Genomic DNA, 234,511 nt, shown 5'->3' with positions numbered 1-234,511 from the left:
CTGTGGATAAATTATTTCACTTTTCACAAAGACAAGATGCTTTGATATATATTTGGCCTGATTTTCTAAAGTGCTGGATGCTCAGCACTTTGGTAATTTAGTTATGTATTTAACCTGTAAGAGATATTCTACTGATATCTTGTTTATTTACCTGCCTAAATAAGAATTTGGAATTCTAACTTTAGGCTCCTGCTTCTGAAAATGTTAACCTAAGATTTTTAATTTAACTGTATCCCTTTAATACTTCTAAAGCCACATGTATGTATACTGGCAGTTTGGGATGAATAAATGCATGTAAAATTAATCAGTGAACCTCTCTCTCTCTCTCTATCTCTCTGTGTAAATGAGACTGTATTTCAGAGAGTGGGTGTGAGAAGGAAAGTGGTTAAACAGACTGAGTGCGTCTGGGGTATCTATGATGTAAGGCAGCCAAAATATAGTGTGTGTCTGTATATATATATATAAATAAAGGAAGAAAAGTTTGGGCATCAGAGGAGGAAAAGAAGGAAAGCAAAAGGGAAAACTGGGTAACATAAAAGGTATGGGAGAGGGGAGAAAACAGGTTCCTGAGCCCATGTAATCATCTTATCGCTTGCAACATTCAACATGATCAGCATTTCAGATGCTCCATGTTTGGACCTCCCACTTAAATCATTACTGTTCAGAATAGGTTTGGAAAAATATTTAAAATTACAACATTATCAATCCAGAGATAATATAAAATAGTAAATAGTAAATAAATCTACTGTTTGTTCTAAACTAGAGTGTGTGTATGAAGTGCTGCTGTGTCCTGCCGCATACTTTAAGCAGGCACTGATGGTACAAGCAGTGAAGTGAGCCCTGTGTATGTACCTGAGCTATGAGATAATTGTGTTTTTAAAGGGCTGTGAGCGGGACCAAAAGCAGCTCTCTATACCATCATCATCATTATTCTCACAGAGAATCTGAAAGGCACCGTCAGTTCATTCCCTGAAGTAGGGAGGGTCCTGTCCTCTTCTAGAGAGCCTTCTGAGTGGTGAGATCACAACACAGAGACAGGGTTACCACCCACGGCAAGGCCCCAGACCGGAAGTGGAGCAGAACAGTGGACTACGTTTCCCAGAATGCCTCGGGGCGAGGGCACGCAGAAGGCTGAATTGAGACCCGCTGCTGGGAGACATTACAAGAGGGCCTGAGCCCTGGGCAGAGGTAGGTGCCCATGGAGTGTGTGTGACAAACTGCGCGCGCTCTCAATTTGCTACGGGGGCTTCGCGGTGGGGGGAGGGGGAGCAGGACCAGGACCAGCTGCCACTGCCTTGGCTACCGTGTTTGCTCTTAACAGCTGGGGAAAAGGACGACTTGTTATTGTGGGCCTTGTCAACTACCGGGTTGTGCCTAGTGCGGGGGCGAGCTCCGAGGGGCAGTGAGGGGGGGTTCGTTTCGGGGCGGGGGACGAGCTCCGAGGGGCAGTGAGGGGGGGGGTTCGTTTCGGGGCGGGGGACGAGCTCCGAGGGGCAATGAGGGGGGGGGTCGTTTCGGGGCGGGGGACGAGCTCCGAGGGGCAGTGAGGGGGGGGGGGTTCGTTTCGGGGCGGGGGACGAGCTCCGAGGGGCAGTGGGGGGGGTTCGTTTCGGAGCGGGGGCGAGCTCCGAGGGGCAGTGGGGGGGTTCGTTTCGGGGCGGGGGCGAGCTCCGAGGGGCAGTGGGGGGGGGTTCGTTTCGGGGCGGGGGGCGAGCTCCGAGGGGCAGTGAGGGGGTGGCGCGTTTCGGGGCGGGGGACGAGCTCCGAGGGGCAGTGGGGGTGGCGCGTTTCGGGGCGGGGGGCGAGCTCCGAGGGGCAGTGAGGGGTGGCGCGTTTCGGGGCGGGGGGCGAGCTCCGAGGGGCAGTGAGGGGGTTCGTTTCGGGGCGGGGGGCGAGCTCTGAGGGGCAGTGAGGGGGGGCGGGGGGCGAGCTCCGAGGGGCAGTGGGGGGGGGTTCGTTTCGGGGCGGGGGGCGAGCTCCGAGGGGCAGTGGGGGGGTTCGTTTCGGGGCGGGGGGCGAGCTCCGAGGGGCAGTGGGGGGGTTCGTTTCGGGGCGGGGGGCGAGCTCCGAGGGGCAGTGAGGGGAGGCGCGTTTCGGGGCGGGGGGCGAGCTCCGAGGGGCAGTGAGGGGGGGCGGGGGGCGAGCTCCGAGGGGCAGTGGGGGGGTTCGTTTCGGGGCGGGGGGCGAGCTCCGAGGGGCAGTGGACAGGTGGGAGGTCACAGGGAGTTGCGGTGGAGGGGGCAATGGGCAGTGTTGGTTGGGTTGCGGATGGGGAGGGGTGGTGGGAATGAGGGGCTGAGATGTGGGGGGAGTGTTGGACCTTTGCCCCAGTCACTCTCTCCCGAGCGGGGCTGCTCCTGCCGTGGGCGGCGGCACAGGAGCAGTCGCCCATTCCGCTCCCCCTCTCTCCTGTCAGTTGGATGCAGGCGCCTCGGGGAGGGGAAGCTGCTGCTGCGCGGTTCCAGCTGACACATCTCGGGCCCGGCTGCGGCTGAGGAGAAGGCGGGGGCCATGGCGGAGACGGGCTCGGTGCATGAGACCAGGTTTGAGGCGGCCGTGAAGGTGATTCAGAGCTTGCCCAAAAATGGTAAGTGAGTGGGGCTAGAAGGCTTGTGTCAGTGCAAGGCCTGTGGGGCAGCAGCCAGCTGGAGGAGAGGAAACCTGCGGACCCAGACGCTCACCTGCTCCCTTGCCGTCCGGAGCGCGGGCCGATTACAGCATTGCTACTTTCCCAGGAGAGCAGTCACTGACTGTTACTTCGCACCTCCTCTCCCCTCCAGGACGAGATAAACCTGATCCCCCTCACTGCAGCTCTGCCAGGGTAGCCTTGTCCTCCTCCCCATTGTCCCCTCTAGAGCTCTAAACGAAGGTATCTGGCAAGCAGCTGGAATGCAAGGGAGTACCCACCCAGTGGGGCTAGGGAATTATTGACAGATGATGAGGGAACTGTCTGAGTGACACCAGCCATTAAAATGGTGACAGAGCTGTCCCTTACACTGGCCTTCAAGGCCCAAAAGCTTATTCATAACTTATTTGTTCAGCCACTTAAAAACATGGTATCATCTACAATTTTCTGATATTTGCGATTAGTGATTCAATAAATACTGTACTGTAAGGGTTTGCAGGGGCCCAGCAGATCAATTTTAAAATTTGCTTTTAATATTTTTTCCCAATCAGTTCAAAATTTGTTTAATCATTCCTGATGCCATGGAACACATCTCTTTGTCCCTCCAGAGCATGTTAAGCATGCATTTTGTTCATGTAGGAGGTGGTTTGTTGATGTAAACAATGTAGCTTTTACTATCCTACTCATTCCCACTCCACCTTCCTTGCAAAAGTAGGAGAAAGTACTTGCCTTCTTGAAATCCCTAATATGATTTATGACTTCACAGCTATCATTGTGAATTTGTTAGTCTGAAGAGTAAAGAAAGTTATTAAATGTTTGAAGAATTGCGAAAATTGAGGACAAGCCTTCTCTCCCCCCCCCCCCCCCCCCCCGAGTTTTTCTTTGTTGCTATTATCAAATAGATGCTGCTTATCTTACATTAACAGAGAGGCCAAAACCTCAGTTTAAACTAAATTGATTTTGGGAGGGCAAAAATTAAAGGATTACTATCAGCTTTTTTTTTTTAAAAAACTAAATAGATTTCAACTTAAAAGTTGTTTCAGGAGAAATGCCTGAGCGTGAATTCCCTCTGCCAGATAGTCAGTCAGATTTTCCTGTCTGTACAAGTGTTTTCTGTTTTTGAGAAAACCATGACTATACAGAAAGTGTTGTCAAATGCCTAAAGTAAACAAACTGAAGAAATAGTGAAACATTTTGATCTCAAATCTGTCAATTGTTATTTGTTCTAAGTAAAAATAGTTTTTCAAAATCCAGACAAATGTGGTGAAGTTGATTGTGTCCCTTTAAAGTGGTCAGGGTGACTTATTTAGTAGACCCTCTTCTGAACGTGGAGCTTAAAAGTCCAAAGTCATTGATCATGCAGTCCCTTAAACTAGGTCTGAAATTTTCCGTCGATCAGTAAATTTTCGCTCTGGGCCTAATCCAGAAATGTATTAACCCACACCATTTCCATTGACTTCGGAAGGAATTGTGCCTTTGAGGATCTGACCCTTTATCATACTGTGAGTTATAAGAAGTGCAGGTTAATTTCCCACAGAAATATTAAAAATGCGTAAAAAGAGACTAAATGTCTTTAATATCAATTTCCACTGATTTTTAAAATATGTTTTCATTAGGTTCATTCCAGCCATCGAATGAAATGATGCTCAAGTTCTATAGCTTTTATAAGCAAGCAACCCAAGGACCCTGTAACAGTCCAAGACCTGGATTCTGGGATCCTATTGGTAGATATAAATGGTAATTGTGTATGAGAGATTGTTTAGTTATTTGTACTGAAACTTTGTCTAAGAGCATCTTCTCTCTTTTTAAAGACTTCAGTTAACAAAATGTATGTGTGTGTGTGTGTGTGTGTTTCAGAAAGTCCCTTCCCTTGATAATGAAATTGGTATGTATATTGTGGATTTTCCCCCTGTGTTCCAGCTGTTACATTTAAATGATGTATGGTATCTCAGAATTAGGGGAGAGGACATTCCCTTTGCTTCTCAAATTGAGGAGGATGCTGTTTACTGCAGAGGTACTACAATGAGATATGTCCATTTCCTCAACTTCCCAGAATTTAGGGGAGCCCAAATCGGTTTGCAGCTGTAGGGAGGCAGTGCTCTTAGGCTGTGGCAACAAGTTCCTTCCCATCTGACTGCCTATCCTGAGACGGCTCCATTATAGAACAGACAATCTGGGCTCTTACTACAAGTTGGATGGAGAATTTAATAATAGGAAAGACAGGATCAAATGAACTAAGTACAGAACAGAGAGTAAGGGAATCTTGTGTTCTAATCCCAGTTCTGACATAGATTCCCTCTGTGGCTTTTGTCAGATAACTCTGTTTGTACCTTACAGTTTTCCCGTATATAAAATAAAGGTAATACTACTTGCCTAGTTCACAGGCAGTCATGATGATGATTAATGTTAGTAAAGCGCTTTACAAATCCTAAAGTTAATCAATGTGCACACCAAGCTCTTTGGCATTTAGAGAGAGGGAAACTATGGTCTCCAGACCTACGTTGATACAATCATCCCTTGAAAGGCTTTTTAAAAATATAAAAATAGACCTGTACATAATTCTGGTTGTATTTATACATCAGCAGCAATATGTATATGGCTAATATAAAAATACCTTTTTGAAGGTCCCATCTCTTTAAAAACTGATCTTGTCCAGTGCCAAACAGTTGATCAGTGTTAGAATCTGGAATAGAACTTGTCTCCTGACTCAACAGTCCAGTTCTCTGTCTCTGAGTAGATGCCCAATTACCTGATTATGCTCCCAAATCAGCAAGTTTAAATTTTTTATTTTTTATTTTTATTTTTTTTACCACTGCAGACACAATAAAAGACTTTACTTAATGCTGAACTGAAAAACATAGGCAGACCGTGAGTGTTCTGAAGATGTCCATGGTTTTCATTCCTAGGGATGCTTGGAGTGCTTTGGGGGATATGCCCAAAGAAGAAGCCATGATAGCATATGTAGAAGAAATGAAAAAGGTAAGAGTAATTCAAATCTATGAGTCTTCTAAAGTAACTTTATTTCCAGAACATTAGAAAAATAAGGAAAATATTTCACTAGCTGCTACCAAAACTGCAGATTGGATTTCATTCCTGTTGTGAGTTTGCTGAGTTAACTTAACCCTAAACTGTCTGGTGGTGATAGTTTTGAAGTTTAAGAGCTCTAGGGAACCTATTGACATAATGTTTTAAATGACAGGCCCAAATACAATGCAGTTCTGGTAAGTGAGCTGTAGTGAAACACTGGAACTGAAACTGCAGGTGATTCAAACAAACTAGGGAAGGGGAGAGAGAGAGACACTCCAAAGGAAAAAAGCCAAATTTGCAGGAAATATTGCATCTGAATTCTGGTTTGAGATCTGGTTGGACCCTTACACGGAAGAGTCTTGAAGTACTGTATATACTCATTCATAAGCTGAATATTTTTGGTAAAAAAGCAACGCATCAAAGAGCAGGGGTTGGCTTATAAAAGAGTCTACACCAAAATTTGATGATTTTAAACTCTATGGAATCACTGAATTGAATATCTAATACATTGTCGTTTTGTTTACCTGGAGTATCTGCAGGCATAGAGCCCCTCAGCTCTCAGTGGCCACAGTTCGCTGTTCCCAGCCAATGTGCCACTTCCTGCAGCTCCCATTGGCTTGGAATGGCAAACAGCAGCCACTGAGAGCTGAGGGACTCTGTGTCAGTGAATGCTCCAGGTAAACAAAACATCCCAACCCGCCAGCGGCTTACCCTGATGGGCCAGGAGCCAAAGTTTGCCAACCCCTGAAATAGAGGGTCAGCTTATGAAAGGGTCATACAGTTTTTGCTGTTTTTACCTAACCATCTTGGGAGGTCAGCTTATAAACGAACGGGCTAGTGAACAAGTATATACAGTAGTTAATTAACAAAATGGGCTGAACCAAAACTCTGGATCTGAACATCTTTGAACTTTGGAGGCCATTGAGTTAGAACCTAGATTTGAAACTGCCTCTATTTATAGTGTATTTAATATCAGGAGTCTGATCTAGACCCACACAAATGTTTCTGCTCTATTCCCAACAATAGACATTTAAAATTTTTTTAAAACTGTTCCTAGTTATCTTAATGAGCATAATATAAATTCTTAAATAAAGTAGCTGGACAAATTCAGAGTTAAGACTGCCGCTCTGTCCTTAGCTCATCCTGTCTTTTGACTGCAGCCCTTTTGGGAGGTCTCTGAAATGGTTAATGATCTTACATACTTTGAGCTGCAGCATGGAGAAGTGTGTAATTTAATGTAAGTATAGCCAAGTTAGTATTAAGGACAGAGTGCGCAGTTTTCATTCAGAGTATGCTAGCTTTTTTTTCTTAAGTCAGGCTATTAACCTTCTTTAAAGCGCTTTATAACATTTTATGTCTGTTCTACCAACCACCATGTTTTTCCTGCTCTTTAATGACAACTTTTTTTTTTATTTAAGGATAGTCGGCCAAATTCTGTAGTCTTTACTCAAGCAAAACTCTCATTGATTTTAGTGGGAGTTTTAACTGAGTGAGTAATGCAGAATTTGGCCATTCATTACTCCGGAATCTTGTCAATACACTGTCAAAAGACCCACTGAAATAACTAATAGAAGTAGCCTGTTCTCTTCAAAATAACTATCAACGAACAGTACTGTAAATAGTAAAATTAAATGAAATTACTGCCCTTTTGAAGTTTGTCATAAGATAAACTGATAGATGAAATCTCCTCTACCCACATAAAGCCCAAGAATTCTGGCCAGGCATCCTGCTGGGCATGGGGGTTTGCGGGGCTATAGCCACCTCAATATTTGCCAGTCTCCATTTCTTTGGGAAGCTGATTCATGGCTGGCAGGGTGCTAGGGGAGCTCACTTGCTGCTAGAGGTGGCTGTGGCCTAGTGGGAGTCTGCTGAACTGGGGTAGGGGTACAAAGAGCCTATCAGTGCTGGTTCCTTTGGGTCAGGAATGGGAGTTATGGCTGCTGCTGAACAAACATTCATGCTCCTGGGTGCTTGGCTGAAAGAGAGAATGTGCTGACACACACTCTGGCGCACACAGTTTCACATACACTCTCCCTCCAACAGAGCGTCTCACACACCATCTCACTCTCCCGCCTCCGCATGCTCTCTCGCTTGTAATATTATCATTGTTTTTTGTAATCTCTTTGTACTTCCTACTAAAATATACATTCTCTGTAATTTTATTCTTTTCAAAGTTAGATTTAATTTTTTGAGTAGTAATTTCTAAAATGTCTAACCCAGTCCTGGCTGGAGCAATTATCATTATTACTTTTATTGCCATATTGTGCTTTGTCATTCATTATTTAAAGTGATACAGTCCAATAATAGCATCCTTCTAGAATGTAAATTTAGCTTGTATTCACCTTAGCAATGCCAGTTTTTAAAAAAGAAAAAAATTATCTAAACACATAACTTTAGACACTATATAATAACTTAAAATTTTTGCCAAAATAAATGCGGTTACAAGTCTGACACTAATAGTAACGATGGAGTTAAATATTAGAGAGTCACATACATAATTGTGATTGTCAAAAATAAATGCCAAAATAAGTAGAAAAATAAATTCCCTTCTTAATAAAAGAGAGAAACTTTAATTGTGTATGTGAAAATTAAAATAGTTTTTTAGTGGAATGAAAAACAGTTGACTAAAGTAGAGGTGATAATGACAGTAATACAGTGTATCTGTTAGAGAAAGGAATCAGATTTTATTTATTTTTATTTAGCTCTACTAAAAAAGAGTAGTGTAAATAGTGTCAAAAGTATCAAACTTTTCTTTCTGATATCTGTGTTAAGGCTCCAAAACTGATATCCCAAGGCTTACGATTGGGAATATTTAGCTGTATTATCTCCTGATTGTTCTAAATTTACATATAAACTTAAAATATGGCTTTAACTGGTGTTTGTGTATATATATTTTTTCTTTCATTAGGTAGGAATTAGATACAGTGCTCTTGTCAGCTAATTTCTAAGTTATCTGCAAAAACCCTAGACTTTTCAGGTGCCTTACTAGCCTGAGGAATCACAGTTAGAGTAGACATGGGCAGCAGGTATAATGGGGGTGGGGGGAGTGAGGAGTGATGTGGGGGTGGGTGGGGGGTGTCTCATGGGGGTGGGAGGGGAAGGGGCGAGGGGTTTTGCAGGGGAAGGGGAGTGGACTTTGAGGGAGGGGTGGGGACCTGTGGCGGAGCGGGGGTGGAGTGTGATTGGGGGCCACAGCAGAAGAGGCAGGACAGGAAGTTAGCCTCCCCTAGGGGAAGCTTCATTGCCGCCCATTCAATAGACTAAACACCCATCTCCCTTCCTGCCCACTGCCTCCTCCAGCTGCTGCTAAGGATGGAAGACAGAGCCAAAGTAGGGTTGCCAGGAATCCTTTTTGGCTGGGCGATCCAGTCGAAAATTGGGACCCTGGTGGCTCTGGTCAGCACCACCAACTGGGCCGTTAAAAGTCCGGTCAGTGGTGAAGCGGGGCCAAGGCGTGGCTCCCAGAAGTGACTGGCATGTCCCTGCAGCCTCTAGGTGCAGGGGTGGCCAAGAAGGCTCCACGCACTGCCCCTGCCCTGAGCATTGGCCCTACAGCACCCATTGGCTGGGAACTTCAGCCAATGAGAACTGTGGGCGAGGCAGCGCATGAAGCCTCCCTGGCTTCCCCTGCACCTAGGGGCCACAGGGATATGCCAGCCACTTCCGGGAGCCACCTGAGGTAAGTGCTACCCAGAGCCCACACCACCTTCTGCACCCCAGCCCTGAGTTCCTTCTCACACCCAAACTCTCTCCTAGAACCTGCACCCTCTCCCACACTCCAAAACCCTCAGCCCCAGCCTGGGGCCCCCTCGTGCACTCCAAACCTCTCATCCCCAGCCTCACCCCAGAGCCTACAGCCCTGGCTTGAGCTCTCCCACACCCCAAAACCCTGCCCCAGCCTGGTGAAAGTGAGTGAGGGTGGGGAAGAGCGAGTGACAGAGGGAGGGGGGATGGAGTGAGCAGGGGCTGGGTCTCAGAGAAGGGATGGGGCCTTGGGGCAGAGCAAGGGTGTTTTGATTTTCTGCAGTCAGAAAGTTAGCAACCCTAAGGCAAAGATATCCCAGTAATGCCTCCGACAGTACCTGTACTCTAGGGGTGGGCAACCTATGGCACGCGTGCCAAAGACAGCACGCAAGCCGATTTTTAATGGCACGCTGCTGCCTGCCGGAGCAGTGTGCCATTAAAAATCCTGCCCAGTCCGGCCTGCTCTTCTCCCACCCACCCCCCACGGGGGCAGAAGCACAGGCGTGCAGGGGTGGGCAAATGGCCCCACTCTCCAAGCACGGTAAGCCGCAGGGTCCGTGCTCTTGGGCCAGAGCGTCCGACCGAGTGCAGCAAGCTGACGGCTTCTCTCCCGCCTTCCCCTGTTCCCTGGAGCCATGCCGCCGCGTGTGCTGTGCTCAGGGAGCCAGGGCTGCTTGCTTCCGTGGGGCAGTGTTTGGCTCCACAGGGAGGCAGACATGCTCCCACCTCCTCTGAAGCCATGCCGCCACGCGCGCAGTGCTCTGAGGGGTGGGGCTGCCCGCTCCTGTGGGGCAGCGTGTCTGACTCTGCACGGATCAGAACATGCTGCAAGGAGCCTCATGCTAAGGGATCTGGGGCCGGGAGGGTTGGATAAGGGGTGGGGGCAGTCGGGACAAGGAGCAGTGTGGGTTGGATAGGGGTTGGGATCCTGGGCGGGGTGATTAGGCGTGGGGGGGGGTCTCTGGAGAGGGCAGTCAAGGAGCAAGTGGGGTTGGATGGGGCCTGGGAGTCCCAGGGTCTGGAGAGAAGAAGCGGGGGTCCCGGCTGCAGGCCCTACTCAGCCTGCTGCCGGCCTAGGTGAACAGAACTCCGGACCAGCAGTGGGCTGAGCGGGCCGGCAACGTAAGATCAACATTTAAATTTTAAATGAAGCTTCTTAAACATTTTGAAAACCTTGTTTATTTTACAGTATGAAACTAGTTTAGTTATATAATATATAGACTTACAGAGAGAGACCTTCTGAAAAACATTAAAATGTGTTACCGGCACGTGAAACCTTAAATTAAGGTGAATAAATGAAGACTTGGCATACTACTTCTGAAAGGTTGCCGACCCCTATTGTACTCATTTAACCCTCTCTAGCACCGAGGCCCTCTGCTCCAGAATGACTGCAGTGTGAGTTGTTTTATTATGGCTCTGAATCTCCAAATCTTCCAAATATCCAGCTTTGCTGTGTGCAAAAGGGTATTTTAAAAATAACAGTATGTTCTCCAATTTAAAGTAATTAGCTATTACTATTATTTAATCAGTAATTTTTTCCCAGAACTTTGCATTTGTTGGTGATGGTTATTAGTTTATTTATTGGCTTAGTTTTGTTCCTATTGACTTTCTGTGAATAAATGTTGCACTAGTAAGCTGCCATAGCTGAAGTTTAAAATGGATCTGTCTGTATATATTTTTATTCTCCCTTTTGAGGATAACCTGATAAAACACACACACACGTGTGCCCACAAGATGTATAGGGCAGCCCACCTCAGCCCCCCCCACCAGGAAGAGCCTTTGATTCTGGCTCTGTGCAGAAAAGGTATGGAGTGGCTGAGCAGGTGAAATTCACCCACCTTACCCAAACACAAGATTAGTGATTAGGTTTACTTTGCAGCTTCCCTACTGCCAAGGCTGAAGTAAGACTGAGACAAGAGCCACAGTCCTTCCACCCCAATAGTGCTCACCTGTATAAATACATTTTCAAAAGGACTTCCACCACACAACTCCTATTCAAATTTGTCATGGCTAAAGCCCAATGTGATTCTGAGAACTGTCCAGATTACGTGGGTGGTTTTTGCGAGATGTGTGGAGGAGCAGCAGTGACATTTATATTTAAGTTTGATGCAATTTTTTCAATTGAGTTGAAAGCACAGAATGTAGATGTAAATGCACTGCAAACCAAGGTAGGCTGTGACAAAGTTTTAATTTTCTACAGCTGTATAAAAGAAAAGGTGGTACAAGGTATCTGATCTCTCTTGCTAATTTCCAGCAGTGTATCTGAACAGTTTACATGTTTCCCCCTTCAGAATATAGAGTAATGTGTTTTGTTTATGCACAAAATGGATTGGAAACTCACTGAAGCTACTCTTTAATGGGAGTGTTGCTTTTTTGATAACTTGTGATTGGTTTGCAAAACTAGTTTTGATTGCTATTGTTGCCACTTGCCAGTCAGCCTGGAGTTTTGCATGTCAAGAGTTGGCAATGGCTGCTGTTTCCTGCTGATCTGTATGGTGCTTTTGCTTGTAGATGGTTTAGTATAGCTTCTTTTGCCGCTACTTGCGACCTTGCCTGGTGCCTTGTCTGAGGTGGGCTTACCATAGCTACTGCTGCTGTTTTATAGGAAGAGGGTTTGCTGCTACTGTTGCCTGCATCTTTTCCTGGAATTATTACTGTGACGGGTTGGATCACAGAAACCCCCTTGGGAGCTGCCAACTGATGTGCCAAGACTACTTCTGCTCATGCTTTCCCTGCCAGCTTGGGACCCCAGCACACTGTCTTGTTGAGCCAGACACGCCAGTCTGCTCCAGCACAGACCCAGGGTCTGAATTGCTTGCCCCAAAGCTGCAGACTTAACTGAAAGCAACTTACAGAAGTGCTCCTGTCTTTAACACTCAGATGTCCAGCTTCCAATGGGACCCAGCCCCAAATAAATGTGTTTTACCCTGTATAAAGGTTATACAGAGTAGACTCATACATTGTTTGCCCTCTGTAACACTGAGAGAGAGATATGCACAGCTGTTTGCACCCCCCCCCCCAGGTATTAATACATACTCTGGGTTAATTAATAAGTAAAAAGTGATTGTATTAAATACAGAAAGTAGGATTTAAGTGGTTCCAAGTAGTAATAGACAAAACAGTGCTTTATCTTGCAAAATAAAACAAAACACTCAAATCTAAGCCTAATACAGCAATACAATTGAGTACAGATAAAATCTCACCCTGAAAGATGTTTCAGTAAGTCACTTTCACAGACTGGATGCCTTCCTAGTCTGGGCACAATCCTTTCCCCTGGTACAGCCCTTGTTCCAGCTCAGGTGGTAGCTAGGGGTTTCCTCATGATGGCTCCTCACTTTGTTCTGTTCCATCCACTCATATATCTTTTGCATAAGGTGGGAATCCTTTGTCCCTCTGGATTCTTCCCCCCCGCCGTGGAAAGGCACCTGGTTAAAGATGGATTCTAGTTCAGGTGACATGATCACGTGTCACTGTAAGACTTCATTATCCGCTTGCCAGCACACATGTATACAGGAAGACTTACAGGTGAAAGACAGCCATCTGCAGTCAATTGTCCTGGTTAATGGGAGTGATCAAGATTCCAAACCACCATTAATGGCCCACACTTTGCATAATTACAATAGGCCCTCAGAGTTATATTTCATATTTCTAGTTTCAGATACAAGAGTGGTACATTTATACAAATAGGATGATCACGCTCAGTAGATTATAAACTTACAAGAGACCTTTTGCATGAAGCATATTCCAGTTACATTATGACAGGTTCAGAGTAGCAGCCATGTTAGTCTGTAACTGGAAAAAGAACAGGAGTACTTGTGGCACCTTAGAGACTAACAAATGTATTTGAGCATAAGCTTTCGTGGGCTACAGACATTAGACAGAACAGAGATGGCAGAGAAGATACTGAAACTGGCAACACAAAGTAATAAGCCTGCCAAATCTTAACACTGACTTTCAATTTTATAATCCATTTGGGTGGCTTTTGCTGACTCCCCCTTTTAAGCAATTGCGACGTTGCACTCTATATGATTTCTTTGAAAGTGGGCTGTAGCCCACGAAAGCTTATGCTCAAATACATTTGTTAGTCTCTAAGGTGCCACAAGTACTCCTGTTCTTTTTCCAGTTACATTAGTGTATTTTCATAAAATCATATAGAGTGCAACGTCGCAATTGCTTAAAAGGGGGAGTCAGCAAAAGCCACCCAAATGGATTATAAAATTGAAAGTCAGTGTTAAGATTTGGCAGGCTTATTACTTTGTGTTGCCAGTTTCAGTATCTTCTCTGCCATCTCTGTTCTGTCTAATGTCTGTTTGACTGCACATCTTGCTGTGACATGAATGCCTGTTCTGGTGCTAGGGTGTGTTGGATTAGTAAACTGAAAACCTGGTCCAGCTCCTACTGGCTTCAAGGGAGCAGTGTTGGACCCTAATTTTCTGTCTCGATCATGTGATTTTTGGACTGTCCTTACTTTGATTCTGTCCCTCTAATTTGGGGGGCTTTTTGTTATGGACAGTGACTTTACTTTTTTCTTTATATATGCGGCTGGTAAATTAGAAGGGCACAATGGGCACCTCATAACATGGTGCCTGCACCCAGCCAAAGAGGATGGGATATGTCGAATGAAAAGAACATTCTGTTTGGAAGGAGCTCCCTCAGTTTCATTTTCCCCAAAGAAAAACTGATTAAAAAGCACGTTGCACATGATCACGCCCACCTGTCTCAAACTTCTGCCTGATTTAGTTTGAAATTGTTGAGATAATAAACACTGGAATTTGTAATTGATGTGCTGCTGGAGTCCCTTAACTACAATAAACAGTGCTTTTTAAAAATCCTGAAGTTGTTTTGCTTTTAGTTGAGATTATGGTCTATTACTTGGTGAATGGGGTTGCTATATAATGCTAAAATGCAGAGTTGCACAGAGTGTTATAAAATTTATTTTGTTACATGTTATTGCTCTATGAGTATTGCAGTGAACATAAGGAAATTTGGCACCAAGTTAAATAAAATGAATCATTAATATATTGTTTCACAAGACATTTTGTATTTTGGACTTGTACAGATTCTTGAGAGTATGCCAATGACGGAGAAAGTTGAAGAATTACTACAAGTGATAGGCCCATTCTATGAAATAGTAGAGGATAAAAAGAACAGAGGATCTGGCCTAACATCAGGTTTGAATAAATACCTCCTCCTTATTTTGTACTGCAAATAGTAATATAAAAATCAGACTCTCTTAACTAACTTATTTTTCATTCTCAGTTTAATTTCTATAAATAGTTATTTAAAGCTAAATGTTGCATCTTTCTGTTTCATTCCTTTATCATATGCCAGTCCGACTGGAGAAAGTTTCTAAATATTTAGAAGATAGGAATGATAAATTCTGTGTAAATCCATCTGTTTCATTGTTTTATGTGCTGTAATTCCCTGCAACACCTGAGACTTCTGGGTTTGTCACCATTAATTTTTATTTAAAAATAAAAACACTACAGGAAGATCCAATAGCATGTTTGGGAATTTAACCAAATGTTTTCAGAGCTGGAGAGGAAAACTTCACTGCAGAGCCTCTGTTTGCTGAGAGAGAATTAAAAAAAAAAAATCCAGTTTCTGCTTCTCTGTTTATAAGAACAGCCTTTTAAATTCCGCCTTTCTTCTGCATCCCACATGTGGATACGTGCAGGCAAGCTGTGTGGTGTAGTTGGCAGTCTGTTTATTCTGTCATCCAACTTGAGGAACTTTTTTTTTTTCTCTCCTGCAATTTTAAAAAAGGTTATTTATACCTCAGTACAAGTCTGCATGGGATTTCATAGACAAATAATAAAGGACCTGTAATCTCCTCCCCTGTACTTGCAGTTTGCATTGTCCAATGATCGAGTTCAAGGGAGAACGGACTAGTCTAACAGTCTGTGAATATCTGACAGGTGGCAAACCTAGTAATTTCATAGTTATGTAAAAAGACACTGTGGCAACTATTTTACAACATTGTTGTAGTTCATAGTTGATTCTATTAAAATGTTTTCATAATTAGACTGTTTAAACATTACAGGGAAGCTTGTCTGTCTACATCTTGCTTTAAGAGTTTAAAACCTGGCTAAAGCTTCAAGATAAAGTTATATGTAGCCTATGTTTGGAAAAAAAAATAAAAAATTAATCTGTTCTACAGTTTAATTTTTATATATTTTTTAAATAACTTGACAAACTGGTTTTAAGCGCTTTTTGCATTTTTACAACTCAAAATTGGCTTTGCTTAATTGCCAAGGTTTAAGCCAATCAATTATATGTTTAAATAGTTTTTTCATATTTTAGAGAAAAAAATAATGGCTGAATTTTTAAATGGCCACTTTAAACGCAGGGTCACTTTTTTCAACTAAAACTGCATATGCTTCAGGTCTGGTATTTAATGAGCTTGCCTGGCAGCTGGATTGACAGGCAAGATTGTAACAGAGTATCTGCAGATTCAGGTCAGTGATATGCATAATAAGGATTGACTCACTTGGAATCTATGGTACAGAGTGCCAAAAGCCACTTTTTAAAAAGTAGCTAAATCTAAACTAACAGAGAATCGTAGAAACTAAAGACAGAAAAGACCAAGTAGATCACCTGGATCGAAGTACAATGGATCCTAAATTTGTTACTCCAACAAGTGTGTGGTGTTAACATCAGAAAATTTACCTTCATTTAAATAACATTATTGATGCAAACTAACCATATCAAGAAAATTCAAAATTGAAGTTCAAGTTTTAGACTTATCTGGCTCTATCAATATTGTAACAGATGTGGTACATAGCATGTACAAATCGGAAGCTCTGTAACATGAAACTTTAGTATAGGTTTAGATAGTGAATTTCTTTTCAATTTTGTCAAAAAATTATTACATTGGGGATGTGAAGAGATCCTTCCCTGACTCCCTCCCCAGTCCACGAAGAAATTAATATTTTAGTAATAAGCTATAAATACCAATTAGTACTTACAATATTATTCTTTTAATAATCTGAGTCCAGTGTCTTAGCCTTCGGTCTGCTCTGCCTTCGTTGAGTCCCTCCTCCCCATTTTTCTTCCATATTAATTTTTTTACTGTTCCACTTTGAGGAAAACTCAGGAAGCTTGATAACAGCAAAGGTAAGGTTTATGCTCCTCACTCTTTCACCAAGCTCACAATCTTTCTGTTTTTCCATTTCCTTCCACTTCTCCCATGTATCCTGGGAATTGTAGTTCCTAGACTCAAGGTTATAGGACTCACATAGGAACAAAACTTAACAAACACAATCTGGGGTAGCTATGTGCACCTAGATAGCTACAACACACAGTCCCCTTTAAAATAATAATTGTAAAACTTTTAATAGTCGCTTCCAAACCATCACTTAAGTCCAGTAACAAAGTCTTCCAATCTTTTCGGAAGTCTCCTTTGTCCAACACTGCTAATACCCAGAGAGGCAGGAATGAGACTAGGTGAGGGAGCAGTTCCTACTAGTATAAATTGTTCATCACTGTCGGTTTCATTGATGTTCTCTAGTCCAAGGTGGAAATTGTGATTCTCTTCAGTGGCAAGCTGATGAACTGTGGATAGTCTTGAAATATTCTATTTCTTTCCATTTATGAATACAGCAGAATCTTCTCAGATTTGTTATCTGTAGATGACATGAGTATCTAGAATACCATTTTTTGACTCTCCATGGGAGCTTCACATGAACAAAATTTTCAGTTTAAAACTTGTGAGGTTTAGCACCTTTCTTATGATCTACATATTGTCTGTATTTCCTTTTTATTCTTAACACATCCATGAATAGTTTCACCTGAAGGTTCGGTTGAAAAAGGAGACTGTATAAACATTTGACAGATAGTAAGTCACATATTGGCCTTACATCCTCTAACAGTTTGAAGGATGATGCTCTTCGCCATTGTAGTGGTCCTGTAAGCAAACAGTGTTTCACATAAAGCTTTTTTTCCATGATCTCATTTGCAAACTGGTAAATTCCAGACTTTCTTTCACCAGTCTATTCATTCTCTCAACTACACCATTAACTCTCGGCTGGTATAAAAAAACTTTTGTGCTTGATACTGTTGCTACTGAAGTATTGTTGCATTTCAGCAGAGGTTAATTGCATTCTATTGTCAATTATCAATTCCTTGGGAAATCCTTCTCGGCCAAAGACTGATCACATGAACTTAATCACTGTTTCAGCAGTAACCATTCTAGTGAATGTAGCTTCCAGCTGCTTTGAATGATTGGAACTGTTAATCTTAATGGCAATTTGGTCTCTGATTATTTCAGCTGTAAAACTGGCAAATTCACAGGTTGTATTCAGCTTATGTAATGCAGTTGCATAGTGGTTAATGGGCTCGTGAAACATCTATGCAGGAATAGAACTTGAACTGTTCAACATTTAGTAGAAGATTAAAATGATCATCCAGGGCTCAGAGAGCAGCATCATATGGAGTCTCATCTTGCAGTATGTCAGTAAGAGGAGAGAGATGCCTGAAGATTCGTTGCCCATCAGGACTAAGGCAATAAAGCAGTAAGCCTTTCCACTTTTCTGGTACGTAAGCAGAAGTTTCTATAGCAAGTGTATAGTTGCTGAAGTAAGACTTCCATTGTTTCCATGGGAGCAACTCTTTTGGGATAGGCATAAAGAACGGCGGAGGTAAAACTTGCGTGATGGTAATAAGTTTGGTGGAAGCAAATTGGAGACATCAAGTGAACTGAGCAAGAAACTTGGAGAAGAATCAGCTGGTAAGAAATGCTGGTCACGGAAATGGCTGACTGGACCTGTATTTGTTCTTTGTGCAGCTGGGGGTATTCAGAACTGCAGAGGAATGCTTCAGCGTGAAAAATGAGGACTGTGGAAAAAATACACTGCCCCTTTAAATACAGTAACTCCCTACTTAATGTCCTCTCGCTTAATGTTATTTTGATCTTACATCCCTGCTCAATTATAGAACATGCTCCATTTAAAGTTGTGCAATTCTTCTCTATAACCTTGTTTGGCTGCTTGCTTTGTCCACAGCTGGCTGCCCCCCATCAGCTCCCCTACAAACCCCCTACAATGCCTCCTGCCCTCTGGCAAACCCTACAGATCAGCACCTTCCCCCTCCTGCCCACAGCAATCAGCTGGATTGTGGTCTTAAGGGGAGAAGAGCAAGGATGCGGCACACCTGCCCCCTCCCTCCCTTGCCACCTGCACACAGCAATCAGCTGGCTTGCGGTTTTCAGGAGGCAGGGGAGGAGCGAGGATGTGGTGTGCGGAGTAAAGCGGGGGGAGAAGAGGCGGGTTGGGGTGGGGGATTGGGGGAAGGGGTGGTGTGGGCAGGCTGAGGGTTGAGCTCCCAGCCCCTGGTGCTTGCAGAGTAGGGAAAGCTGCTGCTGCACAATGTGCTTCTTCAAGCCTACAGCACTTTCAGCCTCCTTGCCTGTTTCATTGTCTCCAGTGCCTGCGTGGGGTAAGACGGGGGCATCTCCCAACTACAGTACTATACTGTATGGCAAAAAAATAATTCCCTGGAACCTAACCCTCTTTACATTCATTCTTATGGGGAAATTGGATTTGCTTAACATCATTTCACTTAGTCGCATTTTTCAGGAACATAACTACAACGTTAAGTGAGGAGTTACTGTCTTTTCAGCAAGTTGCAGTTGCAGACAGCAGCAGGCTACAGGCAAGTGGAGTTTCATTGAGAGCAGCAATAGTAAGTCAGAGCAGCAGGGAATCATGAGTTCTGGTTCTGTGATTCTATGCTCATCGCCAGATTCTTGTGTACCTGAACATCTTTGAGGAAAACTCAGGAAGCTTGATACATAATTGGTTAAACAACTGCAAACAAAGAGTAACTATTAATGAAATGATGTCAGATTAGGGATCTGTTCTGGGCCCAGTGTTGTTTAACATCTTTATTAATGACCTGAATGTAGGAATACAGAGCATACTGATCAAATCTGCAGATGAGACAAAGCTAAGGGGGGTTTTCCAACACTTTGAACAATAGAGCTAAAATTCAGAGGGATCTTGATAAATTGGAGAACAGGGCTATAGTCAACAAAATGAAATTCAGTAAAGACATATATAAGTTCTACACTCATGGAGGAAAAAACAAATGCACAAATACAAAATGATTTGGCAGCAGCACTGCTGAGAAGGATCTGGGAATTGTGGTAGATCACAACCTCAACACGAAACAGCAATGTGATGCTGTTGCAAAAAAAATCAAATGCAATTTTAGGCATTAACAAGGAATAGCGTGCAAGTCATGGGATGCAATAGTACCGCTCTACTTGGCACTGGTTAGGCCTCAGCTGGAGTAATGTGTCCAGTTTTGGGCACCATTGTATAGAAAGGATGTGGAGAAATGAAAGGAGCCAGAGGCTAGCGACAAATTGATCAAAGGGATGGAATGCAGGCCATATGAGCAAAGGCTGAAGGAACTGGGTATGTTTTGTTCAGAAAAGAGATTGAGGGGGGACATGATAGCATTCTTCACATGCTTCACTACAGGAAAAAAGATGATGGGGGAAAAAGTTGTTCTCTCTTGCCACAGGGCAGGACAAGAGGCAATGGGTTCAAACTACAGCATCACAGTTTTAGATTAAATCTCAGGAAAAACTTTCTAACTGTAAGAACAATGGAACAGATTGCTTAAGAAGGTTGTGAAGCTCCTTTGCTGGAGGTTTTCAAAAGGAAGCTGGATAGCCATCTGTCTTCAATGGTTTAGACTCAACAAATCCAGCATCTTGGCAGGGAGTTGGCCTAGAAGACCCTTGTGGTCCTTTCTAACCTTGTGGTTCTATGCTGACAGCAAAGGTAAGGTGTATTCCCCTCACTCTTTCACAGGGCTCACACTCTTTCCTTCTTTTTCTCCTTTTTGTTTCTCCCTGTCCCCGATGCTTCCTGGGAATTATAGTTCCTGGACTCAAAGCTACAGGAACTACCTAGAAATAAACTTTAGAAATACAAACCGGGGTAGCTGTCTTCACCTAGCTAGATACAACATTTAATCTCAGTACTTTGCCTAAAAACTGGACACGTCTCCCTTAAAGGCACATCAGTGTAACTCTTGAATTAGTGAAAGATGGCAGCAGAATCATGGTTCACAACTTTGGCTTGCCAAGGTGTTTCCTGTAGCTCATTGATGGCCTCGATTACTGTGGAGTTTAAGCTTTTGACTTTTTTTTCCATTGACGTTTCTGCTCCTTGTGCTTGCAAAGGAAACCTTCCAAATGTGAACTGCTGCAGTACTGTCACTGAGTGTACAGAGGATTCTGAACTGTGTGAACTCCCTCATGTCATCTAACTGAAGAGTTAGCCAGTTTCACGCTTCAGAGTTATTTCTGTTTAAATGACCAGTAGTAATATAGCTAATCAACATTTATCTAATATGTTTAGACAGACAGCACAGAAGACAGCCTATTAGGTCTGTGGAATACAATCCTCAGCCTTGGGCTAGTAACCTTTACCTCTGGAGAAGTAGAATACCAGCCAGCGTGGGTAGTGGGAGGAGAGTAGACAACCCCACTCTCTACCTGGAAGGTAGATAGTCTGAATAGATCAAGGAGTCTTAGCAACATTTATCCTGGGAAGTTTGTTTATGTTGAAGGCTCATTCTGCTGCTAACTCTGCAGGGCTCTGAGTATTCCTTCCTCTGCAAGTATTAAGTCACTTCTTGATTATCGACAGTGCACCAAAATATTTTCAGTTATATAAAAATGCTCAACTTCAGAGAAGAATGTGAACCCTTTGCTTGCAGCTGTTATGGTTTTAAAAGGGAATGAGCAACTTGGTTTGCAGCTGCTGTAGCAGCAGAGGGCAGAACATTGGTGAAGGACGTCTTTGTTTTTAGCTGCAATATTACTACTTCCAATAGATGACGTTTTCCATTTTCTCACTTCCTAACAAATGCTCAAAAAATGTGACAGTCAGTCCTATGCTGACTAGATCAGGAAGTTTCTATAAAATCATGCATGGTGTGGACAAAGTGAATAAGGAAGTACCCCTTCACATAACACAAGAACAAGGGGTCACCTAATGAAATTAATAGGCAGCAGGCTTATAACAAAAAGAAGCACTTCTTCATACAATGCACTGTCAACTTGTGGAACTCGTTGCCAGGGGGTGTTATGAAGGCCAAAAGTATAACTGAGTGCAAAGAAGAATTAGGTAAGTTCATGGAGGGGTAGGTCCATCAATGGCTATTGGCCAAGATGATCAGGAATGCAGTCCCATGCTCTGGGTGTCCCTAAGCCTCTGACTGCTAAATGCTGGGACTGGATGACGGGCTGGATCATGTGATGATTGGCCTGTTATGTTAGTTCCCTCTGATGCATCTGGCATTGGCCACTGTCGGAAGGACTATTGATTGTGACCCAATATGGACATTCTTATGTTCTAGTGTTAAAATAACATTGATCCAATGGTTCAGAGACTTTCAGCAGCACAAAAGAGTTCAAGTTTTTTGAACATTCACTGCCAGCTGAGCCTGAAGAACTGAAGTCAAATATTAGCTAGAATTGATTCTATTACAGTTATCTGATCCAGGTTTCATGGAAGAATTTTTTTTTTTTTTGATTTTTCTGTAAATGCTGGGCAAGTGACAGATGTTCAGAGTTACAAAGCTGGCTCATTTCTATAACCTTCTTTGACTCTACTTATTTGTGAACAAGACTTCTTATTGTGAATCTGAATAAATCTAAACAGCAGTCACCTAATCAGCTCCATTTCATAATGTTCATAGCCACCTCTAAGTTTTAGCCAGACCTGCAAGAAATTAGCTTCAGTGAAGCAGTCTCCTAATTGATAGAATTTTCCCTGTACGCTAAAACACAGTCTGTTTAAAATGCTATTTTTGTACACTTACAGTGCTTTATAAATTAAAAATAACTGTGTGCCTTTACATTAATTAAAACTCCATATAAACCTATATGAAAATTAGGTGTGGACTTCATTGCTGGTAGAGGTTGTGCACCGCATGGCTGTATAACATCATGAAGCGCACTCACCTTTACACTCCCCTTAGAAGCAGAGCATGGTACCACTGTAGTACTGTTAGGCCCTGTCATCCTAAAGAGTACTTGTCTTTGCAGGAATTTGTCCAGATTCCAACCATTGACATAGCTGCCCCAGTACAAGCTCCTCCTGTAGGTAAGGGGAGTCATGATTTGCACTGTTACAATATAGCCAAGTTTCTGGGAACACTGGTGTAAATCACAGCTTCCCTTGCCTGTACTAGAAATTTGCATTGATGCAACTACAGTGGTGGCTGTAAGGCTATTTTCTCAGCTGTCTTCCTATATTTCATTCAGGATTTAGGCTTTAAAGATCCTAGGTGCTGTAGTAATAATCGTATTCACTGAAGTCCTGGGTATGCTTGGAGAGCATATCTCAGGCTGGAAGACAGTTGTTGGTGCAGAAATGTGTGTGTAGGCAAGCCTGGAAGAGAAATCCCACTTGAAAAAAGTGATTCTGTTCTCATAACATGTATTTATTTTTTTTTCTAACGAAACTTGCTTTCAGAAGGTAGTAATAATGATTAAGTTTTGGCTTTTAAATGGTTGCGTTTTTCAGAAAGTCTTTCATGTCAGTTGCACCAGTCTTTATTTGTGGTGGTGCTTTCAGTGTCGCACTCTCCCTGCTTTCTTCATTGTGAAACATCCTCCACATCTTCTTTGTTTTTATGTTTGATTTATTTCTGCAGTGTTTGTCATCAAACATGCTTGTTTATAATTGTTTTCTTAGCATAGCCATAGGGTTATCATAAAAATCCTATGTAACCCAAGTATTTATATAGCTCAAAAGCAGGCCTGCACAACTCGTAAAGCAGCGAGGGCCACATTACTCGAAAGAAAACAGCTGAGGGCTGAAACCTCTCGGCCCCACATAAACACCTCGCCCCAGGGCCGCCCAGCCCTGTGGAAACAAACCCTCCTTCCCCAGCGCTGCCCCACCAAAACAGCTGTGGGCCAAAAAGAAAGGTTTGGGATGGGGAGGTGATACTTTATTTTAAATCAACCAGGGGCTCCTAGCTGAAGAGGTGGCTGGTAGCCCTCAGGGTCTGGTGGCTGGGGAAACCCAGCAGGGCCGGCTCTAGGTTTTTTTTTTTTGTTTTTTTTGTTTTTTTTTTTTTTTTTGCTGCCCCAAGCAAAAAAAAAATTTGGCTGCCCCCCATCTCAGCCCTGGGCTCCCCTCTGTACCCCCCTGCTGCCCCAGTCCTGGGCTCTTCCCCCACCCACCTACACACAGCTCCTGCCTCCCCAGTGCTGGGCTTCCCCCTTTCCTCCCCACCAGTGCCCTCCCCTCACTCTGCTGCTGCCCCAGCCTTGGGCTTCCCCCCACCAGTGCCCCCCCCGCCCCCACATCTCCTGCCACCCCAGCCCTGGGTCACTGGTAACTCACTCCCAGGGCGGGTCATTCAGCAGGAAATTTGGATGCGCACAAAACACAGACAGGATTGGTTCCCATATGGTTACAGAGCTGCAGTAAAGTGGAACAATTTTCAGCTTGTGTGATTGGAGGATATCTGGATGCATATGATAAGCCTGTCCTCCATAAATGAGGAAAAGTTGAGGTGCCTTTATTATTCTTTTGTTCCACTCTTTCCTTCTATAGGGAATTTGCCAATGCAATATCACTGTCTTCCTTTTGAACAAACAAAAAGGCAATGGCTGTTGAAAATAGCAATTCCAGTCCTAATAAGCATTTCTTGCTCAATTTTATCTTACGTTTTCTACAGCAAGTTACAATGGATCAGTATATTTGATTTGGGAGAAATGAAGTAACAGCTGCCCAAACTGAGCTTGAGCACTCCTGAATGAGGTGTTCAAATCTGGAAGGCAGGTGCTTGGGGGGGTGGGGGGAGCTGTGGGCTCCACGGGAAAGCATGGCAGCAGCGTGTCTGGAGCTGCTCGGAGCCAAACACGCTGGTCTGAGTGGCACGGTAAGGGGGCTGAGGGTTGGTGAAGGAGTAGGGGAGCAGTCAAGGGACAGGGAGCAGGGAGGGTTGCATGGGGTGGAGGTTCAGGGGGGCAGTCAGGGGACAGGCAGCATTTGGATAGGCATGGGAGTCCCAGGGGTTTATCAGGGGACAGGTAGGTAGTGGGGTCCTGGGGGGGAAGCTGGGGAAGGTCTCAGGAGGGGGCAGTTGGGGACAAATAGAAGGGAGGCTTAGATAGGGATTGGGGTCCCAAGGGGCAGTTAGGGGCAGGGGTCTCAGGAGGGGGCAATCGGGGACAAAGAGCAGCGGCATTTAGATAGGGGGTGGGGGTCCTGGGGGGCAGTTGGGGCAGGGATCCGGGGAGGTGGCAATCCGCGGCCGGGATTCAAAGGGCTCTGGGGTGCCCACAGCCGTGGGGAGCTCTGAGCCCTCTAAATCCCAGCCGCGGTCAGGATTCAAAGGGCTCTGGGCCGCCGGTGGCTGCGGGGAGCACTGAGCCCTTTAAATCCCAGCTACGGCTGGAAATTTCTGCGAGCAGCCCAGGGCCCTTTGACTCTCAGCCGTGGCTGGAATTTAAAGGGCTCTGGGCTCCCCGCAACTGCTGACAACCCAGAGCCCACTGACTCCTGGCCACGGCTGGGATTTAAAGAGCTCAGGGAGCTGCTGGCAGCCCAGAGCCCTCTGACTCCCGGCCGCGATTGAGATTTAAAGGGCTCTGGGCTTCCCACTGCTGCGGGCAGCCTAGAGCCGTTTGATTCCCAGCCGTGGCTGAGATTTAAAGGGCTCTGGGCTCCGCACGGCTGCGGGCAACCCAGAGTCCTTTGATTCCTTGCTGCTGTCGGGATTCAAAGGGCTCTGGGCTGCCTGCAGAGCGCCATGTGCGGGGGATTTAGAATCCCCCCCCCCAATGGACCGCACAGTGAGGCTCCGCGGGCTGCATGTTGTGCAGGCCTGTTCTAAAGCTTTGCCAGAAGATGAGAAATTGCAACCTGTGTTACCAGGGAGTTTATAGATGCTTTAACAGTGAGTTGGATGGGAGGCTGCACCACAGCAGAGTAACACATTCAGAAGGGGAATAAAAATTTAGGATTGGTGTGTGAGGGATGTCTTTAAACCTCTGTTTCCTCTTACAGTTTAGACTTGTATTCAGTATGTTTTGTCACTGTAGGAAGGCAGTTAGCATTTAATATGTGAATTAAAACCTTCCAGTATTGTGCTGTTGTTCTGTGCAGGATGAGCTTATTGCAAAACAAAGGATTAAAGGCAAGATTAGTGGAACTCAGAACGATATATTCCAGTTTCAGGCACCAGTTGTGCAAATCTCAACTTGGCTTGTCTGCATTAGGAGTTTGCATTGATGTAGCTTCAAGGGTGACCAACCAGCAATGGCTCCAGTGTAGTGAGGCCTGAGAAACTGAGCCTCCCACCCTCTCTCACACACTCCAATTCTCTTGTGCAATATTAGAGAATATTTCACTGCTCACACTATGGTGCTATAACAATGTTAAAATATAAAAAAGCTGCTTTGGAGAAAGTGCAAAGAGGAAAATTTCATTCCTTCTCCTTTCTCTAGCCTTGTTTAAAAGAAAAATCTAATGTTTTCCTCTTTTTTTGCCTCAGTTGCCTGGCTGTTTTTTGCTTCAGGGTGTGCTGAGTCAACAATTAGTGTCATTGTTAATAATCCATCACTGGCCCAAGATTCTCTGTCTAGAACCAGCTGTTCAACCCACTACCAGAAAGGCTGATAGTCAAAAGCCCCTTAATCTAACATTAATAAAGGAGGTTTAGTGAACCTGTGCATATGCTGTATAATGTATGTGCAGGGCATTATAGTTTACAGATCAGGTTTGTACTTAATTAGCTCCGGTAGCATGATGTGAAAGCATAGGTTTCTCTAAAGGCTGTGCTTATGAAGGACAGCAACAAAGACAAAATAGTAAAATAGTCTATGTATAGTAGGCAGTGGAAAAGAACAGATGTAGGTAGTTCTGTCTTTGATTGGTGTTAGAAATGTATCCAACCAGCATGGGGTAAAGTGCTTCAAGCACATAAGCCTTATTGTAGAAGCAAAAACATGACTCTAATCGGGGCCTCAAATATATATGGAAAAGAAATCATCCGTGTAACCCATGAGGCTGTCAGATTAATCTGGGCATTGTAAAAAGCCCTTTAGCTAGTAAGCCTGGGATAGTCATGTACAAACATGTAATTTAACTGTTTCCCCCTTTGTTCACCTAGTGCAGAGGGAACAACTTTTGATACAGGCTACTCAGTCATTACAGATTGAAGTGCCTGGGGTGTAGGTTACCCAGGGATCCAGTTTTCTGTTGCTTTAAAATGGACTTTACACACTTTCTCCTCCCGCCCCCATATTCCTTAGTTTTTCTGGTGCAAAACAAGGAGTGCAATTGTGCCCCTCGCCCTGCCTATCTGAGTGCAGTGGACCCTCCAGACATGATCACATCTTTCCCACCCAGAAGGGATTTTAGGTACCTACTTGATGCTAGGCTGCCCTCCATAGGAGAGGGGGACATTTCTGAAAGTCTAAGGCTCTTTCTATGAGAGGGAATGGCGCAAGTAAGGGAGGAGTGGGTGTCCCTATTCTTTGCACTTGGTGAGACTAAAAGCAGAAAGGTGATACAGGCTCAGCTGTCTTCTCTGAATCGCTTTGTTGTGTATCAGTACAGGTATTTGTATAACAAACAGCCATTCCTACAGCATTCATACCAACAAAAAGCTATTTGTGAATGCTCAAAAACTGAATAAAAAGACATGAATGTGATTGACCAAACAGCTGTTTGGAATTCAAATAAGTCCCCCTCCCTTGTTTTTTTGTGTATAAGAACAGCTCTGGATGTGCCTCAGGTGCAGGAGGAGTGTGGACAGGATCAGTCTCCAAAGATTTCACGGGTATAAACACCAAGGAGGGAGAGTGATTATTTACTATATTATAAGGCAGTGGTTTTCCAACTTGTTTTTTCTGGTGACCAAGTTGAAGAAAATTGTTGATGCCCGTGACACAGTGGAGCGGGGGATGAGGAGTTTAGGGTGTGGAGGGGCTTAGGACTGGGGTAGAGGGTTGGGGTGCAGAAGGAGGTCAGGGCTCTGGGCTGGGGGTGCAGGCTCTGAGGTGGGGCTGGGGATGAGGGATTTGGGGTGCAGGAAGGGATACTGAGTTTAGGGGGGATTGGGGCATGGAGTTACCTCGGGCAGCTCCTAGTCAGTGGGGGTGCAGAGGCAGGCTTCCTGCCTGTCCTGGCACTACGGGCTACGCTACACCCCAAAAATTGCCAGCAGCAGGTCTGGCTCCTAAGCGGAGGTGCGTGTGCTACTCTCGCCTGCAGGCACCATCTCCTCCCTCCACCAGCTGCTATTGGTCAGGAACTGACCAATGAGAGTGCAGAGCCAGTGGTCGGGGCGGGGGCAGCACGCAGAGCCCCATGAACCCCGCCCCCAGGAGTCAAACATGCTGCTGGCCTCTTCCAGGGCGCAGCGCAGTGTCAGAACAGGTAGGGACTAGCCTGCCTTAGCTGGCTATCACCGCCGATGGGACTTCTAACCATCTAACCAGTGACCAGAGCCACTGTGACCCAGAGCCTTACATTCCGTGACCCAGTACTGGGTTGTGACTCGCAGTTTGAAAACCACTTTATAAGGTATAAGTAAGATTAGGAAGAATAAATTAGAAAAGGGAAAAATTAGGGTGAATATTGGGAAAATTTTACTGTCAAGAAGATCCAGCAGCCTTTGGGATAATTTTTTCATAGGAAGTGTTGAAGGCACTTCTGGTTAATATAAAGCCACATCTAAAACTGGAGTGGATAAAACTCTGGTAAATGTAAAGATAGAGCTCAAAATGTTTTGTTCCATCTCTGTTTGATAGAATCCTCTCTTGTCTCTCATTTATTTGTGGTGACAATTGCAATACGTAGAGCAGATGTTTGCACAGCCAGCTGCTATACTGTGCACGTGTTGGGCAGAGAGCACAACCACGAAAACTTTCTTTGCAGCAGTAAGTTGCACATTGTATTAGGAGACCTTGAGTTGCACACTGACAACATGATTATGTACCACGTTGACACATCATCTATTATGTCAAATTTTCAGTTGTTCCTGTTGTCATAAACAGATAGCTAAGGGTTAATGTCTCTTTCACCTGAAGCACCTGACCAGAGGACCAATCAGGAAACCGGATTTTTTCAACTTTGGGTGGAGGGAATTTTGTGTCCGAGGTCTTTGTTTTCTGCCTGCCTGCTTTCTCTGAGCTTTGGAGAAGTAGTTTCTACTTTCTAGTCTTCTGTTTCTAAGTGTAAGGACAAAGAGATCAGCTAGTAAGTTATATGGTTTCTTTTCTTTGGTATTTGCATGAATATAAGTGCTGGAGTGCTTTGATTTGTATCCTTTTTGAATAAGGCTGTTTATTCAATATTCTTTTAAGCAATCGACCCTGTGTTGTCACCTTAATACAGAGAGAACATTTGTATGTATTTTTTCTTTCTTTTTTATATAAAGCTTTCTTTTAAGACCTGTTGGAGTTTTTCTTTACTTCAGGGAAATTGAGTCTGTACTCACCAGGGAATTGGTGGGAGGAAGAAATCAGGGGAGATCTGTGTGTGTTGAATTGGCTAGCCTGATTTTGCATTCCCTCTGGGGGAATAGGAAAGTTCTTTTGTTTCCAGGATTGGGAACAGAGAGGGGGAGTCACTCTGTGTAGTTTCACAGAGCTTGTGTCTGTGTATCTCTCCAGGAGCACCTGGAGGGGGGAAGGGAAAAAGGATTATTTCCCTTTGTTGTGAGACTCAAGGGATTTGGGTCTTGGGGTCCCCAGGGAAGGTTTTTCAGGGGGACCAGAGTGCCCCAAAACACTCTAATTTTTTGGGTGGTGGCAGCAAGTACCAGGTCCAAGCTGGTAGCTAAGCTTGGAGGTTTTCATGCTAACCCCCATATTTTGGACGCTAAGGTCCAAATCTGGGACTAAAGTTATGACATGAGTGGCAGTGGGTGGGATATAGACAGAATCCAGAAGCCAGTAGGAATATTATATTTTTCTTTTCTCTGCTAAGGGCTTTTTAGCAGAGAGAAACAGTTTGGTTTTAAAAGGGAACCAGAGAGAATTTTTTTTTCTGCTCTCTCTGGCAGTTTGTGGCTTGCATGTTAAGCAAGAAGTCGTTAAGGTGCTATCACAAGTCTTTTGTCACACAATAGCACTCCCATTGAGAGTCATTACCAGCACTATATAAATGCAAATAAAGTGGTTTTTCAGGTTTACTTAACATTGAAGATTAGCTAAAGCACTGTTGCTAGGCAGACTTCAGGAGGCAACAGAGAGCCTGCAGTTCAGAAGAGAAACACCGGAGGGCACCCCAACACGAGAAAACAGGAACCATGTCTACCAAGGCAAAAATTGAGGCCGAAGACCAATTCAAAGAAGCTGAACACCGGCGACAACTGGAGCTAAAAGAAAAGGAAGAAAGCATCAAACTGGCAGCCTACCAAAGAGAACAGGCAGCCTTAGAGGCAGCACACAAAAGAAAACTAGAAGAAGAAGAGGTGGCCTACCGAAGGAAACAAGCAGAAGAGTTGGCCCACCGCCGAGAAATGGAAAAACAACAAAAAGAAATGGAAAAACAACAAAAAGAGAATGAAGAGAAGGAAAAACAGAGAAAACATGAACTGGACTTGGCAAAAGCTGGGCTGCATGTGCCAGCCGACCCTAACAACCCGGCGCCAATTATTGCTCCACAGCACAGGAAATTTCCCACCTACAAGGCAGGTGATGACACCGAGGCCTTTTTGGAAAATTTTGAAAGAGCCTGTCTTGGGTACAGCATCCCCGAAGACCAGTACATGGTAGAATTAAGGCCACAACTCAGTGGACCTTTAGCAGAGGTGGCAGCTGAAATGCCACCATGTCATAACTTTAGTCCCAGATTTGGACCTTAGCGTCCAAAATATGGGGGTTAGCATGAAAACCTCCAAGCTTAGCTACCAGCTTGGACCTGGTACTTGCTGCCACCACCCAAAAAATTAGAGTGTTTTGGGGCACTCTGGTCCCCCTGAAAAACCTTCCCTGGGGACCCCAAGACCCAAATCCCTTGAGTCTCACAACAAAGGGAAATAATCCTTTTTCCCTTCCCCCTCCAGGTGCTCCTGGAGAGATACACAGACACAAGCTCTGTGAAACTACACAGAGTGACTCCCCCTCTCTGTTCCCAATCCTGGAAACAAAAGAACTTTCCTATTCCCCCAGAGGGAATGCAAAATCAGGCTAGCCAATTCAACACACACAAATCTCCCCTGATTTCTTCCTCCCACCAATTCCCTGGTGAGTACAGACTCAATTTCCCTGAAGTAAAGAAAAACTCCAACAGGTCTTAAAAGAAAGCTTTATATAAAAAAGAAAGAAAAAATACATACAAATGTTCTCTCTGTATTAAGGTGACACAACACAGGGTCGATTGCTTAAAAGAATATTGAATAAACAGCCTTATTCAAAAAGGATACAAATCAAAGCACTCCAGCACTTATATTCATGCAAATACCAAAGAAAAGAAACCATATAACTTACTAGCTGATCTCTTTGTCCTTACACTTAGAAACAGAAGACTAGAAAGTAGAAACTACTTCTCCAAAGCTCAGAGAAAGCAGGCAGGCAGAAAACAAAGACCTCGGACACAAAATTCCCTCCACCCAAAGTTGAAAAAATCCGGTTTCCTGATTGGTCCTCTGGTCAGGTGCTTCAGGTGAAAGAGACATTAACCCTTAGCTATCTGTTTATGACACCTGTCCCATGGACTGCACAAATAATACTACCTTTACCTTTTTATATGCTTTTCATCCAAAGATCAATGGACCTTACAAAGATTAGCTAAGCCTCGCAACATCTCATGAGAAGTGATAGACAGTGTAATCATACCACCCTTCACTGAAAGACAGTAGAAGGATGCAGTTCAGGAAAGGAAGCAAACAATTCTGTAGGCAATGCAGAGAGAATTTAAGTTGGCAAAATGTAATTGTGTAGCTTGGAAGTGAACCAGGACACTACCATTAAGCATTCATTTTCACAAGCAAAGTGCTATGTGATCTGTAATGATTGCAAAAGGTCGGAAAAAAATACTCAATTACCAAGATCACATCCTACAGCATTTGGGTGTTTCTTTGAAGTCTGCCATCTAAGAACTGAGTTGGCTTGAACCTGCTTAGCTTAGGAGAGCTGAGGGGTCACTTCATAAGGTGGTATGATTACAGGCCACATAACTTAGCATATCAAAGATTATTTAACATCCCGGTGCTATAGTATGAGAAAGCAGAAGATATTTTATGGCCTGTCTAAAGGGAATGAAAAAACCCACTGTTGTCTAAGGTGTGGGGCCTACACAGCCAGTTGTTAGTGAAGGTAGTGATAATCAGATGATGATAATGAGCATATGCAGTATTACACAAACTGCCATTGTTGGGTTTCCAACAACCTTTATGACTGTTATAGTGTCATGAGAGAAAAATTTACTAATCTAGAAGACAAAAGATTTTGCTTAAGCTTTTTGAAATGATGCATGGAAAAATCCAGGGGATGGGACGTGAATAGAGGTATACCCTTTCCTCTTGATAAAAGGACACTGCCCGTGCTAAGCCAGAATCCTGGTTTGTGTCACCATCCCAAAACAGCAGTATAATGGGGTTCCCATTAGGAATGTGCCTTCTGTATTACTCTTCCAAAATTGCTTTAGTGATTTGTATAGCTGACAGAAGAATGTATAGGGCTGAGGAAGTTTGGCAAGACATTGTGCCTTTTTCTTGTATTCATGTACCTTTTCCCCTTTCTTCCCTCTGTTACAGTCCTGCTCCCTACTTAAATACTCCCTCCCAATTGTTCTATGCCACTGCCCCTCCTGTAGTTCTTCATGCTGCTACTGCACTGCTGGTTCACATCTTACTTGACTGATTCTCCTCCCCCAACTAAGCACCGCGAGAAGAGGAAAATAAATCAGGAGGAGTTTTGTGTCACCCAAGCCAGGGGCATTGGAGCAGCATGAAGGGCTACTAACAGTCTGACTGCGGTAATGAGAATGGAAAAGTGGGAGGGGGGAAATTCAAAATTATCACAAAGTGACCTACAGGTTTAAAAAGCTTTCTGCCACTTCCCTCTCTACTATAAAAGCAGATTCTTCAAGAGGTAGCCAGGACCCTCTTATGGCATGTGAGCCCTGGATACTGTCCAGTAGCTCTGGCTAGTGGTACTGAATAGCATTTATTCTTCAGCTTATCATGTACAAAGTTAGTATTGTTACATTGGTGCTAGTACAGGATAAGGAGAAGGATGCCAGCAGCCATACTACTTTGGGTTCTGATCTTGTGAGATATATTAAGTTAAATAGTGTTGGATCTGGTCAGGACTTTGGTGGGACACCTCTGATGAAAAACATGCAAAGCAAGGGTACTAAAGAAGTATTGGTGATGACCAGCTATCATGTGATTCAGCATTGAACTGATGCCTCAGCATGATCTTGGGGAGCACTATGCTGCTGGACGTGACCTTTTGGGTGAGAAGTATACAAAGGTCCTGATCATTCAGATATTCCATAACATTTTTCATAAGAGTATAGCTATTACCTGGGTGTCCTTCCCTAATTCCAGCTTTGATAACATACTGCCCAAATTAGGACCATCCCAAATGGTTAAGGTCTCCTTAGTATTTGTTCTGGCTGGGGTTAGAGTTCATTGAAGAGAGAGTATGCTTAATTACTGCAAGCCTCTACAGTACAAAAAGAAAAGAGTAAATACCATAGAATGCACCTATGGTGAGGCTGTGATTTAACAGCAATCTTGGTATAGGTCAAAGGTTCCAGATTTTAGTTCTCCCTCTCCTGATCTCAGCAAAAACATGATGCATGGAGCCATCTCCTACCCTTGTATTCCCTGTTTAGATCCTACATGACTGGGCAGGGTACTTGGTTGCATCTTTTTACTTCACGGGGAAAGGTGGTAGCAGGAAAGCTTCCCTACCTTTTGCTCCTGTTCGTGTTGCAGGGGACCTGAGAAATGTCATCATTAGCCTCCCCATCTCCCCTGCCCCAATATAAAATATTCTCAGTTGTATTTCACTGTAAATGAGGCACAATTCATCAGTAATAAATTGGGAAAATGCTGGGACTTTCCATTTTGCAAAACAGGTTTCCTTACAAGCAAGTTTTGTTGAATAGGAATATGAGGAGCAAGAGATCATATGTTCACTCATACTCTTGACAGTGATCAAATTAGGCCATAGTTTCCTGAAACTAGAGGAGTGCGGCTAGCCTGCCTGCCTCCCTCTGTCCCCACCTGAAGGTTAGTTTATGTAGAAAACTCTGAACGCTAAATTACATTGCAGCAAGGAAAATATTAGAGCAGGGTTAATATGTCTAATGTAAATGTATATTATGCAATTCAAAGAGTTAATCCTTCATGGTTCTGACAAAGTTAATGAAAAAACTATGCTAATACAGTGAGAAGGCTGACAATTAAAACAGACAAGAATTCAGCCTTGATGTTAAGTTCAAAAGCTTAAGGGTCCCACTGTAACTCTGTCCCCTTATTTTGTACTTTTATTGCCTGACATCAGTGTATGTCTTAATATATGTCTAGTGTGTTAGAATTGAGAGAATATTCTCAATTAACTTTCCTGTTGTTTTTAAAAGAGAATACCCAGTTGATATCACTGATGTCTAAGTTTATTGTATAGTACAGTATACAGTACAGTATACAATACAGTATGAGTGAAGTAGTAAAGATAAGCCATTTGTGTTAGAATGCCAAAATAAATTTGAAAAACTGTATCCTCTTCACATTTATACTGCTCACAGGAGTGAATGGGGTTTTACTAAACTTTTTTCCAAAATTCACTTTTTGGCTGAGAGAAAACTTGAGACATTTAAACCCAATGGGAACTTTTAGAGAAATATAGAAGCATAAGCTTAGAACAGAATGGCCATCTCAGTCTTCCCTATAGTGTTACTGCTGTAGTGCTATACACGGGGTAATATTTTCCACCTCTTTGATGTTAGCAGCATAGCAAGAATAGTGTTTTTTTTGCCAGTTAGTTCCTAGACTATTTTTGATCTGATTCAGAGGACGCAATTCATCTGCAGTTACACACAGATGTTGTGTGGTGAGTGACAGTAAGGAGGATGATAATTTAAAAAATGAAATAAGATAGGGTGGAATTAATTTGAGCATATTGGAGCATATTGAAGAAATGTTCTAGTCTGAAAATTCTATAAATAGCTATTAAATAACACTGTTCTAAACTGTGGCTTTAAAATAAACACTAAAATTCTTGTCTTTTAAAATTTGTCTTTAGACCTTGGTAATGTTATGACTTCCACACCAAATTCAAAGGCCGTGAATGGTAAAGCTGAGAGCAATGACAGTGGAGCAGAATCGGAAGAGGAACAGGGTCATGAAGAAGAAGAGGAAAAAGAAATACAACAGAGTGAAAAAGGTGTTGTTTCTAGTCCTGAACTATTATACCTTTTCCAACACAAAGGGCTGTATCTTGAATGTCATGTGTGAGATACATCAGTAGGTTTATTTTGTTTTATACGAAGTGCACAGAAGAATACATATGAAGAATGGGATCACCTTTCAATCTGAACTACAAGGTGAAGGACTAAGGACAACAACCCTAAAACAGGCATATATATATATATAGACAGCCTCATTAATTTCATTAGGGGTGTGTCGGCGCATAACAGCTTACAAGATGAGGGCATAAATTGTGCTGTGTATGGTTATTCTGTTTTATGTTTAGGACCAGTTTATCTTGTGGGTAGCTGTGAGTGCATGTAGGTGCATGGGATACAACTACAGAATTAAAAATCCTATTTCTTCCTCTTCTTCAATGAAAGATAAAAGGAAAGTTTTTCAGTGAGGACTTTTTGTGTATGTGTTTGTGGGGATTTTGGGAAAATACAGGTCTCATATGAAAACCAAGAGAAACTATGCATTTAGAATTTAGCCGTTAATATTTTTTTCTATGAGAGAAAACTAATAATCCTCTTAGTTTTACTAACTGATGAGGGCTACAGTGGATTTGCTACTTTTATATTTAAAAATACCTGTTTTGCTTGCTATGTAGAATGAAAGTTCAGGATTTTTTTGCATTTAAGCTTATTTTTTTTTAAAGGCGCAGAACTAACCCTGTGAACCTAACTCCAAGTGAAAACGTAATCTAAATCTGATTCAGACCATACAAGATATACGCAGCAGATCAGAAAGTCAACTATCTGGAAAAATGTGTTTTGTACCATAAGTCATGTGGCTTTTTATTTGCAAGGTTTCCTTGTTCTTTCACAGACTATAAGAATGTAAAGCAGGACTCAACAGCATCTAAGGATTTGGAAAGTATTGTCACTAATGGCTGTTATCAGGACAACTTTGTTACAGAAATGCAGAATGGCATCCAGACTAAATCTGCCCTGAATGGCTTAAATGTGGAGGAAGAAATAACGAAAGTGGAGCAAAGCCTAGCACTAATGGGAAAAACTAATAACAGTGGTCACCAAGGTATTGTCCTCACATGAATACATTGTCATTTGCATATTCTCTGATCAAAGCTTATTTCAGGGATTTGGAGAGCTGCAGTGGTGCTCTTAAAGGTTCTGTGGTTAAAGAAAGAAAATTAAAGTGATTAAAATTAGAGTCCAGGTTTATATACACTTTTCCAGGGTGCAGGGGCTTGCCCCCATCTGCGTGCCCACATGGTGGTGCTGCCGGGGAGTGGGGTTAAGGTGCAGGGGCTTGCTCCCCTCCATCTGAATGCCTGGCACTCCGGTTGGGGAGTGGGGTCAGGAGGCAGTAGCTTGTCCCCCTTTGCCCACCTGGCACCCAGGAAGCCCCCACACCCCGACCCCGCTCTGCGGCAGGAGTGCCGGGCATGCGGGGTGGGACAAGCCCCCCGTGCCCCAATACCATTTCCCTTGCAAGAGGGTGGAACGGACTGCTGGCAGAAGGGGTGGGGAGGGGCTCCCACTTGCTCTGGCCCAGGACCCCATAAAAGCTTAATGTGCTTCTCAATATAAATCTGCATCACACCTTGGAGAATCACAGTTACAGTTTCTTTAAGTAGATGCACATTTTTCATGTTTCTTCTTCTTTGAGTAGATGCAACCGCATATCCCACTTAAGTGACACACAAGCAGTACGCACACCCCCTCTTCCTACCCCCCTAATCCCCAAGAGGCAGGGCACAGAGTCTACTTGAACAAGGATTTTAGGACCACCCTGCTGAAGGTTGCATCCACCCTGGAAGAATCAGTAATGGCATAACGGTTCATAAATGGATGGATGGATGACCAGGTAGCAGCCCTACAAATGTCCAATATGGAAAAGTCACTGAGGAATGCTATTGACATTGCTTGTGCTCTCATTGAATGAGCTTGTGCCTGCTGAGGGGGAGAAGTTGAAGCTGTTTCATATGCAGTCTTGATACAGAATGTTATCCATCTAGAGTTTGTCTGTGAAGAGACAACTTGACACTTCATATGATCTGCATATGCCACAAACAGGCGAGACAAAGCATAAAATAGTTTAGTTCTGTCCAGATAAAAAGCTAGACATCACCTGATGTCTAATGTATGGACATGCTGCTCCTCCAGAGGTAAATGCGGCTTAGGAAAGAATGAAGGTAATTATACCACCTGGTTCAAATGAAATTGAGAAACTACGTTAGACAAAAAATTTGGATGTGTCATAAAGTCACCTTGACTTTGGAGAATTGTGTGTAAGGAGGCCCTGCCATCGAACCTGCAACTTTCACACTTCCCTTGTGAATGTTATTTCTACCAGGAACTCAGCTTTTTGACACAATAGTGGAGAGGGACAAGATGCTAGGGGCTCAAATGGAGGTCCCTCAGTGCCGCTAGGACCATGTTAAGGTCCCACAGAGGAACTGGCTCTTGGACCGGAGAATACAGGCAAAGAAGCCCCATTAAAAATTTTACTGCCATGGGACTGGAGCAGACTGATCTTCTCTGAATAGGGGGATAAAATGCAGATATTACTGCCAGATGCACTTTCAATGAACGAAGCACAAGTCCTGACAACTGAGGGCGCAGCAGGTACTCCAAGATGTCTTGGATGGAAACCAGCTTCAGTTGAATTCTGCGTGTCAATGACCACATGGAAAACTGTTTCTATTTTGCCGAATAGACCAGCCCTGGTAGAGGGCTTCCTACTGTTGAGTAGAACCTACTGAACACTTGCTGAACAGTGCACTTTATCCTCATTCAGCCATGCAGCAGCCGGGATGTGAGATGCAGGGAGTTGAGCATGGGGTGCAGCATGGGCTGTGATTCTGAGTCAGTGGTTGGGATAGAGAGGAAGGGATGGGAGGTTGAACTGACAGTACAAGAAAGTTGGAGAACCAGCACTACCTTGGACATGCCAGGGCAATGAGGATGAGCTTAGTCCAGTCCACTTTCAGCTTTAGGATGACCTGTGGGATGATTGCGATCAAGGGAAAGGCTTAGAAGGGAGCCACTTGCCAGCTGAGATGGAAGGCATAGGACAGGGAGTTTGACTGAGGCCTCCTCAAGAGCAGAACAGGTGACATTTCCTGTTATCCCTTTTAGCATACAAGTTGATCGCCAGAATGCCCCTGGTTACGAAGATAGTCTGGAGGATGCTTGTCTCAGGGAAAGACACGTGTCTTAGGGAAAAATTCCTGCTGAGATGGTCTGCGAGATGATTCTGAACCCCGGGCAAGTGGTTGGCTATCAGCATGATACTCTCCTTGATGCACAACTGCCACATCTTGACTGTGTAAACTGTGCCAGAGCCGATCCTGCTCTAGGACTGAGCCTGGGTGGGATGACTCTCGAGGCTCCTTGAGGGGAAGGTTCACCAGTGCCTGAATCTGTGGCAGATCACCAGTCACAACTACAGACCTGGCCAGTGATCTTGGCTTTCAGCAAGATAAGGAGTAGAACCTCTGTGGATTTCATGAAGAAGTGACTGTTATGGATAAGGCATTGGTAACCTGTAGCTGCCAGGCCAGGGCCTGTGTCCCAACCACGAGAGGAGAACCAGTCCTGGTGCCCATAGTGTTCCGTGAATGGCCCTCACTCAGGCGATGGAGAGTGGGAAGAGTAAGAGCCCGACTCAGATGACAAGGAATCTCAGCATTCAGCGGATTGTGGTAGGGCCAGCCCTAAGGGTGCGAGTAGCCAGTCTGACTTTTCCGTAGCCCAGAACAATGAGGGGACTGGTGCTGATGGTGGAAACAGTAATGCTGGCACTGAGTATGCCTTCGTTGTTTCTAGTGCTGGGAGCGATGTTGACCCCGAAGTCAGCATCAGTACCCAAGTAACTGATGGTGCCAAAGTGGAGGGCGGTGACTGCTGCCACAGCAACATTGGCAGTGCCAGCCATGGGGGTACTGAAGAAGTACCCTGGTGCTGAGGAGCTCCCTTGGCCCCATTTCCATTGAGTGTGTTGCCAACATGGGGTGCGTTGCCAACAGACGCATAGGTTCAGCAGCCTGCCCTGCCAACAGGGCTGTAAAGGACACAGCCCTGAAAAAGTTCTGGACCAAGAGAAAAGTTGGGACAGAAAGGCAGAGGACACCCACTTCTGCCTGATATGCCACCGCCAGGAAAGCAGCTGGTGCTGGCATCACCTTCGTCAGTACTGGGGCCAGAACTGGAGTGAAGGTACAGGATCTCTGATCTCCCTGCATGGTGCTGGGGAGTTGTTGATGCTCCATCCCATGCACCACCTTTCAGCCTCTACCGATCCATGCTCCTTCTGGAGGAGGGAGACTAGTCCCCATGGGACCTGGAGTGGACTTGGACGGTCTTATGTGACTTTCCCCATCGAGTTTGCCAAGGACAATGACTCCTCTGTCTCTTCAGAGAGGCACCAGCTCCAGGATGCAAAGTGGCAGCATTCTCCGAACCAGAGGGCAACCTGTGATCTGACGAGGGACTCAGTGCCAAAGCAGACTGCATGGCCTGTTTTGAGCAGGAGCTGCTTCAGATGAAGATTCCTTGCCACTTGAATCTGCTTCGTGGACAATCTGCAAATTAAACACCACTCCTTGATGTGGGTTTCACCTAGACACAGCAGGCACCGCTTGCTCATTATTGGGGATTCCCCACACACCCGTGACAGACCATGTTAAAACCCTGGTGAGGGTATCATGAGGGAACACTGGAACTACAAGTAACGCTAAGTCTAACTAATCCTATACTAGGATCACTAATGAACTATATACTGCTAGGAAAAGAAGTCACTGAACAGAGGATTGTGAGGTTGAAAACCTCACAGCCTTGGCTCCAGCCACGGGCACTAAGAAAGAACTGAGGGGGTGGGGTCAGGGCAGAGCCACCTCATCTAGTCAGGGGAGGGGCTATGGCCATGAGAAGCCAGCACCACCCCTCTATTGGTACTGCTGTGTAAAATTCTCCAGCCTTGGTGTGCACACACCTAAGTGAAATACACAGCTGCATCTACTCAAAGAAGCAGCATCCAGGTATTGAACTTATTTTTTTCCTCCTCAATAAAAGTAGTTTTATAACGTGTAACTATGTAACTGCTATTCTTAATCTTTACTTCTATGATGCAAGATTACCACATTCAAAATGGAGTCAAGTGTATTTCACTTGACTATTGAGTCATTTCCTTATTCTTTGTCAGAATTGGCCTTATTGTATTATTGTTTGGGGTATTTATTGTTTGGGCGTGTATCAATTATATATAGGTTCAAATGAAGACAGTGTTGAAGAGGTCTCAGGAATTCAGCACTTGACAAGTGATTCAGACAGTGAAGTTTTTTGTGATTCTATGGAACAATTTGGACAAGAAGAGGTAAACCCCTCCTCTCCCCCTGAAGTTTCACACTAATGGGTAAATTTTTAAAATGGAATGTATTGAGTTTCATAACTCCTGTTTATATAAACAGAAACAACAGAAGATGTGCATGGATTATTTAATGCTCTCTGCAGTGGTCCTCAACGCGGTGCCCGCGTCCTGGCCCCCGGGAGAGCACCCGCCGGCATTTTGGCAGGGACGCCTCTCGCTGATGCTGCTTGCCGTTGACAAGAGGCGTCGCTCCCGAATTTTGGTGGGGACACCTCTCGACGTCACTTGTTAACGGCAAGCGGCGTCATCGAGAGGCATCGCCACTGAAATGCTGCTGAAATTCCGCGGCATTTCGGCGGGTGCTCCACTGCTGCAGTGGTCCTTCGGCTGGCGCCCGCCAGCCAAAAAAGTTGGGGACCACTGCTCTACTGTGAAAATGTGTGAGCTTCCTTTTTGATTTCAAATGAATAATTAATTAAATGTTCTAGTCTCTCCTTATCTAAATTAAATGATCCTCATTGACCATACTGTCTGAGTGCCTCACAATACCCTATGAGGTAGGAAAGTAACGTTGGCCATGGGATAAATGGCATCCTGAGTTCAGTTCTGAAGATGGACCAGTTTTAAAAAAAATTCCAGCCAATTTTTTGGGGTAATATCACACTGCATTAGCCTTTTTGTTTGGCTCGTGTGCTTCTGTAGGTCAAAGGACTCGACTACAGATCAGTAAAACATTCCCCTCAAACTGGACAGGATATGTTAGATGTCTAAAGAGGTATCAGTACAAACTGCCGTGTGAACTTGAGAATGAGTTTGTATCTGCTATCCATTTCTCTGGCCTTTATCAGCATGGCTTGCCTTTCAGCAGGTGTACATGTGTATAGTCTAAATGCTATAGTATTGCAAATTTGGAAAGGATAGTTGATTAAAGGATATTAGCAACGATTGTTTTGTGAAAGGTGTAAGCTGATAGCTAAATACTCCTAAACAGAATGACAGTGCATGTCCTGATATACCTGCAATTTAATTGCTGCCTATTCAAGCTGGCTCATGTGATTTGCATTCTGACAAGATGGCCGGCCAACTGAAGTCGGGGCACATTTTCATATCAGAATTCCCTAGTCTTAGAAGGAGAAATTGAATAGTGTCCAGTTTGTTTTTTGAAGCTTAGCTTTTAGTAATTACAAAGATATAATATTTAATAATTTAATATCTAAAAATAACCTCCCTTGCAATTTACAGCTTGAACAGTGTTTTGAAGATAACTGTTACAATATTCATAAATTTCTAATAACTAATCCTAACTAAAAGAAGGCACATAAGTTTTATTGTTATTTCCAAATGGAATGATTTGGAATTTAAATAATTCTTATAATTTAATTAAAATGCTTTAAGTATTTAAAGCTTTTTACAAATTACAAACACTGAACCTCAATACCTCTGAGATGGTAGATAAACAAGCTATCCCCATTTTACCGACAGGTATATTAAGGTAAATCTTCTCTTCCCTCTAAAGTAGTCTTTCTAACCTGAAAAGGACATCTAGAAAATACTAAAAACTTCCTGTAGGGTGATGATTGCTTCTATTGAAAGCAAAACCTTAACAATGGGGAAGCTCTTTTTTTAAAAGGTAGATAGAGGACACGTCATCTTTTATTTGATAATGGTCAGATTTTACAGAACGCACATTTTAAGATTAATTAGATGCTACTGTTAATTTGTAGCCCTTGGAAATGATTACATCAGCCAAAGGACCTTTACAGCATTCATCCCATTTCTTGGAAGTAGATCACAGTCATCTATTGGAAAATGCTGGTTTTCCTGAGCATGCTTACCTGCCCTCTGAAAATTTTAGAGTTGAGGATATAACAGAGGCAGCAGTTGAAGGAAAAGGTGAAGTCAAGTGTGGGGGAGAAGATGGCAAAAGCAGCAATGGGGGCCCTCACAAAGAGAAGAAAGGCGGAGAAAAGGTGGATTTCCATGGAGTCAGAAGAGGGAGAGGTACTGTGTGTGCATCATTTGTATTTATCTCACTATACTTCTGCATATAGAGCAGCTGAGTCATTTGTCAAGATTGAACAATAAGGCAGCAATGCTGTATAATGTTTTCATCCCACCTTCTTCCATAACTGGATAAATAAATATTGCACCCCTAAATTCCAGTGGTAACAATTAACCTTTGCATTTAGAGTACTTTTTATTTTATTTTATTCATAATAAGAGTCAGAAAAGTGTGTTCTTGTACTGGAGAGTGCTTCAGTCAGCCTCATGAGCTTAATAGTGGACTGTTCTGATTTGGCTTACCTTGAATTCCAAGTATCACTCAGCGTACCCTTCTGTTTTACTAGTGTAATCTTTCACTTCATCTTCAACCAGATTTATAAATGTAGAGAAAGGAGAGTTTCTCTGCAAGTTACAAGGTACATTTTAAGCATTAAAGTATTTTTACTTTTACTGTATCAGAATGGAGCACTTCATTAAAATATTCATTTTTGGTATTGTATTTAATTTGGTCAGTCTTTGGCCATAGCTGTTTGCCTTATACTAATATAATGCCTAAATAACTAAGATATGAGGCAGTCATTTAGTAGCCAAAATCTTCAATACATGAGGGACGTCCCCCAACCTCTTACTACCTGTGTTGATTTTTAGCAATATTGAGAATTATGATATGGAAGCAGCACTCTTTTCCTCTTTAAAAACTTGCATTTCTACACTATCAGATATCTGCCATTGGTTTAAATGTGGCCAATGTTAAAGCCAGTTTGTTCATCGGAAACTTTGAAGAAATGTGTATGAATGATAATTACAGGTTTTTAGAAAACACTGTGAAATGAGCAAATGATGCGATATGTGAAAATTCCTTGCTGAGGTTTGCTGCTCGTATAATAGTCATGTGGTTTTTTTTGTTTTTCTAAATAAATCACAACAGCTGGTCCTCTTCTTTTTTCCCAACTGGCATTACAGACTCTCATTAGCAGAGATTTTTAAGAATCCTTAAACTATCTCTAGATTGAAAAACTAGAATGGACATGGTATGTGATTATTTATCCTACCTCCTTTCTTGATTTCTACTTCCTAGCAGAACCTCAATAGACTAAGCTCAAAATATTTAAAGAGAAAATTAAGCTTGATGCAAATGTCTCTTTTTTTGCCCCCTTTCTGCCTTCCTCACTGTCCCAAAGTGTCCTCTACATTCCATTTGGATATATGAAAGACCTCCCTAGTTTTTCCTCACCTACCCTTGATGACAGGACGGGCCTCACTGTCTCTGTTCAACTGGGCAGAAGGATCACTGCTTAGCTTAGGGAACTTTGCTGAAATCTGCATGAAGTTTTCATACCCAGCATTGTACTGTATGGTTTCTTTATACACTAGGCTGCAATTCATGTAAGCATGAATATCAAGTCATCAGGATGAATGTAAATGTGTATCTGTGTCTCACTCCATCTCCAGATTTGTTAAACTTAGTATTGGAAGCAGTAAAGGGCTGTAGCACTGAGTGATTAAACTAGAGGAGTCATCTTATGTGGGAGGACAGTGAATAACCCTAGATTTGCAGATGATATTGACCAAGGAGAATTTTTCAAGAATAACTGACAAGGTAAACAGGGAAAGCAGAAAATTCAAATTGAAGATAAGCATGGAGAAAACAAAAACTATGGCAACTGGAAGATAAGAAGAGGTAAAGATCAAAATCAGAGACCAAGAACTAGAACCAAGTGGAAACATTTTTGTATCTTGGAGGACTAATATCAGAGAATGGAAATCACAAAGATGCCATGAAAAGAAGAATCAGACTAGCCACTACTGCATTTAGAAAATTCTGCAAGATTTGGAAGGCAAAAGACGTTTAGATAAAAATATGACAGCATATATGTGGCAGCTGTCATGCTGATACTATTATATTGGTCAGAATGTTGGAGTATGAGGAAAGCCGACGAACATAATGAACTGGCTGAGAGGAATACTGTGTGTGTCAAGAGTGCAGAATAAGAAAAATGAAGTGATAAGAAAATGGCTCAGGCAAGAAATAACTCTGTTATGGAAGATTCAAGAAAGACCACTGTGGTCTTAGATGTGTCATGAATGGACCTGGAAAGGATAGCAGATGTGGCGATACATACCTGAATGCAAGAAATTAGAAATAGAAGTCGCCTAAGGAGGCATTGGATAGACAAAGTGAAGAATGACATAGAATAAAAAGGTTTAAAGATAAACAAAGCCATGACGCTGGTAAAAGACAGAAAATGGTTGAAAGATTTCATCTGGTCTCATCATCACTGTTGAGCTGACTGATGGGACTCAAAGAAGAAGATCCTGCAAATGACGTTTATAGTTATAGACCCTTTACGATAGCATCACAAATACTGCTGTAATAACATCCTGGTTCTTTTGTACAAGAACTTAGAGTTAAATAGGGGATACAAGTGTTACACTTGGTTGGGGAAGTGGGAAATGATAAAGCAGTATAACCAAACATTTGCAGTAGAGGCAATAGCTTCTCTCTGTTCTGTTTTGTTTTTTTCCTCAAAAACTTAGGGCATAGGATGCAGCCTCTGGGTGATGGTGCTCAAGGTGGACAGATGGGCAGTGGAGGAGATGGAGAACGCTGGGGGTCAGACAGAGCACCAAGGGGCAACCTCAATGAACAAATTGCAGTAGTGCTCATGAGGTTACAAGAAGACATGCAGAACGTCCTTCAGAGACTGCATACGCTGGAGGCACTAACAGCCTCCCAGGTAAAACTTTTTCCAGATTATCTATTTTTTCCTGGGAAGTTATATTTAAAGAAAAATCAACCCATGTTGCTTAACTGGCTATGCCTTGAAAAGTTCTCTCTCAAGGATATATTTTGGATAGTTTCTATGCTTTTTAAGATAAAGTAAGAATTAGGTCTATAATCTAAGTTATTAAAGAAATTTTCAAATCTTTTATTTTGAACTGTGAAGTGTAGTTGTATCTAGTCTCCATCATAATAGAGTTTGTATCGCTTCTACACATTAAGTTAACTATATTAGTTGGTCCTTCTGTTGCAAGTCAATGCCTTCCTATAGAAATTTGTATTAATTTCCATCTGAGGTCAGAGAGTACCATTTTGATAGTTAACTAGCCTTGGTTTGTATTTAAAGGCAAGATCCGTGACGCTACAGTCAAATTTACAACCTGCCTCATCTGTTAAGGTAAGATTTTTTTCCATATTTGTAAAAGGCAATGTTTGGAACAAGATAAAATGGCTTTAGATTTCTTACATGCTTTAAATTTTGCCTTTCCCTTGAACTAGAAGGAGTAAAATAGAGCTCTTGTAATCTAGTCTCTGAAGAAATGATTCAATAAAGCAGTTTTAAAATTAAGTGTAAACTATTTCCTTCTGCTATGCAAGTTTCTAATTTTTTGCACTTTGAGCCAGTAGTATTTAAAGTGTGTTATGTACTAGCATCTAATGTACTAGTACAAATTGGTGACTACAATTTGTGTTTTGTTTTTGCTTAGAGACCATCGTGGTGGCCCTTTGATATTTCTCCTGGCACTTTAGGCTTTGCTGTTGTATGGCCCTTCGTTGCCCAGTGGTTGGTGCATGTATACTTTCAAAGAAGGCGAAGGTGAAGATTTATTTGTATACTTTTACTCAGCAGAGCATGTGCTTGTATATTCAAGTTTTAATTTTTTAGACAGTACACTACTCTACACATAGGGATGAGCACAAACGAAGATTTTGCATTCATAAACAATGATGAACATATTCTTACATTGCACAAGGCTTGTATAACATGAATAGAGGACATGGGCAGTGTCAAAATATTTAGTAGATTTATAGCTAGTGCCCCTAAATAATCCTACATTTTCATGAGCTTTCACTATCCAGGATGTAACCTGCTGAAAGTTCTACTCTAAGTACCAGTGAAACTCCCAGTGCTAAGGATGGGGTGCTCAATCTAACCGTGTACCAGAGCCTTTGGAAGAGACTGGAGTGGGAAGATATGTGATTTTGCTCCCAAAGAGGAACAGAATGGATGTTCAGCAAGAAATTCAAAATTAGCTACCATAAGCCTTGTGCAAAACGAAACAACATACCAATTCCAGTGAGTACCCTTATATATCTGAGGGTACGTCTACACTACGGGATAAATTCGATTTAACATAAACCGGTTTTATAAAACAGATAGTATAAAGTCGATTGCGCGCGGTCACACTAGGTACATTAATTCGGCGGTTTGCGTCCATGGTCCGAGGCTAGCGTCGATTTCTGGAGCGTTGCACTGTGGGTAGCTATCCCGTAGCTATCCCATAGTTCCCACAGTCTCCCCCGCCCCTTGGAATTTTGGTTTGAGAGCCCAGTGCCTGATGGGCAAAAATCATTATCGCGGGTGGTTCTTGGTACAGCCTCACCCCCCCCTAAGTGAAAGCAGCAGACAACCGTTTCGCACCTTTTTTCCTGGGTGAACTGTGCAGACGCCATAGCACTGCAAGCATGGACCCTGCTCAGATCAACACCGCGATCGTGAACGTTGTAAACACCTCATGCATTCTCGTGCAGTCTGTGGTGAACAATGAACTGCAAAGCCAGGCGAGGAGGGGGAGGCGGCTACGGCAGCGTGGCGACGAGAGTGATTAGGACATGGAAACTGAATTCTCCTTAACCGCGGGCCCCTGCGCTTTGGAGCTCCTGCTAGTAATGGGGCAGGTTCTAGCCATTGAACGCCGATTTTGGGCCCGAGAAACAAGCACAGACTGGTGGGACCGCATAGTTTTGCAGGTGTGGGACGATTTGCAGTGGCTGCGAAACTTTCGCATGCGTAAGAGCACTTTCATGGAATTTTGTGACTTGCTTTCCCCTGCCCTGAAATGCCATAATACCAAGATGAGAGCAGCCCTCACAGTGGAGAAGCGAGTGGCAATAGCCCTGTGGAAGCTTGCAACGCCAGACAGCTACCGGTCAGTCGGGAATCAATTTGGAATGGGCAAACCTACTGTGGGGGCTGCTGTGATGCAAGTAGCCAAAGCAATCACTAAGCTGCTGCTACAAAAGGTTGTGACTCTAGGAAACGTGCAGGCCATAGTGGATGGTTTTGCTGCAATGGGATTCCCTAACTGTGGGGGGGCGATAGACGGAACCCATATCCCTATCTTGGCACCGGAGCACCAGGCCACCCAGTACGTAAACTGCAAGGCGTACTTTTCAATGGTGCTGCAAGCAGTGGTGGATCACAAGGGACGTTTGACCAACATCCACGTGGGATGGCCAGGAAGGGTTCGTGACGCTCGCGTCTTCAGAAGCACTGCTCTGTTTAAACTGCTGCAGCAAGGGAATTACTTCCCAGACCAGAAAATAACAGTTGGGGATGTTGAAATGCCTGTAGTTATCCTGGGGGACCCAGCCTACCCCTTGATGCCATGGCTCATGAAGCCATACACAGGCAGCCTGGACAGTGGTCAGGAGCTGTTCAACTACAGGCTGAGCAACAGAATGGTGGTAGAATGTGCATTTGGCTGTTTAAAGGCGCGCTGGCGAATGTTACTCACTCGCTCAGACCTCAGCCAAACCAGTGTCCCCTTTGTTATTGCTGCTTGCTGTGTACTCCACAATCTCTGTGAGAGTAAGGGGGAGACCTTTATGGTGGGGTGGGAGGCTGAGGCAAATCACCTGGCCACTGATTACACGCAGCCAGACACCAGGGCGATTAGAAGAGAACACCGGGAAGTGGTGCGCATCAGAGCTTTGAAAACGAGTTTCATAACGGGCCAGGGTACGGTGTGACTGCTGTGTTTGTTTCCCCTTGATGAATCCCCTCCTCTTGATTGATTCATTCCCTGTAAGCAACCCACCCTCCCCCTTCGATTACAGCTTGCTTAAGAAAATAATCACTATCGTTTAAAAATCATGTATTCTTTATTAAAAAGCTCATTATAAAAAGAGGGAGAGAACTGGCAAGTTAGCCCGAGTGCGGTTTGGGAGGAGGATAGGAGGGAAGGAAAACGCCACTGAAATCATTTCAATGTAATGACAGCCTTTTGGTTGGGCTGTCCACGGGACTGGAGTGGGTGGGTGAACAAAGCCTTCCCCCACGCGTTCTTACACGTCTGGGTGAGGAAGATATGGAACATGGTGAGTACTGAGGGTGGTGACACAGGGGTGCAGCGGCACTCTGTGACCTCGCTGCTCTTCCTGAAGCTCCACCAGACGTCGGAGGATGTCAGTTTGATCACGCAGCAGCCCCAGCGTTTCATTCCACCACTGCTGATCTTCCTGCCTACACCTCTGATCTTCCTGCTGCCACCTCCCATCTCGAGCGTCTCTCCTGTCCTCACGTTCACTGGCATCTTTCCTGTAATTTGATACCACGTCCTTCCACTGATTCAGATGAGCTCTTTCATTGCGGGTTACTTCCATGATTTCAGAGAACATTTCGTCTTGCATCCTCTTCTTCCTCCGCCTTATCTGAGCTAGCCTTCGGGATGGAGTAGGGAGGCTTGAAAAATGTGCAGCTGCATGAGGGAGGGAAAAAAGGGAGAGAAGTATTTAAAAAGATACATTTTACAGAACAGTGGTTATACTCTTTCACAGTGAACATTCACCTTACACAGCACATGTGATTTCATTACAAGGTCGCATTTTGCATCTTAACTTTGAGTGCCGGGGCTCTGGTGTTACAGATCTCACAGACGCAGGTCCGGGCATCAGAATTCAGCTTGCATGCGGCCATGGTAAGCCATTGTCTTTCGGCTTCAGCAGCCTTCACTTCCATTCACAGAAGCCACCCCCACCCCCCTCCAATTCTCTAGGATGATCGCTTTACCCCCACCGCATGGCTGGTATCATGGAAGATCACTGCTAATCACCCCCCTTCCCCCCCCACCGCGTGGCTGGTAGCTGGGAAGATTCTTGCTAGCCAAACGTGAGAAAGCTCAGCGCTATCCTTCCTCTCCTCCCCCTGTTTGGCTACATGCAAGGAAGGATTTCTTGTAAGCAACAGGCAAACACCCCTGTAGGAAAAAGGCCATCTCCGTCCCCTTAATTAAATTCCTGAATTTCAACCAGGTTACCATGAATGATATCACTTTGCTGAGGATAACAGAGCGAGATAAAGAACGGATGTTTCTTGAATGTCTGCAATCACCGGGACCATACGCAACTATGCTTTGTCATGCAGTGATACCCGATTACTTGCTACATGCATGGCGTGGTAAAGTGTCCTACCATGGGTGACGGAACAAGGCTGCCTTGCCCAGAAACCTTCTGCAAAGGCTTTTGGAGTACCTCCAGGAGCGCTTCATTCAGATGTCCCTGGAGGATTTCCGCTCCATCGCCAGACATGTTAACAAACTTTTCCAGTAACTTTACTGCCCGCGAATGCATCCCAAGCCCTCAGGGCAAATCAATCATTAAAAAAAGCTTGCTTTTAAACCATGTTTTATATTTACAAAGGTACACTCACCAAAGGTACACTCACCTGAGGTCGCTTCCATGGCTTCACTGTCTGGGCTAGTGGCTTGGGAGGGCTGGGATGGTAATTCCGTCTGGGTCAGAAAAAGCTCCTGGCTGTTGGGGCTAACAGAGTGCTGTGTGCTCTCTTCAAGCTCGTCGTCCTCTTCCTCCTCCTCACCTTCCCCGTCCGCATAATCCTCAGGCATGGCTGAGATTACCACCCCCACCACGGAATCCAAGGACGGGGTGGGGGGGTAGTGGTAGTGCAGCCCCCTAAAATTGCATGCAGCTCAGCGTAGAAGCAGCATGTTTTCAGCCCTGCCCTAGACCTTCCGTTTGCCGCTTTGGTTTTCTGGTAGGCTTGTCTGAGCTCCTTCACTTTCACTCTGCACTGCACTGAGTCCCTGGTGTGGCCTCTCTCCTTCATGGTCTTGGATATTTTTTCAAAAGTTTTTTCATTTCGTCTTTTTGAACAGAGTTCTGTTAGCACAGAATCCTCTCCCCATACAGCGATCAGATCCAGTACCTCCCGTGTGGTCCATGCTAGAGCTTTTTCTATTCTCAGGAGACTGCATTGTTATCTGTGCTGATGAGCTCTACGTGGTCACCTGTGCTGGTGAGCTCTCCACGCTGGCCAAACAGGAAATGAAATTCAAAAGTTCACGGGTCTTTTCCTGTCTACCTGGCCAGTGCATCCGAGTTCAGATAGCTGTCCAGAGCAGTCAGTGGTGCACCGTGGGATGTGGCCCGGAGGCCAATACCATCGATTTGCGGCCACACTAACCCTAATCCGATATAATAATACTGATTTTAGTGCTACTCCTCTCGTTGAGGAGGAGTACAGAAACCGATTTAAAGAGCCCTTTATATCGATTTAAAGGGCATCATAGTGTGGATGAGTGCGGCATTAAATCGGTTTAACGCTGCTAAAATCGGTATAAACACATAGTGTAGACCAGGCCTGAGGATGGCTGGCTCCCATCTGCTTGACATCCTTAGGCTGTGGCCCATGATATCCTCCTGAACCACCTCCATTGTTATGCAGGAGTCTCTGGTATCCTCCTGTTGTTCTTTTCTTGCCTAGCAAACAGATGTCTCCCTGTAAATGGAGATGGTTCCTTTACGGAATTCCAGTGCGTTCAATGTTCAGTTTCCTATTCTAGCTACTTTCTCTCACTTTCATCTCATCTGCACCTGGATTACTACTTTTATACTGATAACCAATGTTTTGAATACCTTCCTGTCTGTTCTGATCAAGTGATCTTGGGCTTCTCTTCTGCTTCCTTTAGCTAAATGATAGTAGCGCTGCTTTAATTAAGAGTACCCTTCAAACCCTACTTAATCTCCTCTATTTCCCTTCTCTAGCTAAGCATGGAAAGCTCAAGTTAGTGTTTTCTAAACACTAGATCCAGACTCAGACCTCACTGCTGACTTCATTGTCGTAGGATGGTGTTATCCTTTATCCTAAACTCTTTTTAATCCACATCTTTCTGCAGATCTCTCACTAGATTTGTGTTAAATTATTCTTTGATCAAACTACATCTGTACTTTGAAAAATGACCACTGCTCACACATTTTAGCATAAACTTGAAATGGACACTGCCACTTCAAAGGTTCTCTTATCCCATTTCCTCAAATATAAGTATAGTACGTGGGCATTACACTCCCCTAACATCATTGGCAACAGGCTTTGTTCTATTATTTTTATACTAATTTAAAAAACAAAAGCAAACAAATGAAGTAAAGTGGACAGCCTGTCTGTTTAGTATAAGAGCAGTGCACTGCCATGTGGAAGATCTGTGCTGAGGATCTTAGCTATAGTGTGGTGAGGGGATGGACATGTTGCACAAGGGTAGCATTTTTATACTCCAAAGGATTTGGAATTCAGAAGTTGAATCTCGTAATCTGCCAGGTATGCTGCAAAGCTGATCTGTTTTGGGAGTACAGAGGTGGCTGGGATTTTGGAAGGGATTTTTTTTTTTACTTTTGGTTGGTGGAAATGTGAGTGGGGTGTGTGTATGTGTGCGCACATACACATGCTTACTGTTGAGTTATGTGGTAATAGAGGAGAAAATGTGCTGCTATTGTGCCTCGTTATTTTTGTATTTTGTTTTAATTTAATTGAGAGATCTCCTACAGTGTCAGATTCTTTTAAGGTATAGTTACAGCCAAATATAATAACTGTGTGGATTATGATTAAAAAAACCCAAAACCTGCTTACAGTTTTTGTGGGTTGTTTTTTTTTTAAAAGCACCCAGGCTGATCACTGGTAAACTAAGAAACTTTTGATCTAATCACGTTGAAAAACAATTGATCCTTAGCACCCGTGCACCATTCTTAAATCTGATCATCTTTTTCTGTTTAATATACAAATGTGTACTGTGAAGAAATGTATAGTGTATGTAAAGGGAGGACGTTATATCTAATTTCAAGTAATTGTGGTGTTTAATATGTAATTAGTTTCATAATGTTAATTGCTTGTATTCACATCATGTCTGTTTTAAGTGAAAAGTCCTTACATAAGTAAGCCACTTAAAAACTTTACCACTAATTTTTGTTTCAAAAGCTAAGGAAGTGGGGTTAAGCTAATTACATGTTTGGTTCCTTTTAGAAAATGAACTGAGAACTTAATTTTTTATTTTGCTTAAAGACTACTGGGACTGGGACAGCCTGGAGAGAGAAGGAATTCAGAATTCACATGAGAACCTCAGGATCTGTGATGGCTCAATCTTCCTTCGGTTGTAGTAATTTAATTTTTTGCACTACCTGGGAGCTAACTACTTAAGGACTAACATTACTGATACTTGAATGATCCACTGCTCCTAGATTACAAGTAAAATAAATAATTATCCCATCCTCAAACCATATGAACATTAAATTATTAATCTTTTGAAATGGATTTCTGGCTGGGTATTCTGTAGAGATGAGTGATTTTTTTTATGGCAATTAATGATGAGGGGGATGTCAGCTTTGTAAAAAGAAAAAAATCCTGTATATATGGAATAGAAAATTGTAAAACTGTCACTTTAACATTAGGATGATTTTGCAATTGCAGTAATTCAGATTTCTTTCATGTTATGTACTGTGCGATAGAAGCAGTGACTAGGAAGACAGTATAAGTCCTGTGCGTACATTATAAGGTGGCTGAAAGGCTGCATGTAATGTTGTAGCTGTGAAGGGCTCAACTGGTCTGTTTTGCTGCTAGACAGATGTGGGGTACATTTCTTTGTACATCAGCCATAGGTGGAATCAAATATTTGACTGAATAATCCTGCCATTCATTGCATTATATGTAAACCAAAACCACTTTAGCATCTTGCGTGTTAGAGAGACCGTAGTAACATGGGGATTGTTGATTATAACGTTGAGAGCAGTGTATGGTGTAAAGGAGCCATAGAGAGAAGCTGCACTAACTAATACTTTTCATTCATATATCTTTCTCTACTGCTAACTGGTTTCATTTTAACCGAGACATGAAGTTTATGCACATAGTGCTTTAAAATACAAGATGAAAACTAGCTACACCCAATATTTTGTAAGATTTTACAAAGTTTAGTCCCGTGTAAGCTATTATTTTATGTAGTAGTTATTTAAAGGATAGATGAATTATTCTAGCCCCAACATCTATGTGGCCTTTTCCCACCCCAAAACCTACTCGTGAGAAAACGTGTTTCCATATTTTCCTTGTATCCTTCCTACTGCATTCAAATATTTTCCAAAATGTATATGCTAATTTTGGTGCTGATTATCCTTTCCAGTGGTATTTATTCATACATAGAAATTTTATCAGTATAAACATGAATATATTACAATCTTGTGAAGTTTGCTTGGTCAAAGTATGCTTTGCAGTTTGATTTTAAAAAAATGTATCTAAGTTACATAGTCTAGATCTATGAGAAGGTGAGCAGTATATTAAGATATTTTCTGCACAAAGTAAGAAATCAGACCTAGATAGTAAAATGGTTGCTTTGCATCTGCAATGAAGAGAAGAAAAATTCCATTATGCCATAACCTACATTTAAAATATGAATCTTAAACACTTTTTGCTGTCTCATTCTTTAGTCAGGGTGATACATTACAAATAATTCATGGAAAATGTCTCTTGGGATAAGACATGCTTTCTGCCCTGTAAGGTCTCTTATTTTATAGTTTTGGAAAGCACTTTTCATACAAGTTACACTGTATAAAATAGATATAATTACAGGATTTAATGTTTCTGCCATGTTTAACAGAACATGATTTTAATCTTGTCTTTAAATACTTAAAAATTTTTTTCTTCCTCTTGATCTTTGATGTAAAACTGAGTTACTAAATAAAGTGACAAGAGAACATCTCTGATATCATGTCTTCACAAGCAGTTGTTTTGGTGTAACATATAAACAAACGTAGCATGACTGGACATGCTGAAAACTTAAATCTGAATTAAACCTATCCTACAATGGAAATTTTGCTATGGTTGAGATTCTAGGCCTCCATGAAGCTAGTCTGCTTGTATTGTAAATAGTTGATTGTTGTATTATAGACAGTGAAAGAATTAAGATTGATTACTGAGCAAGAAGAGGCTAATTACTCTATCGTGTTTTTTTCAAAAATGTGTGACTGCACCCTCAGTTACAGCAAATAGTGGTGCAGATGACCACACCCATTGTACCCTGCCTGTCTCTCTCTGGCTATTAGTGCCTTCACAAAGTAACTCAGTTCATCTTTTTAACAAATGTAGAAACATTCCTCACACAGAATATCTGCTTTACTACTGCATCATTTTGTATTCAATACATAAGTGTCTACCAAGCCTCCCACCATACCATTTCATGGAAAGAAGCAAGCTCCTGTAAGTTTTAATACAAAGTGAAACCATAATTCCACTAATGCTGCTTCCCTGTGCTCTTGCAGCACTAACAGTGTAGGTAGATATCCTACACTAGACATGGCTGTAGACCTCATTGAGGGTCTAATTGACTGGATTAAAGTGGGAGTCTGAGACTAGACCTCCCCCCCCAGCAAGCAGCTATAATGAGGAACCACAAGGCCCACCATAGATCATTTTCTTGCCTCTTTCCAACTCATCTGCAGTGTTTTTCTTTTCCTGTAATAGACTCCTTTCTGCCACTCCACAGGGCCAGAGATACTGGTTTACGAGACAAATGACAGAAGGGCATCATAGCTTTAAATGAATCAGAGTGGTTGGAGGAATTGAGTATGCTACTCCAACTGGTGCTGTCCAAATGTTAGCTGCCAGCAGCCACAATTGGGTTTGTGGATAGTGAAGGTTGTTTTCCATTTTACTTAGATCTCATCAAAGTAACTACACTGTCATGTAGAGGTGTGGTACTTCCAGCGCAGAGTGCCTAGTAGGGGCCAAATCAAGAGATGGCTCTGTGCCATGGTTCCCATAGATACATAGGAACAGTGGCAGCTTGCATACTGATGTCAGGGAAGGAGACTATTGCAGGGGAAAGAGTTTAGCAGCAGATGATTAGAAATACAAACAAGCAACCCTTGGACTGAAGGTGAATACCAAATCTAGCTCCTGTGACCAGATTAGCCTGCTATATGAGAAAGGCACAAGAAAATCACAGAAGGCAAAAGACTTAAGGACCCTGTAATCAAGGCAGAAGCAGTAATGCTGCTCTCCCCTGTCCACAGCAGATGATGAATGAAAGCCTAGGCATTACTAGCTGTATAGAATAGGCTCATAGGGGCAGGGGGTGCCACATGATTGGCCAATGGCCCAGTGCCTACACATGAAGAGGACAGAAAAATATTAGTAAACTAGTACTGCACAGGGGCAGAGTAATTTATAAAAGCATTTGAAGAATGTCTTATCACTTAGATAAAACATTGCAAATTGATTCTTCCACAATGACATTACTGACCCTCTCTGTTCTAAGTAGTTATTTAAATTTAGTGCATGGGGGTGAGAGGTTGGAGGCAAAAGCAAAACGTGCAGTAACAAACTTCTTTCTCTCAACCACATACACTATATAAAATGTTCAGACTGGTCCTTCACTTGAACCTCAGCATGATACTTACTAGCACACATAAAGGGTGCTTCTGCTGAGAGCTTTAAAAAGGTTATTTTTATTATACAGGTTTCAAAAAAGTTTAAGGGAGAAGTGTCAAAATGAAATCTAAGGCTGTAGGTAGAAGAAGTGAAATAGCATCAAGCTACTGTGAAACAAACTGGTAAGAAAGAGTAGTGCTAGCTGGCTGGTCACAGTTTCATAAAGGACAGTTCCAGTGTTTGACAGAAAACAGAGTAAAATGTTTTATTTTACCAAATCAGTTAAATTTAGCCCATGAGCAGTCAGAGTTTGAACAAACATCAGCTGCTTAAAAGATTCCACTGAGCTCATTTGTAAATAATGGTAAGTGAGTTCCAGAACTGACTAGAGGCGAAGGGGTTAGGTTCTCCCAGGTATGGGAGTGGTTCTAATAGTTGAGTCTGGGGTTTCAGGGTTACTAAAGCCTGGGCTCAGTCAGAAAAAGGTACAGTCAACATTCCAAGGCTTCTTGACCCCAGCTGTCTGTGCCATAATAGATGAAAAGTTTCTCAGAGTCTGATTAATAGTGATGTTGGCTACAGAGCTAAGTGCCTCAAAGCCATGTCTCTTTAACTACAGCGATTTCAGTGGACTTGACATTTCTTGAGCTTAACTATGTGTCCAGTTGACATGAACTGAGCTGACTTTGAGGTCAGCTTGAAGCTTTGGAATTGTGTATAGATTAAGGAACAAATATGGAGTGCATAGAAACCAAGGGGCCTCAAAAGAAACTGGCTTATCAAATGCACAACAAACCAGAGGCAGCATTCCACAGCTTCCAGGGACCAAAAGCCTCTTCTAACGCCTGTTTTATGATTGAGATTACAGGAAGATTAAATTTATCCAAGGCCTCCAAACCTCAGTTTATGCTTCTGTCATGGGAAAATGAGAGGTGTTAAATGGGTAACAATGAATCTTTGAAACAATACATGATAAAAGGATAAAGTAAAACAGTTTTGAAGAAAGTATTTGCTGGATCGATTTGTTTAGTCAACATGCAGTCTTAATTCCATTGTCTGCATAGTAACAAAAAATCAAGATATTTAATAGAATTAGATTGAGAATTCACATTATGCAGCTGTACAGACCAAGGAAAATATGACCCTGTGCAAAAATGTTTTATAATGAATGCATACCATTAATATTAATACCGGCTCTCTGATTTATCTACAAAACTTACATGACTTGCAAGGCTTTATTCTGGTAAAATATATAAACATTTAAATTGGGTTCCTTGAGAGAGTTTTTGAAACAGAATGGATAGATATTAGGGTTCTTGTTTATACATGTTTTACAGTGGTTTGATTTCTAGTTTTATATTAATGCATTAGACTATGTAAAAAGATGATTAAACACTTCAAATAGTTCTGTAGTTCACAATGCACATTGTAATTCATTTGAAAGGTCTTTAAATAAAAGCTCATAAATTTGTGATTCTTTATAAATTAGACAATCTTGGTATTTGTTAAATATTTTCTTGATGCATATAAGCTAGTGCATTCAACAGAACATCCTAACAAAACCAAAACCCTCACTAGCAGCATGAACTAATTATGATAGACAGTTACATCCTATTTCAGTTTCTATTAATAACTGAACACTAAAAAATTTGTTTTGGTGTTCAGCTTGAACAGTTTGCTAATAGACTTATGGAGAGATGACAGTGCACCATAAAGCTGTATTTCTCATTAAAACAGACTAGTTTTCTCACACCTAACTTCTGAAAAACCAGACTAATCTCATGACATTTTCAGATGCTGTACTACATCTCAGGTTAAGGTTTTTTTGTTTTTTTTTGTTTTTTTTTGAGAGTTTGAGGTATTTGGCTACAAATACTACATTTCTCTTACAAAAAAGGACCTGTTATGATCTGCAGCTTCTTTATCTAACTGATAGAAATAGTCCTCCGTTAATCATGTGAAGTAATAAATACCTATTATAGTCAACATTTAGAAAACTGTCACCATTTAAATTGCTGCAACATGCACAAACTAGATTCAGTGATCTGCAAATATGCAGAAATTGGGGGACATTTCAATCAATGCGACAAGAACTATAGTGTGGCTTCTGACATCCCAGCATTCCAATGTGTTCATCATACCATGTTTTCACAGGTCCTCAGTAAATTACAATGCAAACATGTCTTGACAATTGTAATTTTGTGACATTTTGCAACTGTCCGATCTCTTGTGTGGCTTCTGGGACAACACATAGGGCGATTCTTCTCTCTCACACCCTTCTTGGCTATTTGGAACAGGAAGTCTGGCAACTCTAGATTAGTTCATGCTGCATTCACTAGCCTTGTGTGCCAGGAAGCATGGGAAATGAATGGTCATCAATCCACTTGGTTTGTCTGAAATGTCAATTCCATGCAATGCCCTGAAAAGCCACACGATGATTGCTAGCATAGTGATCAGTTTTGGGATACTATAGCTGGATTACACCATAGTACAACATGAATCTTCCGCCCCACCCCCACCACAGCAGACATTGAAGCAGGAAACTAAAAACCTTGTAATGAATTGAATGAAATTTTAAGCACTAAAAGAAAGAAATTTTAATAGTGATTTCCATCTAATATAAAGGAAAACAGTTTAACAGACAAAAATCAGGCATTATGAGAAACGTAACAATCTCCACAATGCAGTAGATAATCTGTGTATTTTCCCAATATATTAAAATACAGATTAGATCCTTCATTAAAAGGCTTAATACTGAAAGTCCTAATTTTAACTCAAGTTTTATTGAAATTGAATTTATGATGTTCTCAAATTAATCAATTTGCAACACATTATATAGACTAATATACATAATTCATGTTTTCATTAGCAAAGATTTTTTTTAACATCTAGCAGAAACAGAAAAGAAGTCATATATATATACACACACACAGATCTTGTAAATTTAAAATAAATACTGTTCAGTCTATCATCGCATAACACATTCAAAGTCCTTTCAATATGACAATTTACACAAAAAGTCTGTTTTTTTTAACTTGCTATAAGCTTCCTTAACTCTGTGCATTTGCCAGGGGAAAAATGTTAGCAGCAAAAATACAGTTAAGTTTTACAACCAGCAGCCGAGCAGGCAGTGTATGTGACCTAGGGATGCCAAAAACATCTCTTTTCTCTTCCCACTAAGGAGTAATTCAGAGGCATAAGATGTTTTCTAGGTCTCACAGCAGTGTAAAAACTTCCATTTTCCCTATGGATGCAGCTCCAAATTGGTCTGAAAGTTCCTATCCCAAATGTGACTATGAACATATTGAACCCCAGACAGATAAATAATGCATTTTATGTCCCCACTCAGTTAATTGCAAAATAGCCCCAACAAATTGGAAGTACTCCACAGCAGCAAGAGAAATATTTTGCCAAGTGTGAAAGTGACATTACTAACTTTACAAATACATACTCAGGCTCTCAATAAGGTGCAGAAAGTAGGCTAAATGAAAAACAAGAAGCCATTTGGAATTAATGAACATTTTGTATAGTGGTTTTGTTTTAGACAAAGGATATACAAATTAAAAGCAGACTGATCAACTGTTTTAAAAACTATGTTTGGTAAGAAAACCAAGACCAAACTAGTGTTAAAGGGTAGTTTACAAATGTGCAAAACCATGGACAAAGATCCATTTTCTCAATTCTATAAGCTAAATCCAGACACAGTCAGATGCTGAGCATTATTTCTAGCTTCAAAGTAGGAGGTATCTGTTTCATCAACCGGCTGAGGTACGAAAGGCATAGTTTGATTCTGAAGATTATCCCAGTCAACACCATGAAAGAGGAGATGATGTTTCAGCTCTAAAACAAAAAAGTTTGCACAAAACATTAAGACTGTTCTCTGAACAACCAGTTTACTCACCTCACTGACATGATGCCAGTTAGCTGTTTGGATGTGTTTTACCTTTCTGGACATTCAAAAGCCTGTGACAGATCAAATGGTGTTTAGTGAAGGAGACATATTTGCACACAGATTAGCATGACTGACAAAGATGATGGTGAAACATAGTCACTTCACTTTTAAGACTGACTGAAAGTGGTGGTTTACTTGATATTCCTGTGAGGAAAGTCAACCAACAACCCCCAGTGGGATCAGATCAGACTACTCCCACGCAAACTAATCTTTTCCTCAGTTATAGAGAGCAATTTTACATTTGGCACAGATGCTGGATCAAAAGAAGTATGAAATGTGATATAATAGCCATCATACAAGAAATGGAAAAATCACTTCTCAAGATAGGGCAGCTGCAGAGACAAATTTTAATTCCACTTACTTGAAAACCTACTCTAGTTTGATCAAGAAACTACAGACCATGGAGTTCCCCCTCCATAGCTGCTGGAGGCAGGATAATCAGAAAATCCTGTAATCTGATTGATGATTCACTAGCAAGCCTCCCTCCTCAAATTTGATTCCTCTGAACATCTATTAGCCTAATCCAGGAGTCAGTAACCTATGGTACGTGTGCCAAAGGTGGCGTGTGAGCCGATTTTGCCTGACATGTGGCTGCCAGCCAGGGTCCCGGCCGCTGGCCCCGCTCAGCCTGCTGCCAGCTGAGTGAACGGAACCCCAGGCTGGCAGGAGGCTGAGTGTGGCTGGGACCCCAGACCGGCAGCAGGCACGCTCCCTGGCTCCCTCCTCACCACGCTCGGGTTCTGGGGCTCTCCCGTCCTTTTTTGATTGTTGAATATGGAAACCCTAGGCGAGGGGGGAGCTGGGGGCGCATGGGGGCTACTGCCTGCATGCATCTGCTGCAGCCTGCGGGGGGGATGCACGGCTGCTCCTCGATGGTGGTGCCTTTGCAGGGCTGCTGCCCCCCTGCATTCCACCGGCTCCTCCATGGCCGGGGCTCGCTGCCACTGCAAGCGGGATGCTCTGGCTCTTTAGTATCTCTGGAAGGCGGATTCTCCCTGCTGTGCTGCTGCAGCAGCCCAAGCCCAGCAAAACCAGTGAGTGGACTTGGGACGGGGGCCACCAGAGTGGGGTGGGGAGGGCTTCCAGGGGTGCTGTGCACCCTCCAGGGGATTTCGGGGGGGGGAGGGGGAAAGAAACCTGCTCTGGGGAGCAGCCCTTGGGCACAGCTGGCCTCTGAGGTCTATAAATGCTCATTGGTATTTGCCCCGAGAGAGAGAGAGAGAGAGAGAGAGAGAGATTCGCCTAGGGTGCAAAATATCCTTGCAGCGGCCCTGCCCCAGGGGAAGACTCAGCACACCAATTCTGAAAGGTTGCCAACCCCTGGCCTACTCTATCTCCGTTATGTGAGATGTCTCAAGTCATCCCAGAAAAAAAAACTTTTGAACTCTTCCTCTACACACATATTGTCAAGTACTAGCCAGGTTACCAAATGTATAACAAAATACAGTGTGTGAAATGTGGGCAAGCTGATTTCAGAGAAATAGAACTGTTATATGTCAAAAATTTGAGGACTCTGCTTTAAAGCTAAAAGGCTGGGAGAATCCCTGGGCCCTTAAAGGATTGTTAATGTCTCCCTTAAAAAGGAGAGGTACTGGCAATAAGCTGCAGTCCAATCCTTTATCAAGGAACAAACTTTGGACACTAGTGTTCTTGAAACCAATACCTTTTCTTTAACTTCTCAGCTGAAAATATCACTGAAATGACTGTAGCAGGCCACCAGCACCAAATGATGCAGCCAAGTTCCTTGGATTCCTCACCTTGTCAGGCTTCTGACTGTGTTATGACAGGGAATGTGTTATTAATGGCAATGGTAGCTACAACTAAAGGTCTCCATAGAGTTTAAGGCCAAAAAGGACCATTAGATCTTTTAAGTCTACCTTCCTGTATATCACAGGCCATTATATTTCATCCAGCTATCCATGTATTTAATCCAATAATTTGTGTTCGGCTAAAACTTATTTTCCAGAGAGGCATCCAGTCCTAATTTAAAGACATCAAGAGATGGAAAATCCACCACTTCCTATGGTAATTTCTTCTACTGTTAAATCACTGTGTAAACACTTATTTCTAATTTGAATTTGTCTGCCTTCAGCTTCCAGCCATTGGTTCTTGTTATGGATCATCACTTTAATGTGACTCTATTTAATCCTTCCAGAGGTCTCAAAAGCAATTGTTCCTCTCCAAGGATTTCTCCCACTTTTCCCAAGATCTATGTAAAGCAATTGGATTATACTGCCAGACAATACGCTAACAGGAGCTCAACAATCTTTTGTTGGGAGGATAGACAAATTGGACACTAAATATCTGTTTTCAGTAAGAGCTGGACAGATTGCACTATGCAAAGTCACACAAACAATGTTAAACATTAATTGCAAGCAGCGTGAATATATAAACAAAGTAAAAGTCATTATTTGCTTTCCTTACTCAGCAGCATAAAACCTTTTATCAGCACAAAGTCTACACCAATAGCATAGTTGATACCATAATTTGTAACATATTCTAGCACTCAAGATCAGTGCTAAAGCAGGGACTGACATTTTGAAATATCCAATTTATTACAAAGGTAAAATGAAAAAAGTTTAATAAAGTACTGACCCTTCAGTCCAGCTCTCTTTGTAGTGTCAATGGTTAAAAGAATATCTATTGCATTTTGGGCATTACTGGACAACGTTTCTTCACCCTCAGGCCAAGGAATATCTACAAATAGAATCACACAGACTTGTCAGCAGTTCAAATAGCACAGCAAACTTTGAATTCATCAGTTTTGATGAGAAAATAAATTACCTCTTTTCAAAATATTTTGGAAGACTTGTTGTGGTGTTTCATCATTAAAGGGTGGAATTCCAGTTAAAAACTCAAACAAGCAAACTCCGAGAGCCCACCAATCTACTGCAGGACCTGAATAAGTGAGAAAGCCAGGCAGTTAGCACAAGAAGGAAGTTGCTGAATAAGCTGTACTGTGATCTATGCATGAAGGATCAACAACACTTGCAAACAAAGTCATTTAAAGCTTAATAGCGGCAGAATTTTGAAAAAAATCTAAATCCCGAAAAGCTTTTTGGGAAGGAAGTTTATGATGAAATACTGAGAAACAGACAAAACACAAGTTGTACTCTGATAATTGTGGCATGAGATTTAAAATTGTTTACTATAAGAGGATTTTTATTTTAAAAAGTCACTATGTTCATGTTCATGTTAATATTCAGAGTAACATATATTGAGAGCAGAAGAACGTAGGAATAGCGTTAACTGCAAACTCCTGTACAAGTTAGTCTGACAGTGTCTATAGCCTCTCTCATATAAAGTGCTCTCTTGTGGTAGGAGACAGTCATCGGTAATTTCTCAGCTCCTCTGGAATGCAAGGCTGAGTGAACCTTGTAATTCCACGTATTACCTTATCACTTCAGTTGCTTGATGCAACTCCACAGGCACAAAATACATTTTTCCCCCAATAACCTAAACCTATTTTTCTGCCAATATTTGAGCACAGCCTGCAGAGATGAGCCAGCATGCAGGAAAATGGATTAATGTTCTACTGTGCTAAAGTTCATTACAGCAATGCAAAGTTACTTCTTTGCTCTTGTGTTTCTAAACTGTTTTTTTCTGGGAAGTGTACAGCCTTTGCCGAATATATGCAGTCAACCCACTTAAACAAGCAGGCAAAGCAGTTCAGACACCACTAGTCACAGAGCTGCATGCATTCTGCTTTCTGCACCTTTAAGCCATGCCCAGTCCACCTTATAAAGAATACAGGATTCACTTGGTGCAAAAATTGGTTTGCACAGAAATCCAGGCTTGTAAAAAAGTATTTTTTTTTAAAAATCACCTCCATGGTAAAAAGAAAATGCTTTTGATAATTTTAACTCTCCTATGTTTCTAACCTATTGTAGTCTTACTAAGCTAGATAGGTCAGTTATAAATTTCCCTGCTGCACACAGCATCAGAGCACCTCTCCCAGCTCAGCACGCTAAAGCAATGAGATCCCATCCACTACAACCAGTATACTTGGATGTTTGGGAAAAATTATAAAACATAAGTCAAAGTCTAATAAGATCACAACTCTGGACAAAATACTAAGGAAAATGTTTCATGGTCTAGAGACATACAAATTAGTTTAATATTCTTATCACGACCCTTCTAAGTAGAAATTAATTCCCATCATCTATTTTTGTGGCAAGAAACCAAATGCAGTTATTGCACATCTATCTTTTTAACCACATAAACGAACAGACATTATAAGCTGTCCCAGAAAGGCTGAGAATTTTAACCCCTCATCCTGAATGATAATTTTTCACCATCATCTCCTCCAATTTTATATAACTTTTATGGCTTACTTCCGGATAGTGAGAAGGTGTTTAGAAGTGGTGTGCACTGACTTTCATCTGAAAGGTGTAAGCATAGCCTCCAGCGGCCCGCAACAAGAAGACTCAAGTCCCTCTATAATTTGAATCTCTTGTAGTATCATGTATCATTATGTGGCTCTCTTGTTGCTATATAGAGTTACATGTGCAATTTCTTTAGCCACATAACTTTTACTTGAAAAATGTGATCTAGTTATACTTTGACTGTTCATAGTTTAGTTGAACACTCCTTTATATTCAAACTCACCAGACATCAGAATCCCTGCATGTAAAAAACAATTAGTTAATCATAGTAAGATTGTAAACAATGATAAATAATTTATTGCAATATTCATTTAAATATTGTCAATTATGTTTGACAATGGAGAAGTATTTTATTTCTTGCTCATTGCTTTAATAGACTGTACTTTTCTGAGTCACTAACTACAAACACTGTTTTTAAAAAAAAGTTAACCGAAACATGCTTTAGGAAATTTGGAGAGGAGCAAAAAAAATGGTTACCTACCTTCTCATAACTGTTGTTCTTTGAGATGTGTTGCTCACGTCCATTCCAAGTGTGTGTGTGTGTGCGCTGCATGCACAGTCGTTGGAAGGTTTCTTCCCCTAGAGATACCTGTTGGATCGGCTGTGGAGCCCCCTGGAATCATGCATTCATGGTGGTGTATATAGGTCCCTGATGACCCACCGCCTCTTCGGTTCCTTCTAGCTGGTCTATTCCGACAGAGGGGTAGGCAGGTGGGTCTTGGAATGGACATGAGCAACACAATTTGAAGAACAACAGTTAGAAGAAGGTAGGTAATCATTTTTCTTTGAGTGCTTGCTCATGTTGATTTCAAATATGTGACTCCCAAGCATCTTCTAGGAGGAGGAGTCAGAGAGATGCAGACTGCAGCACCGCTCTGCCAAATGCAGCATCGTCTCTAGCCTGCTGTGTAATGGAGTAATGCAACATAAAGGTGTGGACTGACGACCACGTCACTGCCCTGCAGATGTCTTTAATGGGAACCTGTGCTAGGAACGCTGCCAAGGATGCTTGTGTCCTTGTGGAGTGTGCTGTCAGTGCGGAGGCAGGTATCTTTGCTGGGTCGTGGCACGCCCTGATACAGACCATGATCCACGAGGAAATTCTTTGAGGCAACACTGGAAGTCCCTTAATCTGTTCTGCAATTGCAACGAAGAGTTGTGTTGATTTTCAAAATGTCTTTACTCTCAATATAAAAGGCTAGTGCTTGGCTGATATCCAGGGCATGAAACATTCACTCCTGGTTGCTGGAATGCGCTTTTGGGGAAAAAAACTGAGAGAAATGTGTCCTGCTTTGCATGGAATTGGGAAACCACCTTCGAGAGAAAAAAGTAATGTGGGGCCACAACTGCACCTTGTCCTTATAGAAGACAGTATATGGAGGCTCGTAAGTCAGGGTCTTAAGCTCAGACACTCTCCTGGCTAATGTTATAGCCACCAGAAATGCTACTTTCCAGGAAAAGTAAAGGAGTGAGCATGTTGCTAGGGGCTCAAAGGGAGGCCGAATCAGTCTTGAGAGCACTAGGTTGAGATCCCACACAAGGATCGATTGCCTTACTTGAGGGTACAGTCTATCCAGTCCTTTGAGGAAGCAGCCGGTTAGGGGATTAAAAACTGATCAGCCGGCTGAACCCAGATGGAAAGTCAAAATTGCGGCCAGGTGCACCTTTATAGACTACACCAACAGGCCCTGTTTCAGGTGCAGTAAATAGTACAGGATTAAGGGAATCTATAACTGCAAAGGTGGAGTGTTCTTTTGTAATCATCAAATACAGAATCTCTTCCACTTAGCAAATAAGTGGCTCTAGTGGATGGTTTCCTGCTACCAAGAAAGACCTCTAACAGGGTCTGAGCATGCCAGCTCCAAGGGGTTTAAACCATGGAGTTTCCATGCCATGAGGTGGAGACACTCTAGATTGGGATGCTGGAGGTGGCAGTCATCATTGGGATGTCCACTGATAGGTCTAGAAGTGTGGTTAATCAGTGCTGGCTGGGCCATGCTGATGCTATTAATATAATCGATGCTCCCTCTTTCTGACTTCTAGCAGGGCCCTGTGCACAAGTAGGAATGCATATAGCAGGTGGTCCTTCAAAGGGAGGAGAAAAGCCTCCACAAGCAAGCCCTGGCTCTGATTCAGGAAGGAGCAGAACTGCTGACACTTCCTGTTGCGCCTGGCTATGAACAAGTCTATCTGGGGAACTTCCCACCGTTGGAAGATATTGACAACATCTGGGTGGAGGGACCACTTGTGGTTCTGAAAGTACCTGCTAAGATGATCGTCCAGTTTGTTCCAAGAGCCTGGAAGGTACGATGCCTCTAGATGTATTGAGTAAGTGATGCAGAAGTCCCAGAGTTTGAGAGCTTCCTGGCATAGAGGAGAGGAGTGAGCACCACCCTGTCTGTTTATACAGAACATCGCTGTTGTATTGCCGGTCAGTACTGACACATCTGCCCTCCAAATGGGTTTGGAACGTCTAGCGAGCAAGGCGAACTGCTCTTAGCTCCCTGATGTTGATGTGCAGCAAAACTGCTTAGGAGCAGAGAGGCCTTGAGTCCTCAGTCTCCCTAGGCGTGCCCCCCCATTCCATTGCTGATGCATCCGTGACTAGAGACAGCAAGTGTTACGGCCTGGAAAAGGGTACTCCTATGCACACTACTTGTGAGTTGAGCCACCATAGGAGGGACTCAATAACTAGTGGAGGAAATGTGATTATCTTTTCTAGCTAGTCTCCGTTTGGTCTGTACAGTAAGGCCTGCAAGGCCTGAAGAGGTCAGAGCTGTAGTCTCGCATGCTGTACTACATACATACAAGCGGCCATATGACAGCAGCTTCAGGCAATTTTGCACTGTGGTAGTGGGATATCATCTTAAATCCTCTATGATGGCGCCTACTGCTAGAAAATGCGATTCTGGGAGGAATGCGTTGGCTTGACCGGAGTCTAGAAGAGCTCGCATGAACTCTATCCTCGGAGTGAGGGTTAGAGTTGACTTTGTCACATTCAGTATTAGGCCGAGCCTATCAAAAGTCAACTTTATTAGGCTCATGTGCTCCTCCACCTGACTCCTGGTACGGCCTTTGATTAGCCTGTTGTCTAGATACAGAATACTTGTACTGTCACCTCCCCAGGAAGGCAGCTACAACCAACATGCACTTGGTGAACATGTGAGGGGCCACTGATAGGCCAAAGGGGAGAACGGTAAACTGATGATGAGTGTTGTTGATCACAAACTGGAGGAACCGCCTGTGGAACGGGACTATGGACACGTGAAAGTATGCATCCTTCAAACTGAGGGATGAGTACTAATCCCCCAGATGCAGGGAAGGGATAATGGAAGTCAGGTAGACCATGCAGAACTTCAGCTTCTTCATGAATCTGAGGTTTTGCAGGTCTAAAATAGGCCGGAGCCCACCCTAGGCTTTTGGGATTAGGAAATACCATGAATAAAACACCTTACCTATGAACTGCTGAGAAACCTCCTCTACTACTCCGGTTTCTGGGAGTATTTGTGCCTCTCATATGAGAAGATGCTTGTGAGAAGGGTCCCTGAAGAGGGACGGAGAAGGGGGGTTGGGAGGGAAGAAGGGATCAGAATTGAAGAGAATATCCAATTCTACCATGTGCAAGACCCATTGGTCTGAGGTGATCTGGGCCCAGGGATGGTAGAAATGGGATAGACCGTTCACAAAATGGGGGGGGAAGGATCCGGGATCTGGTCTGGTGCACCTTTAAAAGTTTTGTTTGGGGGCCAAAGACTGCATTACCAAGTCCTGGTCTTGGTTAGAAGAGGGCTGAGGTGGCTGTTGCCTATTATTCCTGCTACACTTCCTGCTGTAATCCTGCCTACGATGAGAGCAAGGTAGAAGTGTAGCGGAGGCTGCTGTCTGAAACATTTCCTTTGTGGGTGTATGAAGCCACAAAGATTTTAGTCGCTCACAAGTCTTTGAGATTGTGGAGGTTAGAGTTCATTTGCTCCGAGAACAACCTGATCCTTTGAAGGGAAAGTCCTGAATTGTTTGTTGGACCTTGTGCAGGAGGCCCGAAGCCTGCAATCAACACAGTACAAGTTACTGAGTCCACTGAGTCTAGAGAGGCTTGCAAGAAGGTTCTTGCTATGACCTTGCCCTCGTCGAGGATGCCCCTGAACTCTGACCTGGATTCAGTTGAAAGCAACTCTTTAAACTTTATCAGAGCGTTCCAAAAATTAAAATTGTAGCATATTCGCAATGCGAAGCTGGAGCCCTTCAGTAGAGTAGACCTTATGGATGAAGAAATTCGGCTTCTTTGCATCTTTACATTTGGGTGTTGGTCCCTACTGCCCTGGCCTCTTTTTTTCATTTGCAGCTGCCACAACTAATGTGCCCAGCTGAAGGGGAGTAAATAGGTATTCGTACCCCTTAGACAGTACAAAGTACTTTCTTTCCACCTCTTTGGCTGGGAGGGGGTGGGAGGAGCGGCAGGTGTCTGCCATAGAGTCTTGGTGGTGTTTTGGGTGGTCTTAATTAGGAGTAAGGCCACCCCAGAAGGACTTTCAGGTATCAGGATGTGCACCATAGGGTCAGTCTCCTTCGCCACCACCTCCGCCTGGAGGCTCAAGTTCTGAGCCACTCTTCTGAGTAGTTCCTGGTGGGCTCGGTTGTCCATAGATGGCAACGTGGCAGATGAGCCCACCACTGCCTCGTCATGGAAGGATGAGGAAGATGCTCTTGACAGCACCTGGTCCTCTTGTCCCTGCAGTTCGCGGAGATCATCTTACGCGGATGTCTCTTGCACACTGCCTGTCTTCCTTCTGGACTATTCTTGAATTATCATGTTTGAGCAAAAAATATAGTTGTTACTCTATGGTACTATCATTTTAGATGCAGTTGTGATAAAAAGTAAATGGCTGAAGTAGGCAGATCTTCCTTTTACAATTTCATCTTTAAAGTAGTACTGAGTGTCAGTGAATGCAATGAGTAATGCTAAATGAGCAGTATGGTAACAATAATTAAGTAACTGCATTGGACTTTTTTTTTTTTTTTTTAGGAGAATCTACCCTCAACATACAGGATTCTGACAACTATCCACCTTCAAGATCACCGTCATTTTCTATAGTTTCAGAGTTATCTGCCAATGATAGTGTTTCAGTCACATCATGTATATCGCAAAGCCACAGTATATTAACAGTAGCAAAAAGAAAAAAAAAAATCTCCATCATCCAGAAACAACCATAGATACATTTGTGATAAGAACCAGCAGATTACAAAAAGAGGTAATTGATGAAAAAATTGCCCGGTTTGTTTATGCAACAAACTCTCCTTTCTGTATGATTGAGAACCCAGACTTGCATTAACATGGTTCAGTCATTAAGACCAGGATACAGTCCACCCAAAGGAGCAGATGTCACAGGCAAATTGCTGGATAAAGTGTATAAAAGAGAAATTGAGCAGTGTGCAAAAGGTCTAGAGGGTGAAATTATTAACCTGAGTCTTGATGAGTGGAGCAATGTCCACGTATGTGCTTGTGTGACAACAGATGGGAATGTCTTCCTTACAGAAACAATTGATACATCAGGAAATGCACACACAGCAGAATACTTACAAGAAGTAGCAGTAAAAGCTATAACAAACTGTGAAAAAAAATTAAAATGTCTAGTACGCAGCTTGGTCACAGACAATGCTGCAAATGTATCCAAGATAAGAAATTTAGGAGAGAGAGTCAAGACAGTCCCAAGCTAATAACGTGGTTGCAGTGCTCTTTTGATGTACCTCTTAGCCGAAGACTTCAGTGTTCCAGAAATAAAGGCTAATGTTGTTGAAATTGCAAAATACTTCCGTAACAACCACTTTGCATCAGCTGCTCTGAAAAAAGTGGAAGGAACCAAGCGAACTCTCCCACAAGACGTGTGATGGAACTCAGTAGTAGATTGTTTTGAGCACTGTCTCAAGAACTGGCCTAATCTGATGATAGTTTGTGAACAAAATCGTGACAGAATAGATGGCACTGTCACAGCCAAAGTTCTCAACGTTGGTTTTAAAAGAAATTTGTGTCCGGAAGCCTATTTCTGTAGTCTTGAACAAAATGCAGGGAAACAGCTGTTTTATTGCTGATGCTGTTGAAATTTGGAAGGAACTGAATGAGATCTTAAAAAGAGAAATATACAATGACAGAGTTAAATTACAAGCTTTAAAAAAAAGAATGGGACAAGCACTATCTCCAGCTCATTTTCTTGCAAACAAACATTCTCAATACTCAGTACCAGGGTCAAACCTTAACTGCGGAAGAGAGGAATTGGCTATGACATGGACATCGAGCAATCATCCCTCCATAATGCCAACTGTAATAAACTTCAGAGCTAAGATTGAACCATTCAAGAAATACGTTCCTTTAAAACATCATCAGCAAAGTCACACCAGTGAACTGGTGGAAGTCACTTAGGCACTTGGATTCAGAGACTTTTAAAGTGATAATCTCACTTTCTACACCAGCAGAAGAAGTACTGCTGTTAAAAGAATATTTTCTTCCTTTGGACTAATTCATTCTAAACTGAGAAATCACTGGGGACCTGAAAAAGCAGAAAGGCTTGTTTTTCTTTTCCAGATTATGAACAAACAGGAAAATGAAGGTAGAGATGACAGTTAGCTGCAGAAGCCAATATTTTAAGTTTCTCATGTTGACCTGGCTGACATAGTCAATTAAATTTTTTTTTAAATATTTAATTTAACTATTTTAGTTATCAGTTTTAACAAAAACAAATCAGATTTTAAGAAACTTGAATGTTTAAATTAAAAAATTCATATGCTTGTTTTGTTAAAATATTGTATGTTTGCTGTTGAAGAAAAAAATCCAGAATACATAACGTTGGTTTAGTTCAGTAAAACAATTTAAATGTCTGTCTGATGATGTTCTCCTCCCAATAGAGCATAGCAAAAAAAATCTTCCAAATATTAATGATTAACCTGTTGAATTGGAGATAGTGCACCTCCCAATGACTTCATAAATACCTCCTTCAATTACCTTTGCTAAAATGAAATAACTAAATCATTCATTTTCTTATAGCTGTAAAACTAATCTGAAAAGTTTCCAAAAATAAAATCACTTAAAAAATGTACAGTATGTTACTTCTAAAAATGAAACCTATATCTCTGAGTTGTGAAGAATATGTATTAAGGTTATAACAACCAACAAGAATGCATTTTTATGTAGAAATCCATGATTAAATCGAGTCTTCCTGACTAGTGATTTAAATCAAATCTACCCTGACTATTGACAATGCTGGAGGAGCCCACCTTTCCCAGGTGACTGACAGAGAACTTAAGCCCAGCCCCTGGGCTTGGTGGCAGGACATTGTAGGGGACTGCTGCCCCTCCTCCTGTCGCGATTGATGCTGGCTCTGTTTCAACATGTACGATTCCGCCTCTGAATCAGAAGATGACTGTTCCAGGTGACCATGGCAGTGCCAAATGAGGCAGTGGCCGAGAGTGGTGCTGCGGGGAAGGTGATTGTTGATGCATCATGGCTAGTTTGCCCTCGGAAGGCACAGTACTTCTTTGTGGTGCCAGGGACTGTGAAAGCTGCCATAGCTCTGAGGCCCGGGGCTCCCTTGAACGTGTCCAGGGTGGAACAAAGATCCAACGCCTCCACCTGGCTCTCCCGTGCAGGGGAGTCCACCAGAACCAGATGTCAAGTATCAGAGGGTAGCCGTGTTAGTCTGGATCTGTAAAAGCAGCAAAGAATCCTGTGGCACCTTATAGACTAACAGACGTTTTGGAGCATGAGCTTTCGTGGGTGAATACCCACTTCCTCAGATGCATGCATCTGAGGAAGTGGGTATTCACCCACGAAAGCTCATGCTCCAAAACGTCTGTTAGTCTATAAGGTGCCACAGGATTCTTTGCCACCAGAACCAGAGTTGACGGACCTCTCTGCAAGGCCAGAATTGACAGTGCCAGTTTAACCTGAGCAGGGGCTGAGTGTCCCAGCTTGGGATGCACTCCGCTAACCGCTTTCGCGCTCCACTGCTCTGGTTGTGGGCAAATGCCCTATATCAGATTTCTTCTGCTTCTTCTGTGTCACCAGCAAACATGAGTGGTGCTGAGTAATCACACTGGAGGTCTTCAGTGCCGAGGGTCTCTAGACCCCAAGTCCCTTACAGTACTGCAGGCTCTCTCACAGATGCCAGTGCGCACCGCACCGAAGCGCTAGGTTTCAGGTCTGACACAGGCTGGCTGGGGATGGAGGAGCAATTTTAATCTAAAGTCCAGCTCCTTTTTGGTTCCTGGGTGGAAATCTTTGCAGATTTTGCACCTGTCAGTCTGGTGGGTTTCTCCCAAGCACTTTAAACATGAGTTGTGGGGTTGCCTCTAGGCATAGGCTTCTGAAAGGACCAGCATGGCTTGAGCCCTTGAGACCAAGGCATGCCTTGGTCCCCGGGAGGGTAAGAACATGGTGGTGGGGGACCCAAACAGGAACTTATCTAACTTACTATAATACTATTTTTACAACACTAATTATTTACAGGATACAAAGAGAAAATTGCTTGCCATAGCAAGAGAGAAGCAGCTCCAGTGAGCATCACAAGCATTCAGAAGGAACTTGTGAGGTGGTGGGTCGGCAGGGACAGATATATGCTGCCATGAAGGCGTGACTCCAGGTGGCTCCACAGCTGACGCAACAGATACTGCTAGGGGAAAAACCTTCTGATGACTGGGCACGCGGCACACATACATTAACTTGGAATCGACATAAGCAAGCACTCAAAGAATATATCTTTCTTAGTTGCTGCTTGTTAACTCATTTCACCCTCTAACTTGGAGAACTCCACAAATATAAGTAGCAGAAGCCAGACAGAATTTTATTGGGTCTCCAAGGATATGGGATAAAATTAAACAAGTAAGGTGCCTCATTGATACTATGTATGGAAAGCTAATCTTTAAATTTTTCAGCAAACACAATTTTATAGGTCAGAACCTTAAAAAAAATGCCAGTGTAAAATATACTCTGATTACAAAAAGTAAATCACACTAAGTGTTTCAAGTAAAAAGAATAACTGAACAGGAAGCTTATCCTTCTTGTCAATGTTAATATGTAAAGTTGGGCTGAAATTTTGCTTTACCACTAGAAAGTAGTGGAAATCAAGACTGCTTCAAATTGCAAGGCAAGTTGTATAAATTAACAGTTGATTCAACAGCTAATTTAACCAAACCTAAATATAGTTAGAGGAAGGATGGTATATTTAGCTAAAGCACTAGAGAGTCAAGAGTTCTGGGTTGAAGATCTGGCTCCACTGAAGTCAATGGGGCCTGGATTTCACCACTGGTTCCTATTCCTAGGTCTGCACTGATTTCCTGCATGGTCTTCAGTAAATCATTCTGAAAAAATGGTTACTAACTTTTTGTAACCATGCTAGGTGTGTGCATGCCACATGCACAGTTGCCAGAGATCTTTCCCTTAGTGGTATCCACAGGACCAGCTCTAGAGCTCTCTGGAGCCGCACACATATGCTCTGGTATAAGGGATACCGCCGGTTCCTTACTTTCACAGTTCCTTCATATTGGTAACTCCAACGGCAGGGTAGGAGGGTGGGCCATGGAACGGATATGAGCAGCACTAACCTCTCATAACTACTGTTCTTCAAGTTGCAACTTTTTTTCTTCGAGAGTTTGCTCAGGCACATTCCATGCTAGGTGATTCACAAGCAGTACCCCTGGAGGTGAGCCTGGAGGGCATGGACATGCTCATTGCAACACTGCTCTCCTGAAACTGGCATGGTCATGGGCCTATTGTGGGATGACGTAGTTGGATGCAAAGGTATGAACTGACGACCATGCTGCAGTTCTGCAGATGTCCTGGATTGGTACCTGTATGAGGAACGCTGCTGACGAAGCCTGAGCTCTCGTGGAATGAGTGGTCACGATGGCCACAGGCAGGACCTTTGCCTGCTTGTAGCAAGCTCACATACAGGCGGTTAGCCAGGACAAGATTCTTTGGGATTATGCAGGTAACCCTCTCATCCTTTCCGCTATTGCTACAAAGAGTTGTATAGACTTGCAGAAGGGCTTAGTTCTCCCAATATAAAAGGCCAGGGCCCACCTAACCTCTAATATATGGAGAAGACATTCCTCAGTGGTCTTGTGAGGTTTTGAAAAGAAGACAGGCAGAAAAATGTCCTGGTTGCTATGGAATTACACCACCACTTTCGGAAGGAAAGGCCAGATGGGGGTGCAGCTGGACCTTGTCCTTGAAGAACACCAGATAAGGTAGTGATTCTCAAACTTTTGTACTGGTGACCCCTTTCACATAGCAAGCCTCTGAGAGCGACCCCACCTTATAAATTGAAAATACTTTTATATATTTAACATCATTATAAATGCTGGAGGCAAAGCAGGGTTTGGGATGGAGGCTGACAACTCGTGAGCCCCCATGTAATAACCTTGCGACCCCCTGAGGGGTCCCGACCCCCAGGTATAAGGGCTTCTGATGTCAGTGCTTTGATTTCAGAGACCCTTCTGGTCGAGGTGATCAGCACCAGGAAGGCGACCTTCCAAGAGAGAAACAGTAAAGAATAAGATGCCAATGACTCAAAGGGCAGGGGCGGGGGGAGTGCGTGTGAAGCTTCAACATAGAATATCAGGGTTGGAAGGTACCTCAGGAGGTCATCTACTCCAACCCCCTGCTTAAAGCAGGACCAATTCTCAACTAAATCATCCCAGCCAGGGCTTTGTCAAGCCTGACCTTAAAAACCTCTAAGGAAGGAGATTCCACCACCTTCCCAGGTAACCCATTCTAGTGCTTCAGCACCCTCTTTGTGAAAAAGTTTTTCACAATATCCAACCTAAAACTCCCTCACTGCAACTTGAGACCATTACTCCTTGTTCTGTCATCAGGTACCACTGACAACAGTCTAGATCCATCCTCTTTGGAACACTCTTTCAGGTAGTTGAAAGCAGCTATCAAATCCCCCCTCATTCTTCTCTTCTGCAGACTGAACAATCCCAGTTCCCTCAGCCTCTCTCATAAGTCATGTGCTCCAGCCCCCTAATCATTTTTGTTGGCCTCAGCTGGACTCTTTCCAATTTTTCCACATCCTTTCTGTAGTGTGGGGCCCAAAACTGGACACAGTACTCTAGATGAGGCCTCACCAATGTCGAATAGCAGGGAATGATCACATCCCTTGAGCTGCTGGCAATGCCTCTACTTATACAGCCCAAAATGCCATTAGCCTTCTTGGCAACAAGGGCACACTGTTGACTCATATCCAGCTTCTCATCCACTGTAACCCCTAGACGAACAGCAGAGGCTAACAGAGTTTAAGTCCCCTGGGGAAATTGGGTCACAAACCTGAGGGTAGAGTCTTTCCAAGCGCTTGAGAAACCTGACCATCATCTCATGGGAGAACACTGATCTGCCCTGCACTGGAGGGTGGAAGGCTGAGATGGCTGCCAAGTGAACCTTAATAGATGAGAGAACCAGACCTTGATGTTTTAGATGGAGTGGATAATCCAAAATAGACTGCAGAGAAGACCAGGATGGTGTAAGATTCTGTTCAGAGGCCCAAGTGAAATATTTCCACTTAGCTAAATAGGTAGCTCTGGCGGAAGGCTTTCTGCTACCTAGCAGGACTTGCTGAACCTGTATTGAGCAGGCCTGCTCTTCAGGGTTCAGCCATGCCAGCCAGGTGCAGGGAGGCGAGGTTGGGGTGAAGCAACAGGCCGTGGTCTTGTGAAATCAAGTTGGGATGGTGTGGGAGCATGAGTGGAGCTGCCACTGAGAGGTCCAGAAGCATGCCAAACCAATACTGGCATGGCCACACCAGAGCTATCAAGATAACCTTCACCTTGTCCCTCTTGTTCGTTAAGAGGACCTTGTACGTCAAGGGGATCTTTGGGAAGGCACATAATAGGCAATCTTCCCCCAAAAGCAGGAAGGCATCAGAGAAGGAGCCCCTGGTGAGACCATGCAGCGAACAGAACTGATGGCATTTCCTGTTCTGTTTGGTGGTGAATAGATCCTCCACCTGGGGAGGCCCCCACTTCCTGAAGATGAGACACTGGTGACCTCTGGGTGCAGCGCCCACTCATGGTGAGAGGAAAAGCATCTGCTGAGGTGACCCGCCAGTGCATTCCAGGCTCCCAGGAAATGTGACACTTGAGATAACTGGCATGCTTTTCACAGAAGTCCCAGACCTTGGGGAACTCTTGACAAAGGGCTGAAGAGCGAGTTTCCCTCTGCTTGTTAATGTAAAACACTGAGGCTGTGTTATCCCTCAAGACCTCCACCACCCTGCCTAAGATCTGGGGAAGGAACCTGGCAAGCCAAGCATATTACCCTGAGGTCTCTGATATTTACATACAGGAAGAAACAGACTATCAGGGTTGGAAGGGACCTCAGGAAGTTATCTAGTTCAACCCTCTGCTCAAAGCAGGACCAATCCCCAGATAGATTTTTACCCCTGTTCCCTAAATGGCCCCCTCAGGGATTGAACTCACAACCCTGGGTTTAGAAAGCCAATGCCCAAACCACTGAGCTATCCCTCCAGTTCTTCCTTAGACCAGAGGCCCTGAAATTGTTGAGGTGGGCTCCCCACCTTAAGTCTGACATGTCCGAAACCAAGGTTACTAACAGATACAGGGCGGCAAAGGGTACCTCCTTCATTTTAGAATATGAGTCTCTCCACTAAGTCAGTGAAGCTAGGATGGGCAGTGGAATTGTGAGTACCAAGTCCAGTTGGTGTCTGCCCGGGGAGTAGACTGACTCCAGCCACATCTGTAAGGGTCTGAATCACAGCTGATTGTACTGTGCCACATAGGTACATGCCATCATGTAACTCAACAGTTTGAGGCAGACCTGACCAGTTGTAAAAGGATGGGCTGCGACCTGGGTGATCAGGTCTGACATAGTTCGGAATCTGGCTTTTGGTAAATAGGCCATGGCCGGGTGGAGTTGAGCATTGCCCTGATGAACTCTATTCTCTGAACCAGGACCAAAGTTGACTTCTGCTTGTTTATTAACAGACCCAGTTCCTGAAAGGTGACTCATACTATGTCAATGCTGTGCTGAACCTGGACCTGTGAGAGGCCTTTGATCACCCAGTCTCCAAAGTAAAGGTAAACTTGTGCTCCTTGATGTCTGAAGAAGGCGGCAACTACTGTCATGCACTTTGTGAAAACTTGTGGGGCTGCCAACAGGCCAAAGGGAAGAGTTGTGCATTGGTAGTGGTGCTGGTCCACCACAAACCTGAGGAATCTCCCATTCCCAGAGAAAATGGAAATGTGGAAATAAGCGTACTTCAAATCGAGGGCAGAGTACCAGTCTCCTGGATCCTGGGAGGAATGATGGAGATCAGGGATACCACATGGAACTTCAGTTTCTTGAGATATTTGTTGAGGCTACACAGGTCCAGGATGGGCTGTAGACCCCCTTGGCTTTGAGGTTTTGGAAATATTGGGAGTAAAACCCCTTCCTTCTCAAGTCTTTAGGATCCTTGTCTACAGCTCCCACACGTAAGAGGGCTGGCACCTCCTAGACGATAAGCTGTTTGTGAGAAGGGTGCCTGATGAGGGACGGGGGTGGGAGGGCGGGGTGGATGAAAACTGGAGGGTGTAACCGACTGTTATAGTGCTGATCACTCCGCAGTCTGATGTTACGTAAGGCCATACTGGGCAGAAGGGGGAATAAATTTGGAGCTTAGTCTGGTATACTATCCTCGAGGAAAGGCCTGCCTGGCCCTGCCGGGATATCTATGTGAGTCCGACTGAGAAGCTGAGGCAGAAGGTAGGGGCTGATGATGTTATAGCCCTTTGCCTTTCTTTTGTAGGGCTCCTGCCTGGGAAGTGCCAGAAACCTAGGAGGCTGCTGAGGTCTGAAATGATTCCTTGAGGCTGGGGGTGTATAAAGGCCCAAGGAACAAAGCATGGCTCTCAAGTCTTTGAGGTCATGAAAGTTGGAGTACGGAAGGTATCCTCAAAGGAGAGGTCTTAGATGGACTGCTGCACTTCATGAGGTCAAATGATTGGAGCCACCAGTAGCGCCTCGTGGTGACAGCTCACAATTGTTCTGACTGCTGAGTCAGCCGTATTCTGAGCTGCTTGGAGGGAGGTCCTGGCCACCATTTTGCCTTCTTCCAGGATGGCCATGAACTCCTGCCTTGACTCCTGTGGTAGGGAGTCGCTGAACTTGGCCATCAAGTCCCACAGGTTAAAATTGTACCTCCCCAACAATGCCTGCTGATTAGAGATATGTAGCTGGAGGCTGCCAGTCGAAGAAACCTTGCATCCGAACAGGTCCAATTTTTTGAGGTAGGCTCAACGGCCCTATCTGTCCCGCTTGTTTGTGGCCAACGCCATCAGGGACACTGGGGGGGGGGGAGGGGGGCGATGGGAGCAAGTACAGGGACTTGAACTGGCTCGCTGGCACATAGTACTTCTCTGCCCTTTTTGAGGTAGGGGGCAGAGATGAAGAGGTCTGCCATAGCTCCCCGACAGGTTTCAATGCCACCTCATTAACTGGTAGGGCCACTCAGGCTGGCTGCAGCGGCTCCCTCCAATCACTTAAGCTGTGCACAGACTCCTTCAGATCCTCAGCTTCCAGTCCCAAGTTTGTGGCGACCCATTTCAGGAGCTCTTGATGAGTCCTGAAGTCATTTGGTGGAAGCAGGTTACTAGGGCTGAGATCACCACATATGGAGATGACTAGGTAGAGGCTAGCCCTGGAGGAGGGGCTGCTTCTTCCTCCTCCACCTGCGTCACTTCCATTGGGGCCACTTCTGGGCCCTTGGTAGTCAGGGTTCAGTGCCAGGCAGGACGAAACAGTGGTTCACCTCTTGGACACCACTGAGTATGACTGATGGGAAGGGGCCCTGGTACCAGGGAAACCCCTACGGGTTCCAATAATGCCACTGCATCAGTCAGTGGCCTGGTGGCCAAGCGCTAGCTGGGGGGTCGCTAATAAAGTCTGACACGTAGATTGGGTACAGGTAGTTCTTCAGCAGGGTGAAGGATTCCCCCTCAGACTCTGAAGAGGATTCTTCTCTCAGAGACAATGCCATAACTGCTTCCGCCTTCAGGTGGTGCTGGGGAACTGGTGACAGACGATGGGTGGGAGACCGCTGCAGCAGGATCATGAAGGGTTTTCCTATGGACACTGCTGTGATGGCTGGTGTGCCAATGGAATGCACCGACTCTTGATTCCTTCTATCCCCAGTAGCCCTGGCTGGCAGGGGGCTTTGAGGATGGGCAGGATTGTGAGGGACATCAAATCCTTTGCTGCCTGGAAAGCCACCAGAGTTGAAGGGGCCTGTAAGCTCAAAATGCCATGACGGCTCCCAGGAGGAGTTAAGAGGTGGGACCCAGACCGGATATGGTGCTCTAGGCAGAGTTGCTGAAGCAGACTATGACTCTGGGGAGGATGAGCAGACCAGCATGGTCTCACTGTGTCAGCCACTCCCGCTTGTCCCTCTTCAACATCGGAGAGCACTCTTTCTTGGTTTGCTGTATCTTATGCTTCTTCTTTGGAACCAGGGGTGGAGAACAGTGCTGGGAAGAGCATGGTGCTGGTGGAGCACTTCACATGGAAACCAAAGTGCTCATCACCAATTCAGAGCGACTTGGCTCCAAGGCTGGTCTGAGGGCTGCCTACATGAGTGCATGATCTCAAGCCTCCGCAAATCTGGCACGTCTCTTTAATGTAAGTTTCTCCGAGGCACTTTAGACAGTGAAAGTGCAGGTCACTGACTGGCTTGGGCTTGCCGCAGGGCATACACAGCTTGAAGCCTGGAGAGCGGGGCATGCCCAGCCCTTGGGACAAGAGTCCCTCAGGGACCATTATATACACTAATACTAACTAATAATTATATACTACTATACAATAGACTATAAAGTCCAAACTACTGAGAAAGCACTGCAAGAGCACGTGGGATCATTCCAAGCAACCATCACGGGTGGTAAGAAGGAACTCAGGGGGTGTGGAGCCAGCGGCATCCCTTAGACAGGTGCATACACATGCGGCTCCAGGGGAACTACAGTCGGTCCTATGGATATCCCTAAGGGAAAAATTTCCAGCAATTGTGCATGTGGCATGCGCAGACATCTATCATGGAATGGACATGAGCAAGCACTAGAAGAAGAATCTCAGTTTCCCCTTCATTAAATACGTAGATCAGTGGTCCCCAACACGGGGCCCACGGCGCCTGCCAGGGCATTTATGTGCGCCCATCTAGTGTCCAGCAGGGAAGAGAAGCCATCTGCCCGAGACAGAGAACTCCGGAGCTGCAGGCTGTGGGCACCAGTGTTCTCGGTCCCTGGCAGGCTTGGGGCCGCGGCTTAAGCCGGAGACAAGCCGCGGCCCCGCACCTGCCAGGGACAGAAAACTCCGGGGATGCTTGGGGCAACAAAAAGCCAGGAGCCAGCCCTGGCCAGAGCCCTGCTGCTGGAGAGCCAGAGCACTGTCCCCTGGAGCCAAGCCTGGGCTGCGGCAGTGAGAGGGGCTCCTGGAGTGTGTGAGGAGCCGTGGAGGGAGGGGTACGGGGCCCGGATGCAGGGAGGGGTCCTGCTGCCACCACTGCTACCACCACTGCTGCTGCTCTGAGTCTCCCCAGGGTGACGCAGCCTTTCCCCGCCCAAGAGGGCTGGGCTGGGCAGGGGGCATGGATCCTGGCTCACGTGCTGATGGAGCGAGTGGCTGGGCAGCCCGAGCTGTCAGGGAGCTGCCCCCAGACCCAGTCCGCTGCACACGTCCCCCACCTCAGCCCCCCACAGTGCCAGGGGCAGAGAGAGGCAGAGCCCAGCTCCAAGTGGGGGATACTGCCCCACTGGGGGGATACTGCCCCACTGGGGGATCCCCACGGCTTGGGCACCGTAGGGTCAGTGTCCATCCTCTCAGCTCTGCCTGCATGGGGCTGGGGAAGCAGCTGTCAGTGCCTGCCCCTCTCAGCCCTTGCACCCCCCATCCCGCTTGCAGCCTCTTCATTTGTACCTCCCCCCATCGCTCCTTTGCTGAACCCCTTCCCCTTTGTTCTCTCCCCTTCACCCACACCTCTCCCCTTATACCCTCCCCCAGCCCTCTCCTCCCACACCTCCCTCTTCCCCTGCACCTCTTCTCCCGCAACCCTCCTGATACCCCCTCTCCTCCTCCACCAATACATCACACCCTGCTTCTCTGCCAATGTAGAGCCCCCAAGCACCACCACACCCGCTCCTCTGCCTGAACCCTTTTTACTAGATCTCCATTCCTTTGGGTACAAGGTTTGAGGGTTAGTTCCTAAGCCTTCCATGCGCATTTGGGTGCGTGAGGGGGAGGGGGAAAGCCCAGGGCTGGGGTGAGGGGCAGCCAAAATTTTTTTTGCTTGGGGTGGCAAAAAACCTAGAGCTAGCCCTGCCCCGGCAGGCACGGGGCCTGCTTAGTGCCCAGCAGGGGAGAAAAGACGGGGTCCCACGCCTGCGGATACAGAGTACTCTGGAGCTGTGGGCGCCGGTGTTCTCTGTCCTTGCGGCTTCTCTCCAGCTTCTCTCTGGATTCATATATTACAAAATATTAAATATGATGTTTTTCGTATTATTTAATGTACAAATACAAAATAAGCCTTGAAAAATTGTTGGCGCCCACCACACTCTTCTGAAAACATGAATGTGCTACTGGTCACAAAAAGGTTGGGGACCACTGGTGTAGATTATGCCACATAATAGGGATGTTGAGATTTAATGTTTGTAAGGTGTTTTGAGATCCTGGGATGGGACACAGTGTCAAAGTAGAAGTGCAAAGTATTACATCATTAAGGAAATATTTGTTTAACTATTTAAATTTAATGTTAAAAGAATAACTAGTATTTTAATTGTATTGAAACAATGTAGATTAGTTGTATAGTAGAACTTCACTGTCATTTATGTATGAACGGGTGATTCACAAATTAATGGTCTCCTTGTTTCTCAATGCAGATTTAATAGCAGAGTTCCATGTGAGGTCTGAAATCACTAATAATTCATTATGTTTACAAAATATAATACAGAAAATCTACTCGCATACTATTCAGTAACAAATAAAAGTACAATCATAAAATGAATTCAACGCATTTTGTGATGCATTAGCCTTGTTTTTTGTTTTTAACTGTGCTTGTTTGCTTCCTTGCTAATTTGCAAGATTAATTTGCAACTTGTCTCTGAGGCAGTCTTTCCATTGACTTGGATCAGATCCCAATTATTAGTGCAGATTAGTAAAGTGATATTTTGTTTTAAGACGTCTTCAAATCTGTTACCATTTTCCACTCAAAATAAAAGGTGGCTACACAATCAGCCTGCCTGAATATTCAATGGAAATATTGCACTGAATCAATGTGCATTTTTATGGTTTTCATTAAATACACAAGTTGGCTCTCTGATATAAATGGAATGAAACTTATTTTATTAGAAAATATGATTGCAAAAACCACTTTTCAACATCCCTCTAATTCTGGACTAGATTTTGAAAATAACCAAATGCCTAATCCAAAATTAAGGAGCAAGGGCCAGGTTTTCAAAGGTATTTATGCATGTAAAGATGCATATAAGTGTGCACCTAGATATATTTTCAAGAGCTCCTGGCATCTAATTCCCTTTGAAATCAATGGGAATTAGGCATTTTTGAAAATCCACCTAAATACCTATCTGCATCTCTAGGCACCTAAATATCTTTACAAATCCAGCCCTAAGTGTCTACAAAATGTGTTTTAAACATCAGTCACATTCTTGGATTTATAAAAAAATATTCTTACCATGAGGTTTTGCTAATAGCAACTCAGGTGCCAGGTAGTCTGGGGTTCCTAAAATGCGTTCACCTTCCACTGGGGCAGCCCCTCTTCTTACACTCTTTGGAGTCCTATATGGTGTGTCAGCATTTCCCTGATTAGGTGTCTTATGCCAAAGAACAGAGAAAAGATTTCAAATACAAATGTCATACAAAGAGCCAACAGTCTATTTCTTCTCTCAGTAAAAATACTGGCTAGGACTGCAATTAATTTAAGATTTATATAACTCATATGAATCAAAGATACATCTTACAACTTGTACATTAATAGTATTTTATTTCCAAGTTCCAAAAAGCGTGCTTATTGCCCAGTCTTCACACAACAAATTGCAGTCAGAACTGCAACAGGTTTTGCATCTTTTTTTTTTGCTGAATGAATTTCAGCTACCTCAAAGCATAAGAATGAGTGAGTCCCATTCCTTCACTATAAATGAGAATTCTTCCTGAACAATTGCTCTAGTATCATAGAACCATAGAAAGCAATTACTCTTAAAGAAATGAAAGAATATCAGTCTTCTTACAGACTGCCATTAGAATGACTCCTCCCACTATGAATCTCAACGGTAGTTTATACAGGGGATTGTACAGATAGCCTCAGCTTTTAGCAGTGTGCGCTCAATAACCAGGCTAAAGTAGATATATATAAATATGTATTCAATATATCTTAAATTGTAACGCTCATCTAAAAACTAGAATATGGCATCATGGGATTCCACAGCTATTACATCCCAGATTTACTCTGTTTATATGTATATGGCTTTTGTTGTTTTTAAGTTGTCCGCCCGGTTGACAGCCTGGGATCTGGAAGTCAAGCTGGGTTCTTTGAGCTATATATTCATCTCCAGTAAAAGATTTTGCAGGTGAAATTCTGCCCAGTGTTAAACCTGTGTGAGTCTTACTTTCAGTGGGGTTGCACAGTGCATCATTTGAAGACAATGGGATGTCAACTAATTGCCCTAAAATGGTACTTCCATTAACAATTGTTGACATATGAGCTTGAAGATAATCCAAATACGTTCTCCATAGCTATACCGGCACTTAACGATTGACAGAGTAAAATCTTCTTGTTTTAGTGGAAAAAAGTAAGATGCTACTGAATAAACACAGTGTATGTTACATAATCACTTTTCAGAACAGAGACTTCCCTAAGTCCCAAACATGGAGCCCTCACTTGATCCCTAACTTTATCTTTGATACAATAGTCCAATGCACACTATGCTTACTGTCATATTAACAACAGACCCTGCCCATCAGAAGGCACACAGGTCCCATTTTAATACTAGGTTGACTTAACAAAATTCAGTTTTACTACATAAAATTCGATACCTAAATGTACAGCCTAAAATTATTAAAAAAAAAATCTGTAAGACCATCTTGTACAGAAGATAAAGCAGTTGCTGCCCTAACTGTGCAGGCTGAACTCTATTCTACAGCTAAGTTTCATGGCTGATGTGATTTCACAGTAAAGCAGGAGCTAGCAATCCAAAAAAGGCCAGATATTTACAGGAAAGAAAAAGTAGGTTTTTTAAAGCTAACACATTCAAGTTAGTCTCCTTCAGTCTGCCAGGGGCATTTGGCACATACTGCTAATACCCTCTCTCCTAGGTCAGCTTTAAACCTCCCCCTTCCTAGCAACAGTTACAGTTACTATTACTAGGTTAAGCTTTCATAACAGCCACTAACACCACAATAGCAGGCACTGGGGACTGAAACATGCACTCTTACCTTTCCTTCTTCCCATGGGCTACTTAAGATAATGGCGATTTCTCTGAAGTCCAGATAGCAGGGCTATACATATTTCAGTAACAGTAAACGTATGTATTTATATCGTTGTGAATATAATTAAAATTACTGCAGTTAAAATGAAAACTTCACACCCTGCATACAGAAGCTTTTCTTTGCCTCAGTCATAGTGACACGCTCTTAAATTGAAACTGACAGAACGCATCACAGCATCAACTGCACAGGGAGACAAAACATGAAGCAGAACAGCAACTGCCAAACACTCAACAGCATTCATATACTGCGCTAGGAAAAGAAGAGTCAAGAAAGAAACACAGCCTAACAGAAAACCTAAAGATCCCCACAATAAGTGGCCCAAAGGAAATGTCTCACTGCTCCAAGAGTGTGTGTAGTGAGACAAAACTAAAAGGAGTATATCCCTTTTTAATCGTCCTTGCTTAATTCTGAACAAAGGATCTTCCCTTGCAAAAGGGCAGACCAAGACAGCATTTTTCAGAGGCCAGTTTGTGGGTGATAACAGAGTATTGCTATGCTCTTACTGAAAGGCAATAATTTTGGCAATGCATGTGCATCCACTCACAGTCTGACCTTTTCAAAAGTTACCTCTGCTTGCCTTTGTTCGACTCTTTCATACTATAATATAATTAAATCAATGATCACATGTACATACTAGTTACCACAACACTTGGACACATACCTGATAAACCCTATAAGATCTTCCCTTTTGTGCTGGGGTAATAGCCATGGGGTAAGAGCCACTACAAGCAGGAGAGAGATCCATTACATCTAAAGAAGCCATGCTAATTCTTGATGGCTCTGATGCATTGGACACATTAATTGGACTGTTATAACTTCGAAAAGCTACAACATTTTTTTTAAGGAGGTTCAATGTTTTCATCATCTCCTCTGAGGGAGAAGAGATTACGTCATTATGAGTTTCAACCAAACATTTCAGGATCTTATCCTGTTCATGGCACAAAGGCTTGCTGTCCTGGACAATATTCTCTTCCTCACCTCTTGGTGAGGCATCTTGACAACAGGACAACATTACTGACATGTCCTCAGTTTTTGACTCCTCAAAGGAAAGTTCTTTAATACTCTTATCCAGGTCTGAAAGCTGCTTTTCTAAATGGCTCTCTGTAACAGAAATCTCAGGGAAGGATAAATCAGAGTCTGCACTCAAGATTCCAAGAGGTTTTTCATCATCAATGCATAAGAAACTAGAGTTAATATACTCCTTTTTACTGTCTTTTTCACAATCTGCATTTAGCTCATGCATAAGATTCTTAGCTATTATTGGAGTGGCTGACTTTTCTGATGTTTGTAGTCTATAGATGGAATCCTTAGCTTTTTCTTCATTTTTATGGGTTTCCTGTAGACCTCTATCACCAGAAAGCATCAAACACTGGATTTCCGTTGTTAAACCTGTGCTTTGGTTTGCCTGAAATCCTGAGATTTGACAGCCACGTTTATACTCTGCATTGCTTTTTTTAACATAGTTAAGTTCTTGAAAAGGACTGGTGTCAACTAGTTCAAAGCTTCTTTTTACACCTGGCTTTTCAAGAATGTCATCCTCTTTGATGCATTTGGCAGGATCAACCAATGATGAGCATGGCTGCTGGCAATTGGAAGACTTTCCTGTCTCATTAGCCACACCAGTTCTTTCCACGAGTTTTTCTTCCCAAGCCTTATTTTCAGAAAGACATTTTCTGACTAGATCTTTCACATCTGATGCAGTCACAGGAGTGTCCCCTACATCAAAATGCTCAATTTTTGCATCATGCCTGCAGCCAGAGTCATTGCTACCAATGGGAGAGATGGCAAACTCAAGTTCCTTCTTTTTTAAGGCTGTACTGTCTTTTGCATTCAGTAATTGCGTATTAGAAAGCTTTTCCTTTGCCTTGCCTGTTCCAGAACACAATATATTGTCAGTTTCCTGGAAATAAGCACACAATTCTTTTTAAATACTAAGAATTACAGAAATACAGCATTACAGAAATATGCCCTTTCATGATCTAGGTTGAAAATACTTTATTCCCACCTTAACAGAAAACTGCAGTTTAACATGAAACATTTCTTATGACATCTGCTTACAAAAAGTCACTACAAATATATTCTAAAAACAAGTAACTGAAAAATCAAACAAGAATCAGCCATTGTGACAGTCTGATTTTGTTTAGAAAACAAGAAATGAAGCTTGCCCACTATGCTGGCCATCTATTCCCCCCAGAACTGCTAGCTTCATTGATTACAAAGCTGAGCAAGGATCAGGCTAAGGTCTCCTCTCAGCAGGCTTTCTTCCATTTCCATTGCTGCAGGCCAGTAGGGAGGTGGAGGCTAATTTCCCTTCCCACAATGCTGCATCAGATGGGCATTTGGTTGAAAAAGTGAACAGGGGCAGAACTACTCAAAGTGCATCTAACCCATTCTATCTAAACCCTGCTTTTGGAGTAACTGTGGGGAGGGAGAAGGAGAGGGGAGTGCTTTGAAAAGCTGTATGGTCAATGTATGGGAACTCTTACATTTGTATGAGTATACTATGCAAGTTATCTTGGAGAAATAAAGTAGTCCTGACCTGTACATCTTTCTCCCACCTGGGGCTGCTACAGCATTCTGATTCCATACTGGACATGTGCGTACGTGAGTGGCTACTGGCACTGGAGGTACCAAATCTCTTCCTAGATTGAAGGAGAGTTGGAGTTAAACTCTTCACTGGCATCCCGGGATTTAAGGCAGCAACATCAAGACCTTTGAAAGGAAAAAGAATGAATAAGTTCTAATTCTGACTGAAAGATGTAGTGTACATTAGCCAGCTTCATACCACATCTGAGCACTACTCTGAAGATAATCTACCATAACTTGAAGCAATGTAAGAGTCCTACCGCCCGGAGCCCGAGCTGAGCCGCAAGGACACGGGCTGCAACCTGCAGCACATCAGCGACCGGGAGAACATAGACGGTAAGAGAGGTGTGGGGGCTGCTGGGGTGGGGAGCTCCCCGCAGCTAGGGCAGCCGGGGAAATCCCCCCACGGTCCTCCTGGGTTGGGAAAATCCCTTCTCTCTCCAGCCACAGGGGCAGCCCCCAGGGAAATGCATCCCCCACAAGCACCGGAAGAGCCAAAGCAACAAAGAATCCTATGGCACCTTATAGACTAACAGACGTTTTGGAGCATGAGCTTTCGTGGGTGAATACCCACTTCTTCAGATGCAGGAATTGTTCTCAGCACCTCTCCTGTACAATGGCTTCATCATTTTTGAAGAGGCATGATTTACCAAATGAATCAATACTAGCACTGCAATGACCATCTTTTGCATTTCAGTTTAGGAAAATCAAGATACCAGAGTAAGACAATTCAAATTTTAAGGCACCCAGAGCAACATTAACTTAGTTGCACAGCAAATGCGACATGTAACATCTGTGGATTAGTGTTTGTTTCTTGATTTAAATGTGTCATTTGACTTCATTGGCTTGTACATTCAGATTCAAAACTTGGCATTAGTGATCCAGTAGGAAGAACACTTCAGTTGGAGTCAGCACTGGACAACCCAAACTAGTTATTCCTGGGGGAATTCTGTGCCACTGTGCACATGCAGAATTCATGTCTGTTGCAGATTTCTTTGCTTCCCTGCAGAAAAATGACTTTCTGATGGGGAGACAAAAGGAAGTTGCAAGAGCGGTCATGCGCCTCCTCCACAGCAGCACAGGCACACAGTTTCAGGACCCCAGACCAGCCAGAGAAGTATATCACCGTGTGTGATGTGAGGTGAAGGAAACGTATGGGTCAGACCCCTCCCCCATGCATCCAAATCCCTCCGCCCCCAAACAACTCCCACTTATGAACCTCCCCTGCCATTAGGGATGTCCCGGCTGGTGACTCCTACCCTGCACTGGGCTCAGCTGCTAGTCCCAGCTGGGATGGGGGTAGGTGAAGAGCATATCTCCCCTGCAAAAATCAGCCGTGGCCAGGTCAGATCCACCCCAAGAAACTTTCACCGGCTCCACATCCCCTCCCCTCGCTTCCTGCCCCCATCACTCCTCAGCCATGGGGTGAGGGCTCTCTGTACAGGAAGCTGTTCCCCCATCTGCCCAATCCCTGTGCATTCGAACCTCCTAACAAGTCTCAACCCCCCAAGCCTCCACTCAAACCATCACCCCGCTAAGCCTCCCACACACAGCCAGCTCTACCTCTCCTGCATCCAGACCCCCTTCCAAGCCCCTCCCCATTGCATCCAGACCTCTATCCCTGCACCCAGACTACACCTCCTGCTGAAGCTCCTGCACTCAAACTCCCCATCATGAGCCCCACTCCCTATGCACCTGGACCACCCTGATGAGCCCCCCACACCAGTGAGCCCCAACCAACTGCACTCAGACCCCCTGTCGAACCCCACACCCAGACCCCTCCTGCTGAGCCCCTTCACCCCACACCCAGATTCCCCCCTGCTGAGCCCCAACCACCTTCACCTGGACCCCGCTACAGGGTCCCATTTTCCCTGCACCCAGACTCCTCCCCCCAACAAGCCCCTGTGCATTCAGATCCCCCCAGCACCCAGACCCGTCCACTGAGCTGCCTGCACTCAGGTTGCCCCACACAGAACCCTCTCATCCCACACCTGGATCCCCCCATATGAAACCCATCCACATACTTGGATACACCCAGCTGAGTCTGTCTACCCACAGCTGGTGCCCCTGTGGAGGGACAGGGCCCCGGGGTGTTTCTGGCACAGGTCTGGCCCTTGCACTGTTGCCAGGGTCAAGTGCAGCCTCACCACAGAGCCTGTGTCCCTTGGTGTGTGTGTAGGCTTGCAGTGTGATCTCTCATCTCAGTGCAACTAGTGGCCTGGACTCCCCACTGCCATGCTGGAGCCTCCACATTATTTGACCAATAAAATATGCAGAATTTTAAAATATTGTGCACAGAATGTTTTTTGTTTGGCACAGAATTCTCTCAGGAGTAACACGTGTTAAAGGGCATCATGTTGTTGAAGACATTGTACTTTGGAAGAGATGCAAAACCCATGACTGGACCCATTCAAGTAGTTGGTTAAGTTAAAAACCCGCAAGTTGACAGTGTTGCTTATTACATGACTTGTTATACTTACATATTTTCAGTACTTACATGATTTCAATAGTTTATTCGAAACAGGAGTATAATCCTTTTGACCAACAGACATGGGAGAAACCAATTCTCGAGAAAGTTGTAAAGCATCAGACGACATGGGACTTGAACTAGGTCCTTGTATTTTCCCACCAATTGGAGTGTACTATCAAAATGATAGAAACTTTCTTAAACAATAAATGGATTAAAGTTTGTACAGAACATCTGCAGCTGAAAACGTAGTCTTAAATTTACTCAAAGTTAAATTATAATTGGAGCTCAGCTGAAATCACAACCCAAATCTGGCAATTCACTTATCTGCAGTAAGGACAAAAGTAGCCTCTGGAACACTCAAGTCAAAGGCACAAGCAGTCCAATCACAAAACATGCTACCGGCTGTGGTCAGCTGAGGTATGGAAAAGCCTCATTACTCCAACTTAAGTTCTTCTCATTACCTTAAATGCAAGCAGTTTGAAGAAAACTAACAAACAAATAACTAGATTACTTACAAAACCCAGAGAGCTGATGAGAGACAAAACTTGTCCTGGAGTGCGTGAATAATCTTGTTTAGGCTTAGCCATTGATGGTGTAGTAAGGATATCCATCATATTTATCTCTAAAATTTAGAAGTTAATGCAGCGTGTTAGGTTTTTTATCGGATTAATCAATAATTGAAAAGTTTCAGTCATTAACAGTATTTAAATTCAGTGAAAAAAAAGCTCGTGTTTCAATTTGGTTTACATGGCTATCTCACTTAATTCTGAATTTTACACAAGTTATTTCTTTACCAATATCATTCATCACATTTATTTTATTAAATCCAAAAGATTTTTCGAAGTCCAATTAGATTTCACTATGTTGTTTATGTTTTGCATTTCTCACCATAAAAATCACTGAAGTCAGTTTCATTTTCAGGTTTTCAATGCCATATTGCAAAGGTTCAAAAGGAAGGCAAATGTAAGAAATTTCCACTGTTTTTTTTCAAAATGATGAAATAAGAGACCCCCGTGTGATTAATTTGAACAAGAGTGTTGTCAAGCTTAAAAAAACAGTATTAGGCCTAAAACTTCCGGAAGCTTCACAAAGCGAGCCTTGTAGAATTAGTTTTAAGGAGCAAGCTTTGCAAGAGGAAACAGACTTGTGGTCAAAATGCTCTGCTACTAGTTACCACATTAGGCTAACTCCTATAAAGTGAGATAAGTTGTACATCCCTCCCCTCCGGGCACAGCTTGTCTAGCCCACATTGACCATATTTGGAACATTTGGCTATTAAACAAACCACAGTCAAGACAATGGGCTATATGGGCATAAATTATCTCCTTGTGCATAACTTATAAAACTAAAACAACAATTGGCTACAAGAAAATAAGTAAGCATGAATTATGCAGCCAACTCTAATCACATTAAAGATTTGGCCTAACCTGATTGGTTGACCTGCTTCAAAACAGTGGGCAGATAGGAATAAATGTATAGAGCCTCAGGTGGGCGTGTGTGTGTGTCTTGGTGTAAGAAGTTATTCTCTTTGATCGGTCTGACCCACACCCCCTGAACCGAAGAAACCTGAATCACACTGACTATCTGTACCTGGCCAGTGCAAAGAGCGGTCGACTAAAAGGTAACATATTCTTGGTAGGGTAAGGTTTTAAAGTAAAATAGTCTGGTTGCATGCAGTATAGGTTTATGGAGTAAAGAAGTCTGGGTCACTCGAGCGGTTTTAATCTCAAGTTGTACTGATACTATAGTATTAAGAATGGTAGTGTCGGGATAATTTGATCTCAGGTTATATCAATGCTGCAGTATTAAAAATAGTAGTAAGTACCGATGTATAGTATTACTTGTAGTTGTGCTCATCTTCCTTATTCAATGCTGGTCTTTAACTTTTCTTTTCCTAGTCTGTCTGTGTTGCATTTATAGCCATAAGTCATTAAAACCCTTTCTTGAGGAATAATCAGTAGTTTTAATTTCTTTATGTGGACACCACTTAACCTCATTATATCTGTGTTGGGTGGTGGGAAGTAGTGATCACTCAAAACACCTTTGGGGCCCTGGTGCATGCCTCCTCCTTCCATTAATCTCCACACCCAGGAATTTTGAGGTAAGGTGGTACTGAGTGTACCTTCTGGGGCATAGTCAGTTCTCTCTAATTAATGTATAGAGCTAAGATGCACTGTGATAGACACCTGCTATAGTAATTTTAACATGGCAAAACTATGATCTGTTTTTGTGGTAGGATGGGGGGAGATGGGCTTAAGAAATCAATCTGGTATACGTGCAGTACATTTTTAATAAGATTTTCTCACTAAGCTTATGAAGTGCGCATCTATAAAAGGGAAGGCTATAAACTTTTTTATTTATTCATTCATTCAATTTTAGAAAAGGCAGTCTGGAAAGTAAGGTAGGAATTTCCATATATTAAGAGAATATTAGAGTTGTACAGTTAACATAATTGCTATAATAACTAGTCACATACTATTTCAGAGATATACATATTTTTTCCTACAACCTTAGCTACATATAGCTTCTTAATATTTTTTCATTCCTGTAGATTTATACTAATTTCACTTTTGTTTGCAGGGTTATAACTGTACTGGTCCAGGATACAAGACTCAAAGAAGAGTTCTGTGGAGCTCAAAAGCTTGTCTTCAGTCAGTCCAATCAAATGTATTGCCTCATCCAGCTTGTCTCACTAATTTTGCTGCCATTATGGTTCAGCAATATATAATTTTAACAGACTGTCCTGTCAGTGCTCTTCTCTCTAAATCACATATTTTAGTCATTTAGTCTGCATCCATATATGGCACATTTCTCTTTTCAAAAAGCGATAGATTCTGCAATTCAGGGAATGACACTATTAACTATTAAGTTAAATTAACTATCAACATGGTGATGAGGCTATTAACTATTAAGTAAAAATAGCTACCAACAGAGGTGATCTGTATATATCGGCAAGTTTATACTATTGTGCTATGTTGCATATAGAATATAACATGATGTGTAACAGTTTACTGTGAAGTTTCAAAAATACACAACTCTCTGGCATATACAGTATATTACACAGTATCTAAGATTGTAGAATGGTATATATTCTGTTTGAGAAATAGTATAGGATCATGTACTACAGGACAAATTATAATGCATACATTATGAGTGAGGCTACATTTTAGACAAGGGTATTTTTAGTAAAAGTCATGGCCAGGAAAAAAAAATTCATGGCCCATGACCTGGCCATGACTTTTACTATATACTCCCTCCTCCAAAAGCTTACTATTTACTTAAATATGATTTTATAACAGTAACATTAGTCAAGGAACTGCACCAGTCATGTGTGGTACCAGTACAGTAAAACCTCAGAGTTATGAACACCTCAGGAATGGAGGTTGTTTGCAACTCTGAAATGGTCATAACTCTGAACAAAACATTATGGTTGTTCTTTCAAAAGTTTACAACTGAACATTGACAATACAGATTTGAAACATTACAATGAAGAAGAAAAATGTTGCTTTCCTTTTATTTTTTTAAAATAGTTTACATTTAACAGTACTATAATGGATTTGCTTTTATTTATTTTTTTAATCTCTGCTATTGCCTGATTGCGTACTTCTGGTTCCAAATGAGGTGTGAGAGTTGACTGGTCACTTCATAACTCTGGTGTTCATAACTCTGAGGTTTCACTGTACTGGTCATTGATTAGAAATATCTGTTATGTATATTTGTACAGTGCCTGGCTCAGGGGACCCTGATTCTGATTGAGGCCACTACATGCCACTGGAATGTAAAATACCAAGAATATTAAAACACAATATTTAGAAACCACTGAGGAACCACAGACTCATTGATCCACATCTCACCTCTGTTCAGAGTAACTCTGGAGAGCCCGAAGTCTGTCAATTTAACATGGCCCTCATTAGAAATTAGCATGTTATCTGGCTTCAGGTCCCTGCAGAAATAAAGGTAGTGAAATAAGATTGGCGTACAGACAATTTAGCATAAGAAAGAAGGAAGGAGAAAGCATTAAGTAGAAAGAAGTTACTCAACCAACAATGGGGGCATTTATAGTTCTCCAGGATCAATATTAGGGCCCGTTTCCCATTAGGAAACCATTTTTAAGTACAGATGCTAGAGATGTATTTTAGCATTAAAAATGCAAACATGGTGTAGCCTGAAATATATGCCACAAGATTTGTATACCTCATAATTTTAATCTCTTGGGGAGCATGTCAAACTGTCTCACTGAGGACTACCAAATTATTAGTACTTACTAGCATTTGACATTTAGCATTACTAGCCATTGGCTATAGATTTCAAAATGCATTCCTTGACGTGCAGTAGTAATATAAATTGAAGAGAATATTTCATCACAGGGGGAGAAGAGCAGTCCCTACTGTCTTCTCCCCAATCCTCCCACAGACTTGGTAGCATTCAGGGGGCACTGGGGACAGAGTAGCCAAGTTCCTCCTCTTATTTCCTTTGAGGGACAAATTAAAAGAAGACTAAAAGTTGCTTCTCCCTTCAGAAACTAGGCTAGGGATGGATATTCACAAATAGACACTCAATATTCAGAGGCTGATGACATGAGAGCTGGACTCCACAAGGATTACATGCTCATACCATAAAATGAGCTTTAACAACAAACAATGTGTTAGTTTGCAGTCATAAAACTACATATTAGATTTTTACCTGTGGATTATCCCATGCCTGTGAAGGTAATCAAGAGCCAGTGCTGCTTCAGAAATATACTTCACTGCCATTTCTTCATCAAAATAGCCATATATGTGGAGAAGAGATTTGACATCTCCACCAATAAGATATTCCATCATCTGCCATTGAAAGATTTCATTTTTAAAATGAATCTTTATTTTTGGTTGAGATATTTAAGATTACATAATTATGAACTACCTTTTTCCTTTTCAAAAGAGGAGCATTTCACATGGGGTAAAAGTAGATAAAAGAATTCTTGTGGTAGTTTAACTCATTTCTCAGGTAAGTCACTGAAGCAATGTTTAATTATATTTATTTCTGTTTAGAAGACTTAATCCAGATGATATGGCTAATAAAACATTCCTCTGATGGACATAGAAGCTTTTTATTGCTTCTTTTTGTAACCCTGGTCAGCTTTTCAATAGGTTAAATTGATTAGAAATAGCACTTCCCATGATAGGAAGTATAATTTGATTAAGCAAAATTCAGTATCAGTCAAGGATAATTGAACCCAAATTTCACAAAATACCTGTCTTATCAACATTAAAGTATCTTAATGATTGTATTTTGAAAGTGTAAATATATAATACAAAATCCAGGCCCAAATTTTCAGAGATGAGTAATTCCCAAGATTATGTACACGACTAGAGTAATTGTGCATTCAAGACACTAGAAAGTCTGTAATTATGAGCATGCTTAAAGGCCCAAATGTAAAAAATTGAGCTCTGTTTTTCTTTAACATAATCGGGGCAATAACAAATGGTCTGAATACGATCCTGCATTAAATGTATTTTAAAAAGTTAACTTTCTAAATTGTAATTTATTTGGGCTGTCCAAACCAATATTAATACTATTTCAGTGTCTAAAGACCAATACATCTTTATTAAATTTAAATGTAAAATTAAATGCTATACTACAGACATTAAGAGAATAGCATGTTTCACAAAAGCAAGATTTCTCAAATCCATTCATCAACAGTAAGTAGGAAGCTTTTTGTATCAAGCAAGTGTCTTTTTCATCCCTTCTGGCAGAATCTAGGCTTTCATTTAAAAAAATATGGGTCCTAATCCCTTCTGCATAGCTGAGGCATCTCTTGTATGAACCCTGCTCAAATCCTACTCAAGACTTAGGGAGGGAGTTTAAATTGCTGGTTCTATCACAGAGAGCCTACCACAGAAGAAGGCTTGGCCTATATTTATCTCAAAGGTGTGTCAGAAGCCTGTGTTAGTCTTTATTTTATCCTTCAATTATCCCGTTCCCACCTACCCCAATTAACTCTGCACTTTAAGTACTGGCAGCAAGAGCATACATTGTACTGTTAGTGATCTACTGGATATTTTCAAGGCACACACACAAGCACTCTGACCCCATAGTCTTCTTAAATACGTGGCTCATTTTTATTTTGGACCCAAAAGTGTGCTAGGCATTCTTGACCAGGTTAGCTACGTGGAAGGACTCTTCTGTTAGAAAGGAGGGGTTAAAAAGAGTCAGGGAGAAGGAAGATATTAATCCCACATAACTGCTCTAGTTAAGACCTCATACTGGATGAGAAGTGATATGAAATGACCCAAATACCCAATCCTCATTATTGCAAGAGCATATTTTCAAACATTACAATTCTTCTAATGAACTTCATTCTCTATTATGTTTTCAAAGATGTCTTAAAGCACTGTAATCCACTTACTCACCAAGTAGACATTGTTAGCTGACTGAAGTGAGTAGTATAAGTGTACAATGAAAGGACTTTTGCTGAGAGCCAATGCATCTCTCTCTGCCTGGACCTGGTGAACCATGTTTTTATTTATCAAGTCCGCTTTTTTGACCACCTGTAAAACAATTCATGTAGAAATGAATTCACAGCAATAATTTGCCATACTCTTTTATTTTCAAGATTAGTCAGTTTCCTAGATAAACTTTCCTTCACTGAGTTCCATGTCTCAATGGCACAGCTAGAATGACATTTTACATACTGCCTTTGTATTGTGCTTCTATGGTTTTGTACATGGACACCTACTTTGAAGAATTCTCCTGCAACATCTGAAGAAAATTATTCACACTATTTGCATTTCAGGTTATTAAAAAAAGGCTACTCTCATCTGAATGTCTGACTAGCATCTAATGTGTTTGAGTCCCTCTAACTCAGAGGGTACCAACAACTTTCCATGCAATTACAGCTTCTTGAAAACTAGTTTATAAGCTATATTTGAAGAAATTAGGTTGTAATTAAATAGTTAAGAATTATATTTGACATAATAGTTACATAGCTTATGTGTAGGGCGCTACCAAATTCACAGTCAATTTTGGTCAATTTCACCGTCATAGGATTTTTTAAATGGTCAATTTCACTGTTTCAGATGTTTACATCTGAAACATCACCGTTATAACTCTGGGGGTCCTCATGGTTGCAAAGCTATGAAGGCAGCACAGCCACAGAGCTTCCAGCAGCCAGGGGAGGTTCCCAGAGTTGAGTCTGACCCCGCCCAGGAGTGGCCCCTGCAAGGGAAGAGGAAATCCCGTCCCTTGTCTCTCCCTGGCCCAGTCAGGATTAGCAGCTGTACCCTGATACATGGTAGAACCCCCTGAGCTGGGGTGTTCCAGCCCTGCCTCTCCACTACAATAGCCAGATACCATGAGGGTGATCAGTTCACCTATAAATTTGGTAGGGCCCTACTTATGAGGTACAGACAAATTTGAGGACTCTGTGTGAAGTGTAGAGCTATTCTGTTGACTCACACTGGTAGCCTGAGGTCAGCTGACTCTATGGCACTCCAAACCTTTGCAGAGTAGTGTGAAGTAAAGATAAGGAGTTCCATAAGGTCCCAGTGGCCAAGGTGGACAAAAATCAATTAAAAAAAAACAAACTTATTTTTTTATTTAAATCTGATTTGTTTGATAAAATGCTTTGTGAGGAAAAAACCTATCTAAAGGTAGTTTTAATTAAGATACATTATACCTCAAAGATATCTCATCATGGAATCAGGTTTCAGAGTGGCAGCTGTGTTAGTCTGTATCAGCAAAAAGAACAAGGAGTACTTGTGCACCTTAGAGACTAACAAATTTATGTGAGCATAAGTTTTCGTAGGCTAAAACCCACTTCAACATCCCAATCTTTCTATCTACCCAATGGGATTCAGTGCTCAGTCTAAAAGATACCATCAGAGAAGCTCAGTTTTGCAGATCTCAAACTGTGGATTTGTATCTCCAAAGGTAACATGCTTATTAACAGCAAAAATGTTTTTAAACAACCAAGTAATATAGAGAGGTGAGAAATAACATAACTCAACTATTGTCCCTCTGCAAATTTGTGTACACAGAGTGGACCTCTTACCTCTCTCTAAAAGTGCAAAGTTTCAGAAAGTACAATGAATAGAAGATTGTTGGGGGCGGAATAGATCTGGACAAGGAGAAGAAGTCTGGAGATAAATGTGAGAAGCGAGGGACATATGCGGGCGGAATAGATCTGGACAAGGAGAAGAAGTCTGGAGATAAATGTGAGAAGCGAGGGACATATGCTTGTTTTGTCAAAATATTATGTTTGCTGTTGAAGAAAGAAATCCAGAATACTTAACGTTGTTGTTTTAGTTAAATAAAACAATTTCAATGTCTGTCTGGTGATGTTCTCCTCCTAATACAGCATGGCAAGAAAATCCTCCAAATATTAATGATTAACTTGTTGAAATGGAGATAGATCACCTCCCAAAGACTTCATAAATATCTGCTTCAATTACCTTTGGTAAACGAAATAACTGAACTATCATTCATTTTTTCATATAGCTGTAAAACTAATCTGAAAAGTTTTCAGAATAAATCACTGTTTAAAAATGTACAGTAACTCCCCACTTAATGTCCTCTCACTTAACATTGTTTCAATCAGTTGATCCCTGCTCAATTACAGAATGTGCGCCATTTAAAGTTGTGCAATGCTTTGCTATAACGTCGTTTGGCTGCCTGCTTTGTCCACAGCTAGCAGCCCCCCTCAGCTCCCCTACACCCCTTCCCGCCCCCCAACACCTCCCACCTGCCGGTAGACCTCATGGATCAGCGCCTTCCTCCTCCTGCCTGCAGCAATCAGCTGGCTTGCAGCTTTCACGAGGGAGGGGGGAGGAGTGAGGATTCGGCATGCAGGCTCCCCTTTCCTCCCAAATGCCGCAGGCTAGCTGATTGCTGCGGGCAGGAGGTGGGGGAAGGAGGGAGAGCCTGTGCACCGAGTCCTCGCTCCTCTCCCCTCCCTCATGCCCCCTGAACCTCATAAGCCAGCTGATTGCCATGGGCAGGAGGCAAGGGAGGAAGGGGGGAGGACGCGGCGTGCAGAGTAAAGGGGGAGGGGAAGAAGAGGCATGTTAAGGGTGGAGGGTTACGGAAGGTGTGGCGTGGGCAGGCCCAGGGTTGAGCCCCTACCCCGGTGCTTGCAGAGTAGGGGAAGCTGCCGCTGCGCAACATGCTTCTCCTAGCCTACAGCACCTTCAGCCTCCTTGCCTGTTTCATTGTCTCCCATGTCAGTGGGCTGTGCCTGTGTGGCGTAAGACGGGGGCACCTCCCAACTACAGTACTGCATTGTATGGCAAAAAGAAATTTCCCTGGAACCTAACCCTATTTACATTCATTCTTATGGGGAATTTGGATTCACTTAACATTCTTTCACTTAAAGTCGCATTTTTCAGGAACGTAACTACAACGTTAAGTGAGGAGTTACTGCATAGTGTGTACCTTCTAAAAATGAAACCTACATCTACCTCTGAGTTGTGAAGAATATGTATTATGGTTATAACAATAAAAAAGAATGCACTTTTATGTAGAAAACCATAATTAAATCAAGTCTTCCTGACTAGTGATATAAATCAATTCGATTTAAATCAAATCCACCCTGCCCTTGGCTACCTCTACATTTTAGGGAGAACCAAGAGAGGGAGCCAGTGAACCTGCAGAGAGTTATGCCAGGTCTATGCTACAAAGTTTTGTTGGCATAGTTATATCGGTCAGAGGTATGAGGAAAAAAACAAACCACAATCCCAGCCAACATCGCAGCTATGTCAACCGAAGAATGCTTCTGTCGGCATAATTAGTGTCATTTGGGGAAGCAGGCATTAAGCTACATCTACACTAGAGGACTCTGCCAGTATAGCTATACCTGCAAAGCATTTGTAATATAAATAAGGCTTTACTAGGCTTATTGAGGTTTTAGGTCTAGGGGTGGATTAGAGCGGACTTTATAGAGCTCCTAAGCAAAGCATTAGTCTTCATATTTTTAGAAAAAGGAAATTAAAATATACACAATTTAACTAGTAACTGGAATTTAAAAGTAACAATAGGCTTAAATATTTGTTGAATATGTACCAAGGACTATTACAGACAAAAGTATGCACTTAAAAATACGGAAATAATAATTAAAGGAAGAAGAAACCTCAGATACACTCAATTCATATCACTCACAGTTCATATCACTTCAAAGGAAAATGTGTAAAATATTACATTGCACATTCCAGAACAACCTTAAATCTGCCCACCAATATCCTCCCACCATTTAATAGGAACAAGTTTATCACAAATACAAATAATGGATGTTTTAAATAACACACTAGTCTGGTATAATGAACAGGATGTTCTCAGCTGTGTAGCCTAGATGTGAGGTGTATCTGACAGCTGTGCTTTGCTCATGTTGGAAGGATGCATAGGGAAAGAATGGTAACATTTTTGTATAAGAAAGCTGGAGGAGGAATGAGCTTTCTGCTCCATTAACACACTAGTCAGGGAAGGACTCATTGCCTTTAAATGGACGATGAGGGGCAATATAAATATCCCATCTCTTACACATAACAAGCCAGTGAACTACAAGACAGCAACTGAGCAGCAATGGTTAGTGAGGACCTGTAGCCCAAAGTGTACCGTACAATCTCATAGTTAAACACCTCAGGAATGGAGGTTACTCGTAACTCCAAAATGTTTGCAACTCTAAACAAAACATTACGGTTGTTCTCTCAAAAGTTTATAATTGAGTATTGACTTAATACAGTTTTGAAATTTTACTAAGCAGAAGAAAAATGATGCTTTTAACCATATTCATTTAAATGAAACAAGCACAGAAACAGTTTCCTTATCTTTGTCAAATCTCTCTTTTTTTAAATCTTCCCTTTTTTTCAGTAATTTATATTTAACACAGTACTGTATTTGCTTTTTTGGGGTGAGGGAAGGAAGAGGAGGTCTCTGCTCCTGTCTGACTGCAAATTCCAAATGAGGTGTGTGGTTGACTGGTCAATTCATAACTCTGGTGTTCATAACTCTGAGTTCTACTATATATCATTTACATTGGGTGGGCTTAACACAGTTTCTAATCAATATGTTGAAGTTGGACAAAGATACAAGGTGGTTAAGGTTGATTTTAAAATGTGATATTTAATGCGTATATTACTTAAGGGACTATATGAACCGTGATGATTTGAATATTTATCTTCTTTCTATATTTCCCAGTGTTTAAATGCGTAGGCCATGGATTCTTAACCTGGGACTCATGATCACCCTGACTTATTTATAATGGGAGAAGTTTCCATATTAGGAAAAGGGGATCCCAATAGGAAAAATGTTGAGAACCACTTAGTGTATTCGTTGTATATACACATTTCAACTTTAATGTTAACTCAGAATCTTGGCCTGCTAATTTACTAAGCTGAAGCTTCTATCTGTACATCATAGATTCTAGAGACATACTCAAATCTGCTTAATATATGGTGACATGGGGCATTTAGATGGCTAAAAAGGGCAGATACTAAAATTAATTTTTCATTATTTAAAGTCTCCTCTAAAAGCATTGTGAATTGGAAAATTTAACTGTTGACAGCAAGCATTAAATTTACTTTTAACCAATAAAAGATACTATCTCACCTAGTTTAGAAGATTTAAATTCTTGCAGGATGCGTCCTCCATTTACGTGGACACTGCTTTCCTTCCCTAGCTGCCAGTAATAAGCTAACTCCTGATTTTAAGTTTTATGTGAAATTAATGCTTAGTTTCAAACTAGTATGTGCAACCGTTGGTAAAATATATAACCTATAATTAGAAATTCAATGTATAATACTTATTGATAAAGCCCTACTTAAATTGTGGGATGATTGTAAAAAAAGTCAATTATTACTTTTCCGTGATTTTCTGCTGTCAGCCGCCTGGGGCTGAGAGCAGCCACCCTTGCTCTCAGCCCTGGGACAGCCAGGGTTTCCACTGTTAGCCCCGTGCAGAGTGGGACTCCCACTGTCAAAATTGTGATGGAAGTCTAAAATATTTGCATGGACAACTTTTTTCAAAGGAGGTAATATCAGTAGTGAAACTACCCCTTTCTTACCACTTATGGCAAAATTTAGTTAGAATTATGACTGGGTCTTCTAAAGAAAAATATTTTAAATGCAGAAATCTTGCCTCTGCAATTAAGCAATACTGCTATCCTCTATGGAAAGAAGTTACGTGCAGTGAAAAGAGCACATTTGTGATAAGTAAAATGTATGTCATTAAAATTCCCACCCTTAACTGGCTAATTTTGTAAGCGGGGGGGGGGGGGGGGGAGATCTACTTTATGCATAAATCAGAAAAATGTAATGTCAATTTCATAATCAAAAGTAATAAAATATTGGTCTCCTCAGGAGAAAGCCTCAGCAAACACAAGCAATTAATGATGACAAATAACTGTCTTTGTTAACTGTGAGACAACGTGGGCTGAGGTACCTTAAGAGCACTGTGAGGCTCAAAAGTTTGTCTCTCTCATGAACAGATGTTGGGCCAATAAAAGATACTATCTCACCCATCTTGCCTAATATCTGGGACCAACGTGGCTATAACTACACTGCATACAACCGTTGTTAACTGTGACCTTCAGCAACAATACCATATTACATCAAACATATCCTCTGCCTGTGCCATCTACTGCTTGCTCTGGGAGAATTGTGCACCACTGTGCATGCGCACAATTCATATCCAATGCAGATTCCGCCGTTCCTGCTCGGAAAATATGTTCTGCTTGAGAAATCCTGCAGCCCCGCCTTCCATCCACCAGAGGTCACTGTGGCACTAGAATAGCCAGAAGCCAACTGCATTCATCACATCACCCTGCTCGCGGACCCAGTAAGGACAGACAGTGAGGGCATACGGGACTTCTTGGAGGGGATCACAGACTGGGCTTCAGGAGGGCTAGTGGTGGGGGACAGACTGGAGCATGGGCTCAGGAGCTAGTGGGGTGATAGCACTGAGCCAGGGGCTGAATGGGAAGGGTGCTGCAAGGCCACATGGGGATGGGGGTAGGAGGGTGCAAGGACACACAGGGAGAGGAGCAGATGTGCCTGACTGAATGGGAGAGGCTTGGGGTCAGCCAGGGTTTGCATGGGGGAGGCTTCCCAATGATCCTTCACCTCTCCCTGAAAAACCCTGTTCCATCCTTCTCCCACCTACACCCAACAACCCTCCAGATTCACTCTCAGGCTCCCTCCCTCTCCTTCAGCTCCTCCATTACCCCTGACGTCCCCAAGCCTTTGCACTTCTTCTGAAGGATGAGTGTAATACATTTCTATATTGCAGTTTAAATGAATTACTCAAAGTTCGATATTAATATGCCTAGTAAGGAATCTGTCACAACAACACTACCTGAATCTTTTTTTTTTTTTTTTGGTCTATATTGTTAGAGACATACTTGCTGGAAGGTATATTTCAAAACTTGAAATAAATTACCAAAATAATTGAAACTGGCACGATTATATTGTGTTATTTTGACAAATAAAATATGTAGAATTTTAAAATATCGTGAGCAGAATTTTTAATTTTTTGGCAGAGAACTCCCCCAGGAGTAACTTATCTAAAGAACAAATTCAAGCAGGTATAAAATATACACTGGAGATCACCATCGACCAGGAGATTAATTCCCTGTTCATTCCCTGTAAAGCATCTGGTATTGGCCACTGTCGAAGACGGGAGACTGGGCTAGATGGACCATTGATATGCCCAATATGCCCATTCTTATTTTAGGAGAAGACAACCATTAAGGCTGTCATGGTATAATTCCCTACTCTGAACCTTAGCGTCCAAAAGATGGGGTACCAGCATGAATTCCTCTAAGCTCAATTACCAGCTTAGTACTTGTAGTGCTGCCACCAACCAGGAATTCCAGTGCCTGGTACACTCTGGTCCCCTCAAAACCTTGCCTGGGGACCCCCAAAACCCAGTCCCTCTGGATCTTATCACAAGGAAAGTAAACCCTTTCCCTCACCGTTGCCTCTCCCAGGCTTCCCCTCCCTGGGTTACCCTGGAAGAACACTGTGATTCAAACTCCTTGAATCTTAAAACAGAGAGGAAAATTTACCTTCCCCACTCCTTCTCAATCCCCCTCCCAGACTCTCCCTGAGAGAGAAAGTAACCCTTAACACAGAGAGAAATTAACCTCTCTTTCCTCCTTCCCTCCTTTCTCCCCACCAATTCCCTGGTGGATCCAGACCCAGTCCCCTGGGGTCTCATCAGTATAAAAAAAAACAATCAGGCTCTTAAACAAGAAAAGCTTTTAATTAAAGAAAGAAAAAACAGTAAAAATTATCTTTGTAAATTTGAGATGGAATATGTTACAGGGTCTTTCAGCTATAGACACTGGGAATACCCTCCCAGCCTAAGTATACAAGTACAAATTAAAATCCTTTCAGTAAAATACAAATTTGAACTCCTTTCAGCCAAATACACATTTGCAAATAAAGAAAACAAACATAACCTAACTCGCCTTATATACCTGTACTCACTACTCTGAACTTATAAGAGCCTGTATCAGAGAGATTGGAGAGAAACCTGGTTGCACGTCTGGTCCCTCTAAGCCCCCTGAGTAAACAACAACCAAAAACTAACAGCACACACAAAACTTCGCTCCCTCAAGATTTGAAAGTATCCTGTCCCCTGATTGGTCCTCTGGTCAAGTGACAGCCAGGCTCACTGATTTTGTTAACCCTTTACAGGCAAAAGAGACATGAAGTACTTCTGTTCTATTAACTCTTACTTATCTGTTTATGACAAAGGCATTATTAAATGCTCTCAAAATACATTACAACAGTTTAGCATCGATTCTGCAAACACTTAATCATATGCTCAACTTTGCTACTGTGAGTAGAAATGTCTTGTAAACACACAAGTATAAAAATTTTATTCAAGTTAATGTTTAAAATCAAATTTGCACAAGTTAAGAGGGAAGGTATTGTACACCTGGGGTCAGGCTTGAGTTATGAGAGATTACAAGTATCAATTATAAGGTTTACAAGAAACATACATAGTATACAACCAGCATAGACCTATGGTTGGGGTGCGGGAGTTTTTAAAATGTCAGTGGATAAGTGGGCTCGGGTAGGCCACCCATAGAATGAATTTAGAGTCCAAGTCAGTATTGGTGTAGCAAATAAGTACATAGGTGGGGCACATCCCTTGGTTCGTCAGGGAAGGAAGTGGGTTATTTCCCTGACCGGTGGTCTCAATTACTTGACCTGGTACTGACAGTGTTTGGGATTTTTTTTGTTTTTGTTTGATTTTTAAATAAAAAACTTAACATTGTTACCCCCAGGAGCAACCCAAACAAAATGATCATAATGAAAGTTTGTGTGAGCATTCCAGCTGTGCAATATATCAGTTAAGGGTATGTCATCCCCCAAACCATGATTCTAAAAGATTCAGTCTGAGGGTATGGCTACACTTGCACTTTGAAGTTTCGAGTGTGGTCGCAATGCCACCACTGGGAGAGAGCTCTCCCAGCGCTGCACGTACTCCATATCCTCTACAGGTGTAGCTTGCAGCGCTGGGAGCCGTGCTCCCAGCTCTGCGGCACTGTTTACGCTGAAGCTTTACAGCGCTGTATCTTGCAGCGCTCAGGGGAGTGTTTTTTTCACACCCCTGAGCGCGAAATTTGCAGCGCTGTAAAGCGCCAGTGTAGCCATGGCCTCAGACACTAATGTCCCAACACTGCAAATGATCTGCCCCCACAGATCCTGTTGGCTAATGAAAGAAATTCTGTCATTTTGAGATTACTCAATATGAAAAAAGGAATTTAGAAATTTATGGGAGTATACTTGCTCTGTGATGTCAGTCCTGGGAGCAGAGCTGTGCTGACAGCTAACAGGCAAAGTAAGTAACACAGTATCTAGGTAGGCACTGCATTGTCTTAACTTCATCAACCTAAGCACTGTGCCTCTCAGAAATGGAGTTAGGGTATGTCTATACATACACCGCTGCAGCAATGCAGCTGTACAGATATAAATGTGCCGTTGCAGCGCGTCTAGTTTATTTTATTTAGCGTGTGTATAGCCTAGCCAAGTGATGGCATCTCTTCTACGCCACCGCTGAACCTAGTCAGCAGGCATTCATCGACAATGAGCCTCATCGTCTGTGTTGCACCCCAGCTGCACAAAGGGCTGTCACGAATGTCCCAGCGATACTGGTTGGCTGCATAGAGACCCTGCCTGGTCCGGAACCTGTTTAACAGGGACCACTGGCAACGGGACAGGTCAAAACCAGATGGGCAAATTGTGGGGTTGGTGACGAGGGACTGGTTGGGGATTAAAATAGGTATCCATTCCTCTCGCTGGAGTGTTTCTGCCCTAACATCCTGGTGTGGAGGATGAGACCATAATGGGCAACGTGACAGCAAACGGGTAGTGAGTCTGGTGAAGATGCTCTGTGCCAACGGGAGAGAATTGGTATTAAAAAAAATCACCTTAGCGAGCAGCAGAAGCTATGTCAGCAGGAGAAGCTCACCAGTCCACAGCGCTGTCCACACAAGCACTTAGGTGGCTCAGTGAGGTGGAATATTCACACCTCTGAGCAATGTAAGTTTTGACAACATATGCTGTAGTGTAGTCATAGCCTTATTAAATCAATGTAGTGGGCAACTTACACCAACGGGGGCACACTATAGTGCGGACACTTACCACCTAACTGTAGTGTGGACCAGGTCCGAACCACACAGCTGCAGGGAGGGCAAACAGACAACACAAAGTTCCAGGCACAAGCTTGCCGTGAGAACACCGCGAGGCACAACAAACAAGGGGTCGTGGCGCCAGCCAGGGCACCCCTGGAACCGGAGCAGCCTGCACAGGCCCCGCTGCCGCTCACGGACCGCTGGCTCTGGCCCCAGCCTAAGAGTTCATTTTTCCGCTCCGGTTTGCTGAGCGCAGCCCGAATCAGCCCAGCAACCTGCTTCTTGAACCCAGACAGACTCACGGCTCCGGTACCCGCCGAGCGCACCACGGGCCGCGACTCCCCGGCCACCGCCCCCGCAGGCCGGGCCTGGCCCCTAGCAAGACGCAGCGCCAGCGGCCAAACGTTCTCGGCGTGCAACAGGGCGCGTAGAAGCCGGGCCCAACTGAGGTCTAGGTGCGACTGCTCAGCTGCAGACCTCCCAGCCTGGCACATGGCCGGGCTGACTCACCCCCGGCAGCTCCACGCCCCACCCCCGGCTATTCCCAGCGGGGGGGGGGGGGAACACGAGCCAGTGAAGCTGCCACGAGCCCGCGGCTAATTCGGGCCCAAACGGGCGGGCCATCGCCGGGGACTGCTAGCTGCCTGCCGGGCTACCGGGGTCCCGTCTGCAGAGGGCGGCGCTGGGCCCTGTTGAGACCATCGCGCTCCGCGTGTGACTGCGGGAACCGGAGCAGCGATGAACTCCCCCACATCCCCCGCGGGTCGGACTGCAGCCCCGCCGCTCTCACCTTGACAGCGTAGAGCTTCCCCCCCTTGCGGCCCAGGTAGACCTTCCCGAAGGCGCCGCGGCTGATGGGCTTCACGATGGTGAAGTCCTCGATGGAAGGCGGCCGGGGCACCGCGATGCGCTTCACCCGCGCGGGACCCCTCTCCCCAGCCGCGGGTTCCACAGTCCCCATCGCGCGGCTCTGCGCTCTCCGACTGTCCCCTCCACCGTTCCGTACCCCGCGCCAATTCAAAGCTAAGCCCCGCCCCACCCGCGGGTAACGTCATTGGCCAACTGACAGCAGCCGGCACGGGCGTTGGGCAGGATTTCTGAGAGCGATAAGGGGAGGGGTGAAAAGGAACGTGTGCGCATACGCATGCGCAGTGACCAGTCTAGCAAGGGCACTGAGGAACAGGTAATAGCTGGGGAATCAAGCGGTCAGTCCCCAGTACAACGGGCCGCATCGCAACTCTGCCTCTAAACGTAAGTGACCCCCAGGCAGCTCTGTCGCTAATGCCTCAGTGCAACTGACCCCACTGCAACCAATCCCAATACAACTGCTTCCAATATCTTAGTGCCGCTGCCTGTAATATAAACAACACCTAACATCTTGTTACAACTACCTCTAGTACAGCGGTTCTCAAACTTTTGTACTGGTGACCCCTTTCACACAGCAAGCCTCTGAGTGCGACGCCCCCTTATAAATTAAAAACACTTTTTTATATATTTAACACTATTATAAATGCTGGAGGCAAAGCGGGGTGTGGGGTGGAGGCTGTGTATTAAGAACTTTAAGCTGCCTGTAGCCTCTGTTGGAGTGAGAGAAGCTGTTTGATTCAAACTTTACTTAGTCTGTAGAATTTAGACTGCAAATTTGTTTCTTTTTCTTATGTAACCAACTTTGATCTCTATGCCTGATACTTATAATCACTTAAAATCTTTCTGGAGTCAATAAAGATGTTTTATATTTTAATTAAAATAGTGTTGTTGTTGTTGAAGTGCTTGGTGAATCTCTGTTGAAGTGGTGAATTAATGAGCTTGTATTGTCCAAGAGAGTCTGGAGCCATGTAACATGGTATATTTCTGGGATGCGAGGCTGGGGGCTGGGGTGATTGGCTGGTGCCTCTTCTGTATAATTCATGAGTGGCTTGAAGAGCTATTTAGCTGGGTGTGGGTCTCCACATGCTGGTGAGTGATCACAGCTCCTGCAGGGCTTTTCTGTTTGTCACCGGCATAGCTTTGTGAGAGACAGCCCAGGCTGGAGAAAGAAGGGGGCACAGCGGTCCCATAGTTTCAGGATGTACACAAAGGGCCCTGTCACAGTTTGTATAGCAAATTAGGCCTGAATCTTACAAAGACATTGAATTCAATGGGACTACTTGTATTCTTAAAAATTAAGCATGAAATCTTTGCATGATCAAGACCCAAACTTAGACACTGTCAACTTAAAAATCAGCAAAGAATCCTGTGGCACCTTATAGACTAACAGACGTTTTGGAGCATGAGCTTTCGTGGGTGAATACCCACTTCCTCAGATGCATGTAATGGAAATATCCAGGGGCAGGTATATATATGTGTGCTAGCAAGCAAGCTAGAGATAACGAGGTCAGTTCAATCAGGGAGGATGAGGCCCTGTTCTAGCAGTTGAGGTGTGAAAACCAAGAGAGGAGAAACTGGTTCTGTAATTGGCAAGCCATTCACAGTCTTTGTTCAATCCTGAGCTGATGGTGTCAAATTTGCAGATGAACTGAAGCTCAGCAGTTTCTCTTTGAAGTCTGGTCCTGAAGATTTTTTGCTGCAGGATGGCCACCTTAAGGTCTGCTATAGTGTGGCCAGGGAGGTTGAAGTGCTCTCCTACAGGTTTTTGTATATTGCCATTCCTAATGTCTGATTTGTGTCCATTTATCCTTTTCCGTAGAGACTGTCCAGTTTGGCCGATGTACATAGCAGAGGGGCATTGCTGGCATATGATGGCGTATATTACATTGGTGGATGTGCAGGTGAATGAACCAGTGATGGTGTGGCTGATCTGGTTAGGTCCTGTGATGGTGTTGCTGGTGTAGATATGTGGGCAGAGTTGGCATCGAGGTTTGTTGCATGGATTGGTTCCTGAGCTAGAGTTATTATGGTGTGGTGTGCAGTTACTGGTGAGTTATTATGGTGTGGTGTGCAGTTACTGCACACCACACCATAATAACTCTAGCTCAGGAACCAATCCATGCAACAAACCTCGATGCCAACTCTGCCCACATATCTACACCAGCGACACCATCACAGGACCTAACCAGATCAGCCACACCATCACTGGTTCATTCACCTGCACATCCACCAATGTAATATACGCCATCATATGCCAGCAATGCCCCTCTGCTATGTACATCGGCCAAACTGGACAGTCTCTACGGAAAAGGATAAATGGACACAAATCAGACATTAGGAATGGCAATATACAAAAACCTGTAGGAGAGCACTTCAACCTCCCTGGCCACACTATAGCAGACCTTAAGGTGGCCATCCTGCAGCAAAAAATCTTCAGGACCAGACTTCAAAGAGAAACTGCTGAGCTTCAGTTCATCTGCAAATTTGACACCATCAGCTCAGGATTGAACAAAGACTGTGAATGGCTTGCCAATTACAGAACCAGTTTCTCCTCTCTTGGTTTTCACACCTCAACTGCTAGAACAGGGCCTCATCCTCCCTGATTGAACTGACCTCGTTATCTCTAGCTTGCTTGCTAGCACACATATATATACCTGCCCCTGGATATTTCCATTACATGCATCTGAGGAAGTGGGTATTCACCCACGAAAGCTCATGCTCCAAAACGTCTGTTAGTCTATAAGGTGCCACAGGATTCTTTGCTGCTTTTACAGATCCAGACTAACACGGCTACCCTCTGAAACTTAAAAATCATACTTTTGTACTATTTTAACCCATTGTTGGTAAAAATAACTAATATTACCATAACTGAAGACAAATAGAGAGAAGAATATTGTTGTCTGTCTTAAAATCTGATCCTCCACTGAACTTTGTACAGACAGAGAACCTGGAGGTCACAGAGATTACTAAAGTTAATGGAGGGTGGGACAGAATCTTCCTAAGTAAAGGGTTTTCAAGGATAGGGAACTTTGTTTATCTTGTGCATTTGATTGTACTTTGTATAAGCCAAGTTTCATTGTTTCCCTATATAGTCTATTATTTAGAGAGTTTTTTCAGTTTGTTCTGTGAACCTAGAGACATTTAAAATAGAGAAAAATGTGATTCTAAACCACAAAATTTGCCATGTGATTACAGGGACAGGTGTACTATCTGAACATTTGATTAGCTCTTTTGAAAAATAAAATACTGATTAGATTTTAAATTGGCAATGTCCCTTTAAAGGTTGTGTTTAATTTTTCTTCTCAAAATGTCCATTATAAAACTGCTTTATCTTTTCTCTTACAGCAAGAAATTTGATGCCCACATCTCTTTTGTGTTAGTTTAGCCATGTAACTTGCCAGCAATTTTTTTAATTTAAAAAAAAATGTGCCAGCATGATTTTGCCATTGAAAACTTGACTAGTCTGACACAAGTTTTATTTTGTTCATAAAGATGTAATACATTAAGACTCTGATCCTTCACTGAGCTCTAAAAGGCCTGCCCAAGCAGAGTTGATTGCAGGATTAGGGTCTCCCTTGAAAAATCCTTAGATGCAATATAGTGTACTCAATAGAGCCTTGCCTATTCTAGAAAAAGAAATATTGCCTATTGCTGATAATAGGTTTCAGCAATGGGCACCTATTGTCAGCAACAGATAATTTTTTCTAGTATGGACAATGTATGGATCACCAGAGTGTCTTTTCTTGGCCTTGGAATTTGTAGAAAACACATCAGGAAGAAAGGAGAAGACAGGGTGGAAGAAATCAAAGAACCCGCCCTCTCCGCCCCAAAAAAACAGACAGGAGATACCTTATCGGTCTCTAAAAGGAGAAATTATATTAATTGTTCAATGAGAGAAAGAGACACAAGAAGTGAGATCAAACAAAAGAGAGGAAAGGAAACAAAATAGCTAAAAAGGACAGAACAGATGGAGAGGGACATGGAAAGAATGACAAAATGCAGAGAAAAGGATAAATATTATGGCATGAGCCACACAAGACCAGATTCTGCCCTGGTTTACAGCCATGCAACTCCACTGACTTAACTGAGGTTGTACAGGCTATAAACCAGGAGAGAATTGGATTCAGAGTGGTAAGCTACTGAGGTGTAATTTATTTTCTGTAAGTTTCTTTTTACTTTAGTTCCCTAAACACACCACAGCTCGGTTTAATTTCAGGGAAGAATAGTAGAATTTTGTTTCTCTTGAAACATAAGTAAAATTGATGCATGCAACTAAGGTCCCAATCCTGCAAGATTATCAATTCAGGCAGATCGCTCCCAGTGTCCATGCAAAGTCCTATTGACTTTGTGAGCCCATGGACTGTGGTTTGTGAAATGTAAATGGCTTTAAGACAAACATTAGTTTAAAAAATATGACAGCCAAATTTATTTTTTCTACTCCTGATCTCAATTCCTGCAGAATTATCTTTAATGGAGGACTGATATCATTGAGTAACAGTATTAGAATACCAGCAGTCCTATTTTTGACAATTAAAAAAAATAAGTGCACTCCAGAAGTATTGCAGTACTCCTAAAATTGGAGAGAACATGAACTGCAACCTGGAATCAAGACATTCCTAAATTTTGGGAAGGTTTGGATTACAGTGTAGCAACTCAGGCTATTTTCATAATGTATTTGAAGGGAACCCTAGGAACTCTGGAACAGCTAAGAGTTGGATCTGGATTTTACATTTTACAGCTCCAGTCTCTTTGTAATATAAACCTGATAGCCTTCCCATTTCCCACGAGCTGGATTCCTTCAGATCTTACTGACAGCCACGAGGATTTGTTCATTTGTATCATCAGATGATTGAGAGTAGGATGTGGAGTACTGGTTGGAGATACTGAGGGCCAGATTTCGATACCCATATTCACACCATGAGGTACCTTGCTCTGTGAATGAGTAATGCTTCCATGCCTTTTTGTCACTGGGGCGATGATCTGGAACTACTCCATATGCCAGTCAGGACTCTGGGGGAACATGCCTCCTCTCCCTGAGTATACTGTCTCCAGGGCAAGAAGTTTATACAGCTTCGACCTTCCTGGGTCTGACCTTGGCGCATTCAACATCCCCTTCCACACTGTGTGCTTCCTACAGTGAGTCTGCCCAGATGGGGCTCCTGGGGAAGCCGGAGGGCCCTGCACCCCAATTCCACAGGCAGATGTGACTCTCAGCCAACTGGTAAAACAGGTTTATTAGTCAACAGGAACACAGCGTAGAACAGAACATGTTGGCACAGAAATCAGTGACTTTCAGCCAAGTCTATCGTGGAGGGAGGGGAGCCCGGAGCCAGGGCTCTGACTTCCCTCTAGCTGCCTGGCCCCAGCCCTGCCCATTGATCTTCCTCTGGCCTTTTCTCGCTTCCCAGGCCAAGAGTCACCTGGTCGCATCTCCCTGCTGGGTCTCGGGTTACGAAAGGGTGGCCATAGCATTTGTGTAGGCAGGTGGAGTAGCCCCCGCAAAAGTCACACACCCTTATTCCCACCACCTAGACATTGGTGCAATACATAGGGAAACTGAAGCACACACAGCATTCATGCAAAACAGTAAGACTCACTTAGGCTCACATACAACGTAATGATGGAAAATCCCCACAATGTAACACTTGTGCAGGGAGCAAATCTGGGGAGCAGCTCCATCCTATCCCACAAAACTAGAGTGATGTTTTCAAGACTTGGGCAGGGTAGCCTTCTGCTTGATGCTCTAGAGCAGTGGTTCCCAAACTTTAACAACCTGTGAACACCTTTCACTAAAATGTCAAGTCTTGCAAACCCCACTCCTAAAAATGAATATTTCCAGGGATTTTCTCATTTACCTGAGTATAAATTATAAAAGCAGTGAACTTGGAAATATAACATTTGTTCTTATGATATGCTTATTACACACTATTTATTATTATGTCCCTGGCCTCTGTTTGCCAGAAGCTGGGAATGAGCGAAAGGGGATAGATCACTTGATGATTATCTGTTCTGTTCATTCACTGTAGGGCAGCTGGAAGACAAGATACTGGGCTAGATGGACCATTGGTCTGAGCCAGTAGGGCCATTTTTATGTTCTTATTTATCATTATAGTGTTTTTATTACATCATGAAAATGGCAACACTCTTCTTAGCTTGTATCACTTAGGACACTTGTCTTATAATAGGCTTATTCAGTGTTTCATCAAGGAGTATCAGATGTGAAACAGCATGAAGGTATTTAAGAAGCCAACTCAAAGAGTTCCTCCTGCACAAGCATTCAGGTCTTCAGCAGTCCAGGCAAACAATAAAGCTTAACATTGTTCATCATCATAATTTTTAAAACAACACTAGCTGCCTATTTAGTTTTAAAAACAGCAAAAAATATCCACCTCCCTTTCCATTTCTTATAAGGAGTCTTGAAGTTTAAATCTCCTCAGTGTGATAGATATGCTTGCTTTAATCCTGTTAGCTCTTGGAAGTCCAGGGGTTCCAGGCTGCTGGTCCCTTGCTGCCTGGGGTCCTTAGGGACAGCTGTGTCCGCCATTAGGGAGTTTTTTCCCAAGAACCCCCTGTAACATTTCACAAACCCCCCAGGGTTCATGAACCCCAGTTGGGAACCACTGCTCTAGAGTTACAACAAGGCTTGCACATCACCCTGGAAACTTGGCAGCTGCCTTGGCAATCCCTAGTGGCCAGACCAGTGGGATCCAGAAGGGAAACAGTATAGCCGGCTCTGCAATCTCCAGGACCATATTGGCTATGTGGTCCCCTGTAATCTCCCATATTTTAGGTAAAGAAGGCAGTGGTGCTACTGAGCTTGCCACCTTTTTTTCCAGGCCTTCTTGGGGATTTGCATACCCAGAGCCCCATCCTGCAGATGCTTCTGCCTTTTTAAATTTAGGACCATGAGTAGAGTTCCACTGATTTCGATTAAACTACTGATGGGAGTAAAGTACATGCATAGGTAGTTGCAGGATCAGGGCCCAGAATTGTGGGATGTTTGACCTTAAGAGCACCTGCTGGGCCCCTGCTGTGATGGACCAGTGGAGTGATGTGGTGACTGGAGAGATAGGTGGGGTAGGGCTGCATTTTGGTTTTCTCACAGCACGTTAGGTTTTGCAAAAACAGGCTGCTCAAAAGTAGGCCTGTTTTACCCGTTCCCCAGCTCTCTGTTTCCGAAACGACGACCTCCTGCTGCGACCAGCTGGACACAGCAGCTGATGCATGCAACTCACACGTAGCTGAGAAATGGTTCGGTCCTACGCCCTCCCCCGTCAGGCGGAAGGAATGGTTTGCTCCCGCGCGCGAGTGCGTAGTAGGAAGAGACTGGTGTACGCGCGTGAGACACATTGGTTGCTAAGGTGTCCTGTTGCTATGAGGGAGGAAGGGGAGGTGCCCGGGCAGGAAGGACTCGGGAGGGACTATGACCCGGAAGCGGTATGCCGCGCTGTCCGTTTCCGGCATAGTTGTAGTTGGCCTAGTCGTTGCCGGCCGCAGAAGGCGGCCATTTTCCATGGGAGTGGAGCCGCCGAACGCTGCTTCTCCCGGCGGCCGCGGCCAGAGGGAGTGAGAGGCGAAGACCGCCGGGCGTGTAGATCGCCGCTCCCGGCACGAGAGGAGGGGGAGTCGCCGCCGCCCTTATAGAGGGGAGGATGTTTTCCTTCTCTACCACCGTGCAGCCCCAGGTGAGAGGGCTGGCGCGCGGGTGGGACTCGGGATACGGGGGAGCAAGAGGCGCCTCCCCCACCCCAGAGTACTATTGAGAGGGAATGGGTCGGCTGGGCAGCTCCCGCCCGTTGTGTCGGAGCCGCCGCTCTGTGAGACTCCGCCCCAGAAAGTCCCCGGGGGGCGCGAGCGGGTGTGTGTGTTGGGTTGCAACTTGCCATAGAGGCCAGTTTGGGGCAGGGAGCGGGGTGAGGGGGCGATTGTTTCTGCTTCAGGGAGGGATTCTGAGAAACTGGCGTGTTGGCTCCCAAAGGTGAGACCTAGCCACTAGGTTGTCTCCTGAGAGACACCTGCACGGGAGGCGTTAGTGGGAGATACTCCGTTACCCCGACCCGGTCCTGAGTTGAGCGGGTTCCCCATCTTCTCTCTCTCGAGTCCTCTGCCCCCGGGTGGCTCGGCTAGCGAATTTTTCCCTCCCCTTTCTGAGCTGACAAAGGAGGTTGTGACACTTCCTGGTCTCTGTCACTTCATGTGTCAACAGTGGGAGGAATGAGGTGTGTAATATCGTAGACTAGTACAGTGGCTAGAATGCTAGCCTGGGGAACTTCGGATCGAATCCCTGCTTGGTCACAGGCTTTTAAGCAACCTTGAAAAGTCGGTTTATCTGTGCCTGATTTTCCTATTTGCAAAATGGGGGCATTAGTACAGCCCTGCCTCACATTTGTGTGGTATACTAAAGATGGTGGGGTGCTTATATGCCACAGTAAGTGGGGAGACCTAGATAATACACATAGTACCCTTGTTTGGACCTCAGCTTCTGAAAATACCTAAGCTTCTGATAAGTGAAAAGCTTACTGCCTTTTCCATTCCAGGCTCTGGTACAGTATAATACAGTCTATACATGTCTTGTCCTTTAGCATTCCTTATTCCCTTCCTCATTAGGCCCAATTCCCTGCCCTGGTTAGATGCATAGGTGTTAGACTATTTTTTTTTTTCACTTGGGCTACAATATGGCTTACTAAAATCGTTATAACACTTCCCCAGTTTACATAGAGAAGTACTTTTGTAACAAATGATAGTAACCGATAATATTGTCATGATTATTTGTCCTATTCACATAGAACATAAGAGTAGAGATTTTAATATTAAACCAAACAGAAAATGTCAGTTGTGTTAAAAGTACAATGTGTAAGGCTCCCTGAAAACTCTCAGGCTTGGATCTGCCCTCAGCTTTTGTTTGTGTGACCTTTTCAATATCCCTCCCTGGTTGAGTTGAGCTAGTACTAGATAGTACACCAGACTGTCACTTTTCTAGTGGCCTGTTCAGTTTCTTCAGTATTTAAATTTTTTTCTCCCCAAGGGTGTTACTAAGCTGGCTTCAGCTTTTCCCAGGATCTTCTCCCTCATCCTTTCATTTGCTGATCTTAGGTATACTAGTTCTCAGTTTTAGCAAGCCTGGGAGTTACCAAAGCATCACTCGGCTGGTCTCAGCTCTGTGGGAAAACAATTGACTAATAAAATTAGCATAGTGCATTATAAAGAAATAAAACTTTACATTTAAAATATTTCAACTACATCTGTAAAATGTTGAACATGCAGCATTCTTGCCAAATTTTTGGTCCAGGAAAAGAAGCAAATGGGGAGGAAGCGTCATTATATAAATTACCAAATTACAAAATACTTTTTTTTTTAAACCGGTCAGTTGATACACATATACTTTGTATTGCCCAGACTTAGCCCACTTATACGCAAGCTGCCTTAGCAGGATATCCTGGACATCTAAACTCTGAAAGAGAAAATGGAAGATAGAACACCGATGAAATCTAAAACTCTAGTGAAATTTCAGATAAATGCATGTGTTTATTAGGCAAAGTTGAACTCTTTCTCTAAGCAAATTAAATATCTAGATTACCCTTTGGTGACACTCTAGTCTCCTCACTATTTGTGTCCTCCATACAATTCATTAAAAGAGCATTACAGTTTTACCATATAATACATAGTGGGGAAACTGGTTGTGCTGTGGGATTCTGTTTGAGAAATCAGCTTCCTAATCCTGGTTTAGTGGACACCTGCTCTGGCATGATGGAAACCACTCTGATCCTGTTTACAAAAAGAACCAATGAATGCATTGGGGAGCTTGGACAACAACGGCTAAATGAATAAATCTTTTAAATATTTAAATGGACACTTAACTTGAAATGTAGTCTTTTTAAAATAGGTTCATTTATTTCTCTTGCCTATAGATTCCTTTGCTTTTTTTTTTATGGTTCTGTAATCACATTTACTTTTCAAATGTCTTCGCTCTGCTGCATGTGAAAATCTCTCTCAAACATGAGATTGACTGGGGACAGAATGAAATTAACTTTATAAAAAGTGTTGTTTAATGAAACTGAAGAATATTTTTCTCTGATTTTTCAGTTACACTAATCTTAGATGCTGTAATACTTCTGATTTTTTCCCAGTATTATAATTTTTTTAAAACTGGTAGTTGCTTTCTCTTCTAACATCTTACTGTGAACTACTTATTTCCTGGGGCATTGCCACCCAGATGTGGTAGCACTTGTCACATTCTCTCCCAGCTCTCCTGCCTGCCCTCTGCCATCATGCTTACCTATACTTGTGTGAGGGCACAGCATGGATCCGCAGGCAGGGCGGAGCCAATGAATGGCTTAGGCCACTGGGACTAGCATAGTTTAGGAGCAGATTTACCTACGTGCATATTAGTCCCCGTGATGTATGCCAATAATTGGTCACATCCTGCCTAGGTATCTGTGTATGTATACTGGTGGGCTACACACTGATATAGTTACAAGAAACCACATAACAATTTTGAACAACCAAGTTGGTAGTATGGATACTTCAAACATTGAATAAATAAACTATCAAACTTGGCTGAACTCTGTGACCATAAAGCAGTGTGGTGTGATCGTGTAGATTGATCCAAAGTGTTAGTGAAGTTAAGTAATTTAACAACATAGCTTAAACTACACTAGGACTTCAGAGAAACTGATTTGTGCAGTTGGAAACCAAAGAAGCATAGCAATTGCTCTCACTTAATTTTGGGCAGAGTTAGGGAGAATCCTGCAGAAATAGATGTTTAGGAGAGGGCATTGTGTGTTTTGCTAGGAGACTATTTCACTTTCCTATATCATCTTTGTGGTGTTTTCTAAATCCAAGACTTCTAAACATATAAGTGTTTTCTAAATCCACTTTAAAACTAAACACTTATTAATACTTTTTTAGATAGGTTACATTAGCAAAAGTTACACTAGCATGTTTTAACAAATACCTATTATTTCTTCTAAAGAGAGACCTACATTAATTGTAGAAACTTTTCAGGAAGGATAAATTTCAAAATGTAAATAGAGTTGCAAAAATACATCAGAGGTCAACATTTTTCTTGGAAATGCCTCTTTAATGTCTCCTAAGTGCACTTCAATAATACCTAGGCAATTCTCTCCCAGGTGAGGTTGCAATGGCACCTCACACTATACATTGATCACTAATGCAAAAAAAAAATGACAGGATCACACTAAAACTGGCAAAACATTATTCCTTTTGCAACAGCTAATAATTTCTTTATCTGCTATTGTTATTAAGAAATTTATAAAAAGATATGTTTTATGAGAAGAGAATTTTTAGTTAACAGAAGGCTAATGGGTAGCCTAAAAGTTGATCGTTTGTCACCACAACTCTGTGTTTGAGTATCTGACACGTTATCTTGTACATAAGGTGACCTGGGTTCTGTTTCCTACTTTGGTAGACTACCTGTGTGACTTAACCTGGCTTGGTTGCTTACTGTCTGATGATCGCTAACTCTTTGAGTCTCCATCTGTACCTTAGAGGCAAAGTTCAAAAAGCATTCTGAGACATATCTTGGAAGGCACTGTCTAAGATCATTATTTTATACATTATCTGAGATGGGGATGTATTTAGATATATAAACACTGAAGAGAAAATTCGTGTATGGCATTATATTCTGTTACTGTGATTGATTAATTTAATCTTTAATTTCTACCAGGTTACAGTTCCTCTGAGTCACCTCATCAATGCCTTCCATTCACCAAAAACCTCAGCTACTTCTGTCAGCACAGCATCTATTCAGTCTCTACAGAGGGATACAACCCCAGAACATGATGCTCAAACCAGTGAGGTAACAAGAATTTTTGAGAGACTGGGAATTATATTTATGTTTAAATGAGGTTTGAAGATTTTTCATTTTTTAAAAAAATTGTCAGGCTGTTTTTTACTAAGAAATTATTTTTAAATGATATCATATTTTTGTACAATGCACAGATGTGTGCCTTTTTTTTATGTATAGCCAATGCTGTCATGCTTATTACTATTCTACATGGGTACTTTAAATTACAAGCAGACAAATATTTTAATGAGCGATCAGCATTTACAGAAATGTGAAATGGATAAACATTCTTGCCTGGAGCCCCCTTCCTGTTCTTGTCCACTGTGCCTCCTCTCTCCTCGTAATTCATTAAAACAAACCTGTAGCACTCTCTTCTAAGTAAGATTAACAAAATTCGAAATAAAATAATAGAATCAGCAGTATGGACATCACCAAAGGTAAAAATTTCAAAAGCACCTAAATCCCATTTTCATAACATTTACTTCTGGTCCATGTACTATAGTATAAATTCAGGACTATGTACTTCCCACTATGCCCGTCATGGTGTCCACTGATGTCAGTAGGAAGTCTGTAAGGAGAAAATGTAACCTGAATATGGAGTAATTAAACATTGAATTGTTTTGTCATTTGTTCAGTGTGTCATTGTTCTGTCACTCAGAATCTACTCATTTTTAACCCCACTATTTTTGCCTTTTTTTCTCTTCTTTCCCCCTTCTCTGTTTCTTTCCTGCTTTCCCTCTCTTTGAGAGTTTCCTGTGTTCTCTGAATTTCTTTCCCGCAGCAACTCCTAGTTCCCAACACTGTGGGTATCATTCCTACTCCCTTTCCACTTACTAAAATGATCAGTGATTAAATAGTTAACACTGACACTGAAGTGTTATCAATGGACTTTAGATTAGTCTATCCCCAATCAGATTAAAAGGGGAAGAGTTCATGTACTGAGTTGTTTCAGACTGTCTGCAGAATCAGGCAGATGTAATGGAAATGAAAACTTAAATCCTGTTATGTATGGATTAGTATGGATGTTTCACGTGAGCCACATGAGTTCATGTGGGATGTATATTTGATAGCCTTGTTCAAGAATCAAGCTTTGCCAAGTAGAACATCATGGTTTTTGAGCTGATGCTGGTAAGATCTAGGTTCTGCAATTCCAGTTTTGTCATATTAACTGGTTTATGCATAATTAATCAGAAAAGTGAAACATTTTGCTCATACAAAAGGGTAAGTATTTTGATAGGATATTGTCTCTCCTCCCCCCTCCCAAATAGGCACAAATGAGGCAAAGAGCCAAATTCTAGTTTGTAATTTGTACGTTGACTGCCAACACTGGCATCACACCCCGTGCTTGAGCCATGAATACAAAATGCTTTTCCCTTCAGTGTGATTATATAGGGATCAGAGCGTGTTTATCTGGGTTTATACCATAATTTTTTCAAACCACTATGAAATATCCAATATCCACATTTCCTCAATTTCTCACCCACCACTCAAAAAAAAAAAGCCAGCAAAAAAGCCAGAATTGCCGAAGTTTCTACACCTGTCAGTCAGTCTAACTAGTGGCTAGCTGCTGGTGCACATTCTTGGGGGATTTTTTTTTCTTCTCTGACAGAACAGCAACATCTCAAAGATTAGAAAGATGCTGGACGCTGAGAGAGGTAGGAAAATAATGGATCTATCTACTCAAACCAGAACAATGGTAGAAAACATGAATAAAAATGAATATTTTTGTAAAATACATAAAAATCAGATTTTTAACATTTATATTGAATCTATCTTTTTAAAATTGAAATTATGACAATCTACGCCAAGGCCTGAATTTACTATAATATATTCAAATTGATATTATATTAAAAAAAAGTAAGCAGTACAGGTTGCTACCAAAGTTTTAAAGAAAGTCAGGCTACTGAACTGATGGGAAGTCACTGGGTAAGCACTTGGAGCCAGAGTTTGAAGTGCTAAACCAGCTTTTGACAGCAATAGCTTCTTTTGTGAGCGCAAAGAAAATATTTTCTTTTTTGTTTTATTCAAGTACACCCCTACTCCAATATAACATGACCTTTTATTAACACTGGTTAGCGTACAACGCGGTAAAGCAGCGCTCTGGTGGATCAGTGCGTCAGCTCCCAGCTGTGGTGCTCCGCTTCCCACTACTGGTGAGTGCGGGGAGGTTGGGGAAAGGATGCCTCCAGTACTTACCTGCAGTGGGAAATGGAGTGCTGTGGCTGAGAGCTGGCGGAGTGGAGCGGACTGGGGCTGAGTGGCTCCGCCGCTGCTGGTGAGTGCGGGACCTTTTTCCAAATCCGGCCCCCCCAGCAACACGGCTGCGGCCGGGGCAAGGAAAGCGGAGCGGACTGGGGCTGCGGTGCTCCGCCTCTTGCCACAGGTGAGTACGGGGGGTGTTCTTTCCCCAACCTCCCTGCACTCACTGGCAGCAGTGGAAGCGGAGCAGCCTGGCCCCAGCCCGCTCCACTCCACTAGTTTTCAGCCATGGTGCTCCACCTGTAGCGGGAAGCAAGTCCGGGGGGCGTCCTTTCCCCAAACTCCCCACTCGCATCGGCAGTGGTGGAAGCGGAGCAGCCCGGCCCAGCGCAGTCCACTCCATCAACTCCCAGCCGCAGCGCTCTGCTTCCCGCCGCAGGTAAGTACAGGGGGCGTCTTTTCCCCAACTGCCCCGCACTCACCAGCGACAGGAAGTGGAGCACCATAGCTGGGAGCTGGCAAAATGGAGCGGGGTGCGGCCAGGCTGCTCCTCTTCCCGCTGCTGATGGTGAGTGCCTGTCGGGGCAGAGGGGTATGGATAGGGGTCGAGGCAGTCAGGGGACAGGGAGCAGGGGGATTTGGTAGGGAGTGGGGTCCTGGGGGTGATTAGGGATGGGGGGGGTCTCTGGAGGGGGCAGTCAGGGGACAAGGAACAGGGGGGCCAACGCAAGTTCGATATAATGTGGTCTCACCTATAGCGCTTTAAGATTTTTTTGGCTCCGGAGGACCACATTATATTGGGGTGGAGGTGTAGTTCAGTTCAATGACTAGTTCATTGAAAGTTAAGAAAATAATTGAGAGTTGAAAAAGCAGGAAGACTTGTTTTACTCTTCCAATCTATAAATGAAAACTAGGCATGAGAGGATGAGATCTACTAATTGTAAAATCTTGAAGGACATAGTGACCAGAAACAATCAGTTCACTAACTACAGCTAATACTTTGTTTAATAAACCAGTTATTTTTAAATGCAAAACATATTTTGGTAAACTTTTTTCCTATATATTCAGCACATCTAAGGTAGTTGTTTTTAACTAATAAAACAACTTTGAAATGTTGTTTGTGTGCATTTAATTGAATTCCAGTTTCCATCCAAATAGAGCTTGAAACAAATCTCAAGATGACAATCATCCAATGAATTAGAAATGCAGCTTTCACCATTTTTAACATATATAAATTTATTTTCATAACATTATTAATATTTTTATTTATGTTAAACTATGTAAATTGTTTACATAAATGTGTACAGGTGTGTGTCATCCGGGTAGCAAAAAGTACCATCAAATTTAGTATTAAGGCTGTAGCTGGTTGCTGTTTAGTGTGTTTTAATGATTACCAGCTAATAAGAATCAACTTTTCTTCAGGAAAATAAGAAGTACAAATACAAATAAGATTTAAAATTGGCAATTTAAATCAAGGTTTCCTGGCTGTTGACTTAAATCATGACTAAAATTAGTGATTTAATTCACTTTGACTTAAATCAATCTACTCTGCTTTCAGATATGAAGAGAACGTTCTTAACATGGACTAAGCAAACAAATGGCTATATATTACCAAAAAAGCACACCCTCTGTGATTAATACACACAGGATGGCATAGTATAGAAGCTTATTTTATATCAATAATAACTGGTTTTATTTTTCTCTTAGGGTTTAATTAAGTCTTCTTATTTTTCTATGTCTAAAATATGTGTTTTTCACTTTAAAATTCTTCTTTAAAAATCTGATAGTTGAAGCTGTATCAGTAATTCTGTGAAAATATCCCCTTCTTAGCAGACTTTTCTTTTCATGAGGTGACCTGATTTTATTGAATATTTGAATACTTCTCCTATTGCTTTACAGCCTGTACTGAATCTGAGAGACCTGGGATTGTCCGACTTGAAAGTTAGCCAGCTCGATGAACTAATGAACAGGTTGCTTCCTGGCTATTGTACAGAAAACAAAATCTCATCCCAGTGGAATACATCTTATATCTCTGCACAGTCTTTCTTTGAAAATAAACATGGTATGTTCCAGGGTGATATGCCAGAATTATCATTTCAACAAAAATAAAAATGGGACTAGTGAAAGCTGTCACACTTAAATTTTCAAGCTGAAACCATGGTAAATCAAGCCATAGGTCATTGTGTTATGCAGTTGCTTAGATTGTGGTTTAAAACAAATTATTGGAGCTGTCCATAGAAAAAAACCCAGAATACCAGTGTCATTTGCTATACAGATAATTTGTAGAGTTTTTTCCTCTGAGTTCGCTGTATATCTTGTAGTGCATTTCCAGTTATGCTCAGTGTTCTAGTCAGACTGTGACTGTTATTTTACAGTGCAGTTTTTTTCTTCAGTTTGATATTCAGCTCAGCTGTAGTAGCTAATTTTATCAACTTAACATTGATGCAACTGCAACCCTCTTACCTGATGACAGGACTGAGCTGCTAGTTTGTTACCAGTGAGGGCTTGTCTCTCTATAGCTGGGATCAAGCTGTGGCGATCGATCTACCGGGGGTCAATTTAGTGGGTCTAGTGAAGACCCGCTCAATCGACCGCCGATCACACGGATGTCGACTCCAGTACTCCACCAGATTGAGAAGAGTAAGGTGGGTCAGTGGGGGAGCGTCTCCCGTAGACACAGCATAGTGTGGATCCGACGGTAAGTAGATCTAAGCTACGTCGATTTGAGTTTTGCTATTCACATAACTCAAATTGCATAGTTTAGATCGACTTCCCCTTTAGTATAGACAAGGCCTTAAACTCAGTGAATGGAAGGAGAAACTGAGTGTAACTACCAGTGTATCTGTCTCTGAATATGATGTGTCAGTCTAGATAAAGTCCCTCCCTTTTTCTCTGAAGGATTTTTACAGCTTTTAAAATACAGAAATATTGATATGAGTTGAAAAGGAATTCAGATTGGCTTCACTGTTAATGTGTTGCTAACTATTTCATTACAGAAAATAATGGTCAGCGGAGTGAATGCAGGAGTTGAGACTAGATGATCTTTGTGATACCTTCTGGCTCTAAAATCTGATTGTCTAACACCCTGCCCCCCCCCCCCCTCCAATTTTTTTTGATGATGGTCTTATAATTTGATTCTTCTGCCAAATTCAAAAGGAATGTTGCCGCAGAAGCAGAGTCTTGGTAGAAGTGCCCTGATTGTACTAGCAGTGGAAGCAATTAACTGATATCTAAAATGCTGTCTCCACAGCATAGCAGTTGGGAGAGTAGGAAGAAGGAAATCAGCTCGAGGCTAGCCTCGGAACAGAATCACTGAAGGAACTGCAGCCTGAGTGGGTAAAAATGTGAGAAATAGCTAGCACAGACAAGACCCTGGTTGAAAGGGGAGAGTTACTAAGGTTTTTGGGAGTCTTCAGAGCTATGAAAGTCTAGTTCATAAGATTGATCTTTTCACTCAGGGTGATTGAGGCCTGGTCTTACGCTGCAGCATTAGGGTGATTGAGGCCTGGTCTTACGCTGCAGCATTAGGTCGATGTAAGGCAGCTTACATTGACCTAATTATGTCAGTATGGACACTACAGCCTTGCTCCTGTCGATGTAAGTGCCCTAGTACACTGATATGATACCTCCACCTCCACAAGAGGTGTAGAGCTTATGTTGGTGTAGTTAAGGGTAATGCGGTGTCCCTGTAGATGCTGCTTTTCTTACATCTATTGGCAGTCATTGTCAGTTTCAAGGCTCTGCTGGAGCTGTGAAATTGATAAGAAAGCTGGCTCCCAGCTCCTCAGCTGGGCTGCTGCCCAGTCTGCTCCAAGCCAGGTTGCCTCCCAGGCTTCTGGCTCAGGCTGCTGCCCAGGCTCTCCGCAGCGAGCCCTGCTGTCCCTGAGGTCCCGGTTCCCCACTTCCCAGGCTCCCTGCTCAGATCTGGGCTGCCCCTCTGGGCTCTTGACTCTCTGCTCTCCACTGGGAGCTTGACTGCAACCAGCGGGGAGCTCTGTGACTGGAGCACAGTGCAGCTGCCTGGCTCCCAGCAGGGAGCTGAGAAACCCAGGGTGGTTTCCCCATCCCAGCAGGGGTTAGGAGTGAGCTGGGCTCCTGGCAGGGAGCTGCGTGCGGAGCTGAGAGTCCTGGCTTTCACCCCCTCACATTGCCCCTCTTAAGTTAGTGGAAGCACTCCAGGACATGCACCACGGACAGAAGGGCAGTGTGGATGTGAACCACCGCAACTAAGTTTATTTAACATAGGTCAACTTAAGTTTATAGTGTAGACATGCCCTGGGCAGAGCTATTGGTGGGAGAGGAGCCCTGCCACAGGCCAAAGAGCTGCTAAAATTCAAGTGTAGGGGAAAGAAATCTTAGAATAGTAGAAACTGCTTCAGGACTGAAGCAAGCTCATTGTAACAGCTGAAAGCAGAATATATTTTATTTTCTTATAGAAGTTCTGTTTAACAGCATGTCCTCATGTCCACTGAAATAAACCACCAAGATTCAAGATGGAGTATTTTACTACCTTCTGTAGAAGTTTAGTTAGCTTTAGTGATTTATCCTCGCTTATTTCTTAAACTTTAAGGCTAAGATTTGTAAAGTTGCGTAAGGGATTTGGATACCAAAATTGAGAATTAGGTGGAATCAGCCTAAGTATAATGAAACTTTTTCCTGAGTTTTACATGTAATTTCTTTACCAGAGTATGCTTTTAATTTAGCTGTGTTAATGAAGCAGTGCTGACAATGAGCTTTGAAAGTTCTACAATTTAATTGTAGACACTTAAATTGTAAATACTTATGCAGGATGCCAGCTCATACTGCTTTTCATCATTACTCTTACATCTTATTACAACTTCATTTGTACTTTTTGGTATAACTTATACTGTTGGATATTATGGAGGAACATAAGATTGATACCTCAAAAAGATTTAGCAATATATCTTTTTATAAAGATGTGAGAAATGGTTTATTATTTGAAGAATGTGTGCTCATAATTATGGATTGCATAGTAATACATACATACAAGGGTGCACAATTAAGGTTGTAAATTTAACTCTAACTTTCGATTTCCAGGCTTTTGAGCATTTAAAATGTTACCTTAATGTTTCATTAATGTAAGGGTTTTTTGTGTTTTAATATACCCTTTAGTTACATTTAAGAAGATGGCCCAGAATAATCCTTAGATTTAACCAATTTATATAAATACCTTCTTTGAACATGTGCTTACAAATATTTTTTTTGACTACATGATCCCCTGATCATCATTTTGAGGACCATATCCGTGCCACCTTTGAAGCCTGCCTAATGGAGATGTTGAAATCAGTTTCTTAACAGTACAATGCATTTCAATAACACTAAACCAGCGATACTCAGACCTCAGTGGTTCAGAAGCCAAATTAGCAATCAACATTACCCCAAAGAGCCGCAGTAGTGTGAATTCATTATTTCATTTACTATATTTTTTTATTTTTATATATGTACAATCCTCCCAACAAAGTGACTGCCCAAGTATTATTTTATTGGTTAATAACATAGTAAAAGCATCCTGATTGGTTACTAATTAAATCGCAAAGTGTTTTAATATCATGTGCTGCAAAGAGCTGCAGAAAACACATTAGTCACTTGTGGCTCGTGAACCTTGGTCTGAGTATCGCTGTTTTGAACAATGGATATAAGGCATGCTTGTGGTATGCTATGTATTCTCAGTAGCTAACATTTTTGAAATGGTATTTGCTGATGCATTTCCTGCAGTGTTGTCCCTTTTCCACCTCTTGTTGCTCCATACTGTATTACAACTATTAAACAAATCAGATATACCTTAATGTAGTTTTAAAATGTGTTAATGCTTTGTACATTTCTTATTTTTAAATCAATTCATGAAATGAGTCTCAACACAGAAATCCTGAGAGAGTCCAGTTAACTGGGATTTTCCCATGCAGTTGCAGGATCTCAAGTCTTAGCTGGAATATTTGTTTTCACCTGGAAGTTCTAAAATTAAAAGGATTCTTGCATACTGAGAGAGTTTCCAAAATGAAAAAATTCAATAATTCCCACTATATGTTGTTAATGGTTTGTTTGTTGTTCTGTGATGGTACTTCACATGACCAGATATAAGTAAAGTAGACATTTGGATTCAACATAATTAAGAATAACTTAGACTAAGTATAAAGTCTAGTGTGAAATATCATGTATCTAAAATGGAAATCATGCTTATGTTGTTGAATATTTTTTTTCTAGGTTTCATGGATGTATTTAGTACTTTACGCTCATCTTACTTATATAGACAGCATCCTAGTCCCCTCCAGCGTGTGTGTTCAGACCTTCAGCGCTGGCCAGGTATGAAGCAAGAAACTACCTCATGAGATCAGTTAACATGTGCATCGTGTTTTGTTTTTTGCTTTTCTCCCCCCTGGGAAATTCTACTTAGTCTGAGTAACGGTGGCATTCAGCAAATATTGGCAAACTTACTTGAATTTGATACCTTACTTTTTAAATAGTCTTAAGGGCCTTCCATTCTTACGAGGTTTTGGGCTGTTAAATCTGAAGAAATCTTTAGAAACATGGTTTCTTGGTTAAGTCAATAAATATGACATAATTAGTAGACCTTGCTTTAAGGTGTGAAATTCTTAAGTGATGTTAGTAAAGAGAACCTAAACTCCCTCATCTTTTGAGTCAAATAAGTAAATCTGACATCAGTACTAGTGAGCTTTCTTAAGATAATGAGGAGTCCTTGTGGCACCTTAGAGACTAACACATTTATTTGAGCATAAGCTTTTGTGGGCTAGAACCCACTTCATCAGATCTGATGAAGTGGGTTCTAGCCCACGAAAGCTTATGCCCAAATAATTTTGTTAGTCTCTAAGGTGCCAGAAGGACTCTTCGTTGTTTTTGCTGATATAGACTAACATGGTTACCACTCTGAAATCTTTCTTGAGGTGTAACTTGTCACTCTCCTTTGGTTTTGTATTAGGATTGCAGTACATTTCATTAAGTAGGCTGAGGGATTCAGAATGATTTTAGTATTAATTGGGGCACTTGTGTTGCAAGAGCCTTTTTGGAGTGAGTGTAGCCATTCAAAGGCTCAGATAAAACTTTAAAACTAATTGAAATGACTGGTAATTTATTCATGTCACCTAGCACCTTTTTAATATGGTCAATTTGTATATTTTATTGCATAAATAATAAAAACAAGAAATATCATTTGTAAGAGGCTTTGGAGAAATAAGTCAGGAAGAACCTACAAATACGGTGTAACTTTGATTTGTTTGACACACCTTATTCCTTCTCTGCTTAAAAAGGAAGTATGATGTTAAGGGAAAGTGTTTTTGTTTAAGTTTTCATACAGTCTCGGGGTTTTAAGACTTTGAAATCAAGAGCAAGACGTCTTCAGTCGACATCCGAACGATTTGCAGAAATGGAAAACGTATCCCCTTCATTTGTAAAGGCAAGTACAAAGAGCTACATTTTGAGATCATGACTACTGTGAAGAAATTGAAGACTTAAGTCATGACATTTTGTTACTGAATAATCAGTAATGTTCTGATTTATTGAAAGGAAAATCTTCCTAGATCTTATAACTTCAATTAATTGAAAAGATTCCATTTCCCCCTCCTTATCCTGCATCCAGGACTTACTTTACTATTGCTGATATAAGGATCCCTAAATCCATTAATTCTTGTAATGATAACAGGTTGAAAACCTAGAAGAGTAAATTTTTAATTCCAAAATAAAATATTTTGCTTCTGACCTAATTTTTAAAATAAATTACAAAAGAATCTTGGAGACCAATGAAGCACTCCTATGCGCAGAAGTTTCAGTGAGTGGTTTCACTTAGAAATGGGTGCTTTTTTTTTACTATAGCAGTTGTAACTTAGCTACTGCTTTAAGAATAGCTACTTTGATGGCTGATGTCTTTTTAACGTTGTAGCATGCTTACCTAAACAGGTGGTGTCTTCCTGGTTTAAAGTTAACTTGCAGAAATCTAATGCAGTAAACCCAGATCTTGAAGTAACCAGAAAATTTTGTTACTGGAATAGCTACTCTGTCACAGATGCCCCATATAGTAGAACCTCAGATTTACAAACACCAGAGTTATGAACCGACCAGTCAGCCGCACACCTCATTTGGAATCAGAAGTATGCAAACAGAGAGAAGAGACACAAAAAAGAGAACAAAAACAAAAACTCCCAAATACAGTATTGTGTTAAATGTAAACTACTTAAAAAAAGGGGAGAGTTACAAAAAAAAAAATATTGACAAGGTAAGGAAACTCTTTCTGTGCTTGTTTCAAGATGGTTAAAAGCAGTGTTTTTCTTCTGCATAGTAAAGTTTCAAAGCAGTATTAAGTCAATGTTCAGCTGTAAACTTTTGAAAGAAGAACCATAACATTTTTGTTCAAAGTTACAACCTCCATTCCCAAGGTGTTTGTAACTCTGAGGTTCTACTGTAACATTTTGTACACTGAAAACAAATTAATATTGCTAATGTCTGACAGTTCCTCATTGAAAAACTTATCTATGTTAGGAAGCCAATTCACTATCATTTTTGCCCTGCATGAAAACTGTCTCTCTATCAAAATGAATACAAAGTAATATTAGTATGCAATGTATGTTTAGGGACTCCTTTTGAGAGACCGAGGATCTGATGTTGAAAGCTTAGACAAGTTAGTGAAAACAAAAAATGTACCTGAAGCTCATCAAGATGCGTTTAAAACTGGTTTTGCTGAGGGCTTTTTGAAAGCACAGGCACTCACGCAAAGAACAAATGGTAAGCTGCTTTAATGTAATACCATCACATTCTTTGTTTGGAAAGTAGTTTATTTCATCCTATTTACATTTTTTTGTGTTTTCTTTTACAGATTCCTTAAGACGAACACGTCTTTTTCTCCTTGTTTTGTTACTGCTTGGTATTTATGGCTTGTCAAAAACCCCATTTTTATCTGGTAAAGGCTCCTTTTCTGATACTGGTTTGTTAACTTTTCATTCTTTTAATCTTTCACTTTACTCAGTTTTGTTTTGTTCAACCTGTGTATTGTACTTTGTATTGTGTATTGTACTTTGTATTGTGATTATTTTAAAGTAATGTTTCAAAATACAAAAGGAATGTAGGCAATATTTATTGCTTTTGCATTCAGCACTTCAAAAGATAACTACAAATGTGTAAAGTAATTTTTTTTTCTTACTCTGATACTCTGTCAGTTCTTGACTTTCTTGATAAAGCTCTTGCAAATGAGGGGGGAGCAGAATAAGTAATGCGACCCAGAATTTAGGTGATCTGTTCTCATTCATGCCAGTAGTGAGAAAATAACTTTTGCCATTTGGTGGTTCTCATGTGATCTCACTTAGCTTCTAATGACCAGGTGCTTATATTGCCAAAAGCACCATCATAAATTTATGCTTGTTAGCTATCTCATTTGAATGGCCAAAGACTGAATGTATCAATATGGGACTACAGTTCCATACTTAGGAGTGGAACCTCTGGAACAGAGGTGAAATTCATTGTTAAATTGTTGAGGCATTGTGGGGACACTTGTATAGCTACCCATGTATATATTTTTTTGAAGACAGGACTTCATCCTGAGCTATGAAGGAATGATCTCTAAAATGAACCAAAAAGCAGTTGGTTAATCTCTCAAACCACTGAATTCAGTTCATATAGCTATTAAATATATGTGGAAAAAACTAAACCTTAATTGTTCTACAAAATTAAGCTATTAAAATATTTATTCTAGCTGGACACTTGTAAATGGAAACATTGCTTTTAAAAAAAGATATGGATGACATAACACAGCCAGATTAACTGTGCATATCCATTAAAATATTATATATGTAGTCTTGGAATTAAATGGCATCTTGTAAATTGAAACATCCCCCCTTCTGGTTTGCCTGCAGTACGCTTTCGGACAACATCTGGGCTTGATGCAGCAGTCGATCCTATTCAGATGAAAAATGTCACCTTTGAACATGTTAAAGGAGTAAGTTCAAAATTTAGCTTTGCCTGGATCACTTGTGAAACCATGAACCTGAAAAATTATGGGTTTTTGCAGGTATTTTCCTAAAGTGGTAGCCCATGGCTAAAAGTATTGTTTTTACAGGGCTGGTTATAGAATGATAGAATTAGGTTTGCACTGTGGATGAATGATAAACCAAGAAAAGCAAGACCAGCATGGCTTTTCCAAATTGTTCTATAGTTAGTAGAGAGGCAACAAGGTTTTAGAGTCCAGGTAAGTAGCTGCCAACTGATTTTTGTTTGCTGTAGGCAGTATGGGTCGACGGGGAGGTCCATGAAGTATGTTCTATCTTCCTGGTGTCTGGAATAGATTATTTCACAAACTAACATTCACAAAGTGTAGTAGCCAAGCATAAGTATATTTTTGTTGCCCCTGTGGTGAGTGACATGTCTGCATCCACAAGCATCACCAGATGTTGGGAATGAATGTGTAAGGACAGTACAGTCTCTACTAAGTCTGCCACTGAAGAAGGCTACTCTGGGTGCTAAAAAGTCAGAATGCATTTGTTTCTGATTCCCTAATCTACTTAATAGAGAGAAGTTTCAATGGGTAGCTATTCACCTGCGCTCTAAATTCCTGTTGCTTCTCTACTGCAAAAATATTTTTTTATTTATCTGAAATAAATAGTTGTGATAGTCTCATTAGAAAAAACTTTGGCATTAACTTCAGTAATGCTCCGCTTTGTCATGGAATTTGGCTGTTTTTATTTTTTGTATCGTGAGGACAATATAAAATAATATTTTGCTTTCTTTTTTAAGCATTAAGGACTACACTGCATTAATGCATTTTCCCAGCCCGTTGTTTTGCTTCATTTTTGTGTGAACAGTTGCTGCAATCTGAACATATCTGCTCATGTTCCTAGTACAGACGACTTCTACAATTTTTGTCCACAATTATTTGTAACTATATCAAAATAGCTGCAGCGTTTTATAACTACTTTGTCACATTTCCTGGCATATTTTAATGTGTAGGTGGAAGAAGCTAAGCAGGAATTACAGGAAGTTGTAGAATTCTTGAAAAATCCACAGAAATTTACTGTCCTGGGAGGTAAACTACCAAAAGGTAAGAATGTCGTCTGCTAATTTATATAATAAGATTCCTGGAATTTCACTTTGAAACCTTGAATGACTGAGTCAGCATGAAGCAATAGATACAGCTCCCAGAAATACTGAGAACTCTCTGTTCAGAATATTACCAGATTCAATCATCACTGGACTTTGCTGTCTATCATCATCTAGATATTAAGTTGTCAGCCATTTTGACTTTTCAAACTACACCAGTGTGGTATACAGCTACAACGTAGCATGTATCTATTCCATGCCAAGAGTCTTACCCCATTGTGACTTGAGAGGTAACTTTAGGGGGTTATTTTAAGTAGTAAAAACTGGTACTGTGTATGGTGGATGTGTGTTGTCTTTGTCACTTGTAACTGTGTGAACAAAATTTTGATCATATCAAAGGCACTTGTGCTCTTTGAGGGTTAAATTCGTGGCATATTTATAGCTTAAAAACCCACCTAAATTAAAACAAGAATCTTAATATGTTTAAAAAAGAAGCAATGTTTATGCTCTAAACTTAAAAGGGCTCAGCCAGTTTTGCTAAAACTCCGCCAGAATTCTTGTGTTGTCTCAGACCAAATGTGAGAAACATGAATCTTGGGCAAAAAAAATGGAAGACTATATGAGTTTAAAAAAAAAAAAAAAAAAAGTTGAAGAAATTAGTGGCCTAGAATGGAATGGTTCTTTTGATCCTAAAAGTTAGTCTGTTAGGAAATTGAAAAATAGGAAATGGCTTACCTCTCCTCGTTGTCGTGAACTGGTATAGAAAATGGTTTAGACTAGACACAATAGTTACCACCATTTCAGCAAGAATAATTAGTATTTGATGGAACTTGTCTTGAGTTTGACCACCACCAAATCTCAGGGGTGTGAAATGGGCTTGCCCTGCCTTCGCTGCCACCTGAACTGTTTTCAAGAACAGTTTAGGAGGACTTATAACTGAAACCCATTTTCAACAATGATTCAATTGTCTAATATACACTGGGCTTAAGTTTATGGCAGTTGTTTGCTCACTTACACAGAGGAAAAGGGAATTTGTAGCTCTGTTTAGGTCAAATTATTTTCATCTGACTTTTGAAATATGGCTATAATTATGTTTTAAACAGTTATGTTTGTTCTTTAATTCGTATAGACAGGCTTTGAATCTTCTATAAAATTTAAATGAGTCTCATTGACCAACCCTATTTTATAGAGATCATATTGTTGATCATATTCATAATTTAACAAGTCACAGGACCATGACACAACATACATAGTAGACTGTGTTTTTAAACGGGAAAAATTCTCAAGTGTAAGAAAGGGCAGCACTGTTGAGGAAGTATTTTTCCTAAATACAGTTATCAAAAAGTTGACACTGGTAGAATTTCAGTAATGATAGTATCATATATTGTTGTATCTAGATTTCTGATTGTTTGGCAATATGCTTCTTCTTAAATTTTGCTGTTTCCATGCTTCAAATTTGGATCAAAGTATAAATAGATCAACTGTAAATCTAAGTCTTGCTGTGCTGCAACCATGCTGAAATCTTGGTTAAGCAATATTTGAAATTAAATATTAAGATATAATTGAAGCTAGTTGTAAGGTTTTTTTAAAGACTTGGAAGGTATGAGAGAGCTACTGTATAACAGAGTTTGTTTACGATAGTATAAATCTTTCTTCAGGGATTTTGTTAGTCGGACCACCAGGTACAGGCAAGACCCTTCTTGCACGAGCTGTGGCTGGTGAAGCTGATGTTCCATTCTACTATGCATCTGGGTCAGAGTTTGATGAGATGTTCGTTGGTGTTGGAGCCAGTCGTATCCGAAATCTGTTTAGTAAGTTAATTTTTCAATCAAGTTGTTTTCTATTCCTTTAACACTTTAAGTTGGGTGTTTGCTGATGCTGTTTAAAAGTGTCAGTAGTACATATGTTAATTGCATAAAGTTCTGGTTGCTGAAAAGTAGCAATGTCTCATGGCAAAAAATACAAAAAATTCCACTCTGGCCCAGTTTTTCCATTGAAATGAATGAGACTAACCGAACTCATGAGTAGCCATGAACTGCAGAAACCTACTATTTTTAACTTTTCAACATTAATTTAAACTATTTCCAACACATGTAGAAATGTGTCTTGGTAAGTTATTTAATACCTCAGTCTTTCATAGACAGAGACATGTCCACTTTAAAATCATAATTCTTTCTGGAATGTTATTTAGTCACTGTTGGCACAAATAGGTCCCAATATTACTAAATGTAATGAGTAGGGCTTCGTGTCTGTGACGGATGTCAAAGATACTGTGATTTTTTTTTTCCCCGCGACTGCTGTGACTTCTGCAGTGGCCAGTATGACTAACCCCAGGGCCACCGAAGCAGTTGGCCCCCACGGCTCCCCTCCCTGAGCAGCGGCCCCCTGGCTAGTCCCCCACAGCAGTGTCTCCCCCAAAGATTGTCAGGGGGTATTTATACTGTAAGTCATGGACAAGTCTCGGGCCATAAATTTTTGTTTATTGCCCTTGGACCTGTCCATGACATTTACTAAAAATACGTGTGACTAAATCGTAGTCTTAATAATGCCTAAGGAAGATTTTTTTTTTAGTTTTAATATAAATAAAACAAAATATAAACAAAATGTAACTAACAAGATGTCAGTTTTCACCTTGACACTCCTTATGTTTTGTGTTGCCTGCCTGTATCCTTTGTCTGATTTTTTTTTTTTCTTTCTAAAATGTAAGTGCTATGTTGCAGGATATGTCTTCCTCAATGTTTGTTCAGTGCTTAGCACATTGTGGATGCTACCGTGCTATAATAAACAATAATTTGACAAGATTTGTGTAGCCAGTTTCACTCTTTCTACAGTATAGTAATTTTCTCCTTTTTGTGACTTTCATCCAGCAAGAGGAAAAAACATTTTTTAAAAGTGGGGGAATTGGTAAAACTACAAACTGGCAGGCGAATTAGGCACAGGTGTAGTACTTGAAACTCACTTCCTTTACTTTAAACTTTGCCTCTTTAAAAAAGTGAGTACAGTGTGCCTAGTGAAAAGAGCACTAGACTGGGGATCGGGAGAGCTGGTTTCTTTTCCTGGTTCTGTCACAGGCCTGCTGTGTGGCCTTGGGTGAGTCATTTCACCTCTGTGTCCCAGTTTCCCAGTCTGTAAAATTGGGAAAATACCTCCTCCCTTGTAAAGTGCTTTGAGATTTGCTGATGAAAAGTGCTCAGTAAGAGCTAGGTGGTATTACATTTATTAAATTGAGTAGATGTCAAGTTGACTGTGTTCCATTCAGTTCATAGTGTAATTGGGTTTAGCTTTGCTTTTGAGCAGTCGGTTAATTAATACCTGTAATTGTGAAGGTGAAACCTTTGCTGTGAGATAGCTGATAAAGTTGACCTATTGTATTGTACCTTAAGTTCCTCAAACTTGACAATGTCTTCTGTTCTAATGGGTCACAATTTGACATCTACTTATCCTAAAAACCAGTTTTTGTGTGTGTATGATCTAAAATATGAATTTCTTAATATTTGGTCACTTTTTCCCCAATACGTTGATTCACTGACTGATAATTGCAATTCTGGTGATAGTTAGCAAAAAAAGAAAAAATTGAGTCCTAAAATAGTGGAGTAATAGAATAGAAATAATAGAATCCTAAAATAATAGGGAAAATTGGATATAATTTGTATATATGAAATATATTGAATTCAAATGTTCTTAAGCTATTTTCTTTGTTAGGGGAAGCAAAAGCAAATGCTCCTTGTGTTATATTTATTGATGAGTTGGATTCTGTGGGCGGGAAAAGAATTGAGTCTCCAATGCATCCCTACTCAAGACAGACCATCAATCAACTTCTTGCCGAAATGGATGGGTACATATATTTCTGTTCTTTGATATATTGAAATTGATATTTTTAAAACACCTGAATGATATTCCCTCTCTCAAAGCTAAGGTTAAGAATCTCTTCAACATTGAGATTTGATTAAAGGTTATACAATTTAAATAATACCTATAACCAATTTCATCACCACTTTATGCTAGCAAGAACAGTAGAGCCAGGAATTCTGGTGACGGAAAGTATACGAGAAGGCCAGGTTGAAGTGGCAGAGCAGATTGGCGGGGGGGGGGGGGGTGCGCGTGCGCGCGCTAGCTTTAAAAAAAAAAAAGGGGGGGGGTGAAAGATGAAGGGGGGAATGAGAAATATGAGTTGGAGCATTAGCTGGTTTAGTGCCTGTAGAACCCCAGCAGGGATTAAAGCTACCAGTGAAAGGGGAAGTATTGATGGAAATGTTGCTTTCCCTTTGCAGGGTTGAATAATCTCTTCCCCTCTAGCCCCAGGGGGCACTGGCTTAATAAGTGCCAGAAGGGCTATGTGCACCAGCTTTGCTTAACTTTGTTGCTTTCCTCTGATTCAAGTAGATGCATTTGGCAGGTGTTCTCACTGAGATACAGACCTTGAGAACTAGGAACAGTGTTTCTAGGGTTTAAACCAAATAAAATCTAAATTCACCCCCACTGATAGATGTATTAAGCTGAAAAGCGCCTACTACCTGTGTGTTGTCCTCAAGGATAAGCTAAAAAAAACTGTTTCCCTACTTGACCTAGGGAGCGTGGCTGCATCTTGTCACTTTGACAGGCAGTGCGGGTTTAGAATGTTCCTTCATCAATCTTTATGTAATAGTGCTTAACTCTGAGTCTGGACAAAAATGTACCTGATGTTTCACATCAACTCATTCAAGCCATAAACCTAACAAAGCTATTTTTGTTACTGATTAAGCCTAAAATACTTTAATTTTCAAAACAGAGGTTTGATTTTTTTGGAGGTGTGTGTGAAAAATACGCCTTTTCCGTTATTTAGACCAAATTTTAACCCCCATTTTAGGAAATAAAGACACACTGTCCCTATTAATGATGATCTATCAATTGATGGCCTCCAGAGCTGTGTCCTCTGGAATGGATGGGCAGGTAGAGGATACATGTAGACAATCATTGGGTTGATGTGGCTACGTTTGTGGCTTATACCTCGTCGGACTCCACACTCTGGTAGACAAATTGACTGCAGCTGGCCCAGAGAAGACCCAGAAGTTGTAAACTAACTAAAAAGTGGGAAGTCCTTGTTTTGTTTTTGTTTCTTTAAGTGAAATTTTATAATGCTTAATCTAGCTTTGTAAACTAATATCTTTTAAATCTTTCTTGAAGTTTTAAGCCTAATGAAGGAGTTATTATTATTGGTGCAACAAACTTCCCTGAAGCATTAGATAAGTAAGTATGAAGTTTATGTACCAGTCTCACAAATGTGTATTAAATCTCCAATTCTATAGTGATGAGGGTTGTCTATGCAGTTGTGATAATCTTCAGATTTTACAAATGAATTGAGGTTACTTTTCTCTGGAAAGCTGTAGGGACCAGCCAGTTTGTAAAATTTAAGAGCCACCCATTTAGAGGAAATATTACCACGTGTTCTAGTAAGAATTGTAAAACTGTGCTAAGTGTTGGCTGCATGATGCATTGACAACTTGGTAAAGAATCACCCCTTAGTCGCATATACATTTTTGGCAGTAATTCTATACATCAATAATATTACTGTACCTCTTGATAGATTAATAGAAATTGCTTTCTGCTAAAGTTAACCAGCAACAAACACCTACACCCGCTTTTTCCACAGCATGCAGATAAATGGAGAGAGAGAGATGTGTTCCTGGGAGAAAGTTTTCACAAAATGTCTGTTTTATTAAGAAAATTAGATGTTGCTATAACGTTCTGTCACTAACATTGATCTTCAAATGTTAAAGCACGTCTTATTTACTAAGTTTCTTTTTCCTTTCTCTTAGTGCTCTAATACGTCCTGGCCGCTTTGACATGCAAGTTACAGTTCCAAGGCCAGATGTGAAAGGTCGAACAGAAATTCTGAAATGGTACCTTAATAAAATAAAGTATGATCAATGTAAGTATAAATATTTAGCTGCATGGAATGACATCTTTTGCCATGAGACTCTTGGTCCATCTAGTTCAGTGGTTCTCAAACTATGATTCCGCACCCTAGAGTTGGTTTTGACCCTGTTTTAATGCTGGGACCCAGTGCCAAAGGCAAAGGCAAAGCCCAAGCCCGAGCGCTTCAGCACAGGGCGACGGGGCTCAGATTACAGGCCTCCTGCATGGGGCTGAAGCCCTTGGGCTTTGGCTTTGGCCTCCCCAGCCTGGAGAGATGGGGCTTTGGTTCTCCCCTGCCCTCCCCCAGGGTGGTGGTGCTTGGGTGGCTCTCAGGCTTTGGTCCCCACTCCTGGGGTCGTGAAGTAATTTTTGTTGTCAGAAAGGGTCACGATGCACGTTTGAGAACCCCTGATCTAGTTCATTGTCATGTCAGCAATAGTGACTTGAACCAGATGCTTCAGATGAAGGTGCAAGAAACCCTATAATAGACAGTTATGGGACAACCTACTCTGAGCAGAGCTTCTTTCTAATCTGCAATGGTTAAAGGTGTGTTTAAATTCAGAGTCATGAGAGTTCATATCCCTTCTAAAACTTGTTTATTTTAACATTTACTATTGTAACCAGGCATTCTCATTCATATAAATGTCTAGCCCATTTTTGACATTGTTAGATAAACAGAAACAAAATTCTTTGCAAGGAATTAATAGGTGTTAATAATATCTATTCTTTTTTCACCCAGCTCTTGATCCAGAAATAATTGCACGGGGTACAGTGGGATTTTCTGGAGCAGAGCTAGAAAATCTTGTGAACCAAGCTGCATTAAAGGCAGCTGTTGATGGGAAAGATATGGTAACCATGAAGGAACTGGAATTCTCAAAGGACAAAATTCTCATGGGTAGGCTTTTACATATGAAAGACTAATAGTTTTTAAGATAGTGTGTTGTTTTATATTTGAGTGTGTTTATTGCCATTTTGTTACCAGTTTCAACTACCTGCTTCTCAATTAGACTGATGTTTTTAGGTTAGTGCTTACCAGCTACAATGGTGGGCACATTAGAAGGGTCTGAGATGGATGCTTTCAAATGCAAACCTAAATGATATTCTAATAATGTAATAGACTCAAGTACAGTAATGTTATCTAGTTAGGTCAAAGCTTATAGTAGTTGCCATGGCAGGTTCAGATACTAACAGCAAATGCTCTGTGTGGTAGTGTGCTACATTGGGAAATTTACTCTTGCCATAAAGGCTAATGGCTTTTAGAGGCAATTAATCGAATCATTATATCCAACATGCTTGGGTGTTTAGAAGCTCTGAAGCTAGGAAGTTAAGAAGAAATTAACATATTTCTAACCTACTGCAATACTCTTTCACAAATTCGAATAGTGTAAAAAAACAATGGCACTGTCTGTAAAATACTCAGCCAGACTATACCATAGATACAGTTATGAGAATTTTTGGATTGAGGTAAAACATGCTATTCTGACATGACTGAGGCTCTGGGGAAGGAAGAGGGTTAAGGGGATGACTTATAGCTATACAAGAGCCTTCAGCTGTTCACCTCAACTTTGGATAGGACCCGTCTGTATCAGAGGGTTAACAGTATGAGATTTGTTAATACTGCAATCTTTCTGTAGCAAGGACTGTCTCAATCCATGTCCTATACAGTAATGAGTATGCTGTCAGCACTTTAAAAATAAATGGGAGGCAAAGGATCAAATAAAGGAGATATGCTTTTTCCTTGTAAAGAAGGGAGGTGGATTATCAGAACCCTGGAGCAAGATTTGTTTTGAGTTGCATATGATGAAGTAAAACTTAGAGGCCTCAGGCATGTACTAATCCAAAAACATCTTCTGATCCATTTATACTTGATGGACTTGCATTTTCAAAAGCACTTGGAATTACCCTCATATTACTCCCATTAAATTCAAATTGACTTCAGTGAGAGCGGTGTTAGGCCAATACAGAGCCTTTTTGAAAATTCCTCCTACTAACAAATCTAATGACAATAATTTAATTTATTTCACTGTTCTCAAATGTCAGTTGTGTCTGTGTGTGTATAAACATGTTTGAATGATAGTTAATTTCATTTGCTTGTTATGCAGCTTTATTATTCTCTTCCTTTTCATATGTTTTTAAGGACCTGAACGTAGAAGTGTAGAAATTGACAATAAAAACAAAACAATCACAGCATATCATGAATCTGGACATGCTATAATTGCATATTATACCAAAGATGCAATGCCAATCAACAAAGCTACAATCATGCCCCGAGGACCAACGCTTGGACATGTGAGGTTTTGTTTTTTTTAAAATAAGCCTAACATTTATACTATTTACCTTTTTGCACTTTTAAGGAATTTCCCAGCAACATTATGACATAAAAGGCACATCATGATATTGCAAAACACATTAGTTTATTACAGTAATTATGATATAAAAATAAGCTTTTTAAAGGGAAAAATCTTCTGAATTGCTTTTTCTACTTTGTTCCTTTTTCCTATGGCTGGGTTAGAGAGAGAAACTTCTCCTTAGCTTCAAACCTGCTAGCCATCAATAATGGTTCAAACAGGCAAGGAGGGAATATTAAGTCTTGATGTGATTCTGAACTACTATTGGTTCATTTCTCTTCTAGAATAGCCAGAAAATCCCAGAAGTTTAAAAGGCAGAGCTGCCTTTTATAGAAATTTCCTTGTATCAAGCCAGTGCTTCTCCAAAGATATTTTGTCTAAAATAGATTGCTAACTTCAATAGTTTGCTCGCTCTTCTTTTAGGACAGACCTTGCCCCTTCAACATTTCTATCCTGTCCTTTGAAATCTGAGCTGGGTGATATTTGAACAGAAAGGGAGGTGTTCAATTATGTATATATTTGTTTTTTAATATCCAACCAAACTAGTATAACACATTGATCCAGAAGCTTATGGACCAGTGTCCAAACAGGTACAGAACAAGATGGGATATTAGTTGGTGTCTGCAGTAGACCACCAAAGCAGTTTAGGGAACAAGATGCCCACTGCCTTATGCACCTATTTGCAACACGTAAGGAAAAAACGTTGACACTGTGGGACTTTATTTGAGTAACATACACTGGAGGTTTCATGCTGCTAGTACTAAAACATCCTCAAGTGTTGCAACCAACACAGAGGAATTCTGTATTAAGGCAAGGTCCAACAGAGTAACTGACCACAGAACTAAACATTAATGTTTGCTTAGGTAGAAGTGATCATGATTTTGACCATGTTTATAATGTGCAAGCAGAATAAAATCCAGCTATATATATATATATATATTTTTTAAGAACATCTTACTAAATGCAGAAAACCCCAATTGAAAAAGAAGGCTGCACTAGTTAAAAGATCAGCCTGGTTTAGAGGGGAACAGATGGCAGCTGTAAAAATAAACCAAATTAAAGAAAAGGGAAGTTGACAGGTAATGAATATAAAACAGAAGTTAGGAATTGTAGAAATTGATAAGGGCACAAGGAGAAATCTATGGCCAGTACAGTAAAGGACAATAAGGAGTTTTAAAATATATTAGAAACAATAGTATTGGTCCATTACTAGAGAGAAATGGTATTGTCTATAATAATTAGAGCCCTACCAAATTCACGGTCCATTTTGGTCAATTTCATGGTCATGGGATTTTAAAAAAAATAATATTCTTGATTTCAGATATCTAAATCTGAAATTTCATGGTGTTGTAACTATAGGGGTCCGGACCCACTCTGAAGGCAGCAGCGCAGAAATAAGAGTGACCTGGTATGGTATTGCCACTGTTACTTCTGTGCTGCTGGTGGGGCACTGCCTTCAGAATTGGGCACCTGGCTAGTAGCCATCGCTCTCCAGCCACCCAGCTCTGAAGGCAGTGCAGAAGTAACGGTTGCAATACTGCAAACCCTCCCACAATAACCTTGCTACCTCTCTCCCCCCCCCCATGACCCTCTTTTGGGTCAGAACCCCCAGTTTGAGAAACACTGGTTTCTCTTGTGAAATCTGTATAGTATAGGGCAGTGGTTCTCAAACTTCATTGCACCACGACCTCTTTCAGACAACAAAAGTTACTACATGACCCCAGGAGGGGGACCAAAGCCTAAGTCCATCTGAGGCCTGCCATGCCAGGTGGGAGGGGGACAAAGCCAAAATCCGAGCCCTGCTGCCCCATGTTCAAGGGCCTAAGCCCAAGCCCCAGGGCTTCAGCCCCAGGCAGTGGGACTTGGGCTTCAGACCCCTGCAAGTCTAACGCCAGCCCCAACAACCCCATTAAAATTGGGTCCCTACCCACAGTTTGAGAGCCATTGGTATAGGGTAAAAGTACACAAAAGATGAGTTTTCATGGAGGAGACCAGATTTCACGGTCCATAATGCGTTTTTCATGGCTGAAATTTGGTAGGGCCCCTAATAATAATGCAGAAAAGGCAAAACTGTTCAATAAATGTTTCTGTTCTGTCTTTGGGGGAAATCCAGATGATGTTGTCTCATCGTATGTTGATATCACTTTCCATTCCATTAGTATCTTTGGAGGATGTTAGACACAAGCTGCTGAAGTTGGACACTTTTAAATCAGCAAGTCCAGATAACCTTGCGACTCAGAGTTTTAAGAGTTGGCCTGAGAAGGTTGTTGGACCATTAATGTTGATTTTTCAGTAAGTTTTGGAACACTGGGATGGTTCCAGAAGACCGAAAGAGAGTCTTATGTTGTGACAATTTTAAAAAAGGATTAATGGGATGGGGTGGGTAATTATAGGCCTGTCAGCTTGACGTTGACCCTGGGCAAGATTATGGAGTGACTGATACAGGACTCGATTAATAAAGAATTAAGCGAGGGTGATGTAATTAATGCAAATTAATGTGGATTTATGGAAAATAGATCCTGTCAAACTAATTTGATATCATTTTTTATTAGATTAGTTCTGTTGACATAGGTGGTAGTGTTGATTTAACAGCCTTAGACTTCTTTAAGGTGTTTGACTTGGTACCCACATGACATCTTGATTTAAAAAAAAACAAAACTAGAACGATATAAAATCAACATGGCATACATTACATTGGTTAAAAATTGGCTAATCGATGGATCTCAAAATGTAATTGTAAACAGGGAATAGTCATTGAGCAGGTGTTTGCTTTGGGATCTCAAAGGTGCTTGTTCCTACACTGTTTTAACGTTTATCAGTGACCTGGGGAAAAAATGTAAAACTGTCACTGATAAAGCTTGCAAATGCTCAGTCTGGCAGAATGATAAATAATGAAGTGGAGAGGTCACTGATTCAAAACGATCTGGATCATTGGATAAACTGGGCGTAAGCAAACAGTATGCGTTTTAATACTGCCAATGTATACATTTGGGAACAAAGAATGTAGGTCATACTTACAGGATGAAGGATTCTATGTTGGGAAGCAGAGAATCTGAAAAAGATTTTGGGGTCATGGTGGATAATTAGCCAAACTTGAGCTGCCAGGGTGACACTGTAGCTAAAAGAACTAATGTGATCCTGGGATGCATAAATGGGTGGAATCTTGAGGAGAAGTAGAGAGGTTATTTCATCTCTGTATTTAGCATTGATGCAAGTGCTGCTGGAATCTGTGTCCAGTTCTGGTGCTCACAATTCAAAAAGGATGTTGGTAAATTGGAGAGGGTTCGGAGAATAGCCATGAGAATTAAAAGTATTAGAAGACATGCCTTATGGTGATAGGCTCAAAGAGTTCAGTCTGTGTAGCTTAATGAAGAGAAGATTAATGAGTAACTTGATACAGGGAACAACATTTCATAATGGGCTCTTCAGTCTAGCGCCAAAAAGGTATAACAATCCAGTGTCTGGAAGTTGAAGCTAGACAAAGTCGGACTGGAAATAGGGCATACGGTTCAAACAGTGAGAGTAATGAAGTATTGGAACAGTTTACCAAGGGTTGTGATTGATTATCCATCACTGACAACAATTTTGAAATCAAGATTGAATGTTTTTTAAAAAAGGATGCTGTAGGAATGAGAGAATTATTTTGGAAGTTTTATCGCCTGTGTTATACAGGAGGTCAGACTAGATGATCACAATGGTTCCTTCTGGCCTTGAAATCTGTGAATCTATATCCTCCAGACAAGTTGACCTGTGCTGAGCACACATTCAGGAAATAGTGGGGACAGTAGTCATTTTGTAGTTCCCTCATCTTGGTTCTTGGGTATATCAGCCTGTAGGTTGCTTAGGGCTTCTGGTTTTACATTTTACCAATAAAACACCTCTGATTTAAAATATTTTTTTTAAAAAGAAAAGAAATTGGCATTTATCCAATAAACACTGGAAATAGTTACTTGTATCTTTTTTGCAGAGAGGGATAGCTCAGTGGTTTGAGCATTGGCCTGCTAAACCCGGGGTTGTGAGTTTAATCCTTGAAGGGGCCACTTAGGGACTGGGGCAAATCAGTACTTGGTCCTGCTAGTGAAGGAAGGGGGCTGGACTTGATGACCCTTCAGGGTCCCTTCCAGTTCTGTGAGATAGGTGTATATCCATATATTTATTTAATATTTAGACTTTGTCTACACAGAGCAGTAATGTGGACTACAGGGGTGCGATTTCTAAAGCGCACTAATGTATTGATCTTCAGTAGGTCTGTGGAGACCCTGCTGATGTGCACTAAAGGTTCCATAATGTGCTTTAACATAGTGCAATTTGAAATAGTACTACTTTAAAGTGTACTGAGGGATGTTGCAAAGAGATTGCTCATTACAATATATACTAATGAGCCCTGAAAACTCCTGATTTTTGGAGTTTTATATAGAAAACTCAAATTGCTTTAAAAAAAAAAACCACCTGAAAAGTAAAATTAATAAATGCAGAAAAAAACAGAGCAGTGTTAGGGCTTCTATTTTATGCTCTTTTTATTTTAATCTGACAAGTTCTACATTTTATAGGTGTCTTTGCTACCAGAAAATGACAGGTGGAGTGAAACTAGATCCCAGCTGCTTGCACAAATGGATGTTAGTATGGGAGGGAGAGTAGCAGAAGAACTTATATTTGGAAGTGATCACATCACAACAGGTCAGTTGAGATCTGTGGCTAAAGAATCTTCTGTCAATGGATATTAAGTTTATGTAACTTTGCTTTAGTTGAATGTAACATAAATTTTGTTTTTAATATTTAGGTGCTTCCAGTGACTTTGACAATGCTACTAAAATAGCAAAGCTGATGGTGACTAGATTTGGAATGAGTGAGAAGGTAAGATCATATTAATATAAACTTAGTCATACCGCGTCATAGCAGTTGCACTAATTCTGTACCTTTTATGTGCACACAGCTGTGAAAGATCAAGCTATATAGAGATCAAGAAATTCTGTTGACATTGTAACCCAATAAATTAGTGATCTGGCTCATTTTGAAATACAAGCTTTGTCTTTTGACCTTTATACAATGGGTTATCTTGTTGAGTTCTGTACACTTGACACATCAACTTATACGCTTGCATTAAACAGACACATTTCTGCTAAGGGGGAGTATTGCTTATGCATGCTCACAAGATTATTTTTATAGCAAAATAAATGTTCTAAAAATTGAAGATAATTTTAGATTCATTCCTTGGAAGAAAATCTCAGCTGACATTTGGAAAGGGGATAGAGAGAACTCTGAGTTTTGCAGACTTTTAAAGAGACAGCATTATATTGGGTAGCTTGAAAAGAATAAAAATTATTTCACAGCTAAGATGTAATCTTAAAGAGAGCTTTGTTTTGACCATATGGAAATATTATCCTGCAGTCATGTTATAGCTTGTTTTGGCTTCTGACTTTTTGGCAGATTTATTAATGTGGATGTATATATTATCTAGCAATTTTGTGGGTGGCGGGTGGATGGTACATCTCTTATACAAAAATAGCAATAGCATCAGTTTTTTATTGAAATGGAAGATTTTTCTTGTCTTGCTATTCTCTTTCTTTAGCTTGGTGTCATGACGTATGCAGATACAGGGAAACTCAGTCCTGAAACCCAGTCTGCAATTGAACAGGAAATAAGAACACTTTTAAGGGTAAGATTTGTTTCCTGCAATTAATTAGCTCATTTAAGAGATGGGCTGAACAAAGATAATGAATGACTGATTATATTGGTTTCTTTGCAATATACAGTATAGTGCCTGACCTTCTGCATGGAAATATTCTTAAAGGTGCAGCTAAGTCAAATGTGAACAAAAACCCACAGTCTCTTCATATTGAATGCCTTTGAGGAGGAGTTAGTAGTTTTGCATTTGGTTTATGTTTAAGCAGTATGGCATAGGCAGGGTTGGTTTTGTTATCCAAGCACACCTGATGCATTCTGTGTTAACACATACTTCTGTCTTCAGAGTGTTGCTGTACTTTAACTGCGTAATTTCCAATGAATTAATGTGGGAGTTTTACTAAATACCTTCCAGTTACCTATTTTAGAATAGGTGGTGATTTTATGTTACTTTCACACTGTTTTATAACTTTCCGTCAAGTAATTGAACATAATTCTTTGTCATACTGAGACTTCCAGATCAGAGTTCCAGTTTAGGGTATCAAGTACCTTTTTTTTTTTTTCCTTCAAATTTTTACTTCCTGGTTAACATTTTGAGGGAGGGTTGGTGGTTAAATTATATTGTATATAAATGATTATTCTAACTCTAACAGTACTGATATATTTGAGATTCAGATTTATTATGTTTAATTTAAAATGGTGTATTGGGATTTTCAGATTACATATATTTATAGCATTGTGATAAGTGTTGCTATATTTTTCTAATCCTCTATTTTCAATGGCTCATAACTTAATTTTTTTTTGAGTAATTTAAAAAAAAATTGTCTAAAAGTGAATTGGTAAAAGGTACTTTTTAACTTTAAAAAACAAACACACACAATTTTAGATTGTAGGCACTTTAGAGCCTGGGCACATTTTGAGAGAGACAGCAAAATTTGAAGCTGTGTAATATGAGTATTTTTAAAAGTTAAGCCTTTTTATTGTGTTCTGATAACTCACAGGGCTTGATTTTAAAACTTGACATGTTCAATAGTAATCTTTGAGGAATCTTGTACTGATTTGTCAGTCATTCAGTTTCCAAATTTACTTTAAAAAAAATTAAGTAGCACAAAGCAGGTCTGCAGGATTGCTTCCTCAACCCACACAGACCCTGATCCTGCAAGACTTAAACATGGGTGTAAAGTTACACACCTGAGGAGAGTCATTGAAGTCTGTGGGACTCTAATCATAAGCATAAAATGCTGCAAGTGCTTAAGACTTTACAAGATCAAAGCTATACTTAGGAGTGAACTGAAAGGACATCTCTCACGAGTGCTGTGCACCCTTTCTTAGTGGTGTATTTTGAATTCAAAATGTACTTGTATCATTTTCTTAAGTTTTCTTTCTGAATTTTTAAAAAAACTTTTACCTTTTTATATTAGGACTCATATGAACGAGCAAAGAACATCTTGAAGACCCATGCAAAAGAACACAAGAATTTAGCAGAAGCTTTATTAACATATGAGACTTTGGATGCCAAAGAAATCCAGATAGTTCTTGAGGGGAAAAAACTAGAAGTGAGATAACAACTTCCTTTATGGAGTCTAACTGATCATTTGAAGAATGTACATCTAGCGATGCAGTTGTCTCTGAATGCAGCATAGCTTTTTTCCCCTGATGTTTGCATAGTATTAATAACATTTCTTAGTGTTATGCGTTGTCTTGAGTTTTTGTTACAATTATCTAATTTTTCTCTTTGTTCAGAATGAGAGACAAGGAATAAAGTAAGTTCCCACAGGGAAAAAAAATCAGAAATAGAAAATCTCAGGGTTGAATCCACCTTGTTAGGAGACCTCAGTCAAATGTTGAAATTGGAAGAAAAGAAAAGTGAATGCTCTCGTGTGTTCAAGCATATTTTCCTTGGTTATGCTGCTATCTGTGGGTTTGAAGTGGTAGCATCTTAGTATGTACAGTATAAAATTTTGTAGAAAGTGAGCCTTTAAGTACTAAAGTTACAAAACAGTAATGATTTTATGTTTACCAATAAAGTACAGTTTTAAAAAAACAGTTCCTGCTCCAGAAATGCAACAAACATACCTGTTAAATGAGTGGATACACAGTGCATCCCCAATACAGGGAAATACAGGGCTCCCAAAACAGATAAACTATTGTTAATTGCACTTTCATGACTCTTAAAAGATAAAATGTACATATTCATATGATTCAAAATTTTCAACACGATATGTCGGCAATGATGGGATACACCTGTATAAAAGTCTTTGGACCATGCTGTAAAAAGTAGCATTCATGCTGACAAAATTGTGCCAGGGATGGGAAATGCTGCGCTGTCACACCTAATGTGCTCCTGACAAAGTTATCTCTCAAACTTTATAAGGTTAGCAGTATATGGGTGTAATTTGATAGCCATGCTTTTATACTGCTGGACATACTATTGAATTGGTTTTTACTAATATTGTGTATGGACTTTTTGAATAACCCATGTAAGATTTCTTCCAAGAGGAGACAAGTATTACTCAAAAAAAAAAAAAAAAAAAAAAAAAAAAAAGGGTACTTCAGAAGCTAGTGGCTTGTTGTTTTAAAAAACATTCCCTGTTACCTGTTCCATAAAAATAAATCTTTTTTGCTTGAAATTCTACAACTTTTAGAATATAAATACTCACTGACGTTCTAGAGCCAGAAGAAAGTCTAAAAGAAACCAGTAGCAACTAGCTTACAATCAAGCAAAAATTATTGCAAGTAGCATTATATATGCATCTTGCTGCTGCCAGGTCCAAGGAACAATTTTTAGGAAAATTAACACTTGCTGATTATAAGAGTGCCTCTGTAAAAGTATAGAAAATGTTAGACACTATACACTTTCTTTCCTAGAGAGAAGTCCTTTATTGGAATATTAACATTTAAGGTTAAATAGTGAAAAAATAGTGCCAATAAATGTGAAAAATTTGAAATAAATTGGTAATTAAATTTAGAATTAGCATTAACACAGGATTTTGTTGTAAGTATAACATTGTTAGCTAATTTTTTTTATTAGTAGAGAATGCATTTTCCTTTCCTTTAAAAACCAGTGCTGCAATACCACTTTTTTTCTATTTACTATGTTGTTTTCATTCAGTCAGCTTAGTACCATGACATCCCTAGTGCAGTATGGAAGAACCTCAAGACATTTGCTCTAAAACAGGATACCAAGCTGCTAGGCTGATTGGTTACAGATGTATATGTATTTTAGGAATACATGTTTTTGAATATGCATTCAGAAACATGCAGATATGACATGCTTGGCATCTGTTTTTGAAATAATAAAGGTTCATTTTAATATGTACTTTGCTTTATTTCATTTTTCTTTCACTGTATATTGATATCAAGTGTAATACTAGTTTCACTCTATGTAAATTGAGGTGTATATAAACCATGCTTAAATTTGTAAATAAATTCTACCGTTATGGCAAGCTTGTAGTTTCTTCAGTTAGACCACTAGGAAACACTCAAACTTTATTTCCTGAATTGTTACTTTTAGTAATTAGTTGACTTAATAGAGAGAATTATTTTTTTTGTCCTGTAAATTGTTTAAACAGAAAGCAAAACTTGTCACTCTTGAAGTCAACAAATCTATTTTGAATTTATCTATTTTGTTTTATATAATCAAAAGTTACTGTATATTTTTTAATTGCCCCTATTTTAAATCCCTCTTTCAAAAGCCTATATTGTATTAAGATGAATTAGTGAAGGACAGCTTAACATGGTTTCCTCTGGAGTCTCAAATGCCACTCCATGTGCTCACAAGACAAAATCACTAGAGGAAAGCGGTTATTTTAAAATTGATGGTCACTGTTTTCCTTTTAACACTATAAAAGGTCTGAGATACTCAACTGTTTCATGTTTTATTTCATTTGTAACAGCTGGGTCTCTATTTGTGTGTGTGTGTGTGATATTTATAGGCTTAGTCTCAGTAACTTGGTTCCTGGAAAAAAAAAAAAAAATTGGTCTGTCCATGTACTGATGGATCCCGGAGAAATCTGGGTAAAGCTGTTTCATGCTGTATTTGTGATTGTTAGAGGTGAGGTGGAAAAATCACATGGTATTGAAAGCGCTTAATGGTAATGTCACTAATTACAACTTATGTTTGAATGTGACTTTTCCCACCATGCCTCTAACAGTCTCATTCAAGCATCAGTTGTAATTAGTGACATTATCATGAAACGCTTTTCAGTACTGTGTACTGTGGTACCAGGTTCTTTGGAAATACCTGAGACTGAGCTTTACCACTCAGTTGTGTGATTTTATTTTTTTAATCACTGAGTTGAAATTTGGAACGGGGTGTGTGTGAGTGAAATTTAAAAAACCTATTTAAGAAATCCTTTTCACATGGTGCAATATGTTTGCCAGTTTTGGATACATGCATGATCTTAGCTTCATAACAAATATAACAGACTACTCCATTTTGCTGTCTTACAGTTAGATAAAATAGCAAAGTTATTGAGATTTTTATAAGTAGCTTATGCACTTGGCATAAGTGTGACATTTGCTGTTCTGGATCTGAGATTATAAAGCAGTCAGACGAATACATTTCACCGACTTGGGAGGAGGTTTGGTCGTAACTATAATTATTACAGTAGCTATAAGCCATGAAGTCTCTCCCCTATTTTTCATTTTACTCTCTCCTTAGAGACCTGTGGTGGTTATCAAACCTCCAGCCAAGGAAGGCTGGACAGTACTTCAGTGTAATTAATTACTACTGCTCCAAGAATGACTGTACAGTTGCTTCATTATTTCACTAAACAGACATCACTCCTCTTCCTATGCTAGAAGCTAGGTGTATTATTGTTCCTCCATCATCCTCTGGCTCTATAGGCTTGAAAGTGGTCACATTTTTCAACTTTTATTCTCAAATGGCTGTGTTGGTGACACAAGGACTAGGATTGAAGGTGATCTTGGACAAAGGCAGTGACCATGTCCCACCCATCTCGTAGTCTCTTGCACAACAGCCACTCAAAGATTTTGCTACCCCTAATATTTAATGGTGCTTGGCATGTCTTTCTTGTTTTATATGCATTTTGTTCTTTATAGCCTGTCTGGATTAATGAATTAAGAATAGTATATAAATCATTACAGCTCTCACACCTCACAGCATGTCAGTGTAACAATATCACAATAAGAACAGGAATACTTGTGGCACCTTAGAGACTAAGGCCTTGGCTACACTTGAGAGTTACAGCTCTGTTGGTGGCTTTATAGCGCTGTAACTCAGTCCCTGTCCACACTGGCAAGGCACATACAGTGCTGTTTCTCCATGGCTACAGCGCTGCTTGTACTCCACCTCCACAAGAGGAATAAAGCGTATAGCGCTGCAGCGCTGTGCTGCCAGTGTAAACGGGGAATAATCTTAGTACGCTGTGACTGACCTCCAGAAGCTTCCCATAATCCTTTTGAGTGAAGGTTTCTGTCATGGTACGATTCCCCACTCTGAACCTTAGCGTCCAAAAGATGGGGTACCAGCATGAATTCCTCTAAGCTCAATTACCAGCTTAGAACCTGTAGCGCTGCCACCAACCAGGAATTCCAGTGCCTGGTACACTCTGGTCCCCCCAAAACCTTGCCCGGGGACCCCCAAGACCCAGACCCTCTGGATCTTAACACAAGGAAAGTAAACCCTTTCCCTCACCGTTGCCTCTCCCAGGTTTCCCCTCCCTGGGTTACCCTGGAAGATCACTGTGATTCAGACTCCTTGAATCACAACACAGAGAGGACAATTCACCTTCCTCCCTCCTCTATCCCCCTCCCAGACTCTTCCTGAGAGAAAGTAATCCTGGCACAGAGAGAAATCAGCCTCTTTCTCCCCCTTCCCTCCTTTCTCCCCACCAATTCCCTTGTGAATCCAGACCCAGTCCCCTGGGGTCTCACTAAAATAAAAAAACAATCAGGTTCTTAAACAAGAAAAGCTTTTAATTAAAGAGAGAAAAACAGTAAAAATTATCTTTGTAAATTTAAAATAGAATAAGTACAGGGTCTTTCGGCTATAGACACTGGGAATGCCCTCCCAGCCTAAGTATACAAGTACAAATTAAAATCTTTTCAGCAAAATACCAATTTGAACTCCTTCCATCCAAATACATATTTGCAAATAAAAACAACCATAAGCCTAACTCGCTTTATCTATCTAGTACTCACTAGTCGGAACTTAGAAGAGCCTGTATCGGAGAGATTGGAGAGAAACCTGGTTGCACGTCTGATCCCTCTGAGCCGCCAGAATGAACAACCAAAACTAACAGCACAGCACAAAAACTTCCCTCCCTCAAGATTTGAAGGTATCCTGTCCTCTGATTGGTCCTTGGGTCAGGTGACAGCCAGGCTCACTGAACTTGTTAACCCTTTACAGGCAAAGAGATATAAAGTACTTCTGTGCTATTAACTTTTCTTATCTGTTTATGACACGCCCCCCAAATCGCTGACAGTGTGGAAGTACACTGGCAGTGATTTATCCCTAGAACTCTAGAATAAACAGATCAATAAACACATGCATCCTTACGTATGCCACTAATTAAGTAAAACTACAAGATTTTTCACATTGTAAGGACAATTTTTAACCAATTGATTTTAGGGAACTTCCACAGGAGAGTGCATCAACTTCTTGATCTGTTGCCACTGCAGACCTTTCCCGGTTGTGGAGAGGGTCACCTCTCCCATGCCACCATTACTTTTCCCTTTATCGTAGACACCGTCAGGCCACTCAGCGTCATCTCCTCCCTGGGCTGTGAACTGACAAACCCGTAAGTCTCTGTAATAAAAGTGCTTGAGAGAATTAACGTGGTACACTCGGGGCTTTAGGGAGGAATTGGGAAATGCTATGAGGTAGTTAACAGCTCCTAGGTGCTCTTGGACCGTGAATGGCCCTTCCCATGATGCTTCCATTTTATGGGCCTGTTGCGCCTTTAAGACCACAACCTGGTCTCCTATCTTGAAGGACCGCTCTCTGGTATGTCTATCATACCAGGCCTTTTGCTCTTCCTGAGCATCCTTTAGGTTCTCTTTAGCAAGGGCTAAAGAGTGTCGGAGGGTGCTTTGTAGGTTGCTTACAAAGTCCAGAATATTAGTTCCTGGAGAAGGTGTAAACCCCTCCCACTGCTGCTTCACCAACTGTAATGACCCTTTAACCTCATGGCCATACACAAGCTCAAACGGTGAGAACCCTAAACTGGGATGTGGTACAGGCCTGTAAGCAAAGAGCAACTGCTGCAACACTAGGTCCTAGTCATTGGAGTGTTCATTCACGAATTTACGAATCATGGCTCCCAAAGTTCCATTAAACCTTTCCAACAGGCCATTGGTTTGATGGTGGTACGGGGTGGCAACTAAGTGATTCACCCCATGAGTCTCCCACAGTTCTTTCATGGTCCCGGCCAAGAAATTAGTCCCTGAATCCGTAAGGATGTCGGAGGGCCAACCTACCCTGGCAAAAATGTCTATTAGGACCTGGTACACAGTTTTAGCCCTAGTGTTGCCTAGAGCTACTGCTTCTGGCCATCGGGTAGCAAAGTCCACGAAAGTCAGTATGTACTCCTTTCCTCAGGGGGTCTTTTTTGGGAAAGGTCCCAAAATATCCACAGCTACTCGCTGAAATGGGACCTCTATTATGAGGAGTGGCTGGAGAGGGGCCTTGACTTGATCTTGGGGCTTTCCCACTCTTTGGCACACCTCACAAACTGGACACACTTGGCAACATCCTTGCCCATCCCCTCCCAGTGGAAGGACTTCCCCAACCTATCTTTGGTTTTGTTCACCCTAGCATGGCCACTGGGATGATCATGGGCTAAGCTTAAGAGCTTCCCCTGGTATTTAGTTGGAACCACCAACTGTTTTTGTGGATGCCAGTCTTCCCAGTGTCCATCAGAAAGGGTCTCCTTATATAAAAGCCCTTGTTCTATAACAAACCAAGATCAGTTAGAAGAGCTGAGAGGCGGTGGGGTGCTCCGTGCCGCCGCCCTAGCTTTCTGAAGGCTGTCATCTGCTTCCTGCTCAGTCTGGAACTGTTTCCTGGAAGCTGGAGACACCAGTTCTCCCTTAGACTGTGGACTTGGGCTTGGTCCCTTGGGAAGCGATGTAGGTGCTGGGGTTGTTTTCGTGGTTGGCGAACCGCTCTCCACTGGTGCACCAGGTGGTATTTCAGGCTCTGGCTGAGCCTCTTGGGTATGTTTGTCTGCTGCTTCTGTCACTTCAGGCTCGCTGGCGTTTTCTGGCGTTGGGGTTGAAGATGCATTTGCAAGCACTGGCGTCAGTGCTGGCAATGGTTCTGGTGCTGGTTGTGTTTCCAGGTCCGGTCTGGGACTGGAAGTACTGTGGCTGTTGCAGTCGTTGGCAGGGAATTCGGGTCCACTACCTCTGTCTGGGTCTCTGCTAACACAGACGGGGCCTCTGTGGATGGTTCAGGAACAGGGATGGATCTGGAAGCTTGCCTGGCTTGGCTGCGTGTAACCATTCCCACCCTCTTGGTTGGCCAAGTCTTCCCCCAGTAGCATGGGGATGTGATAATTGTTATAGACTGCAAAAGTCCACATTCCTGACCAGCCTTTGTACTGGACAGGCAGTTTAGCTGTAGGCAAGTTTACCACTTGTGACATGAAGGGGTAAATTGTCATTTGAGCCTTTGGGTTGATGAATTTGGGGTCCACCAAGGATTGGTGCATAGCTGACACTTGTGCCCCCGTGTCTCTCCACGCGATAACCTTCTTTCCGCCCACTCTCAAAATTTCCCTTCGCACCAAGGGTATCTGAGAGGCATCTGGGCCTGGGGATCTTTGGAGTGATGGAGATATAATGAACTGCACTTGGTTGGGGTTCTTGGGGCAGTTGGCCTTTATATGTCCCAATTCATTACACTTGAAGCATCGCCCAGCTGACTGGTCACTGGGTCGAGGTGGGTTACTGGAGATTGGTGAGGTGAGAGAATAGGGCGGCGGCGGCTTTCCTTAGGTTGTAGGTGGGGTCCTGGGTTGCCCTCGGTGATAGGGTTTATTGTCGGTGTGCCCCCTGGGGTAGTCGCTCCCCTTGACAGTAGCTTTTTTCTTTTCTGCCACTTCCATCCATTTGGTTCCAATCTCCCCCGCCTCAGTTACCGTTTTGGGCTTCCCATCTAGGATGTACCTTTCTATTTCTTCAGGAACACCCTCTAAGAACTGTTCCAATTGTATTAGGAGGTGCATGTCATCCAGAGATTTAACATTGGCTCCTGATATCCAGGCATTATAATTCTTTCCAATGTGGTAGGCGTGTCAGGGGAATGACACATCTGGGTTCCATTTTAGGGTTCTGAACCGCCGACGGGCATGTTCAGGTGTTATCCCCATTCTGTATCTGGCCTTGGTTTGAAAAAGTTTATAATCGTTCATGTTCTCCTTAGGCATTTCAGCCGCCACCTCTGCTAAGGGTCCACTGAGCAGTAGCCTCAGCTCTATCATGTACTGGTCCTCAGAGATGCTGTACCCATGGCACGTCCTTTCAAAATTTTCTAGGAAGGCCTCAGTGTCATCACCTGCCTTGTAGGTGGGAAATTTCTTGGGATGTGGAACAATAACTGGTGAAGGGTTGCTAGGATCGGCTGCGTTCTTCTGCTTAGCCTGTTCTAATTCCAGGACCTGCCAGTGGGCCTCCCTCAGGAGTTCCAACTCTCTCCTGAGGGCAGCCTCTCTTTCTCTTTCTCTCAGCTCCATCTCTTGTAGTTTTTTTTCCATGTCTCGCCTGTTGTCTGCATCTTTGATTTGTTCCTCTGCCTTTAGTCTCACTCGTTCCTGTTTCAGGGCATCCTTGGTAGTCATGGTTTCTGTTTTCTTGTATTGGGGCTCCCTCTGCTGTTTACTGCCTGAAATGCTGCTTCTCTGTTGCCTCCTTAGGGTTGCTTAGCAACAGAGTCTTTTTTAAACTCCTTCTACCTACCTATTCCTGACAGAGTTAGAAAGAAAAAAAACCATTCATTTGCAAATGTGTTCTGCTGGTATATGGTGACTCCTGGAGTCCCTTTGTTTAACAAAAGATCCTTTTTAAACTTAATGCCTATGCCTTCAGAGTACTCAGAAGGGAGAGCCAGATGAACTTGAAGACCTTTGCTTTTAAAAAAATCTCCTCTAGCCTGCTTTACACACAGCTAGCAGGAAAAGAGAGAGAAAAAATCCTACTGGCTTTTGCTCCTCAACCCAAACCTCTCAGTCTGCCTGCAGATAGCTAGCAGGGAGAAAAATAAAAACCTCACTGGCTTTTGGATTCTATCTTATCTATCTATCTATCCCACACGCTGCACACCAGGTCATGGTACAATTCCCCACTCTGAACCTTAGCTTCCAAAAGATGGGGTACCAGCATGAATTCCTCTAAGCTCAATTACCAGCTTAGAACCTGTAGCGCTGCCACCAACCAGGAATTCCAGTGCCTGGTATACTCTGGTCCCCCCAAAACCTTGCCCGGGGACCCCCAAGACCCAGACCCTCTGGATCTTAACACAAAGAAAGTAAACCCTTTCCCTCACCATTGCCTCTCCCAGGCTTCCCCTCCCTGGGTTATCCTGGAAGATCACTGTGATTCAAACTCCTTGAATCACAAAACAGAGAGGACAATTCACCTTCCTCCCTCCTCTTTCCCCCTCCCAGACTCTTCCTGAGAGAAAGTAATCCTGGCACAGAGAGAAATCAGCCTCTCTCTCCCCCTTCCCTCCTTTCTCCCCACCAATTCCCTTGTGAATCCAGACCCAGTCCCCTGGGGTCTCACTAAAATAAAAAAACAATCAGGTTCTTAAACAAGAAAAGCTTTTAATTAAAGAGAGAAAAACAGTAAAAATTATCTTTGTAACTTTAAGATGGAATATGTTACAGGGTCTTTCAGCTATAGACACTGGGAATGCCCTCCCAGTCTAAGTATACAAGTACAAATTAAAATCTTTTCAGCAAAATACCAATTTGAACTCCTTCCATCCAAATACACATTTGCAAATAAAGAAAACAAACATAAGCCTAACTCGCTTTATCTACCTAGTACTCACTAGTCTGAACTTATAAGAGCCTGTATTGGAGAGATTGGAGAGAAACCTGGTTGCACGTTTGATCCCTCTGAGCCCCCAGAGTGAACAACAACCAAAACTAACAGCACAGCAGAAAAACTTCTCTCCCTCAAGATTTGAAAGTATCCTGTCCTCTGATTGGTCCTCTGGTCAGGTGACAGCCAGGCTTACTGAACTTGTTAACCCTTTACAGTCAAAGAGATATAAAGTACTTCTGCGCTATTAACTTTTCTTATCTGTTTATGACAGTTTCGCTCTTTGTTTTGTTGTGATGCCTCTGTTTTGTTGTGAACTCTGGGCTCCCAGAGCTGCTTATCAAAAAATCAAACACAGCTACTGTTTGCTATGAATGAGCAGAGGCAGGAGAGCTCCCTTTGGAACGCCCACAGCTAGTGTTTGCTTGAAGGGAGGGGAAGAGGGGGGTTGAGGAGAGAAGCAGCACAGCGAATGGGAGTAGGAGGAGTCAGTTTTGGCAAGGCTGCTTATCTAGTCTGTGAGGAAAAAAGCTGTTTGCTTTCAGTGAGTGAGAGAGGTTGGAACTTGCAAGGCGGGGAACTGACACAGTGTCAGCTCCAAAAATCCACTCTCTCTGTCTCCCCCACGCTCCCTGTCACACTCCACCCCACCCCACCCCTTTTGAAAAGCACGCTGCTGCCACTTGAGTGCTGGGATAGCTGCCCATAATGCACCGCTCCCAATGCCGCTGCAAATCTGGCCAGAACAGTACGCTGGTAGCTGTCAGTGTGGACAGACTGCAGCGCTTTCCCTACTCAGCTGTACGAAGACAGGTTTAACTCCCAGCGCTGTACAGCTGCAAGTGTAGCCATACCCTAAAAAATTTATTTGAGCATAAGCTTTCATGGGCTACAGCTCACTTCTTCAGACGCATAAATGGAACACAGAAGATATTTATACATACTATAGTAGGTGATGTCATAAACAGATAGTTAAGGGTTAATGCCTCTTTTACCTTTAAAGGGTTAAGAAGTTCATCTAGCCTAGCTAACACCTGACCAGAGAAACCAATGGGGGAACAAGATGTTTCAAAAGGAAGGAGGGAAGATTCCTTTGTTTAGAGTCAGTTTCAGTCGGAGTCAAAAAGATCAAGGAACCAGCCTCTTATCAGAGTAGTAAGTTTTAGAAAAGAATAAATAGGTTTATGTTTATTTTCTTTTGTAACTTATCTTTGTGCAATTAGGGGAATAATCAAATTTGGGTATTCTTGTGTGTACTAGGGTTTTTGCTCAGGGGAACATCCTGTATTTCAAATCTGTTGTCTGTGAGATCAGCTTGTAGAGCAATCTCCCAGAGGTTTTTTTCTTTTACCTTTCTTTTCTTTAATTAAAAGCCTTTTTAAGAACCTGATTGATTTTTTCCCTGTTTTTTAGATCCAAGGGGATTGGATCTGGACTCACCAGGGATTGGGGGGGGTGAAAGGAGGGGGAAGGAGCAATTCTTCTTTGTTTTAAGTTCCCAAGGGGTTTGGATCAGTGTTCACCAGTGAATCGGTGGAGGAGTGTCTCAAGGTTACCCAGGGAGGGGAAGGTTTTGTGGGGGAAGACAGTTTTCCAGATGACTCAAACATTTGGATGGTGGCAGCAAAACCAAATCTAAGCTGGTAATTAAGTTTAGGAGGTTCACATGCAGGTCCTCATATCTGTACTCTAAAGTCCAGAGTGGGGGTGAAACCTATGACAGGTGACTTCTGGGTATTCTTCTGGCTCTGTCATCATCTTCCTTTCCAAATGCAAAACAGATGGACATCATAACAAAAGGACTTAATGTAAAAAATCCATTACAATCTACATATCACACAGACCATGCTGAGAGATTGTGTCTCACACCCTCAAAAAAACTGCGAAACCACCTGATCAACATCCTATACAGCAAAGAGGGGAAGATTAAGACTGAACTCTCAAAACTGGATACTCTCATGAAAAACCAACCTTCTACACAAACTTCCTCATGGATAGACTTTACAAAAACTAGACAAGTCATTTACAACACAAACTTTGCTTCTCTACAAAAGAAAAAGGACACTAAACTGCTACATGGCACAAGAAGCCACAACAGTAGCTCCCTTAACCCACCCAACAATATTGTTAATCTTTCCAGCTATTCTCCTAGCCCAGCAGAAGAATCTATCCTATCTCAGAGCCTCTCCTTTTGTCCTTCCAGACCCACGAACATGATACAATTCTGCAGTGACCTAGAATCCTACTTCTGCCATCTCCGACTCAAAGAATACTTCCAACACACCTCTGAACAACATGTTAACCCACAGAATCCTTCCTACCAACACTGCAATAAGAAGGATTCTGCATGGACTCCTCCTCAAGGTCAAAACAACAGACTGGACTTCTACATAGATGGCTTCTGTTGATGTGCACGGGCTGAAATTGTGGAAAAGCAGCATTACTTGCCCCATAACCTAAGCCATGCTGAACACAGCACCATCAACAGCCTCAGGAACAACTCTGACACGATAATCAAAAAGGCTGACAAAGGAGGTGCTGTCATCGTCATGAACAAGAGGCTGCTAGTGAGCTCTCTAACTCCACATTCTACAGGCCATTATCCTCTGATCCCACTGAAGATTACCAAAAGAAACTACACCATCTGCTCAAGAAACTCCCTGAGAAAGCACGGGAACAGATCTGTACAGACACATGCCTAGAACCCTGACCAGGTGTATTCTATTTGCTACCCAAGATCCATAAACCTGGAAATCCTGGATGCCACATCATCTCAAGCATTGGCACCCAAACAGCAGGATTATCTGGCTATGTGGACTCTCTCCTCAGGCCCTACACTACCAGCACTCCCAGCTATCTTCGAGATACCATTCACTTCCTGAGGAAACTACAATCCATCAGTGATCTTCCAGAAAACACCATCCTGGCCACTATGGATGTAGAAGCCCTCTGCACTAGCATTCCACACAAAGATGGACTACAAGCCATCAGGAATAGTATCCCCAATAATATCATGGCAAACCTGGTGGCTCAACTTTGTGACTTTGTCCTCACTCACAGCTGTTTCACATTTGGGAACAATATATACCTTCAAGTCAGCGGCACTGGTATGGGTACCCACATGGCCTCACAGTAAGCCAACGTCTCTATGGTTGACTTAGAACGTTTCCTTAGCTCTCGTCCCCTAACACCCTGTCATGGTATAATCCCCACTCTGAACCTTAGCGTCCAAAAGATGGGGTACCAGCATGAATTCCTCTAAGCTTAATTACCAGCTTAGAACCTGTAGCGCTGCCACCAACCAGGAATTCCAGTGCCTGGTATACTTGGGTCCCCCCAAAACCTTGCCCGGGGACCCCCAAGACCAGACCCTCTGGATCTTAACACAAGGAAAGTACACCCTTTCCCTCACCGTTGCCTCTCCCAGGCTTCCCTTCCCTGGGTTACCCTGGAAGATCACTGTAATTCAAACTCCTTGAATCTTAAAACAGAGAGGAAAATTCACCTTCCCCCTTCCTTCTCTGTTCCCCTCCCAGCTTCTCCCTGAGAGAGACAGTAATCCTAACACAGATAGAAATTAGCCTCTTTCTCCCCCTTCCCTCCTTTCTCCCCACCAATTCCCTGGTGAAGCCAGACCCCGCCCCCCAGGGTCTCACACCAGAATAAAAAGCAATCAGGTTCTTATACAAGAAAACTTTTAATTAAAGAAAGAAAAAACAATAAAAATTATCTTTGTAAATTTAAAATGGAATAGGTATAGGGTCTTTCAGCTATAGACACTGGGAATACCCTCCCAGCCTAAGTATTCAAGTACAAATTAAAATCCTTTCAGCAAAATATAAATTTGAACTCCTTCCATCCAAATAAACATTTGCAAATAAAGAAAACAAGCATAAGCCTAACTTGCTTTATCTACCTAGTACTCACTATTTTGAATCTATAAGTTCTTCTTCGAGTGATTGCTCATATCCATTCCAGTTAGGTGTACGCGCCGCGCGTGCACATTCGTCGGAAAACTTTTACCCTAGCAACTCAGTGGGCCGGCAGGTCGCCCCCTAGAGTGGCGCCACCATGGCGCTCCATATATACTCCTGCCGGCCCACCCGCTCCTCAGTTCCTTCTTACCGCCCGTGTCGGTCGTTGGAACAGTGGAGCGCGGCTTAGCTGACCTCCACTTCCCTAGCTACTCGTTTTCTCGTATATAATTATGCAGTTATAACACTTTTATATATATATTTGTATGGTTATACGTGTTTTCTTTGCTAACATGGTTAGTTTAGTTAGCGGGGTTCAGGAAGTAGCCCCTTCCATGAGCCCAGTGCCGGAGCCATGCATGGCTCACCGGGTTTTAAAAGGGGCCCGGCTTGCCAGAAGCCGCGGCCGAAGAGAGATCTACATGACTTCTGTTTGAAGTGCCTCAGGGAATCACACTTGACAGATAAGTGCCCCATTTGCAAGGCTTTAAGCCGAGAACAAAAGGTGCGGGACTTTCGCTTACCCCTCCACCTTGGGCGCCGAGCGATGTTCAAGCGGCGGGCAGAAGCGCCTCCTCGGCACCGGACCCCGCCGGTACCACCAAGGCCTTTCGGCACCGACCGTCGCCGGCACCGATGTCGACTCGGCACCGCTCCCTTCTTCCGAGGTCGAGAGAGTCTATGATTCCTGCTGGTGCCTGGCGGCTCCCCGGCACGCGCCGTGGTTGAGCCCCCTGCTCCCGCTGCTTCCGTGCCACCTGCATCGCAGCCAGAGAGCTCGCCTAAGTTGCGTTATCCGGCACCGTCACCTGCAGAGGCACCGATGACTTCGGCTCCGTCGATTCCAGTCCCCCAGGACCATGGAATCCGGTGCCTGGCAGCTCCCCGGCTCGCGCCGTGGTAGAGCTTACTGCCCCTGCTGCTTCTGTGCCAGCTGCACCACAGCTAGACAGCTCGTCTAAGATGGCTCGCCCGGCACCGACGACGTCGGCACCGTCGATCCCGGTCCCATGAGGGCCGTAGAATCCGGTGCCTGACGGCTCCCCGGCACGCGCCGTGGTTGAGCGTATTGCTCCTGCTGCTTCCGTGCCAGCGGCACCGCAGCCAGAGAGCTCGTCTAAGTCGGATCGCCCGGCGCCGACACCTGCTACGGCACCGATGACGTCGTCACCGTTGATCCCGGTCCCACAAGGGCCGTAGAATCCGGTGCCTGACGGCTCCCCGGCACGCGCCGTGGTTGAGCGTATTGCTCCTGCTGCTTCCGTGCCAGCGGCACCGCAGCCAGAGGGCTCGTCTACGTCGGATCGCCCGGCACCGACACCTGCTGCGGCACCGATGTCGTCGGCACCGTCGATCCCGGTCCCACAAGGGCCGTAGAATCCGGTGCCCGACAGCTCCCCGGCACGCGCCGTGGTTGAGCGTATTGCTCCTGCTGCTCCGTGCCAGCGGCACCGCAGCCAGAGGCCTCGTCTACGTCGGATCACCCGGCACCGACACCTGCTGCGGCACCGATGGCGTCGGCACCGTCGATCACGGTCCCACAAGGGCCGTAGAATCCGGTGCCTGACGGCTCCCCGGCACGCGCCGTGGTTGAGCGTATTGCTCCTGCTGCTTCCGTGCCAACGGCACCGCAGCCAGAGAGCTCGTCTACGTCGGATCGCCCGGCACCGACACCTGCTGCGGCACCGATGACGTTGGCACCGTCGATCCCGGTCCCACAAGGGCCGTAGTATCCGGTGCCTGACGGCTCCCCGGCACGCGCCGTGGTCGAGCTAATGCTCCGGCTGCTTCCGTGCCAACGGCACCGCGGCCAGAGGGCTGGTCTAAGTCAGATCGCCCGGCACCGACACCTGCTGCGGCACCGATGACGTCGGCACCGTCGATCCCGGTCCCGCAAGGGCCGTAGAATCCGGTGCCTGACGGCTCCCCGGCACGCGCCGTGGTTGAGCTCCTGCTCCGGCTGCTTCCATGCCAACCGAAGCCTCCGAGGCACCGACAACATCGGCACCGTCGATTCCAGTCCCACAAGGGCTATCGAATCCGGTGCCCGACGGCTCCCCGGCACGCGCCGTAGTTGAGCGTATTACTCCCGCTGCTTCAGTGCTGACGGCACCGCAGCCAGACAGCTTATCTAGCTCGGTTCGCCCGGCACCGGCACCTACCGGTACCGTGGATGACCTCGGTACCGTGGATGACCTCGGTACCGTGGATCCCGGCCCCACGAGGGCCGTCGAATCCGGTGCCTGACAGCTCCCCAGTACGCTCTGTGGTTGAGCCTGCTGTTCCCTGCACGCCGGAGATGTTACCAACGGCGAGGGCTCTCAGTGCCATGACAGAGTCAGTGCTGCCTGACCCGGGCACCGCCGGTACGGGTAATACAGTCTCTTCAAGGGATTGTCCCCTGTCAGTACAGCAGAGCGGCACCGTTCATGATCACGGTCCCGCAGACACTCCAAGTCCTGTCGGCACGCCGGACACCACTGGCAGTCCCGGTGCTGTTTTCCTCGGTACTGGTCACACTCGCTGCACCGGTCGGTATCCCGTTCGCCGACCCGCTATCGGCACCGTTCCGACATCTGGCACCGGGGCAGGTACCTTGACTCCTGTAGCTCTTCTCCGAGCCTCGAGATCTCGGTCGACCTCCCAACACCGTTCTGGTTGCGGGTCTGGATCTCGTTCCAGGTACCGATACGCCTCCCGATGCCGGTCCCCGGTGCCGAGTTGGGCAAGGTCCGAGTGAGTCAGAGACTCGGCCCGTGCCTTCTTTCGTACCTCCATGGCCGTCCGGACACGCATCCGTGTCATCTCATATGCGCAGATTTTATGCTCAGGACCACGATCCTGATATGATGGCCAGCGGGCGCCAGCCCCGAAGCAGAAAGAGCCTTGGCGAATGCAAGGTGTACTCTGCAGGGGCCCTGCACCTCTGGGTAGCAAAGCAACAAGCCTTGCTTAGCTGCGATAATTATAGCACCTGGGTGGAGGAGTTTCTCCCTCGAACCTCCCACCTGGAGTTCGCTGCCGTCTTGGAGGACGGGGGAAAGAATTTACCCTTTGTTGGTAAAGGCATCTTCGCGGCAGAGACAGCCCCAGACTGCGAAGCCTGCTGGACAATAGGGTCCTAATGCGTCTCAGCATGTATACGCCAGCGACCAAACGCAGGCCTTTATGGCCCCAGCCGCCATACTCTGTGCCTAGCCAGAGGCAGAACTCTGGAGAACGGCAAGGCCAAGGTGGTCGCAGACAAAAGTCAGGCCCCCTAAAAAGCCAAAGTCAAGGTCCCTCGCAATTACCACTGGGACAAAAGACGGACCTTCCAAGGTTCGCCGGAGGGCGGTGTACCAGTCGCAGGACGGGATCCTGATCCCGCTTTCTCCTGGCATGGCCCCAGTTACTTTCAGATCGCTGGGTCCTGCGCACGATGGAGCATAGGTACCACCTTTAAATTGCTCCAGCCCTGTCCCCCTTCAGCGGACGAAAGGGGCTAGGGGTTTTACTCCCGTTATGCCCTAGTCCCCCACTCGAACACAGGTCTCAGACCTCCCTGGTCCTGCATGGACTCAACCGGTTTGGGATAAGGTTGAAGTTCTACATGGTATCCCTGGGAACCATTATTCCATCCTTGCCTCCTGGGGGCTACTATGCCGCCCTGGATAGGAAGGACGCGTACTTTCGCAATGCCATCTTCCCTCTGCACGGGAGATGCCTCCGCTTTATAGCCAGCGGTGAATACTCCCGGTTTACGGCCATAGTCGCCGCCTACCGTAGCTATGTCGGATATGCGGTTTTCCGTATTGGGACGATTCGCTTATCCGAGGAGACTCTGAGACACAAACCACTCAGCCCGTGGGCATCGTCACGGTCTTATTCACAGCAAGGCCTGATGATTACTATAGAGCAATCCACTCTGGTTCCCACGCAGAGGTTGGGCTTCCTAGGGGCGATCTTGGTCTCCTACCTAGCCGGAGCCTGCTTATCACAACTGCGGTTTTAGGCGATGGCAACAATCATCTGAGGTCTGAAGGCTTTCCCAACTACCTCAGCTCGTTCTTGTCTCAGTCTCCTGGGTCCATGGTTGCCTGCAAGTTTGTAACCAAACACGCCAAGCTCCGCCTCTGTCCTCTCCAAGTCCGGCCCACCTCGGCGTACCGCTTGGACAGGGAGCCAGTGGTCATGGTAGTCACCGTTCCCTCGAACGCCTTAGGCTCCCTAGAGTGGTGGCTAACTCCCTCCTTGGTGTGGACAGGGATGCAGTTTCATCCGCCCCAGCCCTCACTGCCCCTGATGGCGGACGCATCCTCTCTCTGCTCGAGTGCTCATGGTCACCTCCGAGCTTAAGGCCTTCGGTCTTCTAGGGAGCTGGCATTCCTCATTAATGCCCCAAAAATGAGAGTAGTCCGCCTGGCATGCCAGGGGTTCCAGCGGCAGCTGCGAGGCCGTTGTATCTCGGTGTTTACAGCCAACACAATGGCCAGGTGCTTCATAAGTATTCAGGGGGGACATAGTCCTTCCCCCTTTTTTGTCAGGAGGCCATCCATTTCCGGGTCTTTTGCATGGCCCACTCGATGGAGCTGGCGACGTCCTTTCTCCCAGGCGTTCGGAACGTCTTAACTCTTTGACTCGGCAGGTTTTTCCTGTCTTACGAGTGATCACTCTGCCCCATGTGAGGCGTCCCGCTTTCCGGAAGTGGAGATGGTTCCTCACACAGACCTGTTCGCTCACCGCGAGAGCAGGAAATGCCAGGTGTTCTGCTCCTTCCAAGGTCTCTCCTCGGAATCGATCTTGGACGCATTCCTGATGCCGTGGGACGGCCAACTGCATTATGCCTTCCCACTGTTCCCACTGGTTCGTTACGTCCTGCTCAAACTCCGCAGGGGCAGAGCGTGCATCATCATGATCACTCCAGAGTGGTCCAGGCAGCACTGACATACCACGTTGCTCGGCCTGTCAGCCCAGACCTCATCACTCAGGGCAATGACAGGCTTCGTCACTCGGACCTGCAGCCTCTTCGCCTCACGGTGGCTCCTGCGTACCTGAGTCGGGGTGACAGGCAGCCTTCCACCTGGTCAACGTACCGAGCCAGGTGGAAGCGTTTCCTTTACAGCTGCAGTACGCTCGATCTTGCTCCTGCTGAGGTCTCGATCCCCTCTATTTGGCCTGCCTCTGGCCTTCAGCGGCAGGATCTGGCGGTATCATCGCTGAGGATACTCTCAGCAGCCATCCCTACCTTCCAGCAGGCTAAGATGGACGTTCAGTGTCCCACGCTCTATGGGTTCGAGGTCCCTCAAGGGCTTGGAGCGCTTGCACCCTCGGGTGCACCGCCCAGCCCCGCCCTGGGACCTCAACCTAGTCTTGGCCAGACGGGTCTCTGAGATCAGAGCTCTTACGAAGGTTCCACAAAGACAAGGTGCAGTTATGACCGCACCCGGCTTTCCTCCCTAAAGTGTTTGGCCTTTCATGTTACCCACAGCTCAACGCAATGGGCATAACCGTTGCACTCCTTGGACATCTGTGGAGTGCTCGCATTATATTGTGCTGACAGAATCATTGCCTAAGGCGCCCCAGCTCTGCCCCGGTAGCGGGCCAAAGGGAGGGCTTGCTTGTTTTCCTCTCAGAGGATCTCATCTTGGGTGATGACGGACATCCCCACTTGTTATGATTTGGCTCATAGTTCCCCAAGCCACATCACCGTGCATTCTACCAGGGCTCAGGCTTCATCTGCCGCCTTGCTGGCTCGTGTTTCTACCCACGAGACCTGTCGCGAAGCTCCATTGGTCCTCGGTCCTTACCTTTGCTTCGCAGTATGCCCTGGTTCAGCAGTCAAGAGAGGCTGTAGCCTCTGGCTCGGCAGTTTGATTCTGCCACATTTCACTCCGACCCCACCGCCTTTGTAAGGCTTGGGATTCACCTAACTGGAATGGATATGAGCAATCACTCGAAGAAGAAGAGACGGTTACTCACCTTTGTAACTGTTGTTCTTCGAGATGTGTTGCTCATATCCATTCCGCACCCGCCCTCCTTCCCCACTGTCGGAGTAGCCGGCAAGAAGGAACTGAGGAGCGGGTGGGCCGGCAGGAGTATATATGGAGCGCCATGGTGGCGCCACTCTAGGGGGCGACCTGCCGGCCCACTGAGTTGCTAGGGTAAAAGTTTTCCGACGAATGTGCACGCGCGGCGCGTACACCTAACTGGAATGGATATGAGCAACACATCTCGAAGAACAACAGTTACAAAGGTGAGTAACCGTCTCAACCTGTATCAGGGAGATTGGAGAGAAACCTGGTTGCACGTCTGGTCCCTCTGAGCCCCCAGAGTGAACAACAACCAAATTCTCACAGCACACACACAAACTTCCCTCCCTCAAGATTTGAAAGTATCCTGTCCTCTGACTCGTCCTCTGGTCAGGTGACAGCCAGGCTCACTGTTCTTGTTAACCCTTTCCAGGCAAAAGAGATAGGAAGCACTTTTGTTCTATTAACTCTTACTTATCTGTTTATGACACACTCCTACTCTACTTGCGCTACTTTGATAACATCTTCATCATCTGGACCCATGGAAAAGAAGCCCTCAAGGAATTCCACCATGATTTTAACAGTTTCCATCCCACCATCAACCTCAGCCTAGACCAATCCACACAAACAGTCAGTTTCCTAGACACGACTATGCTAATAAGCGATGGTCACATAAACACCACCCTATATCAGAAACCTACTGATCGCTATACTTACCTGCATGCCTCCAGCTTCCATCCAGGACACACCACATGGTCCGTTGTCTACAGCCAAGCTCTAAGATGCAACCGCATTTGCTCCAATCCCTCAGACAGAGATAAACACCTACAAGATTTCTATCAAACATTCTTAAAACTACAATACCCACCTGCTGAAGTGAAAAAACAGATTGACAGAGCCAGAAGAGTACCCAGAAGTCACCTACTACAGGACAGGCCCAACAAAGAAAATAACAGAACACTACTAGCTGTCACTTTCAGCCCTCAACTAAAACCACTCTAGCGCATCATCAGAGATCTACAACCTATCCTGAAAGATGATCCAGTCTCACAGATCTTGGGAGACAGGCCAGTCCTCGCTTACAGCCTCCCAACCTGAAGCAAATACTCATCAGCAACTGCATACCATACAACAGAAACACTAACCCAGGAACCTATCCTTGCAACAAAGCCCGATGCCAATTCTGTCCACATATCTATTCAAGTGACACCATCATAGGATCTAATCACATCAGCCACACCATCAGGGGCTCGTTCACTGCACATCTACCAACGTGATATATGCCATCATGCGCCAACAATATCCCTCTGCCAGATACATTGGCCAAACCAGACAGTCTCCACACAAAAAAATAAATGGACACAAATCTGACATCAGGAATCATAACATTCAAAAAACAGTGGGAGAACACTTCAACCTTTCTAACCACTCAGTGACAGACTTGAAGGTGGCAGTTTTGCAACAAAAAACCTTCAAAAACAGACTCCAAAGAGAGACAGCTGAACTTGAATTAATATGCAAATTAGATACAATTAATTTAGGTTAAACAGACTGGGAATGGTTGGGTCATTACACTGATTGAATCTATTTCCCCATGTTAAGTATCCTCACACCTTCTATGGGTCATCTTGATTATCACTTCAAAGTTTTTTTTTCCTCCTGCTGATGATAGCTCATCTCAGTTGATTGGCCTCTTACAGTTGGCATGGCTACTTCCACCTTTTCATGTTCTCTATATGTATAAATATCTTCTTTCTGTGTGTTCCATTCTATGCATCCGAAGAAGTGAGCTGTAGCCCACAAAAGCTTATGCTCAAATAAATTTGTTACTCTAAGGTGCCACAAATACTCCTGTTCTTTTTGCAGATACAGACTAACATGTCTGCTACTCTGAAAAATATCACATTATTTCCCTTTGCATGTTATTGTATTTCCTTTTTTTGAAGTTGTATGTTCCAATTGCTGTTCCAGTGCCTGTTTTGCCCTTGCACCAACTTGGATGAAAAGAGTAGATGAGGATAAAGTAGGTCAGTCCTGTAACTAGTGTTCTCAAATTAAGTTTCAATGATGTACTATGCAAGTTACTATGGGCACTGACTTTGCATCAAGGAGCAGATTTTAAAATTCTGCAACTTACTTTCAAAGCCCATCTTGGGGTTGTATTATTCCATTGGTTGTGTCTCACTTAATGAACAAGCTGTGTCATGGCAGCTGCATTCTTCAGGAGCAAGTGAGCCATCAGCTACAGGTGCAGGAGATGAAACTTTCATAGCATTCCATTGCAATGGAACTCCAAGATCCATCTTTTCACCAACTTGCTCAATAAAAATATTTTCATGGAAAAAGGAAAAAAGAATGAGGGAGAGAACTCTATGGTTCCTGTCAGATATATGTAATCTGCAGTGTGTGGACAGTATTTTTTAATTTTTTTCTCTGTAAATACCTAGATAGAATAATATTCACTGGTCTGACTTCAACTAAAAAAAATATATATATATATAGGTCTGAACTGCAGTCCATAAGTCACAGGATTCTCAAAACAGTGAGTGACTATTGAACCTGACACACAACTGAGTCTGTTAAGAATGTTTCCTGAGTTTTGCTGCTGTGCTTTCATAGTACAGTAAAATCTGTGTTATCTGTCCCTGTTCCAACCAGAAAGCTCTATAAACTGGCATTTCTAATCATCATAGAAAGTCTGGTTTATTGTCTAGTTGGCAGGGGGCTGGCAGGCTCCCTACCTGGCTCCACGTGGCTCCCCAGAAGTGGCAACATGTCCCTGCTGCTCTTAGGCGGATGAACTGCCACAAAAGGGTTCGAAGTGTGACAGTGGGTCAGGGTTGGGGTGTGGGGCATAGGCTCTGGGAGGGAGTTTGGGTGTGGGAGGGGGCTTGAGGCAGGGGGTTAGGAGGTGTTTCAGGGTGCCAGATCCAAGGGGTGTTCACCTCAGGTGGCTCCCTGCAAGTGGCAACCCTGAAACAGCTCCTGTACCCCAATCCCCTTCCCGTACCCAAACACCCTCCCAGAGCCTGCACCCCCTCCTGTGCACCAGCCCCCAGTCCCGCACCCCCTCCCACATCTAAACTCCCTTCCTCTAAGTTAACTGGAATTTTTCATTTACCAGCACCCCCCATTCGCCCAGTATGCCAGACAAAGAAGCTTTTACTGTGTTTTAACTTACATAAAATTTAAGTGTGTGGATAACTCTGTGCTGTAGAAGTGAAGGTTCCTTCTCTTTCCAGTCCTTGGATCTGTGACTTTTGACTCCTGTGCCACCTGCAGCCTCAATTATGTACATACATACGTTCATTCTCTGAGAGTGCAAAGCACCCGTCACATCACAATGAATAGTAAACAACACACAGGTCATTCACTCTAGCTGTGCTGTAACTTCAGGCAAGTACCTCCTTGTTAGTTGTGTACTAACCATAGCTAACACAGAGCAATTGCCTGTAGAATTTCTATTCAAAAGCAAAGAGCCTCTTAATGCTTTTTCTTAATTTCCATTTCTTGCATGTATATAGCAAGATGCTTAAGACACTGCAGCAATTTCAATTTGCAATTTATGATACCTCTGCTTCTGCAAATATGGTTGAGTGTTGCTAGAGTAGCAATCGTTAGTCCAGTTCTATGTCAGATCTCTAAGTGATGTTTAGCATCCTTTGTAGTGAATGCTAACCAGGTATTTTGGAGTGCTCACCACATGCCAATGTCTCCTCAGATTTGAGTAGGAATATCTTTGCATTTTCAGCAGGAAACCTCAATTATGTTTAAAAACTAATTTGAAATAACACAAATACTGGAGCAGGTAAAATAAATTATCAACAAAAATGAAAGTCTTAAATCCCTTTTAATAGATCTTCACAGAAAGACCATGTAAGTGCTGGCCTCAGAGCAGATATGTGTATACTACTCCACTCTACTAGCCATTGGTTTAATTGATGCAAAGCGACAATTAGCTGCTTAATGCTGGAAAACTGATGGTGGGGGGAGTGAATTTTCTCTGTGGGCAACAGTTGTAATCAGGTCTCTAAAACCCAAGCAGTTCTTGGCCTCTGTCTCACATCTGTCAGTCAAAAACTTACTTGTGATTTTATGATGTGGAAGCTGGTCCAAAGGTCTACCAAATTCTTCTCTTAGTGGGGGTTACCAAACATCCATTAGATGACACCAGTTTTATTTATCTTTACTAGACTGAGAAATAGCTCAATAGAGGTAAAAGCTCCATAGCTCAGGATTGCCCTTGAAGCGGCTTGCTCCCATTAAATGCTTGTTTAAGAGGTGGGACCCTAGATTTAGGATGAGATATTTTTTTCCCCAAAACTAGCTTAAGTGATTTAGGTGCCCAAATTCCAGTAAAGGTCAAAAGGAATTGCTTGTATACAGTTTTGGCCACATCTTTTGTAAGTAAATAGAGCCTGTGTATATGAGACTACTCTTATTAATAACATTACTCATATGCTCAGATGTTTGCAGGAATGTAGAATCTTATTGTGTTTTGATGTGTTATAAGAAAATTAACACATCTTTTTAAAAATACACATTTTAAATAAGCAAGTTGTCTTTAGTATTTGTCAGTGGAAATTCTCCACTTGAACTTAGAGTACATCAAAAGTGAACATCTAGGTGTTACAGAACTTTTGACAAAGCATGTTTCACATGGATATAGACCAAAGCATATAAATATGCCCTGTTCATTCAAATTAAGTATTATTTAAATTCTGTTAGTATAATTTGATTTATCAGTCTTCTAGTCTTGTGCATAGCATATTCTTTCTATAATATATTATAGTTCTTAAATTTGGAAGGGGCATAGCTGGCTGAAATTTCAAATTTAGAAAAAATTGAAAAAAGAAACCAATTTTCATGAAAAATGTGAAAAAATTACCTCTTTCAACCAGCTCTAGTAATGGACCTTTAAACTAAATCCTAATTAAAAGATTGATATCTGAACATACTTTGAACTTGTCTCAAACAACTTCCTTCCTCTCTCATTTGCAAATAACACTTACCTTTTATCATTAGAAAGAAAGAAGGAGAAAGAGAATGTCTCATTCAAAAAAGTCTTTTACTTAAAGGGAGAAAACATTTATTTGAAAACATGTGCTTCGCTGAGATGATAAAATCATAAATTATACATTTATTTGGTATGATTCTTAAAGGTTTATGTTCTCTCTTTTGATATGACCGCTTAATTATCATTAATGTTCATGAGTTAGAGGCCCATTACAAATACTTCTCAATAGCCCATGATATACCTCAGTTTTCCTAAAAAGATAAATACAATTTATATTGCTGATATTTACATGTAATTCCAGTACCAAATTATGTGTTTGGACAGTGCCTACCGTAATAAGGTCCTGGTCCATGACTAGGGCTCCTAGGCAGTGCTATACAATTATTTATTAATAGGACCAGATCATTCTCCCTGGAATTCATGCAGGGGAAAGGGTGTCCCTCAAGTGCAATTTTCCATCTCCAATCAGCTGTGTTGCCAGGGAAGGAGAGGAGCGGGGGCAGATGCCACTGTTGTGGAAGGGAGGTTCAGTACCTCAGCATGGATAGTCCAACCCTCTTGTGGGATTCCTAGGATTTTCTATTTTGGGGGGCAGCCTTTCCACAGAGGGACAGCCCCCTCTCTTTCAGTGGGCCATCGTAAGAGCATCTTGGTGAGAAAATTGTATAGATTCCCTAACAAAATATCCCCTCTCACAGCTTTTAATATGAGATTGGACAATCTTGGGCTCTTGATGATTTAGAAATCTTCCACACACCTCCATTTTTTTTCATGCTGAATTTTCAGTGGTAAATATTTAAATGGATTTATTTTAAAAGGGGCATAAGGTATTTCAGCTGAATTTTTGAAAGATATTTGTGCATTATTATCATAACGATTCATGCTATCCCAGTTTGGCCCACTAATAAGTAATATCTAGATCTGTGAAGCAGTTTATATATATAATATCATTGTCTGGTAGAGTATTATCCAATTTACTGACAGCCTGTGTTTTATATTTGCTATTATCTAGGTGTATTATTCACTAATGGGATTGATTTTGCCTTCTGAATTATCTGCAATTTCTGCAGTGCAGGTTGATATGTAACAAAAAAAGATTAAAAACACTGGAATAAAAATGAGGCCACGAATAGCCCGAAACACAATAACAAGGAACATAATCTTAGATAACATCCTGAAGATCTAAGCTTTTCCTGCAAACAATATCCCCATAAATACTACTAGGCAGGAACCCTCCATCCAGCAGCTCCACAAAAACTGTGGTCCAGATATTTGAAAGGAAAGGACCATAATATTTCCTAAAGAATTTATTCATTGGATTCAGAGTGATAGCTGTGTTAGTCTGTAACAGCAAAAACAACAAGGAGTCCTTGCGGCACCTTAGAGACTAACACATTTATTTGGGCATAAGCTTTCGTGGCTAAAACCTACTTCATCAGATGCATGGAGTAAAAAATACAGTAAGCAGTATATATATGAAAAAATGGGAATTGCCTTACCAAGTGGGGGTCAGTGCTAACGAGGCCAATGCAATCAAGGTGGATGTTGCCCATTTCTAACAGTTGACAAGAAGGTGTGATTATCAGCAGAGGGAAAATAACTTTTTGTAGTGACCCATCCACTCCCAGGCTTTATTCAGGTCTAATTTGATGGTGTCTAGTTTGCAAATAAATTCCAGTTCTGCAGTTTCTTGTTGAAATCTGTTTTTGAAGTTTTTTGTTGAAGAATTGCCACTTTTAAGTCTGTTATTGAGTATCCAGGGAGATTGAAGTGTTCTCCTACTGGTTTTTGAATGTTACAATTCTTGATGTCTGATTTATATCCATTTATTCTTTTGCATAGAGACTGTTCGGTTTGGCCAATGTACATGGCAGAGGGGCATGTACAATGGCCTAATTGGACAGTCTCTACAACATGAGAATGGTGATTGTGATAGACACTGCTGCCTCTGCATAAATTTCAGCCATCCGCTTTTCAACGTTATTTTTAACATTAGTCTGTTGCCAGCAGGAGATCATAACAAATATGTCATGAACACCAAACCTTACAAGAGGGAAGAGGTTAACAGCTTACATACCATCAACATCAATTTCAAATGGAAAATAGGAGTTGTGTTTTCCCCAGGACCTGGCTGTACCTCAGACTCCTGACACTGCTTCTCGGCTCCGATGTGCTGTCAGTACTGAGAACATCCAGATCACTTCAGATCTCTCCAGGTGCTCCACTGTTCCTCAGCGAACCTGAGGAAGAGAATTCTAATGAATATTCCACCTTGGTCTCACAAGCGTCAGTCCAGGGCTCTCCTCCTCACTCCTATACAGGCCCCTTCCCAGAGACCTTTGCTGAAGCTGCAACTGCTTGTGGCCCATGATTACCACCAGCTCCTCATTGGTATGAGTACCCTTGGGTGCATCCTCCAGTGCTGTATGCACTTCCTCTCTGACCAGCTTATCACCAGCAATTTTTCCAAAGTTTCTGTAGGAAGAATGAACAGGAAGTGGATTTAAGGGAGGACAGCTGCCCGTGATACAGGGTCCCTGGGCTGGAGTCCAAACTAGACAGAGGGCTCAGGCTTCTCCATCTTGCCACCTGGGTGTGGTATGAAAACCCCTATGGACCAAGAAAAGGACTGGGAAAAGAATCTGGGGTCTGGGGAAGGCAAATTGCTGTTATACCCTGGAGAGGAAACAAAGTGGAGATGGCCCAATGTAAGCCTATAACCCAGGGGAAAAGATGTCTTTTTTTCCATTACATTTGGATATTTATTTGGATTTTGTATATCCTGGAATGGTAGGATCCTTGGCTTTGGTCTTCAAGTCAAAGCACCTAGATACTTGAGAGGGGAAACTGAGGCACGTGTAACGACATCAGACTAGGTAAGCCACTGTTACATGACTTATTATTAACACAGTGCCTAGGAGCCCAAGGACCATGACCCCATTGTGTTAGGTGCTGTACAAAGACAGAACAAAGCGATTGTCCCTGCCCCAAAGAATTTACAATCCATATATAAAACAAGAGACAGCAGAAGGATACAGACAAAGAGATGGGGAAGCACAAGGAAACAAAGAAACAATAATGATCAGCATGGCAGGCAGTGGTCTCAGCACACCAGAGGCCTAACCATTGTAAGTTTCTTTTTTGTAGACATCGTGGCAGAGGAGTGTTTTAAGGAGGGGTTTGAAGGAGGACAATGAGTTAGGTTTGCAGATATTAATAGGGAGTGCCCCCCAAGTGTGAGAGGCAGCCTGGGAGATAGCAGGAAGATGCTTGTTTGAAAATTTAAGTAAGTGACAGAGGCTGACATCCTAGGTTGATCAGGAATGGGAGTTGACATTTTGATAGTGAATGAGAGATGATAGATTGGGTGGAGATAGATTTTTAAAAGCCTTGAAATTGAAAACAAACCTTTTATTTTTGATGCAGTAGAGATGTGGGGGTGAGTGGAGGGATTCAAAGAGGGGGTGACATAGTCAAAGCAACAAACTAGGAAATGATCTTTGCAGTGATATCCTGAATGAGTATGAGCAGGACAAGGTTGTCTGTGTCAAAGCCAGAGAGAAGAATGGTGCAGTAGTTGAGAAATAGAATCATAGAAATGTAGGCCTGGAAGGGACCTTGAAAAGTCATCAAATCCAGCTCCCTGTGCTTCGGCAGGACCAAGTGAACCATCCCTGACAGCATGAGTGGTGAGTAACCTAGGTTGGGGGAGGCTGAGCCTCCCCAAACAGCCAGGTATGGCCCAGCCCATGCTCTGCCCCAGGGCAGCTCCTCCTGCTTCTGCTAGGCATGGCCTCTCCAGTCTCCTTGTGGCATGGCTCCAGCTCAGGCCATGCCACCAGCCCACCCCATTCTCTGGGGCTGCAACTTGCTGCTTGCCCTCCCGGTGCTCCGGGGCTGGGAGGGCTGCAGCTGCATCACCTGCCCTCCCATCTCTCCTGGGCTGTGGCTGCTCTGTCCACTCCGGGGTGGGGGGAGGCTTGGAGCACTAGCCTGGGGCAGGGGCTGGCAGCTGTGGTGGTGGTGGGCGCTCTGGGCTGGGGCAGGGGTGTGCAGAAGGGGCGGGGCTAGGGGCTAGCCTACCCCAGATGGTGGTTCACACGCAACCCATGCCTGACAAATGTTTGTCCAACTTGTTTTTAAAAGCTTCCACATCACCCTTGGAAGCCTGTTCCAGTGCTTAACTATCCTTATAGTTGGAAAGTTTTTTCTAATCTCTAGTCTAAATTTCCATTGCTGCAGATTTCGCCCTTTACTTCTTGTCCTACCTTCTGCAAACAAGGAGAACAATGGAACATAGTCTTCTTCATAACAGCCCCTAACATACTGGAAGACTATCAGGTCCCCCCTCAGGCTTCCTTTCTCAAGAGTAAACATGCCCAGTTTTTTTAACCTGTCCTCATAGGTCAGATGCTTACAAATTGTTTAATAATCTGCTCCAGTGTCTTTCCAGGTCTGACAATGATGAGAGCCTAGATGAAAGTTTAGATTTAGGAAATGTTGTTATGCAGAAAGAATTGCAAGATTTAGACTTTATATTCTACTAACCTCCACCAGCCTCTCCACACACTTTCAATCAAATCTCTGCCTCCAATCAATTTTCTTTTTTCCTTAGCCTCCTGAAGCAAATCTTACTTTCCAATCCATTATTTACTCCAGTAGGTCCATCATTGTATCCTCTGGTTACCGGTCACTCCATTCTCTAATCCCTCCAACCTCCCTACTTTCAATGGATCCTCCACAATCTGTATGGAGCAGCTGCTATTGGTATGTAAGAGTGTGGGGTATGGCTGCAGAAACTAAGGGTTAACCTCCATCTTACAAGGTGGGATACTGCACTGAGGGAGCAACCAGCTGCAGTCAATACTATGCTCAGGTTGTTGTAACAGTGTTTTAAGAATAGTTTAATTGTTAAATATTCTCAGACATTGACAGTTTGTATGTCTACACTGCAATCATGGGGAGTGACTGCAGCTCCTATAGACATACATGAGATAGCTTTTCTCTAGCTAGCTTGGGTACTGGAGCAATTGAGCTGTGACAGCGCTGGCTTCAGTGCACACTGTACAAGCCTACTCAGCATCTTGGGGAATTACATTGTTGCTAGCCTGAACTATCATATCTTCACTGCTCAAGTACCCAAGATAGCTACAATACAGCTACCTCAGGTATGTCTACAAGAGATGCAATCACATCCCACGATTTGCAGTGTAGGCATAAACTGTATAAGATGAACAACATATGGTATTAGGCGCAAACAGATTTGAGAGCAACCAAAAAGAAGTTTATAGCAATTTCAGATTCCTGAACTGCATGCACATGGTCCTCAAGAAGGAGTGGCCCAAAACCACTACCAGAATTAATGTTTGGGGGAATAATAGGAAGTGTCAGGCAACCTTAACTACACCTGCATCACCTGTCAACTTTAAGCTATATATGAGAAGCAGGAGTTTGTTTCTGCTCAGTATATGTACTCAGAATCTGAAAGGAACAGCCTAGATTCCTGCTGTAACTTTGAGTCTGGACAGTGCATTCTTGTTAGACTAAAAAAATTAAAAATAAAAATCAAAGCAGTCTGGTGTAATGCTATATCCCAGCATTGGAGCTGCTGGGTGTCAGTGGAAAATAAGAAACTTTGACTCAGAGCATATATAGGCAAGGTACTATAAAAGATCTCACAATTCCCCAATGGAGAAATGAATCCACTGCTTTTCTTTCTTTTTCTTTTTATAAAAGGATCTGGACAAGACGTGAATCCAGGGGTTATAGGATTTCTGTTTGTATGCAGAATGTACCTTACATAATCTCAATGCTATAGTAAAAATCATAGTGTTTGTACATCTATTTTCACCATATGAAGTGATGTAAAATGATATGCTCCTCCAAGATTTTACTCTAATCAGAAAGTTGATAATGAAAGTAACTAGGCAGTCAATAGAGATATAATAATGCAACATCATGGGAAGTTACATTGTTATTTAGCATTTTGTAATTTCAAAGTGTTGAATAAACAAATAATTTATGACTTATTTTTCAGTGACATTGTTTGAGCAAACTGAAATGGTAAAATGCAATAGCAGTTAATGATAAATAATGCTATTATGTGGAAGGTCAGCCTAACAAAAAACCTTACAATTCAGCTAACTTACATGTGTGTATGATTTCTGGTGAAAAGGAGAGCATGTGTAGAAAAACAAAGTGATCACATATCTCTGAAATTGCAGAATAGATAGAGATTTTCAATTATTTGAGTTTGAAAGTAAAACCTTATGTTAATTGTTATTTATTTGTATTATCATAGTACCTATGAGCCCCAGCCATGTATCAGTACCCCATTATGCTACCTGTTGCACCAGCACAGAACAAAATCAAATTCCTGCCCCCAAAGAGCTTACAATCAAATACTTCAGACTCTGGAGAATGCCAGGGGTCTTAATTGGCCACTTAGCTGTAATTCACAGCCAGCTAATACCCTGAAGGCCACCCCCACAAGCCAGAAGTATTTGAACATGTGTATGTTGCCAGTGTGAACTGAGATCACGCTAAGTAGCCCTCTCAAAACAGGACTATTTAGCAGTACCTCATTTTGCACTGGCAGCGTACACAAGATCAAATACTTCAGGCTGGGGATGGGAGGATGGACTCTGGGCTCAATGAACACCCCTGGTTTTCCTTGGAGTCCCTGTTCTCTCAGGAGTAGAGCCGCCCTGGACAGTTGAGATCTTTAGCTCTGTCCTACTCCTCCCCTCCTGTGAGAATGGCTTTGGGTTGCTGACAGGGGGGAAGGGGAGCAAAAAGTGGAGAGAAGTCTGCCTGCAGCAACTCTGATTGGTTATTCTGCCTCAGGAGGCAGGGAAGTGGAGCAAGCAGCCAATCCTAGTAGAAGGTTTGCTAAACAGAGATGGGGTCCACCTATCAAGAAAGGGGAAGAGCATACTTGGCTACCAACTGGCTAACCTAATGAGGAGGGCTTTAAACTAGGTTCAACGGAGGCAGGTGACCAAAGCCCACAGGTAAGTAAAAAACATGGAGACCTGGGAGAATGGTCAGAATCTGGAGAGGAGCATGGGCAGAAATAAGGAAGAGACAAGACAGAACGGTTCGGGGTGGGGAGGGGGAAAATCAAATCAGTATCTTAGAAGTCTGTATACTAATGTGAGAAGTATGGGGAATAAGAAGGAAGAACTTGAAATGCTAGTAAATAAACACAGCTATGACATAGTTGGCATCATGGAGACTTGGTGGGATAATACGCACGACTGGAATATTGGTATAGAAGGGTACAGCTTGCTCAGGAAGGACAGGCAGGGAAAAAAGGAAGAGGTGTTGCCTTATATATTAAAAATGTATACACTTGGGCTAAGGTCGAGATAGAATAAGAGAGAGATTTGTTGAAAGTCTCTGGGTAAGGATTAAAGGGGTAAAAAACAAGGGTGATGTCATGGTAGAGGTCTACTACAGACCACTAAACCAGGAAGAAGAGGTGGATGAGGCTTTTTTGAAACAACTAACAAAACCATCCAAAACACAGGACTTGGTGGTGATGGGAGACTTCAACTACTCAGAAATATGTTGGGAAAATAACACAGCAGGACACAGATTATCCAACAAGTTCTTGGAATGTATTGGAGATAATTTTTTATTTCAGAAGGTGGAGAAAGGTGGGAGGCTGTTCTAGATTTGATTTGACAAATAGAGAGGAACTGGTTGAGAATTTGAAAGTGGAAGGCACTTGGGTGAAAATGATCATGAAATGGTAGAGTTCATGATTCTAAGGAATAGTAGGAGGGAGAATAGCACAATAAAGACAATGAATTTCAAGAAGGCAGACGTTAGCAAACTCAAGGAGTTGGTAGGTAAAATCCCATGGGAAGCAAGTCTAAGGGGAAAAACAATAGAAGACAGTTGACAGTTTTTCAACAAGACATTATTAAGGACAGAAGAGCAAACTATCCCACTGAGTAGGAAAGACAAGAAGTATGGCAAGAGACCATCCTGGCTTAACCAGGGTATGGTCAATGATCTAAAACTCAAAAAAGAGTCCTACAAAAAGTGGAAACTCAAAATTACAAATTACAAAGGATGAATATAAACAAATATCACACATATGTAGGGACAAAATTAGAAAAGTCAAGGCACAAAACGAGATCAAACTAACTAGGGACATAAAAGGTAACAAGAAAACATTCCACAAATATATTAGAAGCAAGAGGAAGACCGAGGACAGAGTAGGCCCGTTACTCAATGAGGGGCGCGGGAGGGTAGACAATGACAGACAATGTGGAAATGGCAGAGGTGCTTAATGACTTCTTTGTTTTGGTTTTCACCAGGAAGGTTGGTGATGATTGGATGTCTAACATAGTGAATGCAGTAAAAATGAGGTAGGATCAGAGTCTAAAATAGGGAAAGAACAAGTCAAAATTACTTTGATAAGTTAGATGTCTTAAATCACCAGGGCTTGATGAAATGCATCCTAGAATACTCAAGGAGCTGACGGAGGAGATATCTGAGCCATTAGCAATTATCTTTGAAAAGTCATGGAAGATGGGAGACATTCCAGAAGACTGGAAAAAGGCAAATATAGTGTCCATCTATAAAAAGGGAAATAAAGACAACCTGTGGAATTACAGACCAGTCAGCTTAACTTCTGTACCCGGAAAGATAATGGAGCAAATAATTAAGCAATCAATTTGCAAACACCTAGAAGATAATAAGGTGATAAGAGTCATCATGGATTTGTCAAGAACAAATCGTGTCAAACAAACCTGATAGCTTTCTTTGACAGGGTAACAAGCCTTGTGGATAGGGGAGAAGCGGTAGATGTGGTATATCTTGACTTTTGATACTGTCTCGCATGACCTTCTCATAAACAAACTAGGGAAATACAACCTAGATGGAGCTACTATAAGGTGAGCGCAAAACCAGCTGGAAAATTGTTCCCAGAGAGTAGTTATCAGGGGTTCACAGTCGTGCTGGAAGGGCATAATGAGTCAGGTCCCGCAGGGATCGGTTCTGGGTCCAGTTCTGTAATATTTTCATCAGTGATTTAGATAATGTCATAGAGAGTACACTTATAAAGTTTGCTGCTGAATACCAAGCTGGGAGGGGGTTGCAAGTGCTTTCGAGGATAGGATTAAAATTCAAAATGATCTGGAGAAACTGGAAAAAATGGTCTGAAGAAAATAGGATGAAATTCAATAAGGACAAATGCAAAGTACTCCACTTAGAAGGGAACAATCAGTTGCACACATACAAAATGGGAAATGACTGCTCATACTGTGCCCAGGCCCATGTGTATGGTAGCAGGGAGATATTTCCATAAGTGGTTTTGCAGTCCCAGATTTATTCAATACCAATGGAGCTGCACCCAAATGTGCCCCTTGTGGCTTCTGCAAAGAAACATATGATGATAGAGAAGTTGTGGGTCATGGTAGAACAGTAGCATCAGAGGATGCAAGAACACTCACTGATGTCAATAGGACAATGAAATGCCTGAGTACAAAGTGTAGACTTGGAAAATAAGAGATCAACAAATGGCCCAACAAACAGTTTGCTGCAGCCCTCCACAGCCCAGCTGGCATGCACACCTTCCTTGTAAAACCAAGACTACAAGTGATGAAAAGTTGGGGTGATTCAGCAAAAAAGGGCTAGAAGGAAGCCTGATCCATTTTTGCTGGCATCTAGAGTGCAATGTCATGGTTCTGTCCTACCATCTCCTACAGCCTTCTTGCCAGAACACCCTGGATCTAGGATTTCAGATCCAGACACCCAACCTGCTTACAACCCATCAGTACTGTTCTAGAAGGGACCAGGCGGTTAGTCCTTCTCCAGTGATACCCAGGAGGGATCTACTTGCCTGACTGCTCTGCCAGAAAAGAAACCTGATTGAGTACGCTGTGTTATAGTTAGGTAGTTAGGATTTAATTTTGCACCATTAAGGCACATTGCATCTGAGACAGGACTTTGATCTACCCGGATACTCAATACCTACACTGCCAATTCCCAGTGTAATGAAGCATGTTTCTAACAGCATCTCCTTACGGGCCAGCAGTGCATCTGCACATGCACCATCTGGATACCTGTGATGTGGGGGACAGACAGAACTGAGGAGGGAGAGGCTTTTGGTTAGGAACATTGGGAGAGTGTGTGGTCATGTGACCTAGTATGTTTGCCAGTATGGTCTTTAGTCATTAAAAATAAATTAAATATCTCCAATCATTTTATACTGATAGTATATTTCTCTTTAAGCAAATCCTTACATTTTTAAGTTTTTAATTTGTTTTCTGGTGTGAGTTTGAATTATTTTTGAGTTCAAGTGTTGTAGCCACTGCTGCAAGGTGTCTCCCTCGAAGTGCCGCCCGATAGCTTTACTCTTCAGCACACCAGAAGGAGCCAGGCATCTACCAGTAGCACTGTGAACCAATCCTAGCTGACAGAAACTTTGGAACTGCCCAAAGACAGTGGCCTGGTCTACACTACGCGTTTAAACTGAATTTAGCAGCTTTAAACCGATTTAACTCTGCACCCGTACACACAACAAGGCCCTTTACATCGATATAAAGGGCTCTTTAAACCGGTTTCTGTACTCCTCCCCGATGAGAGGAGTAGCTCGGAAATCAGTATTGCCATGTCGGATTAGGGTTAGTGTGGCCGCAATTCGATGGTATTGGCCTCCGGGCGGTATCCCACAGTGCACCATTGTGACCACTCTGGAAAGCCATCTGAACTCAGATGCACTGGCCAGTAGACAGGAAAAGCCCCACGAACTTTTGAATTTCATTTCTTGTTTGGCCAGCGTGGAGCGCTCACCAGCACAGGTGACCACGCAGAGCTCATCAGCACAGGTAACAATGCACTCTCCTGAGAATCGAAAAAGAGCTCCAGCGGACCACACGGGAGGTACTGGATCTGATCGCCATATAGGGAGAGGATTCCGTGCTAACAGAACTCCGTTCCAAAAGACAAAATGAAAAAACTTTTGAAAAAATTTCCAAGGCCATCATGCAGAAAGGCCACACCAGGGACTCAGTACAGTGCAGAGTGAAAGTTAAGGAGCTCAGACAGGCCTACCAGAAAACGAAAGAAGCAAACAGAAGGTCTGGGGCAGGGCCGAAAACATGCCACTTCTACGCTGAGCTGCATGCAATTCTAGGGGGTCCACCACCAGTACCCCACCCCTGTCTGTGGATTCCGAGATGGGGGTGGTAATCTCAGCCATGGCTGAGGATTCTGCGGACGGGGAAGATGAGGAGGAGCATGAAGAGGAGGACGAGCTTGCAGAGAGCACACAGCACTCCGTTCTCCCAACAGCCAGGAGATTTTTCTCACCCTGACGGAATTAACCTCCGAGCCCTCCCAAGCAACTATCCCACACAATGAAGCCATGGAAGGGACCTCTGGTGAATGTACCTTTGTAAATATAAACATGGTTTAAAAGCAAGCATTTAATGATTAATTTGCCATGAGAACTTGAGATGCATTCGCGGCCAGTACAGTTATTGGAAAAGTCTGTTAACATGTCTGGGGATGGAGTGGAAATCCTCCAGGGACATCTCCATGAAGCTCTCCTGGAGGTACTCCAAAAGCCTTTGCAGAAGGTTTTTGGGCAGGGTAGCCTTATTCCATCCTCCATGGTAGGACACTTGACCACGCCATGCATATAGCAAGTAATCTGGTATCATTGCATGACAAAGCCTAGCTGTGTATGGTCCCGGTGTTTGGTGGCATTCAAGCAACATCCATTCTTTATCTTGCTGTGTTATCCTCAGGAGAGTGATATCATTCATGGTAACCTCGTTGAAATTCAGGAATTTAATTAAGGGGACAGAGATGGCCATTCCTACTGGGCTGTTTTCCTGTTGCTTAAAAGAAATCCTTCCTTGCAGGTAGCCAAGCGGGGTGGGGGGGTGATTGGTTCTGAGCTTTTTCACATTTGGCTAGCAGTGATCTTCCATGATACCAGCCACGCCGTGGAGGGAGGGGTAAAGCGATCATCCCAGAGAATTAGATGGGGGTGTGGTTTCCGCTGCTGCATGTAACAGGAAAGAAGCAGCACTGAACGGGCTTTGCTTGGTATTTGGGAAAGGAGGGCACTGTGTATATGAAGGCTGCAGAAGCCGAAAGACAATGGCTTACCATGGATGCATGCAAGCTGAATTCTGCTGCCCAGACCTGCGTCTGTGATCTCTCTAACACCAGAGCTGCAGGCACTCAATATTAAGATGCAAAATGCGACCTTGTAGTGAAATCACATGTGCTATGTAAGGTGAATAGTGTTATTCACTGTGAAAGAGTATAACCATTGTTTTGTAAAATGTATCTTTTTAAATACTTCTCTCCCTTTTTCCCCTCCCTCATGCAGCTGTAAATTTTTCAAGCCTCCCTACTCCATCCCAAAGGCTATTTCAGATAAGGTGGCAGAAAAAAAAGATGTGAGACGAAATGTTCTCAGAAATCATGGAAGTGACCTGCAATGAAAGAGCTCATCTGAATGAGTGGAAGGATGTGGTATCAAATTACAGGAAAGATGCCAATGAACGTGAGGACAGGAGGGACGCTCTAGATGAGAGGTGGTGGCAGGAAGATCAGAGGTGTAGGCGGGAAGATCAGCGGTGGCGGGATGCAACTCTGGGGCTGCTGCGTGATCAAACTGACATGCTCTGGCATCTGGTGGAGCTTCAGGAACAGCAGCAGGATCAGAATGCCGCTGCAGTCCCTGTGTAACCACTCTCACCCCTCACCTTGTTCCATATCCTCCTCACCCAGATATGTAAGAATGCATGGGGGGAGGCTCCATGCATCCGCCCACTCCACCCCCGTGTACAGCCCAACCAAAAGGCTGTCATTACGTTGAAATTTTTTTAGTGGCCTTTTCCTTCCCTCCTATCCTCCTCCCAAACCACACCCGGGCTACCTTGTCAGTTCTCTCCCTCTTTTTATAATGAATTAATAAAGAATACATGATTTTTAAATTATAGTGACTTTCTTTCCTTAAGCAAGCTGTAATTGAAGCAGGAGGGTGGGTTGCTTACAGGGAATGAGTCAATCAAGGGGGGGGGGTTCATCAAGGGAAAACAAATACAGCAGTCAGACTGTACCTTGGCCCATGATGAAACTCGTTTTCAAAGCTTCTCTGATGCGCAACGCTTCCTGGTGTGCTCTTCTAATCGCCCTGGTGTCTGGCTGCGCGTAAGCAGCGGCCAGGTGATTTGCCTCAGCCTCCCACCCCGCCATAAAGGTCTCCCCCTTACTCTCACAGAGATTGTGGAGCACACAGCAAGCAGCAATAATAAAGGGGACATTGGTTTGGCTGAGGTCTGACTGAGTCAGTAATGTGCGCCAGCGCGCCTTTAAACGGCCAAATGCACATTCTACCACCATTCTGCACTTGCTCAGCCTGTAGTTGAACAACTCCTGACTACTGTCCAGGCTGCCTGTGTATGGCTTCATGAGCCATGGCATCAAGGGGTAGGCTGGGTCCCCCAGGATAACTACAGGCATTTCAACATCCCCAACTGTTATTATCTGGTCTGGGAAGTAATTCCCTTGCTGGAGCTGTTTAAACAGAGTAGTGTTCCTGAAGACGCAAGCATCATGAACCCTTCCTGGCCATCCCACGTGGATGTTGGTGAAACGTCCCTTCTGGTTTATGTACTGGGTGCCCTGGTGCTCCGGTGCCAAGATAGGAATATGGGTTCCATCTATCGCCCCACCACAGTTAGGGAATCCCATTGCAGCAAAGCCATCCACTATGACCTGCACATTTCGCAGAGTCACAACCTTTTGTAGCAGCAGCTTAATGATTGCTTTGGCTACTTGCATCACAGCAGCCCCCACAGTAGATTTGCCCACTCCAAATTGATTCCCGACTGACCAGTAGCCGTCTGGCATCGCAAGCTTCCAGAGGGCTAGTGCAACTCACTTCTCAACTGTGAGGGCTGCTCTCATCTTGGTATTCTGGCATTTCAGGGCAAGGGAAAGCAAGTCACACAGTTCCATGAAAGTGCCCTTATGCATGCGAAAGTTTCGCAGCCACTGGGAATCGTCCCAAACCTGCAAAACTATGCGGTTCCACCAGTCTGTGTTTGTTTCCCAGGCCCAAAATCAGCATTCAATGGTTAGAACCTGCCCGTTTACGAACATGATCTCCAAAGCGCAGAGGCCCGCGGTTTGAGAGAATTCTGTGTCCATGTCCTCATCACTCTCGTCGCCGCGCTGCCATAGCTGCCGCCTCCTCGCTTGGTTTTGCAGGTCCTGGTTCAGCATAGACTGCACAATAATGTGCGAGGTGTTTACAACGTACATGATTGCTGTCTTGCGCTGAGCAGGGTCCATGCTTGCTGTGCTATGGCATTTGCAGCAGTTCATCCGGAAAAAAGACGTGAAATGGTTGTGCTGCTGCTTTCATGGAGGAAGGAGTGAGGTTGTACCCAGAACCACCGCCTACAATGTTTTTTGCCCCAGCAGGCATGGGATCTCATTCCGGATTCCAAGGGGGCGGGGGAGACTGCGGGAACTATGGGATAGCTCTCCACAGTGCAATGCTGCAGAAATCAACACTAGCCTAGGTACATGGACGCACACCGCCGATTATGTGGCTAGTGGGCCGCGTGCACTCACTTTATATAATCTGTTTAAAAAAACAGTTTTTCTGTAAAATCAGAATAATCCTATAGTGCTGACATACCCTGAGAGTATTCCTTTCCTGTTTTGCACTTCATACAGGTATGAAGCCAGTGCCAAAAGGGGGATTGATTACACATGCTTGGAACAAACCACCTAGCAAGTGTCCCTGTGGGTGCCGTGTGCAGCTGTTAGCTCCTTGTATTTTGACCAGCATTCGGTAGTTGCCTTGGGTGACTAGTATCTCTAAGGCCTGGTCTACACTACATGTTTAAACCGAATTAGCAGCATTAGTCAATTTAACCCTGCACCCCTCCACACAATGAGGCCCGTTATATCATATAAAAGGCTCTTTAAACTGGTTTCTGTACTCCTCCCCGATGAGAGGAGTAGCACTGAAATCAGTAACTGCCATGTCGGATTAGGGTTAGTGTGGCCCGCAAAGCGACGGTATTGGCCTCCGGGGCGGTATCCCACAGTGCACCATTGTGACTGCTCTGGAAAGCAATCTGAACTCGGATGCACTGGCCAAGTAGACAGGAAAAGCCCAGCGAACTTTTGAATTTCATTTCCTGTTTGCCCAGCATGGAGCGCCGATCAGCACGGCTGGCGATGCAATCCCAATCCAAAAAGAGCTCCAGCATGGACCGTACGGGAGATACTGGATCTGATTGCTGAATGAGGAGACAAATCTGTTCTATCAGAGCTCTGTTACAGAAGATGAAATGACAAAGCATTTGAAAAAATCTCCAGGCTATGATAGACAGAGGCCACACCACAGTGCTATGTGACAAGCGTAACGGAAAGCCAAAGAATCAAATGGATGCTCATGGAGGGAGGGAGGGAGGGAGTACTGAGGACTCCAGCTATCCCACAGTCCCCACAGTCTCCGAAAAGCATTTGCATTCTTGGCTGAGCTCCCAATGCCTGAAGAGTCCAAAAACATTTTCCCGGGTGTTTCAGGGTATATGTTGTCAATTTACACCCTTCCTCCACCCTTGAAAGAAAAGGGAAAAAAAGTTTCTCGCCTTTTTTCAGTGTCCCCTATGTCTACTGCATGCTGCTGGTAGACGGGGTGCTGCAAGCCCTGAACACCAGCATCCCCTTCCCGATGGCAGACGGTTCAATATGACTGCTATCCATCATCATCATCAGCCTGTGAGTGCTCCTGGCTGGCCTCGGTGAGGTGGCCGGGGGCTCCTGGGTAAAAATGGGAATGACTCCTGGTCATCCCCAGCAGATGGTAAAGAATGGGTGGTAACCGTCTTTCATCATAGCAACCGGAGGCTGAGCTCTACCAGCCTCCCCTTTCATGTCTAAAGAAAAGATTCTGTACTGCCTGGACTATCATAGCAGCGGGAGCTGGGCTCCTCTCTCTCACCACCATATAATGTCCTGCCTGGGCTATCATAGCAGCTGGAGGCTTCCTCCCCCTCATTTTATCTCACTATAAAGTCAGTATTTTCTTATTCCTGCATTCTTTATTACTTCATCACACAAATGGGGGGACACTGCCACGGTAGCCCAGGAGGGTTGGGGGAGGAAGGAAACAATGGGTGGGGTTGTTGCAGGGGCACCCCCTAGAATGGCATGCAGCTCATCATTTCTGCGGGATCTCTGGGGCTCTGACACGGAGCAGCTGTGCTCTCTGGTTCTCTAGTACACTTGCCCCATATTCTAGGCAGGACTGACTCTATTTTTAGACAAAACCTAAAGAAGGGAATGACCTGGGGAGTCATTCCCATTTTTGTCCATGCACCCCCGGCCGACCTCAGCGAGGCCAGCCAGGAGCACCCATGACAGCAGCAGACAGTACAGAACGACTGATAACCATCATCTCATCGGCAATTTACAATGGCACACCAGACGGTACAGAACGACTGGTAACCATCTCTGCTACCTTGCAAAGGCAAATGAATGCTGCTCTGTAGCACTGCAGTACCACGTCTGTCAGCAGCATCTAGCACACATACGGTGGACAGTGACAAAAGGCAAAATGGGCTCCACGGTCGCCATGCTATGGCGTCTGCCAGGGCAATCCAGGGAAAAAGGGCGCAAAATGATTGTCTGCCGTTGCTTTCATGGAGGAAGGATTGAGTGATGACATTTACCCAGAATCACCCACGACACTGTTTTTGCATTGGGATCTCAACCCAGAAATCCAATGGGTGGCGAGACTGTGGGAACTATGGGATAGCTACAGGATAGCTAACTCACAGTGCAACGCTCCGGAAATTGACACTAGCCTCGGTACATGGATGCACACCGCCGAATTAATGTGCTTAGTGTGGCCACGTGCACTCGACTTTATACAATCTGTTTTACAAAACTGGTTTATGTAAAATTGGAATAATCCCGTAGTGTAGACATGCCCTGTGACTGGCCTATGACCCTGTCTGGAGGCCCTTTTTGAAGTCCAGTTGGCCACTCTTGGTTCTAAGCCAGCCTGATTGGAGGATAAGCCCCATCTGAGTCAGGAAATTCCCTGTGAAGGGCAGCAAGTGGCTGCCGTAAGGGGGAGACTTGATAAACTACAGATAGTGAGAACAGCTCCTGCAGGGAAGACTTTAATACCAGAGGGTTTGGAAGCCTGAGCTGGAAAGCTGAGACTCCGCCCAGGTAGGTCCTAGGAGTAGTTGCCAAAGCAGGAAAGGCCCAGGCAAAAAGGCTGGGAGTGGAGTGAACTGGAGACTGCTAGAAGTGAGCAGGTTCCAGCAGAAAGAACTAGGATGTGGGATTTCCCAACAGATGCTACATGAAGGAACAACCAACAAGAGGTAAAATTGATGGACTGTGTTTTGAGATGTTAGTTTTGTTTTGGAACTTAATTTATGTGACTAAACTCAGGCCCTTGAGAAGCGGGGAGAGGGGTGGAGGGACAAGCAAAGGCCCGTGTGGCGTTTGTGTAGGGAGCCCTTTGAGGGACAAAAGAACAGGAAGTACTTGTGGCCCAGGTTATTAGCAGAGGCACTGCAGAGTGACCTCTAGTCACAAGGGGTGCTCAGGAGACAGTTGCCAGGCTACCACACTGGATCTATACCAGGGGTTTCTTAAACTGGAGGTCGGGACTCCGCACAGGGTCATGAGGTTATTACGTGGGGGTTGCGTGTTGCCAGCCCTCCACCCCAAACCCCACTTTACTTCCAGCATTTATAATGGTGTTAAATCTATTAAAAGTATTTTTAATTTATAAGTGTGTTGTGTGGGGGGGGGGGTGTCACACTCAGAGGCTTGCTATGTGAAAGGGGTCACCAGTACAAAAGTTTGAGAACTATTGATCTATACATACATGGTGAACAGCTATTCCTTCACATCAGGGAGTAGAGTTCTGTAACTGGCCTGTAACTGTGTATTTATTTTTCTCTGTCTTTACTCGCTGATAAATATTTTTATTTGATTCTTTATTTGCAAGTTGTATAATTCTTCTTTTCTTGTCTCTCCCTCTCCCCAAGGAATTGCAGATGACAATCCCACACCCCAGTCACCCACTTTATGGGCTCTTTGCATATTATTTGGTTGGGATTTATCATATTTTTCTACTTTATTTTATCAAAATGGTGTGGTGGTACGTGTTATGTAGTGGCAGGTTGGGTTTTTTTTTTGCTCCTTCCCCCCTCCCTGTATCCTGAGTATTTGTCTAGAGTCTCCTGGCAGCATAACCACATGGGCCACTGTTGGATCTGATGAGGTATCATAGCCTGGTGGGATACTGTATGTGACTTCAGGGAATTATTGACTAGTTGGCCTGTCTAAAGCAATTTGACATATGTTTCTCTCAGGGGATACTCTCTTTCAGCACCCACCAGGTTTGCCCCCTGTCACCAGCACAATGTGGATAGCTGCCGGTCCTTTTTTTTTTGGCTTCCCGGTGTGACCCATATATGTGACTTCTGTAAGAACATGGCCATACTTCAAGCTCGAGGTATAAATTCCAGCCTGAGAAGACATACCCATGCTAGGTCTGATTGAGCTAGCAGCTAAAAATAGAGTGTAGATATGGAGGCATGAGCAGTGGGTGGGGCTAGCCATCCCAAGGATATATGTAGTGTTTCAAACAGGTACGTACTCAGGGTGGCTACCTCCTCCTGCCACTCTTGCTCCTATGATTACATGTTTTAGTTTTAGTGAGCTAACTTGATCAGAGTTAGCCAGGGATATATCTTTTCAAGCTGGAAGTGGAGATATACTCTAAAGGGGAACTCTTCTTTCCTGCTATTGATGCCTGTTAGCTATTGTGGCCAGAAGCTGCACCCAGATTTCTGAACAGATAGAGAGATTCTGTTCCATAGTCTTTCTGATTCGAGGACATTTGTTCTGCCTCAGCTCCTGTTTCCTGAGGTGTCTGAAAATGGAATTAGTGTGCTCACCCATATAGAGCAGCAACTACTGTATAGGTTTATTTATGCCTTTTCTTTTGTTGCTTGTATTTGCTACAATCACAAATTCTTGCATGCACAATCCCTGATTTTGAAACAATTTACTCTTCCTATTTGTATTTGAAACATGATAGTGCATCAGTGGCCCCTAGAATTCGCCGGGAAAAAATTAGTGAGCTTGCAAATTTCAATTTGGAAAACTTTGCCAGTGATAGTCGCCTTGTGTCTTTGGCTATTTGTTTTCAAATTTCTTCTAGCCTTTCAAATTTAATTCTTCCATTTGCCTGCTGTTGTTTTTCTTTGTATTGTATTTTCATTTTTTGAAGGATATCCTTTTCACCTGAATGTCAGGTACTTGCCCTTAGTCATACTTCTTTTTATTCCCACTTCCTATTTTGCTAAGGTATATACATACATACATATCTTTTGGTACTCCAGTTATGGGTGCTTAAGTAATCTCCATACTAGACTGAACATTTTTAACATCTTAATGTTCTCTTTGTTTCTTTCTGGATTCCATATTTTTCAAATATCTGCCTTTGTAAAGTTTACAGTCAGTTCTATTATGGTACAATCCCTCCCCAGAGGATGTAGAACATAGTTATATGGTGAATATTATAACTTAGTGGTTCAATTATGGTTCTTCTTAAACTACCTCCTGTCATAAACAGATAAGTAAGAGTTAATAGAACAAAAGTGCTTCATATCTCTTTTGCCTGGAAAGGGTTAACAAGAACAGTGAGCCTGGCTGTCACCTGACCAGAGGACCAATCAGAGGACAGGATACTTTCAAATCTTGAGGGAGGGAAGTTTTTGTTTGTGCTGTTAGTTTTTGGTTGTTGTTCACTCTGGGGACTCAGAGGGACCAGACGTGCAACCAGGTTTCTCTCCAATCTCTCCGATACAGGCTCTTATAAGTTCAGACTAGTGAGTACTAGGTAGATAAAGCAAGTTAGGCTTATGGTTGTTTTCTTTATTTGCAAATCTGTATTTGGTTGGAAGTGTAGAACTGATAAATGCAATTGTTTTTAATTGTTAATGTAACTTCTGTTCACCATTCACTACACTTGCCTACATTGTAACTTCTATTCACTGTTTTGCCATATTGTAATTCAAACCCCATTTTAAAACACTCATTCCATTTTGTTAAAAACTTCCACCAACCTTCATTTTTGCAAACCCTGCTGTAATCTTATTAGTTTAGTTTAGATGTGTGAATGAGGTATTATGGATGACGGAATCAACCTCCAGCCCCAACCTGTCCTGATGAGATACAGTTCAATACAACGGCTGAAGACCTAGACAACAGCCCTAAACAAAGTAAGAAGCATCCACACAAAAAGAAAAGGACAACAGAACAACAGAAGGAAGATCAAAGCCGGGTTCAAGGCTGAAAGTCATGCCTGCAATTGATGGGTGATCAATCCAAACCCAGAGGCAGTGTGACACAGCAAGACCTGTAGACTTTGAATCCAGACTAAAAGCCTATAAAAAAGAAGGGTGAGATGAGACACTCTGGGTAACATTCTGCTGCCAACATGGAAGGACATCAGTGCCTGCCCAACAGAGATCCAGCTTGTCCTTGTGCCCGGCTTTCCTGGCCAGTTAGCCGCCACAAGCTACCAACCCAAGCTACAAAATCAAGCTATGAACTTAAGCTATCTTCAGGACTGGTAACTATGCAGCAACTATGGATGTGTGTGTGTGTGTGTATAGGTATTAGGTATAGGTATTAGGTATAATGTGTGTGTATAAGAATTAAAATATTAGTTGTTAGTCATGAATCAAATTGTTATCATAATAAATGTGGCATCCTTGTCTTGTCCCCTTTAATAAGATCCTGCTGGTTTTTACTGGTCTAATATAATTGGTATAACAGAAGGAGTTCAAATTGGTATTTTGCTGAAAGGATTTTAATTTGTACTTGAATACTTAGGCTGGGAGGGTATTCCCAGTGTCTATAGCTGAAACGACCCTGTACCTATTCCATTTTAAATTTACAAAGATAATTTTACTGTTTCTTCTTTCTTTAATTAAATCTTTTCTTGTTAAGAACCTGATTGTTTTTTTACTCTGGATTCACCAGGGACTTGGTGGGGAGAAAGGAGGGAACGGGGAGTGAGAGGTTAATTTCTCTCTGTGTTAGGATTACTGTCTCTCTCAGGGACAATCTGGGAGGGGAAGAGAGAAGAGGGGGAAGGTGAATTTCCTCTCTGTTTCAAGATTCAAGGAGTTGAATCACAGTGATCTTCCAGGGTAACCCAGGGAGGGGAAGCCTGGGAGAGGCAACGGTGGGGGAAAGAGTTTTCTTTCCTTGTGTTAAGATCCAGAGGGTCTGGGTTTTGGGGTTCCCCGGGCAAGGTTTTGGGGGGGACCAGAGTGTACCAGGCACTGGAATTCCTGGTTGGTGGCAGCGCTACAGGTCCTAAGCTGGTAATCAAGCTTAGAGGAATTCATGCTGGTACCCCATCTCTTGGACGCTAAGGTTCAGAGTGGGGAATTATACCACGACACCTCCCATGTTATATTTTAATTAGGACTAAATCAAAACTAGACTTTTCTGTGTTCTAGACATAGCTGTTCCAAGAAGTATTGGTTGTGATATTGAATAAATGCTGATCAAAATTTTACTCTGAGTCATTTGAGCTGGTAATATAAGATTAGTGACCAATTATTGCTATTTACTAGTTTTTATGGCTTCTTTTCTTCTCCTTCAAGAGTGTGTAGTTGTTTTCACTGGCGTATGCCATCTCCTCCCCACCAATCCCCAACTATATCTGTGCTCAGGATTTTTGAATTTATATATGTACATATTCTAGAGAATTGCTGATGACACTGCCCTTCCCAAATGCTATAGAGATGTTGACCTTTGCCCATGATTATTACTATACATCTGTGGCCTGTGTTTAGGAAGCAAATGTGAAGTGATTACAGAGTTCAGAAAATGCATACTACAGTGGCTATCTGAATAGGGCACTTACCTAATACGAGGTAAGTGAAAAATAATTTATGGTATCACTTTAAATCATGAAGACACAATGCAGTACATTTAAGAATCTACTCTGAACAAGCAAAAAGAAATTTGAGTCAGCATCCATATTGCAGTACCGTATATACTCGTTCATAAGCTGAATATTTTTGGTAAAAAAGTGACACATCAAAGAGTAGGGGGAGTCAGCTTATAAATGGGTCTACACCTTAGTTTGATGATTTAAAACTCTATGGAATCATTGATTTGAATATTTAATACATCATCGTTTTGTTTACCTGGTGCATCTGCAGGCCTGGAGCTGAGCCACTTCCCGCAGTTCCCATTGGCTGGGAACGGTGAACCGCAGCCACAGCTTGCTGAGGGGCTCCATGCCTGCAGACGCTCCAAGTAAACAAAATGTCCTGACTGCCAGTGGCTTACTCTGACGGACTGGGAGCCAGAGTTTTCCAACCCCTGAAATATAGGGTCGGTTTATGAAAGGGTCATACAACTTTTGCTATTTTTACCTATCCATTTTGGGGGGGTCGGCTTATAAACGAATGGGCTAATGAACGAATATATACAGAATAATTTAGTTTTAAATATAGAATTATTATAGTTATCTGTCTTTGCCAGCTTGAGACAAGATTGCTCCAACGTGCTCTGCTTGGCACTACTCTGAACAAGAACTTGTCAACATTTTTCCAATGAACAGTTTTTCACAGTAAAATGGTGATTGGATAAAATTGGTATTTTTTGTAGGAATGTGTCTATTTCAATGAAATTTTGTATTCAAAATTCGAATCCCTTTGTTTCAATAAAGTAAAAAAGTTCTTTTTCAACTTGCCAGAACATTTAGTTTAGAACTGACTTTTTTTAAGAAATTTATATTAGAAAAGTATATTTTAATTGTTTTGAATGTATTCAGAGACTGGTGTGCACATATCTAATTACATGTTTGCAAAGAGTCTAGACACCAGGAAGATCTCTCAGAAATGTCAGGGTGTAGAAAGGGTTTGGATTTTGTCAATACTTTTGGGGCAAAGCAGTTTCAGGGGTATGCCTTCATAGCTCACAACTCAAAAGATTAGAAGCAAGATTTATCACCAGGCAGGTGCTAGTGAAAAAGTTGGATACAGGATTGATAACTCAGGAAGATAAACTAATGATTGTGAAGCCAAAGGCCTTGGACATGTGTCTTATTGATTCTTGAAACTTCCTGCCTATGAAAGATGTTGCAGACCATGGGTTTTGAAGGGGCCAACGGCTATTTTCCATGTTTTAACACTTAAAAAAAACCCCAAACTATGTTGGGTCTAGATCTGGGATGGAGCACTATGAGGTTGACTATATGATACCTGAGGAGAAAGCGGAGTTTCTGGAGTGGTATCAAGCTAATCAAAATTACATTTGACCTACAAAATGAACTGGTACATTATTGCCAGCAGGATGTACAAATTATGAGACAAGTCTGAATCCTCTACAGAAAAGAAATCATGGGGATGACAGAGGCTGTGGTACTGAAGAGTAGCACAGAGGTGCTGAATTGGTAAACGTGTATAGAGCCTTCTAATATATCACATTGGCTCCAGTTTTCAGGGTGCTGCACAGGTTTACGTTTTTAAACTCCGTGACCATAGGGCTTCTCACACTATCAACTAGTTTCACTAGACAACTATCACAGGCAGAAAAAGAAATATTCTACCCTGGCTATCCAGTGGCTAATACAACCCCTGAAGGAACTACAGATATCCAGCATGCGCTTAGGGGTGGATGGTTTCACGTGAGTCCCTACTTACTGGATGGTTACACAGTTAGCAATGATAAACTCACAGCTTTTTGAATTTATCAGCTGTTTTTTCCATGGGTGTGCCATCTGCTACCGTGAAAAGGTACAGAACCTTCTTTTTGGGACAACATTTGGTCAACATTATTACCAGACCCAGTTTAGGGCTGGCTTTCTCTAAAAGCCAGGGTTCATAATCAGAACACTCTGGGAACATGAATGGCCAGTATGGTAGAATCAGACAAGAATGTGGCATATTGAGGACTGCTGGAACTGCAAGCTATCGCTTTAAGAGGAGTGGTTTCCTGGTCCAGCTTGTGGGTTAGGAGCTCTGCAAGGAAGCATGTGAATTCCAGAGTCAGTCTGAAGAGAACTGACCTAGGACAAGATTGGGTGAGTTTTGTCTCTCTCCCTGAGGGAGCAGCTGGCTTTGTCTTTCTCTGTTTTTTGGGTTCTTGTGTGTTCTGAATTTTAAGAAATAAAGTAGAATTATTTGTAAGTCTCTAGCCAGTGTATGTCATGTTTTTAATCTAACTTCACTGTGTGTATGCCACAAAATATAACACAGAATACAGGTGATAAAGATAGGAATTTTTTTTTAAAGTGTAAAGATAAAATGGCAGCATCTGGCAATATGGACAGTTTGTAATTTAATGAAAAAGGTTTTTTTGCCACATATACTCAGACATGAGCAGTATTTTTATGAAAATGCTATAGAAGATACCAATAAACAAAGGGCTGTTTGTCTAATATTGGTGGGGTCTATTAACCCCACAAAGAAAGAAGTACTAACATTTGAAAATGAGCATGCCTGAGAAGAAGGGCATCAACAGCAGTCAGGAAGATGACACAGGTTGATGCCTATCATAGGGATCCAGGTTTTATGGATATCTCACTGGCAGAAGCAATAGTTTTTTAATAAGCTGTAGTTCATGTGTGTGTGTTTTTTTCACACCCCGAACGACAAAAGTTTTGCCTACGAAAGTCCGGTATAGACAAAGCCTTACACAGAGCTTTTCATCAGGTCTGGGAAACATGCTCAGAGTGTTATAGCTAAATACAAGACAGAACAGATTGTTCCCTTGAAATATGTGTTTACTACTTATGCTAAACATTCATGGTGAAATGGCCTGTTAACACCCTCTCCAATCATTGGGGATAAGGAGTTGTTAGTGGATTATAGATTGTTGTAATAAACCACAAATCCAGTGTCTCTATTCAGCCCATTATTTTTATTGTCTAGCAAAATTATGAATTTAAGCTTGCAAGCTTGTCTTTTGAAAGTGTTGTGCAGATTTCCTTTGAGGGTGAGAACTAATAGGTCAGAAATAGAGTGATTGCTTTGTGAATATTTTTCACCCACACATGATATGGTGGATTTTTTTTTGTCTTTGTATCATTTTCCCTTTGTTCATTCAAGAGCGCAGTGAGTGTCTGATTGCACTCACACAGTGCACTAAATGCCCAATAACAACTTTTACTATTCCAAAGTTAAACTATGTCCTCCATGACAGCTCCCTTTCTTCTAGTGATGCCTCTCTGGATAGTTGGCAAACTCCTGTTCCCTCTGTGCCTAGCACATGCAGAAACCAAACAGCAGCTGCCTTGCACACCTGGTGAAAGCTTGGAATTCAGATCTTTGTTCCATAAATCCAGACACTTGTGCTGGTAGGACTTAAAGCTGGGGGATATATGAAATGTAGTAAAACTTAACTTCTATAAATATTACTGAGATTCTGATTTCAAATACTATAAAGAAAAATCATAGTAAGGACAAGAGAGAAAAGATATTGCATTGAAGTAGCATAAAAACTTTGAAACCATTTTCCTAAAAACAATAATTAGGGATATGGGATTTAAATCCGACAGAGAATAAATTCATTTGGTACCTGATTTAATTGTTTGTTTCCAAAAGAGAGAGCACTGTAACTATAAGGAAATGTTTCAATTTTTGTACAGAACAGTTGATATAACCAACCTCACTCAGTTTATAAAATCATTATCTTTGGAAGCGAACTAACACGGTTTATAACTGTCGTGCTGCATAAGTACATGAACCTATTTTAAACCGTACTTATTTGTGCTGTATCTTTGAGAGTTCAGTTGCTTACCTCTTGTTTTGTTGTCCTGCTAAAATTAAACCTTGGATTTAAGTATTACTGAGAATTTACTAGCATTATCAACTACAACTGTTTTGCCATCGGCTCTGCCTAAGTATCCTTCATCCCATCCTCAGCAGCTGTGCTGCCTGCATGTGAGAGAAGGAAACTTCAGAACAGCTGTCCTGACCTGTGTGTGTGTGTCTGGGGGGAAATACCCCAAAACTCTTAACCTTGATTCAGTCTTCACAGGAGTTTGCTACAAAATGCTGAAGTATTTTTCTATGGTGATTCTTGATTGGGTTGTTTGTATGTCCAATTACACTGGTCTACAGTTTTTGAGAAGTCGTCTGCTTCAGAGATAAAATGTGATATTTATTATGTATTTTGATGTGCTGAATTCAAATATGACAATTAAAACAACTGATTGGCTACTGTTCCTAAGATATTTAAGTTTTTACATTTTATGTCTATGTATATTGTGTGGATAGTAGAGTTTTAATCATAAATTGTAAACCTAGGTCTTTTCATGTGTTTATGGTTGCTTTACATGATAATATTTCACCTGTCCTGTTTATGTAACACTTTAAAAATGAGCAAAAGGGTTATATAAATAACATTTATTATGAAACAAAAGGCAAAAAACTATTATGTTCATAGTTTAGTCCTATTCAGTGTCTACTCGGCTCTTCTTGGCTTGTCTCTTGTATTCATTCAGTGGAGCATCTCTTGTCACTGTCCAGCAATAGTCTGCAAGCATTGATGGGCTCCATTTGCCCTGATAGCCTGCCAGGAGATTCCACTGCTGTAGTCTGGAGCCCAACAGCTCTGCCTACTCTTGGGTAGTTCCAAATCCCTGACAAGGTCATTCAGTTCACCTTGTGTTATGAGGTGTGGTTCAGAGGAGGAGGATGGGAGAAAATGTGGGTCCTGTGGCATTGATGGTTCAGGACCAGAAGTTTAATCCTCTTCCTCTTCCTCGTCTGACTCAAGTGAGAATGATTCTGGTGCATCAGGAACCGGCAGTCCTTCTCCGTGGGGTACTGGGCGTATAGCTGATGGAATGTTTGGATAATGCACAGTCCACTTTTCTTCTTTGACACACCTTTCCCAACTGGAGGCACCATGCAGAAGTAACAATTGCTGGTATGATCTGTTGGCTCTCTCCAAATCATTGGCACTGCAAAAGGCATAGATTTCTTTTTCCTGTTCAACCACTGGCCAAGATTTGTTGCACAAGTGTTGCAGCATATGTGTGGGGCCCACCTCTTGTCCTGATCTCCAATTTTGCAGCCAAAAGAAAGGTGATAGGCTTTCTTAACCATAGTGGTTAGACTGCGCTTTTGTGATGCAAAAGTCACTTCACCACAAACATAGCAGAAGTTATCTGCACTGGTCACACAAGTACTAGGCATCTCCGCTCATTTTGTTAAACAGAAATGTGTCCCTTTGCAAAATCAAACACTGACAAATAAGAGAGCATGACACTGTATGATTTCTAGAGCAGATTTAGGGCAATTTGTTCAGCAGAGTGATGTAAGCTTCATTATGATTGCATCATCCATGACTTCTAGGAATAATATGATGCAATTCATATCATGTATGATGCAATACCAGCTTCAGATTGCATCATTCATTGTTTTGCCTAAAAAGCAAATACTGTCAAAACCCAGTCATAGATTTATTCATAGATCCAGTCAAAGATGTATTTTAGTCATTTCTGGTTTAAATTGAGATCCCTTCCCTTTGTAACTCACTTATTCTCCACCATTCCCAAGTCAAGGGTCGTATATACTGATCCAATAGCATATCTTGAAAACTAGAGGCAATCAACAATTTTAAGCATCATTTTCGTTCTCAGTGACCCAGAATTAGTAAAGTTGGACTACATTTATTTCAGAAGCATTTTGGCTGTGGAGCAGTGTTACAGAAGTTATTCTGTGCGCGTGAATACCTCATATTGTCAAACATTATCCTCATTTCCATTTCTGTATGGGCACTCTAAATGTTGGTTTACTCTTGTCTATTTTAGGGTATTTCTACACTGGAGCTGTAGTTTCCAGCATGAGGAGATATTCCTTCATGAGTTCTGATTTGAGCTAGTATGCTAAAAATATAAAAGGGGAGCCACAGGGATGCAAGCAGCAGGATGGGTGGCCAGCCAACCAAGTACCTACCAAGGGTTTCAGATGGGATTATACTTGGAGTGATGAGTCCACCCCTTTGCTCATGCCACCATGGCTACACTACTATTTTTAGCATGGTAGCTTGATTACAGCTAGTGCCTATTTGTACCTGAGTTGGAGATTACACTTCTAGCTCCACCATAGACATACCATAAGATACTGAGAGCATTGTATTTTGTGTTTGTTTTATAGCCTAGTTTGATACTGGATTAGGCTATTACTTTTTAAGCATTATTAATATGGCAAAGGTGAACTAAGGGTCTCTTCTTTCTTCCTTTGGCTCTCATCTCCCTTTGATGTTGGTATTACTGTAAATCATGTGTACATGAGGTGAGGAGAATAGAAACCTACTGAAAAAACAAGATAGGATTAAATCAATTTATAATATTTTCTTAAATTAGAATACTAAAAATTATCTGTTACAGTGCTCAATGTATTTTTCAGGTTTTGTAGAGAAAAGCTTTGTTTAATTCAAGCTTTGGAAATTGTACATTATGCATTATAAAATACCCTGCCTCTTGAAAATGTCAGTAGTTCAATCAACAGGGTCCCCCTTCTTTAGAACAAATTCTTTGGTTGCCAACAATCATTCCTCCATCACCACATGCTAGTTTTGTTAGCCATGTCCCTCCTGCTCACTCAGTCTGCACTGTTTCCAATTTGTCCTGGAACAGAGGTGAGGGATGGTCACCAAGTTATTGTTTGGCTATTGAGGTTTGGAAATCTCAATTTAAACCCTTAATTTCTCACTTGAAGTGAAAGTGGGCTACAAAGATGAAGGAGAGCTGGGAGAGGGAATACTTGTTTCTCCCTGTTTAAGGTAATTTGAGTGGTGGCTGTGTATCTAGAGAGGTGGAATACTGGTCAGAGTACACGCTCAAAAAGCCAGCTGAAGAGATGTGGCATATTTCAGGACATGATTACATAAAATGAAATTCACTCTTTTTACCTTTCTAAATCTGACCCACATTTTTCCACTTACCCAGTATAAGAAATGGCGTATTTGTGATGACAAATGGCACCCCACAGAACAACAACAGTCCAAATCTTAACACGGCTGACCCAGAAGAAATCATTCCAGTCTAACCTGAAAAACTGTTTTAGCATATGTGGGTTAGAATTTGCAAGCTGTTGCATATTGCAACATACCACTGATCTATAGGTAATCAACATAATTATAGTGTTTTGCATAAGCATTTTTTGAATACTGCTTCCCATTAGAACATTACTAAGAGCAAATGGAATGAGTTTAAAACCAGGCTGTATGGACAAAATTATTCCCTCAGTTAAAACTGTGCAGTCCCCAAAATATCATTGAAAAATCTGGCCTTATAGTTTAATGAATTGCATAGAAATTATAGCACACAGTCAAATAACTGAATATTGACACAATATACAGTTGTACAAATGCTAGAAGTCTAGATACTAAGATGGATGAATTAGAGTGCCTGGCATTATATGAGAATATTGATATAATAGGCATTGCAGAAACTTGGTGAAATGAGGCTAATTAATTGGACATCATAATGCCAGAGTATAAAATGTGTAGGAAAGACAGAATAGATCACACCAGTGGGGGGGATTGGCACTATGTAAAAGAAATCATAGAGTTGAATAAAGTAAAAATCCTAAATGAATCAAACTTTACCATAAATTATCTACGGATAGAAATTCCATGCTGAACAGTAAGAGTATAGCAGTAAGAATATACTACTGACCACGCTGATGACGGCGAAATGCTCAGAGAGATTGGAGAGGCTACAAAGGCAGAAATCACAATAATAATGAGGGATTTAAACTATCACTATATTGACTGGATATATGTCACTTCAGGAAGCAAGGCAGAGATAAAATTTCTAGACACCATAAATGACTGTTTCTTGTAGCAGCTTATCTTAGGATTCACAAGAGGAAAGGCAATTCTTGATTTAGTCCTAAGTGGAATACAGGATCTGGTCCAAGAGGTGAATATAGTGGAACTGCTTGGTAATAGCAACCATAATGCAATTTAAATATAACATCTTTGTAGGGGAAAAAAAGCCAAAGAAACCCACCACAGTAGCATTTAACTTCAAAATGGGGAACTACACAAAAATGAGGAAGCTGTTAAATGGAAACTAAAAAGGAACAGTCCCAAGGGTGAAATCCCTGCAAACTACATGAAGACTATTTAAAAACATCATAATAGAGGCTCAAACTAAATGTATACCCTAAATAGGGAGAAAAAAAATAGAAGAACAAAAAAAAATCACCATGGCTGAACAGCCGAGTAGGAGAGGTGATGAGAGGCGAAAAGGAATCCTTTAAAAATTGGAAGTCATATCCTAGAGACGAAAATAGAGAGAAGCATAAGCTTTGGCAAGTCAAGTGTAAGAGTATAATATGGCAGGCCAAGAAAGAATTTGAAGAGCAGCTTGCTAAAGATTAAAAGAATGCTGTTAGTTTTGTGTAAGTACATCAGAAGCAGAAAGCCTGCCACTCAGTGGGCCCACTGTACGATCACGATACCTAAGGAGCGCTCAGAGAAAAGGCTGTTTAGGAGAAACTAATGAATTCTTTCACCAGTCTTCACTGCACAGAGGATGTGGGGTAGATCTCCACACCCAAGACATTCTTTTCTGTTTACAAATCTGAGGAACTGACCCAGATTGAGGGGTCATTAGAGGAGGTTTTGGAACAAACTGATAAATTAAACAGTAATAAGTCAATAGGCCCAGATGGTGTTCCGCCAAGAGTTCTGAAGGAACTCACACATGAAATAGCTGTGGCATGTGACCTATCATTTAAGTCAGCCTCTCTACCAGATGACTGGAGGGTAGCTTATGTAACACCAACACCAGTCTCCACTGGCCATCACAGACAGTCCCCAGCTAAAACCCCTCCAACGCATCATCAGGGATCTACAACCCATCCTGGACAATGATACCACACTTTCACAGGCCTTGGGTGGCAGGCCAGTCCTCACCCACAGACAACCTGCCAATCTGAAACATATTCTCCCCAGTAACTGCACACCGCACCATAGTAACTCTAGCTCAGGAACCAATCCATGCAACAAACCTCAATGCCAACTCTGTCCACATATCTACACCAGCGACACCATCACAGGACCTAACCAGATCAGCCACACCCTCACCGGTTCATTCACCTGCACGTCCACCAATGTAATATACACCATCATATGCCAGCAATGTCCCTCTGCTATGTACATTGGCCAAACTGGACAGTCTCTACGGAAAAGGATAAATGGACACAAATCAGATATTAGGAATGGCAATATACAAAAACCTGTAGCAGAACACTTCAACCTCCCTGGCCACACTATAGCAGATCTTAAGGTGGCCATCCTGCAGCAAAAAAACTTCAGGACCTGACTTCAAAGAGAAACTGCTGAGCTTCAGTTCATCTGCAAATTTGACACCATCAGCTCAAGATTAAACAAAGACTGTGAATGGCTTGCCAACTACAAAAGCAGTTTCTCCTCCCTCGGTTTTCACACATCAACTGCTAGAACAGAGCCTCATCATCCCTGACTGAACTAACCTCGTTATCTCTAGCTTGTTTGCATATATATACCTGCCCTTGGAAATTTCCACTACATGCATCTGACAAAGTGGGTATTCACCCACTAAAGCTCATGCTCCAAAACGTCTGTTAGTCTATAACATGCCACAGGATTCTTTGTTGCTTTTGGGAATGTTTTGAGTTTTTGTGGTGTTTCAAACAAAAGAGTCTTCCAACTAGGAAAAAAATGCTGAAAGACAAAACAACACTAAAAAGCTTTGAAACTGCTGAAATGCAACACTAACATATTTGAAATGAAAAACTCTGTTTTTCTGATTCAAAATGACTTTTTGGTTCTAAATTTAAGCTAATTAGACTAAACCAAGTCAAAATAAAAACAAAACTCTGAAATATTTCAATTGAGCTGAAACAATTTTTTTTCTATTTTTGGTTTGCAAGATTTTTCCTAATAATGAAATGAGAACAAAAAAAAAAAGAAGGAAAACTCAAAAATATTATGGGGACAGGAATACCATTTCCTGCCCAACCCTACAGCAGTCACCCATCTCCCCATTCTTTATGCCAATTCTCCCAGGATTGTCCTAGTCTTTAATTAATAATTTATCTCCAGGAATTAAAGATAAATTATTAATTAAAGATAATGTCATGTGATGAAACCTCCAGGAATTCATCCAGCCAAAGCTGATAACCCTACCATGCAGTCCCAGAGCACTCCTTAGTGATTTGGTGTCATGTTGTAGGCATGACCCTCCCACCCATTAGAGTAGCCACAGTAACAACCCAGGGGAAAAAACACCAACACACTGTAATCAGATAACATGTTCTGTTTTCAGGACAAGAACTATTGCAATCAAATGTTTCATCAGTTCAGGAATCCTTATGACAAACCCATTCATCAGGCCATGGATTCAGGACACCCAAACTTACTGTCCACACCCAGGTCTCTGAGTCACTTTGGGCTAACTTCTGGTGCCTAAACAGCTGCTAGCCACTACAGCCTACCTTGTTCCTGCTTCCCCACACCCTTTGCTCTACTTCCTGTTTATATCACTCAACTCAGCCACTAGGCAGGTCAGGGCCTTGATGATTATCTGCAGCAGGCATTTTCTCATACATTCTCACATACCTCCCTCCTCACTCCCCAGGCAGCTGTCTGTGTCTTAGGATGTGGTCTATTGTTAGTCCCTGTTTATATGTGTACATCAGCAGGACAAACTTCTTAACTGATTTCCCCAGGGCTGCTGGCCTAGTCTCTTCCCTTGGACCATTTCCTCCAACAAGAGGGGCACTTCCTGCTTAGCAGCCCCAAGGAAGTCTATCAATCCCTTGTCCATATTTTTATTCTAAAAGATGTATAGACCAGGACTTTCATTTCCCCAATGGCTTATGTAGCTTGTGCAGCAAACAAACTCTTCCACAGTCTTCAATATGCTGTATTTCAAGACAAACTATATCTTGTAAGGTAAGCCTGCTGGCCATATCAGAGGTAATTAAGAGCACCAGGTTTGTCGTGTTGATAAACCAGAATAAGGCTGCCTCTCAGCCTCACAGGATACACTCTCAGGCACATCTTTCAAAGTTAAGATTGTCTTTCATCCAGCCCAACTTCTTGTCTGGGTTCTGATTATTACCGACCACATCTTCCTCCCTGCAGTCTGCAGTGAAAGACTTATGAGAGCCCATTTCTTATCCTTTAACCCTGCTACCTTGTGGGTGATGATGAGAGCCATGGCTTAAATTCTCATATAGTATTTCCCGGAATTCCCCACGTTCCTCACCCTCCCATTTAGGGCTCGGGGCTTCAGCCTCGTGAGTTTGAAAATATTTACTGGAGCTCCGCTGTGGAGAGCTCCATCTCAGTTTAAGTCCTTGTAAAAGAAGAGAAACCACTTTTATTCTACTGCCCTGGTGAGGTCATCTTTGCTTTTACAATGGACTGCTTTTTAGCCCAATCCCAGTTAGGGCTCTGCACTGCTGCTTCCAGGTCACCTGCTGGGGAACACACCCTTGTTTTTTTTCTCATCTACCTTGGTTTTCTCCCCAATGGGTGTTTCCGTTTCACTAACCTGGGGACTTGTGCACTCTCACACGACTCATCTTTTACTTGACCTTCACTGTAGCTTAAACCTTTGTTCAGGGCTGCCTTCTCTGTCTCTAGTAGTTCCACTTCTCCACCCTGTGCCAGGATGATCTGATACTGGTGAAAGACTTCTTCACAAAGCTCTTCCAGGTCTTTCTCCAACAGCAAACACGGTTGCTCACCATTTTCTTTTTCTGTCCTTATGTGAGACAACTCCTGCTCCTGTTTTATAGCATTAGTCAGGACCTGAACTCTGGAGGAGCATTTTCTTCTAGTTCCTACAAGGTCTTGGCTTTCTGGGCCTGTAGCACATTCACCTCTGTCAGGATGTCAGCTCTGGTCCTCACAGCTGCAGTAATCTCTTCTTCTGAATCTTTCCAATTTATTAGAAGAGAGGTTTGCTGAGTAGCTATAGAGTGTACCACCATCACCACAGCTTCTATTGTAATTGCAACCTCTGTATTTATGCCTATCGGTACCCTGTTCTTTGATGGGTTATCCCATTTCCCCCAAGTTGCTTGGGGAGGTAGTTGTTGGCTTGCTGAGATTTCTCCAGCTTGTGAACACACTTGCCAGTGTTGTCCTTGGAACTCATGAGGTCTTCCATCTTGGTGAGGAATTGTTTACTGTGCACTGCCTTTTGCTCTATTGCTTCTTCCCAGGTCAAAGAGAAGCCTTGATTTCTTTCTTGTGTGCTTCTTCCTCAGCCTCTACACTTTCCTTCCATACTTGGCAGAGATGTTCTTCTCCTCTACCAGCACCTGACTTAGGGCCTTCTGCAACTTCTTCCTGGCTTCCTCCACTGAGTTCATGCAGCTCAGGCCATCATCCAATTACATGTCTGCTACCTATTGGTGCAGGATAGAGATCTGTTTCCCAAGGCTCCTCTTTGACTCCTCTTCCTCCTCCAGCTGCTCTTGGAAGATGTTCTTATTTTCCATCTGCTTCATTTGGTTGCTGTGGCTCAGCTTCTGGCAAATCTCCTTCTGCAGCTGCTCCAGTTTATTCTGAAGCTGTGATTCCATTGCAGAGACGTCTTTCACTAATTTAATTGACTCACCCTCTGACTAGCTGAGAAGGCCAGACATAGTCTAGCCTGAATTGCAGTGTGATCCTTGCAGTCTGATTTTCACAGCCAGCTCTGGTCTGCACTCTCTCATACTCAATACATTTTACCTGCAGCTCTTGGAGCTGGACTTTTACCTTCTTCTGCTGTATTCAGTCCTCTTTGCACTGCTGAAGTATCTTCACTTCAGTGGACAGTACGGCCTGCTTATTATCCAGAGACTGCTTTGTGTTTTCAAATTTTGCCGTAACTTGCTTGGTTTGCTCCAGCTGTTCGGTCAGATCTTTCACAACTTGTATATGACTTCACCCCAGCTCCTGGATTTGTGCCTCATGGATCTTTGCCACATCATCCAGGGACTTCCTCAGAAGAGTCACTTCCTGTTCCCACTTTGCCCTGAGTTTCTGCTGTGCAGCAGTAGAGTCTAGGTCTAGGTCAGGGGTCGGCAACCTTTGGCACGCAGCCCATCAGGGTAATCTGCTGGCGGGCTGCGAGACATTTTGTTTATGTTGACTATCTGCAGGCACAGACCCCTGCAGCTCCCGGTGGCTGTGGTTCGCAGTTCCCTGCCAATGGGAGCTGTGGGAAGTGGCATGGGCTATAGGGATGTGCTGGCTGCCACATCTCGCAGCTCCCATTGGCTGGGAATGTCAAACTGCGGCCACTGGGAGCTGCAGGGGGCTGTGCCTGCAGATGGTCAATGTAAACAAAATGTCTCATGGCCTACCAGCAGATTACCCTGATGGGCTGTCTGCTGAAGGTTGCTGCCCCCTGGTCTTGGCTGTCTACAAGCTCTGTTTCCTATGCCTTCAGTTTCCTCCCTTAGGTCCTGCTTCTGGGTTTCTGCTTTGTTTCTGGCTGTTTGTTCAGCCTCCAGGTCTCCCTGAAGTTCAGTGAGCTGATCTTCCAGTTCAGATTCTTGAGTCAGGTTTCTTCCTGGACCATGTTGTTCTGGGCTACCTCTTCTTCAACCTTAGTCATGACTCCTCAGTTTGTCCACCGTCTGTTCCAGTTAGTTATCTTTTAAGTTCTGTGATCTGTAGCTCAGTAACTTGGTCATGCAGATTGGTGGAGTCTTCCTCAAGCTTCTTGGAAATTATCCCCAGTTCTGGCTCCTGCCCAGGCAGCAAAGCAGGGGCTTCTCCATTTCATAACCTATACTAGTGCAGTTGTTTACTTCTGTCTTCTCCAGAGATGTCATCTTTAGTCCTTCACATTGCTCCCTGAGTGTCTTCTTTTTGCTCTACTGCAGCTGTAGCTCCAGACTAAGCGCTATGTTCTAGGCCCTTAGCACAGTGGTCCCCAAACTTGTTCCACCACTTGTGCAGGGAAAACCCCTGGCAGGTTGGGCTGGTTTGTCTACCTGCCGCATCCGCAGGTTTTGCTGATCGCGGCTCCCAGTGGCCGCAGTTCACTGCTCCAGGCCAATGGTAGCTGCTGGAAGCAGCGCGGGTCGAGGGATGTACTGGGAGCCACGATCGGCCAAACCTGCAGATGCGACAGGTAAACAAACCGGGCTTGCACAAGCGACGGAACAAGTTTGGGAACCACTGCCGTAGCAGATTCATATTCTGGGTGATTCACATCTGGAACTGGTCCTGGAAAGCTTGCAGGGACATCTCATGCTCCTTCCACCAGCCCTACAGCTGCTTCTATGCCTCTGAGAGACTCAGCGCAGCTGCCTGCAGATCCTGTTGCAGCTTCTGGTTGCAGAATTGCAATGATTTCAGCTTCTCTCCAGCTTGAGACTTCTCCTGCTCATGAAGCTCCCTCTTCAATGGCTGGGCTTCTTGGAGGCTAGCCAGGAGTTTCCTCTGATGAAGGCCATGCTTGTTTTCCAATGTGAGAATTTGTTCATCCACTTTAGCCACAGCCAAGTGGCTTCTCTCCTTCTCCATGATTAGCTCCTTCTTTCTGTCCTTTAAATGCTGGATTTGTTTCTGTTGTTCACCCAGACTCAATAGGAAAATCTGCATTTGGGTCTGCAAAAGACTTAATTGTTTAGGTTTATCAGAGCCCTTCTCACACTTGCTCCCTGGAGTCTATCAACTCCTCTCAGCCTTTTCCCTTGTTCCTTGTGTCCAGTAATTCTGCTGCCCTTTGGAGATGGAGTGGAGATTAAAGATAATCTGGGTATGGCCCAACACCTAAAGAAATACTTTGCCTCAGTTTTTAATAACGGCAATGAGGATCTTAGGGGGTAGTGGCAGAGGGGCTAATGGAAGGATATCAAACTCAAAAATCTTAATGGGACTAAAGCGGGGCCCCTGGAAAATCTCCATCCAATAATATTAAAGGAACTGGTACATGAAATTGCAAGACCAATAGTAAGAATTTTTAATGAATCTGTGAACTTGAGGGTCAGCCCTTATAACTGGAGTATTGCTAATAAAATTCTTATTTATAAGAAAGGGGAAAAAATGACCCAAGAAACTACAGGCCTGTTAATTTGACCTCAATTGTGTGCAAGGTCATGGAACAAATTTTGAAAGAGAAGATAGTTCAGGATAAAGATGTGAATGGTAACTGGGATAAAATACATTATTTTTCAAAAGGTAGACAGATCATGCCAGACCATCCTGATCTCCTTCTTTAAGAAGATAACCAATTTTTTTTTTTTAGACAAAGGAAATGCAATAGATCTAATCTACTTGGATTTCAGTAAGACATTTGATACAGACCACACGGGAAATTTTTAGTTAAATTGGAGAAGATGGAGATTAATATCAGAATTGAAAGGTGGATAAGGAACTGGTTAAAGGGGAGACTACAATGAGTTATACTGAAAGGTGAACTGTCAGGCTTGAGGGAGGAACCTATATTATTTAACATTTTTATTGTGACCTTGGCACAAAAAGTGGAAGTGTGCTAATAAAATTTGCAGATGACACAAAGTTGGGAGGTATTGCCAATATGGAGAAGGATTTGGAACATCACACAAGAAGATCTGGATGAACTTGTAAACTGGAGTTATAGAAATTGGATGAAACTTAGTGCAAAGTCATGCACTTAGCAAAAATTCTTGTTATTCCCTATAAGCTAGGGACGTATCAGTTGGAAGTGACAGAGAAGGAGAAAGCCATCCTGTGATCAACCAAGACACGCAGCCTATGAACTGCCAGTGTGATCCAGCCATGAAAAAGGCTAACATGATCATAGGATGCATCAGGCAAGATATTTTCAACGTAGATAGAGCAGTGTTAGTACCATTATATAAGGCACTGATGAGACCTCACCTGGAACACTGTGGGCAATTCTGGTGTCTCATGTTTAAGAAAGATGAATTCAAATGGGAACAGGTGCAGAGAAGGACTACTAGGATCAGCCGAGGAATGGAAAACTACCTTATGAGAGGAGACTCAAAGAACTTGACTTGTTTAGCCTAACCAAAAGAAGGTTGAGGGGAGATACGATTGCTCTTTATAAATACATCAGAGGGATAAATACAAGGGAGTGGGAGGAATTAATTAAGTTAAATAGCAATGTGGCCACGAGAACAAATGGATATAAACTCAACATTGGGAAGTTTAGATTTGAAATTAGACAAAGGTGTCTAATCATTAAAGCAGTGAAGTTCTGGAACATCTTTTCAAGGGGAGCAGAGCCAAGGTGGCAGAAGCTTCCTAACAATAGGGGGGCCACCCACGGTTGAACTATGGCTCCACCCACTGCATTGCCCTTTCTCCCAAGGCCCTGCCCCACACCATTCCTTGCCCCCGAGTCCCTGCACCGCCCCTTTCCCCTGAGCCTCTGCTCCTGAACTGCCTCTTCTCTCCAAGACCCTGCCCCCACTCCTCTGTCACCCATCACTCTCCCCTGTCACTTGTCCTTATAACCAGTAAAAAGTGGGGGCCTCATGGGGCAGGGACATGGACTGGGGGCTGCTCTTGGGGACCCCCCCCACCTGGGGCAGCTGAGCATCCATAGCGTTCCACAGCTGCCTGAGCTCCGTGGAGCAAGGCCTTGGGGGGAAGAGGAGGGGCAGGGGAGCCGAGCCCATGGCAAAAAGTGGATGGGCCAGGCCCATCTACTTTCAAAAAGTGGGAGGGCCATGGCCCCTAGGCCACCCCTATGCTGGTGCCCCTGAGGGCAAAAAATCTAACAGGCTTGAAGATTGATACATTTATGGAGGGGATGGTATGATGAGTCTGTTATAATAGCATGTAGTCAACCTGCAACTGCTAGCAGCAAATATCTCCAATGGCTGGTGATGGGAGACTAGATGGGGAGGGCTCTGAGTTAGTACAGAGAATTCTTTCCGTGTTATCTGGCTGATGGGTCTTGCCCACATGCTCAGGGTCTAACTGATCGCTGTATTTGGGGGTGGGAAGGAATTTTCCCCTGGGTCAGAGTGGCAGAGACCCTTGGAGTTTTTTGCCTTCCTCTGCAGCGTGGGGCATGGGTCACTTGCAGGTTTAAACTAGTGTAAATGATGAATTCTCTGTAACTTGAAGTCTTTAAATCATGATTTGAGGGCTTCAGTAACTCAGTCAGAGGTTAAGGGTCTATTACAGGAGTGGGTGGGTGAGGTTCTGTGGCCTGCAATATGCTCTTACCTTAAAATCTTTTTATCTGTGACCAGTTGACTAGGTCTTTATCTGACTTCTGTATCAAATTACTCAAGCTTTCCACTCACTCATATCCTGAGGCTGAGGACTGAGTCAAGGCGTACCCAGCAAGGGGGGGAGGGAGTATGAAACCCTCTGGCAGCCCTTTGCCCTTACGGCTTGCCCCCAATGTTTGCTTTTGGGGTTACCCCAGGGGTCTGCCCAGTACTACAGTCTTACTTCCCCATAATAACAGCCCCTCAGTCCAAAGTTCTGAGGGGCAGCATCTTCTCACATGCCTTCTTCCTTGCCCTTAACAGAATTTACTCCAAGGGTATCATTCTAACTAGCCCCAAACTGTGTGCTCTTAGTTCTTTCTTCAGCTCCTGCAGCTGTTTGGGTCTCAGTATCCTTAATAGTCCAGACCTCTCCAGGTGCCCGTTGTTGCCCAGCAGTCCAGATGGGTCTGCCGCTGGGGAACCAGAGACTAGCTTATGTGCCCCACTTGGATACAGTCTGTGACCCTGATTAGGAAGACCGTATGTCTCCTTCCCCTTTGACAGTTGTTACAGTCTGTCCTGTGCAGTTGCTGCTGTGCCCCTGGCCACACCTGAGACCAGAACTTCTGGGCCATTGCTGTCACTCTCTCCACCAGCCTGGGCTGACCACTCACAGCCCCAGATAGCGCAGGTACTTCTCTGCATTCACATCCCGCCTTAGTACAAGGGGGTTTCAGTCCCTGTTCAGGCACCATGTGGAAAGGTGCAGGCAGTCCCAGTGTGCCCCTTTGCATCTCGGTGTCAGCCTGAGCCCCAACATCTGCACTGCTGTTTTTAGTATCATAGCATGAGCCCTTGAGCCTGAGTCTGTGGACCCAGGCTCGGATGCTCACTGCCATGGGTTTTGAAACTCACTGTACTCATATCCAAGTCAATTTGGGTTTGCCTTCTGGTACCTGCCCACTGCAACCTTCCTGGCTACTACTGCCCGCTCTCCCTCCTTGTTCTGTTTTCTGTTTATATCACTCAGCCTATAGGTGGATCTGGGCCTTGTTGATTATCCCCAGGCAGTAGGCTGCAGCCTGTCCCTTGAAGAGAGAGTATCTTTTCCTCATACACTCTTTCATACTTACACACAAAATAAAGCGTTTTGGACTGGGTTGCTTTCTCTAAAGCAGGGGTCTCAAACTCCAATGACCACGAGGGCCACATGAGGACTAGTACATTGGCCCGGGGCCGCATTACTGACACCTCCCCCCTGCCCTCGACCCCACCCTCCCACTCCACCCCTTCCATTAGGCCCTGCCCCTGCCCCGCCTCTTCCCACTCCTTCCCTGCCCCCATTCCAACCCCTTCCCCGAAATCCCCACCCCAACTCTGCCCCCTCCCTACCAGGGGGTGTAGGAGGGGTGTGGGGTGTGGCAAGGGCTCAGGGCAGGGAGTTGGGGAGTGGGGTGCAGGAGGGGTGAGGGATGTGGCAGGGGGGTTAGGGCAGGGGGTCAGAGTACAGGAGGGGTGCGACAGGGGGCTCAGGGCAGTGGGTTGGGATGTGGGGTGTGTGAGGGGTGTGGCAGGGGGCTCAGGGTACCTGTGCCATTTCCACATTTTCTGTTATTGTCTTTCCCCCTCATTGAGTAATGGGCCTACTCTGTCCTTGGTCTTCCTCTTGCTTCTAATGTATTTGTAAAATGTTTTCTTGTTACCTTTTATGTCCCTATCTAGTTTGATCTCATTTTGTATCTTGGCTTTTCTAATTTTGTCCTTACATTCCTGTGTTATTTGTTTTTATTGATCCTTTGTAATTTGTAATTTTGAGTTTCCACTTTTTGTAGGGCTCTTTTTTGAGTTTTAGATTATTGAAGATCTCCTGGTTATGGTCTATTGCCATACTTCCTATCTTTCCTATGCAGTGGGATAGTTTGCTCTTATGCCTTTAATAATGTCTCTTTGAAAAACTGCCAATTGTCTTCTGTTGTTTTCTCCCTTAGACCTGCTTTCCATGGGATTTCATCTACCAGCTCCCTGAGTTTGCTAAAGTCTGCCTTCTTGAAATCCATTGTCTTTATTGTGCTGTTCTCCTTCCTACCATTCCTTAGAATCATGAACTCTACCATTTCATATCTGGGTAGTTGAAGTCCCCCATCACCACCAAGTCCTGTGATTTGGATGATTTTGTTAGTTGTTTTTAAAAAAGACTCATCTATCTCTTCTTCCTGGTTTGGAGGTCTGTAGTAGACACCTACCATAACATCACCCTTGTTTCTACCACTTTTATCCTTACTCAGAGACTTTCAGCAAGTCAGTCTCTTATTTCTGTCTTAGTCTTAGTCCAAGTGTGTGTGTGTGTGTGTGTGTGTGTGTGTGTGTGTGTGTGTGTGTGTGTGTGTGTGTGTGTATCTATCTATCTATCTATCTATCTATCTATCTATCTATCTATCTATCTATCTATCTATCAAGGGTTGAGGTTAATTCTCCATCACTGAACAATTTTAAATCAACATTGGATATTAAAGTATACGCTGTAGTCCAGACAGGAATTAATTAAGGGAAGTCCTATGGCCTGTGTCAAGCAGCAGGTCAGACTAGAAGATCACAATGGTTGCTTCTAGCCTTAAAATCTATGAAACCCCTACAATTTTAAATATAAATAAACATATTTTTACCCATTTTAATTTAAAACCCTTGGTCTTAACAAATATTATAGATCATTGTAACTGTATAGGCCCTTCTGACATGGTCCTACATGACATTCTCATAAGCAAATTAGGGAAATGTGGTTGAGATGAAATTACTACAAAATTGATGCACAATTGGTTGAAAGAGTTATCAAAGAGTTATCAGTGGTTCACTGTCAAACTGGGAGGATGTATCTAGTGGGTTCTGCAGGGGTTAGTCCCAGGTCCAGTATTAGTCAATATTTTCTGTAATGATTTAGATCATAGGACCTTGGACGAAGCTGTTCTTTAATGGTACCCATTTGGTCCCAAGTAGTAGCGAGTGTGCCTGAGGAATCACACCTATCATCTGGGTTAAGAGATGGGAGAGCACAGGCCCTTTTATCAATATTTCTGTTTCCACTTCTGATGTTCTTTCATCTTCTGTATGGTTTCATTGTCATGAGACTTCAGCAAGTTATCTGTGATTGGTAAATTAGATCTGATTCTTCTTTCCAATAACAGCTTGGCTCTTCTCCAGAGGTGTACATCAGTAAACCAGTAAAGCTTTATGCAAACTACTCCCACTGTCAAAAATCTTTTTCATATTTTTTTTTAACAATCCATTTAGACCTTTCCAAAAGTCCATTCAATTGGGGGTAATTTGGACTTGATGTTTTGTGATGAAAATGCCAATCTATGGCAAATGGCCTAAACGCTGCACTGGAAGATTGTGGCCCATTACCACAAAATACTGTATCTGGAAGTTCATGTCTGGAAAAGATTCCCTTCATGCCGGCTATCAGACTCACTATTAGTACTATGCAGTGTGCAAATTTCTGGATACAGAGAAAAATAATTTGTGACTATTAAATAGTCCTATGTTTGCCAGGTAAATAAATTAGCACCTACCTTCTCATAAGGCCTTTGTGGAACTGGATGAGGTCTCAGCAACTCTGCCTGTTGGCATGGCTTGTATTTCAAGCATGAAAAGCAATTTCCTATCGCATTAGTAATGTTGTGATTGATCTGTAGGCAATACAGGACCTCTCACGTGCATTGTTTGCACTTTTCAATTCTTAAATTCATGGATCTTCCGTAGCATTTCTTTCTAGAGGCTTATTAGTATTACGACTTTGCTGCCCTTGAAAAATCACCCACCGTCAATTCATGTCTGCAATTCCAATAGTCTTTTATACCTGGACAGCAACTGCTTATTTTTCAGGCTGTCTTTTAATTATTACTTCTTTAAGGATCCCCAATAATTTGTCTTTCTCTATTTCCCCTCTTATTGGTTACAGTTTCTTGTTAGCTACGGGAATTGACTTTACAATCAGGTCTACATGGTCTTGCCTCTCTATCTCTAAGGTCTTCTCCGGTTGCATAATGGGAGTCATGGCTTTGGAAGGTGCATCTGTGATAAGCATGAATTTACTGGGCTTGTAGGTCACAACCAAATCAGACTTTTGCAGCTTTTTAATCATTCTTTGAATCCTTAAGGTACAGTAATTTAGTGGTTTGCCAAATAATGGTATCAAAGGCTTGTGGTCCAGTTCATCATCTACTACCTGGCCATACATACATTGATTGAATCTCACAGGCAACCAATATTCCTAAAAGCTCCTTCTCAATCTGTCTGTATCAGGTTTCAGCATCAGTCAGTGATTTGGATGTGTACGTCGCTAACAATTCTCATGCTTCTGTAAAATCAATGCAAATAACCCAGACTGTAAAGCATCTGCTGAAATTTTAATAGGCCAGTTTGGTGCATAGAACTTCAACACGGGTCTTGTATCAGTTATTGTTTCAAACCTCCCCGTTATTCCTCCTTTTCTGAACCCCAGCACCATTCATTTATTTTTTAAGCACTTCCTCAAAGCCATTGCTTTTGTAGATTAGGTATTAATTTTCCAAGATAATTAACCATTGGACATCTTTCTTTGACTGAGGGCATGGCATCGTTTCAATGGCTGAGACCGTCCTCTTATCAGGTTTCATACCTTTGTTGAAAATAATATCTCCAATAAAACTCATTTCTGTAACCGCTAACTCACATTTCTCCCTATTTAGGTTCAAGTTTTTAGCTCTAGTTGCATCCAAGACTTCCCAAAGTCTACAACTGTGTTCCTCCTTAGTTGAGCTCCCAATGGATGTCATCCATTAAGGTGTCAGCATTGTTAATATGTTCATAGATTATATGTATGGTTTTGTGATATGCTTCTGGTGGTGAAGCTATGCCAAAGGGTAAGCATAAGAATCTGTATCTTCCAGTTGGGGTACTAAATATGCATAGTTTTGAGCTTTCTTCAGTTAATTTTAGCTGCCAAAATCCCAAGGATGCATCCAATTTACTGAAATATTGTGCATTTGCAAATTGAGCCACAATCTCTTCTCTGGTTCTTAATTTGAAATGTTCTCTTTTTATAGCATTATTAAGGTCTCTCAGATCTAACCATATGTGTAGTTGGCAATTTTTTGCTCCACTGTGGCTCGGGAGCTAATCCATTTCATTGCCCCCTCAATTTTTTGTATGTCTTACATTACCTCCATCCTTGCAAGCTCAGCAGTGACTTTATCACAGAATGCAAATGGCACATGTCTACATGGATGGACAACTGGAGGGACCTGCTTGTTTATCTGGATAATGTGTGACATTTCACTCTATATTCTTCATGAAAACATACTTATGGTATGAATATGACATAACTGAGATATACTTTATGCAAGATGGGCCTTGTAAGGTATCATTGGAAAGGTTATGATTTACTGAATGTGATTATCCAATTCATATGCCTGTATCATTCTGTATCTAAAGTTAGAAATATGGACTATGTAACAATTACAACTGAGTGTGTATTGGGAAGACACTCACCAGACCAGGCCATCAGATTTGATGAGCCATCAGGAAGGAACAACAAAACCATGAAGACGCTAATCTCTCTCCCTCCAGGGAGCGTCCAGGCATGTAACTGTGACATTACTAGGTCAGATGGTCTTGTCACTTGATACTAAACATTACCTGGGTCTTCCTGTAACTTTCCAAGAGAAGGGGTGTGTGTGTGTGTCAAGTTGGGGAAACAAAAGATTCCCACCTTATGTAAATCCTATTGAAGGGTGGGGAGGAAGGCAAAAGAGTCTCCTCCTTCCATGGCCTGTCTGCCCATGAAGAAAGACTGCAAAAGCCACCTGAAGGAAAGGCAGGGGGAACTCCAGACTGAGATAGGTCCAGTCTGAAAAGGAATATAACTGGAATGCTAAACCACAGAAACTTTGCAACCTACCTGCAACAATATCTAGGGTGAGAAATACTATTTGTAACCAATTTCTTTAGTGCAGGGGTCCCCAACACGGTGCCTGCAAGCACCATGGAGCCCGCGGGGGCATCTAAATGCACCTGTGTCCTGGCTGGCAGTGGAGCATCCGCCGAAATGCTGCCGAATTTCTGCGGCATTTTGGTGGCAACGCCTCTCGATGACGCCGTTTGCTGCTGACAAGCGGCATCATTGAGAGGCGTCGCCCCCAAATTTCTGTGGCATTTCGGCGGCGACGCCTCTCAGTGACGCTGCTTGCCACTGACAAGTGACATCATTGGTGAGAGGTGTCGCCGCCGAAATGCCGCAGAAATTCGGTGGCATTTCAGTGGATGCTCCACTGCCGCCACGGTCCTTCATCTGGCACCTGCCAGACGAAAAGATTGGGGACCACTGCTTTAGTGAAACTAGCTTAGTTTGCGTGTTTGATTTCATTTGCTTAGTAATCTGCTTTGTTCTGTTTATTACCCCTTTTAACACTTCAAATCTGCCTTTTATAGTTAATAAAATTTGTTTTGTTTATTATTAAACCCAGTTTCTGTAATTTCTAACTAGGGCGGGGGCAAAAAGTGTGCACATCTCTCTCCACATTGAGGAATGGGGCAAATTTCATAAAACCTTTGGATTTGTACCTCTTAAAAGGAGTGAGCACCAGAGTACTGGAGCAAGTCCCTTAAACTGAGTCTTCCCAGAGCTGATCTGCAGCTGGGCGTGGCCCTGTCTGTGTGTATGTTAGAGGAGGCTTCAATAGCCTGGCTCAGCAAGACAGGTTAAAGGGGGCCCATGCTGGCAGAACAGGTAGAGTCAGTGATATCTCAGCACATCAGGTGACACCCCAAAGGGTCCAAACCTGTCACAGTATGTTCACCCTGCAAGTAACTCAATCCTTGAAACAGATCATCACATTCCTGAATGAGTGCCTCATAACCAGGTTCAGTATGATCTTGTCATGCGAGCACCCATTTTACTAGATTGAATTTTTCACAGACAGCCAGGCATAAAATTGGTATCACCTCCTTTGACACTAAGGGAACAGGAGCCTGTACATGGTGTTTTTATGGTTAACAACAGCAGTGCATCTCCCCTTCACTGCTATATTTATTCCAGAATAACCAATTACTTTTATTTTTCTTGGTCCCAGTTTTAGTCTTATTTTCAGTCTCATAATCTTGATCAGACAGAATATTAACGTGAGCTCCAATGTCCAGTTTGAGTGGAATACTTGTTTATTCACTTTCACAGGCAGTGTCCAGTCCCTCTCATCAGGTTTGCTTGATCCCAGCATGTCTATGCAAAACTCTTCAACCAGGCTGTCTTCAGCTGAATGCACTTGACTTTTCGGCATTTGGGATCTGCAGCATTTTGCAAAATGATTAATTTTCTCAAATTTATGCCAGTTTCTTAAAGGCAAAACACTTGTTTGCGCCATGCTGTGATCCACATCTTCCACATAACTGTCTGTACCCAGTCTCCCCTCTAGCAGTGGTTTTCATAGCAAGTGTTTCCACTTTTTGATCTGACCTTTTCTGGCTGTATTTTTGTACTTAGTACATGGGTAAAGCCTTCTGGTGAATTCAGCTCTTTGGCTTATGCTTTCACAGTTTCTGCTGCCCTGTATATCTGGAGGGCTATTTCTAAACAGAAATCTCCTTCATGGAGCAGTTTCAGGGTATGTCTACACTGCGGGATTATTCCGATTTTACAGAAACCGTTTTTTAAAAACATTGTATAAAGTCGACTGCAAGTGGCCACACTAAGAACATTAATTCGGCGGCATGCATCCCTATACCGAGGCTAGCATCGATTTCCGGAGCGTTGCACTGTGGGTAGCTATCCCATAGCTATCTCATAGTTCCCACAGTCTCCCTCGCTCATTGGAATTCTGGGTTGAGATCCCAATGCATGATGGGGCAAAAACAGTGTCGCGGGTGATTCTGGGTAAATGTCATCACTCAATCCTTCCTCCATGAAAGCAACAGCAGACAATCATTTAGCGCCCTTGTTCCCTGGATTGCCCTGGCAGACGCCATAGCATGGCAAGCATGGAGCCCGTTTAGCCTTTTGCCACTGTCACCATATGTGTACTGGATGCTGCTGACACATGCGGTACTGCAGTGCTACACAGCAGGATTCATTTGCCTTTGCAAGGTAGCAGAGACGGTTACCAGACCTATTGCACCGTCTGCGGCTTTGGAAATTGGCGATAACGGTTACCAGCCATATTGCACCATCTGCGGCCTTGGAAATTGGCGATGATGGTGTTAAGGTTTGTTCCCCACTTTGAACTTTAGGGTACAGATGTGGGGACCTGCATGGACACTTCTAAGCTTAATTTACTAGCTTAGATCTGGTACACTGCCACCATCCAGAATTTTAGTGTCTGGAGCACTTTCTGTCCCCCCAAAACTTTCCCCTCCCTGGGTTGCCTTGAAGGACTTTACCAATTTCCTGGTGAACACAGATCCAAACCCCTTGGATCTTAAAACAAAGAGGAATTAACCATCCCCCCTCTCCCCCCCACCAATCCCTGGTGAGTTCAGATCCAATTCCCTTGGATCTTAAAACAAGGAAAAATTAATCAGGTTCTTAAAAAGAAAGCTTTTAATTAAAGAAAGAAAGGTAAAAATTATTTTTGTAAAATTAGGATGGAAAATACTTTACAGGGTAATTAAATTCCTATAGCCCAGAGGAACCCCCTCTAGCCTTAGGTTTAAAGTTACAGCAAACAGAGGTAAAAAATTTTTAGCAAAAAGGACCATTTACAGGTTGAGAAAATAAAAATAAGACTAACACGCCTTGCCTGGCTGCTACTTACAAATTTGAAACATGAGAGACTGATTCAGAAAGATTTGGAGAGCCTGGATTGACGTCTGGTCCCTTTTAGTCCCGAGAGCGAACAACCCCCAAAACAAAGAGCACAAACAAAAGACTTCCCTTCACCAAGATTTGAAAGTATTTTGTCCCCTTATTGGTCCTCTGGTCAGGTGTTAGCCAAGTTCACTGAACTTTTTAACCCTTTACAGGTAAGAGAGACATTAACCCTTAACTATCTGTTTATGACATGCCCCCCAAATCTCAGACAGTGTGGAACCACACTGGCGGTGATTTTTTTTTAGAACTTTAGAATAAACAGGTTAATAAAACACATGCACCTTTACATATACTACTAATTATGTAAAACTACAAGATTTTTCACATTTTAAGGACAATTTTTAACCAGTTGATTCTGGGAAACTTTTACGGGAGAGTAAGCTCCTGAAATGTGTTGAATTTTGAAATTAAAATTTTGGAGAGTTAAACTCGATTGAAGAAGTTTTTTGTTGTTTTTCTTGGTGGTATGAAGCCACTTTAGTGCACCATGGTCGGTTTGTAGCTGGAAACGCCGTTCCCAAACGTATGGGCGTAGCTTTTTTAGGGCATACACAATGGTGTAGAATTCTTTTTACTGATTGACCAGTGGCTTTTCCTTTCAGACAGTTTTTTGCTGAGAAATACGACAGGATGAAATTTTTGATTCAGTCCTTTTGCATTAAAACTGCTCCTACACCATGCTCAGACGCATTTGTGGTTACTAGGAATGGTTTGTCAAAGTCTGGGGCCCTTAGTACAGGGTCAGACATGAGTGTTGCCTTAAGCTGGTTAAAGGCCTTTTGGCACTTATCAGTCCACTTAACTGCATTTGGCTGTGTTTTTTTTTGTTAGGTCTGTTAGTGGGGCAGCGATTTGGCTGTAGTGTGGTACAAATTGCCTGTAATATTCGGCCAAGCCTAAGAAGGATTGGACCTGTTTTTTTGACTTTGGGACAGGCCACTTTTGGATAGCATTCACCTTGGCCTGTAGGGGATTTATTGTTTTTTGACCCACCTGGTGTTTAAGGTAAGTTACTTTGTTTTGGCCTATTTGGGGTGGCTGAGAACATTGGGGCGAAGCTAGTGCACAGCTCCTTGATTTGTTGCCGCTGCAGACGTTTTAGGGTTGTGGAGAGGTTCACCTCTTCCATGCCACCGTTACTTTTTTCTTTGTAGTAGGCACCCAAATTTGAAACATGAGAGACTGATTCAGAAAGATTTGGAGTGCCTGGATTGACGTCTGGTCCCTCTTAGTCCCAAGACCAAACAAGCCCCAGAACAAAGAGCACAAACAAAAGACTTCCCTCCACCAAGATTTGAAAGTATCTTGTCCCCTTATTACTCCTCTGGTCAGGTGTTAGCCAGGTTTATTGAGCATTTTAACCCTTTACAGGTAAAAGAGACATTAACCCGTAACTATCTGTTTATGACAGCTGGTTACCAGTCCTTTTGTACCATCTGCTGCTGTCATGGGTGCTCCTGGCTGGCCTTGCTGAGGTCAGCTGGGGGCACATGGACAAAAATGGGAATGACTCCCCAGGTCATTCCCTTCTTTATGTTTTATCTAAAAATAGAGTCAGTCTTGCCTAGGATATGGGGCAAGTCTACTAGAGAACCAGAGAGCACAGCCGCTCCGGGTCAAAGCCCCAGATATCCCGTAGAAATGATGAGCTGCATGCCATTCTAGGGGGTGCCCCTGCAACAACCCCACCCGTTGCTTCCCTTCTCCCACACCCTTCCTGGGCTACTGTGGCAGTGTCCCCCCATTTGTGTGGTGAAGTAATAAAGAATGAAGAAATAAGAAATACTGACTTTTTAGTGAGATAAAATGAGGGGGAGGCAGCCTCCAGCTGCTATGATAGTCCAGGCAGTACAGAATCTTCATTAGACATGAAAGGTGGGGAGTGGAGAGGAGCTCAGCCTCCAGCTGCTATGATGAGGACGGTTACCAAGCCTATTGCACTGTCTGCCTCTCCAGGAGACAAAGCTTAAAGAAGGGAATGATCTCAGCGAGGCCAGCCAGGAGCACTCACGGGATGATGAGGACGGTTCTCAAGCCTTTTGCACCATCTGCCATCAGGAAAGGAAGGGGAGGGGATGCTGTTGTTCAGCGCCGCAGCACCATGTCTACCAGCAGTATGCAGTAGATATACGGTGACATTGAAAAAAGGCGAGAAATGATTTTTTCCCCTTTTCTTTCACGGGACGGGGAGAGGGGTAAATTGAAGACATATACCCTGAACCACCCCGGACAATGTTTTTGACCCTTCAGGCACTGGGAGCTCAGCCAAGAATGCAAATGCTTTTCGGAGACTGCGGGGACTGTGGGATAGCTGGAGTTCTCAGTCCCCCCTCCCCCGCCCCTCCATGAGCGTCCATTTGTTTCTTTGGCTTTCTGTTATGCTTGTCATGCAGCACTGTGTTGACTCCCTGCTGTGGCCTCTGTCTATCATAGCCTGGAGATTTTTTTCAAATGCTTTGGCATTTCGTCTTCTGGAACAGAGCTCTGATAGAACAGATTTGTCTCTCCATAAAGCGATCAGATCCAGTATCTCCTGTACTGGCCACGCTGATCAGCGTTCCACGCTGGGCAAACAGGAAATGAAATTCAAAAGTTCACGGGGCTTTTCCTGTCTACCTGGCCAGTGCATCCAAGTTCAGATTGCTGTCCAGAGCGGTCACAATGGTGCACTGTGGGATAGTGCCCGGAGGCCAATACGTCGAATTGCGGCCACACTAACCCTAATCCAACATGGCAATACCGATTTCAGCGCTACTCCCCTTGTTGCAGAGGAGTACAGATATCGGTATTAAGAGCCCTTTATATCGAAATAAAGGGCTTCGTTGTGTGGACGAGTGCAGGGTTAATTCAGTTTAATGCTGCTAAATTCGGTATAAATGCGTAGTGTAGACCAGACCTCATTCTTAACATATTGTCTTTAATGCCTCAAAGGATTCTCTCTCTGACCAGAGACTCTGTTAACTTACCAAAATCACAGGTTTTACCAAGTCTTCTTAATTCTATGAAATATTGCTCTGTGATATCATCAGTTTTAAGCATGCAAGTAAAAAAATTGTCTTTCTCAAAGATCTCATTCCTTTTTGGCATACAATATTCTTCTGATTTAGTCAGTATATTAATTAACTTCATGCTTTCACCTTCTTCAAACTTAGTTGTTATAAATATCCAATGTGTCCTCCACAACATCATGCAAAAAGACTGATGATTTCACTTTATCATTTTTCTCCTCTGCCCCTACGTCTGCTAAATACAATTCAAATCACCGTTGGACTCTTTTCCAGTTCTTTGCAACATTGCCTGACAATTGCAGACTGGATAGGGATTGCAACACATCCATTTCTGGCTTTTGTTCCTTTTTAAGATAATCAAGTGACTATTGTGCTCATAAAATACATACAAGAGGCTTTGTTCTTCTCTGTTTGCTGCTCCACATGCTCCCCTTTGCTCTGTTATCAGTTTCAAACACAGGAGTCAATCTCAGAATTACTGCAGTCTCTTCCCCATTCAGCACTTCTGACATCACGTAATAATCTTGGGGTTCATTTAACAACAAACCAGTGAATGAGAAAGGACTCAAACTTTTATTAAAAATAAGCTAAAGAGCTTCTGCAGTGGTCTGCTGTGCACAGGGTGTTCTCCCCCCCTGCTTCCAGGGTACGTCTCAAAATTCATATATTGATAATACCGTCCTTATGAGGGAGCCCCTCTAAATTATAATCTTGCACAATTATCTCTCTACAAAAGATAGGAGAGGAAGACAGCCTAAGTTAGTCTAAACAGAAAGGACTGTTAAGATGATGCCTGGTACACAAAAGAGTGTGGGGACAGAAATAATGAACCTAAATTGGTGTGTCAGAAATTAGGCCTAGTTGATGGCCAAAATAAAGAGCAGAAGAGCTATTATTGAGGTTCTTATAGACTTTTGGGGCAAAACTGGCTAGCAGCTGCATGATAACAACTGTTGGCTGGGAGATGGACCAGAAGAAGCAAGCTTCACCATCATGACTGCCATTCCCGTTCTCTCCTGGGAACATGGGATCCACCATAACACTGTTAGGACTTCACTGTCCTCGTAGCAAAAAAAATCCTGACCAGTCTCAGCCAGAGAGTCGGACCTAGATGATACCATCACCTCCACTGGCTCCAGCTGAATCCCTAACACCACCTGGAATGTGAGACTTTGTTGCCCTCCCATCTATGTATCCTTATCCTTCTCCCATTCATTTCCTTTCTTTTCTATCCCTCTCCTTTTGCCATCTGATTAAAAGAGTCTGTGGCTTAGCCAGCCAAGACTGTATATTTTGCAACATTGCTGTGAGGTTGTACCCAAAGAGGCAGCTAAAAGCAATTCCCTAAATAGTCCAATGCTCGTACAGTAACACTGTGTCCCATGCCTGTGTCTTTCCAGCAGGGAGGTTGTAAGGAAAAGTCAGCATCAGAGACAGAAGCTATAGTTTGCTTTTCTTTTCTCTCTCGCTTGTGTGTGTTTGCCTTCCAGGGCCTGGTCTACACTGCGTGTGTGTGTGTGTGTGTGTGTGTGTGTGGTCTAAGTTATGCAACTTCAGCTACGTGAATAACATAGCTGAAGTCGATGTACTTAGACCTACTCACTGCAGAGTCTTCACTGTGGTCAGTTGACTGCTACTACTCCCCGTTGACACTGCCTGCACCTCATGTGACGGTGTAGTACAGGAGTCGACGGGAGAGTGCTCGGGGGTCAATTTATCACCTCTAGTCTAGTCTAGACACGATAAATCGACCCCCACTGGACCGATCACTGCTCACTGAATTTCAGCAGCAGCTCCAGCCCATTCCAATGAACTGTTTCTGTGTTCCGCAAAAAGGACAATTATTACCATCTAAGAGACTCTGAAACAGGGTTTTTTCCTTCTAAAAGTCTCTCTGCAGCTAAAGGAAAAGTAAACTAAGGGTGTTATTAAAATGAAAGTCCTACTTAATACTTTATATTTCAAAGGCTTTAGCTAATTTTCTTTTTTTCTGTAAGGTTTAATAAAACATTAAAGATGTTTAATGGTGTGTTTGCCATGGTACTAAGCCGAGGTCTCTATACCTGGAACCCCTAAACTTATTTAATGTTGTACAGTGACAGGGTCATGTTAACACCTTTGACTCTTTGGGCCCATTTATTCCACTAAAATTAATACAACAGAGGTGCCCAACACACGTTTGAGTGCTGTCAAAATACAGTTCAGACATGGGCACAATCATTGTGTGGTAGAGAAGTTAAATACAGTGCTGAAAAATGCTATTTTTTGTTGTTGTTGCCATTTTGAATTTCCTCTCTGTGTCAAAAATTGAATGATTTAGATAAGTTGCAGAAACAATCTCTTATGGTTAAATCTTATACCACTGCAGTCCAGTGAGAGCAGGATCAGGCCCTTAGTTGTTATCACTGTAGCTCTCATCTGTCTGATTTAAATGTCCTACTACCTGGAGTATTCATTAGCCATTAATCATTATTACTTTTAGTATTTATGTGAACATACACAGATAAGATCATGATAATCACAATAAAAATTTAGCCCTAAACAAATATAATCATAGCACACAGATAGCACTGTAATAAATATCACCATCAGTTTATGCCTAGTTTATGTGCGCCTCTGTCCCTGGGCCTCTTCCCCTTCAGCCCCTTTGCACTGGCTAGGCCCTTCTCTCAGGGCCTGCAGCCTGGCAGGTATCAGGCTGGAGTTCCCTTCTGCTTCCCCTAGCCTACCCAGCACTGCACTGTCCCAGGTGCTAGTCTCCTCACTCAGCAGACAGACCTTCCCCCATTGAAAGTCTGGGAGACTCTGCCTGCTGCTAGTCCCTGGGAGTCTTTATATATGGCCCAGCTGAGCCCTGATTGGCTGTCTCCTATCACAGCCCTGATTGGCTCTCAGTAAGCTCTTCCCTGATAGGCTGCCATCTGCACAAGTGTATTGGCCTGCTGCAGCCGGCACTCTTAGCCCACATATAAAAAACTGTTTGAACTTCAGTCAGGATTAGTGGCTAAGCCAGTTATTAATTTGATTTCTCTTCTTTAAAGGATTTTAACATTTCTTCACCCCACTTTATTGAAGTTAATTGAATTTCATAGAAATGTAGGGAGGGAAGGCACCTTGAGAGGTCATCTAGTCCAGTCTTCCATGCTAAAGAAGTGATGAGAATACCAAGATCATCCCTGACGTGTTCATCTAACCTAGTCTTAAAAAACCCCTCTGGTGATGGGGATTCCATAACCTGCCTTGGTAACCTATTCCAGTGCTTAACTATGCTTATAGTTAGTAAGTTTTTCCTAATACACATCCTGAATCTGCCTTCCTGCAGCTTAAGCAAATTACTTCTTGTGCAACCCAAAAGGATATAAAGAACAATGGATCACTGTCCTCTTTATAAGAGGCTTTAACATAATTGAAGACTGTTATCAGATTCCCCTCAGTCTTTTTTTTTCCTCAAGACTAAACATGCCCAATTCTTTCAACCTTTCCTCCTAAGTCATGTTTGAGGAATTTGAAACTCCTCAAAAGACTATATAATAGCTTTAAAGAAAATCAGGATTTAGCACCATTCAGAAGGAATGAAACAAGGTAAGAACAACATAGCTCCTTAAAGAAAGCCATATGCTATATAGTTTGAAATATGTTTGATTTTAAGGCTGTTATTTTTCCATCACAATTGTTTATATACTACTTAGGTTTTACTTTAACAACAATAATCAGTTATAATATCTTTTTGCTAGTGTATATGCCTGTTTATCCAGCTTTAGCTTAAAAGTGATATAACTCAACTGGATCAAAAAATTGAGGCCTGATTTTTATATAATATTCTATAAGCCAAAACATTTATCGCTTTGTGATTGTCGAGCTTTGTGGGAATGTATTTCCAGGCTTCATGCGGGCGGGGGGTTACATGTTCTAGGAATTTGAAGAAAACAATTTTTTAAAGACACAAATAAAAACAAACTTTTACTTCTAGAAGGCCAGATTCTGATAACCTTCCTAAAGTTTGGGTAGCATCTTTGTACCACTGTAGTCAATGGATCTATATGTGGAGTAAGATACTATTCAGCATGAGTTAGTATATCAGACTATGACCCCAAATGAGGTACAGTTTGCCAAAAATCAGCTTTGAAATTTGGAGAAAATAAACACTGGAAACTAACTGTAAACCACTGAGGCGGATCTAAAACATTAAGGTCCAGAGTCTGAGCACAGTTACAAGAGTGTCAGTTTGGACTAACTCCATTGCAGTCAGTGAACTTAATCTGGATCTGACCCCAGGAGTCTGAATGTCATCATTACTTAATATTTTTACTAAAAATCCAATTTTAACAGTTAAAACAAATTTACTTTTCTGGACATATTTTTAAAATCTGCTCCCAGCAGCTCTCAATGAAAATATGACCACTAATACAAGAACTAAAAAGGGTAAGTTTTCTATGGATTAGGGCAAATTCAACAAAGCCATCAAAAGGCAATGTAAAGTATTCTTATCAGCATCAACCCAACTGATTTCATCCAAAGACAAAGTCATATCAGCAGAAAGTAGGTAATGCTTCCTCCTCTACTTTCTGGTGTGCTTACACTGAACTGGAATAAAGACCACGTCAATATTTGCCCATGCATTATGGGGGATGTACCAGTGGATGTTTCTGAAGGGAAGTGTTGAATTCTCATTTTTTCCTGTTTCCCTGGGCATGTCCGCTTTTTAGCCAGCACCACCCCACTTTTGCAGGAATAATGGCTCTTTATTGACTCCAGCATGAATGGAGTTACCTTCTGTTATGGTGCATGCTCACCACCGAAGCACCCCTTCACATCAGTGTGTAATGTTGCTGGGAGCAATGTTACTGCACTGTTGCTGCTGTTGTACACCTGGTGAAGATGCTCTATGCTGACAGGAGAACACTCGCCCGTCAGCATAATTACTCCACCTCTGTGAGAGGTATGGCAGCTATATTGGTGGGAGAACATGTCCTGCTGTGGTGTGGACAGCACTTAGGTCGCTGTAACTTGCATTGCTCAGGGGCGTGATTTTTTCAACCCCCTGAGTGACATAAATTAGATCAACTTAAATGATAGTGTAGACCTGCCCTCAGAAGCAACTAATTAACATTGATCTCAGGCAAGATAGTAGAGTTGCTGATATGGTACTTGATCAATAAAGAATTATAGGAAAGTAATACAATTAATGCCAATCAATATGGGTTTATGGGGAAAAAATCCTGTCAGACTAACTTGATATCTTTTTTGATGAGACTATACATTTGGTTGATAAAGATAATGGTGTTGCTGTAAAATACTTAGACTTATGTAAGGTATTTGACCTGGAACCACATGACATATTGATTAAAAAACTAGAATGTTATAAAATTAACACGGCACACATAAAACAGATTAAAAACTGGCTAACTGACAGGTCTCAAAATATAATTATAAATGGGAACTCATCATTAAGCAGGTGTGTTTCTAGTGGCATCCTGCAGGGGGTCAATTTTTGGCCCTATGCAATTTAATATTTTCATCAATGACCTGGAAGAAAACATAAGATCATCACTGATAAAGTTTGCAGATGACACAAAAATTGAGGGAGTGGTAAATGATTATGTGGATAGGTCACTGATAAAAAGGATTCTGGATCACTGGCAATCTGGGCACAAGCAAATATGCATTTCGTACAGCTAAATGTATATGTATACATATAAGAATGAAGTATATATGCCATATTTACAGAATCGGGGATTCTATCCTGGGAAGCAGTGACTCTGAAAAAGATCTGGGGGAGAGGGGAGTGGATAATCATCTGAACATGAGCTCCCAGTGCCTAAACTATGGCAAAAAGGGCTAATGTGATCTGTAGATACATAAATAGGGGAATCTTGAGTAGGAGTAGAGAGTCTATTTTACCTCTGTATTTGCCATTGGTGCAGCCACTGCTGGAATTCTGCATCCAATTCTGGTGTCCACAATTCAAGAAGGTTGTGGATAAATTGAAGAATATTCAGAGAAGAGCTGTGAGAATGATTAAAGAATTGGAAAACATGCCTTATAGTGCTAGACCAGGGGTCGGCAACCTACGGCACGCATGCCAAACACGGCACGCGAACCAATTTTGAATGACACACAGCTGCCTGCTGCGGTCCCAGCCCCCAGCCCCACTCAGCCACACCACTGTCCCGTGCGGGGGCAGGACGCAGAAACTTGGTTCTGTGGCAGCCAAGCTTCCCCCCTCCCCCACTTCTTCCCCCAGCGTGGTGCTTTCCTGCCCCTCCCCCTCTCCCTCCCTGCGCCAATCAGCTGATGGCCCTAGCGAGGGGGAGGGGGGAAGAGCAGCAGCATGCACACAGCTCTGTAGAGGAGGCAGAGAGAGGTAGGGATGGAGCCTCAGGGAAGGGGGTGGAACAGGGCATATCCCTTCCTGAGCTGCTCAGGGCAGGGGGCTGGGAGCACTCCCTGAGCTGAGCACCCCAGCCCGCTGCCCTGACCACCCCCACACACTCAGCCTTCTGCCCTGCACCCCCCACCCCAACACACACCCAGCCTTCTGCCCTGTACCCCCACACCCCTCTGCCCTGAACCCCCCACACCCCCACATACCCCCAGCCTTCTGCCCTGCACCCCTACATCCCCCCAGCCATCTACCCTGACCCTTGAACCCCCCTACACCCAGCCTGGTGCCCTACACCCCCCACACACCCCAGCCCTCTGCCCTGATCCCTGAACACCCCCAACCCCAGCCTTCTGCCCTGAATCCCCTCCCCCAGCCGCCTGCCCTGACCTTTGAACCCCCCTACATCCAGCCTTCTGTCCTACACCCCCCCCACACCCCAGCCCTCTGCCCTGATCCCTGAACCCCTCCAACCCCAGCCTCCTGCCCTGAATCCCCTCCCCCAGCCTTCTGCCCTGACCCTTGAAACACCCCCCCTCCAGGTCTGGGGTCCTGGCTGCAGGCCCTGCTCAGCCCGCTGCTGGCCTAGGTGAACAGAACCCAGGCTGGCAGCGAGCTGAGCAGGCTGGTGGTGTAAGATCAGCATTTTAATTTAATTTTAAATGACACTTTCTTAAACATTTTGAAAACCTTGTTTAATTTACATACAATAGTTTAGTTATATAATATAGACTTATGGAAAGAGACCTTCAAAAACATTAAAATGTATTACCGGCACGCGAAACCTTCAGTTAGAGTGAATAAATGAAAACTCAGCACACCGCTTCTGAAAAGTTGCCGACCCCTGTGCTAGACTTAGGGAGCTCAATCTATTGATCTTAATAAACAGAAGGTTAAGGGATGACATGATCACATTTTAAAGGTACCTAAATGGGGAACAAATATTTGATAATGTATTTTCAATCTAGCAGAGAAAACCATAACTTGATCCAATGGCTGGAAGTTGAAGCTAGACAAATTTAGACTGGCAAGAAGGCATACATTTTTAACAGTGAGGGTAATTAACCAGTGGAACAATTAACTAAGGGTCGTGTTAGTCATTGGTAATTTTGAAGTCAATATTGGATGTTTTTCTAAAAGATATGATAGGAATTATTTTGGGGAAGTTCTGTGGCCTGTGTTACACAAGAGTTAAGAGTAGATGATCACAGCAGTCTCTTTTGGCCTCTGAATCTGTTAATTATGGCACAGATGCCATAGATGTAACTAATTGGCTATTAACACCTTTCTAGCCTGTGATAGGGTTTCACTATGTCACATGACCTCTTTGTAATTTGTTACAACATGATTGGGTTGCTAACACTTTGGAGGATGGGATTAGAATTTAAAGTCACCTTGACAAATTGGAGAATTGGTCTGAAATCAACAAGATGAAAATTCAAAAAAGATAAGTGCAAAGTATTACACTTGGGAAGTAAAAAATCAAATGCACAACTACAAAATGGGGAATAACTGGCTAGGCAGTAGTACTGCTGAAAAGGATCTGGGGGTTATAATGGCTCACTCATTGAATATGAGTCGACAATGTCATGCAGTTTAAAAAAGGCTAATATCAAAAAGGCTGAGATAGTAGCAATCTGGTCACTATTTAGGAGTGTTAATTCCCCACAATTCACATAGAGTGCTCGAGATTAATTTTAGCTGGATGTGTATGCTTGTGGGTAGTTCAACTTCTGTAAGAGTTTTTTTAATTAGACATACATACTTTCATTTGAATTGTGTGACATCTAAAGTGTATTTTGCAGCTCAAGAAAAAAATTGAAAAAATGACGGCGACTGGGGATGAAATTGCCATAGTGGGGATAGGATGCAATTTTCCTGGAGGTAAGTTTTGGATAAATACAAATCACCATACAGACAGAGTACCAAAGAGTGCTGTCATTCAATCATTTGTTTTACTATGTGATAAGAGATCTATAGGAAGTTTGTGCTACTGTGCAATATGTAGTAATGTCATAGGGAAGAGACTGCATCATTAGCTCTTTCATTTATGGGTTCAAACTACAAAATAAGGATCTGGGATTAGATTTGGAACACTTCATATGTTTTAAAGTTCAGAGAAGACATTTAGGAGTTAATACACTAAGGGTATGACTACACTTGGAGATGTGCAGCGCTGGGAGTTACAGCTGTGTTCGTACAGCTGTGTAGGGACAGCACTGCAGTGTGGCCACATTTACAGCATTTGCAGCGCTGTTGGGAGTGGTGCATTGTGGGCAGCTATCCCAGCGTTCAAGTGGCTGCAATGTGCTTTTCAAAAGAGGGGGGTGGGGTGGAGTGTGACAGGGAGCGTGGGGGAGACAGAGAGTGGATTTTTGGAGCTGACACTGTGTCAGCTCCCTGCCTTGCAAGTTCTAAGGACTGGAAGATACACAGCACCTACCTTCAATCATTTTAAAAGTTTTGACCCTTCCCCCACCTCTCTCTTATTCACTAAATGCAAATTATGCACTCCTAAATAGCCTTCAGACCAGCTGCTCAACACGGACTCCCCCTTCCCCCCTCCCCTCTAGCAAATGGCTGTGAACATTCCAAAGCAATTCCCCTGCCTCCACTCGCTCGCTCGCTGGAGCAAAGAGCAGCTGTGTTTGTTTTTTATAAGTCGCTTCGGGGAGCTCGTAGTTCAGCCATTCTTCTGGTTTGTTGTGGACGGGAATTGTGGGATACCTCCTAATACCCTGGAGGCCAATAACAGCGCTTTTGGTGGCCACACTTGATGAGCAGTGCTGCATCACCAGCGCTGGAATCGCTACACCCCAAGCAGACCAGGTGTACAGCCAGCGCTGCAGCCAGGGAGTTGCAGCACTGGCCGTGCTTTGCAAGTGTGGACACAGAGTGAGTTGCAGCGCTGTAACCCCATCACCAGCGCTGCAACTCTCCAGTGTAGCCAAGCCCTGTGTGTCACTGCTCCAGGAAGTAGTGGGACTGACTGATTGTGTCACTGTTTGTGACAAAGAAAGGGCTTGATCCAAAGCCCACTGAAGTTATTAGCAATCCTCTGATTGACTATATTTGGCTTTGGTTAGGCCCAAAGCATTAACATCTGTGACTACACATTCCTCTCTGTGCTCCTAGCTTAGCGGGACCCAATTTTTGCTAATTGCTCCTTCACATAGGACCATGTGAGGCGGTTTTTCATTGCTTGGAGATTTAGAGCAAAGCTAACCCAAAATGTTATTTAAGAACAGCTTGTTAAAATCGTGAAGTATTTAACATGACTGTCAACAGTTCACATAAGAGAGCCAAGGTAGGTGAGGTAATATCTTTTATTGGGCCACTTTTGTTGGTGAGAGATTCAGGTTTTCAAGTTTGGAGCTCTTCTTCAGGAGTGTCACAGCTAAATACAAGGAGAAACCAATTGTTTAGCATAAGTAGTTAACACATTTTAAGGGACCATTCAAGGTGCAGTGAGCAGCTAATACCTCTTTAGTCATAGGGCTTGTATTTAAAGCTGTGGCACTCTGGTTACATCTACCAGATGTAGACAATGTAACCCTAGGGTTAACATACCCTGGGTTTGTTAACCTAGAGTCTGAGGCTTTACACTCATTTGTAATCCCAGGTTAGGAATTATTGAACTTTAGGTCCCAACTGGGGCTCCAGCATCTACACTGCATTATGGAGGCCTGAGTCCAACCACTCATATCCCAGATTTCCTAGCAACCTGCCAAAATGTGTCCATTCTAGCTTTTGCTCATAGTGCAGTGTGGGAAAACTTGACTGTCCACCAAAATTGACTGTCCAGAGGACAAGACAGTCAACTTGTGGGACTGTGAAATACTTTTGGTGGACTCACAGAGCACAAATCCAGTCGAGCTATGTCTATACTGCAAAGCAATAGGGCGTGAACCTTGGGTCTCAGCTTGACTCAGGCTCAGAATGTTCACTCCCAAGGAATCCTGGGACCCCAGGTCAGCAAAATTTGCATGTAGATGGAAGGGGGAGTTATGCTTGAGCCTAAGTTCAAACTTGGGCTTACATTGCAGTGTAGACATACCTTCTGAGTTCATGTCCCAGACCTGAAGAAGTGTTCTGTGAAAGCTTGTGTCTCTTGCCAACAGAAGTTGGTCCAATAAAATACATTACCTCACCCACTTTATCTTTTAATATCCTGGGACAAACACAGCTGCAATAATACTGCATACAACAGTTCACATGGACTAATAAGTGGGTTCATTTCTAGGCTACAGGCCATATTGAGGCCTGAGGTAAGCAGGTTTTACATGTGTTGGTGATCTCTTGGCGTTCAAGGATGATTTTCTTCCAATAAAATGATAGCCAGTTATTGCTGCTGCATCTGTAGGTGACAAATGAGACCTATCCAGGATCCATAGACCTTGCCACAGCTGGAGCAGACATTTCCCAATGGAAGGGGTGGATCTGGATTGTTAAGTTGGTCTGCAGAACATTCCTTCCTCCTTTCCTGTTTCTCTGTTTCCAGTTATCTCTGTTGGATCTCAAAATACTGGCATCCTTGCCACAAAGTCCTTTGGCATTTTGGTCAATCAAGGGCTTGGGTTTCCCATGAGTTTATGTCAATATTGCACTTCTTCATGTAGACTTTGAGGGTATCTTTGAAGTGCTTTTTTTGCCTTCCCCTTGATCATTAGCCATGGCTCAATTGTGAGAACATAATCTGCTTCGTGAGTTGACTTCCTAGCTTTCAAAGAACATGACCAGCAATTTCAATCCCATTAAGATCCATTCTTTACCCTTGGTCTACATTTTGCCCCAAGTTACTAAATGAAAAGAATGTGGTGGTGTCGTTCTGTTGCTTTTATAGGAACAGAAATACTCCTGAAAATCTGAGATCTGTGTGGGCTACTAGACAAGGTCATGCAGCAGTAATCAAGAAGTATGTGTCAGCTTTCAGATAACAGGGCTGTTTTATCACATATTATCAGGGCTTGACATTATTCTCTCTCATATGCAAACTCTTCTGGAACTTGAGATGTGGCAGAACTTTATGGACTACACCAAATTTACGTGCATGCATACATTTTAAAAACAATATTTTCTTTTTAAAACACCAGCTATCTGTTTGG

At 42.9% G+C, this 234,511-nt stretch overlaps 3 protein-coding genes across 15 annotated transcripts; 2 read left to right on the top strand and 1 right to left on the bottom strand.

The window, feature by feature from the left end:
* The first annotated feature begins 1,088 nt into the window (after positions 1–1,088).
* Positions 1,089–68,982, top strand: ACBD5 (acyl-CoA binding domain containing 5). Of its 7 annotated transcripts, none has more exons than XM_030550303.1 (14): positions 1,089–1,188; positions 2,417–2,587; positions 4,243–4,363; positions 5,533–5,605; positions 14,457–14,568; positions 14,729–14,761; positions 34,647–34,787; positions 35,642–35,851; positions 40,047–40,153; positions 41,872–42,148; positions 44,690–44,889; positions 45,280–45,330; positions 45,641–45,750; positions 68,939–68,982. In XM_030550303.1, the coding sequence occupies exons 2-14, from the start codon at positions 2,512–2,514 to the stop codon at positions 68,967–68,969; spliced, it is 1,542 nt and encodes a 513-aa protein (XP_030406163.1). In that variant the 5' UTR covers positions 1,089–1,188; positions 2,417–2,511; the 3' UTR covers positions 68,970–68,982. The 7 variants fall into 7 exon arrangements, with proteins under 7 accessions (XP_030406163.1, XP_030406162.1, XP_030406166.1 ...); XM_030550302.1 differs by lacking the exon at positions 68,939–68,982 and adding an exon at positions 52,225–57,067; XM_030550306.1 differs by lacking the exon at positions 68,939–68,982 and adding an exon at positions 52,186–57,067.
* MASTL (microtubule associated serine/threonine kinase like) lies at positions 58,343–107,192 on the bottom strand. 5 transcript variants are annotated; one of them, XM_030550288.1, is made up of 14 exons: positions 106,907–107,192; positions 95,894–96,031; positions 94,185–94,324; positions 93,356–93,444; positions 90,017–90,123; positions 89,529–89,673; positions 86,985–87,157; positions 85,107–86,345; positions 84,392–84,454; positions 82,635–82,773; positions 64,139–64,153; positions 62,315–62,428; positions 62,126–62,227; positions 58,343–59,418 (listed from the first exon to the last, which is right to left on the bottom strand). In XM_030550288.1, the coding sequence occupies exons 1-14, from the start codon at positions 107,075–107,077 to the stop codon at positions 59,261–59,263; spliced, it is 2,793 nt and encodes a 930-aa protein (XP_030406148.1). In that variant the 5' UTR covers positions 107,078–107,192; the 3' UTR covers positions 58,343–59,260. The 5 variants fall into 5 exon arrangements, with proteins under 5 accessions (XP_030406148.1, XP_030406153.1, XP_030406149.1 ...); XM_030550293.1 differs by lacking the exon at positions 106,907–107,192 and adding an exon at positions 106,127–106,412; XM_030550289.1 differs by lacking the exon at positions 64,139–64,153.
* An 88-nt stretch (positions 107,193–107,280) lies between these two features.
* Positions 107,281–149,352, top strand: YME1L1 (YME1 like 1 ATPase). 3 transcript variants are annotated; one of them, XM_030550296.1, is made up of 19 exons: positions 107,281–107,367; positions 118,670–118,801; positions 122,888–123,050; positions 127,211–127,309; positions 128,308–128,417; positions 129,589–129,739; positions 129,831–129,938; positions 130,864–130,946; positions 131,954–132,044; positions 133,702–133,854; positions 135,746–135,878; positions 137,207–137,269; positions 137,839–137,951; positions 138,678–138,833; positions 140,076–140,227; positions 144,837–144,963; positions 145,067–145,140; positions 145,856–145,942; positions 147,330–149,352. In XM_030550296.1, exons 3-19 carry the CDS (start codon positions 122,951–122,953, stop codon positions 147,471–147,473), a joined length of 1,944 nt encoding a protein of 647 aa, XP_030406156.1. In that variant the 5' UTR covers positions 107,281–107,367; positions 118,670–118,801; positions 122,888–122,950; the 3' UTR covers positions 147,474–149,352. The 3 variants fall into 3 exon arrangements, with proteins under 3 accessions (XP_030406156.1, XP_030406155.1, XP_030406154.1); XM_030550295.1 differs by lacking the exon at positions 107,281–107,367 and adding an exon at positions 114,436–114,668 and having other exon boundaries at positions 129,831–129,914; XM_030550294.1 differs by lacking the exon at positions 107,281–107,367 and adding an exon at positions 114,436–114,668.
* Positions 149,353–234,511: the final 85,159 nt, after the last annotated feature.

This window comes from Gopherus evgoodei, chromosome 2, assembly GCF_007399415.2.
Source record: "Gopherus evgoodei ecotype Sinaloan lineage chromosome 2, rGopEvg1_v1.p, whole genome shotgun sequence".
Classification (NCBI taxonomy): Eukaryota; Metazoa; Chordata; order Testudines; family Testudinidae; genus Gopherus; species Gopherus evgoodei.
Note: the sequence above shows the minus strand (reverse complement) of the source record. Positions and strands in the feature narration are given on the sequence as shown.

What these genes read in the sequence shown, in the direction of transcription:
- ACBD5 (XM_030550302.1), top strand. Translation starts at nt 2,512, where the DNA reads ATGGCGGAGACGGGCTCGGTGCATGAGACCAGGTTTGAGGCGGCCGTG. An exon ending in AGGATCTGGCCTAACATCAG is followed by an intron (nt 14,569 to 14,728) that starts GTTTGAATAAAT and finishes ATCATATGCCAG; the next exon opens with TCCGACTGGAGAAAGTTTCT. An exon ending in AGTTTCTAAATATTTAGAAG is followed by an intron (nt 14,762 to 34,646) that starts ATAGGAATGATA and finishes ATTTGTCTTTAG; the next exon opens with ACCTTGGTAATGTTATGACT.
- MASTL (XM_030550288.1), bottom strand. Translation starts at nt 107,077, where the DNA reads ATGGGGACTGTGGAACCCGCGGCTGGGGAGAGGGGTCCCGCGCGGGTG. An exon ending in GAATAAACTATTGAAATCAT is followed by an intron (nt 87,158 to 89,528) that starts GTAAGTACTGAA and finishes TTCCTTTCAAAG; the next exon opens with GTCTTGATGTTGCTGCCTTA. An exon ending in GATCTTATAGGGTTTATCAG is followed by an intron (nt 84,455 to 85,106) that starts GTATGTGTCCAA and finishes AAATATGTATAG; the next exon opens with CCCTGCTATCTGGACTTCAG.
- YME1L1 (XM_030550294.1), top strand. Translation starts at nt 114,636, where the DNA reads ATGTTTTCCTTCTCTACCACCGTGCAGCCCCAG. An exon ending in CTACCACCGTGCAGCCCCAG is followed by an intron (nt 114,669 to 118,669) that starts GTGAGAGGGCTG and finishes AATTTCTACCAG; the next exon opens with GTTACAGTTCCTCTGAGTCA. An exon ending in AAGTGATCACATCACAACAG is followed by an intron (nt 144,964 to 145,066) that starts GTCAGTTGAGAT and finishes TTTAATATTTAG; the next exon opens with GTGCTTCCAGTGACTTTGAC.